The sequence below is a fragment of the Dermacentor andersoni genome, chromosome 4 (assembly GCF_023375885.2).
Source record: "Dermacentor andersoni chromosome 4, qqDerAnde1_hic_scaffold, whole genome shotgun sequence".
Classification (NCBI taxonomy): Eukaryota; Metazoa; Arthropoda; class Arachnida; order Ixodida; family Ixodidae; genus Dermacentor; species Dermacentor andersoni.
This window is the reverse complement of record NC_092817.1, coordinates 188930995-189219352: the sequence shown is the minus strand read 5'-3', so window position 1 is coordinate 189219352 and position 288358 is coordinate 188930995. Positions and strand designations below refer to the sequence as shown.

General features: G+C 47.0%; 2 long non-coding RNA genes across 2 annotated transcripts; both read left to right on the top strand.

The window, feature by feature from the left end:
• Positions 1 to 160644: 160644 nt before the first annotated feature.
• Positions 160645 to 162660, top strand: LOC126530586 (uncharacterized). Its single transcript, XR_011893715.1, has 2 exons — positions 160645 to 161065; positions 161842 to 162660. It is a non-coding gene; the product is annotated as an uncharacterized lncRNA (long non-coding RNA).
• Positions 162661 to 168777: 6117 nt separating this feature from the next.
• Positions 168778 to 285984, top strand: LOC129384950 (uncharacterized). The gene is made up of 3 exons (XR_008612501.1): positions 168778 to 168887; positions 258989 to 259063; positions 285715 to 285984. It is a non-coding gene; the product is annotated as an uncharacterized lncRNA (long non-coding RNA).
• Positions 285985 to 288358: the final 2374 nt, after the last annotated feature.

Below are 288358 nucleotides of genomic sequence, written 5' to 3'. Positions count from 1 at the left end.
GCGCGCCAGCCGGCCCGCAGGCTCACGGAGCCGCATCAGCCAACTGAGCGCACTGTGGTCCGTCTGCACTACGAATTTCGTCCCATCAAGGTAAACATCGAATTTACGTAGTGCAAACACGATATCGAGGCACTCCTTCTCGGTCACGGAATAATTCCTCTCTGCCGGAATCAAGGAGCGGCTGGCAAAGGCCAACGGCTGCAACACACCATTGTATTCCTGTAGGAGGACTGCTCCTAAACCCAGATCGCTCGCGTCGGTCTGGACAACGAACGGTCTGGTCAGGTCGGGGAGTCTGAGCTGCTGTCTCCGCAATGGCGCTAGACAGTTGGCAAAAGGCCTGCTGCTGCTCAGGTCCCCACTGCCACGCGGCCGACTTACCCAAAAGCTTGCTCAAGGGTGCCTGCTCTCGGGCACAGGACGGAATGAATGACCGGTAAAAGTTGGCCATTCCCAAAAAGCGGCGAAGGCCACGTACGTCCTTGGGCGCGGGGAAATCGAGGATTGCCCGAAGTTTCTCCCGGTCCGGCTCAATGGAGCCTCCGCCCAGCGTAAACCCCAGTAACTGAACTCGGGTTTGCGCTAGTTCGGCTTTCGCAGGATTCAGTCATCCCGGCGGCCCGCACCCTCTCGAGCACATCGGCAACATGGGCCAAGTGTTCTTCGAAGGTTCGTGAATAAATCACGATGTCGTCGAGGTAGCACATGCAGTATGACCACTTTGCTTCCCCGAGGACGCGGTCCATGAGTCTCTGAAAGGTCGCAGGACCGTTGCATAGACCAAAGGGCATACGAGTAAACTCATATAACCCTCTGTGGGACGTGAACGCGGTCTTGCACCGGTCACGCTGATCCATCCGGACCTGTAGGTAACCTTTGGAGGCATCCCACGCAGGGGCGTCTGCGTCAGCAGGCGTTTGGTGTGTTGCGACACCACGTACCCGAGCACACGAGGGCTGGACCCTCCCGCGTGTAGCCGTGCGCGGCTTAGCCGTGTCTGGGGAAAGGGGGATCCTGGAGGTTGAGCCGATGCTGGGTGTTTGGACCTTTAAGGCCCCCCGGCGGAGGCAACACACCTCTTCGGCCTCGGCTTCACATAGACGGCACCTCCAGGCTGACCCACCTGGAGGAAATCGGCAGTCGCCTTTTCCTGTCCTCTTCTCCATTCTTCGTCTTTCTCTCCCACTTTTCCATCTTTCCTGTCTTCTCTTCACTTCTAATTACTTCCATATTTCCGGGCGGCAAGGGTTAACCTTGTGCAATATATCCAGTCTTGGGTATATATATATTAGGTTATAGTGGGAACGTACCGCTGGCGTACGCAGAATAGAATTTTTCTAATCCTGTGACGTCCCCAGGTTGGGCTCCGAGGTGGGCGGCGGGCATTCCTTCCGAATACAGTAATCCTATATATGGCTTCAAATTTCCCCACACTCCCTGATCGCTCCCTGAAGAGGGGGCGCACCGATGAAACCTTCAACTTTCTCTTCAAAGCAAAAGAAATATTTTCCAAGTACCACGTAATACATAGTCAACACGAAACCAAGACAGTCCGTACAATATCCCCGTTTGTGGTCGCAAAATGCCTGACAGAAGCAATCGGTTCTTGTTACAAAGTAGCTAAGATGGGAAGCGGCGACCTTCTTCTGGAGGTGCGTGACAAGCTCCAATACAGCAAACTGACGAAACTTGTTGCATTTGGCGACATTCCTGTATCTGTGGGCCCCCACCGGTCTATGAACACTGTGCGTGGTGTCATTTCTGATGACGACCTCCTTGATCTTAGTGAGAGCGAGCTGTTGGAAGGATGGCAAGACCAAAACGTGGTAAAGGTGCAACGAATTAAGTTAAGGCGTGACGACAAGGAAATTCCAACAAAGCATCTAATAATAACATTTGGAACAAGTGAACTGATTCATTAGAGACAGGATATTGTAAACTACGCGTACGACCGTACATCCCCAATCCGCGCCGATGTTTCAAGTGTCAGCGTTTTGGGCATGGGTCTCAGAGCTGCCGAGGGCGTGCCACTTGTGCAAAATGTGGATCTAAAGACCACTCTTCAGACAACTGTTCTTCCACAACCCACTGCGCTAACTGTGACGGAGACCACCCCGCCTATTCGCGATCGTGCCCGTCATGGAAGAAAGAAAAACAAATAATCGAACTGAAGGTCAAACTAAACATCTCTTTTCCAGAAGCGCGCAAGCGTTTTAGTGTCAACAACCAATCGAATCCGTCCTACAGTGATGTGACGCGCCGGGGGGCAGTGCCACATCTTCTGGCGGCCGCGCAAGTCACACGGAGTGTGACGGCGGTTACGCCATCAGCCCCCCTGGCGGGAGCAGTCACTGCTCTTCCGCCCCCTACCACGAAGGGCCAGCAGACTTCCGAGCCTGCTGGTCCCAGGGCCACTGCTCGTGCAGACAGGCCCGAAAAACCCCCGCGCGTGCCCGCTGAGCGGGCATCATCCAGCGCCTCTGACGAGGCGATGGATGTCACGAAAATTTCTCCGGCGTCTCAGACGCCGAAGGAACGGCGTGGCTCCCTGGAGCGCGCCAAGAAAAAAGAAATACCCCGCATCAAGGGGCCTGAAAAGGTCCCTTGAGCCAACCTAATTGATCTCTTGACACACACCATAAAACACTTCCAATATGGACACACAGATAATGCATTGGAATGTGAGAGGTTTATTACATAATCTTGATGATATTAAGGAACTCCAGCGCAGGTTTAATCCAAGGGTGCTGTGTGTGCAAGAGACACACCTCAATCCTTCACATACTAACTTTCTCAAACAATATGCCATTTACCGCAAAGATCGCAGTGACGCTCTCGCCTCATCAGGCGGTGTTGCTATTATAGTTGATAGGAGTATCGCCTGCCAGCATTTACATCTGCAAACGTCCCTTGAGGCAGTGGCAATCAGAGCCGTGCTATTTGATAAGTTAGTAACAGTTAGCTCTCTGTACATTCCTCCATGCCATAAACTTTCCACAATAGAATTCCAGAGCTTTATCGCAGAACTCCCCGAACCTTACATTGTAGTAGGTGATTTCAACGCACATAACACCCTCTGGGGAGATTCTCGTTGTGATACGAGAGGGCACTTATTAGAAAAGTTCCTTTTATCCTCCAATGCATGCTTACTAAACAAAAAAGAACCCACATTCTACAGCGTGGCTAACAAAACGTTCTCATCCATTGACTTAAGTATAACATCAAATACACTAGTCCCATACCTGGAGTGGGACGTGATTAAAAATCCATATGGGAGTGACCATTTCCCAATTATCCTAAGATTAACAAAAGGCGATAAGTGCTCCCCACATCTGCCACGTTGGAAGGTCGACGGTGCTGACTGGAAACGATACAGAGAGCTCACACATTTGACCTGGGATGAGATCTGTACTCTCTCAATCGATGATATAGTATCTTATTTGACGGCATTTAAAACTGATGCTGCATCAATATGTATCCCTCAAACGAATGGATCACCCTCTAAACGGCGTATTCCTTGGTGGAATGAGCAGTGTAAGGAAGCCCGCAAAAATCAAAATAAGGCTTGGAGTTGCCTTCGCGACTGCCCAACTACCGAGAACTTGATTAGCTTCAAGAAAATAAAATCAGAAGGTAGAAGAACGCGCCGCCTTGCGAAAAGGGAAAGCTGGCAAAAATACATCTCTCGTATTAATTCTTATACAGACGAGGGAAAAGCCTGGAACAGGGTAAACAAAATAAAAGGCCGTGAAACTCATCCTCTACCATTGGTAAATGCACAAGGAGACACACTCATTGACCAAGCCGACTCTCTAGGGGTACATTTTGAAAGGATTTCTAGCTCATCCCACTATTCAGACACATTTCTGAGATACCGGCAACAAGCGGAACTACTGCCTCTGAGTCGGAAAGGAAATAGCAACGAACCTTACAACCGCCCATTTAACATGGCGGAATTTAAGGTTGCGCTGAATGGCTGTAACAAGTCCGCTCCAGGAAGTGACAGAATATTGTATATAATGATCAAACACCTACACCCTGAAACCCACAAAACACTACTGTCACTCTTCAACTCTGTGTTCTCTGCAGGGTACATTCCATCCGCCTGGAAGGAAGCAATAATTGTTCCAATATTAAAAGACGGCAAGGACCCAACTTCAGTCAACAGCTATAGGCCTATAGCGTTGACAAGTTGCCTATGTAAACTCTTTGAAAAAATGGTTAACCGGCGTCTCCTTCATTTTCTTGAAAGTAACAAACTATTAGATCCCCTACAGTGTGGTTTCAGGGAAGGTAGATCCACAACTGATCACCTTGTCCGCATCGAGACGAATATTCGCGATGCTTTTGTACATAAGCAGTTCTTTTTGTCAGTATTTATTGACATGGAGAAGGCTTACGACACGACGTGGCGGTTCGGAATTCTCCGTGATCTGGCCGAAATGGGAGTCCGAGGTAATTTGCTGAATGTCATCCAAAGTTACCTGTCTAACCGCACGTTCCGCGTCAGAGTTGGTAATGTGCTATCTCGTCTATTTACACAGGAAACAGGTGTACCACAAGGTGGCGTGCTTAGCTGCACTCTATTCGTTATAAAAATGAACTCACTTTATACTATCATACCACGTACAATGTTTTGTTCTGTGTATGTAGATGACGTACAAATAGGTTTTAAATCATGTAGTCTTTCCATCTGTGAGCGACATGTGCAGCTTGGGCTAAACAAATTGTCAATGTGGGCTGACGAGAATGGGTTTAAATTAAGCCCGCAAAAAAGCACGTGTGTTCTCTTCTCGAACAAAAGAGGTATATTACCTGAACCCGCTATTTATCTTAATCGACAACAGCTCCCAGTGAGCCATGAACATAAATTTTTGGGCCTCATATTGGACACTAAATTAACATTTATCCCCCACTTGAAATATCTGAAGGCGAAGTGCATGAAGACAGTGAATCTTCTGAAGCTCTTGTCCCGTACATCCTGGGGAAGTGACAGAAGATGCCTTTTGAGCCTGTATAAAAGTCTGATAAGGTCACGCCTTGACTATGGTGCTATAGTGTATAGTTCTGCTACGCCTAGTGCCTTGAAGATGTTAGATTCGATTCACCACTTGGGTATCCGTCTTGCTACAGGTGCCTTCAGGACTAGTCCTGTAGAGAGCCTGTACGTTGAATCCAACGAATGGTCTCTTCATCTACAAAGAGCATATTTATCTTTCTCTTACGCCTTGAAAGTTAAATCAGATATTCAGAATCCATGTCATTTTGCAATTAGCGACTTGTCCACTGCCAGGCTATTCCGTAACCGCCCAGCCATCAGGCCTCCTCTGTCCCTCCGAGTGGAAGCACTGTCAGAAGAAACAAGCGTCCCTTTTGTAGAAAACATCCCAATGGCTCCTATTCGGTTCCCACCGCCTTGGGAGTGGCAAACTATCCAATGTGACATATCTTTCCTAGAAATATCGAAACGAGCGCCTGAGGCTAACAAAAAATCATATTTTCTTGAACTAAAAGAGAAGTATTCCTGTGCTGAATTCTACACGGATGCTTCGAAGTCTGCTGATGATGTTGCTTACGCAGCTCTTGGACCATCATTTTCAATATCTGGGACACTCAACCCACACACAAGCATCTTTACAGCGGAAGCATACGCTATACTCTCGGCTATTAAACACATCAGGCTCACAAACATCGCTAAGGCTGTTCTCTTCACAGACTCGTTAAGTGTCGTGAGAGCACTAATTAGTTTACAAAAACATAAGAATTCCGTTTTGAATGAGTTGTATAACTTATTGTGCGCCCTATATATGTGCAATCAAGTGATTGTCATATGCTGGGTACCCGGTCACAAAGGTATAAAAGGGAACGAAGCAGCTGACGAAAGCGCTGCATCCGTAACTTTTAGCGACAGAGATGGAAATATTCCCATCCCTGCGACAGACCTAAAGCCTTTTCTACGCCGTAAATTAAGGAATCATTGACAAGGCAAGTGGGATACACAAGTAATGAATAAGCTTCACATAATAAAACCAACCTGGGGAACTGGATCAGTGGGAAAACAGCACGTTACAAGGAAGTAATTCTTTGCCGACTAAGGATAGGCCACACATACGATACTCACTCTTATCTCTTGACTGGAGGCGATCCCCCGACTTGTGGTAAGTGCGGCAATAGTCTCACAGTACTCCACGTTCTTATTCAATGCCCTGCAATAGAAACAGAGAGGAAAAAGTATTTTCCTTCTGCATATCGTGAAAATACACCTCTTCACCCTGCATTTTTTCTTAGTGATGAACCGCTTTTTAACATGAAATTAGTCTTACAGTTTTTATTGGAAACAGATACTCTCAAAATCATTTGGACAGGAAATTTTTAGCACACGACTAACAACCCTTCTAATAAAAGGGCTCTCTTGAGGTTCTACTATCACTGTTATGTGTTGCCTTGTTCCATCATGTTTTTTTTTAACGAAACCCAATTGCCATCGTCCATGCCCTAATCAGTGTCATCATTTTAGTACCTATTTATTTTACGCCATTTACAGCGACAGTTTTTAGGCCTTTTTACAGCCATGTCACATTTACCATGATAAATCCACTATCCACTGCATTCACAATACATTGGTAAAATTACATTTTGGCATGGCGCTCTTTGGTCATACTTGGCCCTTGCGCCATTAAACACCACATATCATCAACCTTTGGAGGCATCCAGCGTAGTAAAGTACCTCGCACTGCCCAGGGTTCCTACGATGGAGTTAATCGTGGGGAGCGGATAGGCATCCTTACGAGTCACTCCGTTCAGACGGCGGTAGTCTACGCACAGGCCATGTCCACCATCTTTCTTAGGCACCAACACAATTGGAGACGCCCAGGCGCTGTACGAGCGGTGGATAATGTCGGCCGATAGCATCTCGTCCAGCAAGCCGTCGATCACCTGCCTCTTGGCCAGGCTGACGGGCCGGGGGTTACACTTCAAAGGAAGCGCGTCTCCAGTTTCGATCGCGTGGCTCGCCAAATCGGTACAGCCAGGTTGATCGGTGAAGAGCTCTTCGTGCTGGCATAACAGTGCCGACAAGCGAGCCTTCTGTGTATCATCCCCGCAGGGGCGTCTGCGTCAGCAGGCGTTTGGTGTGTTGCGACACCACGGACCCGAGCACACGAGGGTTGGACCCTCCCGCGTGTAGCCGTGCGCGGCTTAGCCGTGTCCGAGGAAAAGGGGATCCTGGGGGTTGAGCCGATGCTGGGTGTTTGGACCTTTAAGGCCCCCCGGCGGAGGCAACACACCCCTTTGGCCTCTGCTTCACGTAGACGGCACCCCCGGACTGACCCACCCGGGGGAAACCGGTAGTTGCCTTTTCCTGTCTCTCTCTCCCTCCAGCCTTCGTCTTTCTCTCACTTTTCATCTTTCCTCTCTTCTCCTTCCTTCCGCTTACTTCCCAATTTTCCAGGCAGCAAGGGTTAACCTTGTGTGAATAGCCAACCTAGGTTATCTCATATTTGGTTATAGTGATAACGTACAGCTGGCGCTTACAGGACCTGTCTTCTACAGTCCCTGTAGCGTCCCCTTGTAGGGCTCCACGGTGGGTGGTTGGCGTTATTGCCAGAAATTACATTATTCTATGGCTAGTTCTTTCCCTCCTCTCCCAGATCGCCCTCAGAAAAGAGGGCGCACCGAAGATGTATTTCAGTTTTTTGGACGACAAAGACCCAACTTCCCACGATTTCACGTCATTCATTCGGAAAAGTCAGATAAACAAGTACGCACAATCTCCCCATTTCTAGTTTCGAAGTCTTTACCTGAGGCTCTTGGTCCAGGTTACAAGGCATCAAGGATGGCAAGTGGAGATCTCCTTTTGGAGCTCCGCGACCTGAAACAATACGAAAAGCTACCCAATCTAGTGTCTTTTGGTGACTTTCAAGTGACAGTGACTCCGCACCGCACTATGAACACCACACGCGGCGTTGTCTCAGATGATGACCTGCTTCAGTTGACAGAGGCAGAGCTCCTAGAGGGCTTCAATGAGCAAAATGTTGTTAACGTGAAAAGAATAAAGATGAGGCGCGATGGTAAAGAAATTGCAACCAAACACCTAATTCTCACCTTCAATTCAAGTGTCCTGCCCGAATCAATACAGGCCGGGTACATAAAGCTCCGTGTCAGGCCTTACGTGCCTAATCCACTCCGATGTTTCAAATGCCAGCGCTTCGGCCACAGCTCGCAGAGCTGCCGAGGCCGCCAAACTTTGGCACTGCATTTAGCACAAGAACACACCACTGAAACTTGTGAGAACGCTCTCCGCTGTGTAAACTGTGATGGGGAGCACGCCGCGTACTCGCAGTCGTGCCCATCCTGGAAGAAAGAAAAGGAAATTGTTACAATTAAAGTCAAGGAAAATATCACTTTCAGAGAGGCACGCAGGCGGGTTTCATACCTCCCCAAGAAAAGCTTTGCCGATGTGACGCGTCAGGGGGCAGCGTCACAACGGCCTCCGGCGGCTGTCCGGCCCACAGTCAGTGAGTCGGCAGTTACGCCGTCTGCCCCCGCGGCGGTTGCAGCTAGCGCTGCTCCGTCAACCGAGGAGAGGGGACCATCGACCCCGAAGGTGGACGCAGCCGAGGCTGCCTCAACTTCCCAGGTCCCTTCCAGCGCTGGCAACAGCCGGCGCAGCCAAATCCCTCAGGGAGCCCCATCGACCTCCGGGCTGGTGGGCGCAGGGGTCTTGCCGTCCAAGGCGAGACTCGCCCTGAAAACTTCTCGCTCGCAAGAGCACGTGTCCGGAGCCTCACTAGAGGCAATGGACACAACACCTATCCTCAAGGCGCACCAAGCGCCTAAGGAGCGGCGAGGCTCCCTCGAACGCTCCAGAAAGGGCAGAACTCCCGTTACAGGGCCTCGAAAGGGCTCTCTAATTTAACATCTGTAATTTCCATAATCACTACTTCTGTTTCTGTACACACAGCACCTATTGACCTCCAATATGGATACACAAATAATTCAATGGAACGTCAGAGGTCTTCTTAGAAACCTTGATGACGTGCAGGAACTCATCCACAAGCACAATCCAAAAGTGCTGTGTCTACAGGAAACACACTTAAAATCGAAACACACAAATTTCCTCCTACAGTATGTTACGTTTCGCAGAGATCGCTATGATGCTCTCGCATCATCGGGCGGTGTTGCCATTGTTGTTCAGAAAGGCATAGCATGTCAACGTTTGCAGCTACAAACGCCCCTTGAAGCAGTGGCGGTTCGTGCTGTTCTCCTCAACAAACTTATCACTGTCTGCTCGCTCTACATACCCCCACATTACAAATTAACTAAACATGAATTTCAGTCTTTAATAGATGAATTGCCAGAACCTTACGTTGTGCTTGGGGATTTCAATGCGCACAACTGCCTGTGGGGCGACTCTCGTATAGATGTGCGAGGTCGTCTCGTTGAACAGTTTCTTCTCTCCTCTGGTGCGTGTCTGCTGAATAAGAAGGCAACCACATATTATTCTCTCGCAAACACAACATTCTCTTCAATTGACCTCAGCCTAGTTTCCCCGTGTATACTGCCCGAACTCGAATGGGAAGTTATCAACAATCCTTACGGAAGTGACCACTTTCCCATACTGCTAAGAACACCTACAGAGAACGAATATCCACCACAGGCTCCTAGGTGGAAGATTGACACAGCTGACTGGGAGAAATTCCTAACCCTAACTAGTATATCATGGGATGATATGCCCTCGCCAGGAATTGATGCTGCTGTTGAGTATTTTACAGCCTTTATAATAGATGCCGCATCAAAATGCATTTCAGAAGTAAATGGCCTCGCCTGCAAACGGCGTGTCCCGTGATGGAACGACGATTGTAGGATCGCTCGTAAAAAACAGAACAAAGCGTGGGGGTTGATACGCGCCTCTCCCACTGCAGAGAATCTTATTAACTTTAAGAAAATAAAGTCCCAAGGCAGGAGAACCCGCCGACAGGCTAGAAGAGAAATTTGGGAGAAGTATTTATCGAGTATAAATTCCTATACAGATGAGGCCAAAGTCTAGAACAAGGTTAATAGGATAAGAGGACGACAAACATATTCACTACCTCTGGTAAACACACAGGGCGATACACTAAAAGACCAGGCAGACTCACTTGGGGAGCACTTTGAGCGAGTGTCGAGCTCAACGCACTATTCCCAATCCTTTCTTAAGCATAAATAAATAGTAGAGCGTAAGCCAATCATACGAAAATCCAGGCAGAATGAACCGTATAACCGGCCTTTCGGTATTGCCGAGTTGAGAGCTGCCTTGAACACATGCAAAAGCACTGCACCGGGACCTGACAGAGTCATGTATGGCATGATCAGAAACCTACATTCTGACGCACAAGTTACACTTCTTACACTATTCAACAGTATTTGGGCTTCGGGATACCTCCCATCCACATGGAAAGAAGCGATTGTGGTTCCTGTTCTAAAGCAGGGAAAAGACCCTTCCTTGGCAACAAGTTATCGTCGGATAGCTCTAACAAATTGTATGTGTAAGATTTTTGAAAAAAAATGATAAATCGCAGACTTATACATTTCCTTGAGCTCAACAATATGCTCGATCCTTATCAGTGTGGCTTCAGAGAAGGGCGGTCGACAACCGATCATCTGGTGCGCATTGAAGGAAATATCCGCGATGCATTTATACATGGACAGTGTTTCCTATCGATATTCCTTGACATGGAAAAAGCGTATGACACGGCATGGCGTTACGGGATCTTGCGAGACCTGTCGGAGATGGGAATCCGTGGAAATATGCTGAACATAATTGAAAGCTATTTGTCGAATCGTAGCTTCCGCGTGAAAATCGGCAATGCACTGTCGCGACCTTTTATTCAGGCAACAGGTGTACCCCAGGGAGGAGTACTCAGTTGCACTCTCTTTATCGTTAAAATGAACACACTTCGTCCTTCACTGCCACCGGCCATTTTTTATTCAGTCTACGTAGATGATATACAGCTAGGCTTCGAATCTTGCAACCTTACAGTGTGTGAAAGACAGGTACAGCAGGGTTTAAACAAGGTGTCCAAGTGGGCAGACCAAAATGGATTTAAAATCAACCCGCACAAAAGCTCTTGTGTTCTCTTCACAAGAAAGAGAGGCCTGGTACCTGATCCCTATGTAGAACTGGGTGGACAACAAATTCCCTTCAAGAAAGAGCACAAATTTCTAGGTGTCATTCTCGACTCCAGGCACACTTTCATTTCACACATAAAATATCTTAAAGGAAAATGTCTAAAAACCATGAACTTACTTAAAGTTCTATCCCACACTGCATGGGGTAGCGACAGGAGGTGCCTCTTAAATCTTTACAAGAGCCTAGTTAGATCACGGTTAGATTATGGTGCCGTAGTATACCACTCTGCCGCACCGAGCGCGCTTAAGATGTTAGACCCTGTTCACCATCTGGGTATCCGTCTGGCCACTGGCGCATTTAGAACAAGCCCGGTGGAAAGTCTATATGCAGAGTCAGACGAATGGTCACTACATTATCAGAGAACGTACATCAGCTTTACCTATTTTTTCGATGTGCGCTCCAATAAAGAACATCCGTGTTTCAAAACCGTTAACGACTTAACGTGTCAAACACTTTTTAATAATAAACCCTCCATGAGACTTCCTTTCTCACTGCGTGCAAGAGCACTTAGCACGGAAATGGATGTCCCTGTTCTCGAACATCGACTAATGCCTCTAACTAAGCTATTACCAACCTGGGAGTGGCAGGTGATTGACTGCGACGTATCCTTTGTAGAGATCACAAAACACGCACCTGCCATCGAAGTCGCTATACATTTCCGCGAACTTCAATCGAAGTACAGCTGCTCCGAATACTACACAGACGCGTCTAAATCACATGCTGGTGTATCTTATGCTGCTGTTGGTCCCTCTCTTTCTATATCTGACTTACTGAACCCGCAAACAAGTATCTTCACTGCAGAAGCCTATGCAGTACTGTCTGCAGTAAGACATATACAGAAATTAAAGCTCGACAGAGCAATTGTATACACAGACTCGCTAAGTCTCGTAAAAGCGTTAATTTCATTACAAAAGCTTAAAAATCCTGTATTCATTGAACTTTACTCCCTCTTATGCAGTATTTATATATCACATATACATGTAGTGATATGCTGGGTACCTGGCCATAGAGGTATCGAGGGTAATGTACTGGCTGATAAAATGGCCACATCACTCACATCACTAAACACTTCTTCTGCAGCTGCTGTCCCGGTCACAGATCTGAAGCCTTTCTTGCGTAAGAAACTGCGACAACACTGGCAACTCATGTGGAACGCAGAAATAAACAATAAACTGCACGTTATAAAGCCACAGTTAGGTTTATGGCCCTCCCCAACAAAATCACGGCGAACAGATGTCCTTTTCTGCCGCCTCAGAATAGGACACACATTTGGCAGTCATAATTTTCTCTTGACCGGTAACGAGCCTCCAACCTGTGGTAGATGTGGCGACCGGCTGTCTTCCTGGAGTGCCGGGAAGCCGAAAAAGACAGGAGAAAACATTTTCTTTTTGCATACAGCCATCACGTTCCTCTGCATCCGGCCATGTTTCTTGGTGTAGAACCGCTTTTTGATACCAAAGCAGTCCTCGCTTTCTTGAAAGATGTTGTACTACATGTTACAAGCCCATACATTTCTTAGCGCATCCTCTTTCCAGAGGATATGGCTAGGATAGATTCTCGGTATAGCACATGCCTCTAGACCCTTGCGTTTCAAGGGCCCCGGTGAGGCAGTAGTGCTCTAGACAATATACATCTAGACAACCACATATTTTACATATTGCATCATTCTTTCTCAATACATTTTAATGTTCATAGTACACGCCAATAGTCATTCCCATAATTTTATTACTTGTACATTTTATGGAATTTGCATCAACTCTTTTAGGCCCCTTTACAGCCACGGCGCATTAAGACCATAACACCCATCAGGCACTGCGAACTCATTAATCATTAGCATGGCGCTCTTTGGCCACATCTGGCCCTTGCGCCATTAAACATCAAATATTCATTCATTCTGTGTATCATCCAAACGAACCGCACAGGCGGCCAGAGGATGTAGTGCCTCTTCGTGCCGTGTCGCTCGATCCCAATGGCGACTTTGAGTCGACAAGCGCAGAGCGCAGGGGCCTGCCCCCGAATTCTGCGCGCGACGCGGTTCGTGCCGTGCTTCTTGTTCCCAAAGGGGAGTCTTAGCAGGCGAGCGCACAGCTCGAGGGCTTGCCCCCGGACTCGGCGCGCGGCACGTTTCCGACGCCCCATCTGCACAGGCAAGATCGGAATCCGGCGGGCCGATGAACGGCTTTAGCAACGTGAACGGTCCGTCGCGATAGCCGCCATTCGCAATGTCCACAACGATTCCTGTTCTAAGGAGAAAGTCCCTTCCGAGAATCACAGGAACAGTGAGCCTGGGGAGATGAACGAAACGCGTGCGTCTCATTCGCTCTCCCCACCTGACAGTCAGCCTTGCGGCGCCCGCCGAATGGGCCACGCCTTCCGCAAGATTGAATGTCGTTCGGCAATCCCGCAAGCGCACTGAGTGCTTCTGCAAATGGGATAACACCTGTTCGCCGAACAACGAAGCGCTTGCGCCCGTGTCCAGCAGCGCAGGAAATTCGCGGCCGACAATGGTCACCGGAATAAAAGGCGCGTGCACACCAGCAACACAACCTGCTCGGTACGCCGAGGGGACAAGCAAGGTTTCGGTCACTCGTGCCTTCACGAGCGACGCGCGCTCCCGTTTCCCGACCTCGCAGGAGGCCTGGTCGCGGTGCACTCCCTTGCTATGTGCCCTCGTTGTTGGCAGCGAAAACAGTGCACTCCGCCGCGGTACCTTTCCCGAGGCGGAGCGGCCTCAGCTCCCTGCCGGGGTCGACTCGCTGCTTGACCAAAGGGCCTGTCGTCACGAGCGTCCGCCTCTGCGATGCGTTGGGTCGAAGTGCGTCCCTGCGCATGCATTTCGCGCGGTGGTGCAGCACAGGCTGCCCGCCTCCCGTACGTGTAGGGATCTAGAGCGCACGCGCTCAGCTCCCAAGCACACCCGCTTGTAGCCGCAAAGGCAGCTTGGCCGGGTTGTTGCCGTTGGGGAAGGGGCACAGGCCCTCCCCACGCGCAGCGTGGCTCAAGGGCCTCGCTGGCGGGCGGCGGTGGGCAATGGGCTCGCGCGGCGAGAAAGTCGCCTTGAATGCGCTTTGCGGCGGCGGCGGCCAATTCTTCTAAATCTCGGAAGCGGCCGCCGCGCAGGTACGCCGAAAAGGTCGGATGTGCCTGCCTGATCACCCGCTCGACGCGTTCCTCGTTCGAAGCTTTGGGCTCGGCGACTAAGAAAAGGTCTCGCATCGCGCGTACGTACTCCTGAAGCGACTCGTCAGGAGCTTGTGTACGTAGCTCAAGCTCTCGCCACATCCTACTCTGGTAGTCAGCGGGTAGGAATTCGCGCAGGAATGCCACGCGGAACTCCTCGAGGGTTGCTGCACGGTACCCGGAAAGCCGGTACCACCTAGCCGCCGTGTCAGTAAGTGCTACGGGAACGACGCGTTCTAGCACCTCCTGATCCTCCAAACGATTTGCCATCTGGTAGCGTACCAGGGAGTCGCAGTAATCCCTGGCACTGAGCAGGTCACCGTATCCGCTGTAAGTCGGGACTGCCAACCGTACAGCGGGGTGCTCGCATTTCGGGACAGCCTAAAGCGCCTTAACTGCCCCCGAGAGTGACTGAATCATTTCGGCGGCGTTTTGCAACAGCGTCTGTGCGCCTGCTCCAAAGGGAACCGTTGGCGCGTTAACGGCGAGGTCGAGCAAGGGTGAACAGTCGTCCAGCTCGATTAGCGGCGCGGTTTCCACAGGGATACCGGCCGCGGCGCCGCCAGCCCCAGAGCAAAACAGGCTCCTAGCGGGGTGCGCCTGCTGTCGTTCACAGCCGCCACTTGAGGCAGCTATACGTGAATGGCTTAGGCCGCTTGCAGCCAGCGTCGACAAAACAGGTGCGCGCTCGAAGGTTGCGCTACTGGGCACAACCGAATGCACTCCAAAGGGAGACGAATGAGCGAAATTCGTGGCTGCAGCATTGCCCTTACAAAAAAAATTGTTGAAAGGTCATTGATAAGTTGTTGGGCAACGTTAACATATGGACTTGAAAGCACATTGAGGTTTTGTTGAAACATCATTGTATAAATTGTTGACAGGTGTTGATAATTGGCCCACGACATTTTGTAGAAACATCATTGGGGCCCCTCAATTTGAGAAGTCGTTGATGTATTGTTGAAACCATGTTGGATATCAATGTTGAAAGCCTGTTGAAGATGTGCTGAAAGTCAAAATTGAAAGACCATTGAGGAATTCTTGAAAATCAATTTTGAAACCCCATTGTCATATTGTTGGAGATATGTTGAATGGCAATATTGAAACCCCATTGTCATATTGTTCGAGATATGTTGAATGGCAATATTGAAACCCTTTTGTCATATTGTTGGAGATGTGTTGAACGGCAATATTGAAACCCTGTTGTCATATTGTTGGAAATGTGTTGAACGGCAATATTGAAACCCTGTTGTCATATTGTTGGAGATGTGTTGAACGGCAATATTGAAACCCCATTGCCATATTATTGGAGATGCGTTGAATGGCAATATTGAAACCCCTTTGAAATATGCTGTCTATTTTTGTTGAGTACTGCACTCGACTGTTTTTAAAATGCCGCTGAGTTTTGTGTCGCAGCATTACTGTTGATGCCACATTGGTATGGTCCTTGCACACTAGACGACAGGGGCAAATTTAAAACAGGCACTTCTGTGTTGCAGGCTTGTGTCACCCTGGGATCAGTACACTTTTATATAGCCTGTAATAAAAGGTATTATAAATCTGCAAGCAGAACCATTATGCCACTTTAATTGGCTTAACACAGCAAGGTCAATGCTTCACGAAATCAACCGTACAATATTGATGTGGACAAAGACCGTTTTTCTAGATAAAGTGTTTATTTTAGCCAAACATTCTTTAAATTTACAAACACTGGTGGCTTGCGATAAAAGCTTAACAAGTACTGCAATCTACAAACTGCCTGCAGTTTGATACAATAACAATGTGTTACTAAAGCAAAGACAATTTCTAAAATAATAAATAAATAAATGTACAGACTAGCATGACAGTAAACAAGATTACTAAAAAGGTACTCGATTTCTCTATTGGGTAGCCAGTGACAGTAATCATGGCACAATTTGCATGAGCCCACAGCAGACAGATATAATCTGCTCTTATGACTGAATCGCGTGTGCCAATTTTACTAAACATCTAACTCTGAAAGAACTTGGCAATTGGATAAGTGATGCATGGCAGCAGTTTCTTGTGCCATATAGCTTGTCGCACTATGCAGTTCAGTTTTCTGCCATTACAAGTTCTTGGGCAGGTCATTCCATGCCAAACATAAGATTTCGACCTGAAAAATCGTGGCTGTTAGTGACCTGCTGGAGGATGTTAAAAAAAATTTTTTTCCTGTGAGTGCCACTAAAGTTAGAATGAAAGAATTTGCAAAAAATCCGGTTTCATGCATACATGAAAAAGCAAATCTTTGTCATTAGCCGAGAGCTTTTGTTAACTTTGAATTTCAGCAAATTTTTACCTTTTAATTCTTACTGATCTTCTGGGGGAGCAAAATAAACAATTACCGCGTACTCACGTTAATATGTAGACTTTCTTAAAACTACTGACAATGGCACAGACGCCACTTTAACGTGTATGCACGGAACGGAATTTTTCTAAAATTTCTGATTGTACCTACTTTTGTTTTATCAAAAAAACTTGAAATAGTGTGCTGTTGTGAAAGTTATGGATAACTGGATTGTTAGGCATGAAATGACCCAAGATACCTAAGAAATACAATAAAGGAACACTATTTTTGGTAGAAATATATTAAAAATTAACTTAAAGATGTACTAAAACACTACTAAGCACAACACAACGCTTGTGTTTGAGCCATCGAACCTGTGCTCTTGGTGTGACTAGAAATAAATTAAAATAAAGAAAATGTAGGACTACAAAATCGCAACACTTGGATCGTCCAACTTTGACTCTTCCGGACACTTCAAGTCCTTTGAAAAAACTGAGGCCAGTGTGTTTTTGATGTAGGCCATGTTCGTCACAGGAAACTTGTGACAGGTAAAGCCTGCAAAAGAAACAGCATGAGATTTAGACTAATGTTCCACATGCAAGAGCAAGACATACATTACACTGTCCTTATAACTAAATTAAATTATTTGCTTTGCTTTATCCAAAGGTTTCGTAGGTGCAACTGCCGAGAATGACCAGCTTTCAAAGTGGAGTGGCGCTGGAGGACTCCACTTAGTACAATTTGCGGGAGAAGGCAAAAAAGAAAAGCCCATTGTGGCAGAATAACTTTATCAATATTCTCGATGTGAAAGATGTGAACTTTGCTTGCTTGGGGACAAAATGATAAAAAAAACTTCATGACATCCGTGAAAAAACTTATGGGTAGACTACTGGTAACTAAAATTATTTCTCTCAACTTTCATAATTAAAATGTGCAGCACTTCATTGCACTTTTCATTGCTCCGAATACTCTCATGTCAGCGGAATTAAGTGTGGCTTCATTTGAATTTACGTCTTAGGAACCACATGCTAAAGGAGTGCACTTCTCGCATTACAATGGCTGTTCTTATGCCTCTCTACTTTAAAGAAAATCCTGCTTGTAATGCAGTGCATTTCCTGCCTCAATGGCTCTGTTGTAATGAGGACTTACTGCAGTTGTGTGCCAAGCTGGTTGCACTAACATTGGCAGAACATGACAGCTATACGAAAAACTGATCAGTCTGCTATGAGAAATATGCAAGTGGACTGGTTTCGTTAATCCTTTGAGGGTCAGTGCCGTACAAGTACAGTGGCCGAAACAAATTGTGTGGTCACAGCCATACATATGTGGCAGCAACAGAATGTTTAAAAAATGTGCCTTTTCAGAACCAAGTGCCACCCACCATAATATTAGAGATTTTGCAGCTTTCTGAGAAGATTTCTTGAAAAATTCTTCTAGAATCTTTCTAGAAAAAATTTCTAGAAAAGGCACATTCGCCAAAACTGACTTTTTCTATTTGCTTAAAGGCGGATGCCACCACACTAGGTTCAGAGTATTGCTGCTGCACCTAGTTTGTAAAGTATAAAGTTTTATTTATTTCATCATTCATCTTTAGTACAGAACGCCCCGCAGTTACAAAAAGTGTCAGGGGACCTCTTATTAGTAATTTAACAATACAGTAATTAATACGTGATGGCAACTAGCAGTGACAGACATCAGAATAAGGCCCCGCAGTTACAAAAACTGTCAGGGGACCTCTTAGTAATTTAACGATACAGTAATTAATATGTTATGGCAACTAGCAGTGACATACATCAGAATAAACGAAGCTAATGAAGCAAATAATGAAATACAAGAAAGGTGCTCACAATAATTGAACTTCAAGTCAAACACAAGCAAATTGAATAGATACCGCATATCAGCAAATAAATATGTAGTAATTGACACATTAAGAAAACAGGAATGACATATACCTAGTTTACCAACGTTTTGGGAATGTCATATTCTATCCCCACACCATCATTGGATTTCGCCCTCGCCTTTCTAATCAAGGCGCTATGTTGCAGTTCAAACATCAAGTACTAAACGACCATTTCTCTAATACGAATGCCATCCTTGGACTCGATTTCACTGAAGCCTTTGACAGCCTTTCCCACGCAGCTATCCTTGACCAGGTCTCCCACCTCCACCTGGTAGTGAGCCTAGAATTCCATCTGTGTCTTCTTCTGTAATTGCACGGCCACTCTCTCGGCCGGGGATTTACGATCAGACCAGCTTCCCCTTGGCAGCAAAGGCACCCCGCAAGGTTCAGTTATCTCTCCTATGCTCTTTAACTTAGTCATGATTGGCCTTGCCCAGCAACTACGAGTTGACAATATCAACCATACCATCTACGCCAACGACATCACCATCTGAGCGGAGCGAGACAGTGATGGTCAAGTGGAGTCAGCCCTCCAAATGGTGATTGACACGGTTGAAGCCCATCCTTAAGGAACCGGACTGGGCTGTTCGCCGGCTAAATCGGCGCTTCTCTACAAGCCCATTCAGCGGGGACGCCCTCCCAAGCACCAATCTGATCACCGACCCTGTGACGCCATCTCCATACGCCTTCAAGATGGCAGTCCTATCCCACACGTCCCTGGTATCCGGGTCCTCGGTCTCACTATCTCTATCAACGACTCCAATGCCTTGGCTCCCAACAGCACCCTATGCCTTCTTAAACGTATCTCCAACCGACGAGGGGGACTCAAAGAAGAAAGCCTTCTCCGCCTTGTGCAGTCCTTTCTCATATGTCACATTACGTAAGTTGCTGCGTACCTCAACTGGTACTGGGCTGAGCAAAACAAGCTTGACACCCTCATACGAGGGGTTACAAGCAAGCACTTGGCCTCTTGCATTACACCAGCACTGAACTCATCAACCAACTGGGAGTTCACAACCCCCTTGCTGAACTCATTGAAGCCCAACAACGCTTTCAGCTTGAATGGCTCACGCTTACTGAAACGGGACGCGTTATTCTATCCACGCTTGGCTATATATAGCCAAACCTGGCAACACTGTGTCTAGTGCGGGACCACGGCTCAGCGCAATCAGCTTGCGGCGCAGTTGGCGCTGTCCATTTGTGTTTCGGAGGGTAGGGCGGCATAGAGCTATGATCGCAGCCCATTCGTGTTCGGAGGGGTGGAAGGGTGACGGAAAAGAGCCGCGCAGAGATGGCTGAAAAATGAGCGCACGGCAGCTGTTCAAGCAGCGGCCTATCGTGCAGTGGCTCGAATTTCTAGTTTTCTTTTTTTTTCAAGGATTTCGCATTTCACTACATTTCGGCTCGGACAACCAGTAGCCAGACTTCACCGTTATAACTGATTATGTGCCGTCGGAGCATTGTAGCAAGCACGTTATTTCACCATGGAAAACATACAAAAGTCGACGGTGCAGCAGTTTCTAATCGTTATAACCAATATATTGTTAAAACCGGTGTCGTTATAAGCGGTTCAACTGCATTGTGCCTGCCAGCCCTGCACTACAGGGTTCTAGCCAAAAGCTTGATGTGATGAGAACATGATGCAACAAATGTTTGATTGGTGGGCAAGTCAAAGGTTTCACACACTCTACTTGGTTTATGTACACTGTATACTGCCGCAGATTTCGTGGCTGATGCTCTGCAAAGGGTAGAAGTGCTTTCAAGGCCCAGTATTTTGCCTGCAATTTGAAAGAGCTTGTCGTCACGTGTGGTGACTGACGGTATAGCTGCGTGCCAGTAAGAAATGGAGCTATGAAGGCAAGGGCAGATATACGAAACATTGGGTCTCTAGACACGTCTGTAAATACCACCCCAAGGTCTCAGTCAACCATGTGACTCAATCTGCTCATTCTTCTCTGCCATCTAGTTAATGCCCTGCGACATCACAGCTGCTTCTTTTGCTATGGTGGTATCCAGGTAAAAAGGGGAACACTGCTGCTTGGCAAGAAAGCCATGTTCAACCCATCAAAAGTGAGCAGCACTCAGCCGGTCCAGGGGAAACTCCCAACAATGCATGTGACACCTGCTCTAGCCTTAACAGTGTCCTGGAGTTTGGCGATTCCTGAGAGTCGGTAGAGCTCCTCTGCACAAGTGTGTTTAGATAACCCAGTCACTAATCGGAGAGCCTCATGGTGGAGGTCTTCATTCCCTGCTATAGGTTTTCGCGTATTCGCCGGTGCCTTGAATTTCAAATATGCAGAAGTGAAGCAAGACCTTTACGGAGTTGATAATGCAGGACGCAGATGCCAGTGCTGCTTAAAGGGATAGTGAATAAAAAATTTGTCGCCGAGATTTCTGTCTCCAGTGATAGCTGTCGCACCGAGAGCGACCAAAACAACACTCTTTCTGAGGAGAAGTGAGCGAAAAGTAATTATTTTAGTGAATATTTCTCAAATCACAGCACCTACCGGCCTCCTCCGAAAGCTCTGGCAAAACCGGATATAACGTCACGCTTACCCACCTCGAGGCCCATTGCGAGCGATCGTCCACACTGAGCGCGCGAAGGGGCGAGTTGACGTTTGCAGCAACGCGCTTTCTTTGTTCGACCGTCCTATTTGTACCGCTTCCTCGTGTGAGCTGTTCGAAAACCTCGTCTTTCATCTCGTGGATTTGTGGTTTGATGTGTGGAGCAGCCGTGTCAACGCCGCAAAATGCCGAGGGTCTGCTGTGCGCATCTGAAAACGGCAGGCAGCGGTAGTCTTTTTCTCGCGTACTTGATCACGCTGTAGTTTTGCGCACAGGTGCCGTTTGACCGTAATTTGTCGTTTGTACGACGTTCTGAGCCAGATGTTTGGCCTATTCTGCCAGATGAATCGAAATCTGCATCGTCTGAAGCGACGGCTGACGAAAAAAAATTCGCCGACATGAGACTGGTGTCGCCATCTCATGTGCACCAAGGGAAGGAGTGCTCGGCTGCGATGAAACAACGGGACGCTGAAACCGCTGCGCATGTACTCGTTCACTCCGTGAATAACAAGACGTTCCCTGCTTACAGAGGCGCATTTCAGTCACTGGACATGCCTGGCATCAATCCTCACCCGTTGCTTCATCGCGTCTATTCTCAAAACAGCTACTTGCGCGCATCAAGCACCTGCCGCGCGAGAGTCGGCAGCCGACTGTTACGCTCACGCCGCCGGCCACACCTGCTCCGATGGCGTAGGTACAGGGAGGTCTACACGCGTCAATATCTTCAACGATTTCTACGTTTTTTTTTTGTACAGTGTGTACTCACGGCACCTGTATTGTGCATTGGTGGCTTTCATGTTTTACGCGCTAGCAGCTACCCATCCAAGCGGGCGGAGCAAGCCGCTTAGCGCAGAACGCAGAGTAAATTCCTTACGTCGCCTGACATTGCATAGCCTGAAGCATAAGCGTCCTCGCTCTGTTGAAGCCAAACATGGCAAAGCGTTTGCGTGAGTGAATCACGCTGGGCGCACCGCCACGGATGCAACACTGTCAATGAGGCGTGCGCCTCTCGTCTCGCTAACTCATTCGTGACAGGTGCGAGCTTGCGATCCGAGCCGCAGGAACCGCGTTTAGATCTGGTTTCCACCTATGACTGCGCCCCTGATCTCTAGAGGCGAACGCGCGTACATGGAATGCACAGTGTAAACACCACTTTGCTGGTCCAGACTCTCGGCACCGCGGAGGGGGACTGCTGCGGCGGGTCGTCGTCAATTTCGCTTGACGACGCGGACGGATCGTAGGCATACGCCTTTATCGTTCGTGGTCGTTCAGTAGGCCGCTCATCCAAGTCGGAGTCATAAGTTCCGCTCATGCTATCGCTCTCACTAGAACTTTGCATTTTGCACTGCGCAGCGCGAGGAAAACAAAACTGCGCAGCCGGCCAGCGCGCTCTGCGGCTGCTGAGGGTAGGTGTGACGTCAGATCCGCCGGCTTGTTGTTGGGAGCGCTTTACGAGTGACGCGGTGGCCGCTCACAGAGAGTCAAAAATAAAGCCATCCGCTCAAAAGTAACCCGAATAATGACTATATACTATAGCAATCGTGTCTTAGGAATGCAATTGTGGAGCTTTCTCTATATTCTTTGATTTTTATTCTGTATCCCTTTAACAATATATGTCCAGAACAAGCTGGCAAAATCAGACCACATTCAGTGCAATAGCAGATTTGCATATAAAATTTTTCATATCACATTTGAACCATATAGCAACCTGACAGCAATGACAGGTGACAAAACTAAGTGCATTATGAATGGTAAATGTGAGTGGTATTGTGCCATTTTACTTCCCAGTGTGCATCTCAACTGTCAGCCCAAAATAGTTTCTGCAGGCATTCTCTCGTTTGCAAGTTTTTCTCACGTGAAATACTGGCCACAACCTGGCTGTCGTTACGTGCGAATGTGTATATCAAAAAACAATTCAACATGGCATGCACATGGCTTTGGAATCTTTCAAAACAGATGAGAAGCCCTGCATTTCTTGATGTCACACAAGCCATGACAAAGTGGTGGTTGTTGTCGATAAGAGGGACTTAGCGGCAACGATTTCAACTAAAATTTCGGGTTATAATGTGCAATCAAGGCCCTTTTTTTCTTTTTGTTCACATTGGCTCCTCTATTCTAATGGTAAAATGAGAATAGACAACCATGTCTTGGTACATTTATAGCTGCTTCAAGGAAATCGTAGAAAGACCAGCCGACTACAAAAACCTCCAAATATTTTTCCAATTGGTAAGACACATGCAGTTTCCATACTATGACAGCAAGCTACTGAACAAACACACATATGCCTTCTAGCTACAAGCAGCCCTTATCATGTACGCGTAATATATATAAGCAAATGTTCATCAAATTACTTACCTTTCGTGAGTGCGGACAAGTCAATGCACTTTTTTAGGAACTCATTTTGTTCTTCGAGCTCCTGCACGCGCTTCAAGCATGTGCAGCATGGTGTGTCCTATAATTTAAAAAGTTATATTTTACAATAAATTCGAATATGTAATTTCATGAAGCTAAACATAATGGTCAGAATAGTCACATAGAAAAAACAGTTAATATGCATCAGACATAATAATAATGAACAGGATAGCAGTCCATGCACAAGCAGCATCGCTGATGCAGGGTGTGAGCTAGACTCCACTTTTAATAGTAGCACTCTTTGCTCTTCTTTTGCATGTAACCCTTGTGTGTTTAAAGGGACACTAAAGGCAAGCTAATGTGATAGATTAGTGCTTAAGAATCTGTAATGTGTCAATGTTATCGCAAACAAAGCGTTAGTAATTGAGAAATTGAGGTAAATGCAGACACGATTAGACTCCCCTGGGACATTCAAGTACTTGCCTGATGATGAAGGCACTCCTCACCCAAATTTTGTCACTAGTACTCAACCACTCATTACAAAAACATCAATGTATTGCATGATAAGAGGAAAGAAAATGTTACTTGTCCAGTTCTATTGAATTCTTAGAAAGAAAATTCGTTGACATTACCCTTTACAATTACATGGGCGGTCAAAACATTGTTTTTGCTTGACTTTACAGTGCCTGCGCTTTCCTGTTTCAGTAGTTCCATTAATGTGTAGTGCTGCACTGGATTTGCTTCCTCGCAAAACTCGTACAAACTGCAAGTAGCAGCTAATTCCACTTCCATGTGATGTCGTGGGATACCCACATGGTCCACACCACTCGATCAAAAGTAGCTTCAGTGGTGAATCCACCACTAATCTTGGCTCGGTTTCTCTGTGGCCGCGCATTTCCATTTAGTGAAAAAAAAACGCCGCCGTTCGTCGGGCGCTGTTTTACTTACCAACTGATGACATGTGCAATGTCATCACTTCCCTGTTTGGGTGGCAGGAGATCTGAATTGTGATGAAGGTATTTCAACTGTTGAGACAATCTTGTAAGTTAAGTCTTTACTTGATATGAAACAAGCATTGCCAGGTTTCTGGAGCGATATTTAAACAGTCCACGTTAACTTCATATTTTCCTTTAGTGTCCCTTTAATACACCATAAGCCACTACCAGCCATCTAAATTAAAAAGAATACTGCAAGTACATGTAGGCTCAGTTGCATTTTGTCTTGAGGCTTTTTTCTGACAAGTCTAATTTTCTATGGTTGTTGTACAGATATCGACAATGACTAGAGCTTGCAAGATGCATGCTACATACTGCATTAACGACGTCTGTTGTTGACAACCGGTGTCAAGATAGCTTGTCACTTATTTGCTGCTGTTCACTGTGCTCAGTGTTATGTTGTTTTTGTTGGCTGCCAGCAGATAAGCGGGTGTGGTCACATGCATTTCGGTACGTAGATCCCAAGCGAGTTGCATTGCCATTTACTAGTGGTCAAACAAGGGATGTCTCGAGTCAACATTTGGACAAGTCTTCATTAGGACAGCCACTGCTTTGCCCAGAGGAAGGACCCTGTTCAAATTGTTGGCTCCAGAGACATCCCTTATTCAAACCCCTGTTGATCACTGCAAGCCTCAATCTTCCTGATAACCCCCGTTTGGATCACCACTTAGCATACCACTAAGCAAGCAAGGAGCAAAACAATTTGCAGAGAAAAACATAGGTGGCCTTTGAGGTGAATAGGAACATCTGTGAATTAATTTCTACCAGGGTAGGTGGAACACATACAGAAATACGATCACCGTTACTGATTGAATACCTTCTAGTTAATGCCTGACCTGTTCAGTGTGTTTTGATGCTTGAAGTGGCACTGTCCATGATTGGAATGTAAAACAAACACATGCCATATGTCCTGCTTAGCTACCTCATTGTATGCACATTTCTGTACAAAAAGTAATCGACATGAACCAGTAAACTTGATGTAAAAATAAACCAATAAGCTCATTGATGGAATTATGAGGAATTCGTTGCAAGTGCAGTTTACGCTGCGATTCAAATTGCTAATTGAAGTTAAATGAAAACTAAAGATTAATAACTATACAAGGTATTGAGACCATGTCATGCCATTGCACTCGTTGACCCTCTAATTCTACTACTGTTATACTTTAATCAAAGTGGTAAAGTATTCCTGAAGTAATATTGTCATGTACTTTTCTGTCCGCGACAATATTCCCTGTCAGAGCACACTATAGGTGCCGCAGCTTACACTAGCTTTTGAAAGAGAAAAACTTTTTTTGTTCCCAGTTACAAACTCGATCTCAATGTACTACTGCAGCTTTATGCACATGACGCTGCTGCGATAACGGAAAATGACAATGTACTACTGCAGCTTTATGCACATGACCTTAATGCTGCGATAACGGAAAATGACAAGTGGTCTTCCTCCCTGTGAAATGGAACTTCCAGCCGACCTTAAAAGTTCCACATACCACGAATATTTCAAATTCAGCCTAGCTTTCCTTTACAGGCCGACAGCGGATGACAAACTGAACATTGCACAGACAAAGTTTCGTTACGACTGTCAGGAGCACAAGCGGTGATGACGCGTCTCGCGGCACGGTTCCTGTATCTAGTGCTTGCTGTTTGAATTGGGTCATGCACTATGAGATACGGTAGCTCATTATATGCTGCAGTGCACAACTTACAGGCACGCGAGAAGCGGTCGCTGCCTCGTCATCTACTGCTGCGGGTGGGGTACCGGCGATAGGGGCACCTGCGGCCAGCTTGGCGCGCTTGCGTTCTAGGTACCTTGGCTCACCTGAAATGAGCACCGCACCAGGCACTTAGTACCGTGATAATACAGGCAAAGTACCAAAAGAAACGTACAGTTTGGAAAGTTGGTACTACTTACCTATATATAGAAGTTCTGCCGGCGCTGCCTCTTCATTTGCACTCCAGCGTACGTCGTGGACAGTGCCGCGCAATTCCTTGAATGCGTCCTGGTCGCTTAAAAGTCGCAGCCCTACAGCTGGGTCGGCCAACGATTTAATGGGATAGACATCCCATTTGTCCTCAGACAACCATTTCACTAGGATGTGAGTCATTTCAGCAGCCAAGGGAACAAGTAGCTGAGAACAACACCGGTTGGTTTTGGCGGGATGAGTTCGAGCGGAGTTCAGCGCATACGCAACTGCTGATGAGCGGTTTGCTCGTATGTTCTTACTCTTGCTTTTTAACTAACGTTATAAAATATAATATTAAGTTTTGTAAAATATTAAATGTCAGAAAGTGCTTAAGTTAAACTATAATTCATTTTATTGATGTTAATTACGTCTGTTACTATAATGCGGCACTGCACATTTCCGCAACTCTGGTTTCGGATGTTGCTACCACAGTAGTTTCGGATAGATTGGAAGCTTGCATGTCGTTGTTCCACGTCTAATTAAACAAGGTCTGTCGTCCTTGCTTTGCTCTCACGATGCCTCCGAAGAGACACTATAGCAAGTACCTCTGGGACCCCGCAGCAGAAGTTCCTCGCCGGTCAAGATATCGCTTTAAACGCCGAGCTCTACCGGCTGGGCCGTCTACTTCCGCGCATGTTTGGAGTTCAAGTGAAGACAGCTCCTGTGAAAGCGGCAGCGAGAAGTACCCAGAAAACATTCCTAGCTCCACTGATGAGATCGCACCCGAAAGTCAAGAAGGCACTGTAGGTCCCAAAGACAGCGATTTAGAATCTCCGCATGAGGAAAGTTCAAGCGATTCGTCCGAAGTATCGTCTGACAATACCGAGCCTGACGAAACTGAATGTGAAACTGGCCGCTCTTACGATGGGGCATCTTCAGACAACTGGAAATCTGAACTTGTGAGCACTTCACTGGGCGCTTCGAGAGTGTGCTATTGTTGGGTGTTTATTTTCAAGATTTATCTTTAAGGGAAGCACTGTCGATCGTTATAAAAAATAACAGCTTAAATAACATATACTAATTCTCCGCGCCTTCCTACACCTAATAATTTTCTCTTACCATGTGTCTGGCGATTTATTATGTATGTAAAACAAGTCTGCACGATCAATTACTCTTGATAAACGTTAGCCGAAATTTACGAATATATATATATATAAAATCAGTGAAAAAAATATTATAGGGTTTTACGTGCCAAAACCACTTTCTGATTATGAGGCACGCCGTAGTGGAGGACTCCGGAAATTTCGACCACCTGGGGTTCTTTAACGTGCACGTAAATCTAAGTACACGGGTGTTTTCGCATTTCGCCCCCATCGAATTGAGGCCGCCGTGGCCGGGATTCGATCCCGCGACCTCGTGCTCAGCAGCCTAACACCACAGCCACTGAAAAATCAGTGAAGCGCTGAATATCACAGGATCCAGCAATGTAAACAGTTCCAAGAACAGAAGCACGTAGGAACTGTTAACACTTTACCTACATTTGACCCGCCGTGGTTGCTTAGTGGCTATGGTGTTGGGCTGCTACGCACGAGGTCGCGGGATCGAATCCGGCCACAGCGGCCGCATTTCAATGGAGGCGAAAACACCGATGTACTTAGATCTAGGTGCACGTTACAGAGCCCCAGGTGGTCCAAATTTGCGGAGTCTCCCACTACGGCGCGCGCCTCATAATCGGAAAGTCGTTTTGGCACGTAAAACCCCATAATTTATTTTTTTTTCTTAACTTTACTGACATTTCGACCGCGGGACCGGCCTTCTAAAGTCGCGTTATATTTTCCTATGTGCTTCTATATTTGACCTATATATATACAGGTGAGATAAAATCTGATTATATATAACCTTAAACTGTATACACTTGAGGTATATCTAGATCAGCCGAACTAATCTACTACAGATCAACCAAAGTTGTCAGAGAAAGCATAGGTGCTATATTTATTTTACAAATGCATGGTCAATGTAAAAGACCTTTATGTTACTTTCAGGCAGATAATATAGAAAGAGGATGGAGGTGTACGAAAACCAGATTCATGCCTTAAAATCAGAGTGCAGTTGGCTAATGTAAAATTCTTGTCACTAGCACTGCTTCCAATAAGAAACAGGGAGAGTACCACGTCCTCTTAGATTTGTGAAACTTTTTTTGTGTGTTTCATTATGGGGATTATTACGTTTTTTTTATGTCTGTAAAACCTCCATTCCTATCTTTCCTTTACAAGGAGGAGGAAGAAGGGGAAGAAAGGCAGGGAAACGAGCTAGTGTAGATATTTTCATGAACAGTTAAGCGAGTGACACATACACCCCGTTCCCATAATATCAATCTTATTCGAATTTGCTAACTAGAAAAGTAAGGCTTTCTTAATTAAAATGCATATGTATCGTCGCAATACCATGTTATGTTACATTGCCATTCGTCCCTTCTTAGGAAGAACCTTTGTTTGCTGGAGCAAAGCTGACCAAAGCAGAGAGCTTCCTGATGGTAATGGCACATAGCCTACGACATGGCTGCTCAAAGGAAGCGACTGAAAGCCTGGTGCAGCTCATTGCTGCCCACTTGCCAGCGGGAACCTCCTACCCAAGATCAAAGTATTCTTTCTTTCAGCATTTCTGTGGTGCTGAGAAGATGTATGTACAGCATTTTTACTGCACCAACTGTACAAGCTATCTTGGAGAACTGACGGACACAGCAGAGGTGTCTTGTCCAAAGTGTCACTCGGATCATACCACTCAGGCACTGACGAAGGCATCATCTTTCTTTCTGGTTTTAGATTTGGAGACCCAACTGCGTGAGCTATCCATCTCATCTGCTCTTAAAAAAGAATCGGCTGCCTTGGTTTATGATGTTGCTGACATAACGCAAAGTATGCTTTACCATAGGCTGCCCATTACATCAGGCGATATCACACTGACATTTAACACTGATGGGGTGCCATTATTTGAGAGCTCCAAAGTTAGCATGTGGCCTCTTTTTGTTATGGTAAATGAGCTGCCATACAAAGAGCGTGTCCGCAATTTACTTTTAGCTGGACTGTGGGTCGACAGCCGAAAGCCAGACATGAATTGTTTCTTGCTTCCCTTTGTGAAGGCCATGAATCGCCTTTCATGTGATGGTCTGATATGGTCAGACAAAAATGGCACTGAGTGCAGAACGAAAGTTTTTCCAGGGCCATGTACTGTTGACAGTGTTGCAAGGTGCAGCATAATGAACATGAGCCAATTTAATGGGCTAAATGGTTGTGCATAATGTGAGGAGCCCGGAGTGGTCGTGAAGAAAGGAAGGGGACAGTGTCGTGTATACCCACCTAGCGAGGACTAGCAAGTCTTTTGACTACCATGCCCAGAAAGCCAAACATGAACAAAGCCCGAGCTGTGGCATACGAGGACCAAGTGTGTTGAGTCTACTTACATTTTTTTCATTTGGAGCTGGATTTGTTGTAGACTACATGCACGCTGTCTGTTCTGGGTTTGTAAGAGCAACAATGTTCATGTGGCTTAAGTCAGGACGCTGCCGTTCATTCAGACTGCGTCAGGAATTGAATGATGCCAACAGCTTCTTTCTTTCGCTTACCCCAACATGGGAAATTTCAAGGCTCCCGAGATCCCTTTTGGATATCAAAAACTGGAAAGCAGCTGAGTGGCGAAATTGGCTCCTATATTACTCACCAATTGTACTCAAGGATTACATTCCACAAAAAGAATACTGTAATTGGATGCGCTTCGTAGGTATGATGCACTACCTTCTCGGGCCAACAGTTTCCATGGATCAACTTGTGTTAATTCAGACAGACATGACAAAATTTCTCCAAGAGTATGAAAAGTTGTATGGGATAGAATATATGACTTACAATTCGCACCTCCTTCTGCACCTTGTTGAAAGTGTGAAAAATTGGGGTCCACTGTGGGGATATTCTCTTTTTCCATTTGAAGCTATGAATGGGACTCTTGCAAAATTTGTTAAGGGAACTCGTTATGCCAACTTTCAGATTGTTCACAAATCCCCGCAGGGGCGTCTGCGTCAGCAGGCGTTTGGTGTGTTGCGACACCACGGACCCGAGCACACGAGGGTCGGACCCTCCCGCGTGTAGCCGTGCGCGGCTTAGCCGTGTCTGTGGAAAAGGGGATCCTGGGGGTTGAGCCGATGCTGGGTGTTTGGACCTTTAAGGCCCCCCGGCGGAGGCAACACACCCCTTTGGCCTCTGCTTCACATAGACGGCACCCCCGGACTGACCCACCCGGGGGAAATCGGTAGTTGCCTTTTCCTGTCTCTCTCTCCCTCCAATCTTCGTCTTTCTCTTACTTTTCATCTTTCCTGTCTTCTCCTAGCTTCCGCTTACTTCCAATTTTTCCAGGCAGCAAGGGTTAACCCTGTGTGAATAACCAACCTAGGTTATCTCATATTTGGTTATAGTGATAACGTACAGCTGGCGTTTGCAGGCCCTGTTTTTCAGGCCCCGCAGCGTCCCCTTGTAGGGCTCCACGGTGGGTGGTTGGCGTTATTGCCGAAATTTACATTATTCTATGGCTAGTTCCTTCCCTGCCCTCCCAGATCGCCCTCAGAAAAGAGGGCGCACCGAAGATGTATTTCAGTTTTTTGGACGACAAAGACCGAACTTTCCACGATTTCACGTCATTCATTCAGAAAAGCCAGATAAACAAGTACGCACAATCTCCCCATTTCTAGTTTCGAAGTCTTTAACTGAGGCTCTAGGTCCAGGTTACAAGGCATCAAGGATGGCAAGTGGAGATCTCCTTTTGGAGCTCCGTGACCTGAAACAATACGATAAGCTACCCAATCTAGTGTCTTTTGGAGACTTTCAAGTGACAGTGACTCCGCACCGCACTATGAACACTACACGCCCCCGCAGGGGCGTCTGCGTCAGCAGGCGTTTGGTGTGTTGCGACACCACGTGCCCGAGCACACGAGGGTTGGACCCTCCCGCGTCTAGCCGTGCGCGGCTTAGCCGTGTCTGGGGAAAGGGGGATCCTGGAGGTTGAGCCGATGCTGGGTGTTAGGACCTTTAAGGCCCCCAGGCGGGGGCAACACACCTCTTCGGCCTCTGCTTCGCATAGACGGCGCCCCCGGACTGACCCACCCGGGGGAAATCGGTAGTTGCCTTTTCCTGTCTCTCTCTCCCTCCAATCTTCGTCTTTCTCTTACTTTTCATCTTTCCTGTCTTCTCCTAGCTTCCGCTTACTTCCAATTTTTCCAGGCAGCAAGGGTTAACCTTGTGTGAATAGCCAACCTAGGTTATTTCATATTTGGTTATAGTGGTAATGTACAGCTGGCGTTTGCAGGCCGTGTTTCACACGCCCTGCAGCGTCCCCTTGTAGGACTCCACGGTGGGTGGCTGGCGTTACTGCCGAAATATCACGTCTATTTATGGATAGCTCCTTTCCTCGACTCCCTGATCGCCCTCCGAAAAGAGGGCGCACCGAAGATGTATTTAAGTTCTTTGGTCGTGAAAGGCCCAACTTCCCACGATTTCATGTGATTCACTCGGAAAAGTCAGACACCCAAGTACGCACAATCTCCCCATTTCTAGTTTCAAGGTCTTTAACTGAGGCTCTTGGTCAAGGTTACAAGGCAACAAGGATGGGAAGTGGAGATCTCCTCTTGGAGCTCCAGAATCTGAAACAATTTGAAAAGTTACCGAGTCTCGTGTCATTTGGGGACGTTCAAGTGACAGTGACTCCGCACCGAACTATGAACACTACCCGCGGCGTTGTCTCAGACGATGATTTGCTTAACCTGACAGATGCAGAGCTCCTGGAGGGCTTTAGTGAACAGAATGTTGTCAATGTGAGAAGAATAAAGATGAGGCGGGATGGTAAAGAGATTGCAACCAAACACCTAATACTCACCTTCAACTCAAGTGTCCTACCCGAGTCAATAGAGGCCGGGTATATAAAGCTCCGTGTCAGGCCGTACGTGCCAAATCCACTGCGATGTTTCAAATGCCAGCGCTTCGGCCACAGTTCGCAGAGCTGCCGCGGCCGCCAAACATGTGCGAAATGTAGTGCCCACGAACACACCACTGAAGCTTGTGCGAACACACTCCACTGTGTAAACTGTGACGGGGAGCACGCCGCGTACTCGCGGTCGTGCCCATCCTGGAAAAAAGAAAAGGAAATTGTAACAATAAAAGTAAAGGAAAATATAAGTTTCAAGGAGGCACGTAGGCGGGTATCGTACCTGCCCAAGAAAACCTTTGCCGATGTGGCGCGTCAGGGGGCAGCGTCACAACGGCCTCCGGCGGCTGTCCAACCCACAAACAGTGAGTCGGCAGCTATGCCATCTGCCCCCGCGGCGGTTGCAGCTAGCGCTGCTCCGTCTACCCAGCAGACGGGGCCATCGAACCCGAAGGTGGACGCAGCCGAGGCTGCCCCAGCCTCCGAGGCCCCTTCCAGCGCTGGCAACGGCCAGCGCAGCCAAATCCCTCTGGGAGCCCCATCGACCTCCGGGCTGGTGGGCGCAGGGGTCTTGCCCTCCAAGGCGGGACTCCCTCTGAAAACTTCCCGCTCGCAAGAGCACGTGTCCGGCGCCTCACAAGAGGCAATGGACACCACACCTATCCTCAAGGCGCACCAGGCGCCTAAGGAGCGTCGAGAATCGCTCGAACGCTTCAAAAAGAACAAAACACCTATTACAGGGCCTCGAAAGGGCTCTGTAATCTAAGGCATCTTTCCGTTTCCGTACACACAGCACTAATTTACATTAGATATGGATACACAAATCATACAATGGAACGTCAGAGGTCTCCTTAGAAACCTTGATGATGTACAAGAACTGATCCACCAACACAATCCAAAAGTGCTGTGTTTACAGGAAACACATTTAAAATCCAAACACACAAACTTTCTCCGACAGCATGTTACTTTTCGCAAAGATCGTGATGATGCAATCGCATCATCGGGAGGTGTTGCAATAGTAATCCAAAAGAGCATAGCATGTCAACAATTACAGCTACGAACGGCCCTTGGAGCAGTGGCGGTTCGAATTGTTCTGCTAAACAAACTTATCACTATTTGTTCGATTTATATACCCCCACAGTACAAACTAAGCAATCATGAATTTCAGTCCTTCATAGATGAATTGCTAGAACCTTACGTTGTACTTGGAGATTTCAATGCGCACAACAGCCTGTGGGGCGACTCTCGTATAGATGCGCGAGGTCGTCTTGTTGAACAGTTCCTCTTCTCTTCTGGTGCATGCCTGCTGAATAAGAAGGCACCCACATATTATTCTCTCGCCAACAGAACATTTTCATCAATTGACCTCAGCCTAGTTTCCCCGTGTATACTGCCTGAACTCCAATGGGAAGTTATGAACAATCCTTACGGGAGCGACCACTTCCCCATACTGATAAGAACATCCAAAGAAAACGAATATCCTCCACAAGCTCCTAGGTGGAAGATAGACACAGCCGACTGGCAGAAATTTCGATCTCTCTCTAGCATCTCATGGGCTGACCTGTCTTCTTTAGAAATTGATGCTGCTGTGGATTATCTTACAGCATTCATAATAGATGCCGCGTCAAAATGCATATCCGAAGTAAGTGGTTTGGCATGCAAACCACGTGTACCATGGTGGAACAGCGAATGTCGGACCGCCCGTAAGAATCAGAACAAGGCGTGGGGGTTGCTGCGAGCTTCTCCCACCGCTGAGAATCTTGTCAACTTTAAAAAAATAAAATCCCAAGGTAGGAGAACCCGCCGACAGGCTAGAAGAGAAAGCTGGCACAAGTTTTTATTGAGTATTAACTCGTTTAGGGATGAGGCCAAAGCCTGGAACAGAGTAAATAGGATTAGAGGGCGGCAAACACATTCACTCCCCCTGGTAAACACACAGGGCGATACACTGCAAGACCAGGCAGACTCACTTGGGGAATATTTTGAGAGCGTGTCAAGTCCAACAAATTATACACAGTCCTTTCTCAAATACAAAGAAACAGAAGAACGTAAGCCATTAAGAAGAAAAGGTCGAGAGAATGAGCCTTACAACCGTCCTTTTTGTATTGCTGAATTGAGAGCTGCCTTGAGCGTATGCAACAGCTCCGCACCAGGATCTGATAGAATCATGTATGAAATGCTCAAAAACTTACATAATGACACGCAGGTTACACTACTCACACTTTTCAACACCATTTGGGATGCAGGGTACCTTCCAACCGCATGGAAGGAAGCCATTGTGGTCCCTGTTTTGAAACAAGGCAGGGACCCTTCCTCAGTGGCAAGTTACCGTCCGATAGCCCTCACAAGTTTCATCTGTAAGTTGTTTGAAAAAATGATTAATCGGCGACTCATCCATTTCCTTGAACTGAGCAAAATCCTTGATCCCTATCAGTGCGGCTTCCGAGAAGGGCGCTCCACAACTGACCATCTTGTACGTGTAGAAGCCAATATCCGGGACGCATTTGTACACAAACAATTCTTCTTATCCATATTCCTCGATATGGAGAAGGCGTACGATACGACGTGGCGTTACGGAATCCTAAGAGACTTGTTAGAAATGGGTATCCATGGAAATATGCTTAACCTAATAGAAAGCTATCTGTCCAGTCGTACCTTCCGGGTAAAAGTAGGAAATGTACTTTCGCGTCCTTTTACGCAAGAAACTGGTGTACCGCAAGGAGGCGTGCTCAGCTGCACACTCTTCATCGTGAAGATGAACACGCTTCGCGCTTCATTACCACCGGCAATCTTTTATTCTGTCTACGTGGACGACATACAAATAGCTTTCAAATCCTGTAACCTCGCAGTGTGCGAGAGACAGGTACAGCACGGCCTGAACAAAGTCTCAATGTGGGCAGACAAGAATGGATTTAAGATCAATCCTAACAAAAGCTCTTGTGTTCTTTTTACAAGAAAGAGAGGCCTGGTTCCGGATCCTTTCTTAGAACTGTGTGGACAACGAATACCTATCAGCAAACAGCACAAATTCTTAGGTATCATACTTGACTACAGACTCACTTTCATTCCACACATTAAATATCTGAAAGAAAAATGTCTAAAAACAATGAACCTAATGAAACTCCTATCCCAGACTACATGGGGTAGTGATACGAAGTGCTTAATGAACCTATACAAGAGCCTAATTCGGTCTCGATTGGATTATGGTGCTGTAGTATATAACTCTGCCGCCCCGAGCGCACTAAAGATCCTAGATCCTGTCCACCATCTAGGAATCCGATTGGCCACTGGCGCTTTCAGAACGAGTCCCATACAAAGTCTATATGTAGAATCAAATGAATGGTCTCTCCACCTACAGAGATCATACATTAGCTATACATATTTCCTTAAAGTACGCTCTAATCCTGAACATCCATGTTTTGATACCGTTACTGATATGACGTGCGCTACACTTTTCAGCAATCGTCCCTCCATAAGACAGCCTTTCTCGCTGCGTGTGAAGGAGCTTAGCGATGAAATGCATGTCCCACTCCTCGAGCATCGCTTAATGCACCTAACCAAGCTCCTACCTCCTTGGGAGTGGCAGGTGATACAATGTGACATATCCTTTGTAAAAGTTACAAAGCACGCTCCTGAGGCCGAAATCCGAATGCATTTCCTAGAACTCCAGCACAAGCACTCCTGCGCAGAGTTCTACACAGACGCTTCGAAGTCAAATGCCGGGGTATCCTATGCAGCCGTCGGCCCATCGTTTTCGGAATCCGATGTACTGCATCCGGAAACAAGTATTTTTACGGCCGAGGCCTACGCATTACTCTCTGCTGTAAAGCACATAAGAAAATCGAAACTTCCAAAAGCGGCGATCTATACAGACTCTCTCAGCGTCGTGAAGGCCTTAATGTCACTCAGCAAACATAAAAATCCCGTATTTAATGAATTATATTCGGTCTTGTGCAAAGCGTACTCATCTAACCAGAATATCATAATATGCTGGGTCCCTGGCCATAGGGGAATCGAAGGTAACGTTCTGGCGGACGAGATGGCCACGTCAATCACATTGCAAGCGGTTAACCCTACCGCTGCGGTGCCTGCCACAGATCTGAGGCCTTTCTTGCGAAGGAGGCTGCGAGATCACTGGCAACACATGTGGGATGCGGAAACGGATAATAAGCTCCACCTGATAAAACCACAGTTAGGATTCTGGCCCTCTACTACAAAATCGCGCCGAACAGATGTCCTATTCTGTCGTCTCAGAATAGGACACACATATGGCACCCATACCTTTCTACTGACCGGAAGTGAGCCTCCAACCTGTGGTAGATGCGGGGAGAGGCTGACCGTACTCCACGTCCTCCTGGAGTGTCGGGAAGCCGAATCTGAGAGAAAGCAACATTTTTCATTAGCATACCGACAGCACATTCCTCTTCATCCTCTAATGTTTCTCGGTCCAGAACCGCTTTTTAATACAGACTCAGTGCTTGGTTTCCTCAGAGATGTCGTCTTACATGTTATTAGTCCCATGAATTCGTAGTGCCTCTTCTCTCGAGAGGATGCCACTGCGATAATTGTTTTCCGTAGCACATGCCTCCAGGCCCTTGTGCTTCAAGGGCTCTAAGGAGGCAGTAGTGCTCTGGCATTTCTTATAATCGTGATATATTTTACCTATCGTATGATTCTTTTTATATGCATCTAAATTTTCATAGTACAAGTCATACGTCATCGCCATAATTTTATCATAAAGATTTTACGCACTTTAGAGCGTAATATTTTAAGGCCTCTTTACAGCCACCTCACACCAACTTCATAGCAATCATAATTACACCGCAAACTCATTACCACAGACATGGCGCTCTTTGGCCACACCTGGCCCTTGCGCCATAAAACTCCACACATCATCATCACACTACACGCGGCGTTGTCTCAGATGATGACCTGCTTCAGCTGACAGAAGCAGAGCTCCTAGAGGGCTTCAATGAGCAAAATGTTGTTAATGTGAAAAGAATAAAGATGAGGCGCGATGGTAAAGAAATTGCGACCAAACACCTAATTCTCACCTTCAATTCAAGTGTCCTGCCCGAATCAATCGAGGCCGGGTACATCAAGCTCCGTGTCAGGCCTTACGTGCCCAATCCACTCCGATGTTTCAAATGCCAGCGCTTCGGCCACAGCTCGCAGAGCTGCCGCGGCCGCCAAACGTGTGCTAAATGCAGTGCCAAAGAACACACCACTGAAACTTGTGAGAACGCTCTCCACTGTGTAAACTGTGATGGAGAGCACGCCGCGTACTCGCGGTCGTGCCCATCCTGGAAGAAAGAAAAAATTACCGACGATTACGTTACTTCCTAATGCGAAATTTGAGCGCAGCAAATAAGCTGTTTCACCTTTTCGATAGATTGAGGCAAAGAAATCGAGCAACACATGTATGCGCTATCACAGAATTTTTTTTTTATTTTTCACACGTATTCCTTTAACAAAGACTCCACTAACAGTTCTTGACAGTCATGAAGGAAGCTTTGTGGTCGGAGAAATAGACTGATATATGTTCGACTTGGTACACCAATGCTTGATTCTCAAAGACGAGATCTATACAAGTGCCTCGCGAGGTTGTCACAGCCGTGGGACGCGTTACGAGCGAGAGGAACGGGATGTTCTCCCGCATAAGTGTTAGGAAATTGCTGTTTGTCTTTATGTCAACATTAAAGTCCCCCACTAGTAACATCGGTGTGGATAGATGGACGGTTAATGCGAGTTGCAGGAAGTGCACGACGTCTTTCGTGAGTGTGGTAGGGGCGAAGTAGGCAGCTACTACCAGCAAGCCGTTGGGCAACTTTGCGGCGCACAGTTCGCCAACTTCATGTGACGTGCCAAACATTTCGACTGGTATTGCAGAGAGACCTGTGCGCAAGTAGATAGCGACTCCCGCCGCTCTGTTGTGGTCTCTGCGAGCACCACAGCAGTATAGGAAATCTATGATTTCGAGAGGCTCTTCGGGATCCATCCAGGTTTCAGCAAAGCAAAGTACAGAGGAATGGCGCAGAATGTGATCGTGGTGTACGTCCTTGGCATGTGCGGCAAGGGAGCGTACGTTAAGAGCGGAGATCAACAAGTAGTGCGGCTGTTCAGTCATGGCGAGGCACTTGGCGGTGATGGTGTCAAGTTTGTGGGACTGCAACCGACGAAATTCATCGGCTAGCTTTCTGTCCGGATTGGCTTTTCCGTGGTAGAATGTGAAGTCGAAGAAAGGAATTAAGTTCGAGCCGGCGCTTTGACAACCGGAGACTCGCAGGAAGAGGGGGGAGGGGGGCGGCGTGTACACCCAGCGGCAAACGATGGGGGCAGAAGCGCGCGCAGCAAGCGGACAACACGATAAAGGGAGGAGGGAAGAGATAGCAGCGACTGACTGATGCCGCTGACGCCGATAGTGAGTCAACCCCAGCTGCGGAGTTGGTTCCAGGGACAACGCCGCCGATGCCGACACAAACAATATGATACCCTCGCTTCCGCAGCGCTAAGAACCAGGTCTAGCCGTGGGAAGGTGGTCACGTATTCGTCGACGTGCCGGGGCCTACGTGAAATAACCGGCGCGTCGGCAACTGAAGAGCACCCTATCCGCCACACAAGAACAGGGGGGGGGGGACCCTTTCCTCCTCTTTCTGCATGGCGGCGACGGTGTTCTATGCAGTCACGTTATCTTGACTCTCTAGCGGCGTCAGCGGCATCCAGCGGTATCAGTCGGTCGCTGCTAGCGCTGGGGGGATGAAAGGGGGGCGGAGCTGGTTACGAGACCGACGACAACGCCGACGACGACGCGAAACCCAGGAACGGACGCCAAAGAGCTGCGCTCTAAAAGAAATAGTAACGATCAAAGTGAAAGAAAATATCTCATTCAAGGAGGCACGAAGGCGGGTAGCATACCTCCCAAAGAAAAGCTTTGCCGAAGTGGCGCGTCAGGGGGCAGCGTCACAACGGCCTCCGGCGGCTGTCCGACCCACAAGAAGTGAGTCGACAGCTACGCCATCTGCCCCCGCGGCGGTCGCAGCTAGCGCTGCCCCGTCAACCCAGAATGAGGGGTCATCGACCCCGAAGGTTGGCACAGCCGAGGCTGCCCCGGCCTCCCCGGCCCCTTCCAGCGCTGGCAACAGCCGGCGCAGCCAAATCCCTCAGGGAGCCCCATCGACCTCCGGGCTGGTGGGCGCAGGGGTCTTGCCTTCCGAGGCGGGACTCACCCGGAAAACTTCTCGCTCTCAAGAGCACGTGTCCGGCGCCTCAATAGAGGCAATGGATACTACACCTGTCCTGAAGGCGCACCAAACGCCTAAGGAGCGGCGGGGCTCCCTCGAACGCTTCAAAAAGGGCAAAACCCCGATTACAGGGCCTCGAAAGGGCTCTGTAATCTAAGGTATAACTTCCATTTCCATACACACAGCACCAAATTAACTTCACTATGGACACCCTAATTATGCAGTGGAACGTCAGAGGTCTCCTCAGAAACCTTGATGATGTTCAAGAACTTCTCTACGAACTCACTCCAAAAGTGCTGTGTGTACAGGAAACCTATCTGAAATCTAAACACACTAACTTTCTTCGTCATTATCTTATTTTTCGAAAAGATCGTGATGATGCCATCGCATCATCTGGCGGTGTAGCCATTATACTCGATAAAGGTATAGCGTGTCAACATCTACAACTACAAACGCCCCTAGAGGCAGTGGCCGTTCGAGCCATACTTCTAAACAAACTTATTACCGTCTGCTCTCTGTATATACCCCCGCACTATCAGCTCCATAAACATGAATTTTATGCATTAATAGATCAATTACCCCAACCCTATTTGGTTCTAGGAGATTTCAATGCACACAGCAACCTATGGGGTGACTCTCATTGCAATGTGCGAGGTCGGATGATTGAACAGTTTCTCTTTTCATCTGGTGCATGCCTTTTGAATAGTAAGGCACCTACATATTATAATACTGCACATAAGACCTATTCCTCTATAGACCTCAGTATTGCATCACCCACCCTTTTACCTGATCTTAAATGGAACCCAAACGGGAGCGACCATTTCCCGATAGTTCTATCTACACCGAAGACGAATGAATGTCCCCCACAATTTCCTCGGTGGAAAACTGATTCAGCCGACTGGGAACAGTTCCGAAAAATTACTCTCATATCGTGGGCTGACGTTTCTGCTCTAAGCCTGGAAGCCGCGGTTGAATACTTCACCTTTTTTCTGATTGATGCCGCGACCAAATGTATCCCAGAAACAAAGGGATCATCTAAGAAGCGCCGTGTTCCATGGTGGAATGAGGAATGTCGTAACGCGCGTAAAAAGCAGAACAAAGCATGGGGGCTGCTCCGCGATTCTCCGACTGCAGAAAACCTTGTTAATTTCAAGCATGTCAAATCTCAGGGAAGGAGAACGCGCCGACAAGCTAGAAGAGAGAGTTGGCAAAATTATATATCAGGAATTAACTCTTACACGGATGAGACAAAGGTCTGGAATAGAGTGCACAGAATAAAAGGTCGACAACCTTACTCGCTACCCTTAGTAAATACACAGGGAGATAGTATGGAAGACCAGGCGAACTTTCTAGGCGCACACTTTGAACGCATATCCAGTTCGTCGCACTATTCGGACACATTTCAAAGACATAAATCACGAATAGAACGGCAGCCATTAGTAGGAAAAACTGCAAAATGTGAGGTATATAATAGACCATTTGGCATAGCAGAGCTTCAAGCAGCACTAAACGGCTGCAACAAATCTGCCCCAGGCTCTGACCGCATAATATATGAAATGTTAAAGCACTTGCCATCTGAAACACAAAAAACCCTTCTTTTTCTTTACAATGGTATATGGTCTTCCGGCCAGATTCCCTCTGTTTGGAAAGAGGCCATTATAATTCCCATTTTGAAACAGGGTAAGGACCCTTCTTTGCCAAATAGTTATAGACCGATAGCGTTGACAAGCTGCCTATGCAAACTCTTTGAAAAGATGGTGAATAAACGCTTGCTCCACTATCTTGAAACCCACAAAACATTAGACCCATACCAATGCGGTTTCAGAGAAGGTAGGTCGACGACAGACCAGCTTGTCCGCATGGAAACGTACATCCGTGAAGCCTTTATCCACAAACAGCTTGTCGTATCTGTATTCCTTGATATGGAAAAGGCGTATGACACTACGTGGCGCTTTGGGATCCTTCGGGATCTTTCTGGAATGGGTATACGTGGCAACCTGCTGACCATTATTGAAAGCTACCTGTCTGACAGAACGTTTCGTGTTAGAGTTGGCAATGTGCAGTCACGATCATTCGTACAGGAGACAGGTGTACCGCAGGGTGGAGTGCTGAGCTGTACACTCTTTATTGTGAAAATGAACTCCTTACATACCATCATACCACGCACACTCTTTTACTCGGTTTATGTAGACGATGTACAGATAGCTTTTAGATCATGCAATCTTAGCATCTGCGAGAGACAGTTACAGCTTGGCCTAAACAAACTCTCCAAGTGGTCAGAAGAAAATGGTTTTAAATTTAACCCTCAAAAAAGCACATGTGTTCTCTTCTCAAACAAGAGAGGCATTTCACCGGAACCCGCCATTGACCTTAACGGAGAACGACTATCGGTCAGTCTTGAACATAAATTTTTAGGTATTATTTTGGACACAAAACTTAATTTCATTCCCCACTTAAAATATCTTAAAGCCAAGTGCCTAAAGACTATGAACCTGCTGAAGCTGCTTTCTCGAACAAGCTGGGGAAGTGACAGGAGGTGTTTGCTTAGCCTGTATAAAAGCCTTGTTAGATCACGCCTCGACTACGGAGCCGTGGTGTACCAATCCGCATCGGACAGTGCTCTCAAAATTCTCGACCCGGTCCACAATCTAGGTATGCGGCTGGCAACAGGCGCATTTAGGACAAGCCCTGTGGAAAGTCTGTATGTCGAAGCGAACGAATGGTCCCTACAGCTACGCAGAACATACCTAAGCTTTTGCTACTTTTTAAAATGTAAATCGAATGACGAACATCCGTGTTATTCAACTGTACTTGACTTATCTTCTGCAAGACTTTACCGTAACCGCCCGTCTGTTTGAGCTCCTCTATCTGTGCGCTTAGAACAACTGGCTAATGAAACCGGTATTCAACATCAAGAAACAGTCCTAATGACTCCCACTAACCTTGCACCACCTTGGGAATGGCAGTCTATCCGGTGCGATATGTCTTTCGTCGCAATAACAAAACATGCGCCTGAGGTGCATATACATTCACACTTCCTCGAACTCCAGGCGAAGTACTCCTGCGCAGAGTTTTATACAGACGCTTCAAAGTCTACTTATGGTGTAGCTTATGCAGCGCTGGGACCTTCGTTTTCAACGTTCGGTGCATTAAATCCAAACACCAGCATTTTCACAGCGGAGGCATATGCGATCCTCTCTGCTGTGAAACATATCAAACAAACAGGTATAACAAAGGCTGTCATATTCACAGACCCATTAAGCGTTGTTAGCTGCATATCAAGTATACGAAAACACAAAAACTCCATCCTTAATGAAGTCTATAACCTTCTATGTTCAGCGTACCTGTCTAACCAAATGATTGTTCTTTGTTGGGTGCCTGGCCATAGAGGCCTAGAGGGCAACGTAGCTGCTGACGAAAGGGCTACATCCGTACCTTTTTGTGATCCAAACATTAATATACCTGTACCCTACACAGACCTTAAACCATTTTTACAGCATAAACTACGGAAATATTGGCAACGGCAATGGGACACTCAGGTATCCAACAAACTGCACCTAATCAAACCGAAAATAGGAAACTGGATCTCTGAGAAAACAACGAGACATAAGGAAGTACTGCTCTGTAGGTTAAGAATTGGGCATACCTATAGCACTCACTCATACATTCTAACTGGAACTAACCCTCCGACATGCACTAGGTGTGGAAGTAGACTTACAGTCCTTCATGTTCTCGTTCAGTGCCCATTATTAGAAGAGGAGAGAAAAAAGTTCTTCCCTTCCTTATACCGTCATAATTTACCTCTGCACCCAGTTTTCGTTTTAGGCAACGACCCTCTAATTAATTTTAAATCAGTACTCAAGTTCTTAGAAGAAACTAATACCATAGAAATCATTTGGCCAGGCTATTTGTAGCACAGCCTCTGCTTAGAGGCTGTAGCTGCAATGAAATCACTTACAGAGCACATGCCTCGCAGCCCTTGCACTGAAGGGCTCTGCAGAGGCACTGGTGCTGCTATAAATTAACATCCTTTAGTATCTTATCGTTCTCAACGTACTTTTACAACCGTAGGACTCACTTCTCATTGACATTATTTTAATTGATACATATTTTACAGCATTTACAGCGAATATTTTAGGCCAATATATAGCCACTCGATAACCGCCATATTCATCGATACTCATTGCCATTCTTCACCAAATGTCATGGCGCTCTTTGGCCATTTCTGGCCCTTGCGCCAAGAAACAATATTCATCAATCAATTGTTCACAAATTCTGCATACTTCAAGCACTCTCAAAGCTTTGGGCCGAGAATTCAATTCAGTATGCACGCCATGACATAAACTCTGCTTTTAAGTGCTTAGTGAAAGGTTACAGTCTTCGACAAAATGTCGTAAAAATGGACTGTGTTTTGCTAATAGGGAAAGGAGAGCAGAGAGGAAATGAATTTGAGTACCAGAAAATTGCTATCGGAGCACTTACATTTTGCTCTTGCCGCTTGGACAAATCCAGAAGAAACCCCGCAGGGGCGTCTGCGCAAGCAGGCGTTTGGTGTGTTGCGACACCACGTACCCTAGCACACGAGGGTCGGACCCTCCCGCGTGTAGCCGTGCGCGGCTTAGCCGTGTCTGGGGAAAGGGGGATCCTGGGGGTTGAGCTGATGCTGGGTGTTTGGACCTTTAAGGCCCCCCGGCGGAGGCAACACACCCCTTTGGCCTCTGCTTCACATAGACGGCACCCCCGGACTGACCCACCCGGGGGAAATCGGCAGTCGCCTTTTCCTGTCCTCCTCTCCAATCTTCGTCTTTCTCTCCCACATTTACATCTTTCCTGTCCTCTTTTCACTTCTTTTACTTCCGTATTTCCTGGCGGCAAGGGTTAACCTGGTGTAATTATCCAACCTTGGGTATTTTATAGTAGGTTATAGTGGCGATGCATGGTTGGCGTCTTCAGGCTTCGAATCCTGTAGCGTCCCCTTGTTGGGCTCCGTGGTGGGTGGCCACCATCGCCGCCGAATTTTCCAATTTTTTATGGCAGAAGCTTTTCCCCCATTACCTGATCGCTCCCTGAAGAGGGGGCGCACCGATGAACAGTTCAACTTTTTCATGCAACCGAAAGTGTCCTTTCCTAAATTCCACGTTGTCCACAGTCAGCACGAAACAAAGACAGTCAGAATGATATCACCATTTCTTGTAGCCAAATCTATCACTGACGCAATAGGCCCAGGTTATAAAGTGACGAAGATGGGAAGTGGCGATCTTCTACTCGAAGTTCGCGACAAGCCACAATACGACAAACTCTCGAAACTTGTTGCATTTGGAGACATTCCCGTTTCTGTCGGCCCGCACAGGTCGATGAACACAGTGCGCGGTGTCATCTCGGAAGATGACCTTATCGAACTTACCGAAGAAGAATTGCTAGAAGGATGGCAAGAACAGAACGTCGTCAAGGTACAAAGGATAAAAATAAGGCGCGATAACAAAGAAATACCAACCAGGCATATAATCATCACTTTTGGAACTAGCAACTTACCAGACTCAATAGAAACAGGATACTGCAAACTCCGTGTGAGGCCATACATTCCTAACCCACGCCGATGCTTCAAGTGTCAGCGGTTCGGGCACGGTTCTCAACGTTGCCGAGGGCGCACTACTTGTGCAAAATGTGCATCAAATGAGCACTCGTCCGACACTTGCAATTCCACCATCCGTTGCGCTAACTGTGAAGGGGATCACCCCGCATACTCTCGTTCTTGTCCATCCTGGAAAAAAGAAAAACAAATCATCGAAATTAAAGTAAAAATGAACCTTTCCTTCCAAGAGGCGCGCAAGCGCTTCTCGATGAACCAATTTAGTCCGTCCTACACCGATGTGGCGCGCCGGGGGGCAGCGCTACATCCTTCGGCGGCCGCCCAAGTCACACGGAGTGTGACGGCAGTCACGCCATCAGCCCCCCCGGCTGGAACAGCCAGCGCTGTACCGGCCCCCACAAAGGAGGACCAGCAGACCCTCGGGCCTGTTGGACCCAAGGCCACTGCGCGCGCAGATAGGCCCACCACCCCTGCGAACGTGCCCGCTGCGCAGGCACTATCCACCGCCTCAAATGAGGTGATGGATACAAATACAAATATGGCGTCTCAGACGCCGAAGGAACGGCGCAGCTCCCTCGAGCGCGCCCGGAAGATAGAGAGATCTCGTTTCACGGGGCCTGGAAAGGTCTCGTGAGATAATCTAATCCATATTTCTTAGACACACAGCACAAAACACATACATCATGGATACACAAATAATACAGTGGAACGTCACCCCGCAGGGGCGTCTGCGTCAGCAGGCGTTTGGTGTGTTGCGACACCACGTACCCGAGCACACGAGGGTTGGACCCTCCCGCGTGTAGCCGTGCGCGGCTTAGCCGTGTCTGGGGAAAGGGGGATCCTGGGGGTTGAGCCGATGCTGGGTGTCTGGACCTTTAAGGCCCCCCGGCGGACGCAACACACCCCTTTGGCCTCTGCTTCACATAGACGGCCCCCCCGGACTGACCCACCCGGGGGAAATCGGTAGTTGCCTTTTCCTGTCTCTCTCTCCCTCCAGCCTTCGTCTTTCTCTCACTTTTCATCTTTCCTGTCTTCACCTTCCTTCCGCTTACTTCCATTGTTTCCAGGCAGCAAGGGTTAACCTTGTGTGATTAACCAACCTAGGTTACTTCATATTTGGTTATAGTGATGACGTACAGCTGGCGTTTACAGGACCTGTTCTTACAGTCTCTGTAGCGTCCCCTTGTAGGACTCCATGGTGGGTGGCTGGCGTTATTGCCGAAAATTCAATTCCTTTATGGCAACATCCTTCCCTCCACTTCCTGATCGCCCTCAGAAAAGAGGGCGCACCGATGATTTATTCCAGTTTTTTGGTCGACAAAAAGAATCCTTCCCTCGTTTTCACGTGATCCACTCTGAAAAACCAGCTAAACAAGTGCGAACAATCTCCCCGTTCCTTGTATCTAAGTCTCTTACCGAAGTTTTTGGTCCAGGATATAAGGTGTCGAGGATGGCTAGCGGAGACCTCCTCCTGGAGCTCCGCGATCAGAAGCAATTTGAAAAACTGCCTCAGCTAGTATCATTTGGGGAGACCCAAGTAGTAGTAACCCCGCACCGCACGATGAATACTTCCCGCGGCGTTGTCTCGGACGATGATTTGCTGGAGCTCTCTGAGGCTGAGCTCTTGGAGGGCTTCAGCGAACAGAATGTCATAAATGTCAAAAGGATCAAGATAAGGCGAGACGGTAAAGAAATTCCGACCAAACACCTAATACTCACCTTCAATTCAAGTGTCCTGCCCGAGTCAATCGAGGCCGGGTACATCAAGCTTCGTGTACGCCCGTATGTGCCAAATCCCTTGAGATGTTTCAAATGCCAACGTTTTGGCCACAGCTCGCAGAGCTGCCGAGGCCGCCAAACATGCGCCAAATGCAGTGCCCTTGAACACGCAACTGAAGAATGTAAGAACTCTCTACACTGTGTAAACTGTGATGGGGATCACGCCGCGTACTCACGGTCGTGCCCATCCTGGAAGAAAGAAAAAGAAATCGTAACGATCAAAGTGAAAGAAAATATCTCATTTAAGGGGGCACGCAGGCGGGTTGCATACCTGCCAAAGAAAAGCTTTGCCGAAGTGGCGCGTCAGGGGGCAGCGTCACAACGGCCTCCGGCGGCTGTCCGACCCACAAGCAGTGAGTCGGCAGTCACGCCATCTGCCCCCGCGACGGTTGCAGCTAGCGCTGCTCCGTCAACCGAGGAGAAGGAACCATCGACCCCGAAGGAGGACGCAGCCGAGGCTGCCTCAACTTCCGAGGTTCCTTCATGCGCTGGCAACGGCCGGCGTAGCCAAATCCCTCTGGGAGCCCCATCGACCTCCGGGCTGGTGAGCGCAGGGGTCTTGCCCTCCAAGGCGGGACTCCCTCTGAAATCTTCCCGCTCGCAAGAGCACGTGTCCGGCGCCTCACAAGAGGCAATGGACACTACACCCATCCTCAAGGCGCACCAAGCGCCTAAGGAGCGGCGAGGCTCCCTCGAACGCTCCAGAAAGAACAAAACCCCTATTACAGGGCCTCGAAAGGGTTCTGTAATCTAAGGCATCCCGTCCGTTTCCGTAAACACAGCACCAATTTATTTTAAATATGGATACACAAATCATTCAATGGAACATTAGAGGTCTCCTTACAAACCTTGATGATTTGCAAGAACTCATCCACAAACATAATCCAAAAGTGCTGTGTTTACAGGAAACACATTTAAAATCCAGACACGCAAACTTTCTCCGTACGTATGTTACGTTTCGTAAAGATCGCGATGATGCCATCGCATCATCGGGTGGTGTTGCGATTCTCACACATAAAAGTATAGCATGTCAACCTTTACAGCTTCGAACGCCCCTTGAAGCAGTGGCGGTGCGAGTTGTTCTGCTAAACAAACTCATCACTATTTGCTCGCTTTATATACCCCCACATTACAAATTAAGTAAACATGAATTTCAGTCCTTTATAGATGAACTGCCAGAACCCTATGTTGTTCTTGGCGACTTCAATGCGCACAGCTCCCTGTGGGGCGACTCTCGTATAGATGCGCGAGGTCGTCTTGTTGAACAGTTCCTCTTCTCTTCTGGTGCATGCCTGCTGAATAAGAAGGCACCCACATATTATTCTCTCGCCAACAGAACATTTTCATCAATTGACCTCAGCCTAGTTTCCCCGTGTATACTGCCTGAACTCGAATGGGAAGTTATGAACAATCCTTACGGGAGCGACCACTTCCCGATACTGATAAGAACATCTAAAGAAAACGAATGTCCTCCACAAGCTCCTAGGTGGAAGATAGACACAGCCGACTGGGAGAAATTTCGAACTCTCACTAACATCTCATGGGCCGACATGTCTTCTCTAGAAATTGATGCTGCTGTAGAGTATCTTACATCATTCATGATAGATGCCGCATCAAAATGCATATCCGAAGCGAGTGGTCTGGCATGCAAACGACGTGTACCGTGGTGGAACAGCGAATGTCGGACCGCCCGTAAGAATCAGAACAAGGCGTGGGGGTTGCTGCGAGCTTCTCCCACCGCTGAGAATCTTGTCAACTTTAAGAAAATAAAATCCCAAGGTAGGAGAACCCGCCGACAGGCCAGAAGAGAAAGCTGGCACAAGTTTTTATCGAGTATTAACTCGTTTAGGGATGAGGCCAAAGCCTGGAACAGAGTTAATAGGATTAGAGGGCGGCAAACACATTCACTCCCCCTGGTGAACACACATGGCGATACACTGCAAGACCAGCAGACTCACTTGGGGAATATTTTGAGAGCGTGTCAAGTCCAACAAATTATACACAGTCCTTTCTCAAATACAAAGAAACAGAAGAACGTAAGCCATTAAGAAGAAAAGGTCGAGAGAATGAGCCTTACAACCGTCCTTTTTGTATTGCTGAATTAAGAGCTGCCTTGAGCGTATGCAACAGCTCCGCACCAGGATCTGATAGAATCACGTATGAAATGCTCAAAAACTTACATAATGACACGCAGGTTACACTACTCACACTTTTCAACACCATTTGGGATGCAGGGTACCTTCCAACCGCATGGAAGGAAGCCATTGTGGTCCCTGTTTTGAAACAAGGCAAGGACCCTTCCTCAGTGGCAAGTTACCGCCCGATAGCCCTCACAAGTTGCATCTGTAAGGTGTTTGAAAAAATGATTAATCGGCGACTCATCCATTTCCTTGAACTGAGCAAAATCCTTGATCCCTATCAGTGCGGCTTCCGAGAAGGGCGCTCCACAACTGACCATCTTGTACGTGTAGAAGCAAATATCCGGGACGCATTTGTACACAAACAATTCTTCTTATCCATATTCCTCGATATGGAGAAGGCGTACGATACGACGTGGCGTTACGGAATCCTAAGAGACTTGTTAGAAATGGGTATCCATGGAAATATGCTTAACCTAATAGAAAGCTATCTGTCCAGTCGTACCTTCCGGGTAAAAGTAGGAAATGTACTTTCGCGTTCTTTTACGCAAGAAACTGGTGTACCGCAAGGAGGCGTGCTCAGCTGCACACTCTTCATCGTGAAGACGAACACGCTTCGCGCTTCATTACCACCGGCAATCTTTTATTCTGTCTACGTGGACGACATACAAATAACTTTCAAATCCTGTAACCTCGCAGTGTGCGAGAGACAGGTACAGCACGGCCTGAACAAAGTCTCAATGTGGGCAGACAAGAATGGATTTAAGATCAATCCTAACAAAAGCTCTTGTGTTCTTTTTACAAGAAAGAGAGGCCTGGTTCCGGATCCTTTCTTAGAACTGTGTGGACAACGAATACCTATCAGCAAACAGCACAAATTCTTAGGTATCATACTTGACTACAGACTCACTTTCATTCCACAGATTAAATATCTGAAAGAAAAATGTCTAAAAACAATGAACCTAATGAAACTCCTATCCCAGACTACCTGGGGTAGTGATAGGAAGTGCTTAATGAACCTATACAAGAGCCTAATTCGGTCTCGATTGGATTATGGTGCTGTAGTATATAACTCTGCCGCCCCGAGCGCACTAAAGATCCTAGATCCTGTCCACCATCTAGGAATCCGATTGGCCACTGGCGCTTTCAGAACGAGTCCCATACAAAGTCTATATGTAGAATCAAATGAATGGTCTCTCCACCTACAGAGATCATACATTAGCTATACATATTTCCTTAAAGTACGCTCTAATCCTGAACATCCATGTTTTGATACCGTTACTGATATGACGTGCGCTACACTTTTCAGCAATCGTCCCTCCATAAGACAGCCTTTCTCGCTGCGTGTGAAGGAGCTTAGCGATGAAATGCATGTCCCACTCGTCGAGCATCGCTTAATGCACCTAACCAAGCTCTTACCTCCTTGGGAGTGGCAGGTGATACAATGTGACATATCCTTTATGAAAGTTACAAAGCACGCTCCTGAGGCCGAAATCCGAATGCATTTCCTAGAACTCCAGCACAAGCACTCCTGCGCAGAGTTCTACACAGACGCTTCGAAATCAATTGCCGGGGTATCCTATGCAGCCGTCGGCCCATCGTTTTCGGAATCCGATGTACTGCATCCGGAAACAAGTATTTTTACGGCCGAGGCCTACGCATTACTCTCTGCTGTAAAGCACATAAGAAAATCGAAACTTCCAAAAGCGGCGATCTATACAGACTCTCTCAGCGTCGTGAAGGCCTTAATGTCACTCAGCAAACATAAAAATCCCGTATTTAATGAATTATATTCGGTCTTGTGCAAAGCGTACTCATCTAACCAGAATATCATAATATGCTGGGTCCCTGGCCATAGGGGAATTGAAGGTAACGTTCTGGCGGACGAGATGGCCACGTCAATCACATTGCAAGCGGTTAACCCTACCGCTGCGGTGCCTGTCACAGATCTGAGGCCTTTCCTGCGAAAGAGGCTGCGAGATCACTGGCAACGCATCTGGGACGCGGAAACAGATAATAAGCTCCACCTGATAAAACCACAGTTAGGATTCTGGCCCTCTACTACAAAATCACGCCGAACAGATGTCCTATTCTGTCGTCTCAGAATAGGACACACGTTTGGCACACATAATTTTCTACTAACCGGAAGTGAGCCTCCAGCCTGTGGTAGATGCGGGGAGAGGCTGACCGTACTCCACGTCCTCCTGGAGTGTCGGGAAGCCGAATCTGAGAGAAAGAGACATTTTCCCTTAGCATATCGGCAGCGCATTCCCCTTCACCCATTAATGTTACTCGGCCCAGAACCGCTATTTGACACCAATGCACTTTTAAGTTATTTGAAAGATGTTGTATTGCATGTTGTTAGCCCCACATGTTCGTAGCGCCTCCTCTCTTCAGAGGATGGCGCTGTGATAGTTCTTTCGTATAGCACGTGCCTCTAGGCCCTTGTGTTTCAAGGGCTCCGGCGAGGCAACAGTGCTCCAGCTATTTTAACCATCTCATATACTTTCAATTCTATGTCATTCTTTTACGATGGATTTTAATGTTCATAGTATTCGTCATTAGTCATCGCCATAATTTTATATCACGTAGATTTTATGCACTTTACAGCAACTATTTTTAGGCCACTTTACAGCCAAGTCACATCTCCATAATACATCGCCAACATCACCACTTGTCATGGCGCTCTTTGGCCACACCTGGCCCTTGCGCCATTAAACACCACATATCATCATCATCATCACAGTGGAACGTCAGGGGTTTACTCCACAACCTAGACGACATAAAGGAACTCTTACATAAGTACAGTCCAAAAGCGCTGTGTGTCCAAGAAACACATCTTAATCCTTCACGCACGAACTTTCTCCGGCAGTATACCGTTTATCGAAAAGACCGCAACGACGCCCTCACCTCGTCTGGCGGCGTGGCAATAATAGTAGATAAAGGTGTTGCTTGCCGGCAACTACAGCTTAAAACAACTCTAGAGGCAGTTGCAGTCCGTGCGGTACTGTTTGATAAGCTGATCACAATTACCTCTGTATACATCCCCCCGAACTACCAACTTTCAAAAACAGAATTTCACACCTTTATCTATGAACTGCCCGAACCCTACATTGTCGTTGGAGATTTTAATGCACACAACACCCTTTGGGGAAGCCGTCGTTGTGATGCCAGAGGACGCTTAGTTGAAAACTTCCTCCTCACTACAGATGCTTGCTTGCTTAATGGGAAAGAACCTACATTTTACAGTGTCGCAAACAAAACATTCTCATCTATCGATTTAAGCATCGCATCGAGTTTACTCTTGCCGCATCTGGAGTGGAACGTAATTAAGAATCCTTACGGGAGCGATCATTTCCCCATTGTCATAAAACTAACAAAAGGTGACGAGTGCTCTCCACATGTCTCCCGGTGGAAAGTCGATTGTGCCGATTGGACACGATACAGGGAGCTGACACATTTGACTTGGAACGACATCTGTAATCTATCTATCGAAGATGCAGTGACATATTTCACGGCGTTCATAGTTGATGCAGCGTCAGTATGTATCCCCGTAACAAATGGATCGTCCTGTAAGCGACGTGTTCCATGGTGGAACGATGAATGCAAGAAAGCGCGTAGAAATCAAAATAAAGCTTGGAACAACCTTCGAGACACTCCAGCTACGGAGAATTTGATCATATTCAAGAAAATAAAGTCTGAGGGTAGAAGAACGCGGCGCCGTGCCAAAAGGGAGAGCTGGCAAAGATATATTTCTAGCATCAACTCTTATACTGACGAACGAAAAGCCTGGAATAGGGTGAATAAAATCAAAGGTCGGCAAACTCATCCTCTACCATTAGTAAACACGCAAGGAAATACCCTTCAGGACCAAGCTGACACCCTTGGGGCACATTTTGAAAACATTTCTAGCCCATTCCATTACTCCGATGCATTCCTTAGATACCAGAAACAAGCTGAGAGACGGCCTCTGGACCTAAAAGGAAAGAACAATGAATCCTACAACCGTCCTTTCAATATGGCTGAATTTCAGACTGCACTACATAGTTTTAATAAATCCGCTCCGGGCACCGATCGAATAATTTACGAGATGATTCAACACCTGCATCCCGAAGCACACAAAACGCTCCTCTCCCTTTTTAACGCCATATTCTCTGCCAGCTACATCCCGTCAGCCTGGAAGCAAGCTCTCATAATCCCGATTCTGAAAGAGGTCAAGGACCCGTCTTTGACCAGCAGCTATAGGCCTATAGCCCTAACAAGCTGCCTGTGTAAGTTTTTTGAGAAAATTACTAACCGTCGCTTGGTGCATTTTCTTGAAAGTAACAAGATACTAGATCCCTTGCAGTGCGGCTTCAGGGAACATAGATCCACAACAGATCAACTTGTCCGTATCGAGACAAATATCCGGGATGCCTTTGTGCACAAACAGTTTTTCCTATCGGTATTTTTAGACATGGAGAAAGCATACGATACAACTTGGCGTTTCGGAATTATTCGTGATCTAGCTGGAATGGGCGTCCGAGGCAACTTGCTGAAGGTGATTCAAAGTTATCTGTGCAACCGCACATTTCGTGTTCGTGTTGGTAATGACCTGTCTCGTCTATTTACTCAGGAAACAGGTGTGCCACAAGGTGGAGTGCTGAGCTGTACTTTATTCCTTGTAAAAATGAATTCGATCCATACTATCATACCACGTACAATGTTTTATTCCGTATACGTGGATGATATCCAAATAGGTTACAAGTCATGTAATCTTAGTATCTGCGAGCGACAAGTGCAGCTTGGCCTGAATAAGTTGTCTAAGTGGGCAGACGAGAACGGCTTTAAACTAAACCCTGAAAAAAGTACATGCATTCTTTTCGCCAATAAGAGAGGGGTAATACCGGAGCCCGCTATTGATCTTAATGGAGAACGGCTATCTGTTAGTCATGAACATAAATTTCTAGGTCTCATTTTAGACTACAAACTAACTTTTATCCCACACTTAAAATATCTGAAAATGAAAGGCTTGAGGACAATGAATCTACTGAAGCTCTTGTCCCGCACATCTTGGGGAAGTGACAGAAGATGCCTCTTGAGCTTGTACAAAAGCCTAATACGGTCACGCCTTGACTACGGAGCCATTGTGTATAACTCTGCGACGCCTAGTGCTTTGAAGATGCTCGATTCCGTTCACCACTTGGGTATCCGTCTCGCTACTGGTGCGTTCAGGACTAGCCCCGTAGAAAGCCTGTATGCAGAGTCTAACGAATGGTCCCTACATCTTCAAAGAACATATTTAAGTCTCTCATACGCCCTCAAAGCGAAATCAGATTTCCATCATCCATGCCATTCAGTTATTTACGACCTGTCTACGGCTAGGCTTTTCCGTAACCGCCCAGGCACTAGACCTCCTCTGTCCCTTCGGTTGGAAACATTGTCCGAAGAAACAGGTGCGCCGATTTTAGAGAATGTCATAATGGCAACTACGCGGCTTCCACCGCCTTGGGAGTGGAAGACTATCGAGTGTGACGTGTCGTTTGCAGAAATATCAAAAGGAGCACCTGAGGCACACATACGGTGACATTTTCTTGAGCTTCAGGAGAAATATTCTTGTGCTGAATTCTACACAGATGCCTCTAAGTCTTTTTCTGTGGTTGCTTACGCAGCACTAGGACCAGCATTCTTAATATCCGGTACATTGAACCCACATACATGTATCTTTACAGCGGAAGCATATGCAATACTCTCTGCAGTGAAGCACATCAGGGAAACGAATCTTACTAGGGCTATAGTATTCACAGACTCACTGAGCGTAGTGCGAGCCCTTATGAACGTATGTAAACATAAAAACACTGTCTTTAACGAACTGTATACATTGCTATGCTCAGCTTATAGTGCTAAACAAACGATCATCCTATGCTGGGTACCTGGCCATTGTGGCATAAAGGGCAACGAAGCTGCTGACGAGAAAGCTACTTCAGTAGCTTTTAGTGACACGGATATAAACATACCCATCCCAGCCACAGATCTTAAAGCATACCTGCGTCACAAGCTCAAATTCCATTGGCAGCAACAGTGGAATGCTGAGATATCAAATAAACTGCACTTGATAAAACCCAAATTAGGATATTGGGTATCGGAGAGAACATCACGTTATAACGAAGTGCTCCTTTGCCGATTAAGAATAGGACACACCTACGGCACTCACTCTTACCTCTTGACTGGGGGGCATCCGCCCTCTTGTAGTAAGTGCGGCCAAAGTCTCACAGTCGTGCACGTTCTTATTGAATGCCCTGCAATAGAAGCTCAGAGGAAAAAGTATTTCATTTCCGCATATCGCGAAAATATTCCTCTTCACCCGAAATTTTTTCTCAGCAATGAACCGCTTTTTAATCCGAAACTAGTTTTAGAGTTTTTAGCTGAAACAGACTCTCTCGAAATAATTTGGGCAGGGAATTTTTAGCGCACTATAACAGCCCCTGTACTCAAAGAAATTCTTGAAGCTAAAGTGTCAACGTTATGTTTTATCGCATCATGCCTCTAACGTATCAACGTTTTATCGCATCGTGCCTTTAACGTATCACGTTTTATCGCATCGTGCCTTTAACGTATCAACGTTTTATCGCATCATGCCTTTAACGTATCAGCGTTTTATCGCATCATGCCTTTAATCATTGCCATAGCCCACAGCACTACTACGTGTCATTATTTTAGCAACAATACATATTACGCCATTCACAGCAACAGATTTTAGGCCTCTTTACAACCATCTTAGATACATCATGAGGAATTCATTGTCTACACCATTCACAATGCACTTTAAACATTACATTTCTCATGGCGCTCTTTGGCCATAACTGGCCCTTGCGCCATAAAACGCCACACATCATCATCAAATCCAGAAGAAAGAACTCTTATGTACATAGCAATGGGATCTTTGGCCGCATTTTGCGAATTGTTCTTTCTGAATGCACAGGCACTGGACATGATGAAATTAATGTTCATATAGAAATTCTGAGTGTGAAACGGAAACTTTTTGCAGGTCTTCCTCAAGATCGTATGGTACAGTTCGTGGAAGTTCAGAGTGCTGGTGATTGTTGAATCTTAACCGCTACATCTATAAACAAATGCATTTGCTTGAGTGACAGTCAGTCCATATTTCTATGCTGTCTACATGATAACCTAGTGCTATAATCTGTTTGAAGGATCAAAGTATCTGCGATACACGGAATGATAAAAAGGTTTCGCAACTTGGCTATAATCAAAAGTCAGACACTGGTCTCCTGATATCCTATGATCAGCTTATCCATCTAGCCAAACATGGTCGCTGTATTAAGACTTCCAGTTCCGCCATTGTTCTGCATCGGTCACTTAAAAGTGGCATCCTTCCCCAATTTCAAGCTTGAGAACGAGATCATGAGAGAGTTCTTTAGCAAAGAAGGAAGTTCCACCAAGGAAATTCACAGCTAGTAGAATGGCGAATGTATACAGCATGGCATGGCATGGCAAGAACTTTATTTTAGTCCAGAGAAACTAGGGTCCGAGGGCACAAGCCCCCAGGCTAAGTCGGTGGCTCCGCCCACGTAGGCACCGGTAGGCCAAAGGCTTTCCCGATGTCGTGAGCTCTCCGGACGGCCAGGAGTTGATCTTGGAGGACTTCGCTGGATATGCGCCGACTCCAGTCCTCCTCACTGTTGAGATCCGAAGCCCTTTGGTTGGGGCACAGCTAGAACATATGATCAAATAGACACGAAGTGTGTCCACAACTTTTACATTCCGCGGGAAAATCCCGGTCAATTTTGTTAAGCACAAAAGGTGTGGGATAAGATTTAGTTTGAATCATTCCTAATGTGACTGCCTGAGCTCGGTTGAGCTTCTGATGGGGGGGAGGAAAAAACCTCCTGCCTTCCCTATAGTGTGAGGTGATCTCGTGAAAAGTAGTAAGTGGGTCTTTGTAGGAGCCGCAGTCATCCTGGAGCAGTTCCTGATCTGATGCGCGGCATGTGAGATCTCGCACAGCAGAGTGAGCTTGCTCGTTAGGATTGCAGCCACTGGGGCTGACCGAGTGGCCCTGATGAGCCGGAAACCAGACTAGGTGTGAGCTATCCAGTTGGTCGTAATTATGAGTATTAATACTGTGTATAAGTAACTTGTGTGCTTCCACTGAGATGAAGCCGGCTGAGTAATTCCTAATAGCTGTACGGGAATCAGAGAAAATCGTGGAGCCTCTCCTCATTGTAATTGCAAGTGCTATGCTTGCTTCTTCGGCGCCATGAATGGAGGTCGTTCTTAGTGACGCCGCGTTTATTAATTTACCGCTCTCATCGACCACGGCAATAGCGTAGCGGTTTCCCGATCCATAACTAGTTGCATCGACAAAAAGAGCTGAGCTGTGTTGTTGGTGCAGTTTACCCAGAATGCATTTGGCCCTGGCGTCCCTTCTGCCCTTGTTGTACACAGGATGAATATTTCTAGGTATGGGGTCTACAACTAATTGTGTCTCCACCTCCTTCGGTATTTTGAACTTAGAGACGTCTCCTCCTCGAGGCAGTATTCCGACTTCATCTAGAATTTTACACCCTGGCTTAGTGTTGGAGAGTCTTGCAATTTGTGACATCGAATGTGCCTCAATGAGCTCATCTAAAGTGTTATGAAGTCCCAACTTGTTGAGGAGTTCGGTACTCGTTCCGTGCGGGAGTCCCAGAGCCCTTTTGAGTCCGGAGCGTATAAGTGCGTTTAGCTTAGCCTTCTCTCCCTTCCCCCAGTTCAGGTATGATGCAATGTACGTCACATGACTGATGAAAAATGCATGATATGCTCTGATGAGATTGTCCTCCTTGAGGCCTGCATTTCGGTTTGAGACCCTGCCCAGGAGCTTTAAAGTACTGTTGGCCTGACCTGTGAGACGGTTTAGGGCCGTAGCGTTACAGCTCCTTGCGTCAATGAGAAGACCCAGAATTTTTATTTGCTCTACTCTGGGTATGACCCGTCCTGTGTTGTCTGTGATTTTTATTGGCAGAGTTTCTAAAGGCACAAGGTTTCTAACACCTTGTCTCCCCTGTCTGAAGAGCAGCAGCTCAGATTTACTAGGTGATAGCCTGAGTCCGGCTCCCTTAAGGAAGGATTCTGTGGTGTCTACCGCTGCCTGTAGTGTCTGCTCTAGTGCTGCGAGTGACCCCCTTGGGACCCACACTGTGATATCGTCAGCGTATATGACGTGCCCCAAGCTCGGGATTTTGGACAATTCCTCCGAGAGCCTGTGCATGGCAATGTTAAAGAGGAGTGGGGACAATACTGAACCTTGTGGTGTGCCGTTGTTGCCTAAATTGTATGGACCGCCTGTGACTATCCCGAGTTTGACCCGAGCTGTCCGATTAGCTAGAAAGGACCTCACATAATTGTAAAAATTGCTTCCCAGGTTCAAGGTTGAGATTTCATGTAGGATATGTTTATGTGCAACCGTATCAAATGCTTTGTTAAGATCCAGACCCAGGAGGCCCTTTGCGTCCCTGCTAGGGTCGTCAATAATAGCCCGTTTGATCATTAGCATGGCGTCCTGTGTGGATAATGCCTTCCGAAAGCCTATGAGATTGTGTCTGAAAAGCTCCTGGTTTTCTATGTGTTCTATTATCCTATTATGAATAGCATGTTCGGCTACTTTGCCAATACAGGATGTAAGTGATATGGGCCTGAGGTTCTCCATTGTTAGTGGTTTGCCGGGTTTCGGTATAAACGTCACCTTGGCCTCCCTCCATTCCGGTGGGACAGTGCCGGATCTCCAGTGACTATTAATTTTTCCGTGATTATGTCTATGGCATCATCGTCCAGGTTTCGCAAAAGTTTATTTGTGATGCCATCCGGACCCGGGGCAGATCTCCCATTTAAATTAAAAAGTACATGCCTTATCTCAGCTGCAGTGAAGTCACTGTCCAAGTCCGGTTGCGATATTCCGGAGTAAGGTTCGCTTATTTCTTCTTCGTTTTCATATTCATTTTTAAGTGGCAGGTACATGTGCGCGAGGTCGTTTGCGACCTCTGTTGCTGTCCGCCCTATAGTTATCTGTTTATTGACGAGCCTGTTTATGGCGAGGTTTGTAGTACCTCTGGAGAGCTTGTCATTAAGTAGGCTCTTCAATAGGTTCTATTTGCCTCCTCTGCGCAATCTGCCGTCTGTTTCTAAGCAAGTTTCGTCCCATTGTTGACGTGAAAGTTGAGCCGCGTATGTTTCGATATCACGATTAACTTGGGCGACCTTGGCTCTAAGTCTTCTATTGAGTCTGTGACTCTTCCATCTGGTTAGAAGGGCATTTTTCGCTTCCAGCATGTGAGCTAGCTTGGAGTCCATTTTTGGGACTTCGATTTCTGTTGAGACTACTTTAGTAGCTTTCTTAACCGTTGCCTTTAGCTGATCTAAAAGCTCCTCATAAGATTCGTCATCTATGCTGGTTTCCTTACGCAGCTTACGGAAGAGATCCCAGTCCACGTATTCATATTTCCTTAGTGGTGGTGGTTGCGTCTGTAAGATGACTTCAATTATGTAGTGATCACTTCCTAAATTCTCCTGCAGATTGTCCCATGAGCCTTCAATTCCCCGAAGGAATGTAAGATCGGGGGTTGTATCTCTGGTAGTGGAGGTACCAGTTCTCGTGGGGAAGTTAGCATCTGTAATAAGAGCAAATTTTAATTCACTTGCCGTGGTTGCTAAATTAGTACCCTTGACGCTCTGATGACCATAGCCCCATTCTTCGTTGGGAGCGTTGAAGTCCCCAGCCACTACGAGTGGGGCTGTATCTGCCTTACTGGAAATGCGGCCCAAGATGGTCTTAAAATCCCTTTTCCTATCTTGCGGAGAGCTATAAACGTTAGCTATATACACGTTAGCTGCTTTTTTGTTCTTCAGGATGAGTTCGATCATTTGTGCTTCTAGACCAACCTTGTACTTGGGAAGCTCGTGAGTTTCATAGGAGGTACCCTTTCGAACCAAAGTCGCTATTCCCCGACCCCCTGGAATGGTCAAGGTTTCGGAGTTGTAACCCGGTAGAGAGATATCCTCCTTCGCTAGTGTTTCTTGTAAGAGAATAACGTGCGGCTTAACTTTGGCCGATCTAATGAGCTGCTGCAGGGGAGCCTTGCGCCTTCGGAAACTCGCACAATTCCACTGCCATATTTTAATGTTATTGTTGTCGTTTGAAGCCATTATGATACCACTGGTTGACTACCCGAACCCCTAGAGTCCGCGCTTGGGCTACCGTTTGTGCCTCCGTGGACTGCCGATGCAGCCGCTGCGCTTGCCTTTGCCTTAACTTTGGGCCTTTCTAGTTGACCCACTCGAGCATCTAGATTAGTGATGAGCTCCATGATTTTCGCCAGAGTCCTGTCTATTGTGGCAAACTTGCGGCTATTCTGACTTTTTTGTGTTTGGGGGGTGCCTCACTCTCTCCCATCTCCTCTGCCTCAGAGGTTTCTAAATCTTCCTCCTCTGTTTCGCTAATGGGAACGGGGTGGGGGGCTTTACGTTTAGGTTTGCCGGCCAAGGGTTTTGGAGCCGTTGTCTCCATCTGACTACGGGGTGTTTCGGACCTTTCTTTAAAGGATTTGAAAGCCTCCCTGAGCTCAGACAGCTCTTGCCTTAATTTCCGATTTTCTGATTCTAATGCCAATATTCGGGGATTTGACTCACGTTCCGGCTGTGCCCTACCATTAGTACTCCTAGACCTTGCCCGTGTCGGTTGTCCTGGTTTCTCAAGGCCTCCGTTCTTGACTCGATCGGCCCAGGTTGCTCTTGGGGTCGACTGTGAACGGGACCTCAATCTTGCCCAAGGTCCTCGGGGTTGCTGGTCAACACCAGAAGATTCTCCAGAGCTGGGTTGTCCTCTGGATCGAGAACGCCCTCTGGAGCGGGAGCGCCCTCGTGAGCTGGAGCGTCCTCTCGTGCGAGAGCGCAAGTTGGGGTCAATTTCTTGCATGACCCCTTTGCGCTGGGGATTGTCGCTGTCTTCAATGTCGTCGGCCACCTGTGTACAGCGTGCTTGCTGTCGTTGGCGCCTTCGACGCCTTTGCCTCACAATATAAGGCATCTGGAATCTTCGACTGCATTTTCGGTCCCCAGTGTGGTGTGCGCCACCGCAAACAGCGCACTTGGGATCGCAATGATGATCTTCAGGTGGGGAAGTGATTCCACAGCCCCTACACTTTCTAACACTTGCCGGATTGGGACACACGTCGGATCTATGTCCGATTTCACCACAGCCGTAGCACACAGCAGTGAGTGTTTTTTTTTTCTGTTACCGAATGTGAAAAATACATCAAGGGAACAATGTTCGATCGTGCACTGCAAACTGCCATGGAGCAAATGTTTGACGAGAAAGAATAATGTTCTTTTGCAAGGTATCAGAAACCTTCCAGGCAAGTGAGAGAAGTGCATCAGCATGAAGAATTATCTAAAAAATATGTTATTGCTTTTCTTTTTTTTAATTACAGATAGTTTCCTTCAGAATCAAATTGCAAAAATTTATGATTGCCCTTTTACGTCAGCGTATGCCATTTTGAATGCAACATATTTTTTTCCCTTTGTATCCCACAAATTCCTTATGCTTGTTTTATACTAACTCTCTTATACATCATCATTGTGTAAGTGATGCATAATTGAGCGTGAAGTCACATCTTCCATAATACATCAACATTAGCACTTGTCATGGCGCTCTTTGGCCAAACCTGGCCCTTGCGCCACTAAACACAACACATCATCATCATCAATTGAGCATGACGTAAGAGAACCACGCACTGCTTTCATGCTACCTTTAACCTTTTGTAGTTTGATGTTTTCCATACGAATACAAAAATTAACAGCTCCTCACAGTGTTATTTATTTGTCGGGGGCCCAAAGGTTATTTCAGACCGCGTTCTGCTGCAGTGTGAAATATACAAATTGTGAAGCAGAGTTCTCCTTTGATATCTTGAAGTTTTCTAGATTAGTTCATGTTATTATTTATTTTATATACAAAGTGCCACTTACGAACGTCTTCAGAATGTGAAACAGCTAGTCCATGTTGTAAACGTTGACTATGTGTTTTGCACTTGTAAGTGGATGTACTAGAAGCTTTTTGGGTTCCTTGAGGTGTTTGTTCTCGTAAGAAATACTTTGTATCATGCTACAGTTGTCTGTCGTGTGGTGTTGCCAAACCATAACTCCTGTTGAAATGTAGCTCTATTCCACTTAACTATGATGTGCGAATATAAGAGTTTACAAGCAGTGTGTGACAAAATGGTGGCACGAACTGTACTTCATATTCCTATATGGCAATATGACAAAAAGGTGTACACAGTATTGTATGATCAATGAGCAAAACCAGGGCAGTAAAAGATAGCAAGCAGTGCTCTAAAACATAGTGCTACTCTGTTGTCATTATTATGCTTACTAAATGCCATTTATATTATGTGGTGACTGACTGCTTCATGCTTATATGTTTGAGAGTTGTATAATTGCATGTAGTATTTTGTTGTACTGTACAGCATGACGCACTTACCTTTGAATTATGCTTGATTACATTAAACTGTACTGTAATGTATTTCCTTGTGATAATTGCAGCTGAAGTATCTGTTCTTTATGTTTAATTCTATATGTATAGGTTTGATTAATGTGCAGCGTCAAAGAAGCCAGCCATAAGAGCACACAAAACAAATGCCTTTTTTTTAAGTTTGCTAGTCCTGGGTAGCTTGTACAAACGTCATGGTCAAATCCGATTGCATAATCACCCATGAAAGGGAATGGGATGTGTGACAGGAATCAACACAACTGGTGGAGTAATCACACCATATATTGGGCAATGCCTCTGGAGCATGAAAAGGGAGATGACACTACTACTTTGGAAACAAAGGTGACACTTCAGGTCTTATACTGATATGTTTTTGCATTTCAAGGAATCGTGCCGCACTTGCGTAGGTCCATGGGGATGATTCCTTATGTTAGTAAACGGTACTTAGCTGGCGCAGATGCTTTCAATGCAGTCATGCCGGTTATGGAATTGAAGAGCCAAATCAATAACTCTTGCTCATTGATGAGCAGCAATTGCTGGATTCATTCTAGAGCTGATGCAGCTTTCACAGGTTAATGCAAAAATAGCTTAACTGAAATGGCAGAATCTTATGAGCATCTGGTGTGCTTGTTTATTCTTGACAGCGAACCGTGCTTGACCAGTGCTGTTCCCTGTCCTTGACAGGACAGTGAACAGCCTGGCTTCACTAACGTGCAAAATTTTGCTCTATCTCCTTTAGTTGGGAAAGTTCACACCTAATGAATCCTTTCTGTTCTGTTGCACAAGAACATGAGAGCATTATAAGTTCTTAAAAGATGAGGCAGAAGTGATAATTGAGGTGAAGAGATCGCTCTAGAAGCCAGCCATAAGAGCACGCGGAAGAAATGCCTTCTTTTTTTGTGTTTTAAGGTAGGACGCTGTTGTTGTATGATGGCATCCTACCACAGTTCCTCATCCTCTGTATCAGGATTCTTGCACACTTCTTATGTGGTGATAATCAATGTTGATAAATGACCCTTGCACATCTTCAGCCTTTATTCATGTTTCAGTCCTGATGTTTTCGGTTAAACATAGGCCAGCCTTTATGCTTCACCTCACTTTTGTTTTTCAAAAGTAGAGATCTACGAGTTCCTTGGTGTGCATACTGGTGCATGAACATAATGGTCTGCATATTTCCCTTGTAAAATCTTAAATTACATGCAACATATCATGCTTGCATTGTTATGGCCTTGTGCTCTATGGTTATGTGAACTTTCACCTACTTATCCCTGTTTATAACCTTTATACCACAGTGTGCTGTTCCATCTGTCAGCCCCTTTGTTGATTTTGGATTTACTTAGTAATTTGTGTTACCCAATTGTATATAGCCTGGAGAAACCTATACTTATGTTTTCACTGTGTTGTCATAGATATGGTGACTTTCAAGTATTCATTTTCAGTGCGAGAGTGCAGTGCCGCATAAAATAATAAAAGGCTTCTGGGCAATTGATCGTTGCATTTTCATAGTGGTGCTCCAATTTATTTATAGCTGCTGGTCTATATGCATGATATAGTCCTGTGATATCATACACAACGCTAAAACCTCGAGATTTGTTATTTGCAGCACAAGTGTGGATACAAACCAGATTGAAAAAATTTTGCACCCATCACATACAGAACTGAAATCAAACTGTAAGACGTGCAGTTGTATACATGGCCAATATAGTACAGCCTCAGTACAGCATCGGGCTGGGTTTTAGTTTTGACACAAGGGTGCACTCGTGAATCTGTAGACTCACTGATGCACTCTCATTTGTTTATGATGTGTGAGTAAGGGGCTAGGAAAGTGAGATAGTGTGTGTGCACAAGAGTGAGTGGTGATAAATGTAAGTCAAACGAAACTAAAAACATTTTACGGGCAACTCATGTATGCATACACTTCAGTTCATTGATCAGCATAGCAGTTTGCTCCATCTGTGCCTGCTGTTGAACACATCATTCACTGTCAGGCTATGAGTGGCAGAGCTAGCCACTCCCCCAGGGCAATAGATCTTCTACATAAATACCCAGGAAAGTGTAAAGGAGAACAGTCGGCCACTGTAGTTCAGTAGTATCATCACACACATAATGCGGTAAATGTGGGTTCTGTTCTCACCTGTAGCATGCTGTATTCTTGTCCCTTTTTATTGCCTCTTACACTATTATTTCTACATTTATATTACATGAAACGTTAAGTTCCACTTTTCTTTCTTTTTGACTTCACAATGTTGACATCACATGGTTGCAACAAAGAATGGTTCCCCTTTGTTTCCCTTATTCTCGTTGATATATTCAGTCTACTATGCAACCTAAGAGAGAATAGCAGAAGTTAAGTGTTACATACAATTGAAGTAATGAGGAAATTAAAGTGACAAGTGACAACTGTTTCAGGTAGGAGCCAAACCCACATTTCTTGCATTACGCATTTGGTGCTTTAACCTGACAGCCACACTCCCACAAACTTTCTGGCATATTCATTAGGGGTGTGCGAATATTCATAACCTTCAAAAATAAATTGAATGTTGTGTATTTCATTTGGTCTTCAAGTCAACTTTTGTAAACACTAATATTTTTTAATAGTGTCTAAATATATTCATTGTCAAATGTGCACACACAAACAAAATTGGAGCAAAATGTGATAAATTTCATGCCTGCACTGCAATATATGATGCAAAGCACAAGAAGTTATGGAGATAGCATGCTATAGATTGCTGAGGCAGTTAAACTGCATTCATTCCTGTATCTGCAAAGAATTCTGGGAGCACGCAAACATATCGCTTATTTGTTCCAAATAAGCGATATGATGTTCGGGATCCAAACTAATTAGCACTGCGAAAGCGGGCATTAACGACGGATCCGATATGAGCACTTCTTTGTCAGCAATGGCTCATACCCTCTATATCAGTACTTGATAATGTGCCTCACAATGACAGAAGCTTGCTAGCGTTGTGAATATACTAAGATGAATAATGGTTAAAATTGATATTTAAATTTGACACAATAGTTCTGTGGAAACCCGGGACGTGTAGGGAAGTAATTAATAAAGGGTAAGTGAGACATCCAGCAATCACAGCAATTATTACAAAGGAAACCCATACGGGTTGCTCGAAAGGATTAAAAGTCTCGCAGTAAAAGAAAAATTCGTCCTGGCCCGGGACTCCACTCAGATGGTGGAGACTCGGATAGCTCAGATGTTGGAGCGACTGCTCCAGAGAGGCGGTGGTCCCGGGTTCAAGTCCCGGACCAGGACGAATTTTTCTTGAACTGCGAGGCTTTTCTTCCGAGAAACCCATATGGGTTTCCTTTGTAGCAATTGCTACGATTGGGTGTATGTCTCATTTCCCCTTTAATAATTACTACCCTCCACCTTGCGGGTTTCCGCAGAACTATTTTACGTCAAACACTTGCCTTTGCTTCGAGTTGTCGACAAATTCGACTTCGCCCTGCCATCTGTTAGCTGCCTGGTTAGCTCAGATGGTGTAGTGGCTGCTCCGGAAAGGCGGTGGTCCCGGTTTCGAGTCCCGGACTAGGACAAATTTTTCTTGAACTGTGAGGCTTTTTTTTCGAGGAATCTGTATGGGGTTCCTTTGTAGTAATTACTACGATTGGGTGGATGTCGCATTTCCCCTTTACTAAAAATGATGTTGATTCGAAAGCTATTAAGAAGTATTTGCTAATGAATATAACTTACTTTTGGCACTATTAGATTCGTGTTTGATTTGGTTTCAAAAATGCCTATTCGTATATCCCTAGTATTTGTATATGCCTATAGAAGGTTAGCCCTGGGAGTGTTCCAGTTCTGCTCAGGCGTACCTAGTGCCCACTCCGTAGATATGTCTATGGTTGAAGTAATTTGAGACACCTTGTATATATCTAATGGTAATTAAGTGATCAATAAAACAATGTGTATGTGCATACCGCTATCATGAACCACCGGGAGGGAAGCACATTGCCGGCGTCTTTAGCACAGCCAACGCCTTTGTCACTGCCCTGTCGCCTTTTAAGCGGCAGCATACCCTGCTATTCATTATAAAATATGAAGACGCCAAATAAAGAGACACACACAAGAGAAGAGGACGGGACAGGGCGCCTCTTGTGTGTGTCTCCTCATTTGGCGTCTTCATATTTTATAATGAACAGCTACCAACTAGCCCAACAAGAAGTGCTTTTAGTACCCTGCTATAGTCGGGTACAACTTTAGAAAGAAGGGGAGGCCCCGCCCATATGACGGAAGCGCTACAGCCAATTCCCTCCGCGACTAAAATAATCCCGCTCAAAAAATCGTACTTCTGAAACGCACAGTTCTCGGTATAAATAAAGACTTTCGTATTTTGGTGACTGGTTTAGTAGAGCACTCATTTGCCGGATCGCGACAGAAAAATAACCCCGTGCCTTCCACAACGCTGCTTGTCGTCTGCTCTTTAGCTTCATTCAGTGACAAAAGTAGAAAGAGCAGCCTGCATGGCTTTTACGCTTGTTTACATGTACACGGCACATTTATTACTCTTTTTCCGAGCGTAAAATGAATCAGTTGCTCTTGAACAAGTACTTATATAAAACAATGCATTTATCGCAACCATTACAAACTCAAGATGCTTGGTGTCAGCGATAGCACAGTGTTAAAGGTGAGGAGGGAGGTCAAAGCGACGCATATTTCAGGTGGCAAACTGTCGACGCCCTCGCGAAAGCGCCCATGCAATGCGGAGAAAAGACGCAGCACGAAGTATGACAGCTTCACCTTGTGCGCGTTGAGGTCATGTGTGCACGATTTCTTTCGCCGCAACGAGATACCGACGGTCGAGAAGATAAACGAGTTCTCGAAGCGTATATGGATCTCCCATCACTGAAGCGGTGTGCTGTGCGTCGCCGGTGCTTGTCGAGATCGGATTCAAGCACGAAGAGGCGCAATTCGCTGCTTATCGATCGACCGGGATGACATCGCTGAATGGCAGGATCGCTACCTTCGTGACATGGAGTGCTACTGGCGGAAGGCCGAAATATCTTTTTCCTCGACGAGACATGGGTGACGGCGGGACACACTCGGTCAATCGTGTGGACAGACACCGTGGTGCAGAAACGCGGACGCCTATACGCTCGAGCAAATGGCCTGTCGATGGGTCTGAAACAACCTTCTGGAAAAGGCCAGCGCCTGATTGTGACGCACATCGGCAGCGAGCATGGCTTCGTCGACGGCTGCTTAGATATATTCTGAGGCCAAAAAACAGGCGACTATCGCGAAGAAATGGACGGTAATGGCTTCGAGGGATGGTTTAATGACTTTCTGCAGAAGTTGCCTGCTGGTAGCGTCATTGTTTTGGACAATGCACCTTACCATTCCCGACGAGAGGAGAAATTGCCGACGACAGCTTGGAAGAAGAAAAAAGTACAGGAGTGGCTCAAAAGAAAAAACATCACCTACAGCGAAAGGATGGTGAAAAAGCAGCTGCTTGAGTTGGTAGCATCTGCAAAGCCACGCCTTCGGAGCTACATTGTACATAATGCAGCTGAAAGGGCCGGTTGCATTGTACTCAGGCTCCCACCGTACCAATGCGAATTCATTGCTATCGAACTCGTGTGGGCAAAGGTGAAAAATGGCATCGCTGCAGACAACAGAGACTTCAAGCTGTCCACGGTCGAAGACGTCTTGAGGGAAAAAAATCAACCGTGTAACGGCTGAAGACTGGAGGAAAAACATTCACCACATGATGGACCTGGAGGCAAAGTTCAGGCTTGACACGTCTGGGAGTGACCACATCCAACCCATCATCATCCACCTGGGTGAAGATGACACTGAAGAAAGCGACTCCGACTGCGAGCTGTCCGGCATTGAGCCACTCGATGAAGCATAACAGCTTCTTATTAACGAAAGAACAGCCCATATTAGGGCTACCAAAATTTTGCCAGTGGGTTCGCAGCAGCCAAGCACACTCCCATGACCTCTCAAATAAATAAGCAATTCATTTGGTGACATATTCCTTTTAATGGAAGCTCAATTCTGAAAAAGCAACGTCCGGCACAGATCATGCTCAATATAAGTATTGACATGGAAACGGGCTTAAATGCTGGAAAATCTGAATGCAAATACAATTATTAACCCTAAGTAACTATGTCGGGCCCAAAATGCTCCATCGGGCAGCCACTGTCCAGCTTCACACGTAAAAGCAGTAGTCAGCGTGAAATTGACAGCCACTCTTAGCAGCATTTGATGCCAAAGCACATAGCACATTCATGTGGCTGCATTGTTTATTTTGGTTATCTGGCTCAGGCAAATAATGTGAATAAGAGAACAGTTATAAAAAATCATTGGCTTAGTGAGGCCCAAAGTGCTCACTAGAGCAGCCATTCTCGAGTTGACGGGCCCTATGGTGAAGTAGCAGCAGTCAAGGCGAAACTGACCGCCAATGTTGGCAGCCTGCGTGTCGAAAGGAAAACAATAGCAGTCGTGTTGGAGCCATCGTCAAGTTTACATACCCCTAAAGGTCAATACATGCCACCAAGCAATAACAAAAACACACCATCGGCTCGGTTTACTCCACCGCACAGTCATCTAATTTCATCAAGCCACTTGAACAAATAAGAGCAATGCAGAGCAGCATACCCCTGTTAGGCAGCCTGCTTCCAGGTAGTTGTGCGGACCAGCCCCTACTGTTTTTTCCAGCCTGTTGAGATGAATAATGCCAATGTCAGAAGGCCCAAAATACTCTATTGGGCAGCCACCATTGATCATGACGGGCCCTGTGACGAAATAACAGTAGTTGGAGCACGCTTGAAAGGCACCATTAGCAGTCTGCACGTCAAAGCGCAGTCATGCCGTAGCCATCATTGGTGAAACGGCAGTAATCAATGTGAAAATGACAGCCACTGTTGGCAGCTTGCATGCAAAAGGACATTCATGTGGCGGCATTGTATATTTTGGTTATCTGGCGCAGGCAAGTAATGCGAATAAAAGAACAATTATCAAACATTAGCTTAGTCAGACCTAAAATACTCATTGGGGTAGCTATTAATAGCAGAAGTCGAGGGCATGCTTGAAAGGCACCATTAGCAGTCTGCACGTCAAAGCGCAGTCATGCCGTAGCTATCATTGGTGAAATGGCACTAATCAATGCGAAAATGACACCCACTGTTGGCAGCTTGCATGCAAAAGCACATTCATGTGGTGGCATTGTTTATTTCGGTTATCTGGCCCAGGCAAGTAACGCGAATAAGAGAACAATTATCAAACATCATTAGCTTAGTCAGGCCCAAAAAACTCATTTGGGCAACCACCACCGAGCTTGGTGGGCCCATTGGTGAAATAGAAGCATGTTGGGGGCACACTTGAAAGGCACCATTAGCAGTCTGCACGTCACATTGCAGTCATGCCATAGCCATTGTTGGTGAAATGGCAGTAATCAATGCGAAAATGACAGCCACTGTTGGCAGCTTGCGTGCAAAAGCACATTCATGTGGTGGCATGGTTTATTTTGGTTATCTGGCCCAGGCAAGTAATGCGAATAAGAGAAATATTATCAAACATCATTAGCTTAGCGATTCTGTGTTCGTTTGGGAGCACTGCAATCACGGCGCGCAAGCGGTACTTATGTCACGTGATATATTCTGTCTTCCGATCACGGGCATCCGCAGTAAGCTGAAAAACACAACACTTAATGATAGAAAGTTAACAGTAGTCTAATCGGACGTTTTACAAGGTGCTCTAGAACTTTCTAATTGGAATTTTTCGCCTAACTTTGTTGCTGCAGAAGTTGTCATTTTCTCGACTAATTAACTAAGAAAAATACACAAATAGCGTGACAAATACAAAATTGAGCAACATGCATTTGTGCATCGGTGCATCGGCATATTTTTCGGCAACATGCATCGGCAACATGCATTTGTGCAGAGTGCATTGGCACATTTTTAATGAGTAAAGTTAGCTGAAATTATGACGACGCGACGCACTCTGTGACAATGGGACCAAATGCATGTTGCTCACTTTTGTATGTAGCGTGTCGCGCTATTTTTGAATTTCGTCTAATTAGCTAATTAGTCAAGGATAATTCACCAATTTCTGAAGCAAGCAAGCTAGGAAAGAAATTCCAATTAGAAAGTTGCAGAGCCGCAGGCAACACGTCCGAATAAACAGTTTCTGTCTTTCTATCTGTTAAAGGGATACTAAAGAGAAAAATTATTTCTTCTGCATCAGTAAATTACCGTTCTACGATACCAAAAACAGCACTCGTACCACGATAAGACGCTTACCCGCCGTGGTTGCTCAGTGGCTATGGTGTTAGGCTGCTGAGCACGAGGTCGCGGGATCGAATCCCGGCTATGGCGGCCGCATTTCGATGGGGGCGAAATGCGAAAACACCCGTGTACTTAGATTTAGGTGCACGTTAAAGAACCCCAGGTGGTCAAAATTTCCGGAGTCCCCCACTACGGCGTGCCTCATAATCAGAAAGTGGTTTTGGCACGTAAAACCCCATAATTGTTTTAACGATAAGACGCTTGGTAAACCAGAAAAAGCGCGAGCACGAAAGACGGGTGGCGACGCCTCCTGGAAGTTACCGCACCTGGTCGCTGTGACGTCATGGATTTTCATGGCATCTCCTAGGGCCTACTTAATTATGTAGCGGTACATACTGACTACATTGTGTTCTAGTGGTGCCAAATATTAAATATGGCAAGTTTCAGGAACCTTTACTCAGCCAACACGGCCCAAATGCGAAAGCATACTTTGGAATCCCTGACGTCACACTGACGTACCGGCGCCGGAGTTTCGGCGCGAAATTCAAATACTGATACGTGGACCTTCATTTTTCTCATCTAATAATCAAACTATTATTTTGAAATGACTGCCTGCATGGTTCTCAAACAATGCTTTATTAGTCTCAACTGATTTATTGTTTCGCTTTAGTGTCCCTTTAAGTATTAGTGTTTTTTAGCTTACTGCGGATGCCCGCGAAATACGAAAAAAAAAACACCACGTGACATGCCCGCCTGCGAGTCGTGATGCACTGCTCCTAAGCCTTCCGCGCACAAACGAACATATACCATTTAGCCGGTGTGAACACCCGTCTGCTTATTGCTATCATGAACCACCGCGAGGGAAGCACATCGATCGCTGGCGTCAATAATACCGCTTCGTCACTGCCCTGTCGCCTTTTAAGCGGCAGCACACCCTGCTAGATGCTATGTTCGTTCGGGAGCGCTGCAAGCTCGGCGCGCAAGCGGGCATGTCACGTGATATTTTCCGTATTTCGATCGCGGGCATCCGCAGTAAGCTGAAAAACACTAACACTTAATAGATAGAAAGTTAGAAATTTGGTAATCGGACCTTTTACAAATTTAGTGCTCAAGAACTTTCGAATCTTAATTTTTTGCCTAACTTTCTTGCTTCAGAAGGCTAATTTTCTTGACTAATTAACTAATTAAGAAAAATAGAAAAATAGCGTGACACATACAAAAGTGAGCAACATGCATTTGGTCGCGTCGTCTCAGCTAGAGTGCGTCGGCATATTTTTAAACTCTGAGTAAAGTTAGCTGAAACACCCGGTATATAAGAAAGAATGCGCGTGAGAGAAAGTTGTTTTCCAAGGAGTGCATCAAGTTTTCACATGGAACCTTGCGGCAACTATACATGCCTCTATCCTGAAGTCACATATATATGTGTGTATGTGTGTGTGCGTACGTACATGCGTGCGCGCGCAGGGTGTTTTACGTAACTTAACTGTTAATGAGAAAATTGTAGAGCGACATGAAAAACACCCGATAAAGCTTTCTGTTGCTCAATAAGTGCCACATAACAGTATTTATTTCCGAGCATGTAAGAATTAAGCCTGCAATTACACGCAAAGTGCCTCGAGCGGCCACTCACGCGGCAACTTTATTGCGTGCATATGCGGATCTACTTTCACGCTCGGAAAAAAACTTTTATGTACACGTGCTGAGCAACGGAAAGCTGTATCGGAAGTCTTTCAGGTTGCTCAACAATTTTCTCATTGACACTTTTCATCTAATTATAATAGTTGAAAAGTCAGACAATTAATTAATATTAATTATCCAATTAGGCTGAATGAAAAAATAATAGTTTGAGTATCACCAAGCGACCGCGAACAAGATTATCTTGGTTTTATCCAGCTACATTGCATTCCCATACTTTTAAGGCTGAAATTAGCTGGGACACCCGGCAAATTAAGAAAACGTGTACGTGTGAATGAGTGTTTTCAAGAAGTGCATGAACTTTTCAAATAAAACCTTGCGGAAGCCATAGATGCCACATGAAGTCGTATATATATATATATATATATATATATATATATATATATATATATATATATATATATATATATATATATATACCCGTCTCGAAGCAGTGGCGGTTCGAGCTGTACTCCTAAACAAACTCATCACCATTAGCTCTCTTTACATACCCCCACATTACAAATTAACGAAGCATGAATTCCACTCCCTTATTGATCAATTGCCAGAACCTTACGTTGTACTTGGCGATTTCAATGCGCACAGCTCCCTGTGGGGCGACTCTCGTATAGATGCGCGAGGTCGACTTGTTGAACAGTTCCTTTTTTCCTCTGGTGCGTGCCTTCTGAATAAGAAGAAACCCACATATTACTGTCTTGCAAACAATACCTTTTCTTCAATCGCTCTGAGCATAGTTTCTCCGTCCATACTGCCTGAACTAGAATGGGAAGTTACGAATGATCCTTACGGAAGCGACCACTTCCCCGTACTACTAAGAACACTTAAAGAAAACGAATATCCACCACAGGCTCCTAGGTGGAAGATTGACACAGCAGAGTGGGATATATTCCGAAACTTAACTAGTATATCATGGGATGACATGTCCTCGTTAGGAATTGATGCTGCCGTGGAATATTTTACAGCCTTCATAATAGATGCCGCAACTAAATGTATATCACAAGTAAATGGCTTGGCATGCAAACGGCGTGTCCCGTGGTGGAACGAGGACTGTAGGATCGCTCGTAAGAAACAGAACAAAGCGTGGGGGTTGCTACGCGCCTCTCCCACTGCAGAAAATCTGTTTAACTATAAGAAAGTGAAATCGCAAGGCAGGCGAACACGCCGACAGGCTAGAAGAGAGAGTTGGCAGAAGTTTTTATCCGGTATCAATTCATATACAGATGAGGCCAAAGTTTGGAACAGGGTTAATAGGATAAAAGGGCGACAAACATATTCCCTTCCTTTGGTAAACACACAAGGCCAAACACTGAAAGATCAGGCAGACTCGCTTGGGGAGCACTTTGAGCACGTGTCGAGCTCAATTCACTATTCCCAATCCTTTTTGAAACTTAAAGAAATAGAAGAACGTAAGCCAATCTTACGAAAATCCAGAGAGAACGAACCGTATAACCAGCCATTCAGTATTGCCGAGTTGAGAGCTGCATTGAACACATGCAAAAGCACTGCACCGGGACCTGACCGAGTCATGTATGACATGATCAGAAACTTACATACTGACACACAACTTACACTTCTCATACTTTTCAACACTATGTGGGCTGCGGGATACCTCCCATCCACATGGAAAGAAGCGATTGTGGTTCCTGTTCTTAAACAGGGCAAGGACCCTTCCTTGGCGGCAAGTTACCGTCCGATAGCCCTTACAAACTGTCTCTGTAAGCTTTTCGAAAAAATGATTAATCGCAGACTTATACACTTCCTTGAACTCGCCAATATGTTCGATCCCAATCAGTGTGGATTCAGAGAAGGACGATCAACTACCGATCACCTTGTGCGCATTGAAGGAAATATCCGCGATGCATTTGTTCATAAACAGTTTTTCCTATCAATATTCCTCGACATGGAGAAGGCGTATGACACAGCATGGCGTTACGGTATCTTGCGAGACTTGTCGGGAATGGGCATCCGTGGAAATATGCTGAACACTATTGAAAGTTATTTGTCATATCGTACCTTCCGAGTAAAAGTTGGTAATGCACTGTCACGTCCTTTTGCGCAGGAAACTGGTGTACCCCAGGGAGGCGTGCTGAGTTGCACTCTCTTTATCGTTAAGATGAACACACTACGTGCTTCACTGCCACCGGCCATCTTTTATTCCGTATACGTAGACGATATACAAATAGGCTTCAAATCCTGCAACCTCACAGTATGCGAGAGACAGGTACAGCAGGGCTTGAACAAGGTTTCCAAGTGGGCAGACGAAAACGGATTCAAAATCAACCCCCACAAAAGTTCCTGTGTTCTTTTCACTAGAAAGAGAGGCCTGGTTCCAGATCCTTGTGTTCAAGTCTGTGGACGTCATATACCTATCAACAAAGAACACAAATTTCTAGGTATTATACTAGACTCCAAGCTTACTTTTATACAGCACATTAAATATCTTAAAGAAAAATGTCTAAGGACAATGAACCTACTTAAAATTCTATCCCACTCAACATGGGGTAGCGACAGGAAGTGTTTGATGAATGTTTATAAGAGCCTAATTCGATCACGATTGGACTATGGCGCCGTCGTATATAACTCAGCCGCTCCGAGCGCACTAAAGATCCTAGATCCTGTCCACAATCTAGGTATCCGCTTAGCCACTGGCGCTTTCAGAACTAGCCCAATTGAAAGCTTATACGCGGAATCAAATGAATGGTCCCTCCATCTACAAAGAACTTACACCAGCCTTACATATTTCCTGAAAATACATTCCAATCATCAACATCCATGTTTTCACACTGTTAACGATATGACATGTACTACACTTTTCCACAACCGTCCCTCTGTAAGACGGCCTCTCTCGCTTCGTGTGAGGGAGCTTAGTGATCAAATGCGTGTCCCACTCCTCGAGCTTCGCCTAATGCATCCAACCAAGGTGTTACCACCTTGGGAGTGGCAGCTGATTGAATGTGACATATCCTTTTTAGAAGTAACAAAACACGCACCAGAGATAGAAATCCGAATGCATTTTCTTGAACTCCAGCACAAGCACTCCTGCGCAGAGTTCTACACACACGCTTCGAAGTCAAATGCCGGGGTGTCTTATGCTGCCTTCGGCCCATCCTTCTCAGAATCTGGTGTACTGCATCCGGAAACAACTATCTTTAGGGCCGAGGGCTACGCAGTACTGTCTTCTGTAAATCACATAAGAAAATCGAAACTTCAAAAATCAGCGATATATACGGACTCCCTAAGCGTCGTGAAGGCTTTGATGTCACCCTATAGACACAAAAATCCAGTACTTAATAAACTATATTCCGTCTTGTGTAAAGCGTACATATCTAACCAGCATATCATTATATGCTGGGTGCCTGGCCATAGGAGCATCGAGGGCAACGTTCTGGCGGACGAGATGGCTACGTCTATAGCATCGCAAGCCGTTAACCCTACCGCTGAGGTGCCTGTCACAGATCTGAGGCCTTTCTTGCGAAGGCGGCTGCGTGCCCACTGGCAACGCATGTGGGACGCGGAAAAAGATAATAAGCTCCACCTAATAAAGCCACAGTTAGGACTCTGGCCCTCTACAACAAAATCGCGCCGAACAGGTGTCCTATTCTGTCGTTTAAGAATAGGACACACATATGGCACCCATAACTTTCTACTGACCGGAAGTGAGCCTCCAACCTGTGGTAGATGCGGGGAGAGGCTGACCGTACTCCACGTCCTCCTGGAGTGTCGGGAAGCCGAATCTGAGAGAAAGCGACATTTTTCATTAGCATACCGACAGCACATTCCTCTTCATCCCGCAATGCTTCTTGGTCCAGAACCGCTTTTTAGTACAGATTCAGTGCTAGGTTTTCTTAGAGATGTGGTCTTAAATGTTATTAGTCCCATGAATTCGTAGCGCCTCCTCTCTCGAGAAGATGGCACTGCGATAATTGTTTTGCATAGCACATGCCTCCAGGCCCTTGTGCTTCAAGGGCTCTAAGGAGGCAGTAGTGCTCTGGCATTTCTTATAATCGTGATATATTTTACCTATCGTATCATTCTTTTTACATGCATCTAAATTTTCCTAGTACAAGTCATACGTCATCGCCATAATTTTATCATACAGATTTTACGCACTTCAGTGCGTATATTTTAAGGCCTCTTTACAGCCACCTCACACCAACTTCATAGCAATCATAATTACACCGCAAACTCATTACCACAGACATGGCGCTCTTTGGCCACACCTGGCCCTTGCGCCATAAAACTCCACACATCATCATATACCCGTCTCGGGCGTTTCACGTAATTAACCTAATTAAACCCGACGTATATGGCGCCGGCAGGTAACTTGAATGGGGCTTGATCCCCTAGCTCCCCCGCTCTCTGAAATGGGGGAGGGGCGGTCACGTAATTTGAACTATAGGCCTATCTACATGCATGGTGGGCAGGGGTCATATATATGTTCCCCTGCCCATTCGGTACGTGTATATGGTTCAAGTAACGCGAAACAACACCCTGTATATATGCAATGGTGATCAAGTGCTCTGTAAAACAATATATATGTGCAAAAGACGCACACATACACATGTGCGTGTTTTATATACTTTGAAACTTAATATCGCTCAAGACTCAATGTTATTCAACAATAAGTTAACAGCATTTAGTCAACGACTTTATTGTTGTGAACACTCAATAGATCAATAATACTTAATATAATTCAACAATATATCAAGAAAATTTAGTCAACGACTTTTTTGTTGGAAACTACTCAACAATGGCTCAATAATACTCAATACTATTCAACAATATATCAACTGAATTTAGTCAACGACTTTATTGTTGGGGATTACTCAACAATTGCTCAATAATACTCAATACTATTCAACAACGTGTCAACAGAATTTAGTCAACGATTTTACTGTTGAAAACTACTAAACAGTGGCTCAACGATACTCAATACGAGTCAAGAATATATCAACCGAATTTAGTCAACGACTTTTTTGTTGTGAACTATCCAACAACTTTATTGTTGAATTATTGCTCTGTGGTTTCAATAATTATTGAGGTATTGTTGAAATGCTATTGAGTCAACAATTCGTCAACAATATGCCAACAACATTTCAACAGTCATTTTCATAAGGGTGGGGCGACTCTCGTATAGCATTTAGTCAACGACTTTATTGTTGTGAACACTCAATAGATCAATAATACTTAATATAATTCAACAATATATCAAGAAAATTTAGTCAACGACTTTTTTGTTGGAAACTACTCAACAATGGCTCAATAATACTCAATACTATTCAACAATATATCAACTGAATTTAGTCAACGACTTTATTGTTGGGAATTACTCAACAATTGCTGAATAATACTCAATACTATTCAACAACGTGTCAACAGAATTTAGTCAACGATTTTACTGTTGAAAACTACTAAACAGTGGCTCAACGATACTCAATACGAGTCAAGAATATATCAACCGAATTTAGTCAACGACTTTTTTGTTGTGAACTATCCAACAACTTTATTGTTGAATTATTGCTCTGTGGTTTCAATAATTATTGAGGTATTGTTGAAATGCTATTGAGTCAACAATTCGTCAACAATATGCCAACAACATTTCAACAGTCATTTTCATAAGGGTGGGGCGACTCTCGTATAGATGCGCGAGGTCGTCTTGTTGAACAGTTCCTTTTTTTTTCTGGTGCGTGCCTTCTTAATAAGAAGGAAGCCACATATTACTGTCTTGCAAACAAAACCTTCTCTTCAATTGATCTCAGTATAGTTTCCCCGTCCATACTGCCCAACTCGAATGGAAAGTTACAAACAATCCTTACGGGAGCGCCCACTTCCCCATACTGATAAGAACATCTAAAGAAAACGAATATCCTTCACTAGCTCCTAGGTGGAAGATAGACACAGCCAACTGGGAGAAATTTCGAACTCTCACTAGCATCTGATGGGCTCACATGTCTTCTTTAGAAATTGATGCTGCTGTGGATTATCTTACAGCATCCATAATAGATGCCGCATCAAAATGCATATCCGAAGTAAGTGGTTTGGCATGCAAACCACGTGTACCGTGGTGGAACAGCGAATGTAGGATCGCCCGTAAGAATCAGAACAAGGCGTGGGGGTTGCTACGCGCTTCTCCCTCTGCAGAGAATCTTATCAACTTTAAAAAAATAAAGTCCCAAGGCAGGCGAACCCGCCGACAGGCCAGAAGAGAAAGCTGGCACAAGTTTTTATCGAGTATTAACTCGTTTAGGGATGAGGCCAAAGCCTGGAACAGAGTTACTAGGATTAGAGGGCGGCAGACACATTCACTCCCCCTGGTAAACACACAGGGCGATACACTACAAGACCAGGCAGACTCACTTGGGGAGCATTTTGAGAACGTGTCAAGTTCAACAAATTATTCACAATCCTTTCTCAAACAGAAACAAATAGAAGAATGTAAGCCTTTCATCGGAAAATGCCGTCAGAATGAACCATACAACCGTCCTTTTAGTATTGCAGAGTTGAGAGCTGCCTTGAGCGCATGCAAGAGCTCCGCACCAGGGTCTGGTAGAATCATGTATGAAATGCTCAAAAACTTACACAATGATACGCAAGTTACATTACTTACAGTTTTCAACACTATCTGGGACGCAGGGTACCTTCCGACCGCATGGAAAGAAGCCATTGTGGTTCCTGTTTTAAAACAAGGCAAAGCCCCGCAGGGGCGTCTGCGTGAGCAGGCGTTTGGTGTGTTGCGACACCACGTACCCGAGCACACGAGGGTTGGACCCTCCCGCGTGTAGCCGTGCGCGGCTTAGCCGTGTCTGGAGAAAAGGGGATCCTGGGGGTTGAGCCGAAGCTGGGTGTTTGGACCTTTAAGGCCCCCCGGCGGAGGCAACACAGCTCTTCGGCCTCGGCTTCACATAGACGGCACCTCCAGACTGACCCACCTGGAGGAAATCGGCAGTCGCCTCTTCCTGTCCTCCTCTCCAATCTTCGTCTTTTTCTCCCACTTTTACATCTTTCCTGTCTTCTCTTCACTTCATATTACTTCCTTTCTCCACGGCGGCAAGGGTTAACCTTGTGTATCTGCCCTCCCTTGGGTACAATATATTAGGTTATAGTGGCAATGTACGGTTGGCGCCTGCAGCCTTACGCCTTATGGCCTGCAGCGTCCCCATGTTGGGCTCCGTGGTGGGTGGCCGCCATTGCTGCCGAAAATGAACCAAATTACTATGGGAACACCCGCATTTCCCCGCCTACTTGATCGTCACCCTCAGAAGAGGGGACGCACCGAAGACTTAAGCACTTGTTTCAACCGCACGAAGGAGACCTACCCAAAATACCACGTAGTACACAGTGAGAATCCTGAAAAACAAGCTAGATTCATCTCGCCATTCACATTAGCAAAATCTTTGACCGAAGCCTTAGGGTCACGTTATGAGGTAACAAAAATGGCTAGCGGGGACCTTCTCCTTGAGATCCCTCAGAAACATCAGTACGAGAAGCTTGGCAGTCTTGTGACATTTGGTAACATACCAATTTCTGTTACACAACACCGAACAATGAATAGCTCACGGGGAGTCGTGTCATAGGCAGACCTCCTAGACTTGACAGAAACTGAACTCCTGGAAGGGTGGAAAGAACAAAATGTTACTGACGTAAAACGTATTATAATCAGACGAGACAACAAGGAAATCCACACTAAACATCTTATCCTAACATTTTCATCCAGCGTACTGCCAGAAACCATCGAAACAGGATACGTCAGGTTAAATGATCGACCATTCATCCCCAACCCTAGACGATGTTTCAAATGTCAGAGGTTCGGCCATGGCTCGCAGAGCTGCCGTGGTCAAACAACTTGTGCAAAGTGTGGAGTCCAGGGCCACCCCTCAGACAACTGCAGTGGCACACCTCACTGTGTGAACTGCAGTGGTGACCATCCAGCCTACTGACGCTCCTGTCCGAACTGGAAGAAAGAAAAAGAAATAATCACCCTCAAAGTCAAAGAAAACATTTCGTTTAAGGAAGCCCGTAAAAGGTGCTCTCCTTTCCACAACACACCTTATGCTGATGCGGCCCGTCGGGGGGCGGCGTCGCAGCAGCCATTGCCAAGTGCCCAGCCCGCGTGCAGCGAGCAGGCACTTTTGGCTCCTGCCCCCAGGGTGGAAGTAGGTAAGCTTACTCCATCCAATCAGCAAACAGGCCAGGCTACCCTTGGGTTGCCGGCCCCACAAGAGTTATCTGCGGCAACCTGCGCTACACGCAGCGATCCCGCAGTACCGACAGTGGCCCCGAAGGTAGGCGCAGCCGAGGCTGCCTCAACCTCCCCGGCCCCTCCCAGCGCTGGCAACAGCCGGCGCAGCCAAATTCCACAGGGAGCCCCATCGACCTCCGGGCTGGTGGGCGCAGGGGTCTTGCCTTCCTAGGCGAGACTCTCCCGAAAAACTTCTCGCTCGCAAGAGCGCGTGTCCGGCGCCTCACAAGAGGCAATGGACACAACACCTATCCCCACGGCGCACCAAGCGCCTAAGGAGCGGCGAGGCTCCCTCGAACGCTTCAAAAAAGGCAAAACCCCGGTTACGGGGCCTCGCAAGAGCTCTGTAATCTAATTCATCATTTCTGTTTCCGTATACACAGCACCAATTTACATTAAATATGGATACACAAATCATACAATGGAATGTCAGAGGTCTTCTGAGAAACCTTGACGATGTACAAGAACTGATACACCAACACAATCCAAAAGTGCTGTGTTTACAGGAAACACACCTAAAATCAAAACACACACACTTTCTCCGACAGTATATAACCTTTCGTAAAGATCGCGATGATGGTGTCGCATCATCGGGCGGTGTTGCCATTGTCATCCATAAAAGCATTGCGTGTCAACATTTACAGCTACAAACGCCTCTCGAAGCAGTGGCGGTTCGAGCTGTTCTCCAAAACAAACTCATCACTATTAGCTCTCTTTACATACCCCCACATTACAAATTAACTAAACATGAATTCCGATCCCTTATAGATCAATTGCCAGAACCTTATGTTGTTCTGGGTGATTTCAATGCTCACAGCAGCTTGTGGGGAGACTCTCGTATCGATGCGCGAGGTCGTCTCGTTGAACAATTCCATTTTTCGTCCGGTGCGTGTCTGCTGAATAAGGAGGAGCCCACTTATTTTTGTTTCGCAAACACAACCTTTTCTTCAATTGATCTTAGCCTAGTTTCCCCGTCAATACTGTCTGAACTCGAATGGGAAGTTAACAACAATCCTTACGGAAGCGACCACTTCCCCATACTGCTAAGAACACCTAAAGAAAAGCAATATTCACCACAGGCTCCTAGGTGGAAGATTGACACAGCCGACTGGGAGAAATTCCGAAGTCTTTCTAGCATTTCATGGGATGACATGTCCTCGCTAGGAATTGATGCTGCTGTGGAGTATTTTACAGCCTTTATAATAGATGCCGCATCTAAATGCATATCACAAGTAAAGGGCCAGTCGTGCAAACAGCGTGTCCCGTGGTGGACCTACGATTGTAGGATCGCACGTAAAAAACAGAACAAAGCGTGGGGTTTGCTACGCGCTTCTCCCATTGCAGAAAATCTTATTAACTTTAAAAAAGTAAAATCCGAAGGCAGGCGAACCCGCCGACAGGCCAGAAGAGAAAGCTGGCAGAAGTTTTTATCAGGCATCAACTCGTACACAAATGAGGCCAAAGTCTGGAACAGGGTTATTAGGATAACGGGGCGACAAGCACAATCACTCCCCCTGGTAAACACACAAGGCGATACCCTGCGAGATCAGGCAGACTCACTTGGGGAGCACTTTGAGAGCGTCTCGAGCTCAACCCATTATTCTCAGTCCTTTCTCAAATATAAACAAACCGAAGAATGTAAGCCAATAATTAGAAAATCCAGACAGAATGAACCCTATAACCGGCCTTTCAGTATTGCCGAGTTGAGAGCTGCCTTGAACACATGCAAAAGCACTGCACCGGGACCTGACAGAGTCATGTATGACATGAACAGAAACTTACATACCGACACGCAAGTTACACTACTTACACTTTTCAACACTCTGTGGGCTGCGGGATACCTCCCATCTACATGGAAAGAGGCGATTGTGGTTCCTGTCTTGAGGCAGGGAAAAGACCCCTCCTTGGCAGCAAATTATCGTCCGATAGCTCTTACCAATTGTCCGTGTAAGCTCTTTGAAAAAATGATTAATCGCAGGCTCGTACATTTCCTTGAACTCAACAATATACTCGATCCCTATCAGTGTGGCTTCAGACAAGGGCGGTCAACAACCGATCACCTTGTGCGCATTAAAGGATACATTCGCGATGCCTTTGTACACAAACAGTATTTCCTCTCGATATTCCTCGATATGGAGAAGGCATATGATACAACATGGCGCTACGGTATCTTGCGAGACTTGTCGAGAATGGGCATCTGTGGAATATGTTGAAAATAATTGAAAGCTATTTGTCCAATCGCACCTTCCGTGTAAAAGTCGGCAATGCACTGTCACGTCCCTTTACGTAGGAAACTGGTGTACCCCAGGGAGGCGTGCTCAGCTGCACTCTCTTTATCATGAAGATGAGTACACTACGTGCTTTACTACCACCTGCCATTTTTTATTCCGTATACGTAGACGATATACAAATAGGCTTCAAATCCTGCAACCTCACAATATGCGAAAGACAGGCACAGCAAGACTTAAACAAGGTGTCCAAATGGTCAGACCAAAATGGGTTTGAAGTGAACCCCCCACAAAAAGTCTTGTGTTCTCTTCACAAGAAAAAGAAGCCTGGTCCCAGATCCTTGCGTAAAACTGGGCAGACAACAAATTCCTGTAAACAAAGATCACAAATTTCTTGGTGTTATACTTGACTCCTGGCTGACTTTCATTCATCACATAGAACATCTTAAAGAAAAATGTATTAGAACAATGAACTTACTTAAAACCCTATCCCACACAACGTGGGGTAGCGACAGACAGTGTTTATTGTATATTTACAGGAGCCTAGTTCGATCACGGTTAGATTATGGTGCCGTAGTATACCACTCTGCCGCACCGAGCGCGCTTAAGATGTTAGACCCTGTTCACCATCTGGGTATCCGTCTGGCCACTGGCGCATTTAGGACAAGCCCTGTTGAAAGTCTATATGTAGAGTCGGATGAGTGGCCACTCCATCTTCAGAGAAGCAACATCAGCTTTACGTATTTTCTCAAGGTTCGCCCTAATAAGGAACATCCGTGTTTCAAAACCGTTAACGACTTGACGTGTGAAACACTTTTTCATAACAGACCCTCTATGAGACTTCCTTTTTCATTGCGTGCAAGAGAACTTAGCAAGGAAATGGATGTTCCAGTTCTCGAACATTACTTAATGCCTCCAGCTAAGCTAGTACCGCCCTGGGAGTGGCAGGTGATAGACTGTGATGTATCCTTTGTGGAGGTCGCAAAGCATGCTCCTGACCTCGAAATCGCTATGCATTTCCGTGAACTTCAATCGAAATACTGCTGTTCCGAACTCTACACTGATGCATCAAAATCACATTCTGGTGTATCTTATGCTGCTGTTGGTCCCTCTTATTCTAAATCTGATGTATTGAACCCCTTAACGAGCATCTTGACTGCAGAAACCTATGCCGTACTGTCTGCAGTAAAACATATAAATAAATTAAAACTCGACAGAGCAATAGTATTTTAAGCCTTGTAAAAGCGCTTAACTCTTTGCAAAAGCATACAAATCCTGTTTTCATTGATCTCTAATCGCTTTTATGCAATATTTGTCTATCACATAGACACGTAGTAATATGCTGGGTGCCTGGCCATAGGGGCATCGAGGGTAATGTGTTAGCTGACAAAATGGCCACATCACTCACATCACTAACCACTTTTCCTACGGCTGCTGTCCCTGTCACAGATCTGAGGCCTTTGTTAAGAAAGAAACTGCGACAACACTGGCAGCGCATGTGGAACGCAGAAACAAATAATAAACTGCACGTTATAAAGCCACAGCTAGGTTTCTGGCCCTCTTCAACAAACTCTCGGCGAAGAGATGTCTTATTCTGTCGCCTCAGAATAGGGCACGCATTTGGTACCCACAATTTTCTGCTTACTGGAAATGAACCGCCAACCTGTGGTCGATGTGGTGAGAGGCTGACCGTCCTTCACGTCCTCTTGGAGTGTCGGAAAGCCGAATCTGAAAGAAAGAAACATTTTCCACTTGCATGCCGTTATTACATCCCTCTACACCCGGCTATGTTTCTCGGTAAGGAACCGCTTTTTAACACCAAGGCAGTCCTCGACTTTTTAAAGGATGTAGTTCTACACGTTATAAGCCCATTAAATTCGTAGAGCATCCTCGGTCCAGAGGCTGCCGCTGCGATAATTGTTTTGAATAGCACATGCCTCCAGGCCCTTGTGTTTCAAGGGCTCTAAGGAGGCAGTAGTGCTCTAGCATATCTTATATAACCTGATATATTTTTAGACATCATATCATTCCTTTTTAATGCGTCCTAATATTCATAGTACGCGTCAGAAGTCATCGCCATAATCTTATTTTACAGATTTTACGCACTTTAGCGCGACCATTTTTAAGGCCCCTCTACAGCCACGTCACACCAACTCCATAGAACTCATAATTACGCTGCTAACTCATTACCACGGACATGGACATTCACTTGAAGCAGACTCGTACATTTCCTTGAACTCAACAATATACTCGATCCCTATCAGTGTGGCTTCAGACAAGGGCGGTCAACAACCGATCACCTTGTGCGCATTAAAGGATACATTCGCGATGCCTTTGTACACAAACAGTATTTCCTCTCGATATTCCTCGATATGGAGAAGGCATATGATACAACATGGCGCTACGGTATCTTGCGAGACTTGTCGAGAATGGGCATCTGTGGAAATATGTTGAAAATAATTGAAAGCTTTTTGTCCAATCGTACCTTCCGTGTAAAAGTCGGCAATGCACTGTCACGTCCCTTTACGCAGGAAACTGGTGTACCCCAGGGAGGCGTGCTCAGCTGCACTCTCTTTATCATGAAGATGAACACACTACGTGCTTTACTACCACCTGCCATTTTTTATTCCGTATACGTAGACGATATACAAATAGGCTTCAAATCCTGCAACCTCACAATATGCGAAAGACAGGCACAGCAAGGCTTAAACAAGATATCTAAGTGGGCAGACGAAAATGGATTTAAAGTCAACCCCCACAAAAGTTCATGTGTTCTCTTTACAAGAAAGAGAGGCCACGTTCGAGACCCGTGCATGGAACTGGGTGGACAACAAATACCTGTCAACAAAGAACAGAAATTTCTAGGTGTAATACTTGACTCTAAGCTTACTTTCATCTCGCACATAAAATATCTCAAAACTAAATGTCTAAAAACTATGAACTTACTAAAGGTGCTATCACACACAACATGGGGTAGCGACAGGAAATGTATAATGAATATTTATAAGAGCCTCATTCAGTCATGGTTAGACTATGGCGCCATAGTGTACAACTCTGCCGCCCTGAGTGCACTAAAGATGCTGGATCCCATCCACCACCTGGGTATCCGTCTGGCCACAGGCGCATTCAGAACTAGCCCCATTCTAAGCTTGTATGTAGAATCGAATGAGTGGCCACTCAATCTGCAGAGATCTTACACCAGCTTCACATATTTCCTTAAAGTACACTCTAATCCTGGAAACTATTAACGATTCTACATGTACTGCACTTTTCCGTAATCGACCCTCTGTGAGACAGCCTTTCTCACTCCGTTTGAGGGAGCTTAGCGTGGAAATGGATGTTCCAATCTTCGAATACCGCTTGATGCCTCCTGCGAAGCGGCTACCGCCTTGGCACTGGCAAGTGATAGAATGTGATATGTCTTTTGTAAGACTTACAAAACACGCACCAGAACTCGAAATACGAATGCATTTCCTAGAACTTCAGTACAAGCACTCATGCACAGAGTTCTACACAGACGCTTCCAAGTCACATGCCGGAGTATCCTATGCAGCCGTCGGTCCATCTTTTTCGGAATCCGATGCATTACATCCAGAAACAAGTATCTTTACGGCAGAGGCCTATGCTATATGGTCGGCTGTAAATCATATACGAAAATCAAAACTCCAAAAAGCCGTAATATATGCAGACTCCCTAAATGTGGTGAAGGCCTTAATGTCACCCTACAAACATAAAAATCCTGTACTTACTGAGGTCTATTCCGACCTGTGCAAAGCTTATCTACCTAACCAGCATATCATCATATGCTGGGTACCTGGCCGCAGGGGAATCGAAGGTAACGTTCTGGCAGACCAGATGGCTACGTCAATTGCACCCCCTGCTGTTAATAATACTGCTTTGGTGCCTTTCACAGATCTGAAACCTTACATACGAAAGAAACTGCGAAACCACTGGCAACGCATGTGGGACGCAGAAATAAATAATAAACTGCACGTTATAAAGCCGCAGTTAGGTTTTTGGCCCTCCCCAACAACATCTCGGCGAACAGATGTGCTATTCTGTCGCCTCAGAATAGGACACATTTGGCACGCATAATTATCTGCTTACTGGAAGTGAACCTCCAACCTGTGGTAGATGCGGTGAGAGGCTTACCGTCCTCCACGTGCTCCTGGAGTGTCGGGAAGCCGAAACGAAGAGAAAGAAACATTTTCCGCTTGCTTACCATTATTACATCCCTCCACACCCGGCTAAGTTTCTTGGTAAGGAACCGCTTTTTCACACCAAGGCAGTCCTCAACTACTTAAATGATGTCGTACTACACGTTATATGCCCATTAAATTCGTAGAGCATCCTCGCTCCAGAGGATGCCACTGCGATAAGAGCTTTGCATAGCACATGCCTCCAGGTCCTTGTTTTTCAAGGACTCTAAGGAGGCAGTAGTGCTCTAGCATATCTTATAACCTTATATATTTTTACACATCGTATCATTCTTTTTAAATGCACCTTAATGTTCATAGTACACGTCATAAGTCATCGCCATAATCTTATTATACAGATTTTACGCACTTTAGCGCGACCATTTTTAAGGACCCTCTACAGCCACGTCACACCAACTTCATCGTACTCATGATTACACTGCGAAGTCATTACCACGGATATGGCGCTCTTTGGCCATACTTGGCCCTTGCGCCATAAAACACCAAACATTCATTAAATTTCATCACTTAGAACACTGAACACAAGCCGGGGTGTGATGTCAGAGGAAGACTTTATTGGCCTGAGCGATGAGGAACTCCTTGAGGGTTTCCAGGAGCAAAACGTGACAAAAGTACCAAGAATAGTCATCCGCAGAAATGACCAAGAGATCCCAACAAAACATGTCATACTTACATTTGGAACAAGCATAATGCCTACCTCTCTAGATGCAGGGTACGTAAAAGTAAACGTCAGGCCATATATCCCAAACCCAAGACGGTGTTTCAAGTGCCAAAGGTTCGGACATGCTTCACATGCATGCCGAGGCCAAACAACCTGTGCTATATGCAGCTCAAAGGATCATCAATCTGAAAACTGCACTTCTTCCCCGCATTGTATTAACTGTAAAGGAGACCATCCAGCCTACTCGCGGTCTTGCCCATGCTGGAAAAAGGAAAAGAATATCATTGCACTAACTGTGAAAAAAAATTTCGTTATTTGAAGCCAGGAAGCGGCTATCATACCTTCCGCGAAGAAGTTATGCCGATGTGACGCAGGCGGGGGCAGCGTCACAGAGGCCTCCGGAGTCCTCCGAGCCCACGCGCAGTGTTGCCGCAGTGACTGCTCCCGCCCCAGTGATGGAAGCAGCCGACGCTGCTCCATCGTCATCACAGACCCTGCAGACACCAGTCCCGCAGGGCCCTAAGATCAAGCGTACTCCAAGGCCTGAGACACGTGTCTCGGCGCCAAATTCTCGGTCCTCCAGCGCCTCAGAGAGAGCGATGGAGGTCTATACAAAAACCCCGGTGTCATTGACACCGAAGGACAAGCCCCCTCTTGAGCGCGGTAAGAGGGACAAGATCCCAATAACCACCCAAAATAAAAAGGCGATAACCTGAAGGTTATCGCTCCTTTGTATCACCCTTCCTGAGATCAACGTCATCTAATATCTTTCCTATCTCCTATTCAACTGTTAAAGCCATTTTTTACCCTTCAATTCCATAATGGCTTTTATTATTCGCTGGAATTGCAGAGGTCTTTTACATAACTTAGGTGACATTGAAGACCTGTTATTTACCTTCTCTCCTGTGGCCTTATGCTTACAGGAAACAAACCTAAGTGAAAAACACAAACATATTTTAAAAGGTTTCACTGTTGTACGGCGCGACCGTACTCAGATAAACCGGCTTTCAGGTGGTGTAGCCATTGTTGTGCAGGGCGGTATTGCAGTTAGAGAAGTTCCGATTACCAGTCACATAGAAGCCGTTGCTGTCACTGTTATAACTCACAAAACCATCACCATTTTACACTTTTACACCTTACACTTTGCTATGTATTAAGAATTCAGTCATCACCACAACATATATGCTACGACATCGTAACAAGGTGCCAATCACGAATGCACTACACAAATAAACCAAACATGATTCGGCCACTCACCTTAAGACACGAACAATATTGTCAGACCAATGATGTTCCTCCCGAAGCCCTGCAGGTTGCCGAAAGGCCACCAAGATTGCCCCCGTGGTGCAATTTTACACAGCTGTGTGACTGGACGTTAACACATATAAAGAAAAAAGACATTCCACAAGAACATATAATACAAGAGTTCCGAGCTATCCAAGAAAAACACAAAAATTACACAGAATTTTACACTGACGGCTCTAAAACACAAGAATACGTAGGTGTCGGGATCGTAACAAAAAATTGGGAAAATAGCATTCGCATAAATAATTTTTCTTCAGTCTTTACCGCCGAAGTTTATGCGATATGGATGGCAGTTAGGAAAATTACTTCCGGCAAGCAGAAGAATGCTATTATTCATACCGACTCGTTAAGTGCCCTAAGAGCCCTTAACTTAAGCTCCGTGTCTGAACCCCTGCTTGGCGATATCTTAAACATAGTATTTAACAAGAAATACGAAGGAACCATACGATTCTGCTGGGTCCCAAGCCATGTTGGGATAGCAGGGAATGAAGCTGCCGATAGAAGCGCATCCATGGCAGCGCACAAAAGCGTAACACACATAACGCTTCCATACAAAGACAGTATCAGAGCGGTTCGTAAGGCCCTAGCATGAAAATGGCAACAAGAATGGAACTCGTGGGTAAATAAAAGTTACATATAACTAAACCCCTGTTCGCGAGTGGAAATCATGCACTCACCAAGAACGGTTCTATGAGGTAATGTTATGTCGACTTCCAATTGGACACACGCATCTAACACACAATTTTTTACTTCGAAACGAAAGTCCACCAACATGCGAGAAATGTCACGAAACGCTCACAGTAACCCACATCATTATATCATGCCCACACACTGAAACACAGAGGCGGAAACATTTCAAAAATTTGTATCACTTACATATACCTCTGCACCCTGCCTTAATATTGGGCGATGACCCACTAGTGCCATTCACTAACCTGTTCCAGTTTATAGGTGAAAGCGATTATCTACATCGACTTTAAGGAAACACGGCTATAGCTACCTTAACATTGGATCTTATACTGTCCTGTGACTGGCGCAGCATGGCCTTAGTCGCTTTTGCGCCATTAAACCCGAATTAACTAACTAACTTTCTCGTAGAAGTCTTCAAGCATGATTAAGTTGGAAGGGCCTATCAGTACCCGACATCTTTGTTCGATGAGCTGTCTTTCTTGTGCGCTCCTGTTAATTCATGCCTTACAATACCTTGGACACAAGTACAGCATCCGAGATGTTCCGTAGCACCCGCTCGAACCCCCCCCCCCCCTCCATGATTTTGACATTATTCGTTTCACTAGGTGGAGAATTTTTGTACCGGTGTGGCATAATTGTTTCACCCACGTACATGCCCTGCCATCTTAAGCGTTGCACGCGCTGAAGGTTCGGAGATGTTGACTTGCGGCTACATTTGTAAGGCTATGTGAAGCACAACGTGCAATATGGGGTTAGTCTTGATTCTAGTTTTATTTCTAACGTAGATGTAAGCTGACTTGCCAGAAAGCTGGAGGCCAGCCACCCTAAGAAAGTCTGCAATGTTGTCGAGAGCGTGTAGCATCGTTCTTGATTTCTGCGTTAGATAGCTTTCCCATAGACTGAAGTACCCCTTACACTACTTATTCTCGTAGTGTGCTCGTATTGGTGTATGTGGGCCAAATATACCTCTAACTGTGACTTGGAATTTTCTGTCTTCTAAAAAGTTAAGGTTGAACTTAGGTGCTCTACAAGAAATTTTCTTGCTCATCGTTCCTCCTATTAGAGTAGCATTAAGTATTGTATTAAAAGCTTCTTCACTCCCTTCATTCGTACATAACAGATATTACACACTGTTCTCTAATAATGTTTGTGCTCGTTACCGCCATTCATATCTGCCAGAAGAGACAACTCTCGAAAAAGGGTTTCTTTCTGCTGTGTGCATGATGTAGTATGACCATTCATGTCTTTTGACATTTATACATCTGTAGAACCAGCTACCTGATAGAGTGTTTACTATGTCTGATCATGCTTATATTTGCGCAGTGCTGTTTGACAATACATATGACGCAATTTATGTTATCCACATTGGAAGTATCGGATACATGCTTGTTTTACACTTCTGCCTTTTGCTTTATGTTTCTATTTGTACTGCTTGTTATATATTGCATTAGTGTGCCCACATTATACAATAAATAGCCTTTGGAGGTTTAGGGGTTCAATAAAAGTTGAACTAAATCGAAATGAGGCAGCTTTTTTTGGTGTGACTCCCAACGAAATGCGACTGTCAGGGATGGCAATTCTAAAAATGGTAATGGTAATGGAGTGGCACTGTCTAAAAAGGCCACATATAATGGTCTGCTTTCTACTCTTGACATTTCAGTGCACTGAGTAAGAACAAATAAGTTGACCTCCAGACGCCTACCTATTCTGAAGCCATTATGAAGTTCTCCGAAATGCCATATTGTATGCCCATGCTTCGAGCTTTAATTTCAATGCCTTCATTCCTAACCTGTATATTACCGATGGTATGGTGAACGGTCTATACGTGTGAATTATGCCTTTCTCCCGCTTTATAAATTAAATTCATTCTACGTTGCCACCAACTTTGTGGTATTCGTCTATCTTTTAAAGTTTTTTCCACTGCTTTCACCAGAGCTTCCTTACTATTTGGTCCTAGTTCATTAATCAGCCTAACGGGAACCTCGTCTAGCTCTGTGGCTGTGCGCTTAGGAATTTTCTCTTCGGCTTTCTTCCAGTTGAAATTTGTCAGCACCAGCTCCTTTTCTATCTGGCTCTATTTCATGCTCTTTTTTTCTTCGAATACAATCTCGTCATTGCCTTGGAAAGATTCGGTTTTTATTTTTCGGATGTAATTTATTGTCGCTTTCCCTTCGAATTTGTTTTCCATCTTCGTCTAGGATATGTTTTTGTATAGTTGTTGACATCCTGCTTAATAATTTTATGTGGTTCCAAAATATTCTAGATGCGGTCTTCTTTTTCTCCCATTTTTCTGACAACCAATGTTCACTTTCACCTGTTATCTTTGCTTGGACCAGTATCTGAACCATAATTTCATCTCTCCCTGTACATTTCCCATTTACTGGCCATTTCATCCTGCGGCAACCGCTTTTTTGCCTGCCTCTGCTCTCGCGATGCTTTCTGTAGTTCGGCGATCGCTTCTCGTATCACCCTGTTCCACCACCAGCTTTTTGGTTTCATTTTTCTCTTCCAACGAACATCGTTCTCTTTTCGTGTTTCTGTCGTTATTACACTTAGAAGCTCAGTATATTCCCGCTCTTGACTTGACCATTTGCCAAGTTTTTTGTCGACTCATGCGACTATATTTGTTATTTGTTCAGTGTTCAAATTTTAACTGGCCAGTTCGCACTCCTTGCTCTGTTTTCCAACTACATATCCCATTTTCAAAATGATGCGGTTATGGTCACTCCTTATGTTGCTATACCCTTCCTCGTCAATGACCATTTCTCTCGACTTACCGCGAATTCCTTCTGTCATAAGACAGTAATCAATGGTCGATTGCCGGTTTTCCACTTCCCACGTGATCTGTCCTTCATACTTAGACCCTCTATTCACGATAACGAGGTTATGTAGCTCACAAAGATCTAGCATTGACTTCCCACTGTTGTCCGTATAGCCATCCAGGGGCGTCGCATACTGTGCTATAAGGTCGCAGAAGTTGAAACTACAACAGAACATATTCGCGTATTCATATTAGTACCAAGAAGTGAATGTTTTAGGGTTGCCATTCTTTAACGATGATAGTCCTTTTCCTTCCTTTTTTTACTTGCAAACGCGGGCGGCTGCATTGTCACGAAGCTGCGACTCGTGAGGCTGCGCCAATTCGAAGGCGCTTGACGTGTCACTTATGTACTCAACAAGTGGTCGTATTCGCACCTGCACTTTTAGCGCCGAGTTTTTACCCTCACATTGTTTCGAACAGGCGCTTTGGCTTTGCCAGAGACGCAAAGCGCCTTCTGAGCATATCAGCCCACCCGCGGCGGTGGCGGCAGCGATTTTGTATTTTCGTTTCTGTGTCGTTCGCCGCGCTTGTGCCCTCTGCTCGGCGAGCACTCTAGTGGGCGGGAGGAGCGCGACCGGTCACGTGCTCGCGGTCGAGCTTTTGGCGCATGCGCATGAAACGGTCTGCTAAAACTGTCTGATAGTCTGATAGCTGCCAGCGAACGGGCACGTTCGCGTGCTCATGCATCGGCAACAAACTATGTGACCATGGCCAGCCTCGTGTTTGACTTTGGCTCTGACTAGGCGAACGAATGCTTCGCATAAAAAAAAAACAGCAGAGACATTACAGACAGCTTACGTGTGGACCCGCCGTGGTTGCCCAGTGGCTATGGTGTTAGGCTGCTGAGAACAAGGTCGCGGGATCGAATCCCGGCTACGGCGGCTGCATTTCGATGGAGGCGAAATGCGAGAACACCCGTGCACTTAGATTTAGGTGCACGGTAAATAACCCCAGGTGGTCGAAATTTCCGGAATCCTCCACTGCGGCGTGCCTCATAATCAGAAAGTGGTTTTGGCACGTAAAACCCCATAATGAATGAATGAATAAGCTTACGTGTGTGAATGAGAAATCATTATTATCGCTTAGGTGAAAAGTTTTCGATTGTTATTTTTTACATGCAGTAAAATTCTTCCGTTTTTATCGGTGTGTGTGTTTGTCCGGTGTGGACGAACGAGCGCTCGTCCTTGTGTTGCCCCTATTCTTTGTCCCTGTTTGTTCGCGCACAAAAAGTTTTAAGATGAATCTGTTCCAACTAGGCCGACTCGCTGTTATGCTTCAGTTCATTTCTAGTTCTTCCGGCCCTCTTTCTACATGTCCGAACTATGGCTTAAAAAAAGCGCTCGTCCTTGTGTTGCCCCTATTCTTTGTCCCTGTTTGTTTGCGCACAAAAAGTTTTAAGTTGAATCTGTTCCAACTAGGCCGACTCGCTGTTTTGCGTATACGTTGGCCACAGGCTGGAAGCATTAGGACCATTTTGCTGCAGAACGATGAATTTTGTTTTAAGCCTAATGGTAGAGCTGGAGATGTATTCTGGAAGGGTCCACGCAGTGGACATGTACATTTCATCTGCTGCTGATGTTCTGATTGGCTGTCGCGGCTGGCTGCTGTGGACGCGCAGGCCAGACCAGCCAACCACACCTTCAACGGAAGACGAAATGGACATGTCCACTAGGTGGACTCTTGCAGAGTACCTTTCCTGTCGTGACTACGTCTTCTGTTGTGTTCCCTTGCTTCGTCCTTTGGGGCGTGCTTGCGTGGGCGACCACGTTTCACAGTTTCTGGGACCCGTCGGAGTGCCTCACAGTAGACAAAGCACTGATGAAATCCGAAGAGCAAGTGACGCTTGGGAGGAATCGATGTGATGTGTACAATACCGCACGCACTAGGCACACCTCATTTTATACAGTCGTGATTTGGCGTCAGCAGTGCATCGGAATAGACACAGAACCGATGAAATCCGAAGCGCAAGTGACACGTGGGAGTGAGTGACGGAGGCGGTGACGTAAAGTGTCCAATGACGCACGCACTAGGCACAATTATAGTCAGCCATAACCACGGAGCCGCCATGGCGTCGGGGAAGCGTGCTCGCTTCGCACAGCGGGATTCCTGCTACGATTCCCACGCACACTGAAAATTACCTAATTTACTTTTCCAAGGCATGTTATTTACTTTGTTTAGAGACACCTTCCCGACAAGTTTGACGCCAACCCGAGCATTTTATGACGTGTGTTTACTCTTTGCGCTGTCGGCCATTTTTGGTACTATCTTTCGGCCACGCCGCCGACTCCAACGCCGTATTTTCGCGTAATGGGGCATTTAATTCTCTCGCATTAAAGAACGGTTCATTTGATGTATAATATAGACACACGCCGAGGTATTGAGTAGAGATGCGTATTGAAGTTCGTTTAGAGCGGATTATTGGAGGTGTTAAGGAATGACGAAAAGGATATCTGGATGACAATTACTAGAGGTATTGAAACATGGACACGAACATTATGAAAATCTGGAGATAAAGTACCAAAGAAATAGGGACGCGATCGAGGACAGTGCATGAAGCACTAAAATTTGTTTTTAATCGCATCAAAAAGATTGTCCTGCTCTGGTCACCAAAACCCGTGCTGCTTCATGTCTTTCATTGAAGTAAATCGTCATGAACATCGCCAGTGGCTCCTCACTCAACTTGCATCTGTTTTCCTTTTGGATATTCATCAAGTTGGCTGGAAAACAAGAGCTCCGCTTCTACAGACGAGGGAAAAATCGGAGTGCTCGTTTTACGCCCATGTCGCAATCACCACTCGTTGTTCTTGGCAAACGGACCCACTCACTATCAGGATTCGTTGCGAGGAAAGTGCAGGACGGACACAAACACGAAATGGATCGAGACACGGATATATGCTACAATCAACCGTTTATTAGCAGAAAACCCTCAGCCGATATATGTGCTACTTGCACTCTTAAAGATGTTTACGCCCTTGGGGTCGTATCTTGTCCCACAACAATAATTGTCATCACACCCGCCGTGGTAGCTTTGTGGCTTTGGTGTTGCACTGCTAAGCACGAGGTCGCGGGATCAAATCCCGGCCTGGCGGCCGCATTTTGATGGGCGCGAAGTGCAAAACACCCGCGTACTTACACTTAGGTCCACGTTAAAGAACCCCAGGTGATCAAAATTATTCCGGTGTCCCCCCACTACGGTGTGCCTTATAATGAGATTGTGGTTTTGACACGTAAAACACTATAATTCAATAACCGTCATCCGTCTTGCCCGCATTAGCTATCTTAAACGCTGCGAGCCCGGTGCTTTCAAGAAACGAACGGCTTGCGCGTTATCAGCGTGACGTAGCATTCTTGACAGGAAAGTAGCGAGTGCTTTTTCAAGAAAGGAAATGCAAGCAAGGCAGATGACGATTATCGTTTTGGGACAAAATAAGCCTCAAGGGGTGTAAACCTTTTTAACAGCGTGAAGCACATACATTCATCGCATCATCCCGTCACTGCACAAAAATCCCCGGCATAAGAATCATGCATGTTAAAGAGCGGCACCCATGAAATGACATTGAAAAGTGTGCAGGTTGTTGGGGGCTTCACCGATATAGAGAGATGCAATATTTTTGATAAATGACGGCGTCGAAATCCAAAAGACCTGTGCTGGTTTTGCTATTATATACGGTGCCCTATAAAGAACTATGGTATTGGTTGGACAGACCTCTGTAGACCGAACACGCTAGGTGTTGAAATCGTTTCTTACACAGAGTTTTCTAAATCTTCTTTTAAACACCTTGGCTACCGTTAGCTCAGACATGCGGTAGAGTACTTGTCCCCTAAGGTTGCCACTGATATGCAGATCAGGTAACGTGCACCACGAAATGTGCGCAATTTTTTCTTTCGGTTTTTGAGCATGCTGAGGTTGTTCGCGCGTCGTTCCATATGGCCGATTTGAACTTTTCCACGAGTCATGAGTATGCAGTCAACTCCTATGGCGGATTTAATGTCAAGAGAGCAAAATGTAGCAGTTAAATACAGCAGCGAACACATCAGCATTCATAAAGTAATAAAGAAAAAACAAGGATACTTATATTGCCGCATATCTTTTTTAAAGAAACAAATAAGAAGAAGAATCGCCGTTCGCTGCCGACGGCTGCGCCTTTTCATTTTCCCTTGATTGATAATATAGAATAAAGAATAAAGTAAATATAAATGCTTACATTAGGAAAAGGGAGTTCTCGATGCAGCGAAACAAAATAAAGCTAAGTTTGTACGGCGGCTTAGCTTTTAGCACTGGCTTTAGCGGCACTAAACAATGCATTACTATGCTAATATCAGCAGAATCCTCAATCATTCTCACAGTCGTCATGAACAAGTCGGATTAAGAAAACTGCGAGAGCAATAACCTTAAAATATTGGTCACGTGATCTTGATCCCATCTGTATATACGTGCAGATGTCTTGCGCTACTGTTCCCAAACCTCTTCGTATTGCCCTTCACTTTGAAGTAAAAATATCGCTGCCCATGACGAACGCATACATGGGGAAATTTACCCTGAGTGTTTTTCTGCTCTGCATAGGCGCACGTCCAGCACACGGAGGAACTCTAACTCCTAATTCGAAAATGGAAGACCTTTATGCTGTAAGTATGTTTTCTAGATAGATCCTCCATTCCCCAGTTCCTTTGCCAAACGCTACAATTATAGAATTTATGCTTATCTACTTGAAGGATTTTTACAAATCACCACAGCGAAACTTCCTCCCTCTAACCCCCCGTAATTTCGCGTAGTTCAGTGCATTTCCTGCTGTACGCTTGGCAAGTGAGAAGCGAGCAGAGCAGGCACTTGAGGACGGGCAAGAACACGCGCAGGGGCGCGCTACACGGCAATGGGTTGAAAAAGTGGTCACTCTATAAGATTACGTATCTGATGATGGCTTTTTGGCAGGTGTACCGCAGCACTGCATCCCGTTGCTCTACAGCTTAGATGAGAGACGCTTGCATAGTACGGGCGAATAGCAACCTCACCACTCATTCCGTCGCGCAACTATGCACGTTTAGAGCATATCAGACATTCAGCGCCTTCGTAATCGGCCCAGATTATCCTGCAGATTAAGCCAGAAACTGGTCTAAAGGCGCACCCGATGTTGTGCGTCGTAAAACTCTTCTATACACGACGTCGCACACATCCCCCCATATAGCGCCCGTTTTCTGATTAGGCTCGGGCATGGATAAAGGATAAGCATGGCAGCATTTGAAAACAATGAAGCACGTACCGGGGACCGCGCTCCGAATTATTTGGCTAAAGAATGCGGCCATTCAATAAAGGAAAATGATTACGTCTCTAATGGTCGGATTGTCACAAAAGTCACCAAGGGCCGAAACATGGTCAATCCGCGCGTCCGTTCCGCCCTCGTCTGCCCGCGTGTGGACGCCCAAAAGGCGGATGGTGTCGGAAATTTCGATCCACACTCAATTCGCACGAGCGGATCGCACGCGCACTCCTATGAGTGCGCGTAAATGCTGATGATACATCAATAACAGACACTTTAGCTTCTAACTTTGATTCCTTCCAAGCACTTGGTCTACGTGATAACGTCCACACATTAGCTGAAGAATTGGAGCGCATCGTGAAACTATGCATTGACAATTTTGTTCCCCTCAATTCTAAAAAGAGAAATCCTAAAATTCCATCGATGAATCGCGGCATACTGCATATATCACGTCGTGTTCGTTGCCTGCGCAGACTGAAAAAGGCATGTAATCCTCACAGTATAATTCGCTTTAACACCGCTAAGGAAGAGCTACGTATCAAAATGAAAACAGCTAAAAACTTTTATTTTCAAGTTGAACTACCAGGATTATTACACTCTTACCCGCGCAAATTCTGGACTTCCATCACACCAACTAACACTGCTGCAGTTTTCTTTATATTACAAGGCACGGCTATTTCAGACCTCTCCGATATAGCTAATGCTTTTAACGTCTATTTCCAATCAGTGTTCACGCATGACAACAACTCTCTCCCACCGTTCACAAATACTAATCCTGAGCTTTCTATCGGTGATGTGGTAATCAGTGAGAACGGCATCCTAAACTTGATTCTCAATTTAGACACGAAGAAGTGCACTGGTCCTGATAACATTCCAAACAGCTTTCTAGCAAGATACTCTCTCTGGTGTTCCCGTTATTTGGCGGTTATCTTTCACAAATCCTTGAATTCAGGCATCGTCCCCCATTCTTGGAAGCTAGCCAAGGTCCTGCCTCTGCATAAATCTGGTGAAAAGCATTCTTTTTTTCTCACTATAGACATATATCGCTTACCTCCAATTACCGGAACGCTACTAGAACATATCATACACAAGCATATAACAGAATACCTTGAATCGAATAAAATTCTCTCTAACGTACAACATGGATTTCGTCGTGGTTTCAGCGCAACAACACAACTGGTGGGATTTTCACATGACATTACTAGAAATCTTGATACTGGAAATTAAATTGGTGCGTTATTTGTAGACTTTTCCAAAGCTTTTGATACGGTTATACACAACAAGCTCCCCGCAGGGGCGTCTGCGTCAGCAGGCGTTTGGTGTGTTGCGACACCACGTACCCGAGCACACGAGGGTTGGACCCTCCCGCGTGTAGCCGTGCGCGGCTTAGCCGTGTCTGGGGAAAAGGGGATCCTGGCGGTTGAGCCGATGCTGGGTGTTTGGACCTTTAAGGCCCCCCGGCGGAGGCAACACACCTCTTCGGCCTCGGCTTCACACAGACGGCACCTCCAGGTGGGTCAGCCTGGAGGAAATCGGCAGTCACCTTCTCCTGTCCTTCTCTTCAATCTTCGTCTTTCTCTCTCACTTTCAATCTTTCCTGTCTTCTCTTCGCTTCTTCTTACTTCCAGACTTCCAGGTGGCGAGGGTTAACCTGGTGTAGTCATCCAACCTTGGGTATCGTATATTGGGTTATAGTGACTATGTACAGCTGGCGTCTTCGTAGCTTTTGGGCTTCGTAGCGTCCCCTTGTTGGGCTCGGTGGTGGGCGGCTGGCATAGCTACCGAAGTGATATTTATTTTGATGGCTTTTTCATCATTCCCCCGACTCCCTGATCGCCCTCTTTCCAAGAGAGGGCGCACCGATGACTCCCTGAAACTTTTTGGCCAGACCAAAGAAATTTATCCAAAGTACCATGTCTTAAGCTGTGGAAACCCTGATGAAACAGCTCGAACCCTATCACCATTTGTTGTCGCAAAGTCTCTTACTGAGAAACTAGGTCCCGGCTACAAGGTCACGAAAATGGCCAGCGGCGATCTGTTGCTCGAAGTTAGTGACAAGAAACAGTACGCCCCGCAGGGGCGTCTGCGTGAGCAGGCGTTTGGTGTGTTGCGACACCACGGACCCGAGCACATGAGGGTTGGACCCTCCCGCGTGTAGCCGTGCGCGGCTTAGCCGTGTCTGGGGAAAAGGGGATCCTGGGGGTTGAGCTGAAGCTGGGTGTTTGGACCTTTAAGGCCCCCCGGCGGAGGCAACACACCTCTTCGGCCTCAGCTTCACATAGACGGCACCTCCAGACTGACCCACCTGGAGGAAATCGGCAGTCGCCTTTTCCTGTCTCTCTCTCCCTAAAATCTTCGTCTTTCCCCTACTTTCCACCTTTCCTGTCTCCTTCTCTCTTCTATTTACTTCCTTTCTCCTTGGCGGCAAGGGTTAACCCTGTGTGGTTATCCAACCTTGGGTACACCATATTTGGTTATAGTGGCGGCGTACGACTGGCGTCGTGCAGACTTGCATGCAAGCTCTGCCGCGTCCCCTCGTTGGGCTCCGTGGTGGGCGGTCGGCGCTGTTGCCGAATTTTTTACATTTTCATGGAACTTTCTTTCCCCAAACTTCCTGATCGCCCTCAGAAACGAGGGCGCACCGAAGATATCTTTCAATTTTTCGGACGACAAGTCCTCAACTTTCCCCGATTCCACGTGATTCATTCAGAAAAACCAGACAAACTAGTGCGATCCATATCACCGTTCCTTGTCTCCAAGACTTTGACCGAAGTTTTCGGTACAGGATATAAGGTGTCCAGAATGTCAAGTGGCGATCTCCTTTTGGAGCTCCAAGATCAGAAGCAGTATGAGAAGCTGCCGAAACTTGTGTCATTTGGAGAGACCCAATTAACAGTAACCCCGCACCGTACCATGAACACAAGCCGCGGTGTTGTCTCGGACGATGACTTGCTGGAGCTCACTGAGGATGAACTCTTGGAGGGCTTCAGTGACCAGAATGTAATCAATGTTAAAAGAATTAAGATCAGGCGTGACAGTAAAGAAATCAAGACCAAACACCTTATATTGACTTTCGGCTCAAGTATTCTGCCCGAGTCTGTAGAGGCCGGGTACATCAAGCTCCGTGTTAGGCCATATGTGCCAAATCCCCTTAGATGTTTCAAATGCCAACGCTTCGGCCACAGTTCGCAGAGCTGCCGAGGCCGTCAAACCTGTGCGAAGTGCAGTGCCCACGAACATAATTCTGAAGCTTGCAAAAACACTCTCCACTGCGTAAACTGTGAAGGCGAGCACGCCGCATACTCGCGGTCGTGCCCGTCCTGGAAAAAAGAGAAAGACATAGTCACAATCAAAGTTAAAGAAAACATATCGTACAAAGAGGCACGCAGGCGGGTAGCATACCTGTCTAAGAGTAGCTTTGCCGATGTGGCGCGTAAGGGGGCAGCGTCACAACGGCCTCCGGCGGCTGTCCGACCCACAGGCAGTGAGTCGGCGGTTACGCCATCTGCCCCCGCGGCGGTTGCAGCTAGCGCTGCTCCGTCTACCCAGCAGACGGGGCCATCGACCCCGAAGGTGGACGCAGCCGACGCTGCCCCAGCCTCCGAGGCCCCTTCCAGCGCTGGCAACGGCCAGCGCAGCCAAATCCCTCTGGGAGCCCCATCGACCTCCGGGCTGGTGGGCGCAGGGGTCTTGCCCTCCAAGGCGGGACTCCCTCTGAAAACCTCTCGCTCGCAAGAGCGCTTGTCCGGCGTCTCACACGAGGCAATGGACACTACACCTGTCCCCAAGGCGCACCAAACGCCTAAGGAGCGTCGAGAATCGCTCGAACGCTTCAAAAAGAACAAAACACCTATTACAGGGCCTCGAAAGGGCTCTGTAATATAAGGCATCCACTCCGTTTCCGTAAACACAGCACCAATTTACCTTAAACATGGATACACAAATCATTCAATGGAACATCAGAGGTCTCCTTAGAAACCTTGATGATTTGCAAGAACTCATCCACAAACATAATCCAAAAGTGCTGTGTTTACAGGAAACACACTTAAAATCTAAACACACAAACTTTCTCCGTACGTATGTTACGTTTCGCAAAGATCGCGATGATGCCGTCGCATCATCGGGTGGTGTTGCGATTCTTACTCATAGAAGTATTGCGTGTCAACCTCTACCGCTACAAACGCCCCTTGAAGCAGTGGCGGTTCGAGTTGTCCTACTAAACAAACTCATCACCATTTGCTCCCTTTACATACCCCCGCATTACCAACTGAACAAACTCGAATTTCACTCCTTGATCGATCAATTGCCAGAACCTTATGCTCTTCTTGGCGATTTCAATGCGCACAGCTCCCTGTGGGGCGACTCTCGTATAGATGCGCGAGGTCGCCTTGTTGAACAGTTCTTTTTTTCTTCTGGAGCGTGCCTTCTCAATAAGAAAGAACCCACATATTACTCTCTTGCAAACCGATCCTTTTCGTCAATAGATCTTAGTATAGTCTCCCCGTCTGTACTGCCTGAACTTGAGTGGGAAGTTACCGACAACCCTTACGGTAGCGACCACTTCCCTATACTGCTAAGATCATATAAAGAAAACGAATATCCACCATACGCTCCTAGGTGGAAGATTGAGACAGCTGATTGGGAGAAATTTCGATCTCTAACTAGTATCTCATGGGCTGACCTGTCTTCGTTAGGAATTGACGCTGCAGTCGAGTTTTTACAGCATTCATAATAGATGTCGCATTTAAATGCATATCAGAAGTAAAAGGCTTGGCCTGCAAACGACGTGTCCCATGGTGGAACGACGATTGTAGGATCGCTCGTAAAAAACAGAACAGGGCGTGGGGGTTGCTACGCGCTTCTCCCACTGCAGAGAATCTAGTCAACTTTAAAAAAGTAAAATCCGAAGGCAGGCGAACCCGCCGACAGGCCAGACGAGAAAGTTGGCAGATGTTTCTATCGAGTATTAACTCGTTCAGGGATGAGGCGAAAGCCTGGAACAGGGTCAATAGGATAAGAGGGCGACAAGCACATGCACTCCCATTGGTAAACACAGAAGGCGATACCCTACAAGACCAGGCCAACTCACTTGGGGAGCACTTTGAGAGCGTATCAAGCTCAAATCATTATTCGCAATCCTTCCTAAAATATAAACAAATAGAAGAAGGCAAGCCACTCATCAATAAATGCCGACAGAATGAACCGTACAATTGCCCTTTTAGTGCTGCCGAGTTGAAAGCTGCCTTGAGCGCATGCAAGAGCTCCGCACCAGGATCTGATAGAATCATGTATGAAATGCTCAAAAACTTACACAATGACACGCAACTTACACTACTCACACTTTTCAACACCATCTGGGATGCAGGGTACCTTCCAACCGCGTGGAAGGAAGCCATTGTAGTCCCTGTTTTGAAACAAGGCAAAGACCCTTCCTCAGTGGCAAGTTACCGCCCGATAGCCCTCACAAGTTGCATTTGTAAGGTGTTCGAAAAAATGATAAATCGGCGACTCATTCAATTCCTTGAACAGAGCAAAATGCTTGATCCTTATCAGTGCGGCTTCCGAGAAGGGCGCTCCACAACCGATCATCTCGTGCGTGTTGAAGGGAATATCCGGGACGCATTTATACATAAACAGTTCTTCCTATCGATATTTCTCGATATGGAAAAGGCGTATGACACAACGTGGCGTTACGGAATCTTAAGAGACCTGTCAGAAATGGGCATCCACGGTAATATGTTTAATATAATAAAAAGCTATCTGTCAAATCGTACCTTCCGGGTAAAAGTCGGCAATGCACTCTCACGTCCTTTTACGCAAGAAACGGGTGTACCCCAAGGAGGCGTGCTCAGCTGCACGCTATTTATCGTGAAGATGAACACGCATCGTGCTTCACTACCACCCGCCATCTTTTACTCTGTCTACGTGGACGACATTCAAATAGCTTTCAAATCTTGTAACCTCGCAGTCTGCGAGAGACAGGTACAGCATGGCCTGAACAAAGTGTCAATGTGGGCAGACAAGAATGGGTTTAACATCAATCCTAACAAAAGCTCTTGTGTTCTTTTTACAAGAAAGAGAGGACTTATCCCAGATCCTTGCATAGAACTGCGTGGACAACAGATACCTGTAAACAAAGAACACAAATTTCTAGGTGTCATACTTGACTACAGACTCACCTTCGTCCCCCACATTAAACATCTCAAAGAAAAGTGTCTAAAAACAATGAACATAATCAAACTTCTATCCCAGACTACGTGGGGTAGTGACAGGAAGTGCTTAATGAATCTCTATAAAAGCCTCATTCGATCACGACTAGACTATGGCGCCGTGATTTACCACTCTGCCGCCCCGAGCGCATTAAGGATGCTAGACCCAGTCCACCATCTAGGAATCCGACTGGCCACTGGCGCTTTCAGAACGAGTCCCATACAAAGTTTATATGTAGAATCAAATGAGTGGTCACTTCATCTGCAGAGAACATACATCAGCCATACATATTTTCTGAAAGTCCACTCAAACCCCCAACATCCCTGTTTTAGTACCATTAATGACATGACATGTGCTACACTCTTTCGCAATCGTCCGTCCGTAAGACAGCCTTTCTCGCTGCGAGTCAGGGAGCTTAGCGAAGAAATGCACGTTCCACTCCTCGAGCTTCGCCTAATGCATCCAGCCAAGCTGCTACCTCCTTGGGAGTGGCAGCTCATACAATGTGATATATCGTTCGTGGAAGTCACAAAGCATGCCCCAGAGATTGAAATCAAGATGCACTTCCGGGAACTCCAGCACAAATACTCCTGCAGGGAGTTCTACACAGACGCATCAAAGTCACACGACGGGGTATCCTATGCAGCCGTCGGTCCATCCTTCTCGGAATCCGACGTACTGCTCCCGGAAACTAGTATCTTTACGGCTGAGGCCTACGCACTGCTGTCGGTCGTAAAGCATATAAATAAATCACAACTCCAGAAATCAATTATATATACGGACTCCCTCAGTGTTGTGAAGGCCTTGATGTCTTTCTGTAATCACAAAAATCCAGTATTTAATGAGCTCTACTCCGCACTGTGCAAAGCATATATATCTAACCAACATGTGATCATATGCTGGGTGCCTGGACATAGGGGCATCGAGGGAAACGTTCTAGCCGACCAGATGGCCACATCAATCTCATTGCATGCAGTTAATCCTACTGCTTCGGTCCCTGTCACAGACCTGAAGCCTTTCTTAAGAAGGAAACTACGAAGCCACTGGCAACGCATGTGGGACGAAGAAATAAATAATAAACTGCATGTAATAAAGCCACAATTAGGTTTCTGGCCTCTTGTAACAAAATGCCGCCGGACAGATGTGCTATTCTGCCGCCTAAGAATAGGACACACTTTTGGCACACATAACTTTTTACTCACGGGAAACGAGCCTCCAACCTGTGGTAGATGCGGGGAGAGGCTGACCGTCCTCCACGTCCTACTGGAGTGTCGGGAAGCCGAACCCGAAAGAAAAAAACATTTTCTCTTAGCATACAGGCACCACATCCCCCTTCATCCTGTTATGTTACTTGGTCCAGAACCACTCTTTGACACCAACGCCGTCTTAGGTTTTTTGAAAGATGTTGTGTTGCATGTTATTAGCCCCACACGTTCGTAGCGCTTCCTCTCTTCTGAGGATGTCGCTGCGATAATTATTTTTAATAAGCACATGCCTCTAGGCCCTTGTGGTTCAAGGGCTCTGGCGAGGCTGTAGTGCTGTAAGCAATTTAACGTCTCGCATATTTTAAACAATGCATCATTCTTTTACGATGGATTTTAATCTTCACAGTCTTCGTCATTAATCATCGCCATAATTTTATAGCACGTAGATTTTACGCAACTTACAGCGACTATTTTTAGGCCACTTTACAGCCAGGTCACATCTTCCATAATACATCGTTAACACTACCATTTGTCATGGCGCTCTTTGGCCATACCTGGCCCTTGCGCCATAAAACACTACACATCATCATCATCAAGAAACAGTACGAGAATCTCTCTGGACTTGTTGAAATTAATAGTACCCCCGTCTCGATAAATCCGCATCGCTCTTTGAACAGCACACGCGGAGTCGTATCTGAACAAGATCTCCTTGATTTGAGTGAAACCGAGCTGCTTGAAGGCTGGAAGGAACAGCACGTGACAAATGTCCAAAGAATAAAGATCAGGCGGGATGACAAAGAGATCCCCACTAAACACATAATTTTGACATTCTGCACAAGCACTTTACCAGAGTACATTGAAACAGGCTATATGAAAATAAAACTAAGGCCCTACATTCCGAAGCCGCGCCGCTGCTTTAAGTGCCAGCGATTTGGTCACGGCTCTCAGAGCTGCCGGGGTCGTACCACATGTGCAAAGTGCGCTTCAAACGAACACCCTGCCGATAATTGTACCAAGGCACACCGCTGCGCGAACTGCGAGGGTGACCACCCTGCATACTCTCGGTCATGTCCTTCTTGGAAGAAGGAAAAGGAAATCATCACATTAAAGATCAAGGAGAACATTTCTTTTGAAGAAGCGCGAAAGCGTATTTCTTTCCTCCATACCGCAGGGTATGCTGGTGCGGCGCGTAGGGGGGCAGCACCGCAGCAGACTGGGGCATCAGCCCGGCCCACAAAGAGTGTGGCCACGGCAGTGTCCTCAGCCCCCCAGGCGACAGTAGCGAGCGCTGCTGCGCCGTCTCTAAAGGAGGGCCCATCGACCTCTGGGTTGGTGGCCTCCAAGGCTCTGCTTTTCGAGGCAAGGCCTACCCTGAAAACACCCCGCTCTAGTGAGCGAAAGTCCAGTGGCTCCCAGGAGTCGATGGACACAACCCCGAGCCAGAAGGCGCATCCAGCGCCTCGGGAGCAACGCGAGTCTCGCGACCGCTCCAAAAAAGACAGAACCCGTACCATAATCACGGGGCCTGAAACGGCTCCGTAAGTCTTCTCTCTAAACTCCTCTTGACACACAGCATAAAAACACGAACAATATGACTACACAAATAATACACTGGAACGTTAGAGGTCTTATCCACAACCTCGATGACATTAAAGAACTCTTACACAAACATAACCCAAAGGTGCTGTGTGTTCAGGAGACACATCTTAAATCCACACAAACAAACTTTCTTTGTCAGTACGCCATCTACCGTAAAGACCGCAACGAGGCGAATACCTCGTCTGGCGGTGTTGCAATAGTTGTAGACAAGTCCGTAGCCTGTCACCAGGTCGCCCTTCAGACGCCCCTTGAGGCAGTGTCAATTCGGACAATTCTTTCTAATAAATTGATCACTGTATGTTGCTTATACATACCCCCCAATTTTCATCTGGAAAAAAGTGATTTTTATAACCTAATCGATCAGCTTCCGGACCCTTACATACTCGCAGGCGATTTTAATGCACACCACACCATGTGGGGAGACTCGCGATGTGACGCGAGAGGCCGTTTCATTGAAAATTTTCTTGTGAACTCCGGTGCGTGCCTCTTCAACAAGAAGGAGCCAACTTATTATAATATCCATAACAATTCATATTCATCAATAGACCTGTCTATTGGCTCGGCTTCAATTTTGCCAGACTTGCAATGGCATGTAATAAAAAATCCATATGGAAGTGACCACTTTCCTGTAATGTTAAATTCAATGCCTCAACATGAATGCCCCCTACATACACCCCGGTGGAAAATAGCCTCCGCCGAATGGAATGATTTTAAGGAAGCAACTTACTTATCACGAGATTTTATCACTGATTTTAACATAGACAATGCTGTAGCATATTTTACTTCTTTTATATTTGACGCAGCTGAAAAGTTCATTCCCCAAACACAAGGTCTCTCTTGTAAAAGACGGGTACCCTGGTGAAATGAAGAGTGCAGACTGGCACGAAAGAAACAAAACAAAGCGTGGGGTTTGCTGCGTCGCTCCCCGACTGCAGAAAACCTTATTCAATTTAAACTGGCAAAGTCACAAGGGAGGCGCACGCGGAGACAGGCAAGGAGAGCTAGCTGGGAGAGGTTTCTCTCGGGCATCACATCCTACACTCAAGAATCTAAAGTTTGGAATGGTGTAAGAAAGATAAAGGGGCAACAAATCCACCCTCTGCCCTTAGTGGACGACCAAGGGACTACCTTGGAGGACCAGGCGAACGCTCTGGGCGAACACTTCGAACATGTATCAAGCTCCACACATTACACAAGATCATTCCTCAAATATAAACACTTAGCTGAACTTAAGACACTTGATCGTAAATGCCGTCCGGATGAACCTTATAACCGTCCTTTTAACATTGCCGAGCTTAAAGCTGCATTGAGCACATGTAGAAGCTCGGCTCCGGGAGCTGATAGAATCATCTATGACATGATTAAAAACTTACACGAAGACACACAAATGACACTCCTGGCACTTTTCAACTCTATCTGGGCTGCCGGATACCTCCCATCCTCATGGAAGGAGGCTATTGTTATTCCCGTCTTGAAGCTGGACAAAGACCCTTCCTTGGCAGCAAGTTATCGCCCGATAGCTCTTACAAGTTGTCTTTGTAAGCTATTCGAAAAAATGATTAATCTTAGACTAATACATTTCCTTGAACTGCACAATATGCTTGATCCTTATTAGTGTGGTTTCAGAGAAGGGCGGTCCACGACTGATCATCTTGTACGCATTGAAGCAAATATCCGCGACGCATTTCTACATAAACAGTTCTTATCGATATTCCTCGATATGGAGAAGGCGTACGACACGACGTGGCGTTACGGGATCTTACGAGACTTGTCGGGGATGGGCATCCGTGGAAATATGCTAAACATAATAGAAAGCTATCTGTCGAAACGTACCTTCCGCGTGAAAATCGGCAATGTATTGTCGCGACCTTTTATACAAGAAAATGGTGTACCTCAAGGAGGTGTGCTTAGCTGCACACTCTTTATCGTGAAAATGAACACCCTCCTTGCTTCATTACCGCCAGCCATTTTTTTTATTCTGTTTACGTAGATGATATACAAATAGGTTTTAAATCCTGCAACCTTGCAGTGTGTGAGAGGCAAGTACAACAGGGCTTGAACGAAGTATCTAAATGGGCAGACGAAAACGGATTTAAAGTGAACCCGAACAAAAGTTCTTGTGTGCTTTTCACAAGAAAGAGAGGCCTCGTTGCAGATCCCGATATCCAAATGTATGGCCAGCAAATCCCTGTGAACAAAGAGCACAAGTTCTTAGGCATCATACTTGATTCTAAACTAACTTTTATTCCATACATAACGAACCTCAAGGTCAAATGCTTAAAAACAATGAACTTACTTAAAGTGTTATCCCCCACAACATGGGGCAGCGACAGGAAATGTTTAATGAATCTTTACAAGAGCCTCATTCGATCACGATTGGACTACGGTGCCGTGATTTATCACTCTGCAGCCCCGAGCGCGCTAAAGATGCTAGATCCGGTTCACCATTTAGGAATTAGACTGGCCACTTGCGCTTTCAGAACAAGTCCCATTGAAAGTTTGTATGTCGAATCAAATGAGTGGTCACTCCATCTCCAGAGAACATACATCAGCCAAACATATTTCCTGAAAGTCCACTCTAATCCTGAACATCCGTGTTTTAATACCCTTAACGATATGACATATGATACACTCTTCCGTAATCGTCCCTCTGTAAGACAGCCCTTCTCACTTCGTGTGAGGGAGCTTAGTGTTGAAATGGATGTCCCAATCCTCAAACATCGCCTAATGCCTCCAGCTAAGCTGCTACCTCCTTGGGAGTGGCAGATGATACAATGCGATACATCTTTCATGCAAGTTAGAAAACACGCTCCAGAGATTGAAATACAAATGCATTTCCGGGAACTCCAGCACAAACACTCCTGTACGGAATTCTACACAGACGCATCGAAGTCACGCGAGGGGGTGTCCTATGCAGCCGTCGGCCCATCCTTTTCGGAATCCGACGTACTGCATCCGGAAACTAGTATCTTTACGGCGGAGGCCTACGCAATATTGTCGACCGTGAAGCATATAAGGAAAACAAAACTCAAAAAATCAGTTATTTTTACGGACTCCGTAAGTGTTGTGAAGGCTTTGATGTCTTTTTCTAAGCACAAAAATACAGTAATCAATGAACTATATTCTGTCCTATGTAAAGCATATATTTGTAACCAGCATGTCATCATATGCTGGGTGCCGGGTCATAGGGGCATCGAAAGTAACGTTCTGGCGGACCGGATGGCCACATCAATTGCAACGTATTCTGTTCATCCTACTACTGCAATCTCTGTCACAGATCTAAGGCCCTTCTTGCGCAGGAAACTGCGAAACTACTGGCAACGCTTGTGAGACAGGGAAACAAATAATAAGCTGCACGTAATAAAGCCACAATTAGGGTTCTGGCCTTCTGCAATCAAATCACGCCAGACAGATGTCCTATTTTGTCGTCTTAGAATACGTCACACATTTGGCACCAATAACTTTTTACTCACAGGAAATGACCCTCCAACCTGTGGCAGATGCGGGGAGAGGCTGACCGTGCTCGACGTCCTCCTGGAGTGTCGGAAAGCCGAATCTGAGAGAAGGAGACATTTTTCCTTAGCATACCGTCAACACATTCCTCTTCATGCTGTAATGTTTCTCGGTCCAGAACCGCTTTTTAATACAAACACTGTCCTAGGTTTCCTCAGAGATGTTGTCCTCCACGTTATTAGTCCCATACATTCGTAGCGCTTCCTCTCTTGAGAGGATGCCGCTGTGATAGTCTTACTGTATAGCACATGCCTCCAGGCCCTTGTGTTTCAAGGGCTCTGGCGAGGCAGTAGTGCTCCAGGTAATTTTACCATCTCACATATCTTTTATAATGCATCAATCTCTCACGATGGATTTTATTGCTCATAGAACATTTCATTATCATCGACATAATTTTATAACAGATAGATTTAACGCACTCTAGAGCGACTATTTCTAAGGCCCCTTTACAGCGACGTCACATGAACCTCATTGAGCTCATAACTACATTGCGAATTCATCAACACTGGCTTGGCGCTCTTTGGCCACACCTGGCCCTTGCGCCAATAAAAACCAAACATTCATTCATTGATTCATTCGCTTCGTTTGAGGGAGCTTAGTGATGAAATGCGTGTCCCACTCCTCGAGCTTCGCCTAATGCATCCAACCAAGCTGTTACCACCTTGGGAGTGGCTGCTGATAGAATGTGACATATCCCTTTTGGACGCAACAAAACACGCACCAGAGATAGAAATCCGAATGCATTTTCTAGAACTCCAGCACAGACACTCCTGCGCAGAGTTCTACACAGACGCTTCGAAGTCTGTGGCCCATCCTTCTCAGAATCTGGTGTACTGCATCTGGAAACAAGTATCTTCACGGGCGAGGCGTACGCAGTACTGTTTTCTGTAAATCACATAAGAAAATCGAAACTTCAAAAATCAGCGATATATATAGACTCCCTAAGCGTCGTGAAGGCCTTGATGTCACTCTATAGACACAGAAATCCAGTCTTAATGAACTCTACACCGTCTTGTGTAAAGCGTACATATCTAACCATCATATCATTGTATGCTGGGTGCCTGGCCATAAAAGCATAGAGGGCAACGTTCTGGCGGACGAGATGGCCACGTCTATCGCATCGGAAACCGTTAACCCTACCGCTGAGGTGCCTGTCACAGATCTGTGGGCTTTCTTGCGAAGGAGGCTGCGGGACCACTGGCATCGCATGTGGGACGCGGAAACGGATAATAAGCTCCACCTAATAAAGCCACAGTTAGGACTCTGGCCCTCTACTACAATATGGCGCCGAACAGATGTCCCCCCGCAGGGGCGTCTGCGTCAGCAGGCGTTTGGTGTGTGGCGACACCACGTACCCGAGCACACGAATGTTGGACGCTCCCGCGTGTAGCAGTGCGCAGCTTAGCCGTGTCTTGGGAAAAGGGGATCCTGGGGGTTGAGCCGATGCTGTGTGTTTGGACCTTTAAGGCCCCCCGGCGGAGGCAACACACCTCTTCGGCCTCGGCTTCGCATAGACGGCACCTCCAGGCTGACCCACCTGGGGGAAATCGGTAGTCGCCTTTTCCTGTCCTTCTCTCCATCTTCGTCTTTCTCTCTCGCCTTTTTCATATTTCCTGTCTTCTCTTCACTTCTCCTCACTTCCTAGTTTCCCGGCGGCAAAGGTTAACCTTTTGTGGCTAGCCAGCCTTGGTTATGCTGTATTTGGTTATAGCAGTGATGTACGGCTGGCATTGGCAGGGTCTCTGTAGCAGAAACTTCTGTCACGTCCCCCGTTGGGCTTCATGGTGGGTGGTTGGCATCGTGGCCGAAAACTCAACATTACTTATGGAACATGCTTTTCCTAAACTACCTGATCGCCCTCAGAAACGAGGGCGCACCGAAGAAGTTTTTCAGTTTCTCGGACAAGTCCACATCATTCCTCGATTCCACGTAATTCACTCAGCAAAACCAGACAAACTAGTGCGATCCATTTCACCGTTCCTTGTTTCCAAGACTTTGACTGAAGTTTTCGGTACAGGATATAAGGTGTCGAGAATGTCAAGCGGTGATCTCCTTTTGGAGCTCCAAGATCAGAAGCAGTATGAAAAACTGCCGAAACTTGTGTCATTTGGGGAGACCGAAGTAACAGTAACCCCGCACTGTACGATGAACACAAGCCGCGATGTTGTCTCGGGCGATGACTTGCTGGAGCTCACTGAGGATGAACTCTTGGAGGGCTTCAGTGACCAGAATGTTAACAATGTTAAACGAATAAAGATCAGGCGTGACAGCAAAGAAATCAAGACCAAACACCTTATATTGACTTTCGGCTCAAGTATTCTGCCCGAGTCTGTAGAGGCCGGGTACATCAAGCTCCGTGTTAGGCCATATGTGCCAAATCCCCTTAGATGTTTCAAATGCCAACGCTTCGGCCACAGTTCGCAGAGCTGCCGAGGCCGTCAAACCTGTGTGAAGTGCAGTGCCCACGAACATACTTCTGAAGCTTGCGAGAACACTCTCCATTGTGTAAACTGTGAAGGCGAGCACGCCGCTTACTCGCGGTCGTGCCCGTCCTGGAAAAAAGAGAAAGACATAGTCACAATCAAAGTTAAGGAAAACATATCGTTCAAAGAGGCACGCAGGCGGGTAGCATACCTGCCAAAGAAATGCTTTGCCGAAGTGGCGCTTCAGAGGGCAGCGTCACAACGGCCTCCGGCGGCTGTCCGACCCACAGGCAGTGAGTCGGCAGTTACGCCATCTCCCCCCACGGTGGTTGCAGCTAGCGCTGCTCCGCCTACTCAGCAGAAGGGACCATCGACCCCGAAGGTGGGCGCAGCCGAGGCTGCACCAACCTCCCCAGCCCCTTTCAGCGCTGGCAACAGCCGGCGCAGCCAAATCCCTCAGGGAGCCCCATCGACCTCCGGGCTGGTGGGCGCAAGGGTCTTGCCTTCCGAGGCAGGACTCACTCGGAAAGTGTGTCCGGCGCCTCACTAGAGGCAACGGACACTACACGTGTCCTCAAGGCGCAGCAAACGCCTAAGGAGCGGTGAGGCTCCCTCGAGCGCTTCAAAAAGGGCAAAACCCCGATTACAGAGCCTCGAAAGAGCTCTGTTCTCTAAGGCATCATTTCCGTTTCCGTACACACAGCACTAACTTACTTTGAATATGGATACACAAATTTTTCAATAGAATGTCAGAGGTCTTCTTAGAAACCTTGACGATGCGATCCACAATTACAATCAAAAAGTGGTGTGTTTACAGGAAACACACTTAAAAACGAAATACAGAAACTTTCTCCTACAGTATGTTAAGTTTCGCAAAGATCGCGATGACGCTGTTGCATCATCGGGTGGCGTTGCCATTGTTATTTATAAAAGCATAGCATGTCAACGTTTGCAGTTACAAACGTCCCTCGAAGCAGTGGCGGTTCGAGCTGTTCTCCTAAGCAAACTCATCACCATTTGCTCGCTTTACATACCCCCGCATTACCAATTAAACAAACATGAATTTCAATCATTTATAGATCAATTGCCAGAACCTTATGTTGTTATTGGCGATTTCAATGCACACAGCTGCTTGTGGGGAGACTCTCGTACCGATGCGCGAGGTCGCCTCTTTGAACAGTTCCTTTTTTCTCCCGGTGCGTGTCTGCTCAATAAGAAGGCACCCACATTTGCAATGTCTTGCAAACAGAACCTTTTCTTCAATTGACCTTAGCCTAGTTTCCCCGTGTATACTGCCTGAACTCGAATGGGAAGTTATCAACAATCCTTACTGGAGCGACCACTTCCCCATACTGCTAAGATCACCTAAAGAAAATGAATATCCACCACAAGCTCCTAGGTGGAAGATTGAGACAGCTGATTGGGAGCAATTTCGAACTCTTACTAGTATCTCATGGGCTGACATGTCTTCGTTAGGAATTGATGCTGCAGTGGAGTTTTCTACAGACTTCCTAATAGATGTCGCATCTAAATGCATATGAGAAGTAAATGGCTTGGCGTGCTAACGGCGTGTCCCGTGGTGGAACGACGATTGTAGGGTCGCTCGTAAAAAACAAAACAAAGCGTGTAGTCGCACGTAGGAATCAAAACAAAGCGTGGGGGTTGCTACGTGCTTCGCCCACTGCAGAGAATCTTGTTGACTTTAAGAAAGCAAAGTCCCAAGACAGGAGAACGCGCTGACAGGCCAGAAGAGAGAGTTGGCAAAAGTTTTTATCGGGCATCAACTCGTATACAGATGAGGCCAAAGTATAGAACAGGGTTAATAGAATAAGAAGGCGGCAAACATATTCACTCCCTTTGGTAAACACAGAAGGCGAAACCCTGCAAGACCAGGCCGATTAACTTGGGGAGCAATTTGAGCGTGTGTCGAGCTCAATCAATTATTCACAATCTTTTCTCAAATATAAACAAACAGAAGAATGTAAGCCAATAATAAGAAAATCGAGACAGAATGAACCCTATAACCGGCCTTTCAGTATTGCCGAGTTGACAGCTGCATTGAACACATGCAAATGCACTGCACTGGGACCTGGCAGAATTATGTATGACATGATCAGAAACCTACATACTGACACACAAGTTATACTACTCCCACTTTTCAACACTATTTGGGCTGCGGGATACCTCCCATCTACATGGAAAGAAGCGATTGTGGTTCCTGTTCTTAAGCAGGGTAAAGACCCTTCTTTGGCGGCAAGCTAACGTCCCATAGCTCTTAGAAATTGTCTCTGTAAGCTTTTCGAAAGAATGGTTAATCGCAGACTCATACAGTTCCTTGAACTCGCCAATATGCTCAATCGCAATCAGTGTGGCTTCAGAGAAGGACGATCGACAACTGATCATCTTGTGCGCATTGAAGGAAATATCCGCGATGCATTTGTTCATAAACAGTTTTTCCTATCTATATTCCTCGACATGCAGAAAGCGTATGACACAGCATGGCGTTACGGGATCTTGGGAGACTTGTCGGGAATGGGCATCCGTGGAAATATGCTAAACACAATTGAAAGCTATGCTATGAGATTGATTAGCAACGGGCGCGAAGGGGTAGCTGTCACAAGCGTCCGGCGAAAGACAGCAACCACGAGCTCATGCCGGTGGCGATGGTGCTGTGGCGCAGGCGGCTACTCTTCTTCGTTACAATCGCCCTCCGCAGAAAAAGGCGCCATCCTGGCGGCTTAAGGCGAAGAGACTACTATTGGGTCGTAGTACGGCTTAATGCGAGAGACGTGGACAAGTTCGCGGCCGCGATGGCGTAGGTCCGTCGATGGCGTGAGGGGCTCTACGATGTAATTGATGGAGGACGTTTGCTCGAGAACGCGGTAGGGTCCTAGGTACTTTGCGACAAGTTTTGAGGAGAGGCCGGGTGTAGTAGCGGGTACCCGAAGCCATACGAGAGAGCCAGGCAAAAAAGTTGGTGCAGAACGGCCGGCAGGTTGACGAGATTGCTGCTGCCACTGGTCCTCGGTGGAAAAAGAGCGGGCAAGCTGGCGGCATTCCTCGGCATGACGAGCAGCTTCAGATAGCGGAGTACTTTCGGAGGCGTCAGGTGTATATGACAGAATGGTATCGAGAGTAGTAGAAGGTTCTCGTCCGTATAGGAGAAAGTAAGGGGAAAAACCAGTAGTTGCTTGGGTCGCAGTATTGTACGCATACGTCACGAAAGGGAGAACTTGGTCCCAATTTGAATGATCAGAGGCGACGTACATGGAGAGCATATCACCAAGAGTACGGTTGAAGCGCTCGGTCATGCCGTTAGTTTGCGGATGGTACGCTGTACTGGTCCGGTGAACGATTCGGCATTCGTCGAGTAGTGCCTTCAAAGCCTCGGAAAGAAAAGCGCGGCCTCTATCGCTCAGAAGTTCGCGAGGGGCACCGTGGCGAAGAACGAAATGTCGTAACAGAAACGATGCAACGTCGCGGGCGGTGGCAGTCGGCAGAGCAGCTGTTTCAGCATAGCGGGTCAAGTGATCCACTGCAACAATAATCCAGCGGTTGCCTGCTGGAGTGGAGGGTAGCGGTCCGTAGATGTCTATACCAACACGATCAAAGGGCCGACGAGGGCAGGGAAGGGGTTGTGACGGGTAGACTTGTGCGGGAGGTAATTTTCGGCGTTGGCACTGAGCACAGGAGCGAATGAACTTTCTGACGTAGTTATACATGCCGCGCCAATAAAATCGGATGCGTAGCCGAGCATAGGTCTTGAAGAGGCCGGCATGTGCGCACTGAGGGTCTGTGTGGAAAGCGTCGCAGATAAGGTCACGGAGATGGCGGGGTATCACGAGAAGCCACTTGCGACCGTCAGAGAGGTAATTACGACGATAAAGAAGGCCGTCGCGAATGCAGAAGTGGGTAGCCTGGCGGCGAAGAGCGCGAGATGGTGAAGAGGTGGATGGATCAGAAAGGATGCTGATGAGAGCACTGATCCAGGGATCCTTGCGCTGCTCCGACGGCATGTTGCGCAGTGCATGAGATGGAACTGTGGGCTCAAGGGCGGATAGGCAAGCGCAGTCAGCGGAGACCGGTGAGCGAGAAAGGGCGTCAGCGTCCGTGTGTTTGCGGCCGGAACGGTAGAGGACGCGGATGTCGTACTCCTGTAGCTTAAGGGCCCAGCGAGCAAGTCGGCCAGATGGGTCTTTAAGGGTAGACAGCCAACAAAGGGCGTGATGGTCAGTGACGACATCGAAAGCATGGCCATACAAATAAGGACGGAATTTTCCAAGGGCCCAAATAATGGCTAAACACTCTTTCTCTGTAACAGAGTAATTAGCCTCGGCCTTTGTCAGAGTTCGGCTCGCGTAGGCAACGACATATTCATCAAAGCCCGCTTTTCGTTGTGCGAGTACGGCGCCAAGTCCGACGCCGCTGGCATCGGTGTAGACCTCTGTGGGCGCTGCAGGATTGAAGTGGCGGAGGATAGGTGGCGAGGTTAGCAGGTGGCGTAATTTCGTGAAGGCGTCATCACAGGCGGGTGACCAAGCGGAAAGTTCTTTGTCGCCACTTAGAAGGGCTGTCAGGGGTGCACTTATGGAAGCGAAATTTCGAATGAAACGTCGGAAGTATGAGCATAAACCAAGGAAGCTTTGAAGCTCCTTTAACTTCTTTGGTTGCGGAAAGTCGGTGACAGCGCGGAGCTTGGCTGGATCCGGAAGGACGCCGTCTCGTGATACAACATGGCCAAGAATAGTGAGCTTTCGGGCGCCGAAACGACATTTTTTTAAGTTAAGTTGAAGTCCCGCGTCAGTGAGGCATTTGAGAACTTGCTCGAGACGGCTGAGATGGGTTCGGAAATCAGCAGAAAAGACAACTACGTCATCCAGGTAGCATAAACATGTGTTCCATTTGAGGCCGCGTAAAATATTATCCATCATTCTCTCAAAAGTGGCTGGGGCGTTGCACAGGCCGAAAGGCATTACGATGAATTCGTACAATCCATCAGGTGTTACAAATGCTGTTTTAGGTCGATCAGATGGTGCCAAGGGGACTTGCCAGTATCCGGAACGTAAATCCAGCGAAGAAAAGAACTCAGCTCCCTGCAAACAGTCGAGGGCGTCGTCGATGCGCGGTAACGGGTAAACGTCCTTGCGCGTTATCTTGTTCAGACGTCGGTAGTCGACGCAGAATCGAATAGAGCCATCCTTTTTCTTAACGAGGACGACCGGTGATGCCCAGGGACTGTTGGAAGGCTGCACAACGCCACGCTTGAGCATGTCAGCAACCTGGTGGTCAATGACACGGCGCTCAGAGGCGGAAACTCGGTAAGGGCGCTGCCGTAAAGGTGCATGACTGCCGGTATCTATCTGGTGAAAAACGGTCGATGTGCGGCCCAAACCGGAAGCATGGCTGTCGAAAGAAGCGCTGAACCTCTGCAGGAGAGCAATAAGCTGGCTTCGTTCTGAAGATGACGTGCCATCGTCGATGGAGCAGTGGAAAGCGTCGAGGAGTGACTGATCAATCGCAGAGTCACAAGTAAGTGCGCCAAGGCCCGCAGAAGTAGAAACGGCAGGAGTGTCAAAGATGCAAAAGGTGTCGACCGGTTGAACAAGGCCTAGGCATTCACCATGAGATAAAGCTAAAGGGCAGGCTGTGGGATTGTCGACGACCATTTTCGTGACGCCATTGCGAAGAGTAAGGAGAGCAAAGGGCAGCGGAGAACATCGGCGGCGAATGAACAGCTCAGAGGGCGTAAAGAGAACAGTGGCATCAGAAATAGCGGCGCACGACACAGGCACAAGCAGGGAAGAGCGTGGAGGGACGGAATTGTCTTCGGACAGAAACAGTTTAACACTGGAAGGGTCGTTTTCGATAGGCTCGACGTCGGGAAGTGCAGAAAGTTCGAGTTCGGCGTGACAACAGTCAATAACGGCGTTATTATTTGCAAGGAAGTCCCAGCCTAATATGATGTCATGGGAACAAGTGGGCAGCACGACGAATTCGACGGTATACAGTAGACCTTGAATGAAGACGCGAGCAGTACAGGCAGCGAGAGGCGTTATATTTTGAGCGTTCGCGGTTCGAAGGGAGAAGTCGGAGAGAGGCGTCAAAACCTTTCGTAGTGTGCGACAGAGTTCGGCGGAAATTACGGATACGGCGGCTCCTGTATCTACAAGTGCCAGGACGGCGATTCCTTCGACAGAGACTTCAATGACGTTGGCTGGAGAGGGACGAGGACTTGGGCATTGCGACGTGGACGCAGTTCGTGCCTCGGGAACTGCGGCCATCAGTTTTCCTGCTCGGTGGACACGGGACGACGCCGCATCGGAGAAAGCGAGCGACGACGGGGAGATGGTGAGCGGCGAGTAGAGGCGGTTGGGCGGTCAGGGGAAAAGGAAGAGGTAGGAAGGCTGGAAGGCGAAGAGGAAAACGGAGCGGGGAAAGGTGGCGCTCGCCGGATGTTCTGAAGAGGAAGCATGCCACGACGACAATGGCGCGCCACGTGACCAGCACCACCGCAAGCAAAACATATTGGGCGGTCATCGAAGGTGCGCCACTGGTGGGGGTAAGGTCCGAGTCGCGGTTGAGGATTCGGAAAATGCTGTCGGTCGGGAAGCGGCATAGGAGGAAAATGCCGGCGGTCGTGAAGCGGCATAGATGGCGGCAAAAATGTCGGTGGTCGATGCATAGAGGGCGGCAGAGGCGTTTGTGGACGAGATCGGGAAACTGCTTCAGCGTAAGTGAGAGGAGCCGTGACTGGTGTCTGCTCAACGGCTGGAGGAACGGCCTGAGAGACTTGTTCTTGAATGAAGTCGCGGATCGTAGGATGCAAAGCAGGGGGTGGTTCCTGGACAGAAGATATCAAAGATAGCTGGCGGGCGACCTCTGCGCGAACGAATTCCTGGATTTTTACGAAGAGAGCAGCATGGTTGTCGTCGACTCCAAGGCTTGATAGAGAGTCGGCGGGTGGGGTGGGACGTCGGGTGTGAAGCCGTTGCCTGCGTAACTCGTCGTAACTCTGGCACAATTCTATCACTTCAGCGACAGTGTGCGGACTCTTCGATAATAACATTTGAAATGCGTCGTCCTGAATGCCCTTCATTATATGTTTTATCTTCTCCTCCTCTGACATCGACGCATTCACCCGTTTGCAAAGGTCGACAATGTAATAATAATATTTGGGGTTTTACGTGCCAAAACCACTTTCTGATTATGAGGCACGCCGTAGTGGAGGACTCCGGAAATTTCGACCACCTGGGGTTCTTTAACGTGCACCTAAATCTAAGCACACGGGTGTTTTCGCATTTCGCCCCCATCGAAATGCGGCCGCCGTGGCCGGGATTCGATCCCGCGACCTCGTGCTCAGCAGCCCAACACCATAGCCACTGAGCAACCACGGCGGGTGTCGACAATGTCCTCAATGTAGCTCGTGAAGTTTTCTCCGGCCTCTTGGGCTCGTGTGCGCAAACGTTGTTCTGCACGAAGCTTTCTTACTGCAGGCCGACCGAAAACTTGGGTAAAGTTGGTCTTGAAGACCAACCACGAAGTGAGGTCGGCTTCGTGGTTTAGAAACCATAGTTTCGCAACGTCCGTAAGATAAAATGCGACGTTTCTCAACTTGGTAACGTCGTCCCACTGGTTATGGGCACTCACTCGCTCATAAGACGAGATCCAATCTTCAACGTCTTTGTCATCTGTGCCGGAGAAGATAGGGGGATCTCGCTGACGCAAGGCACCGGCACAAACCAAGGTGGCCGGCGCCGTTGGAGGAGCTGGAGGAGTGCGTGCGTCGTCGGGCATGATGGGGGGTAGAGTGCGACTCCGAAGTTCCAGGGTGGTCGAAACCCAGCACGTCCACCACTTGCTATGAGATTGATTAGCAACGGGCGCGAAGGGGTAGCTGTCACAAGCGTCCGGCGAAAGACAGCAACCACGAGCTCATGCCGGTGGCGATGGTGCTGTGGCGCAGGCGGCTACTCTTCTTCGTTACAGCTATTTCTCAAATCGTACCTTCCGTGTAAAAGTCGGTAATGCACTGTGACGTCCTTTAACGCAGAAAACTGGTGTACCCCAGGAAGGCGTGCTTAGCTGCACTCTCTTTATAGTTAAAATGAACACACTTCGTCCTTCACTGCCAGCGGCCATTTTTTATTCCGTCTACTTAGATGATATACAGATAGGTTTCAAATCCTGCAACCTTACAGTGCGTGAAAGACAGGTACAGCAGGGCTTAAACAAAGCGTCCATGTGGGCAGAAATGAATAAAAACTGCACGTTATAAAGCCACAGTTAGGTTTTTGGTCCTCCCCAACAAAATCACGGCGAATAGATGTCCTACTCTATCGCCTCAGAATAGGGCACACATTTGGCACACACAATTTTCTGCTTACTGGAAATGAACCGCCAACCTGTGGTCGATGTGGTGAGAGGCTGACCGTCCTCCACGTCCTCTTGGAGTGTCGCAAAGCCGAATCTGAAAGAAAGAAACATCTTCGTTTGCATATCGTTATTGCATACCTCTTCACCCAGCTATGTTTCTTGGTAAGGAACCATTTTTCAACAGCAAAGTAGTCCAATTTTTTAAATGAGGTTGTCTTACATGTTATGAGCCGAATAAATTCGTAGCGTATCCTCTTTCCAGAGGATGCCGCTGTGATAGTTGTTTTATATAACACATGGCTCCAGGCCCTTGTGTCGCAAGGGCTCAAACGAGGCCGTGGTGCTCTAGTGAATTTTTGATAGTTATGAATTTTTTTATATCGTATCATTTTCTTGCAATGCACCTTAATGATCATAGTACGCGTCATTTGGCATCGCCATAATTTTATTACACGTACATTTTACGCACTTTACAGTGACTATATTTTAGACCCCTTTACAGCCACGTCACATTAACTTCATAGAGCCCATCACTCCATTGCGAAATCACTAACACTTGCATGGCGCTCAGCTTGTATTATCAGTATTTCTTGACATGGAGAAGGCGTATGATACTACGTGGCGCTTCGGGATCCTTCGGGATCTTTCTACAATGGGCATTCGCGGCAACGTGCTGAGAATAGTTGAAAGTTATCTCTCTGACAGGACATTTCGTGTTAGAGTCGGCAACGTGCAATCTCGACCATTCATACAGGAGACAGGTGTACCGCAGGGTGGAGTACTGAGCTGTACGTTGTTTATTATTAAAATGAATTCCCTCCACACCGTATTACCTCGCACACTCATCTATTCCGTCTATGGGACGATGTACAGATAGGGTTCAGGTCATGCAATCTTAGCATTTGCGAGAGGCAGCTACAACTTGGCTTGAATAGATTCGAACCCCCAAAAGAGCACATAGATCGAACCCCCAAAAGAGCACATGTGTCCTGTTTTCAAGCAAGAGAGGTGTACTACCACAACCCGATATTAACCTTAATGGAGAAAGACTAACTTTCAGCCCTGAACACAAATTCTTAGGTGTTATCCTGGACACAAAACTTAACTTCATTCCCCACCTAAAATATCTTAAAGAAAAGTGCCTGAAGACCATGAACCTCCTCAAGCTGCTCTCTCGAACAACCTGGGGCAGTGACAGGAAGTGTCTGCTTAGCCTGTATAAGAGTCTCGTACAATCACGCCTCGACTACGGAGCCGTGGTGTACCATTGGGCAGCTGAGAGTGCGCTAAAGATTCTCGACCCAGTCCACAACCTCGGTATACGACTGGCAACAGGCGCCTTTAGAACTAGCCCTGTTGAAAGTCTGTACGTTGAGACCAACGAATGGTCCTTACACCAACGCAGAACATTCCTAAGTTTTTCATACTACACTAAGGTAAAATCAGACACCGAGCATCCATGTCATTCCATAGTTAGCGACCTGTCCACTTCCAGACTTTACACTAACCGCCCACGTATTAGAACTCCTTTGAGCCTACGCTTGGAAGCAATGGCAGAAGAAACAGACATCCATATCCCAGAAAATATCCTTATGCCTCCCACTCGCCTTCCACCTCCTTGGGAATGGCAGACCATGCAGTGCGACATCTCTTTTGTCGAAATAACAAAACATGCACCAGAGGCACACTTACGGTCACACTTCTTCGAACTGCAAGTGAAGTACTGCTGTGCCGAGTTTTATACAGATGCTTCCAAGTGATCTGCAGGTGTCGCGTATGCAGCTCTTGGGCCATTTTTTTTCCACCTCCGGTACTCTAAATCCCAACACAAGTATTTTTACGGCTGAAGCGTACGCAATACTTTCAGCTGTAAAGCACATCAGACGTACAAATCTGAATAAGGCGATCATCTTCACAGATTCATTAAGCGTAGTAAGGGCCTTAATGTGTTTTCGAAAACATAAATACCCTGTTTTTGATAAACTATACACAGAACTATGCTTAGCCTTAACATACAACCAAAACATAGTCCTGTGTTGGGTACCTGGCTATAGGGGCATAAAAGGTAATGTAGTTGCTGACGAAAGTGCAACGTCAGTCGCCTTTAATCAAACGGATGTGAATATACCCATACCAGCCACAGAACTTAAGCCCTTCTTACGCCACAAACTGAGGAAACACTGGCAGGACCAATGGGATAATGCAGTAGAGAATTAGCTACACGTTATCACACCAAAATTAGGGAACTGCATATCTGAAAGAACAGCAAGACATAAGGAAGTGCTTCTTTGTACGTTAAGAATAGGACATACTTATGCCACTCACTCCTACCTTTTGACGGGAAGCGAACCTCCGACATGTACCAAATGTGGCAAGAGGCTTACAGTTATCCATGTTCTTATCCAATGCACTGAAATAGAGGCAGAAAGAAAAAAGTACTTTCCGTCTGCTTATTTCCAACACATACCGTTACACCCAGCATTTTTTCTGAGCAATGAGCCCCTTTTTACTTTTCAATCAGTATTAAACTTTCTAACTGAAACGGACACCTTACATGTGATTTGGCCAGGCTACTTGTAGCACGGCCTCCACCTGTGGAGGTCGTAGCTGCAACGAACCCATTTTCTAGAGCACGTGTCTCCCAGCCCTTGCTTTCAAGGCCTTGCTGAGGCACTAGTGCTAGAGACATTACTTGTTTTACTGATCATCCCTCATCTCGTGAAACATGTATTGTCATCGCAGGCACGGTCAATCACTGTCATTTTTTTATACTTGTATTTTACGCACTTCAGAGCGAATAAATTTTAGGTCCTTTTACAGCCACATTGCACCACATACCCATCTTGCACTTTTTAATGAATATTTTAGGCCACTATACAGCCGTGTTTCATTAATCCCCGCAATTAACACCCATATATCATTGAGAAGCACGGATCATCGACTTGGCGCTCTTTGGCCACATCTGGCCCTTGCGCCAATAAACTCTACTAATCAATCAAATCTCTCTTCTATTCACTTCCTTCTTCTTGGCGGCAAAGGTTAACCATGTGTGGATATCCAACCTTGGGTACACCATATTCGGTTATAGTGGCGGCGCACGACTGGCGTCGTGCAGACTTGTATGCAAGCTCTGCCGCGTCCTCTCGTTGGGCTCCGTGGTGGGCGGTCGGCGCTGTTGCCGAATGTTTATACCTTCTCATGGAAACTACTTTCCCTAAACTTCCTGATCGCCCTCAGAAACGAGGGCGCACCGAAGATTTCTTCAAGGTTTTTGGCAACAGATTACAAAGCTTTCCCCGATTCCACGTCATCCATTCCGACAAACCTGAAAAGACGATGACAATGATTTCACCTTTCCTAGTGTGAAAAAGTCTTACCGAAGCACTTGGCGCAGGTTACAAGGCATCAAAGATGGCTAGTGGAGATCTCCTTCTGGAACTCCGCGATGCAAAGCAACCTGAAAGCCTTCCTAACCTAGTTAAATTTGGAGAAATTCCAGTCACTATATCACCGCACCGAACTATGAACACCAGCCGTGGTGTTGTCTCTGATGATAATTTAATGGAGCTGACAGAAGCCGAACTGATGGAAGGCTGGACTGAACAAAATGTTATCAATGTCAAGCGAATTATGCTAAGGCGTGATGGTAAGGAAATCAAGACAAAGCATCTTATATTCACTTTTGGCTCAAGCATCCTGCCTGAGACAATCGAGGCAGGCTATGTAAAGCTACGTGTCAGACCCTATGTCCCAAATCCTCTTCGATGCTTTAAATGCCAGCGTTTCGGACACAGTTCCCAGAACTGCCGAGGCCGGCAGACATGTGCTAAATGCAGTGGCGGAGACCATACGTCTGAAAAGTGCGAAAGCGCTCTATATTGTGTCAACTGTGATGGCGAGCACGCCGCATACTCACGCTCGTGCCCGTCATGGAAAAAAGAAAAAGAAATCGTGACGATAAAAGTTAAAGAGAATATTTCATTTAAAGAAGCGCGCAGGCGGGTTTCCTACCTGCCCAAGAGAAGCTTTGCCGATGTGGCGCGTCAGGGGGCAGCGCCACAACGGCCTCCGGTGACTGTCCGACCCACACCCAGTGAGGCGGCAGTGACGTCTCCCCCCCCCCCCCTCGGCGGCTGCAGCTAGCGCTGCTACGCCACCCCAGCAGAAGGGGCCATCTACCTTCGAGCAGGTGGCCTCAAAGGTCTCTTTCACAGGGACGAGGCCTTCTTCTCAAACGCAGCGCTCGCAGGAGCGCCTGTCCAGCCCCTCTTCCGAAGCGATGGACACAACCAGCCAGACGGCGCCGCTAGCGCCTAAGGAGCGGCGAGATTCTCGCAATGGCTCCCAAAAAGAAAAGCAGCGCATCTTGGCGCCCTCAAAGGGCTCCGCGAGGTAACTCGTCTTTCTTAAACACACAGCGCACAAACCACATTCAACATGGATACGCAAATAATACACTGGAATGTCAGAGGTCTGCTGCACAATCCCCCGCAGGGGCGTCTGCGTAAGCAGGCGTTTGGTGTGTTGCGCCACCACGTACCCGAGCACACGAGGGTTGGACCCTCCCGCGTGTAGCCGTGCGCGGCTTAGCCGTGTCTGGGGAAAGGGGGATCCTGGGGGTTGAGCTGATGCTGGGTGTTTGGACCTTTAAGGCCCCTCGGCGGAGGCAACACACCCCTTTGGCCTCTGCTTCACATAGACGGCACCCCCGGACTGACCCACCCGGGGGAAATCGGTAGTTGCCTTTTCCTATCTTTCTCTCTCTTAAACCTTCGTCTTTCTCTTTCATTTTCCACCTTTCCTGTCTTCTTCTCACTTCATTTACTTCCAATTCTCCAGGCAGCGAGGGTTAACCTGGTGTAGTTCATCCAACCTTGGATCTATTATATTGGGTTATAGTAGCTATGTACAGCTGGCGTCTGCGTTTCCTTCGGGTCTCGCAGCGTCCCCTTGTTGGGCTCGGTGGTGGGTGGCTGGCATAGCTGCCGAAATGTAATAAGTTATTAATGGCTTTAAGCACCTTTCCCCGACTTCCTGATCGCCCTCTTTCGAAAAGAGGGCGCACCGAAGAAACTTTTCAATTCTCTGTCCAACGCAAGGAATCCTTCCCACGCTACCACGTCATACATAGTCAGTGCCCTGATAAAACAGTAAGAACCCTTTCACCATTCACCGTTGCGAAAGTTCTCACCGATGTTCTTGGTCCTGGATACAAGATTACTAAAATGGCTAGCGGCGACCTACTGCTTGAAGTACGTGACCAGCCCCAACGTGAAAAGATTTCAAATATTCTTGCTTTTGGTGATGTCGAAGTCACAGTGACGCCACATCGATCTATGAACACATCCAGAGGTGTGGTATCAGACAGCGATCTTTTGAACCTGAGTGAAGAAGAACTACTCGAAGGATGGAAGGAACAAGAAGTTGTCAAAGTACAAAGAATAACGATCAAGCGCGACAACAAAGAAATTCCTACCAAACATCTCGTTCTCACGTTTGCTACAAGTGTTCTGCCAGAATCTCTCGATACAGGATACACAAAAACACGAGTAAGACCATACATTCCAAATCCACGTAGATGTTTCAAATGTCAAAGATTTGGCCATGGCTCACAAAGCTGCCGAGGCCGTCTCACTTGCGCAAAATGTGGTCAAGAGCACGCTTCCGACAACTGCACTGGCGCACTCCACTGTGTGAACTGCGACGGTGATCACGCCACATATTCCCGATCATGTCCGACGTGGAAAAAAGAAAAGGATATTATTACACTGAAAGTTAAAGAGAACATATCGTTTCAAGAAGCGCGGAAACGTGCTTCATTCATTCATACCGCAGGCTATGTTGGTGCGGCGCGTAAGGGGGCAACGCTGCAGCAGACTCCGGCATCAGCCCGGCCCACAAAGAGTGTGGCCGAGGTTGTGCCACCAGCCCCCTCGGCGATAGCAGCCAACGCTGCCTCGCCGTCACAGAAAGAGGGCCCATCGACCTCAGGGTTGGTAGGCACGAAGGTCTCATCTGCCCAGGTGAAGCCTTCACGACAAACGCGCCGCTCACAAGAGCGGACGTCCAGTGCCTCTCAAGAGGCAATGGACACTACTTCAAGCCAGACGGCGCAGCAAGCGCCCAAGGACCGCCGCCAGTCTCAGGACGGCGGCAAGAAAGACAAACTCCGCATTACAGGGCCTTCCAAAGCCCTGTAATCTAAATCAAGTTTTCCTCTCTTAACACACAGCACACACACACACTATTAGCTATGGAGACACAAATATTACAATGGAACGTCAGGGGTCTCCTACATAACCTCGATGATGTCAAGGAGCTCTTGCGTAAATATAATCCAAAGGTGCTGTGTGTACAAGAGACCCATTTGAATCTTACACAGACAGGATTTCTACCCCAATTTAACATTTTTCACAAGGACCGTGACGATGCTTTTGCTTCGTCCGGTGGTGTCGCGATTATAGTTGATAAGCGTGTAGCATGCCAGGCCTTGGAACTCCGAACGCCTCTAGAGGCAGTTGCGGTTCGAGCCTTACTGTTAGGTAAACTCATTACAATGGCTTCTGTGTATATACCACCCCATTATCGACTCCAAAGAACAGAATTTCTTAGTCTAATCGATGAGCTGCCTGAGCCCTACGTACTCGTTGGGGATTTCAACGCGCACCATACTCTCTGGGGAGACTCTCGATGCGATGCCAAAGGCCGCTTAATAGAAAATTTCCTTGTTTCTTCAAGTGCATGCATATTAAATAAAAAGGAGCCGACATTCTATAGCACAACACATGGCACGTACTCTGCGATAGATTTAGCTATCTGCTCGGCTACACTTGTACCTTGCCTAGAATGGGAGGTAGTCGAAAACCCATATGGGAGTGATCATTTTCCCATCTGCCTCAAAGCTTTAGAACAAAATCAATTCCTGCCACACCCCCCTCAATGGAAAGTTGCATCCGCAGATTGGAAAAAATTTGAGGAAATCACCCAGATGCAGCGAAACACTTGTAAAGATTTTAGTGTGAACGATGCTATTGCTTATTTTACCGCTTTTATAATTGACGCTGCAATAGAGTACATTCCACAAACGAAGGGGACTGCAAAAAAGAGGCGCGTGCCGTGGTGGAATGAGCAATGCAAGAATGCGCGTAAAGAGCAAAACAAAGCCTGGCGTTTACTACGTCAATCTCCAACGGCAGAAAACCTCATCAACTTTAAGCACGTGAAATCCAAAGGCAGACGAACGCGTCGTATCGCTAAAAGAGAAAGCTGGGAAAAATACGTCACAAGCATAAATTCCTATACACAAGAAGGAAAAGTCTGGAACAGGCTAAGAAAATTAACTACTCGACAAACCTACAACATGCCTTTGGTTGATGATGAAGGCCACAGCCTTCAAGACCAGGCGAACGCTCTGGGAGGACACTTCGAGCGAGTTTCTAGCTCTGCGAACTACTCGCAGTCATTGCAGCAACATAAACAGATAGCTGAAAGTAGGGCACTGAACCGTAAAGCTAGCGGAAGTGAACCGTACAATCATCCATTTAGCATTGCTGAGTTCAAAGCTTCCTTGAACGGCTGCACGAAATCGGCGCCAGGAGCCGACAGAGTCATGTACATAATGATAAAACATCTTCACCCTGACACGCAGATGGCTCTGTTGTCTATTTTCAACACTATCTGGGAAACAGGAGACATTCCATTGGCATGGAAAGAGGCGATAGTAGTCCCTGTTTTGAAACAAGGTAAAGATCCGTCCTCTGTGGCAAGCTACCGGCCCATAGCACTCACAAGTTGTCTATGTAAGCTCTTTGAGAAAATGATAAATCGCAGGCTCTTGCACTTCCTTGAATCAAACAAGCTCCTTGACCCATATCAGTGTGGTTTTAGGGAAGGCCGATTGACGACAGACCACCTCGTTCGCATTGAAGCATATATTCGGGACGCTTTCATACACAAACAGTTCTTTCTTTCTGTATTCTTAGGCATGGAAAAGGCTTACGACACCACGTGGCGGTATGGAATTCTACGTGACTTATCAGAGTTGGGCATCCGCGGAAAAATGCTTAATGTAATCGAAAGCTATTTATCTAATCGCACATTCCGTGTCAGAATTGGTAATGTCCTCTCGAGACCATTTCTACAGGAAACTGGGGTACCGCAGGGTGGCGTGCTTAGCTGCACACTTTTTATCATAAAAATGAATTCCTTGCGCTCATCAATACCGCGTAGTATATTTTATTCAGTATATGTTGATGACGTTCAGATTGGATTTAAGTCATGTAATCTCGCTATCTGCGAGCGACAAGTACAGCTTTGTTTAAACAAGGTGTCTAAGTGGGCTGATGAAAATGGCTTTACGCTCAATGTCAGCAAGAGTACCTGTCTTCTTTTCACTCAAAAAAGAGGTCTCATAGCAAATCCTGAAGTCGAACTTCAGGGACAGCACATACCTGTGAGCACAGAACACAAATTTCTAGGCGTTATTTTAGACACGAAATTAACCTTTATTTCACACCTGAAGCACCTCAGAAACAAATGCCTAAAAACCATGAACATTCTTAAAATTTTGTCACACACAACGTGGGGTAGTGATAAGAAATGCATCCTGAACCTTTACAAGAGCCTCATTCGAACACGCTTAGATTATGGGGCAATAGTTTATCATTCGGCTAGCCCTAGTGCATTGAAGATGCTGGATCCTGTCCATCACCAAGGTATCCGCCTGGCGACCGGTGCCTTCAGGACAAGTCCTGTGGAGAGTCTTTACGTTGAAGCTAATGAGTGGTCGCTTCATCTTCAGAGGTCGTACTCAAGTTTTATGTATTTTCTGAAGGTAAATGCAAACCGTGAGCATCCCTCTTATGCAAGCGTAAACAACATGACATCTGCAACTTTATTTAATAATCGACCGGCAGTTAGAGAACCCTTCTCACTGCGTGTACGGAAACTCAGTCAAGAAATGGATGTTCCACTTTTTGAAAATCCTCTTATGGCTCCTGTCATGCTATGTCCGCCGTGGCAATGGCAGCTCATTGAGTGCGATACTTCGTTCGTTGAAATAACAAAGAACGCTCCCCAGGTACACATTGAAATGCACTTTCTTGAACTTCAGTCGAAGTACTCTTGCCAGGAATTTTACACAGATGCCTCAAAGTCGCATGCCGGCGTTTCGTATGCAGCCATCGGTCCATCATTTTCAGACTCCAACGTCCCGCACCCAGAAACAAGCATATTCACTGCTGAGGCATATGCAGTACTGACAGCTGTTAAACATATCAAGAAAATGAAATTGCAAAAGGCTATTATATTCACAGACTCCCTTAGTGTCGTAAAATCTCTAATGTCACTCCAGAAACGCAACAGTCCTGTACTCAATGAGTTATATTCGCTCCTGTGCACAGCATATACATCTAATCAGCACGTCATAATATGTTGGGTACCTGGGCACAGAGACATTAAGGGCAACATGCTTGCAGATGAAATTGCCACATCCATTGCAACGAAAGCTGGCAGCTGTTCCGTAGGTATCCCTGCCTCAGACTTAAAGCCATTTCTGCGCAAAAAACTTCGAAGGCATTGGCAACACAAGTGGGACACAGAAACCTCGAATAAACTCCATTTGATCGAGCCACAATTACGAAATTTCCCACCGATAACAAAAATACGGCGAATCGAGGTCCTTTTCTGCCGCCTTCGGATAGGTCACACGTATGGCACGCACTCTTATCTCTTGACCGGTAGCGAACCTCCCATATGCTGTAGATGTGGCAAGACACTAACCGTCCTCCATGTCTTGCTGGAGTGTAGAGAAATGGAAACTGAAAGGAAAAAACACTTCCCTCTAGCCTACCGACAAAACATTCCTTTTCATCCTGCAATGTTGCTTGGTGCTGACCCATTTTTTCACAGAAAGTCAGTTTTTAACTTTCTGGAAGATGTTAATTCATTGCAAGGTATAGGCCGAAGAGATTCGTAGCACAGCATCTTACCAGACGCTGCTGCTGCGATAGTAGCAATTTGTAGAGCACGTGCCTACAGGCCCTTGCACCTAAGGGCCTCTTGAGGCAATAGTGCTATTGGCATTAACATATTTTATTCCATCCCTCCATGAGAACATATCTTTTAAATTCATAGTACACCTTAAAAGTCACTGTGACAATTTTAATAGATATATATTAATTTTACTATTGTTTTGAGGCCCCTATACAGCCAGGTTCCATTATTATAGCCAACCACGACGCCATTGATCATTACTTGCATCACTGACTCCATTAAAACATTGCCTGGCGCTCTTTGGCCATGAGTGGCCCTTGCGCCATAAAACCCCACATATCATCATCATCATCTGCTGCACAATCTTGACGATATCAAAGAACTCCTATACAGGTATACTCCAAAAGTGCTGTGTGTTCAGGAAACACACCTCAAACATACGCAAAGAAATTTCCTTCGACAATATGCTATATTTCGTAAAGACGGCGATGACACTCTCGTCTAATCCGGCGGTGTTGCAATCATTGTAGACAGAGGTGTTGCTTGCCGGGAAGCAGAACTTCGTACGCCCCCAGAGGCAGTTGCTATCCGTGGGATGTTGTTTAAGCTGGTCACTATTAGCTCTGTATACATCCCTCCAAATTATCAACTTAATAAAAGCGAATTTCAAGACTACATGGATGAACTTATCGCGCCGTACATGGTTGTCGGAGATTTAAACGCACACAACAGTTTGTGGGGGGACTCTCGTTGCGATGCGAGAGGTCGTCTAATTGAAAACCTTGTTTCTTCCTCAGGAGCATGTATACTTAATAAAAAGGAGCCGACGTACCACAGTGTGGCACATAATACATACTCCTCGATAGATTTAAGCATAGTGTCGAGTACACTAATGCTGTACCTTGAGTGGTCCGTTTTGAAGAACCCCTTTGGAAGCGACCACTTCCCAGTTATATTAAACTTGACCAAACAAGATGAATCATTGCCACATGCTCCACGGTGGAAGATCGAGTCGGCTAACTGGGAACTTTTCCGCGAACTAACATATACAATCCGGAATGAAATCGATTCTTTCAATATAGACTATGTTGTGGCGTATATTACATGCCTTATAATTGAGGCTGCGAGAAAATGCATTCGGGAAACTAATGGAATGTCGAATAAGCGTCGTATCCCATGGTGGAACGAAGAATGTAAAAAAGCACGGAAAAACCAAAACAAGGCTTGGGGACGACTTCGCGACTTTCCAACCGCCGAAAACTTGATTAATTTTAAACAAATAAAGAACACGTCGACGTGCTAAAAGGGAGAGCTGGGAGAAATACATCTCTGGCGAAAATTCCTACACGGACGAGACGAAAGTCTGGACAAGAGTGAATATATTAATAGGCCGGCAGGCGCATCCTCTACCCTTGGTAAGCACCCACGGTGATAGCCTGGAGGCTCAGGCGGATTGTCTAGGTGAACACTTTGAATATGTTTCAAGTGCATCGCACTATACAGAATCTTTCCTGAAGTTAAAAGAACGTGCAGAGAGAGAGCCGCTTAATCACAAAGACTCCTCGAATGAAGCTTACGATCGTCCATTTAAATTAGCTGAACTAAAGGCGTCTCTCGCTTGTTGCAAAAGCTCGGCGCCAGGCGGCGACCGCATTATGTATGAAATGATTAAATACCTCCACCCTGAAGCACTGAAAGCGCTCCTATCTCTTTTCAGTGCCATGTGGGCGGCTGGGTATATTCCGTCCTCGTGGAAAGAAGCCGTAGTCATTCCGATACTTAAACAAGGCAAAGACCCGTCCTTAGCCAGCAGCTACAGGCCAATAGCGCTAACAAGCTGTCTGTGCAAGCTGTATGAAAAAATGATTAACCGGCGCTTAATCTCTTTCCTAGAAAATAGCAAAACACTAGACCCCTTCCAGTGTGGGTTCCCAGAAGGTAGATCGACAGTAGACCACCTCGTCCGCATCGAGGCGAAAATCAGAGAGGCGTTTATACATAAGCAGTTCTTACTCTCGGTATTCTTAGATTTAGAGAAAGCATACGATACGACATGGCGCTTCGGGATTTTGCGAGATCTTTTCGCGATGGGGGTCCGAGGAAATATGTTAAACACAATCAAAAGCTACTTATCCAACCGCACGTGTCGTGTGAGAGTGGGCAACGCTTTATCTAGAACATTCACTCAGGAGACTGGGGTGCTGCAAGGGGGTGTGCTTAGTTGCACACTGTTTATTGTAAAGATGAACTCCCTGTATACAGTCATACCACGCACAATGTTTTATTCTGTATATGTCGATGACATACAGATAAATTTTAAATCATGTAACATTGCGATCTGCGAGCGACAGATACAGCTCACATTAAACAAATTTTCTAAATGGGCGGATGCAAATGTCTTTAAAATAAATTGCCGCAAAAGTACGTGTATACCCTTTTCAAGCAGAAGAGGCATAACACTAATGCCGAAACTCACCATCAATCGAGAGCAACTATCTGTGAGCAGTGAACACAAATTCCTAGGAATAATTCTAGATTCGAAGCTTACTTTCATCCCCCATCTCAAATATTTAAAGGCAAAATGTTTGAAAACGATGAATATTTTAAAAATTCTGTCTCGCACAACATGGCGAAGTGATCGAAAATGTCTCCTGAACTTGTACAGGAGCCTTGTCCGTTCTCGTCTTGACTATGGTGCTATAATCTATCATTCTGCACAACCGAGCGCGGTAAAAATCCTAGACCCTGTGCACCACCTGGATATCCGCCTAACGATCGGTGCTTTCAGGACAAGCCCTGTAGAAAGTCTCTATATAGAATCAAACGAGTGGTCACTCCGTCTACAGAGGTCATATTCCAGCTTTACATATTATCTCAAAGTAAACTCGAATCCTGAACACCCTTGTTACACAATTGTAAATGATGTTTCCTGTGCCACACTTTTTAATAATCGGCCTACAGTCAGGCAGCCCTTCTCGCTCCGTATAAGGAATCTTAGTGAAGAAATGTCTGTCCCACTTGTAGAACACCATCTAATGCTGCCAGCGAGGCTGTCACCGCCGTGGCAGTGGCAGCTCCCGGAATGTGACATGTCGTTTATTGAAGTCAGTAAGCATGCTTCTGAGATGCACATTCGAATGCACTTCCGTGAACTTCGGTCGAAGTATTGCTGCCCGGAGTATTACAGCGATGCATCTAAGTCACAAGCCGGCGTCTCTTATGCAGCAGTTGGTCCGTCCTTCTCCGACTCTGGCATCTTGCATGCGCAGACAAATATCTTTACGGCTGAGGCCTATGCATTATTATCAGCTGTGAAACACATAAAACAATTAAAACTGGGAAAGTCAATTATATATACCGACTCTCTGAGCGTTGTTTAGGCGTTAGTATTGCTTAAAAAGCACAAGAACCCTGTAATTAATGACCTTTATACGCTCTTGTGCACTGTATATGGATGTAATCAACGTCTAATTATATGCTGGGTGCCAGGGCACAGAGACATTGAGGGTAATGTGCTCGCTGACGAAATCGCCACATCCACAGCAAGAAAAGATTGGAACTGCTTCATAGGTGTCCCCGCAAGAGATTTAAGACCTTTTATTCGCAAAAAATTAGGAGATTATTGACAACAATTTTGGGACTCGCAAACCTCGAATAAACTTCACTTAATCAGGCCAGATTTAGGCACCGCCCCATCTATAGCAAAATTACGAGAGACTGATGTCGCGTTCTGTCGACTAAGAATAGGGCACACATACAGTACACACACCTTCTTGCGGACTGGTGAGGAACCTCCTACATGTGGTAGATGTGGTAAAAGACTGACGGTCATCCACGTCCTCGTGGAATGTAGGGAAACAGAATTCGAGAGAAAAAAGCACTTTCCCTTGGCGTATCAACACCATATCCCATTACATCCAGCACAATTTCTCGGCTCGAACCCGTTATTCAACGCCACATCAGTTTTAAATCATTTAAATGACATTCAAACATTGCACATTATCCGACCAAGTGTTACGTAGTACGGCTTCTTGGCAGAGGCTGCCGCTGCGTTTGTTACATCAGCATAGCACGTGTCTCCAGGCCCTTGCATTCAGGGGCCCTGGTGAGACATCAGTGCTGCGTTCACTACATGTTTTGTTTCATCATCCGCGTGTAACATGACAGTTCCATAGCTCACATCTCTGGTCATCGTCGTTGTTTTAATACTTATTTATTTTCCCCGCAATCCAGAGCGACTGATTTTAGGCCTATTTACAGCCATGCCACATCCACCATTCGAAGTACATTTCTTCACTTCACGAACAATTCATTGAAAACTGATCACCATGTGTATGGCGCTCTTTGGTCATATCTGGCCCTTGCGCCATAAAACCCCATACATCATCATCAGTGTCGGCATCTTTATCAATCTCCAAATAAGGGCGGTGTCTAGAGGCGCCGCTGAAGCTCGGAGAAGGCGGCTCTCTGCTCTGGGTCCCAAACAAACAGGATATCCTCCTTTGTTAAATGAGCGACGGGTTCTGCCATCTTGGAAAAATTCTCCACAAAGCGTGTGTAGTATGAGCAGAGGACCAAGAAGCGGCGCACGTCGCGTTTGTTGGCTGGTAGTGGAAATGCGGCAACAGCTTACTCTTTTCTTGGTCTGGCCGGACACCTTCATTACTTACAACGTGGGAACTTCAGTTCCTGATAACCAAAATGGTATTTCTCCGGTTTTAATGACAAGCCTGCAGATCGAATTGAAAGGAACACGGACTGAAGTCGCTGCAAGTGTTGTTCAAATGTCTGAGAAAAAACAACGACGTCGTCTAAATAGACGAGACATGATTTCCACTTAAGACCTGACAGCACGGTGTCCATCACAGTTTGAAATGTCGTGGGAGCTGAGCATAATCCAAAGGGCAGCACCTTGAATTCGTACAGGCAGTCACGAGTGACGAAAACAGTCTTTTCGCGATCTCGTTCACCAACGCCTATCTGCGAGTATCCGGTGCGTAAATCCACTGAGGAGGAGTATCGGACATGTCGAAGACGGTCTACAGAGTCATCTATGCGGGGAAGAGGATAGACATGTTTTCTCATCATCCTCTTCAGTTTGCGGTAATCCACGCAAAACGAAAACCGAAGAGTGTCATACTTCTTGATAAGCAAAACCCGCCGTGGTTTCTCAGTGGCTATGGTGTTAGGCTGTCGAGCACGAGGTCGCGGAATCGAATCCCGGCCACGGCGGCCGCACTTCGATGGGGACGAAATGCGAAAACACCCGTGTACTTAGATCTAGGTGCACGTTAAAGAACCCCAGGTGGTCTAAATTTCTGGAGTCCCCCACTACGGCGTGCCTCATAATCAGAAAGTGGTTTGGGCACGTAAAACCCCATAATTTATTAAGACCACTAGATCTTTATGTTCTTGGTTGCTACTTTTATTTGCAAGTCAGGGCTTAGACAGTGGAACAGCCCCCTCTTTTTTCCTTATCCCACTACCACTTGCGATAAGCTTATGAAGACTTAGTTTATTTTCTTTGTCGGCATTTTGAACTTGAACATATTCCCATAGTTCTTTTTCTGATAGCGCGTGTTTCAGCTGAGTTGCCTCGATCGACACCATAGGCTGTCTATATATTTTTGGCGTTCGACAGGATCATTTGTTTTTCCTTGATGAAAGAAAGATTTACTATTATTGGTCGTTTTGCTTTGAGGCTGTAGCGTCCCACACGGGTGTGCTCTTTTAACAGACTTGAACTCAGCACGTTAAATTAGTTTTACAAATATCTTTAATTAAATGCTCCGAATTGTCCCATCCCTACTGAAAAAACCCCGTATTCCCCATAAGTCTCATGTTGAATAACAACATATGACATATGGGAAAAACGGCTTTTTGTATGGGATCTATATTTCATATCGGATTATTGGATATGGGAGTTATGGGGCATATAGATATTTCAGTAGGGATGTTTCAGACTCAGCAACTCGTCGTTCTCAACCGCGTAGAAACCGACATTTTGTCTGCGGCTCCTATTTTCTAAATATTTTATTATGACTGCTTGCTCCGAGCTCAACTTATCAACTTCCTTCATCTATGTCTGTGAGTGTCGCTTAAGTTCTTGCTGATCTCGGCCATTAAAGTTTCGTGTCTCTTAAGAGTTGCATGGATGGAGTCTAGTTTATTTACAATGGCACTTTAGTTATCCTGTGTATTTTTGAGCAAGGTATCTGTGTCGCGTGAACCAGAATTTAGCTCAACGTCGTCTGACTATAGCAATAGCATCATCAGATGCAGTAGTCTTTTAAAAAATAACGGTTGTTTCTCCCCACCGTCACACAGTCCCTTTTGTGAAAATGAACTGTTGCACTTCCCAGAATGGCTAGAGCCGGTACAACTAATAGGACTTTACGAATTAGAAACGGATAGTTTGGCTAACCTGATCAAGCTACACGAGCGTGTACCGCATGTCGGCGAACGTGCCGGCTCCATATCCCACGGTGGGAAAGTGCTGCTCGCCTATGTAGCCTTGCTCGTCGTCACGTGGATCAGAGATAGTAAAGCGCATTGGGAACACGCAGCTGACGTTTGCCGCCTGACCACTGCGTATGAATGCCGGCGTGTGAATGGCCAGGTAGCTTACTAAAACAACTGAAATATTCATTTCTCTTTAGTGACTTCTTCATTGTCTAGTTCTTGTCATGTTATTGTAACGTTAAAGATTGCGTTAGTGCTCTTGGTTCCTGCATATCACCCGAACTGTTCGCAGGTGGTTGTGTTATAAGTTCAATAACAGATCAGGTTGCGCTTAGCAGAAATTTCCAACCTCTACTAAACTTCTGCTATGGACAAGATAATAACGGTGGATATCACATTTATCTTTCTATCACGCGTAACATTAAGTACAAATATAAATATGATAATTGCGGAAGTCCGCAACAGAGGTAGACGGTTGTAACGACACTAAAATGGTTACAATTTTGAACGAGGGGAACTTCCAATTTCGAGAAAACGAGCCACTAATAGAAACACAAACTACGGTCCTCTTCCAGTGAAATAATAGTAAAATCGTGCAGGTCTGTAGTATGCGTCGTTCTGAGCATACAAACTTTTTTAAAGAGCCCGACACAGCCCTTGACGGAACCAGGAAATACGAAGAGTAGCAGCCGGATTCATCGACAACAGCTCGGGCGTTGAGATATTTCGTCAATAGTACTTTTCTGCTTCTCGCCCTAATTTCTTTCATTTATGTTATCTCGCGAGAGATTGCAGTCATTAGCACAATCAGTGTAATAAACCTGTTATTCCACGCACATGTATGTACAAATTCCCATTTTGTATGAAAGAAGCCAGGCTATAATCTCCCGTATTTGAACAATGGTGTTAGAAATTTGATATGTTGAATTTGAAGCGTGGAAGAAGGCCGTAGATCCATATATTCAACCAAATCATCCAGTGTGGCAAACAACCCGACCAGAAAAGGTATGTGCTGCTTCATTGCTCCCCTGTGATATGCCCCGCAGGGGCGTCTGCGTCAGCAGGCGTTTGGTGTGTTGCGACACCACGTACCCGAGCACACGAGGGTTCGACCCTCCCGCGTGTAGCCGTGCGCGGCTTAGCCGTGTCTGGGGAAAAGCGGATCCTGGGGGTTGAGCCGATGCTGGGTGTTTGGACCTTTAAGGCCCCCTGGCGGAGGCAACACACCTCTTCGGCCTCGGCTTCACATAGCGGCACCTCCAGACTGACCCACCTGGAGGAAATCGGCAGTCGCCTTTTCCTGTCCCCCTCTTCAATCTTTTTCTGTCTCTCTCTCTTTCAATCTTTCCTGTATTCTACTCACTTATTCTTACTTCCGTATTTCTGGGCGGCAAGGGTTAACCGTGTGTCATATATTCAACCTTGGGTATATACATTAGGTTATAGTGGCGGTGTATAGCTGGCGTCTGCAGGTTTCTTGGAACCTGCAGCGCCCCCTTATTGGGCTCGGTGGTGGGTGGCTACCACCGCTGCCGAATTTTCAAACTATCCAATGGCAGAAGCGTTCCCGCGACTTTTAGATCGGCCTCTGAAAAGAGGTCGCACCGAAGCAACTTTCCAGTTCTTTTTAAAACCAACCGAAAACTCATTTCCGTAATACCACGTTCTTCACAGTGAAGGCAACACAACTGTAAGAAAACTGTCACCATTCATAGTTTCGAAATGCCTAGCAAACACAATTGGAGCTGGTAACAAAGCCTCAAAGATGGCTAGCGGAGACCTCCTTGAACTGACCAAAAAAGATCAACTTGAAAAACTCGCCGAACTCACCACTATCGGTGACATCAAAGTGACAATCTCTCCACACCGCTCACTGAACACAAGCAGAGGAGTTATATCAGAAGAAGACTTCCTGAACCTCAGTGATGAAGAGCTCCTCGAAGGATTTCAGGAGCAAAACGTAATTAAGGTACAGAGAATCACACTACGACGCAATGACCAACAGATTCCGACGAAACATGTGATAGTGACATTTGGTAGCAGCACAGTCCCTAGTTCACTCGACGCAGGATATTTGAAAATCAACGTGAGGCCGTACCTACCGAACCCAAGGCGGTGTTTCAAGTGCCAGAGGTTTGGGCATGGATCACAATCATGCAGAGGCAAAGAAACATGTGCGAAATGCAGTTCCAATGACCATCCTTCTGATAACTGCAATGCTCCCGCACAATGCGCAAATTGCAAGGGCGATCATCCAGCTTACTCACGGAGTTGCCCTTGCTGGAAAAGAGAAAAAGAAATAGTTGCAATAACTGTAAAGGAAAAGATTTCATTCCATGAAGCCAGAAAAAGGATAGCGCACTCACCTCAAGTAAGCTATGCCAGTGTGACGCGGCAGGGGGCAGCGCCACGCCGGTCTCAGGAATCTACAGGGTCTACGTCCGGTACCCCTGTAGAGACCCCAACCGCCCCCTTGGTGGATGCAGCCAGTGCTGCTCCATCAGCAACGAAGACGGGCCAGCAGAACACACCGCCGCAGGGCCCGAAGTTGAACCGTACGCCACGGCCCGAGACGCGCGTCTCGGCGCCTGGCTCTCGATCGTCCAGTGCCTCGGAAAAGGCGATGGAGGTCGATCCAAAAACGCCGGCGTCATTGACGCCAAAAGACCGGAGCTCCTTAAAGCGCTTACAGAAGGAGAAACATATTGTAACTCCGGTGAGAAAGGGAAAGGTAACATGAATGGTTACCGCCCTTTATGAGGGTAATACGCTTTTTCAAAACACGTCACCTACAACTTGTAAGCCCACGCACATAAGTAATTTTTTTTTCCAAATCCGATAAGATGGCTTTTTATCATTCATGGGAATTGCAGAGGCCTAATCCACAATCTAGGTGACATCAAAAATATTATAAGTAAGTTATCACCAGTGGCATTCTGCCTCCAAGAAACAAACCTAGGACCCAAACATACACATTTTCTTAAAGGCTTTACTGTCGTAAGAAAAGACCGTGAGCACTCCAGTCGTTTATGAGGAGGTGTCGCTATTGTCGTCCAAAGCGGCATTCCCACACGGAACGTTTTATTAAATACTCCGTACGAGGCAGTAGCTGTCACCGTTTTGTCATTTAAGACTGTCACCATCTGTTCATTGTACATTCCTCCCCATAGCCATTTCAAAACTCGAGATTTAGAAGATTTAATTGACCAGCTGCCGGAGCCTTTTGTTTCAGTTGGAGATTTTAATGCTCACTGCACTCTTTGGGGTAGCGATAAGAATGACCAAAGAGGACAACTTATCGAAGATTTTATTTTGACTAATAACATCTGTCTTTTAAATTCAGGTGCACCAACTCATTTTTCACCGAGTTCACGTACTTTTAGCTGCATTGATTTAGCACTCTGCTCTCCCGACATTTTTACCGATTTTAAATGGGATGTCCTGGAGACGTCATATGGCAGTGATCATCTACCGGGTATAATCAACCTCACCTCAACGCTACGCATAATATCTCACAAACCGCGCCATTGGAAACAACAAATGGCAGACGGGTCTGTTTTCACAGAAAGTGCCAGGCTGGAGGAGCTTACTTTAACGGATTTAAGCATTGACGAAATTAATGAAAATTTTACTAACTGTATTATTTCTGCAGCCGAAAAGGCCATTCCGCAATCTTCTGGCGTTGTTTCGAAAAAGCTTAATCCCTGGTGGTCACATGAATGCACCATAGCTAAAAAGCAGCAAAATAAGGCCTGAGGAATCTTACGCAGGTACCCAACATATAACAACCTTCTAAATGTTAAACAAGCCAAAGCGAAAGCTCGATATATCCGGAGACAGGTAGAAAAATCTTCCTGGCAAAAATATGTATCGACAACTAATAGCACCGTCACATCCAAAAGGATGTGGGAACAGGTCAGGAAGTTTAAAGGGGACTACTCATCATACACGATACTCATACTTACACCTTCAGGTACTCAAACAACACTACAAGAACAAGCGAATATACCTGGGGAACATTTTTATAACATCTGTAGTTCGGCGAATTATTCAAACACGTTTTTAAAATACAAACTGTCAGCAGAAAAGGAGAAGCTACCAACTGCTTGTATGTCAAGGGATGAATAAAACGCTCCATTCACGGTAGAACTTAACAGGGTCCTCTGTGCTGGCAAAACAACTGCAGTAGGTCCTGACTGGATCCATTATTCGATGCTTGCACACCTGTCCCAAGCATCCGTAGAGGCTCTCCTTGAATTTTTTAACAAAGTATTTGAATCTGGAAGCATGCCAAAGAGTTCGAAAAATGCAATAGTTGTGCCTTTCTTGAAAACAGGTAAGTCCCCCACATCCCCAAGCAGCTTTTGACCCACTGCCCTGACAAGCTGTTTGGCGAACTCATACGAAAGTCTCGTAAATGCGAGATTAACTTTCACGCTTGATACACGGAACTCCATTGATTTTCACCAGTGCGGCTATAAAAAAGGGTGCTCAACGACAGACCACCTCGTCCGACTTGAACACGAAATACGTGAAGCAGTTGGACACAAACAGCACTGCCTGGCAGTGTTTTTCGACCTAGAAAAAACGTACGACACCACGTGGAGATTTGGAATCTTACGTGACCTCGCCTCATTAGGAATCCGTGGCAAAATGCTAAACTGTCTGGCTGATTTTATGTCCAACAGAACATTCCGAATCCGTCTAGGCACTGTGCTCTCGCGCACATTTATCCAAGAAAACGGCGTGCCACAAGGTTGCGTGCTTAGCACAACACTCTTTATAGTAAAAATGAACTCTGTCAACAACGTCATTCCCACCTCTGTTATGCACTCCATATACGTCGATGATCTGCAAATAGCGTGCCGCGCCTCAAACTTACTAACATGTGAAAGGGAGCTCGAGATAACAATAAACTAACGGAGTGGGCTGAGAAAAATGGCTTCCGCTTCTCTACTCAGGAAACCGTTACAGTGCTTTTTTAGCAAAAACGAGGGTTGTACTTAGACCCGGAGGTAAAAGTGAATGATGTCGCGCTGCCGGTAAAACAAGAATATAAATTCTTGGGAGTAATCTTTGACAAAAAACTAAACTTCCTAGCCCACATTAAAGAACTAAAGATTAAGGCAAATAAAGCATTGAATATCTTGAAAGTTTTATCTCACAAGCACTGGGGTTCCGAGCGAACATGTCTTTTACGTATTTACCGGTCTCTTGTGCGTAGCCTTTTAGACTACGGCTCCGTGGTTTACGGCTCAGCCAGACAGTCCTACATCCAACGCCTTGATCCAGCACATAACCTTGGACTGCGACTGGCAAGTGGTGCCTACAGAACGTCACCTATTCAAAGTTTATATGCTGAGTGTAATTAACCCTCATTACAGCAGCGGAGAGCATTACTCACTTTTTCCTACGTACTAAGAATTCAGTCATCACCACAACACATATGCTGCAACATCCTCACACAATGCAACTCAGGCCTACACTATACAAATAAACCGAACATGATAAAACCGCTTGTTTTGCGATATGAGGAATATGTTCGGGATTATGATATTCCTTGCGAAGTCCTCCAGTTTGCTAGAAAACCACAGCGTTTGCCCCCGTGGTACGATTTTGAACCGTTATGTGACTGGACATTGACACATTTAAGGAAGATAGACACCCCACGCGAACACATCACACAAGAATTCCGTACACTTCAGGACAAATATCAAAATAGCATGCAATATTACACTGATGGGTCTAAAACGAAAGAGCACGTTGGTGTGGGGGTCTTAACGGAAAATTGGGAAAAAAGTATTCGATTGCCACAACACGCCTCTGTTTTCACGGCCGAAGTTTTCGCTATATGGGTTGTTGTGAAAAAGATTATCGCTGATATACACAAAAATGCAGTCAAACACACAGATTCTTTAAGCACACTAAAGGCGCTACATCGTAAATCTGAGTGTGAACCCCTGATGGGGCTCTTGCATTGCCCAGGGGGCGCTGCGAAAAAGGTGCGAAAAAGCGCCCTCTGTGCTAAAATGGGTCGTACCAAGCTCGGTCGTCTGCTTCGGAAAGCACGTTTACAATATGGACCCGCCACTTTCGGTTGTGTTGTCACGGCCTGCAGCGAATATCGGGCGCCGAAGATTTTTTCAGGAGTGGCACGCTGCGTAAAGGCAAGAAATTATGCAGTGCCGAATACGTGTATGCCGTTCAAGAATTAAGCGGCGAAGTTTTAGCACGGTGTCAATCGCAAGTGAAGCGAGTCGCGTACGAAGTGGAACTTCAGGTAAGGTTTGCACGCTGCTAGATTCAGGCGCACAAACGCGACGAAATGCTTGCTATAAATGAATCCACAGCAGCGATAAGCAGACATCATGTGTACGGAACTGCTCGAGCACACGACGGTACGCGCCGCGACGGCAGCGGTCTTTCGACATGCCGCGAAACGGCGGGTCTCCTGCAATCTTTGTTGACTGCATGCCGCTAAACAAGTAGTTATGCCTGCGTTGTAGTAGCGGCCATCTGTCCCTTTTAGTAACTGGTAATAACTGATGCAATGCATATGAGCTCGCACGTACGTGCGAATCGCGCTGCAGTGCGAGCTCGTGCGCTGCTCGATTGATGTAGCTTTTAATGATAACGCTCGAAAATCGATCTGCTGTAATCAATACTATCTTGCTGCGCTGCCTCAACATGCTGGCTTAATTGAGGTCAAGTATGAGCACATTTAACTCTCTAACCTGCGCTGCTCGTAGTGGGGTAGTGAATTCACCGAATCAGCCCGGCCATTTGTGGTCATTTGCACACACTGGGCACTTCACCACTTCGCACTGGTCGAATTGTCGCTGTGGCCGGGTTTCGAATCGTGAATCACCAGCCATGCCTGCTGCTATGTCGGTCTGTCGTCGGGACTGTAGGTGCAAAAGACCGAATTTTAGAACGCAGATCTATAATCAAGCAAGCTTCAAGACAGGTGAAGCAGTCAGCATGGCGCGAAGTTTCGCTTACCCAGCGCGACGAACTGCAGTTATACAGCGCGCCCGACGCTCCGCTTCGTGAGGCCTTGAAGGGAAACGATAGAATCGGATGTTGGGATTCAGGCCTTCTTTTTCATGGCAGCCCACGACGCAGCAGTATCGACGGTGACGCTTTTTCAATACTGAGCTAGGTCCCTCCGGATCGGCGTTGCCGATTCCTTCTGCTTCCAGCATTACGTCCCACGGCACACGGAGAGTCCGTTTTCGCTTAACTATAGGCTGCGACCGGCTCGCAGCGTGGTCTATGAGAAGTGATGAGCCTTTTCGCACTTCCAACAGGGCAGAAAAAAGTGCGAATCGACGCAAAACTCGGCCTAGAAACGTGCTTCGCCACAGCCAGGGCTCAATGCGACCCAAGCTGGTACGACCCAGATGTCGTTTCCCGCGCCGCCACTAGGCGCCGCTACTATACCTCAAACTCCAGCGCAAGACGCCCATTGGAGACATTTTAAACATGGTGGCTTTTAACGAATACGGGAGGTCAATTCGTTTCTGCTGGGTCCCAAGCCATGTTGGGATACCGGGTAACGAAGCAGCTGATAGATATGCATTGATGGCAGCGCACGAATAAATTACAAATGCGACACTCCCATACAATGATAGCATCCGTGCAATTAGAAAAGCCTTCACGGTAAAATGGCAGCGCGAATGGGACCGTTGTGCCGACAACAAGCTACATCTCACGAAACCCATAGTTGGCGAGTGGAAGTCATGCTATCATCAGGAGCGGTTGATCGAAGTACTTTTATGCCGACTACGCATTGGGCACACACACCTCACACACAATTACTTACTTACGAAAGAAGACACAACAACATGCGAGAAATCCCAACAGCCACTAACAGTTATGCACATATTACTCACATGTACGCAGACTGAAACACACAGACGAACACTTTTGCACAAATTATATCAACTACACATACCTTTACACCCTGCTCTAATTTTAGGTGATGATCCGCTAGTCCCTTTCTGTGCCGTTCGTAAATTTCTAGACGACACTGGATTTTTACATAAAATATAGATTATTAACAAAGCCTTTTCCTTCATTAACTGGATTTTAAAACACCTCGTGTTTGGCGCAGCATAGCCTTAGCCGCTTTTGCGCCATTAAACCCCATTTAACTAACTAACTAACCTGTGATATGTCCCCTGTCATATATACAGCGGCATTGCGGCGCGTACATTTTTGTCCCTCGTGCTCAGACACAGTGCGATTTGTATAAATACTAAGAAAAACATTGATAACTGCTGCTGCCTTGGGAGCGCATATTGTTAGTCAAATTTAAGGATTATTAATCCTCTTGAATACGTTTTATCAGTACTTTTATACGTTTTCTGTTCCTTATTTAATACCTTCTTTTGGTTTTAAGAAACCTCCCATAATAAACTCTCATATTACTCTTATTTGACTTCTGCAGCTGCTGAACACCACAGCATCTATAAGCATTTACGATATGACACGCCCTGATCCCTGTTATTCTTATCGTAAAATATACCTCAGCACCACGTATTACAACTTCACCTTGATTACGACACCTGGTTGCACACTGTGAGTAGCAAAAATAATAACACATCTGTTGTATTTAGGAGAGTGAGTGAGTCGGTAAGAACTTTATTGAATATAAATGAAGTAAGGTACGAAGATAGAAGAATGATGCAATCCATGCATGTACATCATGTTCCTTTATTGTCGCCCCGCGACTTCGTTCTTCTTCCATATACGACATTTTCTTGGCTGATTAAAAAACACCTATCGCTTGCGTAGCGCGTAGTCCCTCAGTGTGAAGGGCGTTTTCTTAACGTGAACGCACCTCCGCGGTGATGGGCCGGTCTGTTTTACCTGCAGTGAAGACGGCGCTCTACTTGATTCATTGTTGTAAGCTTGCGTTATTTCTTGATGTGACGTAGATGCACAGTCAGCAGGCTACTCAGCCGAAGGCAACGCGCTAACTTGAAGAGGCGGGTCGGGTGGCTGTAGACCCCACTCTAAAAAACCAGTACGATTAGTTGCGAACTTCTTGACAGCTTCTGGGTGTATTGCTTGAAACCTGGAAGCGTTCCATAATCGACCGTTCTCCAAAAGAAAGGACGCTGGTGCTCGTTGCTCGATAATTCTCTTGGGGTCAGAAGAGTGTAAGGAAATCTAGCCGCGAAGTGTAGTTTGTAGTCGCCGACGGCAACTTGTCTCGCTCGCGCTCCGCGACGTCCATCTGTGTTTTAGAAGTACAGACTGTTGGGCGTGTTCATAATCCATACTTAAGGGGCTATGGCGGAAAGGAACAGGGATGAGATAGATTGTGCGCTCGTCCGTGTTTTCTATCTCGTCCCTGTTCGTCTGCGCCATTCCCCCTTAACCATATGTTTAAAGCTTTCAAGAAGCTTGTTTTTGTCTGACAAGCTGACGAAGCTTTTCAATTGCCTAGTCGATGCCATAAAGCATCCTGGAGCTCCTATTTTTGACTTCGAGTAGTCGAAAAGCTGCATTGAGGTAGGCTTCAAAGGGCAAATACTTGCGAAAAAATGGCGATAGATTTGTTCAGCTAGACTAGTAACAGACGATCCCGTATCAACTAGAAACGAGATAGCCCGACCTTTATGGCAAACGGGCGCGTAAGTGCGGTGTTTTTGTGTTCCATGACAACACAAATTGTTTTTCGCTTGCGTGTGAACTAGAGTCCTCGTCGACGACTATAGTCGAACTTTCGCTGAATGACCATACCACTTACACATAAAATCTAGATGCCCAATCTTCCCACAGAGCCGACGTCTGCACTTGCGCGCCTTACATGTAGGGCTATTTGCAAGATGGTCAGTCCCTCCGCAACGATAGCATGCTCGAATATTCATGGCACCTTGTGTTGGAAGACCGCGCGCTTTGGCTTTGCACTTTTCAGAACGTACATGGTCAACTGTCTGTTGTGATGATTGAGGATAACTTTGTGCTTTTTTAACGTGATGAACTGAGGCATCATCGCAAAATTCCTTAGCTTGACTCACGGCCTGTTCGTACTGACTTGTAGTGCATATTTGCAGTGTCATATTCGTGCATCAATTCTGCTGCAGTTCTACTGATTTGCAATTGTGAGAGCGTCAGTCAGGAGCGTTTATAGTGTAACCGCTCACGTAAATGATAATTCGTCGTTTTCGAGACAAGCTGATCACGTAGCAGCTCATCGGTAAGGCTTCCAAAATTACAGTCGGCAATGAGGGTTTGTAAAGCAGCGGTGTATTCTTCCAAGTTCCCACCTTAATGTTGAGCTCGGCGACCGAACCGCTTTCGAGCTACAATGACGTTGACTGAACTTTAGAAATGGTCAGAAAGCAAGGATATTGCAGAGTCATACGCATCATTCGTCTATACGGTGTCACCTACGCTCTAAGGGCCGGCAGCAGAGCCCAACAATTCCGCTGACTTCAGTCGAGCGAGAATCCCCTGCCTCTCCATGCTAAGAAAGGTGAGCAGGATCGCTCTGCGGCGTTCGGCTGGAAACTCGGAAGCTCCGGAAGCTACCATATACGTCTCCAAGGCCTGCTTCCACTGGTCCCATGGGACAGTCGAATGAGCAGGTGAAGGCAGAGAAGGCGATGGTCGTTGTAATACCGGAACACTCATTGTGATGAACTAGCAGGAGAAATCACCAGGAAACTTGCCCTTGCATGGGTTGAATCCTCGTCGCCAATATGTTGTAGTTAGGAGAAGTTAGAAGAACGATGCAATCGATGAATATACATCATCTTCCTTTCTTTATTGTTCCCACGCGACTTCCTTCTCCTTCTTGCGTTTACGACAACGTCATCCACGTGTAAAATAACTGAGAAGTGCTTAGAGAGCTCCCAAACATTTTTTTGTTCAATTGTGCAGATGCACAGGTATAATTCAGAACAGCAGTCATGGATAGCTGCTCACCATAAAAGTACGACACCCACTTCCACAGTATGAAAGTTAACATGTTCTGTCTCGTGTCATATTCGTGCATTTCCAACTCTAAACAAAGCGTTGGCTTCCGACAAAACAAACCTCCTGTAACATTAGAAATTTACGTCCTAGCTACAGCAATATACGTCTTTCTTACGACTGCATCATGTTACCACAAGGCTCCTTTTTACATTGGGTAGGCGCTCTTTTTAAGCCTTAAGTTTGTGAAGACAAAGCGTATTTGTAGTAGCGACAGGGGCTGCATGGGCTTCGACACAATTGTTACACGAAATGCTAAAGACGAGACGAGGTACGCTATAACGTAAAGGTATTCCAAATGTTTCTATACCATTGCTGGCCACCCCATTTCACCTGTCTATCACACGGAGTCACGAAAACGACAAGAACTCTCTATATGCTTTCACGTGCACATGCTGATTAGGCATGGTTAGACCGAACAAGAGAAAACTCATTATTTCTGGTTCTATGCCTTTTCGCCATTAGCCCTACGCTGTGTGCCAGAACTTTCCAAGCTGCGCCTACTTCGCCTGCCAGTCACGCGACGTCACCAAACCGTCAGAACTCACCGCGCCCAAGAGACGTGTACGCATTAATGGTGCATCATTAGGCTATGGGAAGGCTGGCTTCCGTCGCCCGGGGTTACCAGTTTGTGGGAGGCGGCGCGACAAGGTAGCCGCCGCCGCCAATTTATTTAGGCCGGCAAGCCATGGTGTCGCAGATCTTGGGAGCGGCTGACACCATGGCCGCTGAGGTCAAACGCGTTAGCGTATTCTATTCTCACGCTACCTGTACGCGAGCCCTCTTCTTCTCCGGCGGCTTTCGAAGCGACAGTCGCGCTGCAAGAGGGCCCCCCTCCTAGTGCGAAGCGCTATTGAAATCAAGTTCAATGGTAAAGTCCAGGTAGAGTGTGAAGATGGTGTCGTCGTTGGTAGTATCGGGTTCACGCAATCCGAAAGGGATGTACCAAGCAGCACCGACAGCGTAGGCTGTGAGCCAGGCGCAGCCACGGTGATGCCGTAGTGCGAAATCACGACCTGCCGCAGGCTCTTGTAGATGCCCGGGTGACTAGAAGTCGTAGCTCTAAAACTACACCGTCTGGCAGCTCGGGACATGCGTAGAGAGAGCGCAAGTGTTGATCACTCATGTTGTATACGTACAAGTTATTCTCGAGCTGAAGAAACCAGATAATAGAGCTGCTCCTGGAAGAGTTCGGTACGCCATGCATCCACGGAAGTTGTGAACGCAGAACATTGGTAGGCTCGCCTAACCGCTGATAACGGTGAAATCTAGAATGCTGGTAGCATAAGGGTTGCGGTGGTCGCTGAAGGCATCGCGAAGGTAGTGCTTGTGGCGTCGCTGTGCCAGCGAGAGTGAAATTTGCGCGTAGTGGAGCCGGTGCAGAGCCTCTGCACCGGCTCTCCGATGTGTCATCGAACGCAATGCGGACAGCTTGCGAAAACGTCCAAGAAATGAGAGCGACGGGCCATAAAGCAGCTGAAACTGCTCGCGTTTGGCCCCGTGAATTCCTTAGAAAGAGTCGTCGCACTGGTGCCTTTGAGCTGGGAAGGAAGCTCGCGGACCGAGTAGAGGTTTGATGCCGTGGCCGGCACGTGCTGTCAATGGGCAAGGGTGGGTGCAGGTGACGTGGGCTGACAACGACGAATGACGCGACGGTTCAAATGGCGAGAGCTGTTGTGAGTGAGCGCTCGAGGTGACGTAGTGAGCAAAGACGGTTGTCTGCAAGTTCGCGTAGACGTCGTTGCAGGGGGATGATAGCCGGAGCCTGGAACCTTGTTCAGAAGGAAATGGCTGACCAGCTCGATGAACCAGATCTCCGGCATGTCGATGTAGAATTCCCGGGCATCTTACAACCGCGGGACGTCTGCCGGACTCCGTGAGGCTACGTCACTCGCCTTTGTAGAGTCGGTGCGCTGACGCTGGCATGACTGGGCTCGGTTGTCCAGGTCAATAATTTGAGGGAAGGATGGGTTTGGTCGTCCGGCGTCACCAGTTAGCCGCTGTGGCCACGGTTTATTTCCCCCTCAGGGGCGTCTGCGTCAGCAGGCGTTTTGTGTGTGGCGACACCACGGACCCGAGCACACGAGGGTTGGAACCTCCCGCGTGTAGCCGTGCGCGGCTTAGCCGTGTCTGGGGAAAAGGGGATCCTGGAGGTTGAGCCGATGCTGGGTGTTTGGACCTTTAAGGCCCCCCGGCGGAGGCAACACACCTCTTCGGCCTCGGCTTCACATAGACGGCACTTCCAGGCTGACCCACCGGGAGGAATTCGGCAGTCACCTTTTCCTGTCTTTCCCTTAAATTATCGTCTTTCTCTCTCACTTTCAATCTTTCCTGTCTTCTCTTCGCTTATTACTTCCAGACTTCCAGGTGGCGAGGGTTAACCTGGTGTAGTTATCCAACCTTGGGTATCGTATATTAGGTTATAGCGGCGATGTATGGCGGGCGTCCGCAGGTATTTTCCCGACCTTGTAGCGTCCCCTTGTTGGGCTCGGTGGTGGGTGGCCACCATCGCCGCCGAATTTTCCAATTTTTTATGGCTGAAGCTTTTCCCCTATTGCCTGATAGCTCCCTGAAGAGGGGGCGCACCGATGAACCTTTCAGCTTTTTTATGCAACCAAAAGAGTCCTTTCCGAAATACCACGTCGTTCACAGCCAACACGAAACTAAGACAGTCCGAATGATATCACCTTTTCTTGTAGCGAAATCCCTCACTGAAGCAATAGGCCCAGGATATAAAGTAACAAAGATGGGAAGCGGTGATCTTCTTCTCGAAGTCCGCGTCAAGCCACAGTACGACGGACTCTCAAAACTTGTAGCGTTTGGGGACATTCCCTTCTCAGTAGGCCCACACAGGAAGATGAATACAGTGCGCGGGGTCATCTCGGAAGATGACCTTCTGGAACTTAGTGAAAGTGAATTACTAGAAGGATGGCAAGAACAGAACGTTGTCAAGGTGCAAAGGATTAAAATAAGACGAGATGACAAAGAAATACCAACCAGGCACATTATCATAACTTTTAGAACCAGCATTCTTCCTGAATCAATCGAGACCGGTTACTGCAAGCTACGTGTCAGGCCATACATTCCAAACCCACGTCGATGTTTTACGTGTCAGCGTTTTGGGCACGGGTCCCAAACCTGCAGAGGGCGTGCTACTTGTGCCAAGTGTAGCTCCATCGAACACTCTTCTGACGTTTGCAGTTCAGCAACCCACTGTGCCAAATGTGAAGGAGACCACCCTGCTTACTCGCGATCCTGCCCTTCGTGGAAAAAAGAAAAACAAATAATAGAACTCAAGGTGAAACTAAACCTGACTTTCCCAGAGGCACGCAAGCGTTTCCAATCCAACAATCAGAGCAGTCCTTCTTACACCGATGTGGCACGCCGGGGGGCAGCGCCACATCGTTCGGCGGCCGCCCTAGTCACTCGGAGAGTGACGGCGGTCACGCCATCCGCCCCCCTGACTGGAACAGCCAGCGCTGTTCCGTCTCCCGCAAATGAGGGCCAGCAGGCCTCCAGGCCTGTTGAACCCAGGGCCACTGCCGGTGCAGACCGGCCTACCACTCCCGCGAAAGTGCCCGCTCCGCGGGCAGTATCCACCGCCTCAGAAGAGGTGATGGATACGAGCACAAACCTGGCGTCTCAGACGCCGAAGGAGCGGCGCAGCTGCCTCGAGCGCGCCCGCAAGATAGAGAGATCTCGTTTCACGGGGCCTGGAAAGGTCTCGTGAGATAATCTAATCTATTGTTCTTAGACACACAGCACAAAACACATACATTATGGATACACAGATAATACAATGGAATGTCAGGGGTTTACTCCACAACCTAGACGACATTAAGGAACTCTTACATAAGTACAGTCCAAAGGTGCTGTGTGTCCAAGAAACACATCTTAATCCTTCACACACGAACTTTCTCCGGCAGTATGCCATATACCGAAAAGACCGCAACGATGCCCTTGCCTCGTCTGGCGGTGTGGCAATAATTGCAGATAAGGGTGTTGCTTGCCGGCAACTACAGCTTAAAACACCCCTAGAGGCAGTTGCCGTCCATGCGATGCTGTTTAATAAACTAGTAACAATTTCCTCACTAAACATTCCCCCGAACTGCCAACTTTCAAGAACAGAATTCCAAAGCTTTATTAATGAACTGCCCGAACCTTATATTCTCGTCGGAGATTTCAATGCACACAACACTCCTTGGGGAGGTTGTCGTTGTGATGCCTGGGGACGCATAGTAGAAAGCCTCCTCTTCACTACAGGTGCATGCTTACTAAATAATAAAGAGCCTACATTCTATAGCGTGGCAAACAAAACATTTTCATCGATCGATTTGAGCATTGCATCTGGTACACTCGTAGCGTATCTAGAGTGTAACGTGCTTAAAAACCCATATGGGAGCGACCATTTTCCAATCGTCATAAAATCAACAAAACATGATCAATGCTCCCCATGCGTCCCCCACTGGATAGTCGAGTCAGCCGACTGGAAACGTTATAAAGAACTCACCCGCATGACCTGGGAAGATATCTCCGCATTTCCTATTGATGACGCCGTGGTATATCTGACAGCATTTATTGTTGATGCGGCGTCACTGTGTATCCCTGAATCAAATGGATCACCCACTAGGCGACGTGTTCCCTGGTGGAATGCAGAGTGCAAAGAAGCTCGTAAGAATCAAAATAAGGCGTGGAGTCACCTTCGCGAATCTCCAACTGCAGAGAATCTTATCAACTTCAAGAAAATAATGTCACTAGGTAGAAGAACACGCCGCCGGGCCAAGCGGGAAAGTTGGCAAAAATACATCAGTGGCATCAATTCATATACAGACGAACGGAAAGCCTGGAATAGGGTCAACAAAATAAAAGGCCGCGAAACTCACCCTTTACCTTTAGTAAACACACAAGGAGACACTATTGAGGACCAAGCTGATTCGCTAGGGGCACATTTCCAGTACATCTCGAGTTCATCCCATTACTCAGATACATTTCTGAGATATCAGCGACAAGCGGAACGACAGCCTCTGAACCGGAAAGGAAATAAAAATGAACCTTACAACCGGCCATTTAACATGGTGGAATTTCAGGCTGCACTGAACTGTTGCAATAAATCAGCTGCTGGAGGCGATAGAATAGTCTATGAGATGATTGAACACCTACACGCCGAAACACACAAAACACTGCTATTACTCTTTAATTCCATATTCTCTGCCAGTTACATTCCATCTGCCTGGAAGCAAGCAATCGTAATTCCTATTCTGAAAGAGGGCAAGGATCCAACTTCGGTCTGCAGCTACAGGCCTATAGCCCTGACAAGCTGCCTATGCAAACTCTTTGAGAAAATGGTAAACAGACACCTAATCCATCATCTTGAGACTAGTCCGCATGGAGGCGAATATCCGAGATGCCTTCGTGCACAAGCAGTTTTTATTAGCCGTATTTTTAGATATGGAAAAGGCATACGACACAACCTGGCGTTTTGGAATTCTTCGGGATCTGACTTCTATGGGTGTCAGAGACAATCTGTTGAATCTGATTCAAAGCTACCTCTCTAATCGTACGTTCCGTGTGAGGGTTGGTAAAGTGCTGTCTCGCCAATTTACGCAGGAAACAGGGGTGCCACAAGGAGGTGTACTGAGCTGCACGCTCTTCATCGTAAAAATGAATTCCCTCTATAGCGTCATACCACGAACAATGTTTTATTCAGTGTATGTGGACGACGTACAGATAGGATTTAAACCATGCAATATTTCTATCTGTGAGCGACATGTACAGCTTGGCCTAAACAAAATATCTAAGTGGGCTGACGAGAATGGATTCAAGTTAAACCCCCAAAAAAGCACGTGCCTTCTATTTTCCAAAGAGAGAGGCATATTACCTGACCCTGCTATCTATCTTAACGGACAACGGCTATCTGTCAGCCACGAACATAAATTTTTAGGAATTATCTTAGACTCGAAACTAACATTTGTCCCTCACCTTAGGTATCTGAGAGCGAGATGTCTGAAGACAATGAATTTACTAAAGCTCTTGTCCCGCACATCTTGGGGAAGTGACCGGAGATGCCTTTTGAGCCTCTACAAAAGCCTTATGCGGTCCCGCCTCGACTATGGAGCAATAGTATATAGCTCTGCTGCGCCTAGTGCTTTAAAGATGCTACATCCCATTCACCACTTAGGTATACGCCTGGCTACAGGCGCCTTTAGGACAAGTCCCGTAGAAAGCCTGTATGTGGTGAGTAATGAATGGTCATTACATCTCCAAAGGACATATTTAACTATTTCCTATGCTCTGAAGGTCAAATCAGACGTGCACCATCCATGTCACTCATCTATTCATGAAGTGTCTACAGCCAGAATATTTCATAACCGCCCAGCTCTTAAACCTCCGTTGAGCCTTCGTTTGACAACACTGGCAGAAGAAACAGGTATCTTAGTCCCAGAGAATGCCCTAATGGCACCCACTCGCCTGCTCCCACCATGGGAATGGCAGACCATTGAATGTGACGCCTCTTTCGCAGAAACATCTAAGAGGGCACCAGAAGCACATATACAATTCCATTTTCGTGAACTTCAGGAGAAGTACTCCTGTACAGAATATTATACAGACGCTTCCAAGTCCTCTAAAGGAGTTTCCTACGCAGCTCTGGGACCTTCATTTTCAGTATCCGGAGCACTAAATCCACACACAAGTATATTTACCGCTGAAGCCTACGCTATACTATCGGCTGTTCAAAACATAACGCTCACAAAACTTGCTAGGGCTATTGTATTTACAGATTAATTAGGTGTAGTCAGAGCCCTACTTACACCAAGAAAATATAAAAACTCAGTTTTTAGTGAGCTGTACAGTCTGTTGTGCTCCCTATATATGAGCAATCAAGTGATTGTCATATGCTGGGTACCTGGCCACAAAGGTATAAAAGGCAACGAAGCTGCTGACGAAAGCGCTGGGTCAGTAACTTTTAGCGATGCAGATTTAAATATCCCCATCCCTGCCACGGACCTAAAGCCTTTTCTACGCAGTAAATTGAGGAATCATTGGCAAGGCGAATGGGATAAACAAGCAATGAATAAGCTTCACATAATAAAACCAAAACTGGGGAACTGGATAAATGGGAAAATGGCAAGGTACAAGGAAGTACTTCTTTGCCGATTAAGGATAGGCCACACATACGGCACCCACTCTCATCTCTTGACTGGGGGCGATCCTCGAACTTGTGTTAAGTGCGGCAATAATCTCACAGTCCTCCATGTTCTTATTCAGTGCCCTGCAATAGAAACAGAGAGGAAAAAGTATTTCCCTGTTGCATATCGCGAGAATATACCCCTTCACCCTGCATTCTTTATTAGCGATGAACCGCTTTTCAATCTGCAAACAGTCTTAGAGTTTTTAGCCGAAACGGACACCCTGAAAATCATCTGGCCAGGCAACTTTTAAGCACACGACTAACAGCCCTGCATTCAAGGGCTCTCTTGAAACCTTGGTGTCAGTGTTATGTTTTATTGCATCATCTTTTAATGAAAGCCCATTGCCATAGCCCACATCACATCCTAGTCACCGTCATTATTTTAGCACCTATATATTCCACTCCACTTACAGCGTAAGTTTTTTTAGGCCCTTTTACAGCCAAATCACATCTACCATGATGAGTTCATTGTGCATGTCATCCACAATACATCGTCAACATTACCACCTGTCATGGCGCTCTTTGGTCAAACCTGGCCCTTGCGCCATAAAACACCACACATCAATCAATCAATCAATCAATCAATCAATCAATCAATCAATCAATCAATCAATCAATCAATCAATCAATCAATCAATCAGTCAATCAATCACGATTTATTTCGGCTGATAAGCCATGGTGTGGCGGGATATCGGGAGCGGCCGAAAGCGTGGCCGCTCAGGTCAAGCGCGCTAGCGTGTTCTATTCTCGCGCTACGCGCACGCGAGCCCCCTTCGCCGGTTTTCGACGCGATAGCCGCGCCGCTACAAGGCCAAAGAAAACTGAGTTTTTCTCGGAATAGCCCAAGACTGCCCCATTAGGAAAAGAAGATCGCTGCCCGCCGATCACTCTGCCACTGGCAACTCGGAGCGGCCAGGGGAATGAATTTATTTTCGCATAATAAACATTTTTGCTTTGCAGTGTAACGTTGTGGCACCCATTCGACACGTTTACGACATCGCCTTGCCCACTCTTCTTCGCTGAGGATTCGTTTTAGGCGGCATTTTTATCCTTCAGTTGCACGCCGCCGTGATTTTGGACAAGCCGCTGCAAGCTAATGTAAGGAGAAACGAGCCAATCTCAGACGCTGGCCCTCCTCATCCGGTTATCCCTTTTCGCTGCGCTAGCTCGGCGCCACTGAAATCCTCTCCACTCCTGCGTGTTCGCCTCTTGTCAGCCAACTGCTTCAGACGAAGCTGTTACGGTAGGCAATGCTATTCGCTTTGAAAGCAAACAAAAGTGCTCCCTATAAACCAATAGAGTATTTTATTGACCCGTTCAACGAATGCTAATGCCTACCTTGGCGGTTACGTAGATTTGACGGCAGGAGATTTAAATAAAAACACATTGGAATAGTTTTATGTAATAACTGCCTTCGATTTGAGGCGTTCGTTGTGCTGGCCAGGCCGCTGAAAGTAGCGCTCTCAATATGGTCAAATCCGTTAGTTTTTGTTTCCACTTCTTGTCATGTGATTGGAACGTACTGTACTGCAAATGGTTCCTCGCAAGCTTGCTCTCGGTAATTTTTAAGATGAAAGTAAAAATATGTGTCCTATGCTAAAATGGTATCAAATTACTTTTATGAAATATCTTTGGGGGTGACAAGGTTTCCATCCACTAACAACTTTTACAATATGAAGCGCCACAGGCGAAACAGTTATAGAACTCGTATTGCCGTTCCGTCTAGGCCTCGGCGGAATAGTCCCATGCAATCAGAAAGGGTTTTTAGTTTTTGCCCTCATACTTGCTAGCGCTGATTTCAGCGTAGGTTGATTGGATTTCTTATTAATTGACACCTCAGCATGTCTCGCGAGCCAACACAGATGACGGATTATGTTTCACAGACGGAATAAAACTGCCTGCTCATGTTATAGGAGGTTACGTGCTTTCATTTTCACTTAATACAGCACGTTCAGTGAACCTACTGACCCTTTACAAATGAATGCCTTCTAGAACGTTTTCGTTTTTACCTCACCTCAACAGATCCGTTCGGCGCACCTCTCGCTTGTATACCATAAAGATATGCGACGTAGATTTTTCCAAACGTTATCTCCTTATTCCACATTGCACGTGTTCTTGTGTTCTCACTCAAAAAAAAAAAAAATCTGCTCGAGACTTGCCGCAGCCACGAAGTTGAAGTTTCACCGCTTGAAGTATTTGAATTACGTTTAAGATTGCGTTGCTCATGATGTTGAGTTTACCCAAAATCATAAAAGTTATGTGAGTAGCTACACAAGGTGTATTCGTTCGAATTGTCGGCAAAATAATGGCCTTTACCGGCGGCTACTGCATTGGCCGCGGAGGCGCCCATATCTTGAAACCTGTATCGTAATCTGTATCTAATCTGCTCAGCATGCAGCGCGCTCTGTGTTCATGGCACGATACGCCCCCATGTGATAAGGGCGTTACCCGCCTGTTCACAACGTGTATAAAACCAGTGCTGAATAAACGCTGGGACTCACTTTTGCCCAGCAAGTGACACACGACGTGTCGTCGTCTGCTCCACTCGATGCATGGTGTCAGAAGTGGTTAGCATGGCAATGCTAACCACGACGCGTGAAGACCAGCGATCCTGTGGCGGAAAATGGATTTCCTCAAAGCACCGGAGCCGCTCCTTACAACAGGCGACCTGCGCAAGAACTGGCAGCTCTTCAAACAAAGGTTTGAAATTTTCCTCACGGCGTCAGAGGGCGCAGAAAAGCCTCGGACTGAGTCCAAGAAGACAGCGTTGCTTTTGAGCGTCGCGGGCGCAGAGGCCATTGAAGTCTTTAACACCTTCACGTTTGCAGCAGGCGAGAAGAACGACGACTATGCCACAGTGGTGAAAAAATTTGATGAGTATTGCATTGCACAGACCAATGAGGTTCACGAGCGGTATATGTTCAGGAGAAGAATCCAAGCTGCTGGCGAACCAGTGGAGCATTTCTTACGAGACCTGAAGAATCAAGCACGTGCTTGCAACTTTGGAGCTTTGGCGGAATCGATGGTCAGGGACCAAATTGTGTTCGGGATAAATGACGACACGGTACGTGCAAAGCTCCTCAGGGACAACAACTTGACCCTGCAGAAGGCAGAACAAGCCTGTAAAGCAGCTGAAGCATCAGCAACTCACAAGGAAATGTGGAACCAGGAACACCAAGTGCATCCTATCAGCAGGACTAGCACGAGCCGCGAAAACCGAGAACAGACACGTTATGACTGCCGAAACTGCGGCGGAAAACACTCCCCAAGAAGGTGCCCTGCTTTTGGAAAAACGTGCCGGAGATGTCAGCGGAAAAACCACTTTGCCAGATGTTGTAAAGCGACGGCAGTTGTTGGCGAGTTGCAAAGCGGCCAAGACGATTTCGAGATTCTCGACGTATCCGCAAAGAATGTGTCCAGCAAGCATGACTGGACGGTGGAAGTCCAAATCAAGAACGTGGCAGTTAAGTTAAAGGTTGACACGGGATCGCAGGCAAATTTGTTGCCTTATGGATTATACGCCAAAATGAACCCACAGCCGCCCCTGTACCCCAGCAGCGCGATTTTACGCTCCTACGGCGGAGATGTAATCAAACACATTGGCGTCATGCGGGCCGAAGTCTCTTTAAATGGTTGCATTGCCATGCTGAGCTTTTTCGTGGCACGAAAGGGGCGCCAAGCAATCCTAGGACTTGAGGCGAGTGAACGCCTGGGACTGATTTCACGCGTGAACAGCGTGTCGCAAAACAGCTCTGAAGAAGTGGTTGCCAGCTTTCGTCACCTTTTCACTGGCACCGGCTGCGTCAAACGAGTATACCACATGGTGCTTCGCAAGGACGCCACGCCAGTGGTTCAGAGACCTCGTCGAGTGCCACTGGCTTTAGAGGAGCCACTTCGGGAGGAGTTGTCACGTATGGAACAAGCCGGAATAATTGCAAAAGTCACTGAGCCAACAGACTGGGTGAGTCCCCTTGTTATCGTACGAAAGAAAGACGGGAAGCTGCGAGTCTGCATGGACCCCAGGAAAATAAATGAGTGCCTCAAGCGCGAGCACTACGCGATGCCGAGGCGGGAAGACATAGAGGCCGAGCTGGCCGGCGCAAGAGTATTCACTCGCCTAGATGCAAACGCAGGGTTTCACCAAATTCCCTTAGATGACGAGACGTCTAGGATATGCACTTTTGCGACACCCTTCGGCCGCTATCGATTTTTGCGACTGCCTTTCGGAATATCATCAGCGTCCGAAGTATTTCAGCAAACCCTAAGTGAAATTTTTGACGCGCTTCCTGGCGTTAGAGTGTATGTCGATGACATACTCGTGTGGGGCAATTCCCAACAAGAGCACGACCAACGTCTAAGATCAGCGCTAGAAGCGGCAGAACGTGCGGGCCTTACGTTCAATCCAGCAAAGTGCGAGTTTGGCGTTCAACAAATTGAATTCCTGGGCGACGTAATAAACGAAGAAGGAATCCGTCCAAATGCATCCCATGTTGAGTGCATGTTGCAGATGGCACCCCCTAGTGATAAACTAGCAGTTCAACGCATGCTGGGTGTCGTGAACTATTTTGGAAAGTTTTTGCCAACACTAGCAGAAAGGACAACGCTTCTCAGAAGCTTGCTAAAAAAAGACACTGTTTTCGAATGGTCGGCAAATCACGAAAAAGAGTGGAGAGCGCTGTGCGACAGCCTTAGCAAGCAGCCCTTGCTCTCAGTTTTTGACCCTCAAAAAGAAACCAGGTTATCATGCGATGCGTCACAAAACGGAATCGGTGCTGCCTTGCTGCAGTATCACAACGGTGCATGGAAACCGGTTGCGTACGCCTCCAGAGTGCTTACTGATACGCAGCAACGCTATTCACAAATTGAAAAGGAAGCAATGGCCATAGTTTTCGGCTGCGAGAAATTTCACCATTTCATGTATGGGCGGAAGGTTGTCGTTGAGACTGACCATCGTCCGTTGATCTCCATATCACAGAAGGCGATCGGTGACATGCCGCCAAGACTGCAGCGATTTTTTTTGCGTCTGCTACGCTATGACATTTTAATGCATTATGTTCCAGGAAAACAGCTCCTACTGGCGGACATGCTGTCCAGGGCTTCCGTTAAGGGCGCAGCAGATAACGCAGACAACAACAACGACGACGTCGAAGTGCACGCAGTAAGTGTGGTTGATTCTCTTGTCAGCGAAACCATGTGGAAAGAACTGGCTTCCGAGACACGAAAGGACACGCAGCTCGCCGCTGTGCTAAAGCACCTGGAGAACGGGCAACCAATTGAAGGACCGTTCAAGCCTTTTGCCGCTGAGCTATCGGAAGTAAAAGGGGTTCTCTTGAAAGGCTGTAAGATTGTCATTCCGGCCAGTATGAGGCGCGATATGTTGGCCAGAATTCATCAAGGCCACATGGGAATTAACAAGTGCAAAGAAAGGGCACGGCGCCTGGTGTTCTGGCCAGGAATGAACACTGATATCGAGACGTTTGCACAGGCATGTTCTGTATGTAAAACGTACGCTTACAAGTTGCCGCAAGAGCCTTTGATTATGCGTCCGGTTCCAGACCAACCATGGTACCGCGTCGGCATGGACATTTTTAGCCACGCAGGTCGGTCCTACTTGTGTGTTTATGATGCCCTATCGAATTTTCCCGAAGTCCAACAGCTCGTAGACACTTCAGCAAAAACTACTGTAGATGCAGCAAGTGCCATATTTTCCAGATATGGCATACCTGTAGAGGTATGCACTGATAACGGGCCTCAGTTTTCCAGTAGAGAATTTGCCATGTTCTCAAAAGTGTACGATTTCAAACACGTGACCTCAAGCCCGTATTTTCCCCGCTCCAACGGACTCGCCGAAAAGGGGGTACAAGTAGTCAAGAGAATCTTGAAGAAAACAACTGAAGCTAAACAAGACTTTTGGCTTGGTCTTCTCGCTTACAGGTCAACTCCACTGGAATGCGGCTGGTCACCAGCCGAAATATTACAGGGACGCTCGCTGCGAACAACTCTACCAACCGTTCAGGTCGGACAAAGCCGGCGGGTTGACAAACGCCAGCAAACAGACTACTCAAGAGGGCCACTCGCACCGCTCAACAACGGCAAAACGGTCAGAATAAAAGACAGCTCATCATGGAGAAGAAAGGCTCGGGTTCTTCAGTCGTCTGGTCAACCAAGGTCATACGTTGTCATGACTGAAGACGGGCAACTCTTGCGACGCAACCGCGAGCATCTGCTGCCAGCCAGAGAATCTTTTCGCCTTAGCGGTCCTCCTCACGACGACGAAGGTGTTTTTCAAGAATACGCTGCCCCTGCCAGCACACAACACGACCCAGAGGCGGCGCAAAACCCAAACAGCACAGCGAGCATTGTGCCGACAGTTCCGCAACAAGCAGCTGCTCCAAGGACTACAAGACAACGCAGACCACCTCGGCGCTTAATGTATGACGCGAACTTTCAACAAGTGCCGTGACTGTATTCAGTGCTCTGATCTTTGCTGTAGTTTTGGATGTGCAGTGATTCTTTAACTTTCTTTTTGTTCTCCCGAGCTAAAAGCGCTCCTTGTCCTAAGTTTTTTTTTTTTTTTTTCGTTACGAAGGGGGATGTATTGTAATCTGTATCTAATCTGCTCAGCATGCAGCGCGCTCTGTGTTCATGGCACGATACGCCCCCATGTGATAAGGGCGTTACCCGCCTGTTCACAACGTGTATAAAACCAGTGCTGAATAAACGCTGGGACTCACTTTTGCCCAGCAAGTGACACACGACGTGTCGTCGTCTGCTCCACTCGATGCAAAACCAATCTGCGATGTTGACAAAGTGCGTGGTCGCGGGGGCCTCATATTCAAAGCGATCTGCGATGTCTACAAAGTGAGCTGAGAACTGGTAGCTTCGTATGCGCTTTGTTTTGGACGCCTAGTTCGCGTTGAAGCGAGATGCAGCCTTAAGGTCAATTCGCTCGCTGCTGCTGCCGCGTCGAGCAGCGTCTGTGCGTTGTCTTGTGCTGCAATTGTAGATGCGGCAGTTGCTGACGGCGTCGAGCAGCTTCTGTGATCCTTCCCAAAGCAAGCAATACCGTGCTATCGCTCCACAAACTTGGTTTAGCCATGTTCAATCAAGGCAATTCTTTATTTGGAGACACACGCCGGTTCGAGCACGTCTACGCTTCGCCGCTGGCGCCAGGCTGAATCTGAGCACCTGCCGACATAGCTCGCCGCGAAGAAGCACTGAAGAAACGTGTGTAGCCATGCTTAACAGAGCCTTCGCTCATAGCTATATGTTCAAGCCACGTTGAACCCGAGCCACTTTTTCTGCCTTATCACTCGTGGGTGTGCTCAGTTGCGATAGATTTGTTCTCACCTGGTGTGAACGTGCCAAAAGACAGCTTTAGTATAGCGTAAAGCAGCAAACGCAAAGAGTTAGCGTTAGCGTTGCGTGCGCCACACTATGCATCCGCTGTACGTAAACGGTGCTGGAGCTCTTACGCATGTACGCTATTTTCAAAATTTAGCGGCGAACGCTAACGCACGCAAGGGGAGCCGTATACGTACGGCAACATGGCGGCGCTAATCGAAGTGAGAGCTGCCCGCTTCGGATCTATCGAGTCGTCGGCCTGCACTGTTTGGCTCATTCGTTCCCCACTAATGCTCGTGTTTGCTTTAGATTTGTGTGGTAATGCTTCGATAGCGTTGTACAGGTGACAAATGGGCGTTGTTTACGATGTACGTTCTCGATTAGCGGCGCAGTAGAGTTAACGAGAAGGTTTGCTTATGGTTGCTCATGCTTGCTGTATCCGCCTCGAGATGGCGCGCAAGTGTATTTCGCTCGTTCGCTTGGTGTAAAGCCGCATGTCAAGCCGATGCATGCCACGTTTTCCGCGCAAAACAAAGTTGTGTGGTCGGTGCTGTGGTCACAATGCGTATGAGCTTTACTAACGACGACGACATGAACCTCCTGAAGGAGGTTTTCGCCTTGAACCCATTCGGACAGACGTCGAGATGGGCGTCGGTTGCAAAAAAGTGGAAAGAAGTGGGAAATCCCCTTTCTGGAAGCGAAACTGGCGGCGAAACGTCCCCTCCTGAATAGCCTCGATGTTGAACAGGCCGCTTCTTGAAGACACGTACAACCTGCGCGGTCGCTCTCGTTCCCGAACCATGAGGGCGTCTATATCATCTCAACTTAAAGAAGAGAGGTAATATGGGTCCCACAGAACACTCGATCGCGGCATGCTAAGAATAATCGGTGTATTTCGCGACTCTCGACAAAAGAACACTGAAACGAAACACCTACATGCGTAATTAACGCAGCAACTGTGGCTTTGGAGAAGCTTGACTTAGGGACACACTTGCGGATTCGGCATTGGATCAGCTCGACATTTTGTGTGCATTTGGCTTTCCAGTACTTCGTGCTTTTACATCTAGGTGTCGCCGTATATGTTCGCGTTAACCTTAGCGCTTTTCTCCGTTCCGATATTCTAAAACACTACCTTGTGCCACGCAGTGCAGCCTTTCTTTGCGTTAGCGTTGCGTCGCACGCTAACGCAAACGTTTTTCGCTATACTAAAGCTGTCTAAAGGCGCTCACAACGTTTTGTGTGGTGCGTTCACCACAACCGTCATTCATATCAGGTCAAACAGGGGTTCACGTGCTGTTACAGGCTTGGAACCTCGAATGTGCACGAGATGAGACTGACGGAACAAGAACGGCATTCGTTAGCATCCCCAATAAAAGGATTGCATAAACTTAGCCTGAGGTTTGCTGTACGCTCTGCTGAAACTAGTGTATGAACTACGGTGAGGTATGCGCACAGCTGCTCAGCAGGAACGCTAGAAAATTTGCGCTCACAACGTTCGTTTCAGGGTCTGAACAGAACACTGTGCTGGCTTGGGCAAAGCAGAATGAGCAGAACGTGCAGATAGATGCCTTCCCTTTGCTCCTTCGTTTTGCAGTAAAACGCACTGTGCGTCGCTAGCCACTTACCCTTGCGTTCGGTAGTCCCTCATGTGCCGTAGATACAGTGACAGCATGATGGTGACAGCGAGCTTCTTGTGTGCGTATATTTGACAGAGCAATAAAACGAAACAAGGACACCGTTAAAACTGTCTATACTAGGGGACAGTTCTCGAGGGACAACGCCAAAGAAGGAAGCGAATATTCCTATTTAGCTCCATAATTTAACGCAAAAGGAAGTTATTTACAGGTTATTCGCCCCGTTTCTTCTCAGGATATTTACATGGTTTATCGTGTCGCCAGCAAGACGTCTGAGAACGTCAGTGTTCGTTTTTGTTCACGCGAGGAGATTGAACATGTTCGTAAGGGTCCTCAAGCTCGTCTGCAAAGTCCCAGATAGGCTTTTCTGGTCGTACAGATAATCCCATTTTTATTTTATTTATTTATTTATTTATTTAATGATACTCTCAGCCCATAAAGGGCCATTACAGGAGTGGAAGATACAAACACATACAAGGATACAGTATGACAACAAAAAAGCAAGCGAATGAACAACTGCAGACGTCTCAGCAGGGACGCGAATCAGTTTAGATTCTATGCACCTTACAAATTCCCCCCCCCCCCCCAAAAAAAAAAAAATAAGAAACAAAAAATGAACCTTTGCCAAAGTTATGATATACGCATTAGTTAGCGGCAAAAAGAATAACGTGTACACAATGTAAAAAATTCCTCAACGCATGAGGCCGACATGACAGAGTCGGGGAGCGCATTCCATTCCGTAATACCTCTTGGGACAAAGCTGTACTTAAAAACAGTCATTTCTGACTTGAGGGGGGTGTGATGTACTGGCTATGACGATGTCTGGATATTTCATTTGTCGAGATTTTGAAGTACTTGTGTTTGTCGACAAGCAAGTGATCAATAATGATAAGGTAAATTAGTTTCAGTCACTCATACATGGAACACAAATCTAGTGGAGGTAAGTCAACGACCACCACGCAGTTGAGAATAAAGGATTCTTCAGCAAATCTCTCGCACTAAAAAATAATAACGAACAAATGGCAGTTTTTATGGCAGATAGCAACTAGCAAATCAATCGAGAGCAGCGTCTTCCATATAGACCAGAATTTTCAGCGCCTCTAGGCGGCCGCCATGTTTTTCTTATGATTAGGATGATCATAGTCGAGCGTCTGCGGGAAGGGCGTGGGCGGCAACGGACACAGCGCTCTTTCGATTGTCAATCGCGTGCGTTGGCTGGTTCTGATAGTGATGCAGCCGTCTTGTCTCTCAGTGCCAGTAAGTGACTGTACCTTTAATGCGATCACATTTCAGATCACGAAAAAAATATGCTACGGAGATAACTTAGCGAGAGTACCCTGTGGCATCGTATGCTTAAAAGGAGCTGCGGCGTCGTCTGCTTCACTCTTATTGCAACGTCGTGCAGTTCGCCAAGCTTTTTTTCTGCAAGATCTGCCTAGCTATGCACGTTTTTTAGGCTTTGAGACACTGTATGAACGATACCAGACGACATCTAGTACCGTATACTTTGTTTTCTAAAGACGAGTATCGTAATTGCGCTGCGAGCTACCCAGTACATTGTGCTGTATCTTTACCACCTTTTGTCATCTCGACCGGCGTGCGATATTAGCATACCACGATCGATATGTGTAGAATAAAGTAATTTTCTGCGTTAAGCAAGCTGCACGGTAGTCGCAGGGAGAGCTGTAGCTCCTGCGCGTTCACCTATGAGTTTGACAGAAAGCAACTATCAGCAGCATTTCACACTGAAAACGGCCACCAGTAGCAACACAGTGGGTCAGTAAAGTGTTCACGAGACAGAAGCATTATATTTTATATAACGTGGGCTGTCGGTTGCAGGCGCTTTATTATTTTCTCCCTCGCTGTCAATACACAACACAATAATTGGTGTGTTCATATACGACATCGCTGAATGTGGCCCCAGATCTGTTAGGAACGGATGAACATGCTTCATGTGTGGCTGAGTGTGAGCATCCCACAATTATAGCAGTTCAAGAACCTGCACCTGGCGCGAATGAAAGAAAAAAATTGGCTGCGGCTTAGCTGAGCTAACCCTGGATACGCAAAGCAATAGTTTGGTTTAGCTTTGTTAATTCTTGGTTTCGCTTGGCTTCACTGCAATTATTATACTTCGGTATACAATAATCATTAAGCCGGTTACGCCGGCTGTGCCTAGGTCGGTGGTTAGACATGACTGCATTAGGCTTGGGTAGACACGCATCGTTCGACGGTGCGACGCCTGTTGTACCTCAGGGAAAGCGTGACGTTGGAAGTCATTCCATGTAGCAATGCTGGTCTCGCGATTTTTAAGCCACGTGCGAGCACTACCGTCAAAGGCGAAGCACACGGGGCGGGGGAGCTTTTGTTGAGCAGTCCACATATTGACGTTGGCAACGCGTTCATACTGGTCAAGCCAGTCTTTAACGTCTTCAACCATCATGCCAGCCTTCAACCACTGTGAAAGCGGTGGGGAACCAGTGGGTGCAGCAGTGTTACCTCGGAGGGACTGTAAGCAGAGGTGTCTTGTGGAACTCGTCGAACATTTGGCGGGCTGGCGGTCGCCATTGGCAGAGGTAGACAGCGCCCGGACGAACGTTCCTGTAAGGGATGGAGCTCGGGAGCAAGGCCTCGCAGCGGCCGACTAAAGTGATTCACAGGAGTTGTAATTGCAGACAGGCTAGATGAACGGCTCCCAGGAGCAGTCCGGAGCATCAGACAGGATTGTGTACCTCGCACCTCCGCCAGTGTCGCGGTTCAACGCAAACTGGAGACAGCAACACGTTGAGCAAAACAGCGGAACAACCCGTTGAAAAACCGCCAGAACAAAGACGTCTTCTTTGTCTGAATTCCTCCAATCCCACTACACGGAGTCCGTTGAGGTACATATCCTCATCGTCGTCTACATGTCTACATATAACACGCGTCAATATGTGGTGTGAAAGTCAATTTCGCATCAAGCACGATGCCTAAAAACTTGTGCTCCTTCTTTACAGGTATTCGTTGCACAGAAACTTGCGTACTGGGATGTGGAAGTAGTCCTTGCTTGCTTGTAAAAAGAAGGCAGGAACTTTTCTGGGGGTATATTCAAATCCGTTTTCTTCTGCCCATTTAGACACGTTGTTTAGGCGTTGCTGTAACTGTCGTTCACAAACAGCGCGCTTACAAGATTTGAAGGCTAATCGTACATCATCTACATAGACAGAATACCTAATTACTGGAGTTAGCAATGCACGGAGCGAAGTCATCTTAACAATGAAGAGCGTGCAGCTGAGCACTCCTCCTTGAGGTATACCAGTCTCTTGTGTAAATGTACAGGACGTAATATTGCCGATTCTGACTCGGAAAGTACAGTTGGACAGGTAGCTTTCTATATTGTTAAGTATATTAAGTAAGAATGCCCATGTGCGACAGGTCTCGTAATACAAATTTATTTTATTATCGCTTGCGAACATAGCATTCATCATTATAGGGACAATTATTAAACGCACTTTCGCAAATGTTTTTCTTGCACAACTTATAACCATTCATGATCATCATTTACGTTGAGCGAGGTGCTTCACGGTGAAAGCGCGTCGAACTTCGTCGTATGCTTCACTTTTAAAATGTATGCAGGTGAATAGTTCACTGGGTAAATTACCTATAAGCACAACGAGCGTTTCTGGGAAAGGCTAAAAAGGGTTCCCTTGAACTGATTCCCACAGTACGTGGGATCTGCATTCTGCACTGCAGCTTCCGCGATTACCCATCAACGTTTTTTATTCTGACATATCGTAGAGCTAGCATAACAACGAATTTACTTCACAATTGAACTGGCCTTGTGTGAAATTTAATGACACAACGTTTACGCATCTAACGTTAATAACAACTTATTATTTTCTAATTACAGACAAGATTCGCCGCTTTCTGCACTACTGTCATATGATGATATATTTCATCGCCCGGATATGGAGGTATCCAACTGGAATGTCATGATGCAGCAAGGACAGCAGTCTATACCTATTTGTACGTTAACTTACCCACTACTTCCATGCATTAAGCTTTGACCTTGTGTAGTTCATACGGGTTAAAATTGTATCGATATTTAAAATACAAATTTACTCTCTTGATAATTCCAAAGATAATCGCTGGATAGTCGGCTTGAGCAAGCGGTCGGATGTAAATGTTTAGGGCGACATGTGCGTTAAATATTCACCAGAACCCGTCGCACGGTGACTGTCGACGGTGATGCGTTAGCATTGAATCAATACAGCCACACAGCGTATCGCCAACGTTGAAACGAGTTATGTATGACGAGTGTAACGTAGCGATACCCACCTTTCACGCTTCCCTGAGAACACTCGGTGTCGCCTGGCACCGCCGCCGCGAAGCTGGAGGTCGCATCGAAATGCATCGCCCACTGGTGCGTGGGAAAGCTAAGCAACAAGTCATATGGCAACTCTAGAGCTTCGATGATCATTTACTCGTATCTTCGTCCCTTTGAATCGGGGCGATGACAAATAGTCACCTAGCCTGCAAGAGCTAATGAGGTAAGCTGTGCATGCTCTTCACTGCAACGTTTATGCATACATCTTAATCTTTTTTCTCTTCTTCAAAGCTTCTCCACCTTGTACTCCCCGCAGGGGCGTCTGCGTCAGCAGGCGTTTGGTGTGTTGCGACACCACGTACCCGAGCACACGAGGGTTGGCCCCTCCCGCCTGTAGCCGTGCGCGGCTTAGCCGTGTCTGGGGAAAGGGGGATCCTGGGGGTTGAGCCGATGCTGGGTTTTCGGACCTTTAAGGCCCCCGGCGGAGGCAACACACCTCTTCGGCCTCGGTTTCACATAGACGGCACCTCCAGACTGACCCACCTGGAGGAAATCGGCAGTCGCCTTTTCCTGTCCTCCTCTCCAATCTTCGTCTTTCTCTCCCACTTTTCCATCTTTTCTGTCTTCTCTTCACTTCTTATTACTTACGTATTTCCTGGCGGCAAGGGTTAACCGTGTGTAATATATCCAGTCTTGGGTATATATATTAGGTTATAGCGGCGATGCATGGCTGGCGTCTGCAGGTATTGTTCCAACCTTGTAGCATACCCTTGTTGGGCTCGGTGGTGGGTGGCACCATCGCCGCCGAAATTTCCAATGCTATATGACAAGCAACTTTCCACCATTACCTGATCGCTCCCTCAAGAGGGGGCGCACCGATGAAACTTTCACGTTTTTCATGCAAACAAAGCAATCTTTTCCCAAGTACCACGTTGTACACAGTCAGAACGATAGCAAAACAGTTAGAATGATCTCACTATTTGTTGTAGCAAAATGCCTCACGGAAGCGATTGGGCCAGGCTATAAGGTAACGAAGATGGGAAGTGGTGATCTTATTCTCGAACTTCGCAACAAAGCACAATATGACAAGCTCTGGAAACTTGTAGCATTTGGGGAAATTCCAGTATCAGTGGGCCCACACAGATCCATGAACACAGTGCGCGGGGTTGTCTCAGAAGATGACCTTCTCGAACTGAGTGAAAGTGAACTACTAGAAGGATGGCAAGACCAGAACGTAGTAAAAGTGCAAAGAATAACATTAAGGCGAGATGACAAACAAATACCGACCAAACACATAATCATTACTTTCGGAACCACCAACCTGCCTGAAACAATAGAAACCGGCTACTGCAAGCTACGTGTTCGACCATACATCCCAAATCCGCGTCGATGCTTCAAGTGCCAGCGTTTTGGGCATGGGTCGCAAACCTGCAGAGGGCGTGATACTTGCGCAAAATGTAGTTCAATGGAACACGCTTCAGACATCTGCACTTCAGCAATGTGCTGTGCCAACTGTAAAGGAGATCACCCATCCTGCTCGCGATCGTGCCCCTCGTGGAAGAAAGAGAAACAAATCATAGAACTGAAAGTCAAACTAAACCTATCTTTTCCAGAGGCACGTAAACGTTTCGCTCTCCACAATCAGTCTAGTCCTTCCTACACCGATGTAGCGCGCCGGGGGGCAGCGCTACATCATTCGGCGGCCGCCCAAGTCACACGGAGTGTGACCGCGGTCACGCCGTCAGCCCCCCCGGCTGGAACAGCCAGCGCTGTACCGGCCCCCGCAAAGGAGGACCAGCAGACCCTCGGGCCTGTTGGACCCACGGCCACTGCAGATCGGCCCAACATTCCCGCAAAAGTGCCCGCCGTGCGGGCAGTATCCACCGCCTCAGATGAGGTGATGGATACGAGCACAAATCGGGCGTCCCAGACGCCGAAGGACGGGCGCAGCTCCCTCGAGCGCGCCAGGAAGATAGAGAGATCCCGTTTCACGGGGCCTGGAAAGGTCTCGTGAGATAATCTAATCTATTATTCTTAGACACACAGCACAAAACACATACATTATAGATACACAGATAATACAATGAAATGTCAGGGGTTTACTCCACAACCTAGACGACATTAAGGAACTCTTAAATAAGTATAATCCAAAGGTGCTGTGTGTCCAAGAAACGAATCTTAATCCGTCACACACGAACTTTCTCCGACAGTATGCCATTTACCGGAAAGACCGCAACGATGCCCTTGACTCGTCTGGCGGTGTGGCAATAATTGTAGATAAGGGTGTTGCTTGCCGGCAATTACCGCTTAAAACACCCCTAGAGGCAGTTGCAGTCCGTGCGATACTGTTTAATAAACTAGTAACAAGTTCCTCACTATACATCCCACCGAACTGCCATCTTTCAAAAACAGAATTCCAAAGTTTTATTAGTGAACTGCCCGAACCTTATATTGTCCTCGGAGATTTCAATGCACACTACACCCTTTCGGGAGGTTGTCGTTGTGATGCCAGGGGAGGCTTAGTAGAAAGCCTCCTCTTCACTACAGGCGCATGCTTACTAAATAATAAAGAGCCAACGATCTATAGCGTTGTAAAACATTTTCATCGATCGATTTGAGCATTGCATCTGGTACACTCGTACCGTATCTAGAGTGGAAGGTACTTAAAAACTCATATGGGAGCGACCATTTTCCAATTCTTATAAAATCAACAAAACATGATCAATGCTCCCCATGCGTCCCCCACTGGATAGTCGAGTCAGCCGACTGGAAGCGTTATAAAGAACTCACCCGCATGACCTGGGAAGACATCTCTGCATTTCCTATTGATGACGCCGTGGCATATCTGACAGCATTTATTGTTGATGCGGCGTCACAGTGTATCCCTGAATCAAATGGATCACCCACTAGGCGACGTTTTCCCTGGTGGAATGCGGAGTGCAAAGAAGCTCGTAAAAATCAAAATAAGGCTTGGAGTCACCTTCGCGAATCTCCAACTGCCGAAAATCTTATCAAATTCAAGAAAATAAAGTCGCTAGGGAGAAGAACACGCCGCCGGGCCAAACGGGAAAGTTGGCAAAAATACATCAGTAGCATCGATTCATATACAGACGAACGGAAAGCCTGGAATATGGTCAACAAAATAAACGGCCGTGATACTCACCCTCTACCTTTAGTAAACACACAAGGAGACACTATTGAGGACCAAGCTGATTCGCTAGGGGCACATTTCCAGTACATCTCGAGCTCATCCCATTACTCAGATACATTTCTAAGATATCAGCGACAAGCGGAACGACAGCCTCTGAACCGGAAAGGAAATAAAAATGAACCTTACAACCGGCCATTTAACATGGTGGAATTTCAGGCTGCACTGAACTCTTGCAATAAATCAGCTCCTGGAGGCGATCGAATAGCTTATGAGATGATAGAACACCTACACGCCGAAACACACAAAACACCACTATCACTCTTTAATTCCATATTCTCTGCCAGTTACATTCCATCTACCTGGAAGCAAGCAATCGTTATTCCTATTCTCAAAGAGGGCAAGGATCCAACTTCGGTCTCCAGCTACAGGCCTATAGCCCTGACAAGCTGCATATGCAAACTCTTTGAGAAAATGGTAAACAGATGCCTAATTCACTATCTTGAAAGCTACAAAATACTAGACCCCTTGCAGTGTGGTTTTAGGGAGGGTAGACGTACGACAGATCACCTTGCCCGCATGGAAGCGAATATCCGAGATGCCTTCGTGCACAAGCAGTTTTTATTAGCCGTATATTTAGATATGGAAAAGGCATACGGCACAACCTGGCGTTTTGGAATTCTTCGGGATCTGGCTTGTATGGGTGTCCGAGGCAATCTCTTAAATCTGATTCAAAGCTACCTCTCTAATCGTACGTTCCATGTGAGGGTTGGTAAGGTGCTATCTCGTCAATTTACGCAGGAAACAGGTGTGCCACAAGGTGGTGTACTGAGCTGCACGCTCTTCATCGTAAAAATGTATTCCCTCTATAGCGTCATACCACGAACAATGTTTTATTCAATGTATGTGGATGACGTACAGATAGGATTTAAATCATGCAACATTTCTATCTGTGTGCGACATATACAGCTTGGCCTAAACAAAATATCTAAGTGGGCTGACGAAAATGGATTCAAGTTAAACCCCCAAAAAAGCACATGCCTTCTATTTTCGAAAAAGAGAGGAGTATTACCTGACCCTGCTATCTATCTTGATGGACAACGGCTATCTGTCAGCCACGAACATAAATTTTTAGGAATCTCTAAACTAACATTTGTCCCTCACCTTAAATATCTCAGAGCGAGATGTCTGAAGACAATGAATTTACTAAAGCTCTTGTCCCGCACATCTTGGGGAAGTGACCGGAGATGCCTTTTGAGCCTCTACAAAAGCCTTATACGGTCCCGCCTCGACTATGGAGCAATAGTATATAGCTCTGCTGCGCCTAGTGCTTTAAAGATGCTAGATCCCATTCACCACATGGGTATACGCCTGGCTACAGGCGCCTTTAGGACAAGTCCCGTAGAAAGCCTGTATGTGGAGTGTAATGAATGGTCATTACATCTCCAAAGGACATATTTAACTTTTTCCTATGCTCTCAAGGTAAAATCAGATGTTCAGCATCCATCTCACTCATCTATTCATGAAGTGTCTACAGCCAGATTATTTCGTAACCGCCCAGCTATTAGACCTCCTTTGAGCCTTCGTTTGACAACACTGGCAGAAGAAACAGGCGTGTTAGTCCCAGACAATGTTCGAATGGCACCCATTCGCCTGCTCCCACCATGGGAATAGCAGACCATTGAATGCGACGTCTCTTTTGTAGAAATATCTAAGAGGGCACCAGAAGCACATATACAATTCCATTTTCGTGAACTTCAGGAGGAGTACTCCTGTACAGAATATTATACAGACGCTTCCAAGTCCTCTAAAGGAGTTTCCTACGCAGCTCTGGGACCTTCATTTTCAGTATCCGGAGCACTAAATCCACACACAGGTATATTTACAGCTGAAGCCTACGCTATACTTTCGGCAGTTCAAAACATAAGGCTCACAAAACTTGCTAGGGCTATTGTATTTACAGATTCATTAAGTGTAGTCAGAGCCCTACTTAGACCAAAAAATATAAAAACTCAGTTTTTATGGAGCTGTACACTCTTTTGTGCTCCTTATATATGTGCAATCAAGTTATTGTCATATGCTGGGTACCTGGCCACAAAGGTATAAAAGGCAACGAAGCTGCTGACGAAAGCGCTCGGTCAGTAACTTTTAGCGGTGCAGATTCAAACATCCGCATCCCTGCCACAGACCTAAAGCCTTTTCTACGCAGTAAATTGAGGAATCATTGGCAAGGCGAATGGGATAAACAAGCAATGAATAAGCTTCACATAATAAAACGAAAACTCGGGAACTGGATAAATGGAAAAATAGCAAGGTACAAGGAAGTAATTCTTTGCCGATTAAGGATAGGCCACACGTACGGTACCCACTCTCATCTCTTGACTGGGGGCGATCCTCCAACTTGTGTTAAGTGCGGCAATAGTCTCACAGTCCTCCATGTTCTTATTCAGTGCCCTGCAATAGAAACAGAGAGGAAAAAGTATTTCCCTGCTGCATATCGCGAGAATTTACCCCTTCACCCTGCACTTTTCTTAGCGATGAACCGCTTTTTATTCTGCAAACAGTCTTAGTGTTTTTAGCCGAAACGGACACACTGAAAATCATCTGGCCAGGCAACGTTTAAGCACACGACTAATAGCCCTGCATTCAAGGGCTCTCTTGAAACTCTGGTGTCAGTGTTATGTTTTACTGCATCATCTTTTAACGAAAGCCCATTGCCATAGCCCACATCACATCCTAGTCACCGCCATTACTTTAGCACCTATATATTCCACTCCACTTACAGCGTAAGTTTTTTTAGGCCCCTTTACAGCCATATCACATCTACCATGATGAGTTTATTGTGCATGTCTACCACAATACATCGTCAACATTACCACCTGTCATGGCGCTCTTTGGTCAAACCTGGCCCTTGCGCCATAAAACACCACACATCATCATTATTATTCCCAACCTAGTAGCGTCCCCTCGTTGGGCTCGCTGGTGGGTGGCTACCATCGCCGCCGAATTTTCCAATGTTTAACGGCAAACGCTTTCCCCCCCTTCAAGATCGCCCTCAAAAACGAGGGCGCACCGAAGCAACATTTCAGTTGGTATTGAAACCAAATCATGACACCTTCCCAAAATTCCATGTCCTACATAGTGAAGGCAACACAACTATGAGAAAACTATCGCCTTTCTTAGTATCGAAATGCCTATCAAACACGATTGGATCAGGCTACAAAGCATCAAAGATGGCAAGCGGAGACCTCCTCCTCGAACTAACAAAGAAAGAACAAATCGAAACAACCAGTGAACTGACAAGTATCGGTGACATTAATGTCACAATTTCCCCACATCGCTCGCTCAATACCAGTAGAGGAGTAATATCAGACGAAGATTTTTTGAACCCCAGTGACGAAGAGAACCTTGACGGATTCCAGGAACAAAATGTAATCAAGGTACAAAAGATAACACTTCGACGAAACGACCAACAGATCCCCACAAAACACGTAGTACTCACATTTGGTTCCAGTACTGTGCCAAGCTCGCTCGACGCAGGCTACCTGAAAATCAATGTCCAACCATACATACCGAACCCGAGGCGGTACTTCAAGTGACAGAGGTTCGGACATGCATCACAATCATGCAGAGGAAAGGAAACATGCGCGAAGTGTAGTGCCAACGACCATCCATCTGACTACTGCAATGCTCCCGCACAATGTGTCAATTGGAAGGGCGATCATCCAGTTTACTCGCGGAGCTGCCCTTGCTGGAAAAGAGAAAAGGAAGTAATCGCAATAACTGTAAAGGAAAAGATTTCATTCTCTGAAGCGAGGAAAAGGCTAGCGCACTTACCTCAAGTAAGCTATGCCAATGTGACGCGGAAGGGGGCAGCGCCACACCGGTCTCAGGAATCTACAGGGTCCACGTCTGGAATTCCTGTAGAAATCCCAACCGCCCCCTTGGTGGCTGCAGCCAGTGCTGCTCCATCAGCAACGAAGACGGGCCCGCAGATAACAGTGCCGCAGGGCCCGAAGTTGAACCGTATCCCATGGCCCGAGACGCGTGTCTCGGCGCCTGGCTCTCGATCGTCCAGTGCCTCGGAAAAGGTGATGGAGGTCGATCCTAAAACCCCGGCGTCATTGACGCCAAAAGACCCGCGGTCCTTGGAGCGCTCACAGAAGGAGAAGCATAATATACCTTCGCTGAGAATGGGAAAGGTAACCTGAAAGGTTACCGCCCTTCATAAGAGTAATCAGCTTTTAAATACATGTCACCTACAATGTGTAAGTTCTCACACATAAGTATCTTTTTTTTAATTTCAATAAGATGGCTTTCATCATTCATTGGAATTGCAGAGGGCTAATTCACAGTCAAGGTGACATCAGACATCATAAATAAGTTCTCACCAGTTGCATTCTGCCTCCAAGAAACGAACCTAGGACCCAAACGAACACATTTTCTTAAAGGTTTTACTGTCGCAAGAAAAGACCGCGAGCACTCCAGTCGTTCATCAGGAGGTGTCGCTATTGTCGTCGAAAGCGGCATTCCCGCACGGAAGGTTTTATTAAATACTCCGTACGAGGCAGTAGCTGTCACCGTTTTGTCATTCAAGACTGTCACCATCTGTTCATTGTACATTCCTCCCCATAGCCATTTCAAAACTCGAGATTTGGAAGATTTAATTGACCAGCTGCCGGAGCCTTTTCTTTTAGTTGGAGATTTTAATGCTCACTGCACTCTTTGGGGTAGCGATAAGAATGACCAAAGAGGACAACTTATCGATTTTATTTTGACTAATAACATCTGTCTTTTAAATTCAGGTGCGCCAACTCATTTTTCACCGAGTTCATGTACTTTTAGCTGCATTGATTTAGCATTCTGCTCTCCCGACATTTTTACCGATTTTAAATGGGATGCACTCGAGACATCATATGGCAGTGATCAGCTACCTGCTATAGTCAACCTCACCTCAACGCTACCCATTATATCTCACAAACCGCGCCATTGGAAACTACAAATGGCAGACTGGTCTGTTTTCACAGAAAGTGCCGGGCTGGAGGAGCTTACTTTAAAAGACTTAAGCATTGACGAAATTAATGAAAAATTTACTAGCTGTATTATTTCTGCAGCCGAAAAGGCCATTGCGCAATCTTTTGGCGTTGTTCGGAAAAAGCTTGATCCTTCCCCGCAGGGGCGTCTGCGTCAGCAGGCGTTTGGTATGTTGCGACACCACGTACCAGAGCACACGAGGGTTGGCCCCTCCCGCGTGTGGCCGTGTCTGGGGAAAGGGGGATCCTGGGGGTTGAGCCGATGCTCGGTGTTTGGACCTTTAAGGCCCCCCCCCCCGGCGGAGACGACCCACCTCTTCGGCCTCGGCTTCACATAGACGGCACCTTCAGACTGACCCAGCTGGAGGAAATCGGCAGTCGCCTTTTCCTGTCCTCCTCTTCAGTCTTCGTTTTTCTCTCCCGCTTTTCCATCTTTCCTGTCTTCTCTTCACTTCTTATTACTTCCGTATTTCCTGCGGCAGGGGTTAACCTTGTGTAATATATCCTGCCATGGCCCCGCAGGGGCGTCTGCGTCAGCAGGCGTTTGGTGTGTTGCGACACCACGTACCCGAGCACACGAGGGTCGGACCCTCCCGCGTGTAGCCGTGCGCGGCTTAGCCGTGTCCGGGGAAAAGGGGATCCTGGGGGCTGAGCCAATGCCGGGTGTGTGGACCTTTACGACCCCCCGGTGGCGGCAACACACCTCTTTGGCCTCCGCTTCACGTAGACGGCACCCACGGACTGACCCACCCGGGGGAAATCGGTAGTTGCCTTTTCCTGTCCTCCTCTCCATTCTGCGTCTTTTTCTCTTCCATTCAATCTTTCCTGTCTTCTCGTCTCTTCTATTTACTTCCAACTTTCCTGGCAGTGAGGGTTAACCTTGTGTGGGTGGCCAACCTTGGGTACTCCAGATTGGGTTATAGTGGCACCGTACAACTGGCGAGGGCTTGTCTTACTCGTAAGACCTGCTCCGTCCCCATGTTGGGCTCGGTGGTGGGCGGTTGGCGCTGCTGCCGAACTCATTACCTCTATATGGCTTCTAGTAAAACACTTTCCCTTGATCGCCCTCTAAAAAGAGGGCGCACCGATGGAACCTTTCAATTCTTTTCGAAAAGCAATGAAGAAAATTTCCTAAAGTACCATGTAATCCATAGTGAAAGCAACACGAGCGTACGTAAATTCTCCCCCTTGGTGGCGAAATGCCTTCGCAACACGATAGGACCTGGCTACAAAGCCACAAAAATGTCTAATGGAGATCTGCTCCTTGAACTGAAAGATAAATCCCAATATGACAAAATGAATGACTTGAAATGCATAGGCGATGTAGCGGTCACTGTGTCCGCACATCGAACCATGAACACGAGCCGTGGAGTAATCTCTGAAGACGACTTCATGGACCTTAGTAACGAAAAGCTGCTTGAAGGTTTTCAGGACCAAAATGTCATCAAGGTAGAACGAATTCTAATCCGCAGGAATAACGAACAACTTCGAACAAAGCACATTGTACTAACCTTTGGTACCAATGTGTTGCCTAGTACAGTGGATGCAGGCTATATCAAAGTACGTGTAAGGCCGTACATTCCAAATCCTCGACGGTTCTTTAAGTGCCAGAGGTATGGGCACGGTTCCCAGACATGCCGAGGACGGCGGACTTGCGCGAAATGCAGCTCGAACGACCATCCATCAGACACTTGCGACTCATCTCCACATTGCGTGAACTGTCATGGAAGCCATCCAGCTTACTCTAGAACGTGCCCTAAATGGAAGAAAGAAAATGAAATCATTACATTAAAGGTCAAAGAAAATATAACATTTCACGAAGCAAGGAAACGTCTGTCATACTTGAATCACACAAACTTTCCCGAGGTGGCGCGACGGGGGGCAGCGTCACAAATCCCTCGGGAGTCTACCGCGGTCAATGAGAGTGGCCCGGTAATCACTCCGCCTGCCCCCCTGGTGGCTGCAGCAAGTGCTGCTCCATCAACATCGAAAGTGGACCTGCCGACTCCAGTCCCGCAGGTCCCAAAGCTAATCCGAACTCCACGGCCTGGGACACGTGTTTCAGCGCCTAGTTCACGATCCTCCAGCACCTCGGAGAAGGTTATGGAGGTCGAACAAAAATCCCCGGCGTCATCGACGCCGAAAGAGCAGCGCTCTCAGGAGCGCGCTAGGAGAGGAAAAATTCCTGTAACTGCTCAAAGAAAGGGACCGGTAACCTAAACGGTTACCGCCCTAGTATACATATCCATCCATCTTTACTACGTGCTCTTGAACACAGACAACCAAAATCTTCCTCGATTTGGCTACACAAATAATTCAATGGAATGCCAGGGGCCTATTTCGCAATCTAGATGATATCAAAGATCTACTAGCGGAATATCAGCCACGACTGTTCTGTGTTCAAGAAACACATCTAAACTCTACACACCAGAACTTCTTAAAACAGTACATAGTTTTCCGTAAAGATAGAAATAATGGTAATTCTTCTTCAGGTGGTGTGGCAATCATAGTCCAAAGTCAGTAGCATGCCAGCATGTATCACTCCAGAGTTCATTTGAAGCAGTGGCTGTTCGGGTTATATTGTTCAATCATCTTATAACGATTTGCTCCATATATATATCGCCTAATGAACGGTTTGACACAGCAGAATTTGAAAAACTGATTGACCAACTTCCCGAACCCTATATAGTAATCGGAGACTTCAATGCTCACAGCACATTCTGGGGTGACTCAAGATGTGATGCGAGAGGACGGGCAATAGAAAACTTCCTTTCTTTTGGAGCCTGTATATTTAACAAGGCAGATCCAACCTTTTACAGTTCCACACACAACACGTATTCATGCATAGATTTAGCAATAGGGTCAGCCTAACTTCTTCCATACCTGGAATGGAGATTTATCAGTGATCCATACGGGAGCGACCATTTCCCTACACTCCTAGAAACAACAAAGTGGCACGATGGACCAGCTTACCCCAAAAAGTGGAAACTTCAAAGTGCGGATTGGTCGAAATTCAGAAACATATGCAAACTGTGCCTGGAAGTTGTGGACCACCTAGGTGTAGTGGAACTGGCCAGCTACATCACTGAACATATTCTCTGTTCTGCTGAAAACTGCATCCCTCAGTCCTGTACATATAAAGTCAATCCAAAGCCGTGGTGGAACAAAGACTGCGAAACTGCAAAGAAACGCCAGAACAAAGCATGGAATGGATTTTCACGATACCCAACCACAGAAAATCTAATAGAATTTAAGCGGTGCAAGGCAAATGGCCGCCGTATTCGCCGAGTATCGAAAAGAGAAAGCTGGACACGCTACGTATCCTCCATAAACTCATACACGGATGTTAACAAGGTATATAACAGGGTACGTAAACTAAAAGGACAACGTCCAAATCCTTTTCCTCTCGTCAATGGCTCTGGTGAGTCAATAGAAGACCAAGCAAACATTCTTGGCGAGCACTTTGAGAGAGTATCAAGCTCGGAAAATTATTCCGAAATTTTCTTAAAGCATAAAAGAATAGCTGAAAATATTCCTCTACATCCAAAAAAGTCATCAGAAGGGTACAATAGACCATTAACGTTCCATGAACTCAAGCTTGCCCTAGGCTCTTGTGGTAGCTCGGCTTCAGGTTCTGACACAATAACATATGAAATAATCAAGAATCTGCCTTATGAGACCCTAAACTGCATCTTAGGTCTTTACAATAAGATTTTTGCAACTGGTCATATACCTTCATCTTGGAAAGAAGCAATAGTCCTACCAATACTCAAACACGGCAAAGACCCTTCCTTAGTTAATAGCTATAGACCAATTGCACTGACCAGCTGTCTACTTAAGGTATTTGAAAAAATAATTAGCCGTCGCCTTGTGTTCTTTTTCGAATATAACGGTATATTCGACCGTCATCATTCTGGCTTCCGAAGAGCGAGGTCGACAACCGATAATCTTGTTCTGCTTGAGTCATATATACGTGACGCATTTGTACACAGCCAATACTGTCTATCTGTATTCTTTGATCTTGAAAAGGCATATGATACTGCCTGACGATATGGTATTCTGCAAGACCTGTCGTCCTATGGAATTCATGGTAGTATGCTGAACATTTTGCAAGATTACTTATCTCAAAGGAAGTTCCGCGTAAGAATTGGCAATGTATTATCGCGCACTTTTATTCAAGAAAACGGTGTACCGCAGGGAGGTGTGCTAAGCTGCACACTTTTTATAATCAAAATGAACTCTCTCCGCTCTGTTATACCACCAATAGTGTCTTATTCTGTCTATGTAGACGACATCCAAATCAGCTTTAAATCCTGCAACCTGTTAATATGTGAACGCCAGATACAGTTGACTGTTAATCGGCTCACGAAATGGGCCGACGAAAACGGGTTTAGATTCAGTGCAGAAAAGGCTTCCTGTGCGCTGTTTTCCAGACGTAGAGGGGTATGTCCTGACCCTTGTATTACGATGCATGGGAAAAATTGATAAATAGAAAAGAACAAACATTTCTAGGTGTAATCTTCGATAGTCAGCTAACCTTCATGCAGCATATAAAACAGTTGAAACTGAACTGTCTTAAAACCATGAACCTTTTAAAGATTTTATCTCACCAGTCGTGGGGAACAGATAGGTATTGCCTCCTGTCTCTTTCTAAAAGCCTTGTGTTGTCACGCATAGACTACGGATGTGTTGTATACCAGTCGGCTTCAAAGACAACACTTAAGCAACTCGATCCTGTCTATCACTTAGGTATCCGTCTGGCGCTTGGTGTCTTTCGGACGAGCCCCGTCCAAAGTCTATATGCAGAATCGGATCAGTGGCCACTGGATTATCAACGTTCATATCTGGGAGTCACCTATGCAATAAGAATCATGTCACTAAAACATCCATGCAAAGCACTCATAAGTGATCAGTCCACAAATCAGTTGTACTTAAACAGGCCTTCACACGCCCCGCCATTCCCGTTGGCAGTAAAATCTGTTGCGGAAAAACTTGCAATAGTTTTCACAGATCTGCAGGAAAGTGGCTATTCTGAACCCATCCCACCTTGGGAGCAATATGCTGTCACTTGTGACTTGTCCTTTAGAGAGCTTAAGAAAAAGAGCTGTCCAAGTGCCCTCATTCAGCAACATTTCATGGCTCTTGAAGACAAGTACAGATCTACTGCATTCTTCACTGATGCTTCAAAGTCTGCAAATTCGGTATCATGTGCAGCCCATGGCCCAAACTTCTCCAACACTAAAACCTTGCATAAACATAGCAGCATTTTTACAGCGGAAGCGTACGGTATTCTGATCACTATTGACTGTATAGTACAGCACAAGATAGAAAAGTCTATAATATACACAGATTCCTTAAGCGTTGTCACAGCCCTCTCCTGTGGCAAGGCAAGCCGAAACCCTGTAATTAACCAGCTCCTTAAACAGATCCACGTAGCGCATAAACAAAACCTTGCTCTTGTTTTTTGCTGGGTGCCAGGCCACTCTGGGATCGCAGGCAATGAAATGGCGGACAAAAATTCTGGCGAAGCGGCTCATCGGGACACAATTGATGTAGATACCTGGTGTAGATATGAAACCTGCGGTACGAAAGGCGCTCCATAATCATTGGCAAGCTGAGTGGGACAAGGAAGTTGAAAATAAGCCGCACCTGCTTAAACCGTAACTAACGAAACCTTTCCCACTGAAGCTTGATAGACACACCGAAGTCACCCTGGCACGACTCAGAATAGGTCACACTTATGGCACACACAAATACCTCTTGGCTGCAACTGACCCACCGACGTGCACACGCTGTGGTGAGAACCTAACCGTCCTACATGTCCTCATTCAATGTCCTGAACTTCACCGACACCGATTGGCTCATTTTAGAGAACTCTACTCCCACCATATACCCCCCCATCCCTCGATGTTCTTAACAGAGGATGCAATATTTAACTTTAAAAGAGTGCTTAATTATCTTGCAGAAGTTAACTTTCTTGACATCATCTCATACCATCCTAACATTCAGATTGTGCCTCACAGGTGAGGTACAACCTGATGCACAAAAGTATGTCTGAGCTCTTGCACTTCTTGCATAGGCAAGAATTGTACAGCAAGGGACTCGGGCAATCCGCAATAATTTACCATGTGTGCCCATAACCAATGCATTTAAGGCTTTATCTTTATCTTCGTGGTTATTTTAGAATTCATTCACTACTATTTAAAGATATATCTTACGTGTAGGCCTCTATACAGCCTGTATTTTAAATCATTGTCCTAATCTCACAATTTTACTAAACCATAACACATGTCCTGGCGCTCTTTGGCCTTAGATGCCCTTGCGCCATTAAACGTTAATCATCATCATATCCTGCCTTGGGTATATATATATTAGGTTATAGCGGCCCCCGCAGGGGCGTCTGCGTCAGCAGGCGTTTGGTGTGTTGCGACACCACGTACCCGAGCACACGGGGGTCGGACCCTCCCGCGTGTAACCGTGCGCGGCTTAGCCGTGTCCGGGGAAAGGGGGATCCTGGGGGTTGAGCCGATGCCGGGTGTTCGGACCTTTAAGGCCCCCCGGCGGAGGCAACACACCTCTTTGGCCTCTGCTTCACGTAGACGGCACCCCCGGACTGACCCACCCGGGGGAAATTTGCAGTCACCTTTTCCGGTCCTCCTCTCTAGTCTTCGTCTTTCTCTCTCGCCTTTTTCATCTTTCCTGTCTTCTCATCACTTCTTCTTACTTCCGAATTTCCTGGCGGCAAGGGTTAACCGTGTGTAGTATATCCAGTCTTGGTTATATGCATTAGGTTATAGTGGCGGCGTACGACTGGCGTCGTGCAGACTTGCGTGCAAGCTCTGCCGAGTCCCCTCGTTGGGCTCCGTGGTGGGCGGTCGGCGCTGTTGCCGAATTTTTATATATTTTCATGGAAACTTCTTTCCCAAAATTTCCTGATCGCCCTCAGAAACGAGGGCGCACCGAAGATGTATTTCAGTTTTTCGGACACCAAATCCAGAATTTTCCCCGGTTCCATGTTATTCACTCTGAAAAGCCAAAGAAAGCAGTGCGAAACATTTCACCATTCCTTGTGTCAAAGTCTTTGACTGATGTTTTTGGTCCAGGTTACAAGGTGTCCAGGATGGCAAGCGGTGACCTACTCTTGGAGCTCCGCGATTTGAAACAATATGAAAAATTACCGAAACTAATGTGATTTGGGGAGACCCACATAACACTAACCCCGCACCGTACAATGAACACCACCCGGGGTGTTGTGTCGGATGATGATTTGCTTGAACTGACTGAAGCGGAACTCCTGGAGGGCTTCAGCGAACAAAATCTGATCAATGTCAGAAGAATTAAGATGAGGCGAGTTGGTAAAGAGATTCAGACGAAGCACCTAATAATAACTTTTGGATCAAGTATCTTGCCCGAGTCAATCGAGGCCAATCATTCCAATCATCAACATCCATGTTTTAACACTGTTAAAGATATGACATGTACTACACTTTTCCATAACCATCCCTCTGTAAGACAGCCTTTCTCGCTTCGTGTGAGGGAGCTTAGTGATGAAATGCGTGTCCCACTCCTCGAGCTTCGTCTAGTGCATCCAACCAAGTTGTTACCGCCGTGGGTGTGGCAGGTCATAGAATGTGACATATGCTTTTTAGAAGTGACAAAGCACGCACCAGAGATCGAAATACGAACTCATTTCCTAGAACTCCAGCACAAGCTCTCCTGCGCAGAGTTCTACGCAGACGCTTCGAAGTCTAATGCCGGGGTGTCCTATGCTGCCGTCGGCCCATCCTTCTCAGAATCTGATGTACTAGATCCGGAAACAAGTATATTTACGGCCGAGGCCTACGCATTACTGTCTGCTGTGAAGCATATAAGAAAATCAAAACTTCAGAAGTCAGCGATACATACAGACTCCCAAGTGTCGTGAAGGCCCTGATCTCACTCTATACACACAAAAATCCAGTACTTAATGAACTATATTCCGTCTTGTGTAAAGCCTACAGATCTAACCAGCATATCATTATATGCTGGGTGCCTGACCATAGGAGCATCGAGGGTAACGTTCTCGCGGACGAGATGGCCACATCAATCGCATCGCAAGCTGTTAACCCTACCACTGAGGTGCCTGTCACAGATCTGAGGCCTTTCTTGCGAAGGAGGCTGCGAGACCACTGGCAACGTATGTGGGATGCGGAAACGGATAATAAGCTCCACCTGTTAGGATTCTGGCCCTCGAATACAAAATCGCGCCGAACAGATGTCCTATTTTGTCGTCTAAGAATAGGACACACATTTGGCACCCATAACTTTCTTCTCACCCCCCGCAGGGGCGTCTGCGTCAGCAGGCGTTTGGTGTGTTGCGACACCACGTACCCGAGCACACGAGGGTTGGACCCTCCCGCGTGTAACCGTGCGCGGCTTAGCCGTGTCTGGTGAAAGGGGGATCCAGGGGGTTGAGCCGATGCCGGGTGTTGGACCTTTAAGGCGCCCCGGCACCCCCGGACTGACCCACCCGGGGGAAATCGGTAGTTGCCTTTTCCTTTCTCTTTCTCCCTCAAATCTTCGTCTTTCTCTCACTTTTAATCTTTCCTGTCCTCTCTTTATTTTCGTATTACTTCTGGCTTCGTAGGCGGTGAGGGTTAACCTTGTGCACTATATCCAGTCTTGGGTATATGTATTTGGTTATAGCGGGGTTGTACCGCTGGCGTGCGCAGAACTGAATATTTCCGTCCTGTGTCGTCTCCTGGTTGGGCTCCATGGTGGGCGGCGGCCATCCCTGCCGAAAAAAACCATACTCCTAATGGCCACTTCTTTTCCCCGACTACCTGATCGCCCTCGGAAACGAGGGCGCACCGAAGATATTTTCCAATTTCTTGGGAACAAGCAGCCAAACTTCCCCCGATTTCATGTAATTCATTCAAACAATCCTGAAAAGACCACGAGAATGATTTCTCCTTTCCTCGTATCTAAATATCTAACTGAAACTCTTGGTACAGGCTATAAAGCAACGAAAATGGCTAGCGGCGATCTCCTTCTGGAACTCCGCAATCCGAAACAGCTTGAAAATCTTTCTAAAGTTCAGTCATTTGGGGAAATCCCAGTAACAGTAACCCCACACCGAACTATGAACACCAGCCGTGGCGTTGTTTCTGACGACGATCTGATGGAGCTCACAGAAGCCGAACTGTTGGAAGGCTGGAGTGAGCAAAACGTAATCAATGTTAAAATAATTATGCTAAGGCGCGACGGCAAGGAGATAAAAACCAAGCATCTTGTTCTGACTTTCTCCTCAAGCATTCTGCCTGAGACACTCGAGGCCGGCTATGTAATGCCACGGGTCAGACCGTACGTTCCAAATCCTCTCCGCTGCTTCAAATGCCAGCGTTTCGGCCACAGTTCCCAGAACTGCCGAGGCCGGCAGACATGTGCAAAATGTAGTTCCCGTGACCATGCCTCTGAAACGTGCGAAAACGCTCCACACTGCGTGAACTGTGATAGCGAGCATGCCGCATACTCGCGGTCATGCCCGTCTTGAAAGAAAGAAAAAGAAATAGTCACAATCAAAGTAAAAGAAAACATATCATTCAAAGAGGCACGCAGGCGGGTTGCATACCTTCCTAAGGCCAGCTTTGCCGAAGTGGCGCGTCAGGGGGCAGCGTCACAACGGCCTCCGGCGGCTGTCCGACCCACAAGCCGTGAGTCGACAGTCACGCCATCTGCCCCCGCGGCGGTGGCAGCTAGCGCTGCTCCGTCAACCCAGCAGACGGGGCCACCGACCCCGAAGGTGGGCGCAGCCGAGGCTGCCCCAAACTCCCCGGCCCCTTCCAGCGCTGGCAACAGCCGGCGCAGCCAAATCCCTCAGGGAGCCCCATCCACCTCCGGGCTGGTGGGCGCAGGGGTCTTGCCCTCCAAGGCGAGACTTTCCCGGGAACTTTCTCGCTCGCAAGAGCACGTGTCCGGCGCCTCACAAGAGGCAATGGACACAACACCTATCCTCAAGGCGCACCAAGCGCCTAAGGAGCGGCGAGGTTCCCTCGAACGCTTCAAAAAGAGTAAAACCCCGGTTACAGGGCCTCGAAAGAGCTCTGGAACCTAAGCTCTGAAATCTCTGTAATTAATACTTCTGTTTCCGTATACACAGCACTTATTTACTACCAATATGGATACACCAATAATTCAATGGAACGTCAGAGGACTTCTCAGGAACCTTGATGACGTGCAAGAGCTTATCCAAAAACACAATCCAAAAGTGCTGTGTCTACAGGAAACACACTTAAAACCACAACACACAAACTTTCTCCGACCGTATGTCACGTTTCGCAAAGATCGCGATGATGCTGTCGTATCATCAGGCGGTGTTGCCATTTTGGTTCATAAAAGTATTTCCTGTCAGCGTTTACAGCTACAAACGCCCCTTGAAGCAGTGGCGGTTCGAGCTGTTCTTTTAAACAAACTCGTCACCATTTGCTCGCTTTATGTACCCCCACACTTCAAATTAAACAAACATGAATTTCAGGCATTGATAGACGAATTGCCAGAACCTTATCTTGTCCTTGGCGATTTCAATGCGCACAGTTCCCTGTGGGGCGACTCTCGTACAGACGCACGAGGTCGTCTTGTTGAACAGTTCCTTTTTTCTTCAGGTGCGTGCTTGCTGAATAAGAAGGAACCCACGTATTATTCCCTAGCAAACAGAACCTTTTCTTCTATTGACCTGAGCATAGTTTCCTCGTCCATTCTGCCTGAACTCGAATGGGAAGTTATGAACAATCCTTACGGAAGCGACCACTTCCCCATACTATTAAGAACACTTAAAGAAAACGAATATCCGCCACAGGCTCCCAGGTGGAAGATTGACACAGCAGACTGGGAGAGGTTCCGAAACTTAACTAGTATATCATGGGATGACATGTCTTCTTTAGAAATCGATGCTGCTGTGGAGTACTTCACAGCCTTCGTAATAGATGCCGCATCTAAATGCATACGTGAATTAAGCGGCTCGGCATGCAAACGGCGTGTCCCGTGGTGGAACGACGATTGTAGGACCGCTCGTAAAAATCAGAACAGGGCGTGGGGGTTGCTACGCGCTTCTCCCACTGCGGAGAATCTTAGAAATTTTAAAAAAGTAAAATCCCAAGGCAGGCGAACCCGCCGACAGGCCAGACGAGAAAGTTGGCAGAAGTTCCTATCGAGTATTAACTCGTTCAGAGATGAGCCCAAAGCCTGGAACAGGGTCAATAGGATAAGAGGGCGACAAGCATATGCACTCCCTTTGGTAAACACAGAAGGCGATACCCTACAAGATCAGGCGGACTCACTTGGGGAGCACTTTGAGAGCGTGTCAAGTGCCAACCATTACTCGCAATCCTTTCTGCAATATAAAGAAATAGAAGAATGTAAGCCACTCATGAGAAAATGTCAACAGAATGAACCATACAACTGCCCTTTTAGCATTGCCGAGAGCTACCTTGAGCGCATGCAAGAGCTCTGCACCGGGATCTGACAGGATCCCCCGCAGGGGCGTCTGCGTCAGCAGGCGTTTGGTGTGTTGCAACACCACGGACCCGAGCACACGAGGGTTGGACCCTCCCGCGTGTAGCCGTGCGCGGCTTAGCCGTGTCTGGGGAAAAGGGGATCCTGGGGGTTGAGCCGATGCTGGGTGTTTGGACCTTTAAGGCCCCCTGGCGGAGGCAACACACCTCTTCGGCCTCGACTTCACATAGACGGCACCTCCAGACTGACCCACCTGGAGGAAATCGGTAGTCGCCTTTTCCTGTCTCTCTCTTCCCACAACCTTCGTCTTTCCCTTACATTCCACCTTTCCTGTCTTCTTCTCTTTTCTATTTACTTCCTTCTTCTTGGCGGCAAGGGTTAACCCTGTGTGGCTATCCAGCCTTGGGTACACCATATTTGGTTATAGTGGCGGCGTACGACTGGCGTCGTGCAGACTTGCATGCAAGCTCTGCCGCGCCCCCTCGTTGGGCTCCGTGGTGGGTGGTCGGCGCTGTTGCCGAATTTTTATATATTCTCATGGAAACTCCTTTCCCTAAACTTCCTGATCGCCCTCAGAAACGAGGGCGCACCGAAGATGTCTTTAAGTTTTTTGGCAACAGACTACAAAGCTTTCCCCGATTCCACGTCATCCATTCCGACAAACCTGAAAAGACGATGAGAATGATTTCACCTTTCCTTGTGTCAAAATGTCTTACCGAAGCACTTGGTGCAGGTTACAAGGCATCAAAGATGGCTAGTGGAGATCTCCTTCTGGAACTCCGAGATGCGAAGCAACATGAAAGCCTTCCTAATCTAGTTAAATTTGGAGAAATTCCAGTCACTATATCCCCGCACCGAACTATGAATACGAGCCGTGGTGTTGTCTCTGATGATGATCTAATGGAGCTGACAGAAGCCGAACTGATGTAAGGCTGGACCGAACAGAATGTTATCAATGTCAAGCGAATTATGCTAAGGCGTGACGGTAAGGAAATCAAGACAAAGCATCTTATACTCACTTTTGGCTCAAGCATCCTGCCCGAGACAATCGAGGCAGGCTATGTAAAGCTACGTGTCAGACCCTATGTCCCAAATCCTCTTCGATGCTTTAAATGCCAGCGTTTCGGACACAGTTCCCAGAACTGCCGAGGCCGGTAGACATGTGCTAAATGTAGTGGCGGAGACCATACTTCTGAAAATTGCGAAAGCGCTCTACACTGTGTCAACTGTGATGGCGAGCACGCCGCATACTCACGCTCGTGCCCGTCATGGAAAAAAGAAAAAGAAATCGTGACGATAAAAGTTAAAGAGAATATTTCATTTAAAGAAGCGCGCAGGCGGGTTTCCTACCTGCCCAAGAGCAGCTTTGCCGATGTGGCGCGTCAGGGGGCAGCGCCACAACGGCCTCCGGCGACTGTCCGACCCACACCCAGTGAGGCGGCAGTGACGCCACCCGCCCCCCCCCGGCGGCTGCAGCTAGCGCTGCTACGCCAACCCAGCAGAAGGGGCCATCTACCTTCGAGCAGGTGGCCTCAAAGGTCTCTTCCACAGGGACGAGGCCTTCTTCTCGAACGCAGCGCTCGCAAGAGCGCCTGTCCAGCACCTCTTCCGAGGTGATGGACACAACCAGCCAGACGGCGCCGCCAGCGCCTAAGGAGCGGCGAGATTCTCGCAATAGCTCCCAAAAAGAAAAGCACCGTATCTTGGCGCCCTCAAAGGGCTCCGTGAGGTAACTCGTCTTTCTTAAACACACAGCACATAAACCACATTCAATATGGATACGCAAATACACTGGAATGTCAGAGGTCTGCTGCACAATCTTGATGATATCAAAGAACTCCTATACAAGTATACTCCAAAAGTGCTGTGTGTTCAGGAAACACACCTCGAACATACGCAAACAAATTTCCTTCGACAATATGCTATATTTCGTAAAGACCGAGATGACACCGTCGTCTCATCCGGCGGTGTTGCAATCATTGTAGACAGAGGTGTTGCTTGCCGGGAAGTAGAACTTCGTACGCCCCTAGAGGCAGTTGCTATCCGAGGGGTGTTGTTTGATAAGCTGGTCACTATCAGCTCCGTATACATTCCTCCAAATTATCAACTTAATAAAAACGAATTTCAAAACTACCTAGATGAAATTCCCGCGCCGTACATAGTTGTCGGAGATTTAAACGCACACAACACTTTGTGGGGAGACTCTCGTTGTGATGCGAGAGGTCGTCTAATTGAAAACTTTGTTTTTTCCTCAGGAGCATGTATACTTAATAAAAAGGAGCCGACGTACCACAGTGTGGCACATAATGCATACTCCTCGATAGATTTAAGCATAGTGTCGAGTACACTAATGCCGTACCTTGAGTGGTCCGTTTTGAAGAACCCCTTTGGAAGCGACCACTTTCCAGTTATATTAAACTTGACCAAACAAGATGAATCCTTGCCACATGCTTCCCGGTGGAAGATCGAGTCGGCTAACTGGGAACTTTTCCGCGAACTAACATATACAATCCGGGATGAAATCGATTCTTTCAATATAGACGATGCTGTGGCGTATATCACATGCCTTATAATTGAGGCTGAGAGAAAATGCATTCGCGAAACTAATGGAATGTCGAATAAGCGTCGTATTCCATGGTGGAACGAAGAATGTAAGAAAGCACGGAAAAACCAGAACAAAGCTTGGGGACGACTTCGCGACTTTCCAACCGCCGAAAACTTGATTAATTTTAAACAAATAAAGGCTCAGGGTAGAAGAACGCGTCGACGTGCTAAAAGGGAGAGCTGGGAGAAATACATCTCTGGCATAAATTCCTACACGGACGAGGCGAAAGTCTGGACAAGAGTGAATAAATTAATAGGCCGGCAGGCGCATCCTCTACCCTTGGTTAGCACCCACGGTGATAGCCTGGAGGCTCAGGCGGATTGTCTAGGTGAACAGTTTGAATATGTTTCAAGTGCATCGCACTACACAGAAACTTTCCTGAGGTTAAAAGAATGTGCAGAGAGACAGCCTCTTAATCACAAAGACTCCTCGAATGAAGCTTACAATCGTCCATTTAACTTAGCGGAACTAAAGGCGTCTCTCGCTTGTTGCAAAAACTCGGCGCCAGGCGGCGACCGCATTATGTATGAAATGATTAAATACCTCCACCCTGAAGCACTGAAAACGCTCCTATCTCTTTTCAATGCCATGTGGGCGGCTGGGTGTATTCCGCCCTCATGGAAAGAAGCCATAGTCATCCCGATACTTAAACAAGGCAAAGACCCGTCCTTAGCCAGCAGCTACAGGCCAATAGCGCTAACAAGCTGTCTGTGCAAGCTGTATGAAAAAATGATTAACCGGCGCTTAATCTCTTTCCTAGAAAATAACAAAACACTAGACCCCTTCCAGTGTGGGTTCCGAGAAGGTAGATCGACAATAGATCACCTCGTCCGCATCGAGGCGAACATCAGAGATGCGTTTATACATAAGCAGTTCTTACTCTCGGTATTCTTAGACTTAGAGAAAGCATACGATACGACATGGCGCTTCGGTATATTGCGAGATCTTTCCGCGATGGGGGTCCGAGGAAATATGTTAAACACAGTCAAAAGCTACTTATCCAACAGCACGTTTCGTGTGAGAGTGGGCAACGCGTTATCTAGAACATTCACTCAGGAGACTGGGGTGCCGCAAGGGGGTGTGCTTAGTTGCACACTGTTTATCGTAAAGATGAACTCCCTGTATACAGTCATACCACGCACAATGGTTTATTCTGTATATGTCGATGACATACAGATAGGTTATAAATCATGTAACATTGCGATCTGCGAGCGACAGATACAGCTCACATTAAACAAATTATCTAAATGGGCGGATGCAAATGGCTTTAAAATAAATTGCCGCAAAAGTACGTGTATACTCTTTTCAAGCAGAAGAGGCATAACACTAGTGCCGAAACTCACCATCAATCAAGAGCAACTATCTGTGAGCACTGAACACAAATTCCTGGGAGTAATTCTAGATTCCAAGCTTACTTTCATCCCCCATCTCAAATATTTGAAGGCAAGATGTTTGAAAACGATGAATATTTTAAAAATTCTGTCTCGCACAACCTGGGGAAGTGATCGAAAATGTCTCCTAAACTTGTACAGGAGCCTTGTCCGTTCACGTCTTGACTATGGTGCTATAATCTATCATTCTGCAACACCGAGCGCCCTAAAAATCCTAGACCCTGTGCACCACCTAGGTATCCGCCTAGCGACCGGTGCTTTCAGGACAAGCCCTGTAGAAAATCTCTATGTAGAATCAAGCGAGTGGTCACTTCGTCTACAGAGGTCATATTCCAGCTCTATATATTTTCTCAAAGTAAACTCGAATCCTGAACACCCTTGTTACACAATTGTAAATGATGTTTCCTGTGCCACACTTTTTAATAATCGGCGTACAGTCAGGCAGCCCTTCTCGCTCCGTATAAGGAATCTTAGTTAAGAAATATCTGTCCCACTTGTAGAACACCATGTAATGCATCCAGCGAAGCTGTCACCGCCGTGGCAGTGGCAGCTCCCGGAATGTGACATGTCGTTTATTGAAGTTAGTAAGCATGCTTCTGAGATGCACATTCGAATGCACTTCCGTGAACTTCGGTCGAAGTATTGCTGCCCGGAGTATTACAGCGATGCATCTAAGTCACAAGCCGGCGTCTCTTATGCAGCAGTTGGTCCGTCCTTCTCCGACTCTGGCATCTTGCATGCGCAGACAAGTATCTTTACGGCGCAGGCCTATGCAATATTATCAGCTGTAAAACACATAAAACAATTAAAACTAGGAAAGTCAATTATATATACCGACTCTCTGAGCGTTGTTAAGGCGTTAGCATCGCTTAAAAAGCACAAGAACCCTGTAATTAATGACCTTTATACGCTCTTGTGTGCTGTCTATGGGTGTAATCAACGTCTCATTATATGCTGGGTGCCAGGGCACAGAGGCATTGAGGGTAATGTGCTCGCTGACGAAATCGCCACATCCACAGCAAGAAAAGATTTGAACTGTTCCGTAGGTGTCCCCGCCATAGATTTAAGACTTTTTATTCGCAAAAAACTAAGAGACTATTGGCAACACTTGTGGGACTCGCAAACCTCGAATAAGCTTCATTTAATCAGGCCACATTTGGCACCGCCCCATCTATAGCAAAATTACGAGAGACTGATGTCGCGTTCTGTCGACTAAGAATAGGGCACACATACAGTACGCATAACTTCTTGCTGACTGGTGAGGAACCTCCTACATGCGGTAGATGTGGTAAGAGACTAACGGTCATCCACGTCCTCGTGGAATGTAAGGAAACAGAATGGGAGAGAAAAAAGCACTTTCCCTTGGCGTATCAACACCATATCCCATTACATCCTGCACAGTTTCTCGGCTGGAACCCGTTATTCAACACCACATTAGTTTTAAATTATTTAAATGACATTCAAACATTGCACATTATCAGACCAAGTGTTACGTAGTACGGCCTCTTAGCAGAGGCTCCTGCTGCGTTTGTTACATTAGCATAGCACGTGTCTCCAAGCCCTTGCATTCAAGGGCCCTGGGGAGACATCAGTGCTGCGTTCACTACATGTGTTGTTTCATCATCCGCGTGTAACATGACAGTTCCATAGTTCACATCTCTGGTCATCGTCATTGTTCTAATACTTATTTATTTTACGCAATCCAGAGCGACTGATTTTAGGCCTATTTACAGCCATGCCACATCCACCATTCGAAGGACATTTCTTCACTTCACGAACAATCCATGGAAAACCGATAACCATGTGTATGGCGCTCTTTGGTCATATCTGGCCCTTGCGCCAAATAACCCCATACATCATCATCATCATCTGACAGGATCATGTATGAAATGATCAAAAACTTACATAAAGACACCCAAGTTACACTAGTCACAATTTACAACGCCATTTGGTCTGCGGGATACCTCCCGACTGCATGGAAAGAAGCCATTGTGATCCCGGTTTTGAAACAAGGCAAAGATACTTCCTCAGTGGCAAGTTACCGCCCGAGAGCCCTGACAAGTTGCCTTTGTAAGGTATTTGAAAAAATGATCAATCGCCATCTCGTGCATCTCCTAGAGTCCAGTAAAATGCTTGACCCATTTCAGTGTGGTTTTCGGGAAGGGCGATCTACAACCGACCATCTTGTGCGCATCGAAGCGAGCATTCGCGATGCCTTCGTGCACAAGCAATCTTTCTTATCTGTATTTCTGGATATGGAAAAAGCTTACGACACAACCTGGCGGTACGGAATCCTGCGCGATCTTTGCGCGCTAGGTATCCGCGGCAATATGTTAAATATTATAGAGAGCTACCTAGAGAACCGTACATTTCGAGTGAAAATAGGTCCTTCACTGTCGCGTACATTCATACAGGAAACTGGGGTACCCCAGGGTGGCGTACTCAGCTGCACGCTCTTTGTCGTCAAAATGAAGACGCTTCGTGCATCTTTACCACCAGCTATTTTCTACTCCGTCTACGTAGACGATATACAGATAGCTTTCAAATCATGCAACCTTACAGTATGTGAAAGACAGGCACAGCAGGGCTTAAACAAGGTGTCCAAGTGGGCAGATCAAAATGGATTTAAAATCAACCCGCACAAAAGTTCTTCTGTTCTCTTCACAAGAAAGAGAGGCTTGGTACCTGATCCCTGTGTAGAACTGGGTGGACAACAAATTCTTGTTAACAAAGAACACAAATTTCTAGGTGTTATCCTTGACTCCAGGCTTACCTTCATTTCGCACATAAAATGTCTTAAAGCAAAATGTCTAAAAACCATGAACTTACTTAAAGTTCTATCCCACACTACATGGGGTAGCGACAGGAGGTGCCTGTTGAATCTTTACAGGAGCCTAGCTCGATCACGGTTAGATTACGGTGCCGTAGTATACCACTCGTCCGCACCGAGCGCGCTTAAGATGTTAGACCCCGTTCACCATCTGGGTATCCGTCTGGCCACTGGCGCATTTAGGACAAGCCCTGTTGAATGTCTATATGTAGAGTCGGATGAGTGGCCACTCCATCTTCAGAGAACAAACATCAGCTTAACGTATTTTCTCAAGGTTCGCTCTAATAAGGAACATCCGTGTTTCACAACCGCTAACGACTTGACGTGTGAAACACTTTTTCATAACAGACCCTCTATGAGACTTCCTTTCTCACTGCGTGCAAGAGAACTTAGCACGGAAATGGACGTCCCAGTTCTCGAACAACGCCTAATGCCTCCAGCTAAGCTAGTACCGCCCTGGGACTGGCAGCTGATAGAGTGTGACACATCCTTTGTAAAGGTCACTAAACATGCGCCAGAGACACATATCAAAATGCATTTCTTGGAGCTCCAGTACAAGTACTCTTGCACAGAGTTTTACACAGACGCTTCTAAGTCGCATGCCGGGGTGTCCTACGCAGCCATTGGTCCATCCTTCTCGGAATCTGGTGTACTGCACCCTGAAACAAGTATATTTACTGCTGAGGCCCATGCACTATTGTCGGCTGTGAAACATATCAGAAAATCAAATATTCAAAAAACAATTTTATTTACCGACTCCTTAAGCGTCGTGAAAGCCTTGAAGTCACACTGTGAACACAGAAACCCCATAATAACTGAGCTCTATTCCATTCTCTGTAGAGCGTACATGTCTAACCAGCATGTCATTATATGCTGGGTGCCCGGACATAGGGGCATCGAGGGTAACGTTCTAGTAGACCAGATGGCCACATCAATTTCGTTGCATGCAGCTAATCCAACTTCTTCGGTCCCTGTCACAGACCTGAAGCCTTCTTTAAGAAGGAAACTGCGAAACCACTGGCAACGTAAGTGGGACGCAGAAGTACATAACAAACTGCACGTGATAAAGCCACAATTAGGTTCTTGGCCCTCCGTAACAAAATCACGGCGAACAGATGTCCTATGCTGTCGCCTCAGAATAGGACACACATTTGGCACACATAACTTTTTACTCACTGAAAACGATCCTCCAACCTGCGGTAGATGCGGGGAGAGGCTGACCGTCCTCCACGTCCTCCTGGAGTGTCGGGCAGCCGAATCTGAGAGAAAGAAGCATTTTCCCCTAGCATAACGGCAGCAGATCCCCCTTCATCCTGCAATGTTACTCGGCCCAGAACCGCTATTTGATACCAACGCAGTCCTAAGTTTCCTGAAAGATGTTGTCCTGCATGTTGTTAGCCCCACATGTTCATAGCGGGTCCTCTCTTCAGAGGATGCCGCTGTGACAGCTCTTTGGTATAGCACATGCCTCTAGGCCCTTGTGTCTCAAGGGCTCCGGTGAGGCAGAAGTGCTCCAGGTAATTTTACTATCTCATATATCTTCTATTCTGCATCATTCTTTTACGATGGATTTTAATGTTCATAGTATTCGTCATTAATCTTCGCCATAATTTTATAGCACGTAGATTTTACGCACTTTACAGCGACAATTTTTAGGCCAGTTTACAGCCAAGTCACATCTCCATAATACATCTTCAACATCACCACTTGTCATGGCGCTCTTTGGCCAAACCTGGCCCTTGCGCCATTAAACACCACATATCATCATCATTTCTACTCACCGGAAGTGAGCCTCCAAGCTGTGGTAGATGCGGGGAGAGGCTGACCGTACTCCACGTCCTCCTGGAGTGTCAGGAAGCCGAATCTAAGAGAACGAGACATTTTTCCTTAGCATACCGACAGCACATTCCTCTTCATCCTGCAATGTTTCTTGGTCCAGAACCGCTTTTTAATACAGACACAGTCCTAGGTTTCCTCAAAGATCCCCGCAGGGGCGTCTGCGTAAGCAGGCGTTTGGTGTGTTGCGACACCACGTACCCGAGCACACGAGGGTTGGACCCTCCCGCGTGTAGCCGTGCGCGGCTTAGCCGTGTCTGGGGAAAGGGGGATCCTGGAGGTTGAGCCGATGCTGGGTGTCTGGACCTTTAAGGCCCCCCGGCGGAGGCAACACACCTCTTTGGCCTCTGCTTCACATAGACGGCACCTCCAGACTGACCCACCTGGAGGAAATCGGCAGTCGCCTTTTCCTGTCCCTCTATTCAATCTTTTGCTTTCCGTCTCGCTATCTCTTCTTTACTGTCTTCTTATCACTTCTTCTCAATGCCGAATTTCTAGGCGGCAAGGGTTAACCTGGTGTATGTATCCAACCTTGGGTATGTTATATTAGGTTATAGTGGCTACGTACAGCTGGCGTCTGCGTTTCCTCCCGGACTCGTGGCGTCCCCTTGTTGGGCTCGGTGGTGGGCGGCTGGCGTAGCTGCCGAAATAAATGAATTCTGCATGGCTAACACGTCATTCCCCCCCCCCCTTTCCTATCGTCCTCTTTCAGAAAGAGGGCGCACCGAAGAAACTTTCCAACTATTCAGCCAGCGCAAAGAGACTTTCCCCCGCTACCATGTAATACACAGTCAAGATCCTGAAAAGACAGTCAGAACTATCTCACCTTTCATCGTAGCTAAATGCCTTACCGAAACACTAGGTGCTGGCTATAAAGTGACGAAACTGAGCAGTGGCGACCTTCTTCTTGAGGTCCGCGACACTGTACAGCATGGAAAACTCTCCAGTCTCTTAGCGTTCCGTAATGTGAAAATCACTGTTACCCCCCACCGATCACTGAACACATCTAAAGGAGTCATCTCTGATGAAGATCTATTGAGCCTAAGCGAGGAAGAGCTCCTGGAGGGCTGGAAAGAACACAATGTGATTCAGGTGCAAAGAATAAAGATCAAGCGAGACAACCAAGATATCCCAACTAAACATCTCATCCTCACCTTTGCGTCCAGCGTTTTGCCAGAAACCTTAGAAACAGGATATACCAAACTTCGAGTCAGGCCTTACATCCCAAACCCCCGAAGATGCTTCAAGTGTCAGAGATATGGCCATGGTTCGCAAAGCTGCCGGGGCCGACTAACCTGTGTAAAGTGTGGCGAACACGAACACGAATCCAACAACTGTAATGGCACACCCCACTGTCCCAACTGTGACGGTGGACACGCAGCATACTCTCGAACCTGTCCCACATGGAAAAAAGAAAAAGACATAATAACAATGAAAATCAAAGAAAACATCTCTTTTCAAGAAGCGCGGAAACGTGTTTCCTTTTTCCATACCTCAGGGTATGCTGGTGCGGCGCGCAAGGGGGCAGCGTCGCAGCAGACTCCGGCTCCGGCCCAGACCACAACGAGCGTGGTTGCGGCCCTGCCACCAGCCCCCCTGGCGTCAGCAGCCAGCGCTGCTGCGCCGTCCCCGAAGGAGGGCCCATCGACCTCTGGGTTGGTGGCCTCCAAGGCCCTGCTTTTCGAGGCAAGGCCTACCCTGAAAACACCCCGCTCTAGTGAGCGGAAGTCCAGCGGCTCCCAGGAGTCGATGGACACAACCCCGAGCCAGAAGGCGCATCTAGCGCCTCGGGAGCGGCGCGAGTCTCGCGACCGCTCCAAGAAAGACAAAACCCGTACCATAATTACGGGGCCTGAAAAGGCTCCGTAAGTCTTTTCTCTTACTTGACTCCTCTTGACACACAGCATAAAAACACGAACAATATGGCTACACAAATAATACACTGGAACGTTAGAGGTCTTATCCATAACCTCGATGACATTAAAGAACTACTACACACATATAACCCAAAGGTGCTGTGTGTTCAGGAGACACATCTTAAATGCACACAAAGTTTCTTTGTCAGTACGCCATCTACCGTAAAGACCGCAACGAGGCGAATACCTCGTCTGGCGGTGTAGCAATAGTTGTAGACAAGTGCATAGCTTGTCACCAGGTCGCCCTTCAGACGCCCCTTGAGGCAGTGTCAATTCGGGCAATTCTTTTTAATAAATTGATCACTGTATGTTGCATATACATACCCCCTACCTTTCATCTGGAAAAAAGTGATTTTTATAAACTAATTGACCAGCTTCCGCACCCTTACATACTCGCAGGCGATCTTAATGCACACCACACCATGTGGGGGGACTCGCGACGCGACGCGAGAGGTCGTTTCATTGAAAACTTTCTTCTGAACTCCGGTGCATGCATCTTCAACAAGAAGGAGCCAACTTATTATAATATTCATAATAATTCATATTCATCAATAGACCTGTCTATTGGCTCGACTTCAATTTACCCGGACTTGCAATGGCATGTAATAAATAATCCCTATGGAAGTGACCACTTCCCTGTAATGTTAAAGTCAACGCCTCAATATGAATGCCCCCTACATACACCCCGATGGAAACTAGCCTCCGCCGAATGGAATGATTTTAAGGAAGCAACTTACTTATCACGAGATCTTATCACTGATTTTAACATAGACAATGCAGTAGCATATTTTACTGGTTTTATAATCGACGCAGCTGAAAAGTTCATTCCCCAAACACAAGGTCTCTCTTGCAAAAGACGGGTACCCTGGTGGAATGAACAGTGTAGACTGGCACGAAAGAAACAAAACAAAGCGTGGGGTTTGCTGCGTCGCTCCCCGACAGCAGAAAACCTCATAGAATTTAAGCTCGCAAAGTCGCAAGGAAGGCGCACACGGAGACAGGCAAGGAGGGCTAGCTGGGAGAGGTTTCTCTCGGGCATCACTTCCTACACCCAAGAGTCCAAAGTATGGAATGGCGTACGAAAGATAAAGGGGCAACAAATCCACCCTCTGCCCTTAGTGGACGACCAAGGGACTACCTTGGAGGACCAGGCGAATGCTCTGGGCGAACACTTCGAAAAAGTATCAAGCTCCACACATTACACAAAATCATTCCTCAAATATAAACAATTAGCTGAACTTAAGACACTTGATCGTAAATGCCGTCCAGATGAACCATATAACCGTCCTTTGAATATTGCCGAGCTTAACGCTGCATTGAGCACATGTAGAAGCTCTGCACCGGGAGCTGACAGAATTATCTATGATATGATTAAGAACTTGCACGAAGACACACAAATGACACTTCTGGCACTTTTCAACTCGATTTGGGCTGCCGGATACCTCCCATCCTCATGGAAGGAAGCTATTGTTATTCCCGTCTTGAAGCCGGGTAAGGACCCTTCCTTGGCGGAAAGTTATCGCCCGATAGCTCTAACAAGTTGTCTTTGTAAGCTATTCGAAAAAATGATTAATCGTAGACTAATACATTTCCTTGAACTGAATGATATGCTTGATCCCTATCAGAGTGGCTTTAGAGAAGGGCGGTCCACAACTGATCATCTCGCACGCATTGAAGCAAATATCCGCGATGCATTTGTACATAAACAGTTCTTCTTATCGATATTCCTCGACATGGAGAAGGCGCACGACACGACGTGGCGATACGGGATCTTGCGAGACTTGACGGGGATGGGCATCCGTGGAAATATGCTAAACATAATAGAAAGCTATCTGTCCAAACGTACCTTCCACGTGAAAATCGGCAATGTACTGTCACGACCTTTCATACAAGAAAATGGTGTACCTCAAGGAGGTGTGCTTAGTTGCACACTCTTTATCGTGAAAATGAACAGCCTTCGTGCTTCATTACCGCCAGCCATTTGTTATTCTGTTTACGTAGATGATATACAAATAGGCTTCAAGTCCTGCAACCTTGCAGTGTGCGAGAGGCAAGTACAACAGGGCTTGAACAAAGTATCTAAATGGGCAGACGAAAACGGATTTAAAGTGAGCCCGAACAAAAGTTCTTGTGTGCTTTTCACAAGAAAAAGAGGCCTCGTTGCAGATCCCAATATTGAAATGTATGGCCAGCAAATCCCTGTGAACAAAGAGCACAAGTTCTTAGGTATCATACTCGACTCTAAGCTAACATTTATACCACACATAAAGAATCTCAAGGTCAAATGCCTAAAAGCAATGAACTTACTCAAAGTGTTATCCCACACAACATGGGGCAGCGACAGGAAATGTTTAATGAATTTATACAAGAGTCTCATTCAATCTCGGTTGGACTACGGTGCCGTGATCTACCATTCTGCAGGCCCGAGCGCGCTAAAGATGCTAGATCCGGTCCACCATCTAGGAATCCGACTGGCCACTGGAGCTTTCAGAACAAGTCCCATTGAAAGTTTATACTTAGAATCAAATGAGTGGTCACTTCAGCTGCAGAGAGCATACATCAGCCAAACATATTTCCTGAAAGCCCACTCTAATCCCCAACATCCATGTTTTAATACCATCAACGATATGACATATGCTACGCTCTTTCATAATCGTCCTTCCGTAAGACAGCCTTTCTCGATGCGTGTGAGGGAGCTTAGTGATGAAATGCATGTCCCACTACTCGAGCCCCGCCTAATGCATCCAGCCAAGCTGCTACCTCCTTGGGATTGGCAGCTCATAGAATGCGATATATCTTTCGTGCAAGTCACAAAGCATGCTCCAGAGATTGAAATACAAATGCATTTCCGGGAACTCCAGTACAAGTACTCCTGCATGGAGTTCTACACAGATGCATCGAAGTCACACGACGGGGTGTCCTACGCAGCCGTCGGTCCATCCTTCTCGGAAACCGATGTACTGCATCCGGAAATTAGTATCCTTACGGCTGAGGCCTACGCACTATTGTCAGCTGTGAAGCATATCAGGAAATCAAAACTCCAGAAATCAGTCATATATACGGACTCCCTTAGTGTTGTGAAGGCCTTGATGTCATTCTCTAACCACAAAAATCCGGTAATTAATGAACTCTATTCCGTTCTGTGTAAAGCGTATATAGGTAACCAGCATGTCATCATATGCTGGGTGCCAGGTCACAGGGGCATCGAAGATAATGATCTGGCGGACCAGATGGCCACGTCAGTTGCATCGCGTTCTGCTAATCCCACCGCTGCAGTTCCTGTCACAGACCTGAAGCCCTTCTTACGGAGGAAACTACGGAACCACTGGCAGCGCCTATGGGACGGGGAAACAAATAATAAGCTCCACGTGATAAAGCCACAGTTAGGATTCTGGCCCTCTGTAACAAAATCACGCCGAACAGATGTCCTATTCTGTCGTCTCAGAATAGGACACACATTCGGCACCCATAATTTTCTACTCACCGGAAATGACCCTCCAACCTGTGGTAGATGCGAGGAGAGGCTTACCGTCCTCCACGTCCTCTTGGAGTGCCGGAAAGCCGAATCTGAAAGAAAGAAACATTTTCTCTTAGCATACCGGCAGCACATTCCCCTTCACCCAATAATGTTACTCGGCCCAGAACCGCTATTTGACACCAATGCAGTCCTAAGTTATCTGAAAGATGTTGTATTGCATGTTGTTAGCCCCACATGTTCGTAGCGTCTCCTCTCTTCAGAGGATGGCGCTGTGATAGTTCTTTCGTATAGCACGTGCCTCTAGGCCCTTGTGTTTCAAGGGCTCCGGCGAGGCAACAGTGCTCCAGCCATCTTTACCATCTCATATATTTTCAATTCTATGTCATTCTTTTACGATGGATTTTAATGTTCATAGTATTCGTCATTAGTCATCGCCATAATTTTATATCAAGTAGATTTTATGCACTTTACAGCAACTATTTTTAGGCCACTTTACAGCCAAGTCACATCTCCATAATACATCGTCAACATCACCACTTGTCATGGCGCTCTTTGGCCACACCTGGCCCTTGCGCCATTAAACACCACATATCATCATCCTCAAAGATGTGGTATTACATGTTATTAGTCCCATGCATTCGTAGCGCCTCCTCTCTCCAGAGGATGCCACTGCGATAATTGTTTTGCATAGCACGTGCCTCCAGGCCCTTGTGTTTCAAGGGCTCTAAGGAGGCAGTAGTGCTGTAGCATTTCTTATAATCTGATATATTTTACCTATCGTATCATTCTTTTTAAATGCATCTAAAGTTTCATAGTACAAGTCATACGTCATCGTCATAATTTTATTATACAGATTTTACGCACTTTAGAGCGTATATTTTAAGGCCCCTTTACAGCCACGTCACACCAACTTCATAGTAATCATAATTACACTGCAAACTCATTACCACGGACATGGCGCTCTTTGGCCATACCTGGCCCTTGCGCCATAAAACCCCATACATCATCACCATCATCATCATCATCATCATCATCATCAGAGAACCAACATCAGCTTAACGTATTCTCTCAAGGTTCGCTCTAATAAGGAGCATCCGTGTTCCACAAACGCTAACGACTTGACGTGTGAAGCACTTTTTCATAACAGACCCTCTATGAGACTTCCTTTCTCACTGCGTGTAAGAGAACTTAGCACGGAAATGGATGTCCCAGTTCTCGAACAACGCCTAATGCCTCCAGCTAAGCTAGTACCGCCCTGGGAGTGGCAGCTGATAGAGTGTGACACATCCTTTGTAGAGGTCACTAAACATGCGCCAGAGACATATCAAAATACATTTCTTGGAGCTCCAGTACAAGTACTCGTGCGCAGAGTTTTACACAGACGCTTCAAAGTCGCATGCCGGGGTGTCCTACGCAGCCATTGGTCCATCCTTCTCGGATTCCGGTGTCCTGCACCCTGAAACGGCTTTTTACGGCTGAGGCCCATGCACTATTGTCGGCTGTGAAACATATCAGAAAATCAAATATTCAAAAAACAATTTTATTCACAGACTCCTTAAGCGTCGTAAAAGCCTTGAAGTCACACTGTAAACACAGAAACCCCGTAATTACTGAGCTCTATTCCACTCTCTGTAGAGCGTATATGTCTAACCAGCATGTCATTATATACTGGGCGCCTGGACATAGGGGCATCGAGGGTAACGTTCTAGCAGACCAGATGGCCACATCAATTTCATTGCATACAGTTAATCCTTCTGCTTCGGTCCCTGTCACAGACTTGAAGCCTTTTTTCAGAAGGAAACTGCGAAACCACTGGAACGTAAGTGGGACGCAGAAGTAAATAGCAAACTGCATGTGATAAAGCCACAGTTAGGTTCTTGGCCCTCCGTAACGAAATCACGGCGAACAGACGTCCTATTCTGTCGCCTCAGAATAGGACACACATTTGGCACACATAACTTTTTACTCACTGAAAATGATCCTCCAACCTGCGGTAGATGCGGGGAGAGGCTGACCGTCCTCCACGTCCTCCTGGAGTGTCGGGCAGCCGAATCTGAGAGAAAGAAACATTTTCCCCTAGCATACCGGCAGCAGATCCCCCTTCATCCTGCAATGTTACTCGGCCCAGAACCGCTATTTGACACCAACGCTGTCCTAAGTTTTCTGAAAGATGTTGTGTTGCCTGTTGTTAGCCCCACATGTTCGTAGCGTCTTCTCTCTTAAGAGGATGCCGCTGTGATAGTTCTGTCGTATAGCACATGCCTCTCGGCCCTTGTGTTTCAAGGGCTCTGGCGAGGCAGCAGTGCTGCAGGTAATTTTACCATCTCATATATCTTTTATTTTGCATCATTATTTTACGATGGATTTTAATGCTCATAGAACACGTCATTTGTCATCGAAATAATTTTACACGTACATTTTACGCACTTTACAGCGGCTATTTTTAGGCCCAATTACAGCCAAGTCACATCTTCACAGAACTCATCATTCTACCGCGAAATCACTAACACTGTCTTGGCGCTCTTTGGCCATACGTGGCCCTTGCGCCACTAAGCCACACACGTTCATTCATTCATTCCTGGCGGCAAGGGTTAACCCTGTGTGGCTATCCAACCTTGGGTACACCATATGCGTTTATAGTGACGGCGTACGACTGGCGTCGTGCAGACTTGTATGCAAGCTCTGCCGCGTCCCCCGTTGGGCTCCGTGGTGGGCAGTTGGCGCTGTTGCCGAATGTATACATTTTTTCATGGAAACTTCTTTCCTCTCCCTTGCTGATCGCCCTCAGAAATGAGGGCGCATCGAAGATGTCTTCAAGTTTTCTGGACGCCAAACCCAGAATTTTGCCCGCTTCCACGTTATTGATTCTGAAAAGCCAAACAAAGTAGTGCGAAACATTTCACCATTCCTTGTTTCAAAGTCCCTGACTGATGTTTTTGGTCCAGGTTACAAGGTGTCGAGGATGGCAAGCGGCGACCTCCTCTTGGAGCTCCGCGATGTAAAACAATATGAGAAACTACCGCAACTAGTGTCATTTGGGGAGACCCCCATAACTGTAACCCGGCACCGTGCAATGAACACCACCCGTGGTGTTGTATCAGATGATGATTTGCTTGAGCTGACTGAAGCGGAACTCCTGGAGGGCTTCAGCGAACAAAATGTGATCAATGTCAGAAGAATTAAGACGAGGCGGGATGGTAAGGAGATTCAGACGAAGCACTTAATAATTACTTTTGGATCAAGTACCTTGCCCGAGTCAATCGAGGCCGGGTACATCAAGCTCCGTGTTAGGCCGTAAGTGCCAAATCCACTCCGATGTTTCAAATGCCAGCGCTTCGGTCACAGCTCGCAGAGCTGCCGAGGCCGCCAAACTTGTGCAAAATGCAGTGCTCAAGAACACACCTCTGAAGCTTGTGAGAACGCTCTCCACTGTGTAAACTGTGACGGGGAGCACGCCGCATACTCACGGTCATGCCTCTCCTGGAAGAAAGAAAAAGAAATCGTAACGATCAAAGTAAAAGCGAATATCTCATTCAAGGAGGCACGCAGGCGGGTATCGTACCTGCCCAAGAAATCTTTCGCCGATGTGGCGCGTCAGGGGGCAGCGTCACAACGGCCTCCGGCGGCTGTCCGACCCACAAGCAGTGAGTCGGCAACTACGCCATCTGCCCCCGCGGCGGTTGCAGCTAGCGCTGCTCCGCCAACCCAGCAGACGGGGCCATCGACGCCGAAGGTGGGCGCAGCCGAGGCTGCGCCAACCTCCGAGGCCCCTTCCAGTGCTGGCAACGGCCAGTGCAGCCAAATCCCTCAGGGAGCCCCATCGACCTCCGGGCTGGTGGGCGCAGGGGTCTTGCCTGCCCGGGCAGGACTCTCTCGGAAAACCTCTCGCTCGCAAGAGCGCTTGTCCGGCGTCTCACAGAAGGCAATGGATACTACACCTGTCCTCAAGGCGCACCAAACGCCTTAGGAGCGCCGAGACTCGCTCGAACGCTTCAGAAAGCGCAAAACCCCTATTACAGGGCCTCCAAAGGGCTCTGTAATCTAAGGCATCCCTTCCGTTTCCCTAAACACAGCACCAATCTTTCTTTAAATATGGGCACACAAATAATTCAATGGAATGTCAGAGGTCTTCTTAGGAATCTTGATGATGTGCAAGAACTCATCCATAAACACAATCCAAAAGTGCTGTACAGGAAACACACTTAAAATCAAAATACACAAACTTTCTTCGACAGTATGTTACTTTTCGTAAAGATCGCGACGATGCTGTCGCATCATCGGGCGGTGTTGCAATTGTAAATGAAAAAAACAGCCTGTCAACGTTTACAGCTACGAACGGCCCTTGAGGCAGGGGCGGTTCGAGTTGTTCTGCTAAACAAACTTATCACTATTTGCTCGCTTTATATATCCCCACATTACAAACTAAGCAAACATGAATTTCAGTCCTTTATAGATTAATTGCCAGAACCCTATGTAGTTCTTGGCGATTTCAATGCACATAACTACCTGTGGGGCGACCCTCGTATAGATGCGCGAGGACGTCTTGTTGAACAGTTCCTTTTTTCTTCTGGTGCGTGCCTGTTGAATAAGAAGGAACACACATAGCACTCTCTTGTAAACAGAACATATTCTTCAATAGATCTAAGCATAGTCTCCCCGTCTGTACTGCCTGAACTTGAATGGGAAGTTACCGACAACCCTTACGGCAGCGACCACTTCCCTATACTGCTTAGATCACCTAAAGAAAACGAATATCCACCAAACGCTCCTAGGTGGAAGATTGAGACAGCTGATTGGGAGAAATTTCGATCTCTTACTAGTATCTCATCGGCTCACATGTCTTCGTTAGGAATTGATGCTGCAGTGGAGTTTTTTAGAGCCTTCATAATAGATGTCGCCTCTAAATGCATCCCCGCAGGGGCGTCTGCGTCAGCAGGCGTTTGGTGTGTTGCGACACCACGTACCCGAGCACACGAGGGTTGGACCCTCCCGCGTGTAGCCGTGCGCGGCTTAGCCGTGTCTGGGGAAAAGGGGATCCTGGGGGTTGAGCCGATGCTGGGTGTTTGGACCTTTAAGGCCCCCCCGGCGGAGGCAACACACCTCTTCGGCCTCGGCTTCACACAGACGGCACCTCCAGGCTGACCCACCTGGAGGAAATCGGCAGTCGCCTTTTCCTGTCCTTCTCTTCAATCTTCGTCTTTCTCTCTCATTTTCAATCTTTCCTGTCTTCTCTTCGCTTCTTACTTCCAGACTTCCAGGTGGCGAGGGTTAACTTCGTGTAGTTATTCAACCTTGGGTATCGTATATTAGGTTATAGCGGCGATGCATGGCTGGCGTCTGCAGGTATTTTCGCGACCTTGTAGCGTCCCCTTGTTGGGCTCGGTGGTAAGTGGCCACCATCGCCGCCGAATGTTCCAATTTTTTATGGCTGAAGCTTTTCCCCAATTACCTGATCGCTCCCTGAAGAGGGGGCGCACCGATGAACCTTTCAACTTTTTTATGCAACCAAAAGAGACCTTTCCGAAATACCACGTCGTTCACAGTCAACACGAAACTAAGACAGTCCGAATGATATCCCCTTTTCTTGTAGCGAAATCCCTCACTGAAGCAATAGGGCCAGGGTATAAACTAACAAAGATGGTAAGCGGTGATCTTCTTCTCGAAGTTCGCGACAAGCCACAGTGCGACAGACTCAAAACTTGTAGCGTTCGGGGACATTCCCGTCTCAGTAGGCCCACACAGGACGATGAATACAGTGCGTGAGGTCATCTCGGAAGATGACCTTCTGGAACTTAGTGAAAGTGAATTACTAGAAGGATGGCAAGAACAGAACGTTGTCAAGGTGCAAAGGATTAAAATAAGACGAGATGACAACGAAATACCAACCAGGCACATTATTATAACTTTTGGAACCAGCATTCTTCCTGAATCAATCGAGACCGGTTACTGCAAGCTACGTGTCAGGCCATACATTCCAAACCCACGTCGATGTTTTAAATGTCAAGGTTTTGGGCACGGGTCCCAAACCTGCAGAGGGCGTGCTACTTGTGCCAAGTGTAGCTCCATCGAACACTCTTCTGACGTTTGCAGTTGAGCAACCCCTTGTGCCAACTATGAAGGAGACCATCCGGCTTACTCGCGATCCTGCCCTTCGTGGAAAAAAGAAAAACAAGTAATAGAACTCAAGGTGAAACTAAATCTGACTTTCCCAGAGACACGCAAGCGTTTCCATTCCAACAATCAGACCAGTCCTTCTTACACCGATGTGGCGCGCCGGGGGGCAGCGCCACGTCGTTCGGTGGCCGCCCAAATCACTCGGATAGTGACGACGGTCACGCCATCCTCCCCCATGACTGGAACAGCCAACGCTGTTCCGTCTCCCGGAAATGAGGGCCAGCAGACCTCCGGGCCTGTTGAACCCAGGGCCACCGCCGGTGCAGATCGGCCCACCACTCCCGCGAAAGTGCCCGCTCCGCGGGCAGTATCCACCGCCTCAGAAGAGGTGATGGATACGAGCACAAACCTGGCGTCTCAGACGCCCAAGGAGCGGCGCAGCTCCCTCGAGCGCGTCCGCAAGATTGAGAGATCTCGTTTCACGGGGCCTGGAAAGGTCTCGTGAGATAATCTAATCTATTATTCTTAGACACACAGCACAAAACACATACATTATAGATACACAGATAATACAATGAAATGTCAGGGGTTTACTCCACAACCTAGACGACATTAAGGAACTCTTACATAAGTACAGTCCAAAGGTGCTGTGTGTCCAAGAAACACATCTTAGTCCTTCACACACGAACTTTCTCCGGCAGTATGCCATATACCGAAAAGACCGCAACGATGCCCTTGCCTCGTCTGGCGGTGTGGCAATAATTGTAGATAAGGGTGTTGCTTGCCGGCAATTACAGCTTAAAACACCCCTAGAGGCAGTTGCCGTCCGTGCGATACTGTTTAATAAACTAGTAATAATTTCCTCACTATACATCCCCCCGAACTGCCATCTTTCAAAAACAGAATTCCAAAGCTTTTTTAATGAACTGCCCGAACCTTATATTGTCGTCGGAGATTTCAATGCACACAACACTCTTTGGGGAGGCTGTCGTTGTGATGCCAGGGGACGCTTAGTAGAAAGCTTCCTCTTCACTACAGGTGCCTGCTTACTAAATAATGAAGAGCCTACATTCTATTGCGTGGCAAACAAAACATTTTCATCGATCGATTTAAGTATTGCATCTGGTACACTCGTACCGTATCTTGAGTGGAACGTGCTCAAAGATCCATATGGCAGCGACCATTTTCCCATTGTCATAAAATCAACAAAACGTGATGAATGCTTTCCATGCGTCCCCCACTGGAAAGTCGAGTCAGCCGACTGGAAACGCTATAAAGAACTCACCCGCATGACTTGGGAAGACATCTCTGCACTTTCTATTGAAGACGCCGTGGCATATCTGGCAGCATTTATTGTTGATGCGGCGTCACTATGTATCCCTGAACCAAATAGATCGCCCTTCAAACGACGTGTTCCCTGGTGGAATGCGGAGTGCAAAGAAGGTCGTAAAAATCAAAATAAGGCGTGGAGTCTCCTTCGCGAATCTCCAACTGCCGAGAATCTGATCAATTTCAAGAAAATAAAGTCACTAGGCAGAAGAACACGCCGCCGGGCCAAGCGGGAAAGTTGGCAAAAATACATCAGTAGCATCAACCCATATACAGACGAACGGAAAGCCTGAAATTAGGGTCAACAAAATAAAAGGCCGCGAAACTCACCCTCTACCTTTAGTAAACACACAAGGAGACACTATTGAGGACCAAGCTGATTCGCTAGGGGCACATTTCCAGTACATCTCGTGTTCATCCCATTACTTAGATACATTTCTAAGATATCAGCGACAAGCGGAACGACAGCCTCTGAACCGGAAAGGAAATAAAAATGAACCTTACAACCGGCCATTTAACATGGTGGAATTTCAGGCTGCACTGAACTGTTGCAATAAATCAGCTCCTGGAGGCGATCGAATAGTTTATGAGATGATTGAACACCTACACGCCGAAACACACAAAAACACTGCTATTACTCTTTAATTCCATATTCTCAGGCAGTTACATTCCATCTGCCTGGAAGCAAGCAGTCGTAATTCCTATTCTCAAAGAGGGCAAGGATCCAACTTCGGTCTGCAGCTACAGGTCTACAGCCCTCACAAGCTGCCTATGCAAACTCTTTGAGAAAACGGTAAACAGACGCCTAATTCATTATATTGAGAGCAACAAAATGCTAGACCCCTTGCAGTGTGGTTTTAGGGAGGGTAGATGTACGACAGATCACCTTGTCCGCATGGAGGCGAATATTCGAGATGCCTTCGTGCACAAGCATTTTTTATTCGCGGTATTTTTAGACATGGAAAAGGCATACGACACAGCCTGGCGTTTTGGAATTCTCCGTGATCTGGCTGGTATGGGTGTCAGAGGCAATCTGTTGAACCTGATCCAAAGCTACCTCTCTAACCGTACGTTCCGTGTGAGGTTTGGCCAAGTGCTGTCTCGTCAGTTTACGCAGGAAACAGGTGTGCCACAAGGTGGTGTGCTGTGCTGCACGCTATTCATCGTAAAAATGAATTCCCTCCATAGGTTCATACCACGAACAATGTTTTATTCAGTGTATGTGGATGACGTACGGATAGGATTTAAATCATGCAATATTTCTATCTTTGAGCGACATGTACAGCTTGGCCTAAACAAAATATCTAAGTGGGCTGACGAGAATGGATTTACGTTAAACCCGCAAAAAAGCACGTGCGTTCTATTCTCTAAAAAGAGAGGTATATTACCTGACCCTGTTGTCCATCTCAATGGACAGCCGCTATCTGTTAGGAACGAACATAAATTTTTAGGAGTAATTTTAAACTCGAAACTAACATTTGTTTCTCACCTTAGGTATCTGAGAGCGAGATGTCTGAAGACAATGAATTTACTAAAGCTCTTGTCCCGCACATCTTGGGGAAGCGACAGGAGATGCCTTTTGAGCCTCTACAAAAGCCTTATACGGTCCCGCCTCGACTATGGAGAAATAGTATACAGCTCTGCTGCGCCTAGTGCTTTAAAGATGCTAGATCCCATTCACCACTTGGGTATACGCCTGGCTACAGGCGCTTTTAAGACAAGTCCCGTAGAAAGCCTGTATGTGGAGTGTAATGAATGGTCATTACATCTCCAAAGGACATATTTAACTTTTTCCTATGCTCTCAAGGTTAAATCAGATCCCCGCAGGGGCGTCTGCGTCAGCAGGCGTTTGGTGTGTTGCGACACCACGTACCCGAGCACACGAGGGTTGGACCCTCCCGCATGTAGCCGTACGCAGCTTAGCCGTGTCTGGGGAAAGGGGGATCCTGGAGGTTGAGCCGATGCTGGGTGTTTGGACCTTTAAGGCCCCCCGGCGGAGGCTACACACCTCTTCGGCCTCGGCTTCACATAGACGGCACCTCCAGGCTGACCCACCTGGAGGAAATCGGCAGTCGCCTTTTCCTGTCCTCCTCTCCATTCTTTGTCTTTCTCTCCCACTTTTGCATCTTTCCTGTCTTCTTTTCATTTCTTGTAACTTCCTATTTCCGGGCGGCAAGGGTTAACCTCGTGTAATATATCCAGTCTTGGGTATATATATATTAGGTTATAGTGGGAACGTACGGCTGGCGTACGCAGAATAGAATTTTTCTAATCCTGTGACGTCCCCAGGTTGGGCTCCGAGGTGGGCGGCGGGCATTCCTTCCCAATACAGTAATCCTATATATGGCTTCGAATTTCCCCACACTCCCTGATCGCTCCCTGAAGAGGGGGCGCACCGATGAAACCTTCAACTTTCTCTTCAAACCAAAAGAAATATTTCCCAAGTACCACGTAATACATAGTCAACACGAAACCAAGACAGTCCGTACAATATCCCCGTTTGTGGTCGCAAAATGCCTGACAGAAGCAATCGGTTCTGGTTACAAAGTAACTAAGATGGGAAGCGGCGACCTTCTTCTGGAAGTGCGTGACAAGCTCCAATACAGCAAACTGACGAAACTTGTTGCGTTTGGTGACATTCCTGTATCTGTGGGCCCCCACCGGTCTATGAACACTGTGCGTGGTGTCATTTCTGATGACGACCTCCTTGATCTTAGTGAGAGCGAGCTGTTGGAAGGATGGCAAGACCAAAACGTTGTAAAGGTGCAACGAATTAAGTTAAGGCGTGACGACAAGGAAATTCCAACAAAGCATCTAATAATAACATTTGGAACAAGTGAACTACCTGATTCATTAGAGATGGGATATTGTAAACTACGTGTACGACCGTACATTCCGAATCCGCGCCGATGCTTCAAGTGTCAGCGTTTTGGGCATGGTTCTCAGAGCTGCCGAGGGCGTGCCACTTGTGCAAAATGTGCATCTAAAGACCACGCTTCAGACACCTGTTCTTCCACAACCCACTGCGCTAACTGTGACGGAGACCACCCCACCAATTCGCGATCGTGCCCGTCATGGAAGAAAGAAAAACAAATAATCGAACTGAAGGTAAAACTAAACATCTCTTTTCCAGAAGCGCGCAAGCGTTTTAGTGTCCATAACCAATCGAATCCGTCTTACAGTGATGTGACGCGCCGGGGGGTAGCGCCACATCTCCTGGCGGCCGCGCAAGTCACACGGCGTGTGACGGTGGTTACGCCATCAGCCCCCCTGGCGGGAGCAGTCACTGCTCTTCCGCCCCCTACCACGAAGGGCCAGCAGACTTCCGAGCCTGCCGGTCCCAGGGCCACTGCTCGTGCAGACAGGCCCGAAAAACCCCCGCGCGTGCCCGCTGAGCGGGCGTCATCCAGCGCCTCTGACGAGGCGATGGATGTAACAAAAACTTCTCCGGCCTCTCAGACGCCGAAGGAACGGCGTGGCTCCCTGGAGTGCGCCAAGAAAAAAGAAATACCCCGCATCAAGGGGCCTGGAAAGGTCCCTTGAGCCAACCTACTATATCTTGACACACACCATAAAACACTTCCAATATGGCCACACAGGTAATGCATTGGAACGTGAGAGGTCTAATACACAATCTTGATGACATTAAGGAACTCCTTCGCAAGTTTAATCCAAGGGTGCTGTGTGTGCAAGAGACACACCTCAATCGTTCACATACTAACTTTCTAAAACAATATGCCATTTACCGCAAAGATCGCAGTGACGCTCTCGCCTCGTCAGGCGGTGTTGCTGTTATAGTAGATAAGGATATCGCCTGTAAGCATTTACATCTGCAAACGCCCCTTGAGGCAGTGGCAATCAGAGCCGTGCTATTTGATAAGCTAGTTACTGTTTGCTCTCTCTACATTCCTCCGAGCCATCAACTTTCCAGAACAGAATTCGAGAGCTTCATCGCAGAACTCCCTGAACCTTACATTGTAGTAGGCGATTTAAATGCACACAACACCCTCTGGGCAGGTTCTCGTTGTGATACGAGAGGGCGCTTATTAGAAAATTCCCTTTTATCCTCGAATGCATGCATACTAAACAAGAAAGAACCCACATTCTACAGCGTGGCAAACAAAACGTTCTCATCCATTGACTGAAGCATAACATCAAGTACACTAGTGCCATACCTGGAGTGGAACGTGATCAAAAATCTATATGGGAGTGACCATTTCCCAATTGTCTTAAAATTAACAAAAAGCGATAAGTTTTCTCCACATCTGCCCCGTTGGAAGGTCGACTGTGCTGACTGGAAACGATACAGAGAGCTGACACATTTGACCTGGGATGACATCTTTACTCTCTCAATCGATGATAGAGTGTCATATTTGACGGCGTTTATAACAGATGCTGCATCAATATGCATCCCTCAAATGGATGGATCACCCTCTAAACAACGTATTCCTTGGTGGAATGAGCAGTGTAAGGAAGCCCGCAAAAATCAAAATAAGGCTTGGAGTCGCCTTCGCAACTGCTCAACTAACGAGAACTTGATCAGCTTCAAGAAAACAAAATCAGAAGGTAGAAGAACGCGCCGCCTTGCCAAGAGGGAAAGCTGGCAGAAATACATCTCTAGTATCAATTCATATACAGACGAAAGAAAAGACTGGAACAGAGTAAACAAAATAAAAGGCCGCGATACTCATCCTCTACCAGTAGTAAACGCGCAAACAGATACTCTTGAGGACCAGGCTGACTGTCTAGGAGCACATTTCGAGCACATTTCCAATACATCTCATTACACAGATACGTTCCTAAAACACCAGCGACTAGCAGAACAGATGAAATTGGGCCGGAACAGCTCATCCAATGAAGCATACAATCGTCGATTTGGAATGGCTGAGTTCCAAGCCTCACTGAACTGCTGCAACAAATCCGCTCCAGGAAGTGACAGAATAATGTATGAGATGATCAGACACTTACACCCTGAAACCCAAAAAACACTACTGTCGCTATTCAATTCCATGTTCTCTGCCGGATACATTCCTTCTGTCTGGAAAGAAGCAATCGTAATCCCTATTCTCAAAGAGGGCAAGGACCCATCCTCACCCAACAGTTATAGACCTATAGCTCTCACTAGTTGTCTATGCAAATTATTTGAGAAGATGATTAACCATCGGCTCATCCATTTTCTTGAAAGCAACAAAATACTTGATCCCTTTCAGTGCGGTACTAGGGAGGGTAGATCCACAACAGATCACCTTGTTCGCATCGAGACAAATATCCGTGATGCCTTTGTCCACAAACAGTTCTTCCTGTCAGTATTTTTAGATATGGAAAAGGCATACGACACAACCTGGCGCTTTGGAATCCTCCGTGACCTGTCTGAAATGGGAGTTCGAGGCAACTTGCTGAACTTGATTCAGAGTTACCTCTCCAATCGGACGTTCCGTGTAAGAGTTGGTAACGTGCTGTCTCGTCCATTTACGCAAGAGGCTGGTGTTCTACAAGGTGGTGTGCTGAGCTGCACTCTTTTTATTGTCAAAATGAACGCGATCCAGACTGCCATACCACATACTTGTCACGATCCACCCCGTGTCGTGAACAAGGGAGGGCTTCTCAGCGTGGTGGTGCTGAAAGATTACTGACCGGCGAGCTGCCGTGCTCGTCGGTGTTTATTGTGGTGCGGGTGACCACTGTTGCCTGCCGAGCTATAGCAGGCCGCCGAGCTTGGCGGGCGAACCAAGATTATGTCCGAGGGGGCGTCACCTACTTGCTACAACCGGCGAGCTGCCGTGCTCGTCGGTGTTTATTGTGGTGCGGGTGACCACTGTTGCCTGCCGAGCTATAGCAGGCCGCCGAGCTTGGCGGGCGAACCAAGATTATGTCCGAGGGGGCGTCACCTACTTGCTACAACCCCTCACCCCCAGTTTGTTTGTTAAAATAAAAAACAAACGTCCAAGTTCAAACAAATGTCCAAGTTCACACTATGAGGCTCTGCCTCTACCCTTGCTGGGTCGACAGTGCCTGCTACCCAGGCGAGTAACGGTCTGGTGGCCTCCGCCGTCGAGTACTCCGCCTGGGCATCGGTGTTGACGGGTCGGGTGTGGCAACGCCGGGTGCTGCCTGAGCCAGCCTTGCTCCATCTGGGGGGTCCGTAGTGGTCGGCCTTGCGAGTGGTGCCGGGCTTGACACCGGTCCAACGGGTGCCGCACCACTGGCTACGGTTGCCGCCTCCGAGGTAGGTGGTACTCCGCTAGAAGCGACTGGTGCTGCCGCTAGTCCTCCTGCGGGCTGGAACTCAGTGGCAGTCGAGGGTGCTGGCCAGGTCCCGAGGAGAGGTCTGACATGGTGGGCGTGTCTGTGCCACATGGCCCCATCTGGCATGCGGACGAGCAGCGATGAGGCGCTGGCAGGAGACACCACCTGTCCGGCAGACCAGGGTGGGCCAGGACGGAAGTTCCTGGCGACAACTGGAGCTCCCGACTCTGGCAAATGCCCGGGACGGCACCCTTGGTCAGCAGCCAGCTTCTGCTTCAGCTTCTGCGTCTCCGATTGAGCCTTGCGCAGCTTGCGCTTGCTGCGGGAGACCTCGCTCTTGAGCTGCCTGTTGCGGCTCTGCAGGCTCGTTATAATGTGCCGCATCTCCCGGTTGATTGGCTGAGCCTGCTCGCTGGACACCGACGACGCCTCAAACTCAGTGCGTAGATTCTCGTACTCTCGACGAATCTGCGCGATGTTGTCCTCAAGGCGGATGACCTCCGAGCGAAGCTTCTTCTGGACAACCAGCTCCTCGCATTCCATCTGCTCAATGTGGCGAAGGTGTGAGTTTTTGGCTGTCGACAGCAAGGAGCGACACTCGTCCAGCTGAGTCTTGAGTTGCATGCTCTCGTTGTACAGCACGGAGAACTGGCTCTGCAGGCACTTGTACTCTGCCGTGCTCACCACCAGGCTCTCTGGCAGCGACCGCAGCTCTATCCGCAGCCTCTCCACCGTCTTCAGGGCCTCCTTGTGGTCAAGCTGAAGCTGCTCCAGCTCCAGCAGCCGTGCCGATGCCAGCTCCCGCTGTTCCTCGAGCTGGCTCTGCAGGTCCTCCAAGCGCAGGGAGGCTGCTCCGCCACCACCGCCACAGCCCCCAAAATCCACATGTAGGCGGGACCAGGGCCTCTGTGGAAACGGCCAGGGGGTGCTTTCCACATTACGTGAGGCTCGCTGATGCTCCTGGCAGATTTGGCAGCTCTGCATCACATGCAGGCTGGCTTCCGGGTACTCTGGCAGACGAATGCCCAGTACATGAATCCAGTTTCGGCCCAGCAGCGTCGGCGACGACCCCTTCGTTAAGTAAAGGGGAAGGGTTGCTTCCCTGTCGCCAAAACGAACGCTGACCTGTGCCTGACCCTGGACCTGGGAGAGTTGCCCGGAGGAGCTGCGCAGCATCACGCCCGAAGCCTCGACGGACACGCCGGGGAAAGTCCGCTTGAAGAGCTTCCCGGCCATTACAGACACGCTGGCCCCCGTGTCCAGCTCCATGGAAATGGGGTGCCCGCATATTTCGACGGTCAGCATGTATGGCGGCACAGACGACGGTACAAAGCCTGTGTGCCACATGTCGAAAATCGGCGGGTCCTCGGCCACGACGTGGAGCCTGGCCGCGGAAGAACTTGAGCTTGCTGCCGCATGCCTCCGCCGCGTACCCTTGCGACGGCTACCCTGGACGCGGGCTTGTGTTGTACCTGGGCTTGAATGCGGCTGCTGCTTGCTGTTCGTCCTCCCACTTCGGCATACACGTGCCAGGTGCCCAGTTTTCCCGCACGTAAAGCATTGTGCTTGAGAGAACTGGCACTGTGAAAGGGAGTGGGCACCACCACAGCGACCGCAGGTACTGCCCTTTGTCGCAAACTTGTTGACCGCCGCTTCCGCCGACGGTGAGCCAGTCGCACGGGAAATCTCGCCGGCGTCCTTGGCGGCAGCTTCCATTGCCAGCGCTGCCTTCACGGCGTCGTCCAGCGACGGGTCGGGAAGCTCCAGGAGTCGCGTCTGCATGGCGGGGTTGTTGATACCGCAGACGAAACGGTCCCGGAGCAGCGAGTCCAGTTGGTCCCCGAAGGCGCAGGCACTCGCTAACCCTCGTAGCGCAGCAACGAATTGCCCGAGGGTCTCTCCTTCCCGGCGGCTCCGGTTGTTGAAGCGGAAACGCTCCATTAGCGTGGACGGTGCTGGGTTAAAATGCGAGCGCAGTATGGCAAGCAGCTCACCCAGCGTCTTAACGTGCGGCGTGGCTGGCTTGAGAAGGTCGAGCAGGAGGCTGAAGACGTGGGTCCCGCAGCTGGCCAGGAAAATGTCCCGCTGTTTGGCCTCGGGTGTGTCGTTTGCCCGGAAGAACACGTGGACTTGCTCCTCGTAAATTTGCCAGGCGGACCCATCTCCCTCGAACGGCTCGAGCCTTCCGTACAGCGGCATGGCGAAAGCAACGGGGGGCGGTGTTTCGCCGCTCGCGGCGGCGTGGGACGCTCCGTAGGTACTTGTCGCCAGCTTCTTCGCCAGAGTCACGAGGATCCCATCCTCGTCGCCAGTGTCACGATCCACCCCGTGTCGTGAACAAGGGAGGGCTTCTCAGCGTGGTGGTGCTGAAAGATTACTGACCGGCGAGCTGCCGTGCTCGTCGGTGTTTATTGTGGTGCGGGTGACCACTGTTGCCTGCCGAGCTATAGCAGGCCGCCGAGCTTGGCGGGCGAACCAAGATTATGTCCGAGGGGGCGTCACCTACTTGCTACAATACTATGTTTTATTCCGTATATGTGGATGACATCCAGATAGGTTTCAAATCTTCTCGATATGGTAAAGGCGTATGACACAGCGTGGCGATACGGGATCTTGCGAGACTTATCGGAAATGGGCATTCATGGTAATATGCTAAACATAATAAAAAGCTACTTGTCCAATCGTACCTTCCGGGTGAAAGTCGGCAATGTGCTGTCACGTCCTTTTACACAAGAAACTGGTGTACCCCAGGGAGGCGTGCTCAGTTGCACACTTTTTATTGTTAAAATGACAACGCTTCGTGCTTCCTTACCACCAGCCATTTTGTATTCCGTCTATGTGGACGACATTCAAATAGGCTTCAAATCCTGTAACCTCGCAGTATGCGAGAGACAGGTACAGCATGGTTTGAACAAGGTGTCAGGGTGGGCAGAGAAAAATGGTTTTAAAATCAATCCGCAGAAGAGTTCTTGTGTGCTGTTTACAAGGAAGAGAGGCCTAGTTCCGGATCCTTGCTTACAAATGTGTGGACAACAGATACCTGTAAACAAAGAGCACAAATATCTAGGTGTTATACTTGACAATAGACTCACTTTCGTCCCACACATTAAACAACTCAAAGAAAAGTGTCTGAAAACAATGAACCTAATGAAACTTCTATCCCGGACTACGTGGGGTAGTGACAGGAAGTGGCTAATGAATCTGTATAAGAGCCTCATCCGGTCACGATTAGGTTATGGTGCCGTGGTATATAACTCTGCCGCCCCAAGCGCGCTAAAGATGCTAGACCCGGTTCACCATCTAGGCATCCATTTAGCCACGGGCGCTTTCAGAACAAGCCCGATTGAAACTTTATATGCCGAATCAAATGAATGGTCTCTCCACCTACAGAGATCATACAACAGCTTTACATATTTCCTTAAAGTACGCTCAAATCCTGAACATCCATGTTTTGATACCGTTACCGATATGACGTGCGCTACACTTTTCAGCAATCGCCCCTCTATAAGACAGCCTTTCTCGCTGCGTGTGAAGGAGCTTAGCAATGAAATGCATGTCTCACTCCTCGAGCATCGCTTCATGCACACAATCAAGCTCTTACCTCCTTGGGAGTGGCAGGTGATACAATGTGACATATCCTTTATAAAAGTTACAAAGCACGCTCCTGAGGCCGAAATCAGAATGCATTTCCTAGAACTTCAGTACAAACACTCCTGCGCAGATTTCTACACAGACGCTTCATATTCAAATGCCGGGGTATTCTATGCAGCCGTCGGCCCATCCTTCTCGGAATCCGATGTACTACATCCGGAAACAAGCATCTTTACGGCCGACGCATACGCATTACTCTCTGCCGTGAAGCACATAAGATCAAAACTTTCAAAAGCAGCGATCTATACAGACTCTCTAAGCGTCGTGAAGGCCTTAATGTCACCCTACAAACATAAAAATCCCGTATTCAATGAACTGTATTCGGTATTATGTAAAGCGTACTCATCTAACCAGAATATCATAATATGCTGGGTCCCTGGCCATAGGGGAATCGAAGGTAACGTTCTCGCGGACGAGATGGCCACGTCTATCACATCGCAAGCTGTTAAGCCTACCGCTGATGTGCCTGTCACAGACCTGAGGCCTTTCTTACGAAATAAACTGCGAAATCACTGGCAGTGCACGTGGGACGCGCAAACAAATAACAAACTGCACGTCATAAAGCCCCAGTTAGGTTTTTGGCCCTCCCCAACAAAATGTCGGCGAACAGATGTCCTATTCTGTCGCCTCAGAATAGGACACACATTTGGGACCCATCATTTTCTACTTACTGGAATTGAACCTCCAAGCTGTGGTAGATGCGGTGAGAGGCTGACCGTCCTCCATGTCCTCTTGGAGTGTCGGAAAGCCGAACCTGAAAGAATGAAACATTTTCCGCTTGCATACCGAAATTACATCCCTGTACACCCGGCTATGTTTCTTTGTAAGGAACCGCTTTTTAACACCAAGGCAGTCCTCGACTTCTTAAAGGATGTAGTTCTGCACGTTATAATCCCATTAAATTCGTAGAGCATCCTCGCTCCAGAGGATGCCGCTGCGATAATTGTTTTGAATAGCACATGCCTCCAGGCCCTTGTGCTTCAAGGGCTCTAAGGAGGTAGTAGTGCTCTATCATTTCTTATAATCTGATATATTTTACCTATCGCATCATTCTTTTTATATGCATCTATATGTTCATGGCACAAGTCATACGTCATCGCCATAATTTTATTACACATATTTTACGCACTTTAGAGCGTATATTTTAAGGCCCCTTTACAGCCACGTCACACCAATTTCATAGTAATCATAGTTACACTGCACACCCACTACCACAGACATGGCGCTCTTTGGCCATACTTGGCCCTTGCGCCATAAATTCCCATACATCATCATCATCATCATAGGTTTCAAATCATGTAATCTAAGTATCTGCGAGCGACAATACAGCTTTGCATAAATAAATTATCTAAGTGGGCGGACCAAAATGGTTTCAAACTAAACCCAAAAAAAGCACATGCGTCCTATTTTCGAACAAGAGAGGCATAATGGCGGACCCCGCAATGGATCTAAATGGAGAACGGCTATCTGTGAGCCATGAACACAAATTTCTAGGAATCCTTTTAGACAGTCAGCTGACTTTTGTACCACACTTGAAGTATCTGAAATCAAAGTGCCTCAAGTCTATGAACCTGCTGAAGCTCTTGTCACGTGCATCTTGGGGAAGCGACAGGCGGTGCCTTTTAAAGCTCTACAAAAGTCTAATATTAACACGCCTTGACTACGGAGCAATAGTCTATAATTCTGCCGGACCTAGTGCTCTAAAAATGCTTGATGCTATTCACCACTTAGGTATCCGCCTTGCTACAGGCGCCTTTAGGACTAGCCCTGTGCAAAGCCTCTACGTCGAATCAAACGAATGGTCATCGCACTACCAAAGGACATATTTAACTTTATCCTAGGCCCTGAAAGTTAACTCAGATGTTAAACATCCTTGTCATTCCACCATATGCGACTTGTCCACTGCTTGGCTGTTTCGTAACCGCCCAGCCACTAGGCCTCCTCTGTCCCTCCGGCTGGAAGCACTCACAGAAAAAAACAGGGGTCCCTCTTTTACACAATGTCCTAATGGCTCCTACACGGCTTCCACCGCCTTGGGAGTGGCAGACTATCCAATGCGACATCTGTTTCTTAGAAATATCGAAACGAGCCCCGGAGGCACACATATATTCGCATTTTCTGGAACTCAAGGAGAAGTACTCATGTGATGAATTTTACACAGATGCTTCGAAGTCTCCAGCTGGTGTTGCTTACGCAGCTCTGGGACCCTCACTTTCAACATCTGGACCACTAAACCCATACACCAGTATCTTTGCAGCGGAAGCATACGCCATTCTTAAGGCTATTCAACACATGCGGCTCACAAATATCGCTAAGGCTATTGTCTTCACAGATTCATTAAGTGTAGTGAGAGCCCTAATTAGCTTACGAAAGCATAAGAACTCGGTTTTTAATGAGCTGTATAGCTTGTTATGCTCCGCATATATGTGCAACCAGGTGATTATACTATGCTGGGTACCTGGCCATAAAGGCATAAAAGGCAACGTAGCTCCTGACGAAAACGCTACGTCAGTGAGTTTTAGCAACACAGATGGAAATATCCCCATTCCTGCCACCGACCTAAAGCCCTTTCTGCGCCGTAAATTGAGGAATAATTGGCAAGAATAGTGGGATACACAAACATTGAATAAGTTACACATTATAAAACCAAAATTGCGGAATTGGATAAGTGACAAAACAGCACGGTACAAGGAAGTACTTCTTTGCCGATTAAGAATAGGACACACTTACAGTACTCACTCCTACCTCTTGGCTGGCGGGGATCCTCCTACTTTTAGTAGGTGCGGCGATAGCCTGACTGTCGTCCATGTTCTTATCCAGTGCCCTGCAATAGAAACAGAGAGGAAAAAGTATTTCCCTTCTGCGTATCGGGAAAATACACCTCTCCATCCTGAATTTTTTCTTTGTGACGAACCATTTTTTAAACTGCAAATAGTCTTAGATTTTTTAACCGAAACCGACACCCTGAAAATAATTTGGCCAGGAAATTTTAACACCTGATTACCAGCCCTTGCATTCGAGGGCCGTCTTGATGATTTAGTGTAACTGTTGTCTGGTTTTCTTATGTTTTTTATCAAAACACAACTGCCATCGTCCACGTCCATAACTGATCAGTGTCATTATTTTACTAGCTATATATTTACGTCATTTACAGCGAAAGTTTTTAGGCCCTTATACAGCCATGTCACACCTACCATAATAAATTCACTGTCCACACCATTCAGAATAAATCCTTTATATTACCATTTGTCATGGCGCTCTTTGGCCATAACTGGCCCTTGCGCCATTAAATACCACATATCATCATCATCAAGGTTAAATCAGATGTGCAACATCCATGTCACTCATCTATTCGTGAAGTGTCTACAGCCAGGTTATTTCGTAACCGCCCAACTATTAGAGCTCCGTTGAACCATCGTTTGATAACACTGGCAGAAGAAACAGGTGTCTTAGTCCCAGAGAATGTACTAATGGCACCCACTCGCCTGCTCCCACCATGGGAATGGCAGACCATTAAATGCGACGTCTCTTTTGTAGAAATATCTAAGTGGGCACCAGAAGCACACATATAATTCCATTTTCGTGAACTTCAGGAGAAGTACTCTTGTACAGAATATTATACAGACGCTTCCCAGTCCTCTAAAGGAGTTTCCTACGCAGCTCTGGGACCTTCATTTTCAGTATCCGGAGCACTAAATCCACACACAAGTATATTTACAGCTGAAGCCTACGCTATACTATCGGCAGTTCAAAACATAAGGCTCACAAAACTTGCTAGGGCTATTGTATTTACAGATTCACTAAGTGTAGTCCGAGCCCTACTTAGTCCAAGAAAATATAAGAACTCAGTTTTTAGTGAGCTGTTCAGTCTGTTGTGCTCCCTATATATGAGCAATCAAGTGATTGTCATTTGCTGGGTACCTGGTCACAAAGGTATAAAAGGCAACGAGGCTGCTGACCAAAGCGCTAGGTCAGTCATTTTTAGCGATGCAGATTCAAATATCCTAATCCCTGCCGCAGACCTAAAGCCTTTTCTACGCAGTAAATTGAGGAACCATTGGCAAGGCGAGTGGGATACACAAGCAATGAATAACTTTCACATAATAAAACCAAAATCCGGGAATTGGATAAATGGAAAAATAGCAAGGTACAAGGAAGTAATTCTTTGCCGATTAAGGATAGGCCACACGTACGGTACCCACTCTCACCTCTTGACTGGGGGCGATCCTCCAAATTGCGTTAAGTGCGGCAATAGCCTCACAGTCCTCCATGTTCTTATTCAGTGCCCTGCAATAGAAACAGAGAGGAAAAAGTATTTCCCTGTTGCATATCGCTAGAATATACCCCTTCACCCTGCATTTTTTATTAGCGATGAACCGCTTTTTAATCTGGAAACAGTCTTAGAGTTTTTAGCCGAACGGACACCCTGAAAATCATTTGGCCGGGCAACTTGTAGCACACGACTAACAACCCTGCATTCAAGGGCTCTCTTGAAACGCTGGCCTCAGTGTTATGTTTTATTGCATCATGTTTTAACGATAGCCCATTGCCATAGCCCACATCACATCGTAGTCACCGTCATTACTTTAGCATCTATATACTCTGCGACACTTACAGCGGAAGCTTTTAGGCCCTTTTACAGCCATATCACATCTACCATGATGAGTTCATTGTGCACGTCATCCACAATACATCTTCAACACAACCACTTGTCATGGCGCTCTTTGGCCAAACCTGGCCCTTGCGCCATAACTTATCATAATTATCATCATCATCACATAGACGGCACCCCCGGACTGACCCACCCGGGGGAAATCGGTAGTTGCCTTTTCCTGTCTCTCTCTCCCGAAAACCATCGTCTTTTCCTTACTTTCCAACTTTCCTGTCTCCTTCTCATTTCTTTATTACTTCCGACCTTCCTGTCAGCAAGGGTTAACCTTGTGTGAGTAATCAACCTTGGTTATGTCATATTGGGTTATAGTGGCAACGTACAGCTGGCGTTTGCAGGCCCTGTTTTTCGGGCCTTGCAGCGTCCCCTTGTTGGACTCGATGGTGGGTGGCTAGCGTTGCTACTGAAAATTACACGTCCACACATGGCTACTTCCTTCCCTCCACTACCTGATCGCCCTCAGAAAAGAGGGCGCACCGATGAAGTCTTCCAGTTTTTTGGCCGCCAAAAAAAATCCTTCCGGCCTTTCCATGTGATTCATTCTGCAAAACCAGATAAACCAGCACGAACAATCTCACCCTTCGTTGTCTCCAAGTGATTGACTGAAGTCTTTGGTCTTGGTTATAAGGTGTCGAGGATGGCAAGCGGTGATCTCCTCTTGGAGCTCCGCGATCAAAAACAATATGAAAAATTCTCAAAACTAGTGTCATTTGGGGAAACCCAAATAATTACAACCCCGCACCGCACGATGAACACCACCCGTGGTGTTGTCTCTGACGATGACTTGATGGAGCTCACTGAGGCTGAACTCATGGAGGGCTTCAGTGACCAGAATGTTATCGATGTTAAACGAATTAGGATGAGGCGAGATGGAAAGGAGATCAAGACGAAACACCTGATACTCACCTTCGGCTCAAGTGTCCTTCCCGAGTCCATCGAGGCCGGTTATATCAAACTTCGGGTTCGGCCATACATTCCCGATCCTCTCAGATACTTTAAGTGCCAACGTTTCGACCACAGTTCACAGAACTGTCGAGGCCGGCTGACTTGTGCCAAGTGCAGTGACAATGAAGATTCCTCCGAAACGTGCCAGAACACTCCACATTGTGTTAGTTGTGATGGCGAGCATGCCGCATACTCGTGGTCGTGCCCGTCTTGGAAAAGAGAAAAGGAAATCGTAACAGTTAAAGTAAAGGAAAAGATAAGTTTCAAGGAGGCACGCAGGCGGGTATCCTACCTGCCAAAGAAAACCTTTGCCGATGTGGCGCGTCAGGGGGCAGCGTCAGAACGGCCTCCGGCGGCTGTCCGACCCACAGGCAGTGAGTCGGCAGTTACGCCATCTGCCCCCGCGGTGGTTGCAGTTGGCGCTGCTCCGTCAACCGAGGAGAAGGGACCATCGACCCCGAAGGTGGGAGCAGCCGAGGCTGCCTCAGTCTTCCAGGTCCCTTGCAGTGCTGGCAACGGCCGGCGCAGCCAAATCCCCCATGGAGCCCCATCGACCTCCGGGCTGGTGGGCGCAGGGGTCTTGCCCTCCAATGCGGGACCTTCCCTGGTAACTTCTCGCTCACAAGAGCACGTGTCCGGCGCCTCACAAGAGGCAATGGACACTACACCTATCCCCACGGCGCGTCAAGCGCCTAAGGAGCGGCGAGGCTCCCTCGAACGCTCCAGAAAGGGCAAAACCCCGATTACAGGGTCTCTAATCTAATCTCTGAGACTTCTACTTAACACTTCTGTTCCTGTACACGCAGCACCTACTGAGTTCCAATATGGATACACAAATAATTCAATGGAACATCAGAGGTCTTTTTAGAAACCTTGATGATGTGCAGGAACTCATCCAAAAACACAATCCAAAAGTGCTGTGTTTACAAGAAACACACTTAAAATCTAAACAGACAAACTTTCTTCGGCAGTATATAACTTTTCGTAAAGATCGCGACGATGCTGTCGCATCATCGGGCGGTGTTGCAATTGTAAATGAAAAAAACAGCCTGTCAACGTTTACAGCTACGAACGGCCCTTGAGGCAGGGGCGGTTCGAGTTGTTCTGCTAAACAAACTCATCACCATTAGCTCTCTTTACATACCCCCACATGACAAATTAACGAAACATGAATTCCAATCCTTTATAGATCAATTGCCAGAACCTTATGTTGTTGTTGGCGATTTCAATGCGCACAGCTCCCTGTGGGGCGACTCTCGTATAGATGCGCGAGGTCGTCTTGTTGAACAGTTCCTTTTTTCTTCTGGTGCGTGCCTTCTGAATAAGAAGAAACCCACACATTACTGTCTGGCAAACAATACCTTTTCTTCAATTGATCTGACCATAGTTTCCCCGTCCATACTGCCTGAACTCGAATGGAAAGTTACGAACAATCCTTACGGAAGCGACCACTTCCCCATACTATTAAGAACACTTAAAGAAAACGAATATCCACCACAGGCTCCTAGGTGGAAGATTGACAAAGCAGACTGGGAGTAATTCCGAAACTTAACTAGTATATCATGGGATGACATGTCTTCTTTAGAAATCGATGCTGCTGTGGAGTACTTCACAGCCTTCATAATAGATGCCGCATCCAAATGCATACGCGAATTAAGCGGCTCGGCATGCGAACGGCATGTCCCGTGGTGGAACAATGAATGCAGAATCGCACGTAGGAATCAGAACAAAGCGTGGGGGTTGCTACGCGCTTCGCCCACTGCAGAAAATCTTGTCAACTTTAAAAAAGTAAAATCCCAAGGCAGGAGAACCCACCGACAGGCCAGAAGAGAAACTGGCAAAACTATCTATCGAGTATTAACTCGTTTAGGGATGAGGCCAAAGCCTGGAACAGAGTTTATAGGATTAGAGGACGGCAAACATATTCAGTCCCCCTGGTAAACACACAGGGCGATACACTGCAAGACCAGGCAGACTCACTTGGGGAATATTTTGAGAGCGTGTCAAGTTCAAGAAAGTATACACAATCCTTTCCCAAATACAAACAAACAGAAGAACGTAAGCCATTAAGAAGAAAAAGTCGAGAGAATGAGCCTTACAACCGTCCTTTCAGTATTGCCGAATTGAGAGCTGCCTTGAGCGCATGCAAGAGCTCCGCACCAGGATCTGATAGAATCATGTACGAAATGCTGAAAAACTTACACAATGACACGCAAGTGACACTACTTACACTTTTCAACACTATCTGGGACGCAGGGTACCTTCCGACCGCATGAAAAAAGCCATTGTGGTCCCTGTTTTAAAACAAGGGAAAGATCCTTCCTCAGTGGCAAGCTACCGCCCGATAGCCCTCACAAGTTCCATGTGTAAAGTATTTGAAAAAATGATAAATCGGCGACTGATCCATTTCCTTGAACAGAACAAAATGCTTGATCCCTATCTGTGTGGCTTCCGAGAAGGGCGCTCCACAACCGACCATCTTGTACGTATTGAAGGAAATATCCGGGACGCATTTATACATAAACAGTTCTTCCTCTCGATATTTCTCGATATGGAAAAGGCGTATGACACAACGTGGCGATACGGGATCTTGCGAGACTTATCGGAAATGGGCATTCATGGTAATATGTTAAACATAATAAAAAGCTACTTGTCCAATCGTACCTTCCGGTTGAAAGTCGGCAATGTGCTGTCACGTCCTTTTACACAAGAAACTGGTGTACCCCAGGGAGGCGTGCTCAGTTGCACACTTTTTATTGTTAAAATGACAACGCTTCGTGCTTCCTTACCACCAGCCATTTTGTATTCCGTCTATGTGGACGACATTCAAATAGGCTTCAAATCCTGTAACCTCGCAGTATGCGAGAGACAGGTACAGCATGGTTTGAACAAGGCGTCAGGGTGGGCAGAGAAAAATGGTTTTAAAATCAATCCTCAGAAGAGTTCTTGTGTGCTGTTTACAAGGAAGAGAGGCCTAGTTCCGGATCCTTGCTTACAAATGTGTGGACAACAGATACCTGTAAACAAAGAGCACAAATTTCTAGGTGTTATACTTGACAATAGACTCACTTTCGTCCCACACATTAAACAACTCAAAGAAAAGTGTCTGAAAACAATGAACCTAATGAAACTTCTATCCCAGACTACGTGGGGTAGTGACAGGAAGTGGCTAATGAATCTGTATAAGAGCCTCATCCGGTCACGATTAGATTATGGTGCCGTGGTATATACCTCTGCCGCCCCAAGCGCGCTAAAGATGCTAGACCCGGTTCACCATCTAGGCATCCGTTTAGCCACGGGCACGTTCAGAACAAGCCCGATTGAAAGTTTATATGCCGAATCAAATTAATGGTCTCTCCACCTATAGAGATCATACAACAGTTTTACATATTTCCTTAAAGTACGCTCAAATCCTGAACATCCATGTTTTGATACCGTTACCGATATGACCTGCGCTACACTTTTCAGCAATCGCCCCTTTATAAGACAGCCTTTCTCGCTGCGTGTGAAAGAGCTTAGGGATGAAATGCATGTCCCACTCCTCGAGCATTGCTTAATCCACCTAACCAAGCTCTTACCTCCTTGGGAGTGGCAGGTGATACAATGTGACATATCCTTTATAAAAGTTACAAAGCACGCTCCTGAGGCCGAAATCAGAATGAATTTCCTAGAACTTCAGCACAAACACTCCTTCGCAGATTTCTACACAGACGCTTCAAAGTCAAATGCCGGCGTATCCTATGCAGCCGTCGGCCCATCTTTCTCGGAATCCAATGTTCTACATCTGGAAACAAGCATCTTTACGGCCGAGGCCTACGCATTACTCTCTGCCGTGAAGCACATAAGAAGATCAAAACTTTCAAAAGCAGCGATCTATACAGACTCTCTAAGCGTCGTGAAGGCCTTAATGTCACCCTACAAACATAAAAATCCCGTATTCAATGAACTGTATTCGGTATTATGTAAAGCGTACACATCTAAGCAGAATATCATAATATGCTGGGTACCTGGCCACAGGGTAATTGAAGGCAACGTTCTGGCGGACGAGATGGCCACGTCGATCGCATCGCGAGGCGCTAACGCTACCGCTGCGGTGCCTGTCACAGATCTGAGGCCTTTCTTGCGAAGGAGATTGCGAGACCACTGGCAACGCATGTGGGACGCGGAAACGGACAATAAGCTCCACCTGATAAAACCACAGTTAGGATTCTGGCCCCCTACTACAAAATCGCGCCGAACAGATGTCCTGTTATGTCGTCTCAGAATAGGACATACGTTTGGCGCCCATAATTTTCTACTCACCGGAAGTGAGCCTCCAACCTGTGGTAGATGCGGGGAGAGGCTGACCGTACTCCACGTCCTCCTGGAGTGTCGGGAGGCCGAATCTGAGAGAAAGATACATTTCCCATTAGCATACCGACAGCACATTCCTCTTCATCCTGCAATGCTTCTTGGTCCAGAACCGCTTTTTAATACAGACACAGTGCTAGGTTTTCTTAGAGATGTGGTTTTACATGTTATTAGTCCCATGAACTCGTAGCGCCTCCTCTCTCGAGAGGATGCCACTGCGATAATTGTTTTGCATAGCACATGCCTCCAGGCCCTTGTGTTTCAAGGGCTCTAAGGAGGCAGTAGTGCTCTGGCATTTCTCATAATCTGATATAATTTACCTATTGTATCATTCTTTTTATATGCATCTAAATGTTCATTGTAAAAGTCATACGTAATCACCATAATTTTATCATACAGATTTTACGCACTTTAGAGCGTATATTTTAAGGCCTCTTTACAGCCACTTCACACGAACTTCATAGTAATCATAATTACACTGCAAACTCATTAGCACAGACATGGCGCTCTTTGGCCATACCTGGCCCTTGCGCCACAAAACCCCATACATCATCATCACCCAAAAGAGATAAAACTCCCGTCGCGGCGCCTGCAAAGCGCCGGTGAACTAACCTTTCCTTTCCTTTCCAGAACACACAGTATTTAACTCTATTAAAATGAATACACAAATTATCCCCCCGCAGGGGCGTCTGCGCAAGCAGGCGTTTGGTGCGTTGCGACACCACGTACCCGAGCACACGAGGGTTGGACCCTTCCGCGTGTAGCTGTGCGCGGCTTAGCCGTGTCTGGGGAAAGGCGGATCCTGTGGGTTGAGCCGAAGCTGGGTGTTTGGACCTTCAAGGCCCCCCGGCGGAGGCAACACACCTCTTTGGCCTCTGCTTCACATAGACGGCTTCTCCAGACTGACCCACCTGGAGGAAATCGGCAGTCGCCTTTTCCTGTCCCTCTATTCAATCTTTTGCTTTCCCTCTCGCTGTCTCTTCTGTCCTGTCTCATCACTTCTTTTCACTTCCGAATTTCAAGGCAGCAAGGGTTAACCATTTGGGCGTGGCCTTCCTTGGTTTATGGTTATATGGTTATAGCAGTTATGTATGGCTAGTGGTTTTTAAAACACTCCCATGTTGGGCTCCATGGTGGGCGGCCAGCTTAGCTGCCGAACGTATGCATAATTTCATGGATAGAACCCCCTCTTCAGAAAAACCTGATCGGAGGCCGAAAAGGCACCAGACCGAGGTAATGAACTTCAGTAAACCTAGTGATAGCTTTACAAAATTTTTTGTCATCACGTCTGAAACTGAACGAAAAATTCAAGACATGTCCCTTTCCTCATCGCCAAGGCACTTAACGAGTGTATTGGTGAGACCTACAAAGCAAAGAAAATGAATTCTGGAGACCTCTTGCTCGAAGTTATGACGGCTGAGCATAGCAGGCAGATTAAGAAACTTGAGAAGCCTTGAGAGATCAGGGTGTTCTATGTGCAAGACGAATTAAATTTAGAAAAAATAACATTGAAACTCCGACCAAACACATTGTGCTGACCTTCAACTCCTTAACGCTTCCAAGTGCCGTTAAGGCCGCTTACCTGTACCTTAGAGTAAGACCATATTTGCCCAATCCCCGCCGGTGCTTTCGGTGTCAAAAATATGGGCACGGATCCCAGTTATGGCGCGGAAGAGCAATTTCTGCAACATGCGGTCAACCAGACCATGCTGATGAAACGTGCACAAGCGAGCTGTGCCGTGCAAACTGCGCGGGTCAGCACGCGGCGTTTTCCTGAGTGGAAAAAAGAAAAAGAAGTGATTGCATTGAAGGTACGGGAGAACATATCATACATTGAAGCCAAAAAGAGAGTCGCGTTTGCCGATAGAGGTAATTACGCACAGGCTGTGCATAGAGGGCGTGCGCCGCCGATGGTGTCAGTTGGAACACAGGTGGAGCTGCTGGACAAAGTGTCAGCACTCCGGCCCTCCTCACCCAGTGAAAAAAACAGACGCTCGTAACAAACCTCTCCCTAGAGGCCCAGAGGCTTCTGCTGGGGCTGACGTCAGTCAGCACGCGGTAGAGGCCACGAAGGTCTCACCATCGGTGCCGAAGGACCGCTTTCTTTCCAAGAAGTAGGCACCTTCATCAAGTACCATCAACGATGAACGCCCAAAGGGCGATGAAATGATGGAAGTGTGTCCGCCGGACACGAATCAAACAAAAAAGCCTACATCTGGTAGGCAAACCAAAAAGTCGGGTATTCCCCCTGGAAAACACAAAGGGGGTAGACTTCCGGTCATTCCCCCTGCCAAGGAGACGTGACCTAAAAAGCATTTTAGCAAGTTTCTTGCTCATTTACATATGTCATCTTTGTGACCTTTTACATAGAATCTCTTCGTGAAGTACTTGATAATCCACATCATCAAATATGGCTACTATTGTGCAGTGGAACTGCCGTGGTTTAAGAACTAATATAGATGACATTTACGATCTTTTCGAGGACGCTGAGGCTTCTGTTATGTGTTTGCAAGAAACTCATTTGAAAGGTTGCCATAAACAACCTCTGCGTCGATATGGCATCTTTCGAAAAGATAGGGAACAGTCTGCAGTCGCATTCGGAGGAGTCGCTATAGTGGTTGCTCAAGGAGTCCCAGTACGTGAAGTGAAGCTTAACACCAACCTAGAAGCTGTTGCAGTAAAGGTTCAGATAGAAAAAACAATAACAGTATGCTCCATGTACTTACCACTAGGTAAGAATATGACAAGAAAAGAATTAGAAAATCTCGTGAAAGAACTTCCAGAACCTTTCCTTTTACTGGGTGATTTTAATGCTCATAATAACATCTGGGGCAGTAGCCACACTGACGCAAGGGGCAAAATGGTAGAAGAATTTTTAGACAACTGCAATGTGTACCTTTTTAATGATGGAAAGCCAACATATTTTATTGCTAAATCACAATCTACTTCAAGCATTGACCTCTCCTGTGGCACGCCGTCACTTGCTGGGTTTTTTATTTGGGACGTGAGGGAAAACCCACGTGGCAGCGACCACTACCCTATTATACTCAAGCCGATCGACGCGCCTCCAACAATGCCAGCACGAAGACAGAGATGGAACGCTGGGTAAAGCAGACTGGTCTCTTCTTTTTGGACAGCCCCGAAATAAGGATTGATGATGTCATCGCACTCAATATTGACGACTTATGTGATGCAATAACGAAACAAATTTTAGATGCAGGTGAAAACTCCATACCACTTTCACAAGGGAAGCTTCCACGTAGACCAAAACCGTGGTGGAATGGTGCGTGTGATAAAGCTCGTAGGAAACAAAACTGTGCATGCTCTCGACTAAACAGGTACCCAACTTTCGAAAATTTATTGTTTTTTAAACAAGAGCGCAGTGAGGCTAGAAGGGAAAGACGGAGAGCAAAAAGAACATCATGGGTGAAATATGGGAGCTCTATAAACAGTCACACAACAAGTAAATTAGTCTGGGAGAAAGTGAGAAAAATTGACGGTATTCATACAGACTACACGCTCCCTATATTTGACGAGGAAACGGATCTTAAAGGTCAAGCAAAAATACTTGGCGAGCACTTTGCTGCAATTTCGAGTGACGCTCACTACACTCCCGAGTTTCATAAGATAAAGGCCACTGCAGAAAAGAAAGATCTTCGTATATCACTGAATTATACTGAGCCATATAACTGTCCTTTCACAAAAACTGAACTCTTCGATGCGATATATTTAGAGAAGAGCCATTCGGCAGGTCCGGACAACATACACTATGAAATGCTGCGACACCTACACATGAACACGTACGACACAATCCTTCACTTCTTCAACAGGTTGTGGGCGGAAGGCTATTTTCGAAAAGCATGGAAGAAGGCCATAGTTATACCCCTTCTAAAACCTGGAAAGGCACACTCTGACTCGAACAGTTATTGCCCCATTGCCTTAACTAGTTGTTTAGGAAAAACATTCGAAAGAATGGTTAACAAACGGCTTGTGCACGTTTTGGAAAGTAACGGGTTACTTGATCAGTACCAGTGTGGCTTTAGAGTCAATCGCAGTACAATCGACCAATTAGTCCGGTTAGAAACAAAAATCCGTGAATCTTTCGTCCAAAGGCAACATTGCGTCTCCGTTTTCTTTGACTTATCGAAAGCATATGATACGACGTGGAGACATGGCATTTTAATTGACTTGAACAGATACGGAATAAAAGGGCACATGCTTGGTATAATCAAAAGCTATCTGGAGGACAGAACTTTTCAGGCGATGTTTGTCTGTCTCCAACTGTTTTATGCAGAAGAATGGAGTGCCGCAAGGTGGAGTATTGAGCGTTACACTATTTTTAGTGAAGCTCAATTCGATAAGTACAGTTATTCCATCTTCCCTAATGTATTCTTTATATGTCGATGACATTCAACTTTGTTTCTCCTCTTGTAATATGGCTACTTGCGAACGCAAACTGCAGTTGGGTGTAAACTCTATGGTGTGATGGGCAAACGAAAATGGTTTTAAATTTTGCGCAGAGAAAACAATATGCGTACCTTTCAGTCAATACCGAAGGCTCACACCGGACACAACATTACATATTAAAGGACAGCAAATCACAGTAAAGAATGAATACAAATTTCTTGGTATAATCTTTGACAAGAAACTGAACTTCAGAGCGCACATCGCTTATGCAAAACAGAAATCTCTCTAATCTATAAATTTAATAAAGCTCCTATCCCATCGATCATGGGGTTCAGATAGAATATGTCTGCTTCGCATATACAATGCAGTTGTCAAGTCACAATTAGACTACGGATGTTTTGTGTACGGCTCAGCTCGAAAGTCCGCATTAGAGGTTCTTGATCCGGTGTATCATCTTGGACTACGTCTGTGTTCCTGTGCGTTTCGTACGTCTCCCATACAAAGCTTGTATGCAGAAACCAACCAGATGTCTTTGGAACACAGAATACTATTTCTTGGAAACATGTACATAATGAGAGTGCAGTCCTGTTCAACGCATCCTTGTAGACTACTATTTACAAGGCCGCGCTTTGAAATGCATTTTAGGAACAAACCGGCAATCATTCCTTCCTCTTGTATCCGGTACCAAAAGCTGAATGCGGACCTATGTTACGACGTAAGAAATAAATTCTCGCAAGATGAACCTTCTTTTGCTCCTTGGGGGATGAAACATGTGCAATGCGACTTTAGGTTAACAAAAAACAGAAAACAATTTTCACCAAGAGAAGCGTTACTAAGCGAATATTTAGAAATAGAATCAGAATATAAATTTTGCGTGAAATACTTTACAGATGGATCAAAAAGCAATGCCCCGCAGGGGCGTCTGCTTCAGTAAGCGTTTGGTGTGTTGCGACACCACGTACCCGACCACACGAGGGTTGGACCCTCCCACATGTAGCCGTGCGCGGCTTAGCCGGGTCCGGGGAAAAGGGGATCCTGGGGGTTGAGCCAATTCCCGGTGTTTGGACCTTTGCGGCCCCTCGGCGGCGGCAACACACCCCTTTGGCCTCGGCTTCACGTAGACGGCACCCCTGGACTGACCCACCCGGGGGAAATCGGTAGTTGCCTTTTCCGATCCTCCTCTTTAATCTCCGTCTTTCTCTTGCTTTCGGTCTTTCCTGTCTCCTCCTAGCTTCCTTTTTATTTTCACTTTTCCCAGGCAGCAAGGGTTAACCTTGTGTGGTATAGCCAACCTTGCTTATAACAGATTTGGTTATAGTTGTGTCGTACAGCTGGCGCGTGCAGGCCGTGTCTTTTCACAGTCCTGCAGCGTCCCCTTGTTGGGCTCCATGGTGGGTGGCTGGCGGTGCTGCCGAATTTTCGCATATATCTATGGCAAGTTCTTTTCCACCCCTTCCTGATCGCCTTCATAAACGAGGGCGCACCGAAGAAGTATTTAGGTTCTATGGTCGTCATAAGGAAAACTTTTCCAAATTTCATGTCATCCACTCGGAGAAAACCGCAAAGTCAACGAGAATAATCTCTCCTTTTCTAGTGTCTAAATCAATAACCGATATTCTTGGCCAAGGCTTTAAAGTAACCAAACTTGCAAGTGGAGGTCTCCTTTTGGAACTCCGAGATAAATATCAGTTTGAAAAGCTGCCGAATCTTGTCTCTGTTGGGGACGTTCCAGTGAATGTGACACCGCATCGCAACATGAACACCAGCCGTGGTGTTGTATCAGATAGTGACCTGATTGATTTTACAGAGACTGAACTACTTGAAGGCTGAAGTTACCAGAATGTGATCAGTGTAAAAAGAATCAAAATGAAGCGCGATGGTAAAGAAATTCAGACTAAGCATCTTATTCCTACATTTGGTTCAAGTGTTCTGCCCGAAACAATCGAGGCAGGCAATGTGAAGATCAGGGTGAGGCCGTATATCCCAAATCCCCTCCGATCTTTTAAGTGGCAAAGGTTTGGCCACAGTTCCCAGAACTACCGTGGACGACTAACCTGTGCCAAATGTAGCGACCATGAACATCCGTCCGAGTCATGCCAGAACACTCCGCACTGTGTAAATTGTGAAGGGGAGCACCCCGCGTAGTCGCGGTCCTGCCTACATTGGAAAAAAGAAAAGGAAATAGTGGCAATCAAAACCAAAGAGAACATTTCGTTTAAGGAGGCACGCAGGCGCGTATCCTTCTTACCGAAGAATAGCTTTGCCGAAGTGGCGCGTCAGGGGGCAGCGCCACAACGGCCTCCGGCGGCTGTCCGGCCCACACCTAGTGACCGGTAGTGACGTCACCTGCCCCTTCGGCGGTTCCGGCTAGCGCTGCTCCGTCATCCGAGAAGGGGCCGTCGACCTCCGGGCTGGTGGCCTCAAGGGCCTCATCCTTTGAGAAGAGGCTTTCTCAACAAACAAATCGCTCACAAGAGCGGGTGTCCAGCGCTTCGCAGGAGGCGATGGACACGACACCAAGTCAAAGGGCGCCACTAGCGCCTAAGGAGCGGCGAGAATCGCTCGACCGCTTCAAAAAAGAGAAACATCGCATTACAGGACCGGAAAAGGGTCCTGTAACCTAAATCCTCTTTCTAGACACACAACACTAACCTTGTTCCCGTTATGGATACCCAAATAATACAATGGTACGTGAGAGGACTGCTTCATAATTTTGATGATGTTAAAGAACTCCTTCGCAAATTCACTCCAAAGGTGCTGTGTGTTCAAGAAACACACCTAAAGGTAACACAGAACAACTTTCTAAGGCAATGTGCCACTTTCCGCAAAGACCGCGAAGATGCACTCACCTCCTTAGGGGGTGTAGCCGTAATAGTCGATAAGGGCGTTGCATGTCAGCAAATCAAACTCCGAACTCTCGTTGAGGCAGTTGCAGTCCGAGCTGTGCTGTTTGGTAAGTTAATCACAGTTTGTTCGATATACGTCTCCCCCTCCTGTCAATTTTCTAAAGCAGAATTTCAAAGCTTTATCGATGAACTTCCTCCACCATACATAGTCGTTGGTGACTTAAACGCACATAGCCCCCTGTGGGGCGACTCGCGTTCCGATGCGCGAGGGCGCCTGGTAGAAAATTTTCTGTTTTCTTCAGCTGCATGTTTATTGAACAAAAAAGAACCAACGTATTACAATGTTACACATAACACATACTCGGCCACAGACTTGAGCACCGTTTCGAGTTCACTATTTCCTTACCTGGAGTGGTCTGTTCTCAAGAACCCCTATGGGAGTGACCACTTCCCAATTAAATTAAACTTAACCAAACCAGATGCATGCTCGCCGCATTTCCCTCGATGGAACCTCGAATCAGCAAACTGGGAACTGTTTCGAGAAATCACGTGTTTAGGATGGGACGACATTTCTGATATTAATATAGACGATGCTGTGGCATACCTAACTGGTTTTATTATTGACGCTGCAACAAAATGCATTAAACAATTTAACGGACTGGCATAGAACCGTCGCATCCCATGGTGGAATGACGAATGTCGAAAAGCACGCAAAAATCAAAACAAAGTTTGGGGATTGCTTCGTAATTCTCCAACAGCTGAAAACCTTATTAATTTCAAGCAAGTCAAATCTCAACGGAGGAGAATACGTCGACGTGCGAAGAGAGAGAGCTGGGAGCGGTACATATCTAGAATAAATACTTACAAAGACGAGGCAAAAGTGTGAAATAGGGTAAATAAACTAAAAGGCCGAGACACGAACCCCCTGCCCTTAGTAAATACCCATGGAGATGGCCTGGAAGACCAGGCAGACTGTCTGGGGGAACAATTTGAGTATATCTCCAGCGCATCGCACAACTCACAGTCATTCCTGAAGTTCAAAGAACGCGCAGAGCGACAGCGCCTTGGTCGGAAATGTGCCCAAAATGAAGATTACAACCACCCGTTCAGTTTAGCTGAGCTCAAAACTTCTGTTGCTTGTTGCAACAGCTCAGCACCAGGTGGTGACCGTATCATGTATGAAATGATAAAGTACCTTCATCCTGAAACACAGAAAACACTCCTCTCACTTTTTAATATCATGTGGGCCGTTAGGTATATTCCATCTTCTTGGAAAGAAGCTGTAATAATACCCATACTGAAACAAGGTAAGGACCCGTCCTTACCTAGTAGTTTCAGGCCTATCGCTTTGACAAGCTGTTTCTGCAAGCTCTTTGAAAAGATCATAAACCGGCGCCTAATCTGCATCCTTGAGAGCAGTAGACTACTAGATCCTTACCAGTGTGGTTACAAAGAAGGCAAATCGACCGCAGACCACCTTGTTCGCATTGAGGCAAATATAAGGGATGCCTTCATGCACAAATAGTTTTTTCTCGCCGTATTTCTTGATTTGAAGAAAGCATACGACACGACATGGCGCTTCGGTATTATTCGAGGCCTTTCCGTTATGGGTATCCGCGGGAGTATGTTAAGTATCATTGAAAGTTACCTTTCTCACCGCACATTTCGTGTTAGGGTGGGCCATGCCTTGTCAAGGTCTTTCACCCAGGAAAGTGGTGTTCCCCAAGGTGGTGTGTTAAGCTGCACACTCTTTATTGTGAACATGAATTCTTTGGGCATGGCTATCCCACGAACGATCTCATACTCTGTATATGTAGATGACGTTCAGCTTGGTCCGATTTGACTGTGGCGCTCCAAGCGGATGGTGTTAACACCTTTCGGTTTCGCTTTTGGGCGAGTGCGTTTTAAACGCCATTTGGTATACGCCACGCCGGCTGCCCTGATCGGCGCGGCATTTATATATATTTTTTCGCTTCTACTGCTGAACCACGTGCGGCCTTGGAGCGGAATCGCTTTATTATTTAATAAAAATGATTGCCAGCGATTTTTACAAACCTCCACCGTATCTGTCATGTGCAATTTCACAAAGAAAACACAAGACGTCTTCTGAAATGATGAAATGTTTATTTTGTTCTATATATATGGTCGTTCCGGGCTTCTTGTGCATTCATCCAAAGTTGTGGCGCCAGGTAAGCTGCAGTCGTTGCCGTACGAAGCTCCACCGGCTGTCATCACCTAAAGAAAAAAGTAAATTAGAAGCATGTATCGTTTAGGTATATTACCCTAACAGGAATATTGCGTGTGGAGGGGAAACGTGCGTAAGTGGTGAATGAGCGGCATTACAGATATATTCACTTTTACATACATTTCGTAATAAATAGACTCCTCCCAAACAATGTCATCAAATTTCAAGAAAACATCCGATTTACAAGCATCCCTACCTTCCCGGGCATTATTTCCTGTAGTTTAAGTGCACAAATACACGTGTGACTGCGCGTTTCTCAAACAACTTGGCCTCAGTCGACGCGATGGTACGCCATGCACACAGAGGTGGCTACAACACAGGCTCTCAGATAGACCATGTTCCACGCTCGCAGAATGCCTTCTACAGGTTTTCCCGCTCAATTTAAGCCGAGCGCCAGTGATTTTAATCCGAGCGCCGCTCAATTTAATCCAAGCACCATTCAATTTAATCCAAACGCCAGCCGAAAGAATCCAAACGTCAGCGAATTTAATGCAGGCATAACGAATTCAAGAATCCTTGAATTTCAAGACTTCTGAAAATTTGCGAACATATTATGAGTTAACACCTCGAAAATGAAAGAGCGGGGTGAGATACCAGTAGTTTTCATGCCAGGTAACCAACGACAACTTTTGGAAGTTTTATTTTCTTCGTTCTGAGAGTGACACAGCAGATGACGATTCACAAAATAGATTGAGAGGAAACGTCAGCATGAGTACGATGAGTTAATGATACACATGCGATTTGGTCATGGCTATCAAACGGAACCATGAAGGGTGATTCGATGAAAATCACTAGGCCCTCGCCGGGAGGCTTCTGTCGCTAGCGAATACGATTCACTATTCTGCTGTGATATCCGCAGCGTCTAATTGAACACGTTCTCATCGATACCACTAAAACACTCACGCATAACATTTAATTGCATAATACACCTAACTGATACGGTTGAGTCACTAGTGAGCACAAGTGAAATACAATGCGCATTTCGGGGTTCTCGGTGTTTTGCGCAACATACCGTGATATATATCCAATGAAATGCGATGAAACGAGTGACTCACTATGCCTACCCTAAACTCGTATGCTTAAGTCACTGGTGAATATTATTCACCTATTTTACTATCACTGAGGCAGCTTTCACTCGTGAGTGCCGTCAGTAGTATCAATGAAGCTCTAGCAAGATGAGCACTTTTACGTAACCGCTGCCAACTGATACCGCCGAGTTTTTAGTGATCACTAGTGATGCGCTCACTGCGATGTTCTCTAACTTTCATGCAGAATAGTGTCATAGTTATCAAAAGAAATGTCATTCAGATGGAGACTCAATAACTATAATTTAGTAACTGTAGGAGATACTAAGATTGATTCACTATAGTGATGAAGTATCATCATCATTATCAGCAGCACCCTGGTTACGACCACTGCAGGACAAACTTAGTTCTCCAACTAACCCGGTCATGTACTAATTGTGGCCATGTTGTCCCTGCTAACTTCTTAATCTCATCCGCCCTTCTAACTTTCTGCCGCCCCTGCTACGCTTCCCATCCCTTGGAATCCAGTCCGCAACCCTTAATGACCATCGGTTATCTTCCCTCCTCATTACATGTCCTGCCCATGCCCATTTCTTTTTCTTGATTTCAACTAAGATGTCATTAACTCGCGTTCGTTCCCTCACCCAGTCTGCTCTTTTCTTATCCCTTAACGTTACACCCATCATTCTTCTATCCATAACTCGTTGCGCCGTCCTCAATTTAAGTAGAACCCTTTTCGTAAGCCTCCAGTTTTCTACCCCGTACGTGAGTACTGGTCAGACACAGCTTTTATACGCTTTTCTGAGGGATAATGGCAACCTGCTGTTCATGATCTGGGAATGCCTGCCAAACACACCCCAGCCCATTCTTATTCTTCTGATTATTTTCGCCTCATGATCCGGATGCGCCGTCACTACCTGCCCTAAGTAGATGTATTCCCTTACCAATTCCAGTGCCTCGCTACCTATTGTAAATTGCTGTTCTCTTCCGAGACTGTTAAACATTACTTTAGTTTTCTGCAGATAAATTTTTAAACCCACTCTTCTGCTTTGCCTCTCCGGGTCAGTGAGCAAGCATTGCAATTGGTCCCCCGAGTTACTAAGCAAGACAAAATCATCAGCGAATCGCAAGTTACCAAGGTATTCTTCATTAACTTTTATCCTCAATTCTTCCCAATCCAGGTTTCTGAATACCTCCTGTAAACACGCTGTGAATAGCATTGGAGAGATCGTATCTCCCTGCCTGACGCCTGGCTTTATTAGAATTTTGTTGCTTTCTTTATGGAGGACTACGGTGGCTGTGGAGGCGCTATAGATATTTTTCAGTATCTTTACTTACGGCTCGTCTACACCCTGATTTCGTAATGCATCCATGACTGCTGAGGTTTCGACTGAATCAAACGCTTTCTCGTAATCAATGAAAGCTGCATATAAGGGTTGGTTATATTCCGCACATTTCTCTATCACATGATTGATAGTGTGAATATGGTCTTTGTTGAGTAGCCTTTACAGAATCCTGCCTTGTCCTTTGGTTGACAGAAGCCCAAGGTTTTCCAGATTCTGTTCGCGATTACCTTAGTAAATACTTTGTAGGCAATGGACAGTCAGCTGATCGGTCTCTAATTTTTCAAGTCTTTAATTGGCGTCCTCTTTCTTATAGATTAGGATTATGTTAGCGTTCTTCCAAGACTCCGGCACGCTTGAGGTCATGAGGCATTGCGTATACAGGGTGGCCAGGTTTTCTAGAACAATCTGCCCACCATCCTTCAACAAATCTGCTGTTACCTGATCCTCCCCAGCTGCCTTCCCCCTTTGCATAGCTCCCAAGGCTTTCTTTACTTCTTCCGGCGTTACTTGTGGGATTTCAAATTCCTCTAGACTATTCTATCTTCCATTATCGTCGTGGGTGCCACTGGTACTGTATAAATCTCTATAGAACTCCTCCGCCACTTCAACTATCTCACCCATATTAGCAATGATATTGCCGGCTTTGTCTCTTAACGCACACATCTGATTCTTGCCTATTCCTAGTTTCTTATTCACTGCTTTTAGGCTTCCTCCGTTCCTGAAAGCATGTTCAATTGTATCCATATAATACTTCCTTATGTCAGCTGTCTTACGATTGTTGATTAACTTGGAAAGTTCTACCAGTTCTACTCTAGCTGTAGGGTTAGAGTCTTTCATACATTGGCGTTTCTTGATCAGATCTTTCGTCTCCTGCGATAGCTTACTAGTATACTGTCTAACGGAGTTACCACAGACTTCGATTGCACACTCTTTAATTGTGCCCATAAGATTGTCGTTCATTGTTTCAGCACTAAGGTCGTCTTCCCGAGTTAAAGCCGAATACCTGTTCTGTAGCTTGATGCGTAATTCCTCTATTTTCCCTCTTACCGCTAACTCATTGATTTGCTTCTTATGTACCAGTTTCTTCCGTTCCCTCCTCATGTCTAGGCTAAATCGAGTTCTTACCATCCTATGGTCACTTCAGCGCAACTTGCGGAGCACGTCCACATCTTGCATGATGCCAGGGTTAGCGCATAGTATGAAGTCTATTTCATTGCTAATCTCGCCATTCGGGCTCCTCCAGTAGAATCTCGCAGTAGAATAGTGAATCGTATTTAGCGACCGAAACCTCGCGGTGAGGGCCTAGTTATTATCATCGAATCACCCTGTATTGTTCTGTTTGATAGCCATGACGAAATCGCATGTGTATCATTAACTCAACGTATTCATGCTGACGTGTCCTCTCAAGTAATTTCGAGAATTGTCATCAGCTGTGTCGCTCTCATAACGAAGTAGGAAATAAAACTTCCAAAATTTGTCGTTAGTTACCTGGCACGAAAGCTACTGGAATCTCACTTCGCTCTTTCATTTTCAAGGTGTTAACTCATGATATGTTCGCAAATTTTCAGAAGTCTTGAAATTCAAAGGTTCTTGAATTCCCTTATGCCTGGATTCAATTCACTGGCGTTTGAATTATTTCGGCTGGCGTTCGGAATAAATTGAGTGGTGGTTGGAATAAATTGAGTGGCGTTTGGATTAAACTGAATGGTGCTCGGATTAAATTGACTGGCGCTTGGATTAAACTCTATGGCGCTCGGATTAAATTGACTGGCGCTTGGATTAAACTGAGTGGGACCACCTGTAGTCGCTCTCAAGACAGATTCGTGGGTACAACGCCTGTTTTCAGTCGCTCAGAAGACAGAAATGTGAAGTTCTTGAGCTCCTCGGCGTTATCTTTTACGCGTCCTGCCGGCGCAAGCAACACACTCCCGAGTTATCACTCTCGGCAATCGCTCATCGCGTTTTGGGAAGCGTGAGTACCGAAGTAAGGTATATGTTGTTTCAGGGCCATAAAAAGCGTCACAAGCTTGTCTCACTAAAATTCAGTACACGCAAAACTCACCACGGCCGGCTTGCTTTTTTGCTAACAGCTTCACAACCCCAAGCGCCTCGAGCATGCTTCAAAAGTATCCCAAAGAGTTACGTAATGAATTGCAATAATTTTGGGGGTCAGAGAATGCGTCACAAATTTCTCCCAGTAAGATACAGTACACGCGAAACTAACTGCGGCACACAGCCGAGCTGCTTTCCGCTAACAATGCCACTACGCCGAGCGCGGCCACTGTGCTTGAAAAGTACTCCAAAAAGGTGCGAAATTAGTTACAATAATGTCTGGGGTCATAGAAAGCACCAAAACTGGTACCGGTAAGATTCAATACACGCCGGTAAGATTCAATACACGCGAAACTGCGTCACACGGCCCAGGTGTTTTCGTCACAAAGCCAGGTGCGGCGAGCCCAAAAACTACCGACATAAGTTATAATGATGCTTGTGTTCATAGGAAGCGTCGCAAACATCTCCCAGTACGAGTAAATAGCTCAAGTTACCTAGGCCTGTACGGCGGAGCTGTTTTTCGATAACTGCGGCATTGAATTTCTTTCTCTATGATATGGGCGCTTGCGCAGGAATTTGAGGTATAGTGGGGGCGGCGCGGGAAACGTTATCTGGGTAGTACCAGCTTAGGTAGTATTGAGCCCTGGCCCTGGCGAAGCACCTTTCTGGTCCGAGTTTTCCGTCGATTCGCGCTTTTTTCTACCCTTTTGCGAGCGCGCCAAAAAGCTCGTCACTTCTCACAGGCCACGCCGACCACGCTACGAGCTCGCGGCAGCCTATAGTTTAACGAAAACGGACTCTCCGTGAGACGTAATGCTGGAAGCAGAAGGAAACGGCGACGCCGATCCGGTGAGACCTAGTTCAGCCTCGAAAAAGCGTCACCGTCGTTACTTCTGCGTCGTGGGCTGCCATGAACAAGAAGGTCTGAATCACAACATCAGATATTCTACCGTTTTCCTACAAAGTCTCACGAAGCGGAGCGTCGGGCGCGCTGGATAGCTGCAGTTCGTCGCGCTGGGTAAGCGAAACTTCGCGCCATGCTGACTGTTTCGCGTGTCTTGAAGCTTGCTTCATTATCTGCGTTCTAAAATTCAGTATTTTACAGCTACAGTCCCGACGGCAGACCGACATAGCAGCAGGCATGGCTGGTGATCCACGATTCGAGACCCGGCCTCAGCGACAATTAACAATTCGACCAGTGTGAAGTGGGGAAATGACCTGGTCTGCGCAAATGAGCCCAATTGGTCGGGCTCATTCGCTGACAATTCACTACCCACTACGAGCAGCACAGCAAGGTAGTATTGATTGCAGCACAGCGATGTTCGAGCGCTGTTATTAAAAGCTGCATCAAGCGAGCAGCGCACGAGCTCGCGCTGCAGTGCGATTCGCACGTACGTTACTGCGAGCTCATATGTATTGCATCAGTTATTTACGAGTTGCTAAAGGGACAGATGGCCGCTACTACAGTGCAGGCATAACTACTTGTCTAGCGGCATACAGTAAACAAAGATTGCAGGAGGCCCGCCGTTTCGCGGCTTGTCGAAAGACCGCTGCCGTCGCGGCGCGTACCGTCGTGCGCTCGAGCTGTTCCGTACACATAATGTCTGCTTATCGCTGCTGTGAATTCATTTATAGCAAGCATTTCCTCGCATTTGTGCGCATGAATCTAGCAGCATCCAAACCTTACCTGAAGTTCAACTTCGTACGCGACTCGCTTCACTTGCGATTGACACTGCGCTACAACTTCGCCGCTTATTTCTTGAACGGCGTACACGTATTCGGCGTTGCATGATTTATTGCCTTTACGCAGCGTGCCACCCCTGAAAAAAATCTTCGGCGGCCAATATTCGCTGCAAGCCGTGGTACAACAAAACCGAAAGTGGCGGGTCCATATTGTAAACTTGCTTTCCGAAGCAGACGACCGAGCTTGGTACTACCCAGTTCTGGACAGAGGGCGCTTTTTAGCTCCATTTTCGCAGCGCCCCCTGGGCAATGCAAGAGCCCCATAGGTTCAGTTTTGTGCAGTAAGCCTAAGTGTGATTGAAGTGCGTCGCAGACTGTCAGACAAAATTCCTCACCTTGCTGTAGTCCAGTAGTACCGCGGTGCCGTGTCGAAATGCAGACGGGACGCAAGAAAACGCCGGGAGCCCGACAAACGGGCTCCATCCAAAAGAGACGAGTCTCCCAGCATGCAGGCGAGCTTCACATGCGCCGCTTCGGTGGAATGTCTCGCGAATGACGCATGCATATGGCGCGTCTGGCGTGCCGCTAGGTTGTTGCTAGGTGACGCAAGAAAAATGAGTCCCAAAGTATCAGTTCATTCAAACGCAGAACTTGTTAGTTCTGGCGGGAAAGAATAAAAAAATAAAAGGTTGTCTGTAAGTTCACATCGGATTCTTTTTTTCTGATGCTCGCGTCAACTAACGAATAGAGTTGACACTAAGCGTGACGTGTTTCTTGTTGCCATTTTTCGCCGAGCGTCCCCTCATGTTGAGTTTCTTTCTCTATGGTTTTAGAGTCAATATAGCGGCGAACGCGTGCCACCGAAAGCTTGCTTTAATTGTCGCAAAAGCGAAGCACAAGGCAATGATGGTGCAGATTTAGCGCGTCGCTGGCATCAAGACAATGCGCTACCGCCGAGGGAAGGAAGATAACGAAAGTGAAGAGCTTGGTAGCTGTCCACGAAGCCGTGCCGTTGGTGACGGTGCCATCGTGACGAAATCTGCGGCGGCGATATTGACGAGTCAGGCGGCTTTTTTTTTCATCTTTTTTTCAGCGAAGCTGTTAAGGGCTACTTTCCCCACTATCGTGTCCTCGTGTAGAACAAGATTCGGAAGGTAGTGCAATGCCAGGCCGACCGTCGGTGTAGGTGACGCAGGCGTTAAGAATCGGCGTACGTGGGCCGATCCCGAAGAGAGTTTAATGCCGGGTCAACACGCGGCGATGGTGCAGTTCACCATTAAGGGGCCCACATACGAAGCTTAGCTGTTCATATTTCTTCACAGAGTGGAAGGGAACTCAGTTTTGTTTTTGCGTTGATTTCGCTTTCAGAAAGAGATAATGCTATAAGCAGTGTCATGCGTTCTTGTCTCGTAGATTTAAATATAGATTTAAATAAAATCTATATCACATTTATCCCCAAGAGTAGGTGTAAGCGACGAAATGCTCGCTAGCTCGCTCACACACGCACACACGCACGCACACGCACGTTCCCACGCACTCACACAAACGCACACACACAGAGATACGACACATGTTCGCCCGCATTCACATTTACACGCGCCCACGCTTGCACACACGCACAAAAATGTACGCGCGCACACGAAACTGCACACACAAAACACCTGTATGCTTGGACACGCAAACACGCACTCGTGCTCACGCATATTCAAATACTGACACAAAAACACGCGCACACACAAATACAACTACACGCACGCACGGTCAAGGCATGCACACCCATATACACTCCCTCTCATCCCTCTTGCCTCACAAAAACATGCGGATGCAAACAGACTGATTGTCACTCGCTGTGTAATAGCGTTCGAACTCCAGCTGTAATAAATCGCTCTGTGGTTTAAATTTGGCGCTTCGTCAATTTCATGTGCCCTCTGCTAAGAGAGTGCAGAACAATTTGCTCCTGTCGTGTGCCGTAACCGCCCATCCCCGGCCAAGAACACTGCTTTAATTTAAGCACCACCAATGTTAGGACTAAGTGCAATAAATGTACATGTTGTTACAACGGACTACCCTCTTGGGGCAGACAGTTGAAACTTGTTGATACTCGGCTACTATTTAGAAATAAAATTGTTGAATGTTTTGCTCGTTCAGTTACGCATGTGCATTGCCGTGAAGTTCCACAGGATGATGAAGGTGCAATCTCCAGAATTTTTAAGTATGTCCATGCTACGAGGCACGATAGAGTTTTTTAACGTAACACAGAGACATGCGCATGCTGGTTGCTATGTTGTCCAAGGAATAAAATCTTATAATAAAAGCGATGCCTTAACAAAGAAGCAACCCATTGCTACGTTTTAGGAAATAAAAATAGAAATTATAATATTTGAAGATCTCTCCTGAAAAAAAAAAAACACCAAATCTTTTATGTTTCGGTCATCTGGTGGGAGACTCGAACTCAGTCCTACGTGGCGTTAAGAACATATCACGCCGCACGGCAGTGAACCGCTGCAAGCATGACGCGCAACGACAGGTGCGAGCGATTCCAGAAGTTGGCTACGGCTTCCAACGGTAGAGCAAGTGATACCCTAGGGTTTTTATAGATACCACGGGAACGTGCACGCCTGTGTTTCAGAAAATACTTTTAGGAGCAGTGTTATACAATGTGGAGAGAGCCGGGATAGGTATCACTGGAAAGCTGAGTCTCCGGGCTACATACGCTGTAGCGGCTGTTACGATAGCAGCCGTCTTATAATATAACTACCATTTTTGTGTCCGAAATCGAGTACGAAATTCTATCATTTCTATAGGCTCCCATTGCTGAATCTTTAAGCGCTCTGGGAACGAAATTCGTGCTTGCCACCGCGTGATCACTACATTGGGCTCGTGTGGATTCTCTTCCAGAACATATCTGTCACCTACCTTTTTGAATAATCCACCTGCAGCTTTATTTATTCGCGAGAAACCCGCTCGTTCTATTGAAAACGCGCTAGCTTCGTGCCGGTGCCGCTTGGGGCGCTAGTTGGTACTTGTCCAGAAAAGCCGGATATGGAGGTTCATCGAAGAGCTGGCACACAGGTTCTGGCACATACGAAATGACCGAAGTTGGTATCAGAGTAGTTCATTGAACAGCGGTGCATACGAAGTGCTGCATCCCCAGCGAGCCAAGTCGGCGTCACAGAGGTTTGTTGAAGAGCGGGACATAGGTGCGCAGTGCGATATACCCATAAAGCGAAGATGGTCCGACGGCTGGTTTCAATTTTGCTTCCCTCAGCACAGGCCTCCGCACAGCATTGCGCTACCCTTCGACCATGACGGACTCTCCAGTCACTTAGGTTGGCAGGAATACGGTTAGCTACATAGATGGGCAGGCATATACATAGACACACAGCCTGCAGAAAGTGCGTGATGCACTTAAGAATGCTAATCACAATTAACGACCTGGAGAGGGGTGTGGGGTATTTTGTAAGTAGTCATCTTGTGGACATGCCTTTTTCGTCTGCTGCTGAAGTTCGCCTGAGAAGGAGACAGGCGCCTAAAGCCAATCCACACTTCAGCAGTTAACGAAATAGACGTGCCCTCTACGTGGATATTACAGAATACCCCCCCCCCCCCCCACCCAATATTATTTACCAATAGATAAACCCGAACTTTGAATTCTATGTTGCTGTTTGTAAGCCACTCCCGCGAGAGAAACAGCCATAGCTTGTGCAATATGAAGTGCCAGGCCACCGCTTTCTCTCTTTGCCATAAGCACGAGGCGTACACAGACGCAATATCTTTGCGCAGCGCAGTATACGGTACGGAAAGGAATACAACAAGAGCGGACACTCTCTTAGAGCCCAGCGGCCCAATTGACTGCAGCGCACCAAGCCGCCGGTCTTAATCCCTGATCCACACTTCCGGTTTCGGTCTTGTGCGCGCGCGTTTTGAATGCTAGCTGGTACGCGTCACGCCGGCTACGCTGTCCTTCCTTTTTTTTTTTGCTTCTAGAGAGCGATCGCGCGCGGTATTCGTGCGAAATCGTTCATTAAGTAAAATTGATTGCGAACGATCTTTACAAGGATCCATCGAATATGTACCACGTGCAATTTCATAAAGACGCAAGACGCCTTGTGAAATGAGGAAATGTTTATTTTATTCTATATAAATGCTCGTTGCGGGCTTCTTGTTCATTCGTCCAACGTTGTGACACCAGGTAAGCAGGAAGCTCGACCAGACGACGTCAGCTGAAAAAATTAAATTACAAGTACGCGTCATTTTGGTATTAACATGCAAGAATAATGCCTGTAGAGGTGAAACGGGCGCAAGTGGTGAATGGGTGGCATTACAAGCAAAAGCAGTTCGCTTTTACATACACGGCGTAGAATGTACATGACTCCATACCAAACAATACCGTACATAACACTAAAACATTCTACTTCCAAGCGTTCCCCTCTTCCCGGGCCTTATTTCCTGCACCTTAATAGCAGGAATACACGGGCTACTGCGCATTTCCATTACAATTGGCTACAACCGATGCGATAGCACGCTACGAATACACAGAGGTGGTCACAACACAGGCTCTCAATCAGACCATGCTGGACGTACGCAGAATTCCTTCTACTCGCACTCAAAAGAAATGCGTGGGTGCAAAGCTTGCCTTCAGTCGTTCAGAAGACAGAATTTTCGAGTTACAAGTTCCTGGCGTTTGAGCTCCTTGGCGTTATCTTTTGCGCATTCTGCTGGCGCAAGCAGCACGCTCCCGTGTTATCACTCTTGGCAATTGCTCGTCGCGTTTTTGACAAGCGTGAGTACTGAACGAAGACTTAAATTCTTGCGGGGCCATAGAAATTGTCACAAACTTGTCGCAGTAAGATTCAGTAGGCGCCAAACTGTCACCACGGCAGAGCTGCTCTTCGCTGCGTCACGACAGGCGCGGCGAGGGTGCCTCATAAGTAAGAAAGAAAAGCGCGGAAAATAATGTTCAACAATGTTGGGCGTCAGAGTAAGCGCCATGAACTTGTCGGTGCATTAAAGCACGAAACTTAACTGCACACCAGGGTCGAGCTGCTTTTCGCTAACCGCGTCACAGCGCCAGGCGCGCCCACTGCGCTTGAAAAGTACCGCAAAAAGTAACAAAATTAGTTACAATAATGTTTGGGGTCAGAGAAAGCGCCAAAACTTGTCGCATTACGATTCAGTACACGCGAAACTGCGTCAAAGCACCCTGTGGGCCCGCCATGTCCAAAAACTACCGAAATAAGTTAATATTGGGGCTCATAGAAAGCGTTTAACATCTCCCAGTACGATTCATTAAATCAAACTAAGTGCGCCACGACGGCCGCGCTCTTTTTCGTTAACTGCGCCACAAGTCTGGTCTTAGGTGCGGTGCCGTAAGCCTAATTCCTTGAAATGCGCCACAAACTGTCGAAGAAAGTTCCTCACGTTGCCGTAGTCCGATAGTGCAGTGGTGCCATGTCGAAGTTCAGAAGGAACGCAAGAACTCGCAGGGAGCCCACCAAACCAGGCTAAATCCAAGAACAGAAAAACAGGCAGACGGGTGACTGAACAGTCCAACGCTCAATGAGCGGCCGGTCTCTCTCGCTTCGGCGGTGTGTCTGACGAATGACGCATGCATCTGGCTCGATTCGTCGATTCGCCTTTCGCTAGGCAACGGAAGTAAGCTGCAAAGCTTAATTTAATTTATACGTAGATATCTTTATTTTTGCGGGAAAGAACAAATAAATTAAAAGAATTTCTGTTAATATCATTTCACATTCTTTCTTTTTCGATGCTCGCGGAAGCGAACGGTCGGCATTAATACTATAGCGTGACATACTTCCTGTGGCCACTTTTCGCCGAGTGTCCATCTTGTTATATTTCTCAATGAGTATACTTCCAGGTGTAATGCCCCTTTATCAACCCTCAGACTCAGTCTGGCAATGTCACTTTATCATTCTACGTGATGCAGCTGGAATGTCATTAAGTCCTGGTAACACTGGGCCTGTCATGAAACTAATGCTGACAATATTCGGACAAGGCACCGACGACTGGGTCACTACTTTGCACTGTCGCTGAGATGCACCCTGTCACAGTAGGTCGAGAATGCCGCCGACGCGACCGACTACGATTCCGCGTAGTGTTACAAGCTTTCGTGCCACCGACGCCAACAAACCTAGTCTGCCGACAAGTTCTCGGCGAGCATTCCTGAGATAAGCTGTAGAGAGAAAATATCGCGCCGACAGCGTGTGCCGCAGCAGTTGCGCTCTCTCTCTCTCTCTCTCTCTCTCTCTATATATATATATATATATATATATATATATATATATATATATATATATATGTAACACCTCAGACGCGCGACGTGTGTCACTTCAGCCTTGGCCGAGCGTCGTCCACTGCTCGTGAGACGCGCAATGCGGTAGTTTACTTCGCTGAGGCGCTCCAGAATAACGTAAGGGCCGACGTAGTATGCGAGAAACTTCAGCCACAAGCCACGCTTCCGCAACGGCGTCCAGAGCCACACAAGGTCACCAGGATCGAAGTAAACGTGGCGGTGACGCCCGTCATAGCGTATCTTGGACCGGTCCTGCGATGCTAGGGTGCGTAGCCTAGCCAGGCGTCGCGCTTCTTCTGCTCGACATAGGATCTCATCAATTGATTCGTTGTCATGAGCGAAGTAGGGAAATGTAGTGTCGAGAGTGTAGCGCGGCGGACGAGCATACAGAAGGAAAAATGGTGAGTAACCAGTGGTCTCGTGTCTCGCGGTATTGAAGGCATAGGTAATGAAAGGCAAGATACTGTCCCAATTCTTGTGAGCTGAATCGACTTACATGGACAGCATGTTGGCAAGCGTTCTGTTTGTGCGCTCGACCAGACCATTAGTTTGTGGATGGTAGGGCGTAGAATGGCCGAAGCTACATGAACCGACGAAGGGTTTCTTCAACCACGTCCGCGGTAAACTGTCGCCCACGATCGCTGATTACTATGCGAGGATGTCCATGTCGGAGTATAACGTTAGCCAGCAAGAAGATAGAAACTTCTGTAGCTGTGGCCGATGGCAATGCGGCGGTCTCACAATAGCGGGTAAGGTGATCTACGCAAACGATAACCCAACGATTTACCCTTGGAGGATCGCGGGAAAGGGCCCAGGAGATCTATACCAACTTGCTCAAAGGGGACGCTAGAAGGGGGAACTGGTTGAAGCAGGCCATGTGGCGCTTGTGGTGGACGCTTGTAGCGCTGGCATTGAGAGCAGCTGGCGACGTACCGTTCGATATCTTTCCGCATCTTAGGCCAGTAAAAACGTTCTTGAGCCCGGTAGAGTGTACGTGTGGAACCAAGATGACCGGAAGTTGGGTCATCGTGCATGGCGTGTAATACTTGGTGGCGAATGTTCTTGGGGACAACTAAAAGGTAGCGTTCACCGGTGGTCGAGTAGCTCTTCTTATACAGCGCGCCTCCATCACGTAGGCGAAAGCGATTGCCTGCAGGTGCAGGTGAAGAGCGGTTGTAAGCTCTCGTCCTTGTGCTGCTCGGATATGACGGTACCCATATCCGGAGATTCCGGGGACACAAAAGCGATGTTCTCATCAAAATTGTCCGCATCACATTCAGTTGTTTGAAGTGGCATCCGAGAGAGGCAATCAGCGTCAGCATGCCGCAGGCCACTTTTGTAGCAAATAACGAAATCGTATTCCTGTAGACGGAGGGCCCAGCGCGCTAGTCGTCCTGAGGGATCCCGCAGATTCACAAGCCAGCATAGCGAATGATGATCTGTTATCACAGTGAAGGGGCGCCCATAGGGATACGAACGAAACCGTTACACGGCGAAGATGACCGCCAGGCACTCTTGTTCGGTGACTGTGTAGTTGCGCTCGGAGTGGCTCAAGGACCGGCTAGCGTAAGAGATCACGTGCTCACTGTCGCCAACACGCTGAACTAGCACAGCACCGATGCCTACGCCGCCGGCATCGGTGTGAATCTCAGTTGGTGATGAAGGATCAAAGTGGCGAAGAATTGGTTGGGATGTCAAGAGGAACTTGAGCTGGCGAAACGATGAGTCGCAATCTGCAGTCCACTCAAAGGGAACGCCTTTTTGTAGAAGGCGTGTAAGGTGATGAGCCATGTCAGCAAACCGGGGAATGAATCGGCGAAAATAGGAGCACAAGCCCAAGAAACTTCTTAACTGCTTGACAGAGTTGGGTACTCTAAATGCTTCTACGGCGGCAGTCTTTTGTGGATCTGGTCGGACGCCTTCTTTAGCGACCAGATGGCCAAGCACAAGAGTTTGTCGTTCCCCAAAACGGCATTTTTTTAATTGAGCACTAGACCCGCTTTCTCCAAGCAGTTCAAGACCAAATGCAAACGTTTGTTGTGCTCACTAAACTTTCGCCCGAAGATCACAACGTCGTCTAAGTAGCACATGCAAACTTCCCATTTTAAGCCGCGTAATATCGTGTCCATGAACCTTTCGAACGTTGCGGGCGCGTTACACAACCCGAAAGGCATCACGTTAAACTCGAATAGTCCGTCGGGTGTTACAAATGCTGTCTTTTCTCTGTCGTCCTTGTGTATAGGAATTTGCCAGTAACCTGACCGTAAATCGATTGAGGAAAAGTAAGATGCCGCAAAGAGACAGTCGATGGCGTCGTCAATTCGTGGGAGCGGATATACATCTTTCTTAGTAACGGCGTTTAGGCGACGGTAATCAACACAGAACCGCCACGTACCGTCTTTCTTCTTCACCAATATCACGGGGGCTGCCCAAGGACTAGATGATTATCGAATGGCGCCTTTGCATAGCATTTCTTGGACCTGATCGCTGATTATCTCGCGTTCTGACGGGGATACACGATAGGGTTTCTGTCGGATTGGCTGGGCGGCTCCTGTGTTGATGCGGTGACGAGTTCTGGACGCAGGAATTGATGGCGGGCCATCGTGCTGCGCAAAGTCGAATACCGAGGTATGTTTCGTAAGTAGGGCCATCAAAACTCGACGCTCGTGATCGCTGAGTGACTTATCAATCATGGAAAGTATCTTCGAGCTCCCGGGGCTCGAGACACTGGTTGCTCCTCCATCGGGGAGCTCTGTAAGTACTGCCACCGATACGGGCGAGTCTTCCTGAAACGTGGCAATCTTTAGGCCTTGAGGTAGCACTGCCGCTTCAGTGGAACAGTTTAGCGCTCACAGCACCGCGCATCCATTGGTCACTGAGACCACGCATTGCGGAACTAACACGTTTTTCTTGAGGCGGTTCCGATGTACAGGTTCCACTGCAGCATCGAACGAGATAGGAGTCGGAGATGAACAGGCGACGGCAACACGCATCGCGGATAAAGCGGGCACAGCTGTATCCTCAGACACGCACAACACACTCTCCGGGCAAGCTTCACCTTCAAAGAGCACAGGTGAAACACTGGTGGCGACACTGAGTTCTCCCGTCCGGCGGTCAACATTCGCACCAAACAATTGCAAAAAGTCAATCCCCAGAATCACGTCATGCGAGGAGCGAGGAAGAACAGTAAACTCTGCATTAAAAACTTTCCCACCCAAAGACACATCCACGTTACACACACCAATCGGGTATAATGCATCACCACTGACTCCACGGAAACTTGTGCACTGGTCCCAAAGAAACATAACCTTGCGTCCCAGAAGGCCTTTAAACCCCACACTCATGACCGAGACAGTTGCTCCCGTGTCGACTAAAGCCATTGTAGAGACCCCATCAATCAGTACATGAACCCTATTCTTTAGCATGAAAATAGATGGAGGCAGTTGAGTTGGCAGCACACATTTTCCAGCGACCTCACCTCCATCGGCCGCGCTCGCTAGTTTCCCGGCGGGGGCGACACGAAACGGCGCCAAGGCGATGGTGAGGTGAATCGCGGCCGAGGGGATGGTGATCGGGAGGCTCGGAAGGCTGGTGGTGGCGTCAGAGTACGGTCGGAGGCAGGGGAGCGGTAGCGGTTCCGGGTTCTTTCTTCTCCAAAGTAGGTCTCCTGGGCGGTGCTTCGGTCCTCTCGAAAGTGGCTTCCTGAAGTGGAGTCTCCTGGCCACTGAGTGCGCAGTGTACGACCGCTAGACCGCATAGTCGGCGCTGACGATCCGTAGTTTGATGTTCGGCGTCGGCTACAGTACCTAGCTATATGGCCAGGCATGCCGCAGCAGTAACACACTGGCGAAGAGCGAAGTTCAGAATGCGGATTGAGGTATTCTGCCGAAGACATCGGTTGAGGGTAACGAGGCTCTTCCCCTTGAAAGTCGTAGGTAGCGGCGAGTCTTCGTGGACGAAAGTTCCGTGGGCGTGGATCAAAACGTTGAGGGGGCGAATCATTGCGTGGTGGTTCGGTCGTAATGTAATGCGGTTCGTCTCTCGAGGCGTTAAGATCCGCCACGTTCACCGAGTGCTTCCAAGTAGCCGAAGGGGGTTCCCAAAGAGTGTCTCGGAAAACGGAGGAGCTGCAACGTGGCGGCGCATAACGTTCCTGTTCGTCATGTCGCTGGAGCTCCTCGCGGACTATCTGGCGGATGGCGGACGAAAGGTCTGGGAGCGGAGGACTCGTGTCAACACTTGCTACAGTCATTACATTGGCCAGCCGTCCAAACTTTGGTGTAATTCGGCGAGTCTTCAGCGCTTCGAACGTACGGCAGTGCCGTATCAGTTCTGATACAGTGTGCAAGTTCTCTTTACCAATGAGGAAATTGTACACGTCTTCCGCTATTCCTTTTACGACGTGCCCCACTTTATCTTCCTCTGTCATTTGAGGGTTGACGGTTCGGCACAGCTTCAAAATTTCTTCGATATAGGTAGCGCAAGTCTCGCCGGGTACCTGAGCTCTCTGGGCTAATGTGAGTTCCGCACGTTTCCTCTTTGCGTCCGAGTCACCGAAACACTTTTTGATCTCCTCAACGAAGCGTGTCCATGTAGTTAGCATGTCCGCGTGGTTGTCATACCATACCAACGCCGTACCGGCCAAGAAGAAAACAACGTTCCTAAGCTGACTGGCAGCGTTCCAGTTATTGTATTGGCTTACCCTTTCGTAATGGGTTAGCCACTCATCCACATCTTCCTCTGCCTTCGCCGAGAACGTGCGTGGCTCTCGGTAGCGCTGGATAGGGACTGGGCTCGCCGAGGCACTGCTGGTGAGGGTATTTTGCTCTGTGGCCATGATTGAGCGCGACGGCGAAAGTCCGGCGAGGCGACGGCTTGGGCGTAGCTCTTGTGCTGGTGGCTCCGTTGTAGGTCGTGGGAGTTACCCCGCACAGCTCCACCAAATGTTACACACGAGGTGTTTAATGCAGAACCAGATGAATCTGATTGACAGGCGCGGTTGTTGAAGAGCGGTCTCGCGGCAGCTTGGCTAACGTCGTTCTTCTCTTTCTTTGATCTGGTTGTCTGCGCGGCAGGCGTGGTTCATGACAGCTTGTGACAATATATATATATATATATATATATATATATATATATATATATATATATATATATATATATATATATGTAAACAAGTTTATTAGCGTTCCCAAAATGAATGCATACGTGCTTCCTTAGATGAAATAGATAGCCTTCCTTAGACGTGCTTCCTAGATGAAATAGATAGCCCGTTCCATCCTTCGGCATTTAGTTATTGATCCACTGTTCATTTTGTATAGCAGAGGGCCTACCTGCAACCGAGGGCTTCGTGCACCCGCTACTAACGGACTTGAACTAAAGTAACTTTCACACCAGGCCGACACAACAATTATTTTTGCCTAGTGAGTTAGTGCTCTTCAGGTCTAGCCATGGCGATGTGAAATGGACCACTCTTCACTTGATACCGGGCGCACACATGAAGTGTCAAGAGGCGACACAGTGCGAAATGCGAGAGCTCAAAATCAAAACCGACAGGCGTTTGCGCGTAGGCCTATTACTACTGCGCTATACAGGGCGCAGTTGTACACGGCGCCGGCTATAGCAGTGCAATTTGCGCGTGCTGCGTGCGAATTGAAAAGAGCAGGGAAAAGTAAAATGACACAAAGTTCACTTGCGTTCGCACCCCGTGCCGATCCATTCCTATTTAGAAATGCGTCCAATTGCGTGGGCTGATCGCGGAGGAAGTGCACAGCCGCGTAAAAAAAAAAAAAAACGAGCATAATTTTCAGGTTTCCATTATTGGTTCGCACTTTTATTATTTAAGTGTGAGGCGATCTAACATAAAAGGCATGCACTGTCAGTGTTTTGTTTATTGACATTTGTTTGTTAGATGTCATTCTCACAATTCTGAGGAATACCTTTATCAAGAATGTAAGAGAAGGTACGAGCAACTTTAGTGATAGAATGGGGTAGCAATATAACCACATGTACCGCATGTCATGTAGCAAGGTGTGGCACATAAACCTAAATATATACGGCAACTTTCGCTCACGGAGAACTCCGCCGACGCTGACACCGGATTTTCTGCGACACGGGGCCTTTTACGCTAAAAAAAAAAAAAAAAAAAGACTCTTGTCCGTTAGCCATGCGCACAGTGAATATCACCAAACGTGTTCAGAGGTGTCACTGATACACATGTAACCATCTGGACGATTAAAGTAGGCCTCTAGTAGCTTGCGCGCGGTTTTTTACGAACGCCTTAGTAGACCCCAACAGCGGCTTGCAAGAGCCAGCACCCAGGTGCTGTACTTACTATCGCTTCTGTTTTGAAGGTGCATCTAAATTCTTCCTAACAAAATGACATGACAGCAAACGCCGAAATTCCGCATCGGAACTACCACTTACAACGGTACCAACCCAGAAAGAAGAACAAAAACATGCATCTAAGAAGCCGCGCTAGTTCCCCCTATCGTCGTCATGAGTGACTGGTACACTCAGGGCCGCGCGCTGCCCCCTCCCCCTTCGCGCTAGCCGCCACAGTATCGCTACAAAAGTGTGGCCCATTCCTTAGGCGATGAAATTATGAACGACTGCATTGAAGCACTCATTTCGTTTGCAGCTTCTCCGTTCACTCAAGAACAATGTTTCATTATGCAGTGCTGGTTACTAGTTACTTTCGTCGAATTCTGGTTTTAGGAACGCCGGATATTAGAGTTTACTAATTCAATGAACACGCACTTGCCATTTAGCACTCGTAGGCGCAAGCAATTATTGGTGGCTACCACTTTTCCTCTTTGCCATGCTCACATAATTGCCTACAATTTCGCTTTTTAGATAACGGACCTCTTACGAAGACCATGATGTGTTATGAGCCCAAAGGAGGCTGTGGTTTGTTTACTTACTTTGAAGGTAAGTAGATTCAAAAGATATCTGTTCGAACAAGGTGCCCATTGAGTATTTTTTCTTCTTTTTATTCGTTCATTCTTTAAGGTCAGAAGACAAAGCCCGCTAAGAAGGAAAAATATGCGACTAGCACTAAGGCCGCACGGCACCGCAGCGCTACCCAACAGCCTCAGTGGGAAAGCAATATGCTCGTTCATTACTGGGCTGCGCGGGAACGATAACAGCACTTGTGATTTTCCAGGCCATGTCAACAATAAGATAACGTGCTGGCCTCCATTAGCAAGCCTCAAAATAAACAGCTTGCTTTGACACTGAGGCGGCTTGATTGCACTGCAATCCATTGGGCGCGGGTGCGTCGGCACATTATATATTTAGGAGTGTGAGAATACCTCAAACTTTAGAATAACGAATTAAATATTGTCCTATTTAATTTGGTCCTTCGATGCTCTGAATTATACAGGACAATATCAAATTGGTTATTCTAAAGGTTACGATATGCACGCACCCCTGCTTGGGCTAGGGACGATGCCCTCGATTACTGAGGACGCTGTCCACCTAGGGACGCCCATCGTCGCCAGCTTTTTGTATTTCGGGGAGAAATGAGGCGTTTCTTGTCCTTCATATTTTATTTATCGTCGTTCGAACGCAGACACCCACGGGACCCTTCGATCTTGCCCGGGCGCTCTTCTCTCTTGCCCTGGCTACACAGGCACAACTTCGTCGTCGTCGACCAAATGCTGACACAAATATTTTTAAGCCTCCTTGTGCTGACAGCTCGCCAGAGAACCCCCCTCTAGCGAAAGAGCCAGGCTGGGAAAGAAGGATGTCGAAGACCCGTCGGTACTACCCTGCAGCGGTGAAGTAGACGCGCTTGGCGTTCGTAGATTGCTTGTCTTCCGTGAAGATGGTGTCGGTGTGCAGGAACACCGGCTTAATGAGGTCAATAGAGACGCCGTAATGGTGTCCATTCAGCAGCAAGACGAAGTATTTGGGGCAGTGCTCGATGTCTTTGAAGGGTGCCTTGTAGGGCGGCTGTAGTGGTGCTCGGACTGTGTCGTTGCACACGATGACCTATGTGCAATCACGGAGAGCACGACTGATGAAGGATGGTCATAAATGTTGGCTGGCTTGAATGGAAGACACGTCTCCTATGGAAACCTTGAGGCGACTGCCATAATCGCCGAAGTCCAACGTTGGTACCGGCGAAGGGCCGAAAAAGTGTCCAGGAAGCCTTAAGAGGAAGCTTTAGCTCGGGCACAACTCAGATACGGCCTATTCAAATACAGGTAAAACGTAGAAACGCTTTTCTCAGACAACTACTTGGCCAATTTGTTGCATTTGAGAGAGAAAGCTAAATTCTAGTGACTGATGCAGCAGAATTTTGATGGAAGGTCTGAATTTTTAAAATGGAATATTCAAAAATTGGTACGGTTAAAATATAATAGAATCAAGAAGTTTACAAAGTTGTAGCTCTGCACGAAGAACAAGTGCCGGAGTTCTGTAAACCACATCAACTAGAGCATCGAAACCAGATCAATTTGATATATCAATTTATATCTTACGTGAATTTGTTACGTTGTTTACGAGGCTTTTGCATGAGCGCTATTCATACATTAGTGATATATTGGAAAGCAATGTATATTACATCCAGTTTGTCCGCTTTTTGTACTCTTAGATGCAATTGACAGAATTGCGATATTGTTTTTCATTGCTGAGTTCTGATAAATTGCGATTTTCAACACCCTTGAAAAAAAAGTTCATCGCCAAAACAGAAAGTCGCCACAAACAGTCACTAGATTTTAAGATTTTCGTTTAAACGCAACAAACGCAATCAAACTTGATGCAGTGGTTGCCGGAAAAAACGATTTCTCCTTTCACATGTTTTTAGAAAGGAGCCCCCGAGCTAAAGCTTCTTCTTAAAGTAGTGCCGAAAAAGAGCTCAGCTGACGAGCAAGACGCGTCAGTCAGTATCGCGCTGCGAAGAATAAGAAGGTCGAGTGGGAGACGCTCCGTACAGGGTATTGTAGCAGCACCGACGTCTAGGAGGATGAGGAGAATGGCGGCCAGCGAGGGACAAGCCATTGCCTAGGAAGCGAGCAGGCGCATTCCTGAGATCACGCGTGACCCGCCAAAGGTCCCTGGGCGATTCATCTGCCGAGGCAAATGACCGCCAGGCAGGGCCTTCAGTTTAGTAAAAAATATACTCCTTTTTATTGTGGCTCATCGACATCACTAATCTTGCACGACACAAAATACTGTATCAATCGTGGCGACGCAATGAGCGAGACTTAGAGCTGGCGGTGGAATCTCAACCATGCCGTTAGAGATAGCGTGGTAGGCTGTCATCTTAAAGGGACACTAGAGCAAATACTAAGTTGACGTGGACTGTGGAACTACCATTACAGAAACGTCGCAACGCTTGTTTCGCGCCAAGAAAAGTCTTTGTTTACGAGGAAATTGCATCTAAAGGGTCCGAATGCCTTTTTCGGAATTCAAATCTCGCGTCACCCAACCGAGAGAGTAGTGACGTTGCATACGCCATAACCACTTTTTGCTGCTGTCGGTGAATAAAACCTTGCCCGGCAGACGACGCTACCGAGCCAAGAGAGAGCGGTGGATTCGCCGCTGCAGCTGCTTTTTGGTCAGGTGGCGTAGACCGTTCGCGCATACCGCGACATCACATGGAAGTTTACTTCTCTGCTACTTGCAGTTTGTGCGAGTTTCGCGAGCCAGTGAACTAATGAAACGCGAAAGCATGGGCGGGGTGGAGTCGAGCGAAAATGAAACCTTTCGACCACCCGCGTCGTCGTCAAGGGTAATTTCAATTTCTTCTAAAAATTCAATAGAACTGAATAAATAGCCTTTTATTCCGTCTTATAATACACTACAAAATGTTTTTGCAACGAATGGTTGAGTGCTAGTGACAAAATTTAACTGAGGGGTGCTTTCGTCATCGGGCAAGTGCTTGAATGTCCCGAGGTAGTCTCTAACCGTGTCCTGCATTTACCTGAATTTCTCAATTATTAAGGTTCTGTTCGGGACAATATTGACGTCTTAGGTATTCTCGAGCACTAATCTATCACTTTAGCTTGACTTCATAGTTGCCTTTAGTGTCCGTTTAATGTTGCTGACACCATGCAATCCGGATAAATCATGGTTAAACGCGGAGTCACATTGACTACCTCGATTTCTTGTGATGGTCGTGCGAACTCCGTAGCGGCTAATCCACACGGTGATAGAGCCTCGGGTGACTGACTCAGCCATGATATCACTGAAAGGTAGTGCCTCAGGCCATTGCGCGAACCGGTTATGCATCTCGATTTATACTGGCTGTTCCTGGATGTGGGGAAAAAGCCGACTAGGTCAAGGTGCACGCCAATGAAGCGGGGATCAGGAGACCTGAACTTACCGAGTGAACTCACTGTGTGGCGTTCAACTTTGGTTTGCTGGCACTTGAGACGAGCACGTCTCCAGTGGTTGATATCAATGTTCATGCGTGGCCACGGGCATTGTGTAGTGACGATGTGTTGACTCGCACGGATGCCAGGGTGCGACAAGGAATGCAATACATCGAAGACGCTGCGGCGAAATGACGGTAGAACATAGGGGCGAAGGCAACCGGTAGATATGTCACAAACCAAGCATATAGCGCAGCCTGGAAGTTACATGTCTTTGAATTCGAGGGAGTAGTGTTTCATTCCTAGGGCCTGAAGTCCGTTGCGCGCTGGCTGCTGTGCGCTTGCTGCTGTCACATGTGCTGCGACTATGGCTGCGAAAGCCACTGGTGGGCGCTCATCGACAGTTGCGTTGACTTCTATTTGAAATAGTGCATCAGCAACGGGGTTGTCCTTACCACTTATATGTCGAGTGTCGCTCGTGAATCCCAAAATGCACGCAAACTGGCGGATCTCGCGTGTAGTGCGGGCAAAGTTCGCAGTGGTCGAACTGTACGTGAGCGGTTTATGGTCGGTGAGAATGTGGAATTTCTGACTTTCGAGAAAGTGGTCGAAATTTTTCACTGCCAAGTAGGATGCCAGCAGTTGCCGACCAGAGGAGCTGTAAGGACTCTCGGATTGCGAGAGCTTCCTCGAAAAGAACGCAACTGGCTGCCACATACATCGACAAACTGCTGCCGTACTGCTCCTACGGCGACGTCCGAGGCGTCCACCGTGAGTGAATGACAGCTACGGACTTTGCATGCGCGAGGAGTGTCGCGTTGGCGAAAGCTTCTTTCATGGAGCTGAAAGCTGTCACGGTATCGTCTTTCCAGGACATGGAAGCGTTCGGTTTCGTTTGACCGGACAAGAGTGTGTTGAGTGGTTGTACGATGGCAGCGGAGTCAGGAATAAACTTCGAGTAATAATTCGCAAGGCAAGGAATTCACGCAGCTTCGTCGTAGTCGATAGTCGCAGAAACTGTATTGTGGCTTCTACAGGAGTCGCAGGAGGAGAGATTCTGCGGGAATGATTGCGATGACCAAGGAATTTAATGAAGAAACACTAAGCTAGATCTTCGGTCCGTTTACGACTAGTCCATATTTTCGGAGTCCCGCAAGAACCTGACGCGCGTGATGCTCCTGATCTTCTGCTGACTAGCTGAAGACGAGAACATAGTCAATCTATGCGAAAGAGCAGGCCAAACCACGAAGAACCTGGTGAACAAACCATTGAAACGTATCTGCGTTGTTTCGTAGACCGAATGACATACGTAGGTATTCAAACATGCCAAGGGGTGTTAGAATGGCACTCTTCAGTACATCAGAAGGCTCGACAGGTATTTGGTGGTGTGCCTTGACTAAGCCTATATTGCTGAGTACGGTGCATCGGTGCAGTGAGGCCATAAAATCTTGGATGTGTGATATGGCATAGCTGTTCAGCACCGTCATTTTGTTAAGAGCGCGGTAGTCACCGCAAGGCCTCCAGTCATCTGATGGCTTGGGCACCGTGCGTAGCGGCGTTGACCAGGGACCAGATGAGAGGCGATCCTATCCGAGCTCGAACATATGCTCGAATTCTTGCCTCGCAATCTTGTACCGGGCGGGAGTAAGGCGACGAGAACGTGCAAAAACTGGCGCTCCCAAGTCACAGTGTGATGCGTGATTTTGTGACGTACTGGGTCTGCGGGATGAGGAGCTTGGAAGAAATCAGAAGATTATTTGACAAGCGTACGGCATGGTGGCGAGACTTTGAGAAAGTTGAGCTCGGCGGTCAGATGGTCTACTTTGCGGTTGAGTTGCCCGTTACCGTCAAGAAGGCCGTCCAAATGGTTTTCGTGGACCGGAGCTTCGTATGATGAAGCGCACGGGCTCTCGATGGCAGATAGTGTGGGGGCGCCGACATTTATAATCTTGTCGGCCATCTGTGCTAGGGAGTCGGGGAACGCGGAGAAGAACACACTCAAAACCCTCCGCACCTCCAAGGCAGTCGCTGTAGGAACAGATTGCGTAGAATTGATGCGTCCAGTGCCGCAGAGTGATCGCCGCTCGCCGCTGCATGCGACGAAGCTCTGTGCGCTTTCAGTCACCGAGTTCGTCCCCTGTGATCAGCTGTTGCAGCCTGCGCTGTTGTGGTTCAGTTGGTCGCCGTGTAAGTTACGTCTTTAGAGTGTCGTGCGGGCTTTCAGGATGCGGAGAGTGCACAATATCCCTGATGATGACAATGACATAAGGCGGTAGCGCACCTATGATGTGGTCGTACCTTGCAGTTTGTGATGCCACGCGGTGTCGTTGGAAAAGTGGGTCGGGGCTCAGAAACCAGAGTTGTAAATCGGATTTCAGAACTCTGATAACTTGATAGCAGCGATGACAGGGTCGGTTGCCGTGGAATTCGGCGTCGCGTCGTTTAGGGGTGATGTGTCCATGATTTGCCGGAATGGTCTGTAGTCAAGGCTTTTGCTGTCGTCACGCGGAAAGCGATGAAGAGATGAGCAGGTGGCGCATTGCCATCCGGCCATCGGGTCGCCACTTCTGGGGAGACGTGAGGCGTTTCTTGTCCCACATATTTTATCTATCGTGGCTCGGACGCAGAAAACCACGGGACCCTTCGATATCGCCCGGATTGTCTTCTCTTTTGCTCCGTGTCGAGCCCGTGAACCTGCGGAGGCGCAACTTCGTCGTCTTCGTCCAACGCTGACAGCTCGCCATAATATCAACTTTATTTCTCTTTCTCTCTATTTCATTCGGCATTTGAATAGAATATTCACTATTCGCAATTCCGAATATTTTGAGTCTAGTTTACTTATACTTCGAATGCGGCCATCGGAAGACAATCGAGCATTACATTGAAGGAGATAGCAAGGAAATTCCATCCATATACATAACAACGGGACGTTACGTTGAAAATTCTGCATCAATGAAGCAGCTAGGAGTTTTCCATCTAAGCCACAATCATTAGCGCTCTACTCGCACTCATACATGACGTTAGGCAATTCGTATTGTTAGTTACTTTGTTAAAGTGGCACATGTATGTTCTCTCTAGGGATTAAATGTGAATATGCCGCAGCATGCACGGCTGCAACATCAAATGATATTGTAGTGGCACGCTCAGCATGGCATGGCATGGCAAGAACTTTATTTTAGTCCAGAGAAACTAGGGTCCGAGGGCACAAGCCCCCAGGCTAAGTCGGTGGCTCCGCCCACGTAGGCACCGGTAGGCCAAAGGCTTTCCCGGTGTCGTGAGCTCTTCGGACGGCCAGGAGTTGATCTTGGAGGACTTCGCTGGATATGCGCCGGCTCCAGTCCTCGTCACTGTTGAGATCCGAAGCCCTTTGGTTGGGCACAGCCAGAACATATGATCAAATAAACACGAAGTGTGTCTACAACTTTTACATTCCGCGGGAAAATCCTGGTCAATTTTGTTAAGCACAAAAGGTGTGGGATAACATTTAGTTTTAATCATTCTTAATGTGACTGCCTGAGCTCGGTTGAGCTTCTGATGGGGGGGAGGAAAAAACCTCCTGCCGTCCCTATAGTGTGAGGTGATCTCGTGAAAAGTAGTAAGTGGGTCTTTGTAAGAGCCGCAGTCAGCCTGGAGCAGTTCCTGATCTGATGCGCGGCATGTGAGATCTCGCACAGCAGAGTGAGCTTGCTCGTTAGGATTGCAGCCATTGGGGCTGACCGAGTGGCCCTGATGAGCCGGAAACCAGACTAGGTGTGAGCTATCCAGTTGGTCGTAATTATGAGTATTAATACTCTGTATAAGTAACTTGTGTGCTTCCATTGAGACGAAGCCGGCTGAGTAATTCCTAATAGCTGTACGGGAATCGGAGAAAATCGTGGAGCCTCTCCTCATTGTAATCGCAAGTGCTATGCTTGCTTCTTCGGCGGCATGAATGGAGCTCGTTCTTAGTGACGCCGCGCTTATTAATTTACCGCTCTCATCGACCACGGCAATAGCGTAGTGGTTGCCCGATCCATAACTAGTTGCATCGACAAAAAGAGCTGAGCTGTGTTGTTGGTGCAGTTTACCCAGAATGCATCTGGCCCTGGCGTCCCTTCTGCCCTTGTTGTGGACAGGATGAATATTTCTAGGTATGGGGTCTACAACTGATTGTGTCTCCATCTCTTTGAGTATTTTGAACTTAGAGACGTCTCCTCCTCGAGGCAGTATTCTGACTTCGTCTAGAATTTTGCACCCTGGCTTAGTGTTGGAGAGTTTTACAATTTGTGACATCGAATGTGCCTCAATGAGCTCATCTATAGTGTTATGAAGTCCTAACTTGTTGAGGAGTTCGGTACTCGTTCCGTGCGGGAGTCCCAGAGCCATCTTGAGTCCGGAGCGTATAAGTGCGTTTAGCTTAGCCTTCTCTCCTTTCCCCCAGTTCAGGTATGATGCAATGTACGTCACATGACTGATGAAAAATGCATGATATGCTCTGATCAGATTGTCCTCCTTGAGGCCTGCATTTCGATTTGAGACCCTGCCCAGGAGCTTTAAAGTACTGTTGACCTGACGTGTGAGAAGGTTCAGGTCCGTAGCATTACAGCTCCTTGCGTCAATGAGAAGACCCAGAATTTTAATTTTCTCTACTCTGGGTATGACCCGTCCTGTGTTGTCTGCGATTTTAATTGGCAGAGTTTCTAAAGGCGCAAGGTTTCTAACACCTTGTCTGCCCTGTCTAAGGAGCAGCAGCTCAGATTTACTAGGTGATAGCCTGAGTCCGGTGCCCTTAAGGAAGGAGTCTGTGGTGTCTACCGCTGCCTGTAGTGTCTGCTCTAGTGCTGCGAGTGACCCCCTTGGGACCCACACTGTGATATCGTCAGCGTATATGACGTGCCCCAAGCTCGGGATTTCGGACAATTGCTCCAATAGCCTGTGCATGTCAATGTTAAAGAGGAGTGGGGACAATACTGAACCTTGTGGTGTGCTGTTGTTGCCGAAATTGTATGGACCGCCTGTGACTATACCGAGTTTGAACCGAGCTGTCCGATTAGCTAGAAAGGACATCACATAATTGTAAAAATTGCTTCCTACGTCCAAGGTTGAGATTTTATGTAGGATATGTTTATGTGCAACCGTATCAAATGATTTGATAAGATCCAGACCCAGGAGGCCCTTTACGTCCCTGCTAGGGACCAATTTATCTAGAGCGCCTCATTCGTCCTGCCATCGCTGCAGTCAGCGTACCATCGCTGCAGTCAGCCTTTTAAACATCCATTCTGCTAACATACGACCACGCATGTGCGGAAGAACCCTTTTTACTTGTTTACAGAAGGCTCGAATGGAGCATTATACTGGGTGTCCCAACTATCATGCACAAAGATTTTAAAAGACGCAAATTCCACGTTTTTGGGCGGAAGCAAGGCGATGTCGTTTGCCGTCGCTTGGGTATACTCAGATTATTTTTTGTATTCCGCCTAAATGCACAATTAGTCTTAATTAATCAACTACTCGAACATTAATTATAATTAGATGAAAAGTGTTAATGAGAAAATTGTCGATCAACATGAAAACTGCCGATACAGATTTCTGTTCCTAAATACGGGCTACATAAGATTATTTCTTCGAGTGTGAAAGAAGCCCGCGTATACACGCTAATTGCCGCGTGACTGGCCGATCAGGGCACTTTGAGTATATTGGTCGATGTACTTTGCGTATAGTGGCGCGACTGCCTCGCTAATCGGGAGATTGCGAGAGACAGAGCGTGGATGACGCGTGGGCGCAATTCACATCAGCTGCCGCAGACAAACCTTCGCTGATACATCGCTTTGTTGCCATATATCGTATTTGTTGACGTGTTAGCCGCATGCCATCGGTGAACAGACGACGGCGCGTTACTCTGGCGCCGTCTCGTAGTGGTCGTCGCCGCAGAGCCTGCCTTGCGAAGCACTACGTTTTCCTCCTCACGCTTTTACAATACTCTCCTCATCCGCTTTCCTCCTCGCGCTCTCGTCGCTATCACCGTCTTTCAGCACCCGCGGAGCTCCGGGTTCGCTCATTTATCCTTCGTTGTGCTCGTGCGCTCGGTCGCGCCGAGGCGCCAACACTCGACGCAGGAACGGACCCCTGTAACCAGCGCTGTACAACAACATAATAGTCCACATAGCGCATCGTTCTTGTTTTTCCTTTCTTTCTTTTTTTTGTGTGAATTTGGTCTTCCAATGGCTGGCCAGACAACAGGAAAGGCCTGGTTGCAGCAAAGAGGCTCCACGGTACCACTAAGACATGCGACGACTACGAGGGCTATGCCTACTGGTTTTGGTGGAATAGAGTGGAGCGTTAATCACACTTTTTTGAAAGCTATCCAGTGCATCGGCGGCGCAACCTCTATGCTCACCATCCTTTTACCACTGTCGGCGCCTCCCGAAAGAACACCCTTGGCTACATCTCAGCCAATAAATATACGGCAGAGGACCGCTGGTACTTTGCCAGCTGACCTGCTGCGATAACAATCAAGGAAAGCTCTGGAATAGTACCATCTTGCCGTTTCAGCTGCGTGGGAGAATGTTCTGGTAGCTGGGTTAACAGCTTTGCATGTTGTAAGCCTTGGATGCGGGTTGTATTTTCCGCAGCGGAAACGCCGGCTCCTAACGTACTTGACTCCCTACCACTCCAGGACTTTGGCCTATTGTATTGCGCGGTCGACGCGGCCACTGGGCAGGCTGGTGCGAACAAAGGAGCGCCCGCCCAGAGGCTAGCGAAGCAACCAGGCACCAAGCGCAATTCATTTTGACTGCTTCCCGGTCCCATCTGGCGAGGTTCTCCCTCTCACCCTCCCCATCTTGCCCTGCTCTGTCGTTTGGCCGGGGAGGCAGACCACCTTGCCGTGCGCCATCTTTTGCTTGCCCGACATAAAGTCTCCCTTCGGGTGCCTGCATAAGCAGGCGTTTGGTGCGTAAGCAGGCGGGTGACGTAGCGCGGCCCTTGGGATAAAGCCTGGCCGCCGCCGCAATGCAGCCAGACCGCAAGCGCAGGAGCGTGGAATGGTCTCTCGTGCAGAGCCCGTTCTCTGCAGCGGCTTCGGAGCCTTGGCACAAGCCATTCGAGGGTGCCGGTGGAGGGAGGTGACCAGACACCCAAGCCAATGTCTCATGCAGTGCGAGGTCCCTCCATGAGGCAGGCGGCTGTACTGATAACTGGGACTCCGTCGTGGTGCGCAGCTTTGGAGAAGGTGTCCGCTTTCTCGCTACCGGCTATACAGCGTTCGAAGTGCTCCAACAAACTCTACTGTGCTTTCCCATGGTAGCTATATTTTTTCCCAAAGTGTAAATGATTCATTATGTTATTATCGCGTGGACGAAAGCGCTTGTCCAGAAGTTCTAAAGCTCCTCATGCTCGTCACCTATGCCCCGCCTACACCGATTCCCACGTTAGCTATGTGCTGGGTCCGGGTCTCCTTGATCCTGCAGTAAATGTGGTACCCTTCTACGACCAAGGCGTTCAGTAGCATGTAGACGTCTTATCAGCCTCGTGCAGGATCTGAACAATAAGTGGCGCCATCAATGGCGTGCGGCGGCGCATTGCGCATGTCACGAGTACCACCTTCCTGCTTTTTTCATTTTTTGCCTGCTTTTTCTCATGCCCGCACCATTTGACGGCTCGCTTGTCGTACCATAGCATTTTTTTTCTTGTTTACGGTTCGCGCTACATAGGTTTCGTTTGCGTCTCGCGCACTGTTTGTGCGTAGTCTGTCTTAGCAATTCTTGGCGTTCATGATAAAACATCTGCCAAAGCAAAAATAATTAAGTCCAACTGCTACACCAAGCACTAGTCGGCTTGTTTTATTGAGGAATGCAGAAAGTACAGCAACAGCTATTACGTTTTCATACCTGCTTTTCAAGTACACAAAAGTGGACAAGAATCACCCTTGTTTGTTTAAAGCTACTCATGACGTACAATTAAAAAGAAATAATTGACTACGTGACGATACCAAATTGAACCTTGTCTATTCAAAAGAAATAGAGTAGGCAATAGAAAGCTCGAACATTTTGTTCGCATCAAATGGCGGTAAGAAAAATTACCTACAATTAGGCACTACCAACTGCGAAATTTGAGCGCAGTAGTATGTTTTCATTTTTCGATATATTGGCTGGTACGGACAATATGTCTCGTGCGGCAGATTATCATGTGTTTTTTTTTTCAAATTTTGCGCTCAAAGACAAAAATCCAATCACGACCGCCTCTCTCACATTTTAGGAACCTCTGCGCGCGTCTGTATCATTGACAGTGTTAGAAATAGTGTTTGGAACCCTAACCCGTACTCGGCGTACGTGAGCTCGAATGTGGAAAGCTACGCATGCTGTTTCTTTTCGTACGCTAATCGTATTTAGCTCACGCCGACTCCGCGCTGCGCTTTTTCTAAAACTCTTTATATGTACTGTTCGCGTTCGTAGATGCTTTTCGGCTTTTCGATGGTATAAGAGAATCAATTAGATAGCTTCTTTTACGTTCTACCAGACGTCGCACAACGAAGAAAAGAATGTGCATTATACCTTGTGAACTGCAACATATTTCAGCATCATTTAAATCATTGAAATGTTTTCATCGCCAAATTGATTGCTTGGTCGCCTTAAGGTGTTGCGCCAGAATTGCTGTTATATGACATATTTTATTTAAATGCGGATGGGCAACCACGATGAAAATAATTATTTTACCATATCGTAAAAAACTTCCTACCTATGTGCGCGGTGGCCACTCGGTACTCTTTCATTTTTTTCTGATTCTCGCTCACATAAAAACTCCGATAATCCGGCGGCCGCGTGTCCCATACCAACACATTTTTATTAGGATTTGCAATACCTTCAAGAGAGCTTTCCTGCACTGTAAAAATTCATGCACAATGGCTGCACGACCCATCCTCGTTGACACTTTTACGCGCAGTGTTTCGGTAAGTCGCGCGTGTGTGCTGCAAACAAAAAGCATGTGGCGACAGCTCAATCCAAGTCCTAGGGAAAAAGTGAAATGCAAGACTACAAGAGTATCATTGGAGGTTGTACACACCCACACAAAAAAACGCTACCATATGCAGACTTCTGCAGAAGCAATACACACGCCAGCAGAGATTATATACAAATGACCGAACATAATAAAAAGCCGTACTTAGATCAAAACTTCGTAACAGTAATCACGTATTCATTGGTAATTTATTGACTGGTTCTCTTTATTATCGCCATGTTCTCAAGGAATAGCATTATTATTGCTACATACTGATTTGTTTCCAAGCAGCACAGCTCCGCTGCGCAAATCTGCCTGAAGGACAGCAATGCCCAGTAATGTGGTCATTCGACAATAAATCGTCCATTTCTCTATTCGAATGTGTAAACGCGTTATTTTCCACCTGTAGAACAATACAGCGGGTGTCATGCAACCTAGTTCCCGTTTGACAGCAAACTATGACGCCAACGAGCGGTCGTTACGCGTTTCAATATGATTTCAGACTACAGTATTACATGACAGCCTCCGACGGCTTATGTAGTAGTGCTGTAAGACTGTAAGCCATCAAAAATATTGCCTGCTTAACTATCAGCACGCAACAATGCCTTTCCACAGTATTTTGTCCACATACGGCCCCCGTGCTCTCTACAAACACTCGATTCACATGCGCGCCGGCAACGCGTCCCCCGAAGCGGGCGTGGCAATGGTGGATACCGTAGCAGGTGACGCGGTTGTCTCCACCATGAATGTAGCGGCGGGCAATGTGGACATCGAGGAACCCGAAGTGTACTTAGGGTGCCTCAGGGTCTTCCTCACCCGCCGCCGTAGTAGACGCCTTTGGCGACACCGTAGGGACGCGTTGCCGGCACTCGGTGCATCCGCCATTCGCGTGCCCAACGCCGTAGTAGACGCCGCGGTTGTCTCCACTCTGTACGGAGCGGCGGGCGAGGAGGACATCGAGGCACTCTAGGTGTAGTGGAGGGATAGCGCCACCATGGAGTTTCCTACAAAAATAATTTTTGTAGGAAACTCTATGAGCGCCACCATATCAGTGCGCTAGTCGGATAGGCTGGCTTGGTGCCCCTGGCAGCGGCGTCAATCTACGCCTGCGAGACGGGAAGCCATTTATGCCACGGAAGTAGTGGAATTCCATCAGTTTGTAGGAATGGAAGCGGAGAGAAGGCCAAATTGATGCTTGTACTCAGGAAGAAAAGGTAAATGTACGAAGCAGGAAGCTTGCAGGAGGAGCACAGTATTCATGTCGTAGAGTAAGAAAAGAACGGAAGTAGGCCCCACCACGCCTTTGTTTTGACGATGCCAAGAATGCCCACAAACCGTATGAAATTCGGTCATATTCCAAGGTGGAACTTCAAAGAATGAGCCAGAAATATTCACTAAACTAGCAGGCGCTCATTCTTGGTTCCTCGTCACCAATGTAATGCGCTGTCGAAGAGGCTAGCGGGGACAACGACGCAAACAAAGGAGCAACAAGGTAGCGAAGTAACTGGAAACCGGACGCATAAAGACCCGAGCAAGAAAGACAGCGTTAATTGGTAGAAGTCTGGCAGTTCCGTTACATTTTAACGCCACAGCATCAAGGAGCTCGTGTCGCAGAAAAGCGGGTGTCGTCGTTGTCGACGGCGTTGGCCGTGAGCGGAAAATCCCGCAAGGCAATTCATAAATAAAAACAACTTGCAAGATGGGCTGGGTGGGAATCGAACCAGTGTCTGTGGAGTGAGAGACGGAGACGCTACCACTCAGCCATGAGTTCGATTTTTCAAAGCGGAACAAAAGCGCCTGTAGTGAATGCGGTGTTGCCTTAGAATCGGGCCGTAGAAAGTTATACTGCGGTGTATATCGGTAATTATGAGCGTGTAAATTACAGAAATCGCAGTTAAACGCGCAGCGAAGTACGTTTCCGCTACATTTCTCCTGCGCTTGCTGCACACGCAGAACCCTCTTGCGGCAAACACAGAAGACCACCTTCTCGCAATGTACAGCGCTACACCGACAGGTGGCGCGCCCATCGCCCACTTCTCGCGGCCGTGCGGGGACCGGTGCGGAGGCGCGTCGCGGCCCGGCTGTCCGTGCCGATCACGACGTTTAGCTCGCGTAGATCGTTTCTCCCTCCGAGACACCGAGTTCTTTGGTTCTTTCCGCTTGCTCAGGCGCACGTTTCGTTGCCGCAGCGAACGCTGCGTTGCTCGGCGCTCACCGCGTGATTTGTGGGTGCGACGTCCGATGCGGGACGCCTCGTAAGTGATCGCTGCGCCGTAACGCATTGTCTTACACCCCTTGGCGGGTCGACGGGAACGCTATCGTGTTCCACTATTGAAGGCGAAGCTTAAGGGTCCTCCAATTTTTTTTGGTCACGTTGAACATGGTTGCTAGGAATCTCCCCCAAGCGCGCGTGGTTCTAGCTTCAAAACTGAAACTGAAACTCACTCCGTAACGTACCTGTCCATAGACAACAGCAGGGATATGCTTCCTGATCCGTCGCAGTCGAGTCCTCAAATTTCAATCCAGTTGTTGGCCGAACGCAAACATTTTCACCACCCGCTGAGCGACGTATCGCTAAAGGAAATGTCGTCATTATCCCAGACCTGCCCTTGTGGCTCTAGCTTCCCTATCAGAGACTCAAGAGACCACAAGTTTCAGAGCGAGCGTAGCTGGCCCCTCTTTTGAGCTCTGACGGGCTTCACTTAGGGGCAGCCATACGTGGACTGGTTCTTTCTTCTGCTTGTTCGTACAGACACTATGGCATTTGAGCCATAATTTCTATTGTATGCATAATACTCTCTTTTCCTTCGTCGAAAAATGAAGGCACATGTACAGGAATAGAACAGCAGAAATTTAATTTTGTTCGCGCTTGTCTAGTGTTCAGGAACAATGACTAAGTGCTTTAGGTTTGTTGATGACTACTTGGTAGTTATCCGCTCTGAAACAAATTTCAAAGATATTGGTGTTCTTCTCGCAGCCTTTCATAAAGAAGGAATGGGTCTCAGATTTACTGATGAACTGCCGATTAATACGGAAACCTAATTTGTGAATTTACAGTTAAAATTAACAGCACAACATATTTGTTTTTAATATAACGGCAGGACAAGCAAACCAATTTTAAACTACGCGTCTGCACACTCAAAACTAGTGCAAAATAATTGATATGACGTGTTTAGGTTCCGCACTTAGTCATGCCACCACCTCGCCAATCTGAGCTATTCGTAACAGCTTAATCGTCTAGAGAAGGCCCGTTTTCCAAAATCTGTTGTCGTATCAACATGTGAAGGGCTAGTGAAGAAAATAAAAAAAGACGACGCGCCCCAGAAACAGATCGAAACGGTAAAAAAATCTGCAGTCATCCCTCATGTACATCAGATGGGGCATGGGTTAAAAAAGACAGCCATGAAATACTGTGTTCAAGTGCTTTTCTTTTTCAGCTAAAAACTCGTTAAGCAAGATTTGCAATCGTGTCAATAGACCTAAACAGGCGTCCAAAGCCATCTGCCACGTCAAACACACGGGGCAGCTCATGGCATGCTTGGTGGGAGTGGTCTACGTCATTCCACTTTCGTGCGGCAAAAAGCACTTTGGGTAGACGAAACGCTGCCTTAGCATCCGACTTAGAGAGGGAGCACCAAGGTGCGATCAGGAATGCAGCAGACTCAAATATGGCCGCACATTGTCGAAATTTCCCATGCTAACCATTCTTCGAAAAAACCGAAATATTGTATAGAAATTCAAATCAAATCAACCGCGAGATTGTGGAAGCCTACGTCATGCATGTCAACTCAGGCGCATGCGCCAGCCAGACTTTTATATCGCTGCATGATAAAGAAACGGAGTTTTTGAATGGCAGGATAGGCTGACAACCTTTCACCACTTGTACGCGTCACTTCATAACGTGGTCACACTCTCTGTATATTTAATCACTTGTTTGAAAAGATAAATCAGTTGTTAGTCTGCGCTCGTAACGTGTACTTGCTTTGTCCTTCGTCGGGGTTGCGCTGCCGACCGCTAGGAATATGTTCAGTCACCAACTCGCCCAGCTTGCTGTGTTAATTCAGTATGTATCGCTGCACAATCGTGCTCAACATTGTGTGATAGAAAACGAAGTCTACAAAAAAATGAGTACGTCGCGTACCTGTACATGTGTAATTGTGTGATAGCGTTTTGTTTTGTGTCACGCGGGCCATATCGCGATCGCATCACCCTCGCCCGCTATGTGTATATAATCGCTGACCGCCAAGCTGTTGTGCGCTTTTTGTCCTTATAATCCTTGGCTGTCATTCTGCCACGTTATGTTGTTGCCATACAATAAAGCATGTTTCAAGTTGAGCCTGCCTCTTCGTTCATGAAAGTCCCGCAACACGACATAGTCTCGGTGACGAGGATGGGATCCTGGTTGAAAGCCTGGATCCTGGTAGACAGCCACGAGAAGACAAGTCAACGCAGCCAGGTCGTTGCAATTGGGGCAAGCAGAACCATTTGATAAATCTTCCGCCGATTGGACTAGTTACGAGGAACGTCTCGAAGCATTTCTACGGGCTTACAAGGTCCTCGTTGAGCAGCAGGCAGATACGTTCATAAGCATGGTAGAACCGAAGACATACGCGTTATCGAAGTCGTTCGGTAACGTCTCCGGCGATTCCCACTAAAAAATTATGGGGTTTTACGTGCCAAAACCACTTTCTGATTATGAGGCACGCCGTAGTGGAGGAATCCGGAAATTTCGACCACCTGGGGTTCTTTAACGTGCACCTAAATCTAAGTACACGGGTGTTTTTGCATTTCAATGGGGGCCGCCGTGGCTGGGATTCGATTCCTCGTGCTCAGCAGCCTAACACCGTAGCCACTGAGCAACCACGGCGGGTGATTCCCACTGAGAAGTTTTTTGGGGAACTTCTAGGCTACTGCGAAGCCACTTTGTCTCAAAACTGTCCATTATTGGAGAAAGAATCAAATTTCATCGCCGCTCGCAACTGCCGCAAGAGAATGCTGCTCAATTTGCCACAGAGCTGCGGAGGCTCGCACACACTATCGAGTTCGTGACTTTTCTCGATCAAACCTTAGGGGACAGATTTGTTAGTGGGTTGCTTCGAGCTGACATTCAACGCAATTTATTTGCAGAAGACAATCAGCGTAATCTGAAACAGCGATCGGTCGTGCAATAGTTATCAAAGCGGCTGTTCAAAGTGAGTCTGCTAGGCGCTCAACGCCACCGACCGAATATGACGTGCATAAAGTTAGCACCGAACAAACTTCAGCCTCATGTTATCGCTGCGGGTCAGTGAAACACGCAGCAAACGCTTGTCGGTATATGAATGTCAAATGCTTTCACTGCAACAGAAAGAACCACGTCAAGCGTGCTTGTCGGAATAGACAGTTTAAAGAATCGCCAGGCAAAACTAAGCGTCATGTTCGCACCCTAGCACTGACACGCAGCAACTAGCAAAGCCGCTGTAGAATTAGGAACAAAACTGATCATCGCCGAAGTTACAATCAACGACCTACCAGTGAACATGGAACTTGACACAAGAGCCGTTGTATCAGTTAAGTCTGTTCCACAGTTCCGTTAACTTTTTGCAAGCGCTTAATTTTGCAGGACAAGCCTTACGCTAAGAACCTACACGAATGCACATGTGAAGCCCTGCGGAGTAGCATTTGTGGCAGTCCAGTGAAACGCACACAGCTAGCACCTGCCGTTATACGTGCTGCGCCAGCATGGTCAGCCGCTACTGGGGCGCAATTGGCTGCAGCACCTCCAGCTGAACTGGACGTAGATCCAAAGTATTCACCACATACAGCTGGGGAAGACAAGTAGCTCCAAGAAATCACATGAGCTTGAGTCCTTGCTAAGCCGCCATCAAGACCTGTTCAAGGACGAACTCGGCACAGTAAAAGGTGACAAGTCTACTATCTTCTTCAAGGATGAGGCGAGACCTAAATTTTTGAAAGCTAGAAGTGCGCCTCTCGCACAAAAAACTACTATAGAACTCGAATTGTCCAAGCTACGAGAGCTAGGGATAATTACACCCGTTACGAGTCCGTGTGCTCCGCCTGTCGTGCCAGTGGTCAAACGCGACGGTTCAGTAAGACTGTGCGGTGACAACAAAGCCACGCTAAACCCAATACTCGACATCGAAAGCTATCCTCTACCAAAAGCGGCCGAGTTATTTTCCACAATTGCAGGTTGAAAACATTTTTCTAAGATACACCTAAGCAGCCCTTACCGGCAGGTCGAAATGGATGACGAGTTCTAGCAGTATCTCACGCTGAACACCCACAAAGATCTGTTTTGGTCAACCACCTACGGTTTGACATTTCGTCGGTTCCCGCAATATTTCAGCTTATCGTGGATGATGCGCTGAAAGGACTGAACAGTGTGGCGTGTTACCTTGATGACATACTGATCACGGGCCGCACGGAAGCAGCACATTTGTTTAACCTTGAAGCAGTGCTGAAACGGCTATCAGAACACAGAATGCGCTTAAAACTGTCCAAGTGTACTTTCTTTATCGATGAACAGCAATACTTGGGTCATGTGATCACGAAAGCCGGTGTTCTGCCGACAGTTGAGAAGTTGGTCGCAATCACGAATGCACCGACTCCGACAGATAAGCAGCAACATTAATCGCTACTAGGGCTCATAAATTACTATGGAAAGTTTGTTCTGAATCTGTCATTTATATACTGTTTCTCCTGCAGAAGCTGTTACGCAAGACTGAAGCTGGGGATGGAATGCCGCTTGTCAGAGTGCGTTGGTACATGTAAAGAAACTGCTAACGTCAAAACCTATTTTGACTCGCTACAACCCCAGTTAGCCAGTGCAGCTATCGTGTGATGCTTCTGCCTATGGAATAGGTGCGGTTCTGTCACGCATTTCACATCGGCAAGTTCATCCAATAGCCTTCATGCCTTCATGCGCACTGACAAAGACTGAACAAGGTTGTAGCCAACAAGAGAAAGTAATTAGCACTTGTGTTTAGTGTGAAGCTTTATTACTGCGTTTACGCAAACAATTTACATTGCCCAAAGACCATTAGCCACTTGAGACGATATTTGGCACCAAAACAGGAATTCCAGCGATAGCAGACGCCAGTCTTCAGCTCTGGCCAGTCACACTTTCTGCATAATCTTTTTCTTTGCAGTATCGACCTGCAGCTCAGAGTGTAGACGCTGATTGCTTATCGCGACTTTCACTTCATTAACCTGGCAGGGATGGGGTCGAAGAAAGTTTTTTGCTTCTGCAGTAAACAAACCGCAGAAGAAACTGCGCGTGATCCTGTTTTTTGTCAGGTAGTACAGCACATTTTGTCAGGCTGGCTGACTAACGTGTCTGCAAACCTAAAACCATTCTTCTACAGGAAACTATAGTTTTTCTTATATCAAGGTTGTGTCATGTTTGGAACGCGCGTTGTGGTACCACAAAGGTTTCATCAATTTGTCCTAGGTGAATTGCACGAAGGACATCTAGGAGTGGTTCGCACGAAAGAGTTGGCAAGAAGCTATGTGTGGTGGCCAAATATCAACCATGACATCGAGATATGTGTTGCGGCTTGTGAAACATGCGTTGAGACACGCAGTTTACCAGTGAAAGCACTGCTCCATCCTTGGTCCTGACCGACGCGTCCATGAAAACCCTGCACGTTGACTTTTCAGGTCTCATAAAAGCTGTTTCATACTTAGCGCTAGTTGACGCTCATTCGAAGTGGCCAGAAGTATTTATCATGACCACTACTAACTTCAGAAGCAACCATCGCATGCATTCATGAACTTTTCTGCAGATTTGGTTTTCCGGAAACAGTGGTGTACGACAACGGAAGCCAGTTCATCTCTGAACAATTCCATATCTACCTCCAGCAAACGGGTATAAGACACGTACGGACCGCACCGTATCACCCAAGCAGCAACGGATTGGCGGAATGTTTTGTCCAAACCTTGAAGGCAGCGCTTCCCACGACCAATTCGAGGATAGCGACTGCGGAACTAGCAGACTTCCTGTTGGCGTATTGTAATACGCCTCATGCTACGACAGGGGAAGCCCCTTCCACCTTGCTCCTGAAACGGCGCCTACGGACCAGACTAGATCTTGGATTTTAGCGCGAGGTGACGCGGACAGAGAGTAGAAGCAGACAGGAGGGGAGCTCGTCCTGTCTGCTTGTAGTCTCTGTCCGTGTAACTTCGCGCTACAATCCAAGGTCATGTTACCGTACCAACTCGCCCAACTTTCTATCGCTTTGCAGGACCAAACTAGCACTGGTGCGACCATCGGTCGAAAACAAACTGTCACAGCGCCAATTTCATCAGACAAGGCGCCACCCGTGTCGTGAGAGAACATTTGGTTTGAGTGATCACGTTCGGGTGCGGAACTTCCGACCGGGACCAAAGTGGCTCTGTGCAGCAGTTCTCGCCCGTAATGGGACCTGTGTCATAGCCTTTAAGTGTAGTGACGACACGTGGTGTTTTCCAGTGGGTGCGTTACGAAAACCACATCCGCAAGGATAACACCGATTCCACGGAGTTTGATCTACCCTTTTTGTGAAGCTATCAAGAATCTCCGGTACAGAGCTGACGACTCTTCAACCGATAACGACAGGGCGGGGATCATTCAGCGCGAGCCGGTGGAGCCTTCAAACTCCGCTAGCGAACATCGTTACCCATAGTGACAGCGCCGCCCACCTGACCGCTATGTGCCATAAACTGTGGTGGCCATAAAATTTGTGGGGGGGCGGGGGGGGGCGTATGTAGCATATATCTACACGTGTACTTGTGTAATAGCGTTTCCCTTTCTGTCGCGGGGGCTCACATCACATCGCGATCACATCACACTCACCCACTATGTGTACATAATCCCTGGCCGCCAAGCTGTGACGTGCTTTTTGTCCTTATATTCATTGGCTGTCATTCTACCACGGTAAGTTGTTGCCATGCAATAAGGCATGTTTCAAGTTCAGTGTGCCTTTTTTTTTGTTCACGGAAGCCCTGGAATATGACAGAATAGTAATATCAGCTTCTATAAGTAACACCTTTGCGCATCAGCATTTATGCACCAGCACAGCAAGGCGTCATCCACCCACCTGTTGAACGCTAAAGACAGAATACATGGTTAATAACAGCAGTAACAAATGTAATAATGGGAACCTACCTTCATAACAATTTCCCCCCTGCAAATTGATTTAAGTGCTGAAAGTGGCTTTGAAATAAAATCAAACTTTTCTTTGTCGATCCTGTTTAACAGTACTAGTTACGTCCAACGCAAGGACGGAGAACTGTAATATGCTCTGGATGTGGGCACCGCCTCAATTTCTTTCATGCCGTTTGTGTCGCATCAAAGCACTTCCGTGTAACTGTGACAAAGATGTCACTATATGGTTGTCATACTTCATGTGAGGATTGTAGTTGTGCAATAAAACAAACTTCGTAAAATGCCACTGTAAGGTCGCTCTGATTGTTCGTGTTCTTAAGTGTCACGAATCGGCCACGTGCTGTGTGTATAGAGAGGGGGTTCACTCCCCGCCCCATGTCAGCGGGGCAACCGTTTTTGTGTTATGTGGGGTCACGGACCGCGCGGTGTTGGGTGACGCGTCGCGGCAGGCGCCAGGCGGGCGAGTGCCGATTCCGGGAAGTCGGTATTGTGCGCAGGGTGTTGGCAGTCCGCCGACGGTCACGCGAGTCCACACAGACCAGCCTTGAAAGGAACCGCTGTATACGGTATTGTGGGCCTGGCGCCCGAGTACCTGACTAATTGGAGGCGCCGCCGAGGTTAAGAAGGGCTTAGCACACTTGACCCCGTGCCGCGCGTCCGGAACGCAATCGCCAGCCTTGTTGTTGGGTGCGACTGCCTGTGTGGTGTCGAAGGCCAGCTTACAGTGCACGCTGTAGGGATGCGGTGCACACGTGAAGAGTGCATTCGGACGGCGGCGTCTTGTAAACACGCACTCGGAGAACTTTGACTTGTAGACAATAAGTTTGAAGGACAGGGAGGGCCATCCGTCTCCCACACGGCCAAACTTTGAGTACAGCGGCACTACGTGGTGTCGATGCCCCTGCTTCCGAGACGTTTGCGGCCTAGACGCCGTTGGGATTTGAGGCGGTCTAGCGATAACTTGTTCGGGCCTGGCGTGTTTTGCTGAGCCCGTCACTAACTACGTAGAAACGAGAGGGCAACGGAGTTTTGGGGAAAAAGGAAAAGAGCTTTGTTTTCCAATATGTTTATTTTTAAGAGTAAGCCCATCCCTCTGGGTTGTGGCTTAACAAACGGTTGACTCTGATTGGCAACTGAACCTGTGGGACGGGCCAACGGCCCTACCGCCTTTTTTTCTTTGTATATTTGGGCTATAAAAATCGGGACGCCATGCTGTCCCTCAGACTGGGCTGAAATCAGGATTGCTGATAGATCAGTGAGCCTCCGTACCATGTACGTTAAAACGAGTCTGGGCTCTAACAGTCATTGAGACCGTCGAAGAGTGAGACTGCGTTTCTCAATTGTTCAAGTTTGTAATGTATTTGTTTTACCTGCCATGTATATAGAAAAGTTCAACTATAAAGATTTCTTGTACATTCTGACCTCATCGCTTCCTGCCTGCGTTTGATCAACAACTGCCGATCATCGTCCGAGAAGCTTCAAGTTCCAACGGTGAAGCGAGGACAGAGAACGAACGAAACTTTACTGCCACATTATTTAATTAGCTTTTTAGTTGGATGTGACAAAGATACGAGAGCTCTACATCTAACAATTTTTTTTGGCGCAAATGTAACTCTGTTCTATTAGTTGTTCCGGTCTTACTTCAGACAATGTTGCAGTACTGTAGGTGTGAAGCAATGAATGTACTGTAAAGCAATATTTTAAATTTTGTTGGGGGGATACGTCCCTCGTGGGCTACCGGGCCAGCAGCACAGCAAACTTTTGATTGAATATTGTCGATGTACTCATTTCATGTGAAATGCTCAGAAGAAACCAGGCCAAGTATTTCACTCTGTTCACCAGTGGTATTACTTTATTGTGTAGGCAAACGTGAAAGTTTCTGGCATCCTTCCCTATTGGCAGGCACAACCCAATTTCTTGTCTTGCTCGAAGTTATTCTTACTCAATTCTAATCTGCCCACTCCTTTATGTCCTTGTAGCGCTGTATTTCCTCTTAGTTCAATTTTCTATTCTGACTTGCCAGAAACAAAGCAATAGTATCATCCGCATAAGAAACCATCTTAACGTAACTTGCGCTGTGTAAAATATCTTTGGCATCAATCGCGAACAAAAGCGGGCTTATATTACTGGTCTGTAGCACGCGGGCACATGTAAGTTGAGGTCTAGCAGTCGCGTTACTGATACCTACATTGGCGGCGAGGAGTTACGGAGTCGCCATATGTCGGAAGCGCCTCGCTGGATAGTATGAGAGATCACGCGGCGCGCTCCTCATAGGTTTTGCTGTCAGCGCTCGCTGACAACACCACGCACGAGCTCTTCCGAACATTTCTGTAAGTACTTTCGAAACGAGATAAGTTTTTTTTTACAGTCTAAATAATAATCTTGGGTAAAGTGAAGGCACAGAATCGTTTACAGACGCTATCGCTGTACCGAATACGTACAGTGAATGCCACTGCGCGCGGTCGCCGCGATGGAGTCTCCCGAACCGGCTTCTTGCGTGAAAGGTAGGTAAACGCTGACAGCAAGCTATGTGAAATATGTTCTTATAGTGTTTGTATAACTAAATGCAGCGTAATAGAATGAAGCCTCAATGCAGTGATCGCACAGATTCGCAGCGACCGACTGCGCGCCTGCATGCTTGTCCGCGCACTGTTTCGCTTTCGCCACGTGCGCGTTTTCGCACCGTGCCATGAACTTTACGCCGCAGAATATGAGCATTTGACAGTATACAAGCAACCATTGTTGCGTGGGCGCCATCAGAGCTGTTCTAAAATAATTTCATTGTAGACACTTTGACGCCTGTGATGTGCCGTCGCGACGATTCAATCTTTTTTTTTCTTCTAAGTTCTTGGACGTTTCAATATTATTTCTCTAGTTGCGTCGCACTGTATGTTTATCGATGTTCCCAGTGTGCGATTTCCCGCTGCTTCTTTTTTGTAATCAAGTGCATTAATTCATAACGCGAACATGACTATGTGCCATGCTTTTATTTAAATGTGCTTCTTACCGCTCCCTTTCCACTCCAGTGAACTTGCCAGTATCTATAGCATCGACAAGTTCATAGACCAAACCGTCATGACATTAGTCGAGCAGCGGACTCGGGCGAGCGTCTCAGTGCGCGTTTTCCGAACATCGCAGACCCGGCGCCGTAGCAGAAATCTTCCTCGCGTCTGTGCTTGCTGCATACCCGAGTTGTAGCCGATGACTATTTGTCGGTTTTATGTTTCGCGAGCCAAGCTTCACGCAGCTTCTTGTCCTGCGGCTACGTGTGAATAAGGCTGACGCCGGGCTCCGTTGCGTACGTCCGGCACTGCGGCACCAGCAGTAGTCTACCATGTTGCGTGACCTTAAAGGCAGCCACTACATATTGTAGTGCTTTCAAGCGTTGTAAAGGAGGCACTCGAAGCGGGAAAATCTCGCCACTAAATGAGGACCGTAACGTACGAGGGAATTTAAACTCGTTTTCAGCTCGCTTCGGCGCTCCCGAAGCAGCCGACGCGGCCGCTATGCCCACGTGATCCCTAATAGAACGTCACGCCGACGGTGGCGCCAGCTTTTCCAGTGGTGGAGCTCGAGGCCAATGGTGTGCTCGGCGCGCTAGATACGATTTCAGCATCGCATCGGCCGTTGCCCGGACACCGTACGTTATGAAGCAGTAGTGAATGGTTTATTAAATTAAATGAAATGCTCCTCAGAAATATACCGTATTTACTCGCATAATGCTCGCACTCGCGTAATGCTCGCACCCCCCACATTGGCTATCAAAAATTGGAAAAATTTTTTTCCCCGCATAATCATCGCACCCCCAAAATTACTACCGCGAGCTGGGTATCAGAGGCATGGGGGATGATTGATGTAAACATGGTGGCCAGAAGCTTCAAGAAAACAGGAATTTCGAACGCCCTGGATGCGACCGAGGACCACCGGGTGTGGGACGACGAAGAAGCATCGGAAGATGAAGAAACCATCGATTCCAGCGTCGACACGGACTCTGATGAAGAGTACAATTGCCTGCAGGACGTACGCAACGCGAGTAGTGACGGGGAGGTAGCGCGCGGCAAATAAAGTGCTTTAGCAGCTTGAGCTTACGTTCACCCTGTACTTTCATAACGAAGGTAAGTTACGCTTGAAAATTTTCCCCCCATAATTATCGCACCCCCAAACTTCACGTTGATTTTCAGGGAAAAAAGTGCGAGGATTACGCGAGTAAATACGGTATATATATATGTATGTATATATATATATATATATATATATATATATATATATATATATATATATATATATATATATATATAACTGTAACAATCTCATTGTTGCTAAAGGCTTCCATTATTGTTTCTTTGTGTCACAAGTACCGTCTCCGTTGAGCTATTCTTCCTAATTCCATGTTGAAAATTGAGAACATTGTGACGATGAACATACGTGAACAGCACGAAATTTTTTTAGTATCGTTCGGAAACATGGGTAATACAGAGATGGGCCTGTGATTGCTAAATGTGTTTCGGTCACCTAGATTAAATATCGGGACGACACGAGCAATTTGTATTTCTCCAAGAAACTCACCTGAAGATAAAATAATATTGTAGGTATGTTAACCACTGGGCATGTGTTAATTACGTACTTAATTGGTTTAACCTGCAAACCATTTACATATCTTGATGTGCTGTTTTACGGGCTCTAATGTAAAAGAACTTCGTTGCAAGGAGCTCATGTTTGCCTCGCCATTATCAGGAAGATATTAAAGGGTAGCTCAGCGAGCCAGTGGTCCAACGCGCCAGCGTAGACGCCAATACGCATGTGGTGCCGCACATGCGCACTGGTGTCTACGCTGGCCCGCTCGGCCGCTGAGCTATAATTCTCTATTAAAAGGAATGCGATGCCGCGCCACAAACGGCACAATGTGATCTATGCCATTGTCATAAACTAGGTGGTAGACATAACTGTAGATTCTGCTACAACGAACGCAAGCAAGGCATTGTGGAACGCGTCGTGGAGTGCCTACGATATTGCCTCCACACTGCGGTATCGACTTAAGTTCTCTGCAGTGTACTAGGCATTAAATTATCTTGACTCATTTCTGCAACCACCGCGCCCGTCTTTCCCAATTGATTTGGTTCTCTTGCTTCTCGTTTTTCCAGGTTCGAGGCACTTCGAAGTTCACGTGCCGACAGCCAATATTATAAGTGGATCTGGAGTCCAATGTGTTTTAGATTACGAAAAAATTGTTCTTGCACTTCGCACTTCGGATGCCCGTTGTTAGGATATATGCCATAGAAATCAAATGATTATAACATGGCGTTTCTTCGTCTGCCTGTCTTGCGAAGAGGAGCTTGACTGAAGCCGCAAACTCAACATTTTCGTGTGTTTTGTTTATCTTAGACAAGAAATAAAGCTTTAGAACTTCATGATCTTGAGCGTGAAATATTTTTGCAGTGCTACGCAGAATGTTTGGCTTTGTTGATACATTAATGGGTTTTCATCACACAAGGAACAGTTCCGGCCAAAGGGCACCAAATGCATACTGTAATGAGTTCACATGGGCAAAGAAATAAGATGACTTCAAAGGGGCCTAAAATGAGTCGCTGTATAAATGCGTAAAATATATACGTACTAGAATAATGCCGAAGACTGGTGAGGTGTACTAAGATAATAATATATGTGCTGCGAAGGGATCCAAACTTGAAAAATTTGCCGACGACTACGCTTCTTGGTAATGCGATCTTTAAACGCAGCTGCTGCCTTATTTCAACAGGCAACCTCATACAGAACATACAGTGCCGAACGGAGATGGTTCTGCGTTTCGAATTGGGCAGCACATACGGCGATTCGCCGCTATCAAGCCTGCGCTCCGGCGACGCGCCATCACGTCATATTATAGTGGGTCAGCGCCACGGAGAGGGGGGGGGGGACATTAGCAATTATTATTTTATGTTTCTTCTGAGGTGGGATGAGGAAACAGGTAAAGAACAGGGGTATTGAGTAGAGGTCGCACACTCATTCATTCACAGAAGGCCTCAATGTGGCCGCACAAAGTTGGGGTGTGAAGTAGAAGCAACGAGACGAAACGCTATATTTAATACAAAACAGCGCGGTTTTGACGGGGACAGCAGGGAGAACGACACGGACGACCGCTGACTTGCAACTGTCAGTGTCAGAAACTATCATCAGTAGCTTGAACAAAAACAGAAAAGAACAACGGGTAGATTCGATGACAGGAAAGGAAGAAGAAAGAAACCACTGTAGTCCCTTATATTCATCATGTCTCCCATAGAATAAAAAAAGATAGCTAACAGAACAAGTGTCAAAGTAGTTTTCTCGGCTCCAGATAAGCTTGGGAAGATGCGCAAAATCGTTAATGCTGATTTCGTTCCAAGAAAGTGCAACATCATACATGAAAATCAGTTCGTCTCTTCTAAAGAGGGAGTCGTCTACGCCATTCCGTTGTCATGTGGCAGGCTTTATGTCCATCAAACGCGGAGATGCCTTAACGAACGCCTGAAGGAGCACGACAACAATGTGCATAATACTGTAAAAGGGCATCTTGGCATCCACTGTAGAGACTGCAAAAGCAAGGCTTGCCACCCCCAGTTCGCTCGAACACAAGTTTTAAGTAAACATCATCATCAGCAGCAGCAGCCTGGTTACGCCCACTGCAGGGCAAAGGCCTCTCCCACACTTCTTCAACGACCCCGGTCATGTACTAATTGTGGCCATGTCGTCCCTGCAAACTTCTTAATCTCATCCGCCCACCTAACTTTCTGCCGCCCTCTGCTACGCTTCCCTTCCCTTGGACTCCAGTCCGTAACCCTTAATGACCATCGGTTATCTTCCCTCCTCATTACATGTCCTGCCCATGCCCATTTCTTTTTCTTGATTTCAAGTAAGATGTCATTAACTCGCGTTTGTTCCCTCACCCGATCTGCTCTTTTCTTATCCCTTAACGTTACACCCATCATTCTTCTTTCCATAGCTCGTTGCGTAGTCCTGAATTTGAGTAGAACCCTTTTCGTAAGCCTCCAGGTTTCTGCCCCGTAGGTGAGTACTGGTAAGACACAGCTATTATACACTTTTCTCTTGAGCGATAATGGCAACCTGCTGTTCATGATCTGAGAATGCCTGCCAAACGCACCCCAGCCCATTCTTATACTTCTCATTATTTCCGTCTCATGATCCGGATCCGCCGTCACTACCTGCCCTAAGTAGATGTATTCCCTTACCACTTCCAGTGCCTCGCTACCTATCGTGAACTGCTGTTCTCTTCCGAGACTGTTAAACATTACTTTAGTCTTCTGCAGATAAATTTTAGACCCGCCCTTCTGCTTTGCCTCTCCAGGTCAGTGAGCATGCATTGCAACCGGTCCCCGGAGTTACTAAGCAAGGCAATATCATCAGGGAATCGCAAGTTACTAAGGTATTCTCTATTAACTCTTATCCCCAATTCTACCCAATCCAGGTCTCTGAATACCTTCTGCAAACACGTTGTGAATAGCATTGGAGAGATCGTATCTCCCTTCCTGACGCCTTTCTTTACTGGGGTTTTGTTGCTTTCTATATGGAGGACTACGGTGGCTGTGGAGCCGCTACAGATATGTTTCAGTATTTTTACATACGGCTCGTCTGCACTCTGATTCCGTAATGTCTGCATGGCAGCTGAGGTTTCGACACAATCAAACGCTTTCTCGTAAGCAACGAAAGCTAGGCATGAGGGTAGGTTATATTCTGCACATTTCTCTATCACCTGATTGATAGTGTGAATATGGTCTATTGTTGAGTAGCCTTTAC